A 284955-nucleotide genomic window follows, 5' to 3' on the forward strand; every position below is an offset into this window, starting at 1 on the left:
AACACAAGGGAAATTTAGAAAATATTCTAATTGAATGATAATGAAAATACAACTAATATCACTTTGGGATTTGCTTCGAGTGAAATTTACGACTTTAAATATTTATATTAGAAAAAAAGCAGTTCAAAAATTAATGAGCTAGTGTGTAACTCAAAAACCCAGTAAAAGAGCAAAGTAAACCTAAATTAAACAAAGGAAGGAAATGATGAAGATCAGACGTAAATTAATGAAATGGGGGAAAAAATAGGCACAAAATATATAAGCCCCTAGTTGTTTTAGTAAAGAAAAAAAAAGAGAAAGAAGATAATTATCGGTATCAGAAATGAAGGAGGGAGATCACTACAGGACCTACAGACTATTTAAAAGGAAAATAAAGGAGTATTTAAATAACTACTTACCAACAAATATAGCAACTTATGTGAAATGGACAAATTTTGGGGCACCTGGGGGGGGCTCATTCGGTGAAGTGTCTGCCTTCGGCTCAGGTCATGATCTCAGGGTTCAGGGATGGAGCCCGTGCCGGCTCCCTGCTCAGTGGGGAGCTTGCTTCTCCCTCTCCCTCTGCACCTCCCCCCTGTTTGTGTTCTCTCTCTCTCCGTGTGCCAAATAAATAAATAAATAAATAAATAAATAAATAAATAAAACCTTAAAAAAAAGAGAAATGGACATATTTCATGAAAAATACACAGCTTACCAAATTTGACACAAAATGAAACAGAAACTCTGAAGAGCCCTGCATCCCTTAAAGAAGAAGACAACACCCCTCCTATACAAACTCTTTCAGAAAATAAGGGAGGAGGGAACCCTTGCCCGTCCAGCATGAGTCCAGCATAATTCTTACACAATAACCTGAAAATTACAGACAAATACACCTCATGGACACAGATGCAAGTTTCCTTAGCCAACCTGAGCAAATATCCGGTCACATTGAAAGAGAATAATAAAAAAATAAAAAAATAAAAAAATAAAAAAAATAAATGAAAGAGGATAATATAACATGAGCATGTGAGAATTATCCCAGGAACACCGGGAGGGTTTAACATTCAAAACGCAGCAAATGGGGATCCCTGGGTGGCGCAGCGGTTTGGCGCCTGCCTTTGGCCCGGGGCGCGATCCTGGAGACCCGGGATCGAATCCCACGTCGGGCTCCCGGTGCATGGAGCCTGCTTCTCCCTCTGCCTGTGTCTCTGCCTCTCTCTCTCTCTCTCTCTGTGACTATCATAAATAAATAAAAATTAAAAAAAAAATTACAAAACGCAGCAAATGTAAGTTGAGCTATTAACAGAATACAAGAAAACCAATACAATAACAATATGATTGTGTCGACAGTCACCAAAAAAGCACTCGACCATTTGACACGATTTCAACAATCAATCATGACGTTTAAAATTTTGGCAAACCAGGATTAGGAAGAAACGTCTTCAATCTGCTAAAGGAATCCACGCAAAAGCCTACGCTAAAGTTACGTTTCCTGAACGTGGAAAAAGATTGCCCGTCTCCCCTTTCCTGTTAAGCCTGATGTGCTGATGTCTGTTCTCCTCACTTGTACTTCGTGTCGTACTGGAAGTCCTCACCATTGTAACACGGCAAGGAAAAGCAAACAAACAGAACAGAGATTAGAAAAGGAGCAGTAATATTATCCTGTGCAGATAATCCCACTGTTTACATAGAAAATCCTAAGGAATTTATGAAACAGCTATTAGAACTAGTAAGGTCACAGGACACATGTTTGGAATACAACCGTAGATTGAAATTTTATATCCCAGCAACAGACAACGGGAAAATGAAATTTTTAGAATTCCTCTCGCGGTAGAATCAAAAAAAAAAAAACAAAATACTTAGTCAAAATGCAATAAACACATGCAATACCTGTTCACTGGAAGCCATAAAATATTACTGAGAGACGCTAAATCAGCCCTAAATAAATGAAGAGACATCCCTCGCTCCTGGCTTTGAAGACTCGATATTGTTAAGATGTCAATTCCCCCCAAAATTTCTCTATAAATTTAACATAATCCCAATCAAAAGCACAGCTGGCTTTTATGTGGAAATTCACAAGCTGGTTCTAAAATTTGTATGGAAATGCAAACTACCTAAAACTGCCAAAACAATTTTAGAAAAGAAGAATAACGCGGAAGACTACAGTAGCTGACTGCAAGCCGTACTACAAAGCTGCGGTAACCACGGCGGCGTGACGCCCGCATGAAGTACCAGCAGACCTGTCAGGGCAACAGAACACACAGAGCAAAACAGATTCAACAGAGGCACGGAGGCAGGCCCCCATGAGAAGGGGTCTCGGCGAGAAACCGTGTTGGGGGCAGCCCGGGGGGCTCAGCGGTTTAGCACCGCCGGCCCAGGGCGTGACCCCGGGGTCCTGGGTTCGAGTCCTGCATCAGGCTCCCTGCATGGGGCCTGCTTCTCCCTGTGCCTGTCTCTGCCTCTCTCTCTCTGTGTGTCTCTCATTCATGAATAAATAAAATCTTAAAAAAAAAAAAAAGAAAGAAACTATGTTGGCACAACTGCATGTCTGCACAGCAATGAAGCCCCAGGGCCCTGCATGCAAGACGCAGCCACGTCAGGCGCTGGACTCGGCTGCGGAAAGACGGTCACCGGAATGAAGGGTTTTGTCCGGAAAGTGTCAGCACGGTTGTCGGCACTAACGGCATCTTTAAAAGAAACCGATACCATAAAAACTGCAGCAGCGAGACTGTGGCTCGACGCTTTCAGTGGCCGCAACCAGAGAAGGCCCTGGCACGGGGTCGCGGGGAAGGGGGTGGCCCACTCTCGGCGGCTGCTGCGACAGTGGTCAGACCCCCCCACCCCCACCCGCTGGAGGCCGGTCCTCTCCACGCCCGGTGAGCCCTGCCACCGGCCCCTGTCCCAGCTCCAGCTCCGGAGGAAAAGAGCCCCGGGAGGCATCACCGCGAGTGAGGACTGCGCAGGTGGAAGAGACTTCTGCAGCCACGGGGCCACCGGTCGCTACAGCAGGACAGCAAACGGGAACACAACAGTCTCGTCCTGCGTGTCCGTGTGCACGAGCCATCAAATCCCCCCTATTCCCCGGGCTTTTGCGGCAATTACAATCCTAAGCCGCTGGGCTGCAAATGACTATATTTACAAATTTCAGAAATGAAAAGGTACTGATTTGAGGAAAAAGCCGAGGTCCCTAGAAGGATGGCTTTAAGCCACCCACGTGCAGGTGACATGGTGGGGACGGTGAGCACGCAGAGTCCCCCCCATCCCCGCTCCCACCCACGCACGCGCAACGGACCCCAGCTCCGGCTTGGAACCACCGCAGAGCCCGCGGCTTTGGCCTGGTGCTCGCACGAGGGCTCAGCCAGCCCCGGTCACCGCACAGGGTGACGCGGCCAAGGAGACGCAGGTCCATGGTCTCTCCGGGGAAATGACGACAGAGGGTAAAGCTGGCAGCGCGACGCGGCCCTTCTGCCCTGGTGGAGGGGGACCGCGGGCCTGGGACTGTCACCGCAGACTGGCCCCTGGGACTGTCACTGCAACCTGGCCCCGGGACTATCCCGACTCACGAGCTTGTGTGTCTGTTTGCCGCCGGGCTGGCTGGCCTCAGGCCATCTGGCACCTGAGACAGAGGACGTTCAAATTGAGGCCGGGGAGTGGGGCGTGGCCGATCGCTACACGGGGGACAGGGCGGACGGGGCGGACGGGGTGGACGGGGCGCAGGGCTGCTGAGCGCGACGCCGGGATGCGGCCGGGGAACCACCACTTTGGCCTCGAGCCCAAATGTCTCAAGAGCTCTTTCTTGGGCGTCGGCTCCGGACCCCACCTATGTCCCCAAACTTGGTCAGGGTGACGCCGGGCCACGGCCCTGCCTGGATCGCAGTCCCCACGCTCGTCCTGGGCGGTGGCGGTTTCCACACAGAACCCTCGAGTCCAAACCAGACGTGGGCTTCGGTGCCCCCCCCGCCCGTTACCCTCAGACCCAGAGCCTTCCAGGCTCCCAGAGCGGCGGCCGCCCTGTCCTAGGCTCGGGGACCGGCCAGGAGCCCGCAGGCCGCCTCGGCCCCCGCTGCCCGGCTGTCCCAGGGCCCAAGGCCAGGGCTGCACCGCACTCGACGGCAGACGTGTCCCCCGGGCCTCCCCACAGCCCCAGTGGACACAGTCATGCAGGAAGCTTTGCCGAGGCGCCCGGGCCTCCCTTCTGGGCAGGCTGAGCGGCCCAGGAAGGGACCCCAGGGCTCCTGCCTCCCGTCGCTACTCCGTGGTCACTGCAGGCGTCCCCGCCAGGTGGCCCTGCCAGGGCCTCGCTCCAGCAGCCGTACCCCGCGGGCGGGCGATGGGGGCCGGTGGCCTGGCCTGTCACCAGGAGAGAGCCCCAGACCTCAGGCGGGCCCGGGAGGCGCGGCCTTCGGAAGAGCCAGCCAGGTTCCCTCTGTCTCTGTCGCTGTTCCTTTCAACTCCAGCCAGCCCTCCCCGCTGGCAGCGCCGCAGGAAATCTGGGGACAGATTGGGAAGGCGGCCAGCCTTTGTCGCGGCGCGGGCATCCGAGCCACCCGGAGTCCCAGGGAACCGAGCTCCGAGGGGTGCACAGCCTGCCGGCCGAGCAGGGCGCCCCCGTCCCGGCCCCCAGGTACAGCCTGTGCTAAATGAGCCAGGCAGTGCGTCCCGCTGGATATTTATTTGCTTTTAAAAGGTTTTAATCCAGGCGGCTTGTGTTCCCAGCAATTCACGTGTTAATTTACCAAGCTCTCCTGCCGTTGAATTGCATTCCTTTTTAATGAGGTTAAACTGGGAGATTCTCTGAATTTAAATTAGATCGTCTTTCAAGGCAATCAATCCAAGCCCTCATCCAGATCCCGATCTTGGCCACCCTCTCCTCTTCCCGGGATGTCTCCAGGCAGGGGGTGCAACAGCCCACGCCACTGGGCAGCTGGGGGTGGGGGGTAAGCCGTGCCTCCAAGCACACCGCCCCGCTGCCTAAGCCCGAATCCGAATCCCGCCGGTTGCTCCCTACATGGCTCTCTGGTTCCGTAAAGGATTTCCCCGGCCACCGGCTTCCCTCCCAGCTCTCAGGCCTTCCTATCTGCTGCCCCTCGGACAGAATAACCCCCTTTCCTCTGGGAATCCCTGCTCGTCCTTCAGAAATCAGCCCCAACGGGACATCTTCCGGGCCCGACGCCAGGCCAGGCCCCACGGGGCGGCCGTACCACCCTCTCTGGTCTCACCACACTTGTGACCAAGTGATTAAATTATGTGCCTTGTGCGATTCCAGCTCCTTCTTCCAGGAGGGACCATGTCTGTGACTTCACTGACCGGCTCGCTCCCCGCTGCCACGGCCTGCCCAGTGGATATTTGTTCAATCAGCGAAGGAGTGAAAGGATGCGAAGTGGGACAGTAAAATCAAGCCCTTGATTGAACAAATGATTCATAAGATCACCTGAAATCCCAAGCTCTTCCAACAAATGTGTTAACACTGGCACACATCGCAGCGGGCCTAAAACGAAAAATTAGGATCCTCATCTGCACACTGTTCCACGCCACGTCTGAGTCACTTCAGGGCACGTCCTACATGATGGCTGATCCTCCAGAGTCCTGCCCTGCCCAAGCTCCCTGTTCTGAGCACCCTGCTTTCGTGAACTCATGGAATCCTCACGTAACCCTAGGAGGCAAGCTGTGTCATCGTCCCACTTCACAGAGGAGAAAGCAGAGCCCAGAGCACTTGGCGATTCACCCAAGGCCACAGGCCTAAGTGACAGAGCTCAGCTGGGAGTGATAGAGACAGTCTTTCAAAATCCAGCTCCACCCTCCCAAGGGCTGTGCACCTCTTCTCCATACGCATGCGCGCTGACTTACATAACCACCGTCCTGCTGAGGGACATCCAGATTCCTGCAAATGAATAACTTTGTACATACGTCTATATGCTTTCTCTAAATATAAATATTCCTTAGGATGAATTCCTGGGAGTAGGATTATTGCCTTAAAAATCCCCCTTAAACGCAGTAAAATACGAGAGCGTCCCAGAGCTACGTGCGGGTTGTTCTAAAGGGAAGCTCCTGGGAGGAGTGAGTCACTGCTCCCAGCTGATTCAGGGAGGCAGAGCTGACCACGGCGTGTGCAAGACCAGGGAGCACAGACACAGCCTCACACCCTTCATCTCTGCCCAGAGCTCTCCACCTTGGAGGACGCCGCTCACCAGAAGGTGGAGGGCATGGTGACTGGAAATGGGTGCATCTCTTAGACACTGGCTGGAGGTCTGCCAGGACTGGCCCGACCGGGTCAGGGGGTTGCCTCTCAAGCAGTGGTGAGTTACTGTAGAAGAAAGCAGCCTCTGTTTGGATCACGAAATTAGTGCCGTTGAATAAACATGCCCCAAAAGGAGAAGGCTGATCCCCAACCTCTCTTCAAGCATGAGCAAACATATTACATGGTTATCCCATCCTTATAATTTAAGGTAAATATTAGCCTAATATCTGTGAAAGGAGCTTTAGCTCAATATCCAAACCCATGTTTCCAGTTCTCATCCAGATGCTTTCTAGCTGTTTTTGTTTCTCTGCTCCAATATTGGCAAGGTCAGCTAGCACCTGTCAGGGAGATGCAGCGTGCTCACTAGCAGCCATGCATTCATGTGGCTGTTACTTTCTAGTTTGGAGAAGGTCTATTTTAGAAAGGAAATAGGCCCATTAAACGACGGGAGATTTAAAGTCTCTTGATGAAATGGAAGCAAGAACTTGAGCAGAGGGCATGGTAGCCCTGGAAACCCAGGCAACGTGAGGACCTGGAAAGGCAGGAACAGCAGCTACAGACAAAGGAAGCTCCAGGGTCGTACCTTCTGATGACAAAACACAATGGACATCTACAAGGCTGAATGGTGGCCCCAAGAAGACATGCCCATGTCCTAACCCCAGAACCCGTGAATGTGACCTTATTTAGAAAAAGGATCTTTGCGGATATAAACAATTAAAGATCTCAAGATGAGATCATCCTGGATTTAGAGGGGGCCCTGAGGCCAATGACAAATGTCCCTACAAGAGACAGAAGAGGAGAAGACACAGACACGGAGAGGAAGGTCACGTAAAGACAGAGGCCAAGGTTGGAGTGACATGTCTACAAGCCAAGAGATGCCGAGGATTGCCCGGAACTACCAGAAGTAGAAGAGGCAATGAAGCGTTTCCCATTAGAGCCTCTGGAAGGGGTACAGCCATGCAGACACCTTGATATTGGACTCTGGCCTCCAGAATTGTAAGAGAACACATTCCTGTGGCTTCAGCCACCCAGTACGTAGTTATTTGTTACAGCAGCCCTTGGAAACCAATACAGGTAGTATAGCCCCAACATTCAATTTCTGGGAAAATGCTGCAAAGGAATGCCTTTAAATGATTATTCCAATAATGATTCCCTTTGGGACTCTGGAAAACCCGATATATATGGATTTTGTTATTGACTAAAAGATGGAGTTGCATGGCTCAGTGATTGACCTCTTTCTTCAGGAGCTGACAAAGTTATAAACAAGGAGCTATTAAATTGAAAGCCCCAGGATTTAAAGAGAAAAAAAAAAAAGCATGTTTGGCAAAATCCTTTCCCTATCAGCTAAAGACCTTGAAGGCTCAAGGGGCAGAGAGTTTTGATTTCAGAAAATAGCTGGGCCCAGGGATCCCGTGGCAGTGGGAATCAATCTTTGAGATGCCTCTAACCCAACTCCTGGCATGGAGATCATTTGAAAATGTGAAGCCTCCCTCTTGAAGAACAAGAGGGCGTGAGGGATGTGTTCTTCTGTGCAAAGGAATATATTTTTGTTCCAGGGAAAGAGGACTTGGTGATGGCACGTGGAACCCACAAGTGGACCTACAGGCACGCCAAGTAAGGATGGCAGGCACACAACAGAGTCACAACCAGTCCCATGATCGCAAAGCCAGGGGCAGCATGGCCCATCTGGAGGCCGGGGCTCCTATGGGTACCAGATGCCACACTGGGAAAACCATTCTTAAGAGTCCAAACTTTGGTCTCTGCTGGCCAGCGCATCTACAAAGACCCAGGACTTCCTTGAACCCTTCAAGGGAATGGAAAACAGATAAATAAAGCACTTTGAACATGAGTTCCCAAAGGCTCAAGTTCGCCAGCATCTCTTTATAAAAGTCACGTTTTGCTGAATTTGAATGATCTAAAAATAACACTATATCCCCCCATGAACACGTATCTTTCAGATGATAGTCCAAATTATCCATAAAATCAAATAATCACAAAGAAATATACTTGAGCCCAAACCACTCTTTCCGAGTAAAAATCAAAGTCAAAATAATCAAACTTGAAGTGCTTATTGGGGGTTGGCACGTGGTCACACTCTCTGTGGCTGGAAGGGAGAACATGTCTGGGACTTTTGGTTAAAGGGTCGCAGACATCACGAAGAGCCAGGCAAGGATGTGCAAGGATGTGCAAGTGTTCCTCCTTGGCGTGTTCACAGGGAGGCTCCCTTTCATTCAGGCCAAGTCAGTTCTCATCAAAGGGATTTCTGCTCCCACAGGACACGGGTAATTATGCTGCATTGACAGCACTCACTCGCCATAGTATACATTTTCAGAAAAATATTGATTTCACCACATTTGCATTTAAAAGTTCAACGCACTCTTGCAGATCCATGTGTGGAGAATGTTTTTCCTGGAATTCTGATTTCATGAGTTCAGTGCTTTCTCCAGAAGTTCTGTGGCTTTTTCTTTCCTCCACGAGGACAGGTGGATTTTTTTTTCCACATACAAAAGACAAGCTCTTGTGAAGAAAAAAAAAATCCTATTTCTTATGAAAACTCAATGTGATTCCCAGAAGTCGCCTTTGGAAGACAAAGGTCACATATGACGCATAATTTTAGACCTTGTGACTGGTATTTCACCAAACGGGTCAAATCTGCACATCCAAAAAAGGACCTGTTTTTATTTCATTATTGGAAAAAAATCTCTTTGCCAGCTGCTTTCGAGATGGCAAATCATTCTAAACTGATGGAAAACTCTTCAAATCTGCAGGATGACCTGGAAGGTGGGGAACAGGTATCATCATTCGTGGCAGGAGGTGATGAGCCAGGAGGGGGAACAAACGGAAGGAACAGTGTTGTTGCCAACGGTAGAACTGGTTTGGGTCTGGCAGGTTGTGGGGAAAGAGCAGTGACGTCACAGCTTTAGGACATGGGGGGGGGTCTTGACACCAAATGTCGCCACTGATAAGTTCAACATGTGTCCCCTCGTGCCGACCCCTGGAGGACACTCAGCACTTGCCATCTCTACCATGATGGAGAAGGACTGTCCCAGTAAATGGACAAATGCAGCTCCCGTGTCCCCAGGAGGGCATGGTGACCAGGGTGCAGACCTGGGGACTGAGGTCTGGCCGTGCACCACGCAGGCCTGGAAGCAAGCACACATGCCAGCTGAGGGCTGGGACACTCCAGAATGGGAGCTCAACAAGAGAGACGACAGCTTGTCACGGCCCTGAGACCAAGGGCAATGTGGACACTGTCGCTTATCCCACCCACCTCCCTCTTCCAAGTTTCCTCTCAAGAAAAAAGGCTCCCTGGAGTCCCCGGGTAGCCGCTCCCCGAGACCTGTGGAGAAGCGTGCCGGACGCACTCAAGGGGTAGAACCTGCTTCCCCTGTGTGCACGTTCCACTGTCTTGGCACAGGAACACACTGTCTTGGTCAGGAACCCACGACCCTCCACATGGCCCCTCACGGATCGTGCGCCCCACTCAAAGTGCACCCTCACAGGGTTCGTGCCCATCACTGAAGGATTCGATTCACAGCTTCTTCTTGAGCCGGCCAGCAAACACATATTCAGCAATTTCTAGGTGACAGACACTGGGCCAGACACAGCATCCAAGACTGGGCCCCGCCGACACGCAGCAGGTAACCTTGGGGACTCGAGCAGGGCTGGGGAGGTGGCAGTCCTCCATCAAACTGTGCAGTGGGCTCCTATTAAATTTGCTTTAAATTAACACAGCCATCACCTCTCTAATTAATATAAAAGTATAAAATGTGTAACAGCGTCAAATAGGTTCAGAACACCACATCTATTATAGAATGAGATTTAGTGTATTCAGCGTTTAGGAAAACAGACATCTTCTGCTTTCGCCTAAAGTGGAGTTAATGTTAAATGAAAGTCCAGAATTTGCGTGTTTTGTTAATGAACACAGACTATCAAGCAATTGGCTTTCAAAACAGAACGCGTTCCAAGCATTTCCTAAGCGCTTACCTGGCCAGGCACTGTCGGACGAGGTGTCGGGTGATACGAGGCAAGTACAGAGAAGAACCCCTGTGCCGTGGTCCTGCTTCCCCCTCAGAGTGCCCTCAGACCCCTCTGCAGCCCGCCCGGACACACCTACGGAGCCGGCACCACGCTCCCCACCACCTTACAGCCGAGGAGACCAAGGCTCAGAGGTTGAGGAGCCAGCCCAGCGGAATCAGACAGAGGAAGCTACACTGTTCGATGTCACTTCTATGCAGAATCTTAAAAAGCTGGGATCATAGAAAGAGTGAGTAGAGTGGTGCTTATCAGGGGTTGGCGGTGGGGGGATGTTGGTACAACTTCCAGCTGTAAGATGCAAAAGCGCTGGGGATCTCATGTACAGTATCGTGATTATAATTTAAAATCTTGTATGATACGCTTGAAGTTGCTAAGAGAGTAGATGTGAAGTGTTCTCACAACGAAAGAAAATGGTACCTACGGGATCTGACACGGGCGTCAGCTACAGCTAAGCAGCGATTGTTTTGTGATGTGTGTGTCAATGAATACACTCATTGCACACCTTAAATTTACAGTGTTACATGTCAATTATATCCCAATAAAGCTGGGCATGAACAGGTGTCATGTTCAATATGAAGTGGCAGTCGCTCACCCTTCCAGACTCAAACATTCAAAGTAACTGCATTAAAAATAGCCAACACTGGTCTTTTCTAAAAATAAACCGTCTTGACATTGGGATTCCTATTTTTCCAGGGATGACCCCGAGGGTCAAGCACCCGGATATCTGAGGCCACGAGCACAAGTGCATTGCCTGTCACTCTTTGTAAAGACATGGCAAAACCACGGATTTGGGGGATTTGGGGAAAGCATTTGTATTTCCAAGTATTTCTCTTGGAAACCATTGAGCCCAGATGTCACAGAAATAAAAGTGATTTAAGGTTGTCAAGAAGTACTTTCAGCCTTTCTCGAGGAAGCCCTTGAGGGTCAGGAGAGAGATGTCAAGAGAAGGGAGATGTTTCTGCTCAGCAATACATCGGGGTCTGGAGCAAACTGAATCCATGGGCAATTCCAAAATATGGGGTGTTTCTGCAACAGCAGCTTTACCAGCTACAAAACCATTAAATTAAAATCAGCTTCAGAAATACTATTTTGAAAACACTTAGTGGTTGGGAAATTAAAGCCGTACTGTTGCTCTCACATCAGTTTCATGTGTTTTTATCTACTTTTCCCTGAGTTTCAAGATAATAGGATTCTACTTCCTACCCCCACCTCCCCCCAAAAAAGCTCTCTTTATTTTGGATATTTCATCTGAGTAATTTAATGCTAAATTAAAGTTCATAAACCTTCATGATTCACAAGGATTTTATTCTCATTTAAACTCTGGGCAGCTTCCAACTTTGTAACACCTCCCCTCCTGTTTTTACCTGGCAGCCGCTTACACAAGAATAAAAAAGTCAAGTCCTCTAACTCTTTAACTAAGCCTGACTTTATGCATTTCCATTTTACATGTCAACATGAAAAGTAATCACTTTTAATAAATAATAGTTAAAGCCACTTACAAATTTGCTGTTAAAATCACTCTAATTCTACTCTGAAGCACAAAGAAAACACAATTAGATTTCATTTTAAAGACAAAGTACGCTCACACCTTTATAGAGCTGCACAAACTCACGTAAACTGCTCTGTGCACGAATCTCCCTTCGCTTCTGCTTGCGGCTGGATTGCAGGAAGATCTCAGGTTGAAGGCTGCCTGAGTTCAGAGTCTGGTGTGCCCTCGCCCATCACAAGGAGATGGGACAGAGAGCTGTGCAACATGTGACAAAAAACAGCCCCCATGGTGACCACAGATAAAATAATAACTGCTAATCGTATCACAACAATTACCTAGGAGATAACAGCCAACCACGCTCCTAGAATCTGGCTGTGCATCCTGAACACACCGTCTCACACAATCCTCACAACGCCTCTACTGTACACGTCGAATACCCCGTTTAATGATGACATGGAGCCTCAGAGAGGACAGGTAGCTGCCCGCGATCACACACCAAGGAACTGGAAGCTACACCCCTTAGTCCCAATGTCCAAAGTAGCAGGTTGATTGAATTAATGGTTCTAATTAAGGGACTCCCTGTACCCTCCCCACTGCCCCATAACTTTGTAGTCTCGTCCATTCTGATTCTGGGCCAAGTGACTTGCTTGAACCACCGGGACGGTAACGAACTTGACATCAGGAAGGAGGTCACAGATAGCACATGGGACTCTGCCCTGTCTCTTGCTTCCCTACAATCACCGTGAGACCCAAGGCCACGTCAGCCTGAGGATGTGTGGGCCAGCGATCTGGAGGGATGCAAGCTATAATCACAGGGGTGGGCTGTCCCAGTCAAGGCTGTGCTCGTCCTACCAACCCTTCAGCTGACCACGGACACACAAGCAAGCCCAGCCAAGACCAGCTAAACCTGGCCCAGCACAAGCAAAACCACCTGGCTGACCTATAGACCCATGAGAAAGAAAAAAATGGTTTTTTTCAGCTGCCATGTTTGGGGTGGTTTGTTAGACAGCAGTAGAGCTCCTACCCACCACTCTGAACTGCCCACTAGGGAGCTCTTTTGGGGACCTGTGGTCAGCTGAATAATGGTCCCTGAAGATGTTCAGGTCTTATTCTCCAGAGCCCATGAATGTTTCTTCATCCAGCAAAAGAGACTCTGCAGACATGATTAAGTTACAGACCTTGACATGGAGTGATCATCCAGGTGGGCCATAAATACAATCACAACGGTCCTTACAAGCAGGTAGCTGAGGAGACCTGACACGTGTCACGTGAAGCCAAACAGTATGCTGCTGGTTTGGAAGAGGAAGGAAGGGCCATGCTCCAAGGCCTTGTAAGGAGCACAGTTCTATGAGCTGGAAAGCCTCGTCCCCTAGAGTCTCTGGGGACAGTGAGGCCTTGCCAATACCTTGTTTCCATCCAGTAAAGCCGATTTCAGACTTCTGGCCCCCAGAACGACAAGACCATAAATACGTGCTGCTTTGAGCCACCAAGTCTGCGGTCATGTTACAGCAGCAGCCAGAGGAAACTCACACACACATCCATTTTAGGAAAACGGAAATACTAACTCCACTCTTATTGGTGTTGGACTCCATTTCATGAAAACAAAGTTTAATCACTCTCCAGTCTACAAGGGACTGACCCCAAGGCCTGGAGGCTAAGATGAGCACAGGAGGTAAACAGACGGTATGCAGCTGGTGCTCGTCGACCCATGGGAAGGACATGGGGGTAAAAGACACGGCCAGCGCAGGGCAGAGGCCTCAGGAAGCTTCTGACACTGAGAGTTGACCCAGTTCATGCCGCTCAGACATCCCCGGCCAACTTCTTTTTAAAAACCGCCCTCTCTAAGAATGAAAGAGTCTTTAGAAACCCACAGACTCATTTAAGATAATGGCATCAGTTAGTCTAGTGCCTCCTGGTACAACTTTCTGCACCGTCCCAAATGGCAGCTGCTGGCCACACGTGGCTTTTAATCACATGAGAAGTGGCTACCATGACTAAGGAACTGGATTTTTATATTTTACTCAATTTTATTCATTTACATCTGAACGGTGTGATGGTTAATCTTGCGTCAACTCGACTGGGCTCTGGGACACCCCGACTGCTGGTCAAACATCCCTTCTGGTTGTGTCTGCAAGGGCTTCTCTGCCTGAGATTAGCATTGAATTCGGTCACCTAGCAGAGCAACCGGACCTCATCAATGTGGGCTGCCTCGTCCCATCTGGCGAGGGCCCCCACAGAACAGGAAGGCAGAGGAAGGATGAATTCGCACTCTCTTCTTGAGCTGGACATCCATCTTCTGCCCTCGGACGTCGGTGCTCCTGGTTCCCGACCTTCCAACTCCGACCGAGTCCCACCACCAGCTTTCCTAGGGCTCCGTCCTGCAGACGGCAGAGAGAGACAGCGAGACTGGGACTGTTTCTGGAGAACTCTTGCAGAAAGACGTGGCCGCATGGGCCTGGCAGCCTCCACGACGGGCAGGACGGGTTAGTCGGTGCAGAAGTTCAGGCTCACAGAACCGGGGGACGTCTGTCTGTCCGGTGCGGTCCCGGTGAGCTGTCGAGGTGGAGCAGATGAGCGGCGTACGGCGGCTCTGCCCTTTACTGCAGGTGGAGCCATCACGAATGAGGGCTCTCGGTCTCCTCACCCACTGGGACCAACATGATCTTCCTCAAGATCGCCGTGAGGATTACAGATAATCTGCATAAGATTCTAAGCACGGCGCTTAAAAATCCAATACAACCAAACATGGAAGCTACCCTGAGTAGAACCAACTCTCCTTTCCATGATTCAAAAGTCACTACCTCAGTTCAGGCAACTACAACAAACTACCCCAGACTTGGGGGGGGTGGGTTTGTAAGCAACAGACATTCATGTCTCAGGTTTCTGGAGGCTGGAAATCCAAGATCCAGGAGCCAGCACGGTCAGGCTCTGAGGAGCCTTTCCTGGGTTGCTGATGACCGTTGTCTCCCTGCTGTAGCCTCGAATGGCGGAGGGAAGCTGAGGGAGCTCTCTCTCACAAGGGCACGGACCCCACTCACGAGGGCTGCACCCTCAGGACCTAATCGCCTCCCAAAGGCCCCACCTCCTAACAGTGTCACATCGCGAGTTAGGATTTCCACACAAGAAGGTGAGGGGAGCACCGTCGGACTTGCAAGGCCCCCAAGTAACAGTATCCAGTCGAATGCACCTATCAGCACCGCGCTAGGCTGCAAATGCCCAGAGACTCAAGAATCTGTCTTAAAAACCTGGGCAAGGGTGCATGGGCGGCTCAAAGATTGAGCATCTGCCTTCAGCTCAGGGCATGATCCTGGGGTTCCAGGATCGAGTCCCCGCATCGGGCTCCCTGCAGGGAGCCTGCTTCTCCCTCTGCCTGTGTCTCTGCCTCTCTCTGTGTGTCTCATAAATAAATAAATAAAATCTTTAAAAAAAAAGAAAAGAAAGAAAAGGAAAGGAAAGGAAAGAGATAAGAAAAGTAAAGAAAAGAAAGAAGAAAAGAAAAGAAAGAAAAAAAAGAAAAGAAAAAAGAAAAGAAAAGAAAGAAAAGAAAAGAAAGAAGAAAAGAAGAGAAAAGAAAACAAAACAAAACAAAACAAAACAAAACCTGGGCAAGCCAGCTTTGCTGTGCGTGGCCTTTGCTCTGCCTCAGCCCGCCCTACTGTGGGGGCACAGGACCACTCAGGCCCAGACCGGGTCACGAGGGCAGGGAATGGCTACCACGCCACGGTGACCACACGGCTCAGGATAAAGGGCCGGTGCCTGATGCTCAGGAGGCGTGGCCCGTGTCTGACACAAACCGGGGGCTGCAGGGGTGGCTGAGCTGCCTCTGCAGTCCCCAGCTGGGGCCCCGAAGCCCAAGGCCTGGCTGCAGCTTCCTCTTCTCAGCATTTCTCCTCCCAAAGCACTCTGGCTGAGGCACCCTCGACGGAGAGTCCCTCTAGGTCTCTGCCCTGGAGGTGGGACCACGGGCACCTGCTATGCATCCAAGAGCTGGGTACAGAGGGTGTGTTCACCTGTGGCTGCTGACTCACCTGTCACTGACTCCTGCACAGATGTGTCCACAGCACGGCCCTGGCTGTCACCACAGAGAAGATTCCGGGCTGTGCCCACCACCTTCCCCGCCCAGAATCAGTAACTATGGCAGCGTTTGCCTTCCACGGGGATGTGTTACATCGGAGACCTCAAAGCTCTTTCCAAACCCTTTCTCTTTAACCTTCCCCGACAGCTTGGGAGAGGATGGCGATGATGCCTCTTTAGTCTCCTCTCAGGTCCCGGAAACCTGAAGACGTATCAGTGTCAACGTCGCCCAAACTCACAGAGCAAAGTCAAGTTCACAGTTACGGCCAATCCCAATGTTAAAACCAACAATAATCAGGGCAGCAAATAACTACTGGGAGCTGGCACGTGTCAGGCATGTGCCATGTGTCACCCTGTTTGACTGTGACCACAGCGCAGGGGGCAAATATCACCACGACCTCCACCCGACAGGTGACCAGAGGCTCAGGGAGGCAGAGGGACTGGCCCAAGCTCTCGGTGCTGCTAAGGATGGGAGCCAGGCCTCAAACCGCCATCAGTGAACGCACCCGACCTGTGCTTCACCTGGCCTGTGCCTTCCTCCCCACGCGGCTGTGGCCGAGCAGCAGCCCCCGGCTCTGCCTGCCTTCGGGCCCAAGGCCACTGACCTGGGCCAGGACGCCAACCAGGAAACGCAGCGCTGGTGCTGGAGGGGAGGGAGCTCCCAGGATGACAGCAGCCCTGCTATGACTCTGAGTCTGGGGCCCAGGAGGACGACCAAGTTGGGGGCTGGTCATGAAGCAGGGCTCTGCTCTGGAGCCCAGTGGGAGCGGAGGCCCCGGAGGGACGCTGGGAAGAGGCAGGCCAGGGAGAAGGCGGGGCCCGCAGAGAAGAGAGGGAGGCAGGGGGTGAAGGCACAGAGGAGGTGCATGCACAGCCTGGGAGGCACTCATGGTGCCCAGGGTGGGAATCAGAGGGATCGGCGTCTCCCCGAGGACGCCTCCCTGTCATCCCCAGATGGTCACTCAGCCCTGCCTGGGGGCTGCTCCCTCACAGGGAAGCTCACACAGCCAGAAACAGGCTCCTGGGGTGGGGTGACATCGGGGTCCACCAGAGCCCTCGGCCTCTCGGGGCACAAAGCACGCTTCTCCACCCTCCCCTGGCGCCACATCTGCCACCTTTTGCCCCAGACAATGCATGATCCTCCTTTCCCTCTTTTACTCAGTTCTGAGTAATCCCTACCCTGTGGTCTAACACTGGTTCCCCCAAGCATGGTCATTCACCCGTCTGGCCTGGTCCCCGCCACGTCCCCACGGCCACGTGGCGAGTCACCCCCTAGCATCCCTGTGTCTGGCTTCCAGGCAGAGGCTAAGCATTTAACAGGGTGAGAGTGAGACACACACCAGGGGCAAGTGGAGAGTCACAAATCTACGGATTATTATCCTGGTAAGAAAAGGAAGGGGCTGGGAATTGATAATAAAGCGTTCCCCAAACAGTAACCATGACAACCAACAGCACGAGAGGGATTTTATGCCTCTTCCAAGTTTTATGAGGCACACAACACGGCTCTTTTATGGACTCTGGCATTAATTATGCTCATCATAGGACAGAGCACACTGAAACGGCGAAGGTTCCTCACCCATGGGGCTTCCTTAAATTCACGTACGTTGCCCATAAAAGTTTAAGGAAGTAATTAGGAAGATTCCCACTTGGGTCGCTTTATTATTTAAAAATTGATAAGACAAGGTACTAAGGTCAAAATATCAGTTTAAACAACAGACAGGAACAGGAAGAGGAGGGGTACCGTGGAATTTTAGGCAGAACAGAATATCGACTCAAAGCAATGATGAATTTCCTATCAGATAATGACACACACTTAGAAATACTTATGAGGAGGGGAAAATATTTTGCCTTGAGACTCAAAACGACAGCAGATGGTGATGCGAGCGCCGAGCGATGTGTCCAGGGTGCACTCGCTCAGAAACAGGGTGGAAGGCACGCGGTCCCCCTGAGGCTCCCTACCTCCCGGCTGCGCTCATTTCCACGGTCTTCCCCGGGCTCCGCTCTGATGAAGTCAGCCGCCGACGCTGCTGGAACATCACCTCTTGTCCTAAGAGCCCAACGTTCAGGGTTTTCTGCAAGAAGAAAGGCGTACACAGTTGCACCCTCTGAACTTTGTGCTGTGATGAAGTCACACTAAGGCCATTCCACCCTCTCAGGGCGTAGAGATTAAAACAGAGACGTGCTCCGTGTCCACAGGCCTGCCTTTGGGCGAGCTTGCCACGAGCCCCACGCATACAGAGTCACTTCTCGGGTACACAGGACTTCTGCCTGGACACAGCAGATCAAACACTCGCTGCTTCCTCTGTTCCTGCCCCAAGCCCATGAAGATGACAGTGAAAGAATAAAAAGGAACAGCCCCCACGAGGACAAAGACAAGATAGACGGGGAGGCCGGCAGCACTGAGGGGCCAGAAGGCAGGCTGGCGGGAGCTACTGACTTTGCAGAGGGGAGGAGGCTGAAGTCAAAGCCTTTCTGGGGAGATGCGGGGGTGCAGTCAGGAATCCCAAAGTATGGGACCGGGAAGCCCCACTATTCTGAGGAGCACAGATGGGCCTGAAGATGGGAGGTGTCGTGAAAGTTCTCTCGAGGAGCAGCTCCGGACCCTCCTGGCCCAGGTCTAACAACCCCCCCACCCCAGGAGAACACAAGAGATGCCTTCTGAGGAGAAGAATCACAGAGGCTTTAGATTCCAGGATTTGTGGCCCACCTGGAAATAGGGGCAAAATAAGGCACAAAAACAAGAGCATTAAGTAAAAGCCAATGTTCAGCCTGAGGCCTCTGGCACCCCCACCCTGGGCTCACAGAGCGCGGAGAGCCAACTCATACCCCACGTTATAGACGAAACTGTGTCCCCCAAAATCCATACGCAGAAGGCTTGACCCCCTATTTGATATTTGTTTGTTTTTGTTTTTGTTTTATTTTTTTTCCCTATTTGATATTTGGAGAGGGACTGTGACAGAGGTGGTTATGGGTAAATGTGCTCCTGAGAGTGGAGCTCTGACACCACAGGACTCGTGACCTCATAACAGGAGGAAGAGACACCAGTGATGTGGGCCCAGAGAGAAAAGACCACATGAGGACACAGCACAAGGTGGCTGTCCATGAGCCGAGGAGGGAGCCCCTGGGAGAAACCAACCTGCTGGTACCTTGATCTTGGACTTCCAGCCTCTAGGATGACAAGGAAATAAGCATCTGTTGTTACGCTACCCCATCTGCAATGTTTTGTTGTACCAGCTCTAGCAAACTCATACACCCCGTGAGCAGGAGATGAAGGGTTCCTTTCTAGGAAACACCTGCTCAGGAGGAAAAATTCACAAACAGTGAGAACTGCAGATTCCCAATAAAGTGAGCAGATTCAGCAACGGTCCACAGGGAACCACCAGTCCGAGAGTGCCACCTGCACAAAGCTCCAACCAGCTGCTTGGGGCCTCTCTCTTCAAAACCAGTGGGCAGTCACGAACCACCAGGCCAACGAGAAAAGGCTACGGGCATGAAACCAGCCCAATGAAAGAAAAGTAAACTCAGAGGCAGCAGGCACAATGCAGGGATCCAAAGAGACATACTGTGGAGTAAAACCGATGATCTGTATCTTCAGAAGGGAGAGGGAGATGGTGCATCCACAAAAGAAGAACAGGCATGCATAAAACAAGAACATTTAGGTCATGAGAGAGCACTCTAACAACTCATAAGCATAAGAGCAGAATTAAGGGAAAATCCCTAAAGTTTTGAAAGATAAAATTAAGGATGTATTCCCAGAAGGTGTACAACAACAAAACACAGTGATAGAAAATGGGAGTTAAGAAATTAGATGACTCATCCAAGAGGCCCAATATTTGAATGATAGGAATTCCTGAAAGAGAGGACAGGAAAAAAAAAAAAAAAACAAGAAGAAATTATCAAATAGCATAAGTCAATGGAAAGTCAAAAACAACCCAAAAATGTAAGTAGTCATATATGCCATTGTTTAGATACATCGGCTTAAATTTCAGAAGAAAGCTAAAAGGTGACGCTTTTCTGTAGGGACAAGAATCTAAGGAGAGAGAAGCAGTAGTACTATTGACTTTCACACTGCATATATTCACTATCTCGGCTAAAAAGTCAAAAATTATTGAAAAAATGAAACATTACAAATCAATCTAAAGTTCCTTTCCTAAGAAAAGTCTTTTTCTGGTTTCATGCTTTTACATGAGCACCTACAGAAACCATCTGTTATTATTTTTATTTAACTTGTACACAATTGATGCATCAATTTTTAACTTCCTTTTTTAATTTTTATGTATTTATTTTAAAGATTTTATTTATTTATTCATGAGAGACACACAGAGAGAAAGAGGCAGAGACACAGGCAGAGGGAGAAGCAGGCGCCATGCAGGGAGCCTGATGTGGGACTCAATTCCAAGTCTCCAGGATCAGGCCCCGGGTTGAAGGTGGCGCTAAACTGCTGAGCCACCCCAGGCTGCCCTTAACTTCCTTTTTTGAAAAAATTAATTCATGAGAGACACAGAGAGAGGCAGAGACACAGGCAGAGGGAGAAGCAGGCTCCCTGGGGGGAGCCCGGTGTGGGACTCGATCCCAGGACCCCGGTATCATGACCTGAGCCAAAGGCGGACACTCAACCACTGAGCCACCCAGGAACCCCTCATTTTTTAATTTCCAGTGGAGCTCCACGATACTGGATCGTCCTCACTCGTGGACCCCTGAAGCAAAGCCTCCCCAGACACTTGGGTTCTTTGGGAGCTTCGCATGACAGCTGGAAGTGAGAGCGGCCCAGCCACAGACTGGGGACAACTCACCGACACAGCCCTGCCTCCAGGAGGGAAGAGAGTGTGAGTCCAGAGGAGGAGCTTTGAGGACTCCTGCAGGCCATCGCTTTCAGGGCCACACTCACCGAATCCATCCCTTCTGTGCTCTCCCTGCTCTGATGACAAAGCTTTAAACCCAAGCCAGCTTCCTGCCCACCTGTCTTCATAAACATGGCTTTTATTTTTATAGTCTTTGGGGCATGTGCTATTTCATATTATTCACACCATCATAATTCTGTATTAAACTCTGGTTGAAGAAAGGCCCAGCTGGTGATAAAGACAAACAAATAAAATAATATTGAGAGCCACAATGAAAGAGAAACAGAAAAAAAGAATCCTCGACTCTGGATTTCGAGGATTAAATACGGATAATAATAGCCTGTATCCCTACGACACACTTCCGTTCACACACCCCAAATGCACGGGGAGCTGTCATTCAGGGGTTAAGAGCAGGTCACCTGTAGGAGCGGGGCTGGGGGCTCCATGAGAGCTGAGCCCAGGAGCTGAAGGTCTGCACCCACCTGACTCCACCACCAGACCCCAGGCTGTTAGAAACTCCGTTCCCTGTTAGGGACTCAACAGTCGCAACGGACTCAAATGGGTCATACTTGAAACTTACAAAAAACAATCAAAAACATAAGGTAAGGAAAAGGTCAATATGGGGCCAAGGCCCATGGCCTAAATATTATGTCCATTGGCATAAAGTCCTGGCAGCATCTAAGGACCAGAGAATTTGGGAATTTATAGGACTCCACGCTTACAACCCCCCTCCTCATTTGCATGTATTTGCTGGAGTTGGGTGGCAATACCCCAGTTAGGCGGTAGGTCCCCATTCAACATATTGAACTTCTTTATTTCAAGGAGTTTTTCATATATTTTCCTAGCTAATCCATCTTTAGGTTAAATATTCTATTTTCTGAGTGTAGTAGATTGAAAAATGTCACTCCTCAAAAAAAAAAAATCTATGTCCCCCAGACCCACAGAATGTGATATTATCTGGAAATAGGGTCTTTGTAGGTATTTAGTTAAGATGAGGCCAGACCGGATTATACGAAGAGAAGAGGACACACACACAGGGAAGATGGCCATGTGACAACAGAGGCAGGGAAGGGGTGATGTGGCCACAAGTCAAGAAACATCAGAAGCTACCAGAAGCTGGAAGGGTCAGGAAGGCTCCTCCCTTGGAGCTTCTGGAGGGAGTGCAGCCCTGCTGACACTTGACTTTGGACTTCTGGCCTCCAGACTGTGACAGGATAAAGTTGGTGTTTTAAGCATCCCCCTCATTTGTGGTGCTTTTTTACAGCATCCCCAGAAAGAGAAGATGTATATGTATTTCATGAAAACATAAAAGGGAAGAATCGGGCTTCTATAAACTCGCCACATGATCTATGTTAAGCAAGCAGACCATGAACTGCTTTCTACTAGCACAACCATCTTTCGGAACAGACAGCCGGCACGTCCCTCACCTGTGCTTGGGACAGCAGGTGTGAAGGCGACTGTGATCCGGCCTTCGTCCTCCGGAGGATGCGGACCAACCTGCCGCCCAACACCAGCCCTCCCGTCTGTCCTGCGTGGCACACAGGGCACGGCCGAAGCTGTCACTCAAGTGCTCCCCACGCTGCTGGGAACGCTCGCAAGAAAAATACTTTACCAAATACTTTATTCTTCAGGAAGACGTCCACTTAATAATGGGAAACTACAGGTTGGTGCCTGTCAAAATTATTTCCTTTGGGCTTCATTATATATTTCTCTGCTTCATTTGAAGGCTCAGGGAACTTGGTGTAAGATGACCCTACTTCCCCTCTAAAATCTATGTGGCCACATCAAAGTTAGAATTACTTTTCCAAAGATCTCACTACATTTCTGGCTTCCCTCGGCTTTATTAATAATGCATCAGGCAAGCACATGACTTCCCTTCCGGTTTTATTTCCTAACTTGAATAATTTGGAAATAACACCGGGACCTTTTGGCTGGACACTCCAAAAGTGATGTGTAAGTAGAGGCTTACAGCAAAGCCATGCACACATCTCCCAGGGTCCCCACGGGGCGGATTTTGAACTCGGCAGTTGTACATGTACAAGCACCATATAGATACACGTACACACACGTGTACAGACACACATGCGTGCACATGTAAAAAAAGAGGCTTCCAAACACTCTGCTACACACCCTCACTTCAAATAAAAGGGCGCTGCTCCTGAGTTGATTTTGACAGTTGATGGAGTAGGATAAAGCCGCCACCACTTAGGCTTAGCAGCCTAAGCTCCTTGTGCTGCTCAAGGACCGTGTGACCTTGAGAAAGTACTTTGACCTCTCTGGACCCCTGCTGAGCATCTGTAAATACAGGTAACATCACCCCCCTCAACATGTTGCTGGAAAAGTCGACCTGGACCCGGGACGTGACGCCCCCACCAAGTAGGGCTCAGCTAGAGCTACACCCTATCCCTCTTCCCAACACCCGCTCAGTCAAATTTTTCCTTTTTTCTGGAAAACAGCCACAGACAATTATCCTTCAAGGGGACAAGAAGCAACACTTCCTGAATACTTATTATGTACTAGTCAGCAGAGCCGTGGGATTTACCTGCTAGTTCATTTGAAATGTCACATAACACACGCAAAACAACAGCCGTTGGAGGTAATTTGAATTTCCAGAGACAACCTGCTTTTAAAACTCGCTTTTCAAAACATCATGAAAAGCACTAACTAATTACCAAGTCCTGCAGTGAGGCCACGGTGAACTTGCCAGAAGCGGGCAGCAGGCCTGGGGAAGGTGGCGGAGTTGGTGGGGGCAGGAGTGTCCAGAGGAGTGAACACCGGCACCCACACCCCGCGCCGCTCTCTGCGCCTGGCACTCTGGCCGCACCGTTCAATAGTTTAAGCGCATCTGCCCCTTGACTCAGAAACTTCTATTCTAGGACCGAATGTCACAGAAATGCTGGCGTATGGGCACCACGATGTATGTCCCATCGTGTTGACTTTGAGATGGTTTAAAACAGCAAGCAACTAGAAATCACCGCCGCGGGACTCATTAAACAAATTACAGGCCTTCCGTCTACTGCGATTCCAGGCAGCCTGTTAATAGAACGGGGTGGATCTCCAAGCACTAATGTGCAACAATTTCCAAGACACACTGGGGAAACGGTCCAAGTGGCAGCACAGGACACACATGCCCCTGTTTTCCGTGAGCTCTGCACACGTGCACGTGGGTGTGCATTTACCCGCTGGCTCCCTTCAACCCAAGGCTGCGCTTGCCTCTGGGCAGGGCACTCGGGGTCTGCGATGGGAGGGAGGGAGGGAAGTGCACTTTATGTTCTACTCCTAAATGGACGGCTGTGGGATTGTTTACCAATCTGGAGAAAATACATAAAAAAGCCATTAATTTGTTTTAACAGGCAGTACTGAGTGCTTATGATGCACAAAATGTGAACTAGAGTCGGGAGCTAAAGTCGGGGACCTGGTGTGAGATCCAATGGCATGTAACCCCTAACCCCTTGTCCACAGAAAGGGTCTGGGAAGTCGCTATTTTGTGGTAGTTGGTGATGCTCACTTCTCGTGGGGATTGCTGTGCTGGGATGCAGGGAGTGGTCAGGAGACTCACCACCCAGGAAAGGTCACCCTACAGGCCTCTACCAAATTCTACCAAATTTTGTGCTTCAAACAGCGCGTGTACTAAAGACATCAGGCCTTGGAGCCGCCCATCCCCTCGCAGGGGACACAGCGGTGGCCAGTCTTTCAGAACCAGAACCCCGCGTTTCATCTGTGATGTTATTCCCCATTTCCAAAGTTCTAAGAAGCTCACTGCTATGTGGTTAGTGGGAACAAGGCCCCCACCAACACAGCCCCCTCCCCAGACAGCCCCACGTGCTGGAGGCACAGCCAGCTGAGAGGCACAGATCCAGTCCCGAAAATGAATAAATACAAATTCCAGACAATTCCATTCTTCTCTCACTAGCAAGGGGGAAAAAAGTGCATGTGGCTTTGTGAAGTAATGCATATTCAGAGAAAAAAGTTTAAATCTGCCATTCATGGGATGTTATGATGTGTAAAAAGAGGTGCACAGCTCGCGACAATTATCTCATGGCAACTCTGTAGTTTTGTTGCCTTGAGCTTTCAAGAGTTTGACTTTTCTCCCACTGGAAGGGGTGGGTAAGTCCACCTGGTGTGCTCTCTGCCTCTGGTCCCACCAGTCCTGCAGGATCCTTCCGCGCTGCCCTTCCCACGAAGCCCCAGGACCCCCGCCAGCCACCCAGGCCTCTCCATCTCGCCCCCTCCCTCATGGAAACCGTGCCCCTGACTTCTTTTGAATGAGGACCCAGAGACCATCACCAGATGGTCCCTGGACGCAGGGGTTGAGGGGCTCACCTTCATTCATTTGCCCCATTACAGTCCTGAGCCGCTGGAGGCAAAAAAGGAGGGAGATCAAATGTCTACCTCATCCCTCTTGGAGAATGTGGCTCAGGTGTCTGCACCACCAGCTGGCTGACCCCACGCACCACAAGCCGGCGCCTCCCACCCAGGCCACGCTGCCTGGTCAACCACAGCCTCCGCTGAGGGCAGGCCTCAAGCTATTACTTTTATTTCTATTATTATTAACATCGCCATCACCTCCCATCAATAACCAGCCTGAGGCTGACCACTCTCACCAGAAATTGCACTTGACACAAATTGGGAGGCTCTGGGCAAGAAAACATCCCTCCGCGGGGGAGCGAAGCAAACATTTAGACTGGGGTTGGGGTTGGGGTTGGGGGGGGTCGATTGAAAACTGAAACCTGAAAGATGGAGCCAGCTTCCATCCTAAACTCCTGCTGCCCCCAGGTGGGGAAATCGTTGCTGTTCCAACTGTCGGAGGACAAACGGGGCTGGGAGAGGAGCCAAGGGGGAGGGTTCACGGTCAGGATGAGTTCATCCTCCTCAAATGACAAACCCACTCCTGCCTTAGGGCTCTCAGGAAGGAAAAAAAAAATCCTTTTAATATCCCTTTTCAACCCCTAACTATTTTTCTAAATTGGTGCAGAAAAATGAGAAGCTGGAAAGGCGGTCCCATCGGGCTGCACCGCGGCACGCTGGAGGACCCCAGGGTGACGGTGCTGGACATACCGGGGGGCTCCAGCCAGGGGGGTGTCCCAGACCATGGACGTAACCCCAGCCACTGACGGGAGGGTTCTCTTTCAAAAGGCAGCACGTGACCCCTTCAAAGAGAGCCGCCTCTACCTGCGCAGCCCGGACCTGCAGCCTCGGCCCCAGAGGCGTCAGCACGTGGACAGCTCCCAGAGCCGCAGGGGGACTTCCCCGCCACCTTGTTTACCACTGCAAGTCCCCAACAAGTCACAAGGGAAGATAAGATGCAGCACGTGCCTGTTATGTTCAGGATGAGACAAAGCACAAAATTCGGGCTGCAAAGGAAACTTGGTGTTTGCTGAGAGCAGAAGAAGTGACAGTTTATTAAAAAATATGGGCTGTACCGGGGAAAAAGTAATATTGGATTTTATGATTATTTCATACTGGGAATTGTTACATAGTTCCATGCCTGTTTATTGTATAACTACAGATTGCAATAATACATTTTGTAGCCTGTAAAGTTCTGAACAAGCAATTTTTACATAGCTACATTTAGTCGGTTGGGGTTGTATTTTTTGTTTTTTGTTTTTTTCTTTAAAAAAAAAGGAGGAGAAAAAGCTCATGTTAAGAAGAGAAAATAAGCTTTTGGGAGAATAAAAGCTACAATAATTTTCCCCATAATTTCCTTAGAGTCTGACAGAGCCTGCTTTAACAGTTTTTCTCTGATGCTCACCTGCACCAAGCAGCTTGGCAGGTCACTTGGTCATTTGCTAGAATTAGTCCTTCATGGAGCTTTTGGAAAACCAACAAATGGTCAGCCCCAGGAGCTCTCTCTGGACTACAGAACTGTGGGCAAACTTTTTTTATTTATTCACAGAAGTTCTTCAGCATCTTCCATGGCCGGGCAGTAGGGTGGACACTCGGTGCAGGATTCTGAGTGAAAACCACACGTGACTTCTGTCATTGAAGAATTTACAGACGAGGAAGAAACAGCGATCATCTGAGTAAGTCACACAGTATCCTGCAAAGGCACAGCTAGGATCATTCTACAGAGGCAAGTGCATGGGCCACTGGGACCCAGAAGAGGCTGCCAGTCAGTGACCAACCAATTCCAAATTCTGAACAGAATCCATCCTTGCCAGAGGGGAGTCTGAGTCTCCAAATACAAAACAGTATTTCCATGGACAGCAACGTTTTAGTACAAAATGGTTTAGTGTCCAAAGTAGCTAATTCTCTCATTGCAAACACCTAAGCCTCTTTAGGACAGCGCCAATGAAAGAGATAAGAACCATATTAAATCTTCCAACAGAGCCATGAGGCTCTTATCTCGGAGCACCCCGTAAGCCTGCAAACCCTTCCACCTCCAATGTCCTGCCATTTCCAGGAAGCCCTTTCATTGGAGGTTAAAATAAATTACTGCCTTGGTTTCAGGAAAGAGCATGACACAAACGAGATAATATCAGGTAATACTTCGCCCTGAGTTTTAATAAGAAAGTCAGCTCTGTTTGTTGGAATGCCCATGTTGAGACCCATGAACTCACACGGAAAGACGCCACATACGCTGCCTTTCAACACATCCTGACTGTCGAGGTCTTCCTTCTACACAGACATTTCCTTCAGGGAGAACAAACGCTCAATTACCCAGGCAGCTCCTGGATGAGGCCCAGAAGGGACAGAAGGGGAGGGGTGGCCCCTGAAACCAACTCCTGTAACAAGCACTTTATTAGGACAAGGTCTGAACATGATGAACTATTTTGCCAACATCGGTGCTCTCTCGGAGCTGGGGGTGCACCAAGCTCCAAACCCACTCTGGAGTGCTGTAAACACATGTGATTTGGTCTCAGAGAATCAGAGCTCTTGGGGATCCTCCAGCCCTGGCAGTAAGAGGACAGTGGCCACTTACAGAGTGAATGTGTACCTGCCCTACAGTCCTAGAGGAACACACTGGGAAGGGCAAGGAAACACAAGCCTGAGCCCTAACACAACTGGAGTGAGAGAGCAGCCTGTGCCCTGTACCCATCGTGTTCCAGGTAGGACCTCAGGGCCGCACGTTCAGGAGGCTCTATTTCTGATTACTGGCCCTACCTACATCATCTCCTTCCCCTCAAACCAAATGCTGCCCCAAAGCAGATGCAAGAGAGAGAGAAGGTCACCAGGAGACTGGTGACAAGGTGCTTCCCAGACCTGGTTGGAAGGCAGTCAGACTCCAATCATTGCAGGAATAGAAAGAGGCCACACATCTCAGAGAAATTCAGAAATTTCACTGTCTGAAAGTAATGACTGGTGGGGGCCAGGGCACCTCCTCCAAGCTGGGGTTCCCACCTTATTGTATAAAATATAGGTGCATATTTACATGTATATATTTTTTAAAGATTTTATTTATTTATTCATGAGACACACACAGATTGAGAGAGAAAGGCAGAGACACAGGCAGAGGGAGAAACAGGCTCCATGCAGGGAGCCCGACGTGGGACTCGATTCGGGGTCCCCAGGATCACACCCCGGACTTCAGGTGGCGCCAAACCGCTGCACCACAGGGGCTGCCCTTACATGTATATTTTTAAAACAATAGCATAGGAATGCTAAATCAAATCATCTTAATAACTGCATTATAAATTATAAATACATTATAAATTTTAAATTATGAATAATTTTACTACTAATAAAAAACATTAGCTCTAGGGTAGAGATAGGAAGACAGAGGCGGGGAGAGGGAGGCAAGGTGGGTTTGTTTTCTCAATACACCCCATTTTATATTTGAATTGGGAACCACATACATATTTTCTAAAAAAAAAAAACATGAATACATAACAGGATGAAAATTTAAAACAGCAGTCACTAAGAATCAAATAAACTGAAACAAATAAACTCCCCAGCAAATCAAGTTGGTGGCATGACCACGCAGAGGAAAAATCACTTTGAATGAATCTGAAGCATATTATTTTGGCTGTTCAGTCTTTGGTTAGATATGTAGGGTATGGACATAAAGGAATCTTACACTGCATTCAGTAATCATGTTTTAGCGATGGTATTCATGGTGGATTACCCTCTTCCTGCAGCCAAGTTTCACCCTCCCGCCTCCCTGACTTCAGGCCTGGCCATGTGATTTGCAGGGTGACACCTGCTGAACTCAGCACAGGCCGCATCACTTGATGCAGCACAAAGACTGTGGGTGGGAATGCTGTTGTGTCCACAACGTCTGGGTCTCTCCATCATGACGACTGACCAAGCTCCAGAAAGCAGCCGCCTCGGCCTGGGCCCCTGAGTGAAGACACAGGAACGGAACCACAGCCAACCACGTGGACATGCGGTAAACCTCTGTCGTGGCAAACCACCGAGATCTGGGGGTGCTTCACAGTGTGACCCAGATTCCCTCCACTTATATTGCCTAGGTAATAAGTAGCATAATTCTACACAACAAGGAACATAATAACTGTGCTATTAGGAACCAAGATTTCCAGTGCAGAAGCGAAAAATATATATAATTAGCTTTGAGTAATTGAGTTAAAAACCTTGTAATGTCTCATTTGAATTGCAGATTAGTGTGAACTTATAGTTTTTTCCTTATCTAAAAAGCATATATTTCTTAACTCTGCTCATTGAAAAGACCTAAGATCAATGACAATCCAGTAGCAATGAGCACCACTGGTACTCAGGTTATGATTCTAAATACCATTTCTCATGGAAAAGAACCAAGGTTCTTTGGAAAAATACCTCATTCCAGGTCTGGAGCAAGAAATGTTCCAAATGAGTCTGAGAACATTTTATTGGCCTGGACACACACACACACAGGTCACTGGGATTTAATCTAAAGGACAGAAGCCAACTGATGGGGCTCTCATTAGGCCAAGAAGGAGGGGAAAAAATGAACATCAAGAAGATTACTGCTAGTTGCAATGTGGTATCTTCAGATTCTACAGAAAAAGTATGATGGTGGAAATCCTGTAGAAACTCCAATAAAATCTGGAGTTAGTTAATATACTTATGTTCCAATGTTGTTTTCTTAAGTTTGACAAATACACCATAGTAGTGTAAGGGAAACTGTGTGAAGAGTATATAGGGATTCTCTTTGTACTATCTTGGCAACTTACCTGGAAGCCTAAAATTATTCCAAAATTTTAAAAAATTATTTTTAAAAATATAAATGACTATGATGGATTTAATTACAATAGATATAAATCTGTGGGTTCATGATGACACTGAAAAAACTCACTGTCTGCCTCTGAAGATTGCTAGGGAAACCAACTCATCTGTATGGATTTTAACAAATAAAGGGAAAGAATAAAACATTTATCTTGCCTTTTTGGTAGAGAGTGTATTCCAGGTGAATCAAATAGTTAATGAGGGCAAGCCTATCTTTATTGGCAGCCCACAGTTAGTAAGTACAAAGGAAATGATAGAATTTTCAAATTACCATGCTGTTATGATAACCATCATAGAGGGTATGGAAATATGGTAACATCTAGAAAAGTTACTGATGGGATTTTCCTCTGATCCAACAACTGCATCTGTAGAAATCTATGCTGGTGCATATTAGACATATGTGCCAAGCTATTTAGTGAAGTATAATTAGTAACAGGAAAAGATTAGACTTAACCCAAATGGAAGCGATAGTATATTCACAAAGTGGGATACCACACGGCTGTAAAGTAGAAAAGAGGAATTTCCCTATACATGTATATAGAATGATCTCCAGGATAATATTTGTCGAAAAAAAGCGAGGTAAACAAGAACAGATGGTATGTTCTTTTAAGAAAGATGGAGACATTTTAAAGACATGGAAAATAGATTTGAATATACATATAAAAGTAAAGCAAATAATAAATTAATTTACCTGGCAAATAAATGTATCAAGTTAATATTAAACGAACTTGTGATGGTTACTTTCCAAGGGGGACAGAACAGAGGCAAAAAGGAGAGAAGCTTAATTTTTATTAATACACCTTGTTTTATGGATTCGACTTCAGAAACTGGTAAATATTTTATATGTCTGTGAAACAAAATCGTATTAAAAATCAATCCCCAGAATCCAAAGTAAGTTGAAGCATATGAACATAACTGTGTTTTGAGTTAATGGCATAACCTCTTAGGAATTATTTCAAGTAATTTTAAATCACAGCAAGATAACTCTGCGTCCCTAATGGGATATGGTCCAAAACAGAAAGAACTGCAAGGAAGTCTTCACTGAATTCGGGAGGCCTGCTGTCTGCCGCGGCAGCGGTGTTGGCGGGGAAGAGTGAACGCGGTGCATTACTCTGAGGCTGCTGTGCGTGCCCGCATGGTGTGAGGTGAAGCAAGTCCATAATTTGTTGGTATAATTAGGAAATGGAATTCTTAACCTTAGAGAAAGAGAGATACAACTATAAGACCAAAGAGGTTAAGCAAAAATTCTACGCTCTTTAATTTTAATGGAAACTGCTAGTATGAATCTATAATTTCTTCATTACTAAAATCATAGGTGTGTTTCCTAACCTGGCAATTGAAAAGGTCTAAAAACAATGACCAATCCAGTGGAAACAAGCATTCCCACCCACCCTATTTCCTATGATGCTGTGTCCCACTAAAACTAAACAACCCTTCTTAGAAAACCGTCTGATTCAGCAGGAGAAAAAACGTACAAGATGTGCCTGGAACATTCCGTCTCGGCAGAAAGCAAAGAGGCAACCAAAGATTGAGGTCACGTCACAAGGACACAGAATCCAACATGAAGATGCTCCCATAAGCCCAAGATGGGACAATTTCAGAATCAATCAAGGGAAGGACAGCAACCATTTAAACCCATCAAACTGCTCAAAGTCATGAGTTCCTAATGATAATCTGAGACTCACTGGTCACCGCTGGAGCCGCCAGAGGCCGCGTCATTATTTGGAAGTTGGTAAATAAAACATGTAACTCGAGCATTTATCCTGTCTTTCCTGTAAGGACCTCATCTTACGATAACGAACACTCCTTTTTTGTAGAAGTAGCGCATCTAATAAAGGAAGAATTATAATATCACCAGTTTGTAGCCAATCCCTAATAAAGTAATGACTTTGGGCAATGGTCACCACTGGGCTAGGACACCTAAAAGGAGAATCAGAGGTGGAGGAGCACAACATCCACCCTATGGCCACAATCACAACAACGAACCCACAACCCTGAATGTGCACGAAGCTCGAGATCTAATTACTGATTTAGAGGAGTTACAAGGGAGACGTCACACAGGCGTGCACACAGCACGCAGGCAGCGACAGGCAGCGGCGGGCGGCCCTCCAGGGCCGGTGAGGAGGTGTGAGCGGCTCAAGGAGGGGCTGGAAGACTGAGGGAAGCGAAGACGGACGAGATGGAGAAGGCGGACGAGAAGGAAGGTGCGGACTGAAGCTCCTCTACACACCGCCCCCAGGACGGCTCCTTTTCATAAAGAACAAAAGATGAAGCTGAATCCAGGTAGGCTCTGGGTCTCCCTTCCAATTTACAGGAAAAAAGCTGTTGTAACAAAACCACAGAACACAATCCGCAAATGGGGAGCGTGAGAACTGCTCCTGGACACGTGCAACCTGGGGCCTCCAACAAGCCAGTGGCTGGGGTGGGGGACAACGGTTGGGGGGGGGGGGCGAGGGACCTTCACGGACCAAGTCACTCAGCAGACCTGTCAGGTGACTGCAACGTGGGGACCACGTTTGGCTCCTGATTAAAAACAAACCAACTGTAAAACGACATTTTCTTAGGGAATTTGGGGAAATTGGACATAGTCTGGGTACATACTATATTAAGAAATCTTTGTTAATCCTGTTGAACGTGATCATGGAATTGTGCTTATGGTTTTCTCACGTCCTTATCTGTTAGAATTAGGTAGTCATATGATGCCTGGCATGTGCTCTAAAATACTCCAGGACAAATACCCACCATTTGCTTGGACGTGGATGGAACTGGAGGGTATTATGCTGAGTGAAATAAGTCAATCCGAGAAGGACAAACATTATATGGTCTCATTCATTTGGGGAATATAAAAAATAGTGAAAGGGAATAAAGGGGAAAGGAGAAAAAATGAGTGGGAAATATCAGAAAGGCAGACAGAACATGAGAGGATCCTAACTCTGGGAAACGAACTGGGGGTGGTGGAAGGGGAGGAAGGCGGGGGGTGGGGGTGACTGAGTGACGGGCACTGAGGGGGGCACTTGACGGGATGAGCACTGGGTGTTATGCTATATGTTGCCAAATTGAACTCCAATAAAAAATAAATTTATAAAAAAATAAATAAAAATTAAAAAAATAAATTACTCCAGGAGAAAAGCTAGGGAGGGTGGGCAAAGGAATGGGGAGCGGGAGGGGAGTGCTGCCTGGCGCTGACACTGGGATGGGGTTCAGAACGTTCCTCCCCCTTTCTCTCCATCCAGTGAGCTGGGCAGCACCTTCGGGGAACTTCCATCGAGCCTGCCACTCCTCACTTGGTGAGTTCAAAGAGGCATCGCTCAGAACAGGGTGGATCGGACCCCTTCATGTTGTGGTTCCCAGAGCACAAGGTACCTCGTCATAGCCAAGATGCTATTCCCACCCCCACCCAAATCCCACCACTGGGCTACATCTTCCTTTGGGGATTGCAAGTCTCTTCTAGAGGTTGTCCTCAAAGTGGTTAAAATCTGGGGCAGCCTGGGAGCAAACTGGACAAAGGACCTCCACCGAGAAGCATGCCCATGAGGGCTCCTGGCGGAGAGTGACACAACCCCGAGCACTACAGCTAAGGCAAAGTCAACCAGAAGGACAGGGCATTCCTCAGAAGGACGCGGTGTCACAGAACACAGCAGCAGGCACAGGGCCCTGCGGGGCTGGGTGCCAGGAAGAGGTGAGCTCCGGCCAACCAAGGGGACACCCAACTCCGGAGAGGGAAGTCCAGCCCCACCACCACCTCCACTTCCTCCTCCTGGTGGGTCTGCTCCCCCCTCCTCCACCTGGACCCCAACCAAGCCGCTGCCAACACTGCATCTTCTGTCCAAGCAAGTGCACCCTGGGAGTGCGGGGCCACGGCTACCAGAACAAGGCCCAACGCCTACTTCTGGGTGAATATACTGACCCCTAAACACTAATGCAGAGGTCTGGTCTCCTTACTAGAGGTTGTGGCCTCCAGCAGAAGACAAGGTCGGCAGGGGAAGGAGAGAACAGCCGCGTAGTGAGGCAGGGGGAGAGACGATGTACAGGGGGTAGGGGAGGAGGGAGATGACGTGCAGGGGTTTTCAGGGCCTGGTCCCCTCCTTTCCTGCTGGTTGGAAGGACCATCCCCAGGGACTGCCACTTGCCGCCGCCCCCCCCCCACCCCCCCCACCCCCCGTGTCCAGGTGACTGCAGCCGGCAAGGACAGCCCCGGTGCAGCAGGACGAGTGAAGTGCAGCCTGTCTCTCCCCGGGGCAGAGCTGGTCTGGCACCTGCTCCACCTCTAAGCCGCGGGGGTCACGGGTTGGCCGGGAAGCCAGGCCCAGCCGCAGGGAAACCCAGCTGCAGGCGTCCCCCAGCAAGGAGGCGGCTAGGTCAGGTCAGGGTCACGGTGGGGCTAGAGGCAGTGCTGGGTCTCCAGAAGGGAAGGAGCGCACCTGGCCCAGCACAGGTGATCCCCGGAGGGCGATGCAGCTAGACTCCCCCTGGAGCCGGGCTGTGTGGTACGTGGGACCCAGGACGTCAGGACCAGCCGTGAAGGGACAGGCCAGAGGAGGCCACGCATGCGAGCTCCCCTGCATGTGGGTTTCTGCCGCCGGTGAGGTGGCTGCTCTGGCAAGAGTAGTGCCCAGCTGTCCTTACTCAGCGAACACGTCCTTCCTCCGCTGGCACCTGGGGACACATCGGAGCTCCTGGATAGGCAATGCACAGGCTCCTAGTTACATGTCAGGTGAAGTCCAGCTGCCAGGGGTCAGATGAGGTCAGGTGGGGGCCCCCTCCCTGAGTGGCTGGGTCACCCAGTGGCCAGCCTGGACAAACCAGGTCGCCCTGACGCCGTACTCAGGGCAGCCAACACCGCTCACCGTCCTCCCGGCTCAGCAAGCGGAGCCCCATGGCTCTCCCCAGGCCGTCCTCACTCTCACAGGCCTTCCCTTCACCCCCTAAATGCAGGCCGATTTCAGAACTTCCTAAGAATTCAGATAAACTGCAGCAACACAATCACTTGTAACTCGACCTGTCACCCAGAGACAGCCACAGTCCCTATTGTGCTGGAGAACCTTCCAGAATTTCAAAATTTCATATCGATTTACAGCATACGAGTTGGATCCTATTGACCGCATGTCTACTGAGCATTTACTGATTATGAGCCTCTTTCCCTGCATTGAATACATACCCTTTCCCATCTGGACTCTCCAGGAGCTCCAACTGCCTGGGTCCTTGTGCAGTCTAGATCCCATTTTCCCAAGCTTTACTTATAGGGAAGATACCAGATCTTGCCTCTGTAAACACTCTGCCCCACAGGAAGTCTAAACCTGCAGAGAAATACAACTCATTCATTTTCAAAAAAAGTCCTACAGGACACCCAGGCTGCCCAGTGGCGTCTGGGAACCTGCAGGGTCCGTGCTGGAGATGGGCAGGTTCCACCCGTGGGCGGGGCATGGGACGGGGCAAGCATGTCATCCCCAGAAGGAGGCAGGCACCAAGGTCCCCACACGAGCTGCACCGTGGGGTCAAGTGCACTATCCTCTGGAGACAGCGGCTGAGAAGCTCCTGTTCTGAGCAGGGCCACCCTGAGCCCTGCCCTGCTCGACTCCGTGGGACGCGCACGTCTTACAGGCTGACCGCGGCTCAGTATGCACGCGTTACTATACGATGCCTTCTTCAACCCTGATTTCCACTTGTCTGGAATGGCCTACAATAAAGTGGAAATGTGCACTGTGAAGTCCCCGCATAGCTCACCCTGCGGTGTCTGGGGCGGCTCCAAATATCTGCAGACCTCATTACCTGAAACCTAGAGCCAGTGCTCCGTACAAGTGCCCATAAAATGTAAGTGACACACAAGAGCGCCTGCGGGGGTGTCAGGGAAAGAACACAGCGTCCAGTGGTGCCAGAAACGTTCTCCCTGAATCTGTGATGTGGCCGCACCTGACAGCCCCCAGGACCCACAGATGGTGTGGTCTGCAGAGCCCCAGGTCAGGTTCACAAAGGCCCAGCGTCCCTCCACCGGCCGCGTCTGCCTGCTGATGTGACCGCAGTCTCCAGCACCCATGTGCCTTCTGCACCGACATTGTCCCTACCTGCTGGAGCCACCCTACCTGCAGGTGGTGATACGTGGCACCATCATCCTTGCCCAGGCACGTCGGGCAGGACCTGTGCCATCAGAGAGTCCAGAGATGAGCGCACAACAAACCCTCGGTGAAACCCCGGTTGTCACCGTCACTGCTGCAGACGCTGCCAGCACCCGGCCGCCCTCGCCGTGGCTCCCGCGCCACTCACCAAGGATGCTCGGCCTCTTGCCAGCCTGGCTCCGAGCCTGCCCTTCCCTGCGAGGCTTCTCCCCTGTCCCCCGGAAGATGAACCCTGGCACCGACCGCTCTGAACTCCCACCGGACCCCGCGAGCGAGAGTGGGTACCCGCCGGGGCCGTGCCCGCCGCCGCCGAAGCGCTTCAAAGACACTCACCAAACCCGGAGCCCGGGCATTGATATGCACAGACCGTGTTCCTGGAGAAATTGTACAACAAACCTAAGTCTCTGATGTCCTGTTAATTTTAAAAGCTCTTCTGTTTGTATTACGAAGACTTGCCAGCGCGGGAAGCGGTTCCTGCTCCAGCATGAGCAGCGTATTACAAATGACGGAAGAAAGCGTGGTTTGGGGCCACGAGGAAAACAAACCGTACAAACGCCAAGAGAAGATGTGCTGACATTTCAAATGCGGCACCAGCACGGAGAGAGTAAATAAGTAGCGTATGCGGGAAAACTGACTCACCCCGACCGTATATTTATGAGCGCTCCGATCGGGCGGGATCCCGCAGAGTGAACGCAGCCGCCACCCCCACGGCACACCTGCCGGCTTGCCCGCGCCGGCGCCAGGGGACAGCCTGTGGGCCGGGACTCGGGGACTCAGGGTTTCCGTGCATCTTTTATGTCACTTGTTTCCACTTTCAGGGTATAAGCTTTAGGGGTGGGGGCACTCAGTGGGCACCGAAACATCGTAAGCCTCAACAACCCTGCCCGGTGGGACCACTGCCCCGCGGGACAAATCAGAAAGCGGGGACGCCAGATGTTAATGAGATGGTCTGCGTCGGCAGAGCAAACCCCAGGGGCCACGGCGGGCGCTCCAGCGTCAGCCTGCAGACCCCGCTCCGCCCGCCCCCACGCCCCCACCCCGGACAGTCCCCAGAGGGGTCGGCCAGGAAGCCGCTAGGCCCGGGTGCAGGGACTCTGGCCCCCAGGATGGCAGGGACGGTGGAGTGGGGCGGGGCCCCTCGGTTCCACCCCCATGGCAAGGCGTCTTCTAAGGGTAAGGACCAGGGCCTCCCTCCGTGTCTTCCAAAACTACCCCTAAAATCTCAACAATCCAAACGGCTCTGCACCCTGCCTTGTGGGGAGCACCCCACGGCGGCCACCCTGCCTTCTGCCCACAGAGTGGCAAGGGCCCCGGCTCCTTTCCTGCACACGGGCAACAAGTTCCGGGGAAGCTGCAGCACAAGCTCACCTTCCCGGGGCAGTGAGCGTGGTCCCAGCTCCGCCTGGCCCTCCCGCCGCCTCTCTGGGGAACAAAGCCCCCCCCACCCCCACCCCCTCAGACCTCGTCCTGCCCATGTCGCCCATCTTCGGGCAGCCCCTGGGGTGGGCGGTCAGTTCCTCCCTCGGCTGGCGGGGAGCAGGTCCTGTGGGTGGGGCACAGACCCCCGGCCCTGCCCACAGGCCTCCCTTCCCTGCAGAGCTGCGGGGAGTCCCACACTGGCACAGGCTGGCTGGCGGCTCACCCCCAGTGGGGCCGGCGACCACTGGGCCCCGCTCTTCCAGCTGCGGCTCCATCAGACCCCAGCAAGCACGGAAGCCCAGCCAGGCCCCTCGAGGATGGGGAGGGCAGGGCCTGCAGCCCCGCTCACGGTCACCCTCGTGCTCTGGGCCCACGGCCCCTGCCCGGCACGCCCAGGGCCCCCTCGCCTGTCCTGCCCTCCTGTCTCAGGCCTGGTAGTGGCCACTTCTGCAAACATGCTTAACGGTGGTGGATTAGCCCTAAGCAGTGAAATCAGAGGCTCGAGGTCTTCCGTGGCTGAGAAAACCAACTCTTCCAGACTTTTAGACGAGAAGTCTAGACAGCAAGCCAGGGCGGGATGGTCGTGGTAACAACGGGGTGATGCTGCCGGGGGAGGGCGGATGGCCGGTCCCGACCCCAGGGGTGCGCCCACCGACTTCCTGGGAGCTCGGTCCCCCTCCCCAGCCACAGCCACCGATGCCCCCAGGACGGCCACCGAGCAGTGGCGACGGCAGCTGATTTGGGAGCCGCTGCCCCAGGGACGCTCAGGGCCCCAAGTAGCAGAAGCCCCAACAGAAATGCAATCACAGGTGCTTAAACCTAACAAGAGCCAGGGCTGGACACGGGGCCGGACGGCTTCCCTGTGGGTCCCTCCGGCTGTCACGTCACCCTGGAGGTCGACGGGAAGGAGGGAGAAGCAGCAAGAAGGAAAGCCCAGTGCCTCCCCATCTCCGGGAAAATTACGACCCCTCCCAGAAGCCCCACGGACATCCCACGTGTCACTGGCCCGACAGTGTCCCAGCTGCTAGGGAACCAGGGGAGCCCGTAAGGCAGCCAAAGGAACGGCTGTTGGGGGAGCAAGGGAACCTCCCACGTCCCCTGCTTTCCCAAACCCCTTTGCACCTGGGGGCTGGAGGGGGGTCCTCCCCTGATACCGGGGCACCTGCCAGGACCTGCCGAGGACTCTCGGCCTGTGTCCATCCCAATGACAGTGAGTTCAGCCCCAAATAAAAGTAACATGTGCGCATTCTGATTGGCAGCCTGTGCACCAAAAATCAATTTCAGATTAATTGAAAGGAAGAACTTCATGAGCAGACATATCTCGCCGTCCCTCACTCACCGGGTCTGATGGTGTCAACTTACCAAAACCAGGCAGCCAGGACGCAAGGGGATCAGGGCGTCCGGGGCACACGCCCTGCCAACATCACACCGCAGGCCTCAGGGGCCCGGGGAAGGGGAGCCCCACCCCTTCCTCCTGCCCTCAGCCCTAACCCAAGGTTCCTGAGACCCCGAGCTCATGCTAAGGGTGAGACCATCCAAAGCCCTGGCTTCTGGATGAGGCTGACAAGTGTATTTAATTTGAAAACCAGAATGAATTACTCCTGGTGAAAATTTCAGGTTAATCCATCTTTGATGATTAAGAATCAAACACTGATAGATAAATAATGCAGCGCTTCACTGACACAAAACCAACACGAGAACGTCGGACCATCATGTTCTGGTGGAAAGAGAACAGGGTTCCTGAGTGCGTCCCGTCCTCTTTAATCAAGCCCCGCCACCTGCCAGAGCGCACGCCGCTGGGGCTGGGGCTGCCACCGCAGGCAGCTGAGAGCTCACGAGGACGGGACCCCAGGGCCACGAGCCCGGGCAGGGAGGACACGGCTGGCCCCACCTGGACCCCACGTCCCAGAGGGACCCTGCAACTGGCCAGCTGCCCGGAGCACCGACTCTCCTCTCCCCAAAAGGCAGGTGAAGGCTGGAAGCTTCTGAGCATCAGCACATCTCTTTTTAAGAATTTCAGCTTCTCCAGCCACACTTCTGCCCAAACCAAGCCCCTGAAATGCAATTAGGAGAGGCAGCCAGTTGGGGGCTGCTCGCAGGCCAGTGGGCAGTGGTTGGACAGCGGGCCAGGTCACCACACAGCCCCGGGGGCCGGGCCAGGGCCCCGCCACGGAGCCCACACAGCAAGGGAGCCCGGGGTGGCTCGGTCGGTTAAGTGGCCGACTCCTAATTTCGGCTCAGGTCACGATCCCCGGGTCCTGAGATCGAGCCCCGCATTGGGCTCTGTGCTCAGCGTGGAGCCTGTTTTGAGATCCTCTCGCTGCCTCTCCCTGGAATCAGGGCTAAAGGGTGGGGAGGGGGCCAGGGAGAGGCCACAGGTGCAGACTGAGCCCAGGGGAAGCCAAGGGTGGGGTCCAGCGAGCCCGGCGGGGAGTCAGGGGCTCGCACCAGCTAGGGGGTGTGCAGAACAGTGGCCCCACCAGGACGCCTGTGGCCTGTGTATGTGTGACCCCGTCTGGCACAGGGACTTGGCAGATGTGACTAAGTGAATGATGCTGAGACGGGACGGCCCTGGATTAGCGGGGGTCCAAGTCAGAGGAGGTGTGGGGCCGTGGGCCAGGGAGGGCAGGCGTCCCCGGAAGCTGGTAACAGCAGGGAACGGACCCTTCCCAGAGCCCCCGGAGGGAAGGCAGCCCCGCAGACCCATGTGGGAGCCCAAACAGAATAATTTGTGTTGTTTTTCAGAGCTCAGTTTATGGTAATTTGTCACCACGGCCACAGGAAGCTGAAATGACTAATCAGCGCCCCGGCTGGCTTTGCTCAGTGGGCAGGGAACACGCGGCGGGCTCCTCCGAGGGACGAGGGACGCTGGCCTGGCATCCTCCATACCCACCCCATCCAGAGGCCCAGAGCCGGAGCCTCCCAGGAGGACATGGGGCTGACGGGGCGGGAGCAGGGGATGGCCCCCTCGCTCAGGGTCACCTTGGCTCCAGGTTACCAGGAGGGAGCAGGTGGGGATCCCGGAGGAGGCTAAGGAGGGGAGGGCCCTGCCCACAGCCAGGCCACTGCAGGACCCCAGAGGAGGCAGGAGGGGCCTCCGGGACCCCGGACGGCACCAGCAGCCAGGTGATTAGGAGCTAAAGCAAATATGATTCATTTAGAGAAAGTGACCTGTCGCAGCTGCAGGGGTCCTGGGAAAGCCTCACCATCACGCACGTGCCGAATACCCAGAAAATTACAACTTGTTCACAATTTCAAACTCCTCCCAGTTTCTGGAAACTTCCTCAGTTTCCACCGTGGAGAGGGGGGCGGGGGGCTAGCAGGCACCTGGCTCCCCCATGCCCCGAGCATCACCACCCCCAGGATAAAGCAGTTTTGCTGGTCTCCGCCTTGTTTGTGCTTCCAAGCAAAGCTCCCTTTAAAGGAAAGTTTCCAGAGGAAGATCAATGGGAAGTCGCCCACAGCTGTGAGCTCCAGCTGGAGGGCAGATGTGTCAGCATACGGAGCAGAGTGGGGAGGTCTGCGGGCGGTGAGGATGGGGCAGGCCTGCCCCCCCCCACCCCGACCTACCCGTGACTCCTCCCCTGCCCCAGGAGCCGAGGCGCCTCTCCAGGGCCTGGGTGCCAGCCTGTGCAGCAGGGGCAGGACACAGGACAGAGCCGGGGTGGGAAGGCACAGGAGGACCCCGGTGATGCTCACATACCGGGGGCTCAGCTGCTGGGCATCGGGGAAGGGCCAGGGGGTTGCTCCCCAGCTGGAGCAGGGCAGATCTCTGGGCCCTGGCATCCCCATGGGGACGCAGCTTCCCTGGAGATGTGCCCACAGTGGCTCAGGACACACGGGTTCAAGGTGACAGGAGGGGCTTCTGGCCTGGGCCTCCCCCAGCCTCCCCCAGGCCACTGCGGGTGTGGGGGGGTGCAAAGCCTCCTTCCATGCTCTGAGGTACCTTCATCTGAGTCCCCGCTCCAGCCTTGGAGACCATGTCATGTGCTCCCTTCTAAGCTTGACTGATGTCCTTTCCAATTAAGAGAATTCAGCAAGGCAGGACACGGGGGTAGGGCTTCAATGCCCAGAGCCATGCTCCCAAAAGTGACTCTGAAACTTTCTGACCGGGGGTTTCAGGGACAGTGAGCGGGAAGGGTCTGGGGTGGTGGGTCAGAACAGGGCATCATGGGACCCCAGCCAGGGCCTCCCCCCACCCTACCTGGGACAGGTGAGTCAGGCACAGCCGTGGGCATCTGTCCCTGGGTGAGCATGGCATGCTCTGCCTCCCACCCTCCCTCCAGGACCTCAGACCCCTAGGCTGCCTCCCAGCCAGCAGCACTTCTACTCTCCCCACTCCAGGCCCCAGAATGTTAGGACAAAGGCACCTACTCTTCTTTGGTGAGAGAGGAAAATTTGCATTTTAAAGACCCCCCCCCCAACACACACACACCCCCCCAGGAAGATGTTGGCCAAGCCCCAAGAAGGAATGTCCCACAGCAGAAGGTCAGGTGCTGGTCTGAGGGAGGACTTTGGGCCAGGAGGGCCTCCTCTGCCTCAATTTACCCTCTGCTCACATACCACCTCCCTCCCTGTTTCTAGAATGCCCCCACTTCCCCTGGAGGACCCAAATGCCCTCGACAGGGCCCTCCATGCCTGGCCCTCCCCCAGTGTGGCCTAGCGCACCAGCCAAGTCAGCCCCACACGGGGTCCCCATAACCGGGACCTGAGAGCACCACCGCAGCCTTCAAGAACAGAAACGTCCGACAGTAATTTGCTTTGGAGGTTTCTTTCAAAACAGAAAGAACGAAATGAGCTCCTTAGTGAGGCAATACCAGTTCAGCTCCAAACAAACGGAAAATCACCAGCAGCCTTCAAATGAGGCTCTCCTCTCATGGCTGCCTTCCTGTCTGGGTCTAAATAAATAATGAGGGCGTTAACAGAAAACACAGCTATTTACCTAAAAGAATAGAATTCCAAATCCCGCAAAAACAGTTGCTTGTGTCTCCAGCTTTGATGAGAAAAGAATAGGTTTACACCAAATTGTATTTTCAGTATGTTAATTAAACCAATAAAGAGTAACTATTTGAGTTTTCTAAGCTAATAATAAAAAAAGATACGTCTGGCCGACTATTTAAAGTGCTTGATGGAATATTTTCTATGCTTTATTTGCATATCAAATAGATGCAAGACTAACATTTCAAGTTTTAGTAAACTGCTCAGAATTCCGTGGATGAAGAGTTCTGTGCAAGAGCAAACATCCCGCTGTAATTAACTTTCGTTGTTTAGAAAACCAAAGCTATAAAAGTCTATTTAATCAAACTTCCCTCCGTGAGCTTTTTCTCTAAAAAAATTTAAAAAAAAAATTACACTTAAGAATCTATACACTGAGGGTCTCATTTCAATCACAGGCGGTGAGACCATCTGACGACCGTCCAGAGGAGAATCACAACTTGAAAAGAAGACAACGAGCAAAACCGAATTCTGAGAGTCACATAGAAACATCAGCGACCCTCGGGTTTGGTTGAGGAGCAGGACTGTTGGTCTGCGGGTTGCAGGTGGGGCTGGTGTTGGCTCCACGCGGACCGAAAAGGGACAGAGCGTGAAGGCCACGCAGCACCCGCCGCGCCTCGGCCTACCCTGGAAAGCACCCCCGATCCCTGCGATCCCATCCCTTGAAGCTGGAGGGAAAGCAGCGGTTCTAGTGATAACAAATCACCCCCGACATGTAAGGGTTCAAGACAACGAGAAGGTCTTACGATTACCCCCGAGGTCTGGAGGCCGGCGGGGCGCAGCTGACGGTGGGCCCCCAGGTCCTGGCTGTCGCTCACCCACGCGCGGCCTCCCCGTGACCACGCAGCACGAGTGGCCCAAGAGAACCCGGGAAGCTGTGCTGCTCTTGATGACGCGGCCCGGCCTCACAGAGGGTCACCGCTCCCACTGCACGCCCCCCCAGGGTGGCAGGGAGACGACCCAGGCTCTGCCTCCCGACGGGAACACCTGCGCTCCACGGACAGCGTGCCGGGTGGGGAGCGTGCTGTGGCCACGCCGGGAAACACAAGCTGCCCCAAAGCTCCGTCCCCTTCTCGCCATAAACTGCCCGCGCCCAAGTGCCGGCCAGCACCTGTGCCCTCAACCTCGGACCTGTCCAGCCACTGTCCGTGTCTGCTCGCGTGTCCTACCGGCTGCCCAAAGCCCATTCCTGGTGCCAGCAGCTGAGCCATGCCCCCCAAACTCACCTGTTGACATCCTGACCCCCAGGCCTCAGAGGCTGCCTGCCTTTGGAGACGGGGCCTTTAAAGAGGTGATGAGGGTAGAAGGTGGTCATAGGGCGGACCCTGATCCAATACGGCCGGTAGACACCTCAGAAGGTACCTTCTAAGAGGAGATTTGGACACAGACACACACACAGGGTGACCATGTGAGGACACAGAGAGAAGACAGCGTCCACACACCCAGGGTGAAATCCCAAAAGAAGCCAGCCCTGGGGACACCTTGATCTCAGATGTGCAGCCTCCAGGGCTAGGACACAATGAACTTCTGCTCCTCAAACCATCTCTCTGGTCTGTGCTGTTTGTCCTGGCGCCCGAGCAAATTCCCACCACAGACCTGACCGCCCACACTGCAACCCTAGAAAGCGGCGGTCATCCAGGGGACGCCTCCTCGGCCCCACGCCAGTTAGCACCCGCCCCCGCGATACTCTGCCCACAGTGTGCCCTACGCAGGCCTGCGGCCACAGCTCTGACACTGGACCGTGGCGCAGCCCCTGTGCCGGGCCCTGGCCCACCACCTCCTTCCCGCCAGCACCAGTGTGGCCCTTCTGAAAGACAAGGTGGCCGTGCCCCCCTCTGATTCACACTTCACCCCACCACCTTGGGAAACCCCCAGTCTCCCAAGGCCGGGCCGGAGGCCAGGAGGCAGTAGGATGCCACTGAGGGACGGTGGTGACCGCTGGCACCAAGTCACCTGCTCAGTCCCAGCCCCATCACGGGATAGCAGCGGGCCCTCGGCGAGTGGCTAACACGGGCCCCACTGCCCGGTGCCCCCTCCTCCTCCCAGGGTGGGCCCCTGAGGACTGAGCCCTACAGCCCGTCACAAGCCTGCGCTCACCTCACACTCCCCGGCGTCTGAGGGGAACAGCAAGGGGCAGGGGGCCCCCTATGGTGCCTTTCATTCTGCCTCGGAACATCCCCCAGTGCCATCAGGGTCCCTCGGTCCCCAAGAGCCACAGCCCAGAACTGGACTTCTGGGCCTTTATCCCAAAGAGCTGAAGGCCTGTTTTTACCCAGAAACTTGTAGAGAGTGCTTCTAGTAGCTCCATCATAATCGCCAAAACCTGGCAGCACCAGGATGTCCTTCCACACGTGATGGATCAACCAACAGTGGTCCATCCATGGCTCGGAAAACTAGCCCAGGGTAAAAGAATGAGCTATTATTTCGAGCAACACCATGGACCCAAGTGAGAGAAGCCAGGCTGAACAGGCTACGTACGCTATGGTTCTATGGGTACGGCTCGGGAACAGGTAACGCACAGGGACGGCAAGCACACCAGCGTTGTCAGGCGCTGGGAAGTGGTCACTATGAAGGGATTACATGGTCAAACTGTGAGGGTGATGGAACTATTCTAGATGGAGAGTGAACTTTGATGTATGCAACTTTTTTTTAAAAAATCAGCCGAAAGGATAGAGGATTCCAGGGTGGAATGCCACCGGTAATGAACGAATAGAGCTACTATAAATGCAGGCACACCTCGGGTTCCTGCACGTCACTGCGACTCACAGACACTGTGTCTTGTACAAATTGGAGGTTTGTGGCGCCCCTGCGTCTGGCCGAGTCTATCAGCACCATTTTTCCCAGCAGCATTTGCTCACTTGGCATCTCTGCGTCACCTTGTGGTGATTCTCCCACTATTTCAAACTTTATCATTGCTACTACGTTTGTTTTGGTGACCCGGGATCCGTGATCTTTGATGCGACCGTGGTCCTTGTTGGGGCATCTCTGACTGTACCCATGTAAGCCCTTGAACGAAATAAGCATCGTGTATGTTCTGACTACTCAGGCAGCTGGCTGCTCCCCATCGCTCCCTGTCCTTGGGCTTCCCTAATCCCTGATAACACTGACATTAGGCCAGTTTTAATAACCTTACAATGGCCTCAAAGTGTTCAGGTGAAAGGAAGAGTCACACATCCCTCAATTTAAATCTAAAGCTAGACATGATTGAGCTTAGTGAGGAAGGCACGCTGAGAGCGAAGACAGACTGAAAGCCACGCTTCTTGCACCAAACCATGAGCCAAGTGGTGAGCACAAAGGAAAAGTTCTTGAAGGAAATTAAACGTGCTATTCCAGTAAGCACACTAATGATAAGAAAGTGCATCAGCCTCATTGTTGATGTGGAGAAAGTTTTAATGGTCGGGATAGAAGATCAGACACCCACAACCTTCCCTTGAGCCAAAGCCTAATCCAGAGCAAGGTCTTGGCCCTCTTCACGTCTATGGAGGCTGAGACAGGTGAGGAAGCTGCAGGAGAAGAGTCTGAAGCTAGCAGAGGTGGGTTCATGAGGCTTGAGGAGAGAAGCCATCTCCCTAACATCAAAGTGCAAGGTGATGTAGAAGCTGCAGCAAGTTCTCCAGAAGGTCTAGCAAGATGATTCATGAAGGCGGCTACACTAAGCCACAAATGTTCAGTGTAGATGCAACAGCCTTCTACTGGAAGTAGATGCCAACAGCCAGAAAGAGGTCCATGCCAGGCTTCAAAGCTTTGAAGAATAGGCTGACTCTCTTGTTAGGAGCTAACACAGCTGGTGACTTGAAGTTGAAGCCAATGCTCATCGAGCATTCTGAAAATCCTAGAGTCCTTAAGAATTATGCTTAAATCTACCCTGCCTGTTTCTATCAGTGGAACAACAAAGCCTGGGTGACATCACATCTGTTTACAACATGGCTTACTGAATATTTTAAGCCCACTGTTGAGTTCTACTGCACAGAAAAAAGATCTCTTTCAAAACATTACTGCTCGTCGACAGTGTACCTGGTCACACCCAACACTCTGAGGGAGATGTACGAGATTTATGTGCTCATGCCTGCTAACACAACGTGTGTCCTGCAGCCCGTGGATCAAGGAGTCATTTTGACTTTCAAGTCTTATTGCTTAAAAAATATATTTCATAAGGCTACAGCTGCCATAAGATGGTGAGTGCTCTGATGGATGGATGGGCATTGGAAGTTGAAGGATTCACCATTCCAGAGGACATTAAGAACATTTGTGATTCATGGGAAGAGGTCAAAATATCAACATCAGTGGGAGTTTGGAAGGAGTTGATTCCAACCCTCCCGGATGCCTCTGAGGGATTAAGACTACAGTGAAGGAAGCCACTGCAGAAGTGGTGGAAATAGCCAAAGAACTAGAATCAGAAGTGCAGCCTGAAGATGGGACTGAATTGCTACAATGTCGTGATAAAACTTGAGTGGATGAAGAGTAGCTTCTTAAGGGTGAGCAAAGAAAGTGGTTTCTTGAGATGGAAACTTCTCCTGATGAAGACATTGTGAAAATTGTCCAAATGACAACAAAGCGTTTACACTATTATGTAAACTTAGTTGGTAAAGCAGAGTAGCAGGGTTTGAGAGCATTGACTCCAATTTTGAAAGAAGTTCTACTGTGAGTAAAATGCTATCAAGCAGCATCGCCTGCTATAGAGAACTCGTTCGTGAAAGGAAGAGATTAATAATCAGTGCAGCAAATTTCATTGCTGTCTTATTTTTAAGAAGTTGCCACCCCAACCTTTAGCAGTCACCGCCTTGATCAGTCAGGAGCCATCAACATTGAGGCAGAAAGATGATCCATCAGTAGAAAGATTCTGACTCACTGAAAGTTCAGATGATGGTTAGCATTGTTTAGCAATTAAGTACTTTTTTTTCTTTTAAGATTTTATTTATTCATTCATGAGAGACACAGAGAGAGAGGGGGGCAGAGGCACAGGCAGAGGGAGGAGAAGCAGGCTCAAGGGAGGGAGCCTGATGCGGGAATCAATCCTGGGACTCCAGGATCACGCCCTCGGCCAAAGGCAGGTGCTAAACTGCTGAGCCACCCAGGGATCCCCAATTAAGTACTTTTAATTAAGGCATGTGCATTGTTTTTTTAGACATAATATTACCACAACTTTATAGACCACAGTATAACGTAAATTTATATATGCACTGGGGAAATCTAAAAACTTATTTGACTCGCCTTATTGTGAAACTTGCTTTACTGTGGTGTTCTGGAACTGACCCTACATATCTCCGAGGTGTGACTGTACCTGCCATGATCTCCAAAGGGAAAGCAGGGATGACCTAAGCAGCTCTGGAAAGCAGTGTTTTGACTGGAAACTATCAGGCTCAGGACAAAAGGAACCATACACACTCTGCTCTGCAAAGTTGTTCCTCTCAGGAATTTTGAATTCTGAAATGGCTTTTCATGTACCCTGGAGTGGAACACATGGGACAGTGGTGTAGACAGAAGCAACCAGGGCCCTCCAGGGAAGAGAGGAAAGTGAGAGATAAGCAAGGAGAAAGACCAGAATGGACCATGCGCTCCTGGACTGGAGTCTGAAACATCAGTATGAACTTGTGTCTAGGATGATACAGACACAAACGGATAAGAACTAATTATAGGTATTTGGATATGCATGGGGTAGGACAGACACACATATCCCCTAGCACTGTCATCTGAGGGCCGCAGAAGCAACACCACCCAGTAGCGATGAGCACACTCAGGGCTCAGATCTTGGCTTCTAAATGCCATCCCCCAGAAGCAGCAGCTAGCACTACCTGAAGAAATGTCTGATTCTAGGGTTAGGGCAGGACAAACATAAAAGGAGCATGGAGCGTCTTACAGTGCCAGGAAGTAAGGAAGTGCTCAAGAAGCAAAACGATAAGAACATGTCCAAGCAGTCCCAACGGCCAAATAGGAACAATGTGAACAACAACAACAAAAAAACATAGGATGGAATTACAACCAAAAGTATAAAATAAATATGCAGGAGCCTCTACTGATGTAAATTCTTGAATAAACAAATGGGGAGAAGAGGTAAGTCCTCCTTACAGAAAAATTTCAAATAATTTAGGTAGCAATTTGCGCCCCCAGGAAATGAAGCTTAATTCCCCTCTTGACTAAAGTTGGACTTAGTCACTTGCTTCCAAAGAACAGAGTCTGGACAGGGGGACAGTGACCTGACAGTGGAGAAACCTGGCACACAGTACCCGGAAGTGTCAACATTAACATCACCAGTGGGAAGCCAGGTTGAAAGCATGTACCCTCTGCTCCGACGGGATGAGACGGGCGTTTCACCTGCATGGTGTTTCCTGCTCATGAAAAACCAAGGGAGATTCTAGAAAACACCAAATATCCTCGAAATTGCTAAGGGCATTGAAAAACGAGGAAAATCTGAGAAACTGCGACAGACCAGAGTGAAGGAGGTGTGACAACCAAATGCAATATCACTGTTATTTCCTGAACTGGCTTCCAGAGGAGAAGAGGGACCAGTGCAAAAAACTAGAGAATCTAGATAAAGTTGGAGCTGAGGGAATGGTGGCGTGCCGGCGCTCATCTCTTAGAGTTGACAAGTGTCTATACTGTAGCGATGTAAGAGGTTGACATCAAGGGAGATTGGGTGAAGGGTGCAAGGAAACTCTCTGCACTATCTTTGCAACTTTTCTGTAAACTAAAATTACTCCAAAATGAAGTTTATTGTTTTTTAAAAGCACAGGGGCGCCTAGCTGCTTCGGCCAGTGCAGCATGCATCTCTTGATCTCGGCGTTGTGAGCTCAAGCCCCACATTGGGCATAGAGCTTACTTTAGAAAATGGAAAAAAAACAAAACAACTAAAGATATTATAAATGAATGAATGAATGAATGAATGAAGCAAGCAAGCAAGCAAGCAAACACAAGAGTGTGGGCATACCTGGGACTCCTTCCAAGGCTAGTTTTGATGAGAACCATTCCTATTTCTTTCCCTAATCAAAATATAATTAGCAGATTCCCCACCAAGCCCCTCCTGGCCTCTTCCGGTCTCCTCTTCTAGGTTTGTTGTCACTTACTAAGCAGTCTTCACACAAGACACTAGTTCTGCCATAATCCAATTATGCAACCAGTAAACCTCTTTTATTTTTTAAGATTCTAATAATTAAATCAACTGTTAAAAATCAGTAGGTTGTGACAGCACATTGGACTAGACCATTCCTCTAGATCTTTGTAAATGGATGGCCAAGGTGGTTTCTGGGAAGATAGTTGCCTAACTCTGTTCAGGCTGTGGTAAGAAAATATAACAGGCTGGGTGGCTCATAAGCAACATTCATTCATTCATTCATTCATCTATCTATCTATTTATTTATTTTAGCAACAGACATTTATTTCACATGGTTCTGGAGGCTGGAAGTCCAGAATGAGGGTGCCAGCAGAGTCATGTCCTGGTGAGGGCCTCTTCTTGCTGCGTTCTCACATGATGGGAGGGGCGTGCTAGCTCTCTGTGTCTCTTCTGTAAGGGCACTAACCGCATTCCCAGAGCCCACAACCTAATCACCTCCCGAAGGCCTACCTCCTAATACGTCCCCTTGGGGGTTAGGTTTCAACACACGAATCCAGGGTAGGGGTAGGGGCGCACACATTGAGACCACGGCACTGGGGGCCAGTCCCCTCGTGATGCTTCACTGTCACACTGTGAGATCTCTGTGGCGATTTTGCTGGCACATCAAAATTTTGATGGATGCGAGAATTTTGATTTTGCTGGATGCGAGACCCAGGGGACAAATGAAGACAATTATATAACTGGCATCGTAGAATATTTTTTGAAAGACATAAAATGAAAACAAAAATGAAAAAAAAATCATAATAAAAGACATAAAATGTAAACTGCCTGATTGCAAATCACACTTGGGCTATTTCTAGGGATGCCTGGGGGCTCAGTGGTTGAGTGTCTGCCTTTGGCTCAGGGCGTGATCCGGGGGTCCTGGGATCAAGTCCCGCGTCAGGCTCCCTGCAGGGAGCCTGCTTCTCCCTCTGCCTGTGTCTTTGCCTCTCTCTGTGTATCTCCCATGAATAAATAAATAAAATCTTTAAAAATAGATAGATGATAGATAGATAGATAGATAGATAGATAGATAGATAGATAACATAAAATATATACCACCTGATTGCAAATCACACTTGGGCTATTTCTAAAATGTGTGACTTTGAGCAAGTCACTTGAAGTCGAGCGTCCATTACCTTGTTTGTGAAATGAGAGCATCAAACACCTGCTGAAAGCATATACCCAGGTCAGACCAATGGGTCTAGGTTTATAGAGAAAGGCCAGGGCTGTCCTCCGTGGGCAAGAGGATTCCAATAACTCACTGCAGACATACACCCCTTTGTTCGACATACAGAGGTCAGCCACCTAAGAATCATGGTCTTTCTTTCCTTAGGTGGGGAGGCGCAGAGGCAGAGGAAGGGAAGCTTACGCGGACTCCATACCCGACACGGGGCTCACTCTCACCACCCTGACGTCATGACCTGAGCTGAAATCAAGAGTCAAACACAACTGCCTGAGCCCCCAGGCACCTCGTAAGGGCAAAAATCCATACAAACCCTTCCAGATCTCTGTACCTGATGCTGCAGTTCTGGCTTCCAGACCTCTTGCCGACTCTTGAACTTGGCTGTGCAAGTCCCTTGTCTTGTAACAGCAGGTGAACACAACACAGCAGCAGGCCATGTCCAGGACCCTGCATCACCGGGCCGTGATGCCCGAACGGGCGAGTGTCTGTACCAGCACTGCAGCAATCGAGGGAAGAGATTTCTCCTGAGAAGGTTCAGATGGAGAGTCTTTGATGGAACTACTGCCTGGAGAGCCAAACAACCACACAGAGGGTGTGGAGACACCCAGAGATGGGCCACTGCCACCCGTCCGCGTGAACAATCACCCCGAGGGCCAGGCCAAGAGCCAAGGGGAAGGAAGACACAGTCCCTGGACTGTGCTGGGGTGGATTCTTCCAGAGAACTGACACCAAAGCCAAGTGGGAGCAGGAAAAGACACCCCAACCACTCTCCACCCAACCCCAGTCTCCTGCTAGCCTGTCCTTGGTGGAACCCAACTGGAAAGCAGCCAGTGAGGGAAGGGGGCCCAGGAGATGCCCTCTGCAGGGGCCGGCCTGTGGCCCGCGAGGGCAGAGAAAGGAGGAGGACCGCAGGCTGCCAGGGGTTCACGAGCCGTGGCCAGTGGAGGCCCCCCTGTGATGTTATCAGAGCAAATGGGTACAATGCACACGTCAGAAGACAAGAGGGCTCCTTGCAACGTGCTGCGGTCTCAGGAGAAACTTTATTTGCTTCTTCAAATGTTTCTCTACTTTCCAACCTCTCATACGTTTATCGTATTGTACAGCCAGAGGAAATAGAGAACCTCAGATGCAATAGAAAAGACACATTTACAGAGACTTTGATAGAACCCCATGAAATTCAACATGGCTGAATGTCCATTCAACTGACACAGCCACACGCCCACACCCACACCCACATGGACACGCACGCCTCCCAAGCGCCGGACAACCAAGGCGAGGAGACCGCGATCGCCCACCGGGGCCTGCGGCCTGGGGGGCTGTGCTCTAACTCAGATGCTTGGCCTCCCCGCAAACATTAGCACTGACGGGTCCATCGCAAAGCTTGAACTGCACGTGACTGGCCTGGCTCATGACCTTCTTCCACTTTTCACATCTGAGATGATTCATGAAATAAAATCTGAGCAAAAATACCATCCTCCTCAATTGCGGAAATGTGTTTTCCTTCCGCCGTGATCACTGGCCGGAGGACGGCGTTTTCCTCCAACGCTTACCTGGTTAGCACGAGCGAGGACCACGGCTCGCTGGTGCGGGTGGGAAGGGCAGCCACGAGCGGAGCCCGCCTCCCGTGCCCCGGGCCCACCGGCGCAGTCACAGCTGCGGAGGGCCAGCCAGGAGTCACAGAGTCACTGGAACCATCACATTATTAAGAAGATATACATCGTGACGGTAAGTTTATAACATCCCCATAATTTTGGCGGAAGTTTATGACACGAACACTCTCTGAGCCCTGAACAAATGTCTCCCCGGTTACACGTTGTCAGGGAGTGCACAGTTGCTCCGCTTGAAGATAGATATTTGCTTCAGAAAGTTCCCTACAGAGGTGATAGATGACCAAGGTCCCCATCGGGCTCGCCACAGGGAATGCGTCCTAAATCAAAGCCCTCAACTCGGCCTGCCCACACGCTCCTCCCTGGCCCCGTTCCATCAGGAAGGCTCTCGAAGACCTATAAATGCTCCCGCTGAGCGGTGACGGCCACCAATCCCAGCCGGGGGGAAACACTCTGCCCTCGTTCGCATGGACAGCTCTTCACCAACGACACACAGCCCTAGCTCCCAGCCCTCGCACCAGGTGCCAAAGTCTCAACCGACCACAGATGACCCCCCAGGGCCCCAGGCCGACAGGTCAGCAGCAGCCACGCGCGTGTGCAACGGACACCCGTCCCTTTTCGGTTGGGCTGTCTGCATCGTACGGCGTTCGTTTCCTATCTCGCTCCAGACTCTGCTGCGGCACATCTTGCTCTCCGGGACTCTTGTTAAGGATGCAAACCGACATGAGGCCCCAAGAGTGACCTGTGGGTCACGCTTCAAGCAATCAACTGTATTTTGTCCCATTGGCCGGGATGGACTCATCACGTCCCAGCTGTGTGACCTCTAGCAAGTAACGGCACTTCCCCCTGCCTCAGTGTCCTCACCTGTGGAGAGCGGCTCCTGCCAGGGCCCCTCCGTGGGCAGTCGTGAGGCTGAGCCCGGCGCCCTGCGCCCAGGGAGGCCTGGGAACCGCCAGCTCTCACTGCTGCTCCTTCTGGCCTCAGGCTCGGACACGGCCCAAGCCCCCCACAAGGCAGGCAGGTGCCTAGAGGCCCGAGACTGTCACGGGAGCTGCCCCAACTCTATTGACACTGCCTGGTGACCTGGGACAAGCCGCCTACCCCATATGGGCCTCTGTTCCCTCACCTCCCCGAAATTGGGCATTTGGATCCAATTATTTCTGAGGTTCCCTTCAGCTTCCACATTTTGATGAGTCAAATAGAGCGGGTCTTCTGTTTTTCCCTCCAAATCAACCTTATTTAGGAAAAATAAAACTTTTCTGGAAAGAAGGGTGAAATCCAGATGCCACAACTCTTCTGCAGGCGATGTCATGGGCTCGGGGTCAGAAGGAGACCACAGCACACCAGGGCTGGCCACTGCTTCCCCACCCATGAGGGGCCCGAGGGTCACACGGAAGTCCTGGTGCAGGGAAGGCACAAGCCTTTGCGAGTGACTGTGGTTCTGGCCACTTCCCTACAAACCTCCACCAGGACGCTCACCCAGGGAAGGACCCTCCAAGAAGGCTCTCAGAGCAAAGAAGTCCGAGACGGTCAGGCCACTGGAACCTGGCCGGGTGTTCAAGGAGACAGGAGCACAGGGCAGGGGCCACTGCGCAGCAGTGTCCTGTCGGGTCCCAGGGAGCCACTAGAGGAGCCAGCGAAGACTGCCATGGCCCCAGGTGAGCTGAGAGCAGCAGCGCTGAAGGGCCACGCACCTGGCCGCCGGACTCGTTGTCTGCTTGCCGGCTCCGGACAAGCACGGCGAGGTGTGTGGGCTCCCGGGGCCCTGGGGACTGTGGGGCGTCATGACCGTCCGCAGTGGCTCCACACCATGATATACAGCAGAAACCCCTTCCCGGGGGCCGAGCGCCCTGGCAGCGTGAGCGGCCTCCGCAGTAACGGTCACGTCCGGTGGCAGGTGACCGGAGGGGACAGCCTCTGAGGCCTGAGCAGTCGGCAGACGCCCCCACTCGGGGGGACAGAGCCTGCACCTCCGCACGGGGAGCCCGCCAGGGCCACGGGAGCACGGCTCACACTCCACACTCCGACCCAGGTGGCCCGGGCCGTCCCACGCCCAGTCCTTCCCAGGTACCAGCTGGGTGCGCTGCGGTTTAACTCTGCTCTGACCCGACCCCGTCTCCCTGGGGACGCCCGCAGGTCAAGGGCTCGGTCCCACGGGGCCGGCCCTCCCCGCCCAGGCGCCCTGGGCTTCTCCCGGCGCCTGCAGGCCACAGCTTCCCACGACCCCCTCCTCAGCTCCCACGATTTGTTGGAGCCGGTCACCACCTCAGGAAAACACTGTACCTACTAGATTACTGGTTTATTACGATAAAGGACACAACTCAGGAGGAACGAAAGGACGGCCTGGCCACCTGACCCATTCTGGCCACTTCCTCTGAGGCCCCGACACGAGAGACGAGGCTCTGCGGGCCGTGGAGACGACCCCAACACTGGGTTTAATGCTCTGTCTTGAACTTGTTTCACACCGTCACCTTGCACTGGGCCCCACAAATTACAGAACCAGTCCTGACTTAATAACGGTACCGCCTGGTGGGCAGGGATCAGGGTGGCAGGGCGGGCGGTGCCCCGGGGTCCCGGGGGAGGGCATCCAAAGTCCCTGCAGGTTTCTGCTTGGTTTCTGGTCCTTGAGGTCAGAGATCCTACATCGAGAAAGAACATAACCAGGTCCCGCCTATCCCTGGCGCCACGTCTAACTCAGCCCCACACAAAGGTCTGCTCTGTGTCCCTCAGAGCAAACCGAAGGCAAACATGGCTCCTCAGAAACCCAGAATGACCCCAGGACTCCGCAATTCCACCCCTCGGTATCTGCCCCAAAGGACAGAAAGCAGGGACTCAAAGGGATGCGTGCACACCCAGGTTCAGAGCAGCGTTATTCACGGGAGTCAAAAGGTGGAAGCAACCCCGGTGTCGGCGGACAGACGCGGAGATGAACCGTGGTCCATCTGCACGGGCAATTCTGTTCAGCCTTAACCAGGAAGCAAAGTCTGACACCTGCTGCAAAACGATGTAGAGTCGTCGAAATGCAGGAGGATGCGGGGTGGGGCGCAGGGGGAGGGGACGAGGGGTTAGGGTCTCGTGGGGCAGGTGACACCGTTCTGGAGACGGATGGTGGTGGCAGGTGCACACGCTGTGACTGCATCGCAGGCCACTGAATGGCACGCCACGAAACAGTTGAATTTGTTTGTTAGTGGTTAAATTTTACATCATACATGTTTTAACAAATTTTACTTTAAAAGAAAGAACCAGGGATCCCCGGGTGGCTCAGCGGTTTAGCGCCTGCCTTTGGCCCAGGGCGTGATCCTGGAGACCCAGGATCGAGTCCCACGGCGGGCTCCCGGTGCATGGAGCCTGCTTCTCCCTCCTCCTGTGTCTCTGCCTCTCTCCCTCTCTGTCTATCATAAATAAATAAATAAATCTTAAAAGAAAAAAATAAAAATAAAAGAAAGAACCACAAAACACAGAAGGCAGGCCAGTGGGAGGAGGAAAAGCAGGCGACGTCGGGGAACGTGCAGACCACAGAGAAGCACCAGGTTCCCACAGGGGTCCCCAGGCAGCCAAGGGGAGATCTGGGCAACGGGCGCCCCCAGGGAACCACAGGAGCCCCCCGAGGGTAGCGCTGGTGCTGGACAACAGCTCAAGGCCAGGCACAACCGCATCAGTCCCGAGGTGACGGGCTCGGAGCGGCCACCAGCAAGGGGCTGGAGCCAGACGGTCACTCCGGGAGCAAGGGGTCTCTGTCCGCCTCCCTGCCACCTGCAGAAAGCACCTCGACGGCGAGAGTCCTCACCTGGTTCCCAGCACCCTGCACCCCACAGCTCTCCGCAACGCGCCAGAAAACAGCCCCTACTGTGGCTCTGTTTGCACAAGTTTTAAAACTTGCAGCTTCATTACGGAAAATTGTGAAGCACGCAGGAGAATGGAAGTTATTAGCAGCCTCGACACCCAGAAACGACCGCTCCCACACATCCTGGCGCCTAACATACGCTTCCAGACTGAAGGAGACCAGAGCAGGCCCCCCCACCCCGGCACAGGCCCCTGTGCAAGAAGGACGCTGACCCTCCGGGCTGCTCCCTGAAGGCAGGAGGTGACGCTCCCACCCGTGGACGGTGCCCTCCCTGGAGCAGGAATGAAGCTGCTCTTACCACAGAGACAGGAATTGCGGGTAGGAAATCCGTACAAACGAACCCGTCCCTCGTCGCGACGCCCTTCGCCCCCCCAGCCCAGCACAGACCCCTCTGTGCGGCCCACTCGTCACCCACTCGCGGCTTATCTAAAAGGCATGAAAGCTTCCCGTCTGGTCCCTCTGGGGGCTCGCTCTCCTGGGGAGCCTCCCACGTCCACGCGGCGGTCCCGTCCGTGCTTCTCCCGTGCATCTGCCCGTCTCACTTTATGTCGGGCTCAGCCCGAGACTCAAAGGCTAGAGAAGGGTTCCTCCTCCACCTCAGACACACACGCGTCCGGAGAAGCATCCACATGTGTGCGCGGACACACACACACATGCACCTGTCCACCTACACAGGTGTGTTGCACTTCTCATCTTTAACAAAAATAAAAATCTCTCGGGCGCCTGGGTGGCTCAGTCGGTTACGCCGTCTGGTCCGGGGTCCCGGGATCGAGTCCTGCATCGGGCTCCCTGCTCCGCGAGGCACCTGCTTCTCCCTCTGCCTCTGCCCCGACTCCTGCTTGCGTTCCCTCTAACAGGTAAATAGAATCCTTAATAAAAAAAAAAAAAAGTCAAAAAATTAAAGTTACCGTGTCTGCTCTTTCCATGCCTTTAAAAACCTCACCCGTTAGCAGCGTCTCCCGTATGACTCAGTCTTCTTTTGAATGATGTATCGTGGCGAGTGGAGAAGAGGCCCTTGTGTGGCTCAAGTGCGTTTCATTTGGACTGATTCGTCCGGCGGCGCTGTGGACGCTGCAGGCCGTGGGCGCCCGGGGCTGGGCAAGGCGCATGCTCAGCACCTTCCCACCTGGCCAATCCCTAGGCCCAGGGGTTGCACAAGCTCCTCGGTGCCCGTGGCTAAAGGGTGCTCCGGTTTACACTCTACAGGGGTCCAGCGACAACCCCTACCAGGAAATCAACTTTGACTTGATTAAATTTGCTAAACGAATGGTATGATTTTGCTACAAACGTGGAGCCCATGTTTAGTACAAACGCCCCTGGGGAGGTGCCTCTGCACCTGCAAACACGCCCCACGGCCGCGCCCAGGCCAGGCCCGGGAGGACACAGGGTGCCGTCTGCCTCCCCGGCCCCCTCCGCCCACTGAGGACCGCAGCTGGTTTGCAGGGAGCAGCTGCGAGTGGGGCAAGCCCGGGGCCCGGCCCTCGGGGACACAAGGCCCCACCCCTGGCCTGCCCCTGCTGGTGTGGATGGCACTGATTTTGTGTCAGAAGTTAGCTGACCCCGGGAACGCATCATTAAGGAGCTTCGTCTGCAGCGTCCACTCACGGTCCTCGCGGGGCTGTGAGCACCTCGGGGCAGCAGGAGAGCGGGGCTCCCAGCGCCACGGCTCCCGCCAAACCGTCATCCTCGGGGGCCTCGGGATTGCCCTGCGGCTGACTTGCTCGGGCCAGCCGCCCTCTGCCCGCTGCGCGTGGGCCTAACCTCCGTGGCCCTCCTGGCGTGAGCACAGCCGGGGAAGGACACGAGGACAGGAGCGGCGGGAGGCGACAGCCGTACCCCACAGGGACGTGGCAGCCACCGCCCAGCACTGGGGACACGCCGGGAACGCAGCTGCCACCTGCTGCAGGCCCCGGCTCCGTGCACATCCTGCTGTGTCCGAGGACCCACTGCAGGCCCGCCACAGAGCCGGAGCCGCGTGCCATCCCCGGGCGCCCCCCTCCCCCACGGACCCAAGCCCAGCTGGGGGTGAGCAGGTGACAGCACCCCTCCTCCCCCAGCTGCTGCCAGGGGTCCCCTCCCACGTCCCACGGGGCACACGCAGGAAGACGCCCGTGCCCGCTGCTCCTGGGGGCCCCTGTTCCACCTGCGCCCCGTTTGAGTCTGTGGGAACCACTCCGGACGCCGACTCCCTGACCCCGGAGGATGTCACCCCCTGGCACACCCGAGGAGGTGCATCCAGGGAAACGGGCTCCCACTGCAGCCTCCCCGGCTTTGGGGCAAATTTTCAGACAGAAAGATCGACTGTTCCAGAAGCCCTGGCAGGACTGGCTCATTTACTCCGCTGGTGAATATTCACTCCGAGTCCTTAAGTATGTGTCTGCGACTTGGGCAGCTAGGTTCCCAGCCACGAGGTGGGGGGCAGAGGCCCGGGGCAGCCGTGAGCCCCGACAGCGAGGCCGGACCCTCAGGTCAGGGGCACCGGGCCATTGCCCTGTTCACCAGTGAGGGGCTCCCGCGGCCCAGCTGGAGCTGGGGGGCAGGGTGGCTGCGGCTGCCACACCCCTGAGTGTCCCATCCCTGAAGGCCGGCCGGGCTCTTCTCTGCGGGTAGGAAAGTGACGTGACCGTGAGGAAACCACGGGGGCCGGAGGGGCTGCGGGAGGCGTGGGTCCCCAGGTGGGGAGCGGGCACAGCAGGCCCAGGGCCAGGGCCCGAGCAAACCTTTCATTTCTCACCATAAGCAAGGTTCAGGACTTCTGCGTTCTGCTCATCTGTACACCACGCAGTCATAAAATACTATCTTTAATATGTTTTTATGGAGGAAGGCCCATGAAGGCCGAAACGCCCTGGACGGGGGAGGTCATAACCTGCCCCCCAGAAGGGCCAGAGGACCTGGGGCAAAAGGCAGAGTAGGGGCAGGGAGGGGCCTTGGGCAGAGGGAGAGGCCACAGCCAGGACGAGCAGGGGCAGGGGCTCGGCACAGACTGGGTAGGCCCCTGGACCAGACGCCTCCTCGGGTGGCAGGTGGCACCCGGCATGGGAGGCACAGGGCGAGGGGGAAACGAGCCCCCAGGGGCAGAAGCGCCAGCGCCAGGCAGGCAGGGAACGGTCAGAGCAGCCCACCAACGTGGGGTGGGGGGTGAGCTCCACCCTCCTCCCACCTCACCTAGGGTCCCCAGGGACCCCGTGCAGCAAACCCACCGACCTTGCCCTCACATCGGCCCCACGACTGATTTACTCACACACACCGGCTAGCCAGCTCTGTACTGCCACCAGGGCCATCTCCCTGAGAGCCCCCACCCTGTCCCCACCCCCCAAGCCCCGCCAGGCCCCACGCTGCCTCAGCAGCCACCTCCCAGGGAGATGTCTCCGCAGAAAAGCCCCCTCAGCTCAGCCCCTCGCAGCCAGATGGGGCAAATACCTCTGGGGGGGGCCCGACCCTGCCACACCCAAGGTCAAACCTGCCCCAGTGACAGGAAGCAGGGCACAGGCATGGACCTGCCTCTGTGGGCATCTGGGGTCCTCACTGCTGATGGACGCCCTCAAACAGTGGCCCCCAGAGTCAGGCCTCTCCCGCCCCTGCACTCGCATGCACAGCCCCAGTGACCTTCCAGACTCTGCTGAAGCCCGTCTCCTTTCTACGTTTCAACCATGAAGCCGCCGCCGGCCCCCACCCCACACGCCGGGTGTCCACTCAGAGCCCACGATTCCACATGCATCTTGGGTGACGTGGTGGGTTGTGTGCTGCCCTCAAAAGGGGTGTCCAGCCCAGGGCCCAGGACCTGGGAATGTGACCTCATTTGGAAATAGGCTCTTTGCAGATGTAAGGTAAGGACATCATCCTGGGTTATCTGGGTGGTCCTTGAATCCAAAGACAAGCGTCCTTTACAGACATAGAAAGGATGTCCACGTGTAGATGGAGGCACGTGACACTGCCAAGGAGCTCAGGGGCCACAGTCTTCCCCAACCCCTGAAGCTGGAAGAGGCAGGAAGGATCCCCGGCAGCTTCTAGAGGGAGCACGGCCCTGCCTCACCTTGACTTCCGACGTCTGGCCTCCAGAATGCGAGAGGATCTATCCGGGTTGAGCAGTTTGTGGTCCCTCGTGGCGGCTGCCCCGGGCAGCTGACACAGCTGGCAACCACCACGCAGCGTGACTCGTGGGCTGCAAAGAGCTGCTCCTACTCCTGCCCTGACGAGCACGTCCGGGGAAAGAAATACACACGAGAGAGGAGGGGAAACTGTACTGAGCCACGAGGGGAAGTGTTAGCAGTTCCGGGAGCAACCGTGGCGCAAGTCAGGGAAGGGGGGGGGGGGGCATAAAAGCAAAGGGATTTGAAATCTCAACCGCTATGGAGTAAAGGACCAGAGCCTCCCCCGGAGAGGCTGGCGCGGAGTATTCAGAATTGCTCGTTCCGAGGAAGGGCTTCCAGAGCCCTGGGACGGGGTTTTAGTACAGCTTTGCCGACCAGCCAGCACTGGGCAGACGGCCCCAAATCACCCAGGGTGCACAGGCATGTCTTGGGGAATCCAGGAGGGGCTGGGGAGGAGAGGCAGGGGCCCCAGGGCGCAGTGGCTCTGTTCCCTGGAGTGGCCTCCGCTGGCCAGAGACCAGGGCCGGCGCCTTGACCTGAACACTCCCCTCTGGGACACACACAGTCCTCGGGGACTCTGGTTGGTGTTGGGCTCTTTTGCCTTTTCACAGCAACACAGTTTCTGGAGCAGTGTTTGTTTTTGTTTTTTTTTAATGTGAATGATTTCAAACAAAAGCAACGATGAAATATACATGAACGTTACCATGCATGGCTTTTTAGCTAGAAAAATTTCCTCATAGTTAGAATAACTGCTTCAAAGGGTTGTATAGCTGGGAGCCATTTGATTAGGTTAACACGGGAGAAACAACATTTGCAGAAAGCACAAATCCGATAACCACGTCTGGACCAGGGAAAGCAATGTATTAGTCAACAAATGAGACGCCGTATTCCTGGACGCCTACCTGAAGTTACAGACGTGTGCACAAAACGAGGCGGTGGCCGCAGTGTGCCAGAACCAGGCCCGTGGCCCCAAGCCCGGCTGAACACGGCTGCGCCCAGGGGTACGGATGCCCCCTGCCTCCCGCACATAGTTCTGAGGGACGGGATGCTCTGAGGCCTCTGGTGTGGCTGCATCTCTGCCCGGCGCCTCCCTGAGCCCTGGCCCGCCCTCCAGCACTACGGACGTCCTTCCAAGAGCCACAGACAAAAATCCCCTGCGCAAAAGCCTTTGTCTCAGAGTCTGCTTCCTGGGAACTGGCCCGGTCCTGGCTTAACACCCTTCTGTCCCCATTTCAAGAATTCCATTTCCTCTTCAGTCTCCTCGAGAAATCTGAACTCTCCCATCTTATTTTCAGACTGTGCTACTTCTACTTCCTTGGGTGTGCCTTTTCCCATGTGGGTTCTCCTGACTTTCTCAGGGTTATGAGTTTTGGTTTTTTTTAAGATTTTTTTTTAAGCTAATTTCTACACCCAACGTGGGGCTCGCTCTCACAACCCGAGATCAAGAGTCACACGCTCTACCTGCTGAGCCAGCCAGGCGCCCTGGGCTATGGGTTTCTTACGGTGATTTGTCATTTTTGTTTGCAACTTTTCCCATGGACATTATCAGATTTTGCAATTGCCTCAGCCTGGCCCTACATGCTGTGGGGTTAAAGCAGATGTTGCAATAAGGATTTGGGGCTGGAAAAGCCTTGTTCTCACCACTGCATCTGGTCCCCACCTTTCCTGGACCTCCCTCCAGTCTCCTCACCCCCTCCCCCTGGCCTTTCCTCCAGTCCTGGGCCTGGGAGCTTTCCTCTTGAACGTGGCTTCTTCTGTTCATGTATTTATGCATTTGCAGTTTGCTTATCAGGGTATTATGCTGAGTGAAATAAGTCAATCGGAGAAGGACAAACATTATATGGTCTCATTCATTTGGGGAATACAAAAAATAGTGAAAGGGAATAAAGGAGAAAGGAGGAACAATGAGTGGGAAATATCAGAAAGGGAGACAGAACATGAGAGACTCCTAACTCTGGGAAACGAACTAGGGGTGGTAGAAGGGGAGGTGGGCAGGGGGTGGGGGTGACTGGGTGACAGGCACTGAGGGGGCACTTGATGGGATGAGCACTGGGTGTTATTCTATATGTTGGCAAATTGAACACCAATGAAAAATAAATTTATAAAAAAAAGAAAGAAAAATAAACCAAATTTTAGGTTTGAAAAATAAATAAATAAAATAAATCTGAAAAAAAAATAATAAAATAAAATAAAATAAATCTGCCTTCTCTACATTGTCTTTATTAGTTTATGTCCGCCCTCTGAAGCCACCTAGAAAAGGTGCCTTTCTTCTGATATCTTACCAATAGGTGGTCACTGATGGTGGTTCCCGTGCTTTTTCAGCCTGAACATCCCTGTGCTGCCCAAAACACAGTTCTGGAAACTTTTACTCCCTAGAAATCCTTCCCTGGATGCACTCCCATGTGCCAATTAATATTTAATTCTCTTAATAAAATTTTCTTAATATAGTTCTCACCATTTTATTTCGCCATTGACGAGTCTACTTAGATTCCTAATTTCACGCCAGAATCCTTCTGTGCTCAAAGAGTTACGCACCCACAGCCCAGCAATCCCCCCCAGGACATCCCTGATAGATGGCCAGCCTGCCCTTCCCGGAATATTCTAGACACGGAGAACACAGAGTCACCAGCCAGTTCTCAGACCGCTGGGCAGACACTGGACATGTTGGTTCTTTCACTGAGTCCAAATCTCCCTTCAAAAAAGATGAATGTACAAGGACGGCAGCGGCAAGGCTGAGAACGGGGCAGGCCAGACACCCGAACACCCACGACGTCAGGGAGGGATTAGAGACGAAACCTGTAAATGCTGACTGTGTGTGTCTAGTGGCACAGACTGTCCAGGACACACTGCTGTGGTGGGGCTGGGGGAGGGGGCAGGGTCATGAGCATTAACTGGCTTTAACACGTAGATAAATAAAAGCGTATACGTGCGTCCATATATGTAAATATGTAGGCGAAAACACCCGGATGGTTGCTGCCAGCAGCTGCCAGTGGCTCCGCGTCGGGAGGAGACTAGAAAGGCACAGGGCAGAGCACGAAGCAGGTTTTCTGTCTTATAACTAAATACTTCTAGATTGTTTGAACTTGTCCCACGAACATACACAACTTGCGTTATTTACAAAGAAAAAGGAAAACCTATTTTGCAAGGCCAGGTGCAAATGAAAAATAGTTCTCCCCGCCCGCGTGAGTATTTGCTGTCTGCAGACCCACGCTAAGAGCACCACGGGCCCGTGCTCACCGCGCCTCAAAGTAAGCCTGTCACCACCTCCTTTAACCGAAGAAAAGGCAGACGCAGGGAGAGGTCAAGTAATTTTCCCAGCAAGGACAGCGCCAGCCAGGATGATCACCCCGGGGTCCGACCCAGAGCCCGCGCACCCACCCCCTGCCCTGCCAAGGGCTTCTTCAGCCTGAACTTGAGCACAGGAGGCAGTGTCCAGCAGCTGCCCCCTCCTTCATGGGGTGGCCCCAACACCCTGGCTGGTGAGCCATGAAGGCCAAGGTGACGAGCTCTCACTCACCTTTGCTCATGAAATCGGCAGAAAAGACTCAATAAACTCACGTTCTAGAATGTTCTAAAAAGCATTCCATATACACAGTCATATACCTTATGGGTTAAAGCCCAGTATCGGGAATCCTTGCTGTTCCTGAGTCTGGGATGTGTAAGTTCCGTGGCTTGGATCAAGATCCTTAAATTCTCTGTGTCCGTTTCCTCAACTTTCAGACAAAAATACCTCACGGGATGCTGTGAGGATTAAGTGAGAATCACAAGGACGGGAAGATGTAGCAGCGTTGGCCACACGTAAGCGCTTAAGGCCTCAGCTTAGGTGTTCACGCTCTATCATAGTTGCGCCTCGACTGCCTGGCTGGGGGGGCAGGTGTCTATGCCTCAAGGACGGGGCCGCTGCTGAGCGACACACCGGGACCTGACACCCCCAGCCCCGAGAGCAGCCCCCGCCTGCCCCATGGCCTCCATTGGCTCTGAATGTTCCATCGAGAAGCTTCCCCCTGCCGGTAAACACCTGCCCAGGGAAGATCAACCCTGTGGGACACCGGAGCCCCGGCCCCGTCCTTGCGGAGGCGAGGCGCAGGGAGCGGCCGTGTGGGGTCCTGCAGAGCCACGCAGCATCCACGAGGCTCCTCCTCAGGTGAGCGGGTCTGCGCAGAACACGCCTGATGACCCTTACAAATGCCGGCGAGCTGAGTTAATGAACAGAATGAAAGTAACGGTGGAAACAAAACGAGCTCACGCCACTCACCACGGCAGCAGCCAGAGGAAAACAAAGCCCTTCAAAATTCTAAGACGCGAGCAGACCTATTTATCCGTGTCTCATTAAATACCCTGTTCCTTTGGAAAATAAATTCCCGTAATTCTTTCCCCGATTAGACCAATAAGCTACTACTTTAGTGTTTTTTTGTTTGCTTGTTGCTAAAAAGTTTTCCCAATCCCTCCGCACTCTCAGCTCTGAAACCAAACACCTAGCGTTAGAAGCTTAACTAGGCAGGGACGAGGGTCTTAATTCCTTGGTCCTCTGTCCTTTCCCTTGGCCTCCATCCGGCCGCCTCCTCACCCGGTCCTCGTCCAGCACCATGGACAGGGGGTGGACCCGACCTGGGGTGAGGCCACGCTCCTCCTCTGACCAGCGGGTGGCCAGGGACAGCCCTGGAACAGGAGTCCCACTGGGAAGACGGGACAAACACATTTCGCCCAAAGGGACCCCCTTCTTGTCAATGTACAGGCTGCCTCACCACACCCCACTCCCACCCATGGGCCCCACAGACTCAGGGAAGCCCATGGTTGAGGGGAAAAGTTGGGGCCTTGGGCTCAGACCCACAGACCTGGGCTCAAATCACCCCACACATCCTGTACCCATCCTTACCTCTCTGAACCCGTGTCCTGCCTGCAAAATGGGGTCTCAGTCGCTAGTCAGCTTTGCTGTGAGGCTCTGGTGCAGGGAAAGAGCTTGGCTCGGCGCCCTGAGTGCTCCAGGCCTGATGCAGCCCTTTTCCGAGGCTGCGTGCCGCCCGAGGAGGCAGACGAGAAGGGTCCCGTGTGCAGACCTGAGCCCCATCCTGGATGCGTCCTTACCCTGGGCCGTCAACAGAGAAAAATGGATTAACCTGTGTTTGATGAGGATGCTTTCTTACTTGCCAACTGTGATGCATCTTTCCAATATACTAACGCCTCTAATGAAGATGTGCACAAGATTAACACACGCAATTAGAAAAGAGAGCCTTTTTGTCTCCTTCGATACAGAATCAGCTTTTTATTGCACAATTTATAATATCTTCACATTTTCAAAGTCAAGGAACACAGAAAGGGGAACTCAGCATGCCAGAGTGTATCACGTATAATTATCTTTGGAGGAAAATGAAAACAAACGCATGAGATAAATCTCACTGCCCACTGAATAGTGAAAACCCACAAGAAACGGAAAAACGTCCATAAGTTTGGGTTCACAACAAGCACCCTTGTAAATCGGCTTCATACACCCTTTGTGACCTTCAAGAATGTGGTGAAGTATCCTGGGCAGTATTTTTGCCATGAAATAACAGCATTTAAGGAATCCATAATATCAGATTCTCAATGGGTTTTCATAGGCTTGGCTGCCAAGGTCAGAAGACAGGCAGCGGGGAACACGGCACTGGGCCGGCCGCAGTCCTGTGGGTGGGGAGGGGTCGGAGGGCACCGGACACCAGCCAGGAGCCCCAGGCTGCCCAACAGGCTGTGCCCATGACCACCCAGCTTCAAAGAGAGGACGCCTCCCGCCTGTGCATTGCCCACCGTGGCCAGAGGATGGAGGACACTGCCTCCCTGACCACGAAGGAGGCCATCGTCCACCAGAACCGTGGGCCGAACCAACGATGCTGGGCTTTCTGGCCCCTGCAGCCGGACAGAGATCCTTTGCCAGCCACCATCTCCGAGACAGCTTGACGCAGAGAGCTGCTGCCCAAGCACAGGGGTGCCCCTGGGCCTTGTGGGGGACACAAGAGGGCACAGCACCCACCAGCGAACTCAAGGGTCACAGTGGGCACTTAGTGACCCCCCAGCCCCTCAGAGCACCAGGCATGAGACACAGGGCCACACCTGAAGAGTTACTGTGTTATCAGCCTGACACCTGCAAGTCCACCACCACCACCACCACCTACAGGGAAGGGAGGAGGTAGAGTGGGGAGGGCAGGGGGAGGGGGAAAGAGAAGGGAGAGTGGAGGGTGGGAGGGGGTGAGAGGTCAGAGGTGGGAGGGAGAGAGCAAGGGAGGAGAAAAGAGGGAGGGAGGGGGAGGAAGGGGGAGGGAGGGCAGGCAGGCCGGGCCTTCGGGCACTGGGGCTTACAGAGAGAAACTATTCCTTGTGCAATTCTTAGAACAAGAGCATTAAAAATAACCTGTGGGAATTATTCTGACTTTCAAGAAGCTCTCTTAAAAGGCTACTTCCTCTCTCGGGAGGGTAAGATCCTTTCTTATGTTAAAATCTGGGGAAGACGAGAAAGCAGGTCTGTGGGTTCTCAAGGGAAGGCCGCACTGGGAGAAGCCAGGAGGCCGGGGTCCCTGGATCATTAGCCACCAGCAGAAGGGGATCCTGTGTTAGCTTTGGGGGCGGGGCCCGCTCAGGCCCTGGGGCGCCCCCTCCCCAGCCACACGGACCCCAAGCAGCAGCCGACTGCACACTTAGGAGGGGAAGATGGTAAATCTCAAGAGGTGTTTATTTTGCCGTAAGAACGTAGATAAATAGGTCTTTGAAAGCTTTAGGAGTGAGCGCGGGAGGGGGGGGGTGTCGCTCACTCCTCCTGCCTCTCACGGGATCTTCCCGCTGTTGCTCCCGCAGGTCGGGCCCTCACCTCCACGTCTTCTCTCTCAGGGACTCTGGCGTCTCCCACTAAGAGGCAAAGGTGGCCCCCAGGCCCCGTGCTCCTCTCTTCTCCCCGGGGACCCCACCCGGCCTGCAGCCAAACGGAGCAGGTGCCGCGGTGACAGGACCCAAACTCACAGCTCAGCAAGGAGGCTCGGGAGACCAGCCTTGCCTCCCCCCACCCCCCGCCGGGACCTGCCAGCGGCCCCCACCCGGTCCTTCCTCCAGGACACCAGGCCGCCCTCGCTCAGGGCTCCGGGTGGGAAGAGGGCCCTGTCCCAGGCAGCCCCCAGCCTCTGGGCCCCCTGGCTGCCCCCAAACAGCCCAGGGCCGACCTAGCTCTCCACATCTCCGAACCGACACCTGCTCTGCTCAGTACTCCGGGGCTGCTCACACCAGCCTCCCTCTGCGTGGGGTCCCCTCCCCGGGTGCTGGGGCCCCACACGGTGTGCCCAGTACCTCCAGGCCCTCCCCGGGGACACAGGGGGGCTTCCAGCACATCCCCCTCCGTCAGCTGCCCCAGAGCTTGCAGGGCCCCCACTCCCCAAGGTCACAACCCGAGGAAGAGCTCCCACGTCACACGTGCCCTGTTCTGCCCCACGTGGGAAACGAGGCAGAGGGACACGGAGCTGCAACTCCACGTCCTTAGACACGCAGCCTGGGCGGGCACCAGAAGGCGGAGGGGGGATCCTGGGAAGCTCCCAGCGTCCTAACGCAGGTGCCTCGCTGGGCGGACGCACTGCCTTGGCTGGACAACAGCCGGCCCGGGTCCTGTGGGCCTCCTGCAGCTCAGGGACGTCCTGCCGGGACACCGCCCACCCCAAGGCCTTGACCGGCCTCTCCTCCCAATCCCGGCGGCTCCCCGGCCCAGGGGTCCCGCCTCCCGCTTTACAAAAACCACCTTGTGCACCGAGAAGACTCCAGAACTCTTCCCCACTGCCAGCCCCAGGCCCCACCAGCAACACTACTCCCGGCACCACGTCCAGCCCCACGCGTCCTGTCCCAGCCCTCACTGCATGGCCGCGTCCATGACCTGCGGCCCAGAGGGGAGGCCCAGCCTGCGGGAAAGAAGCCGGATTCTCTGCCACAGAATCAGAGGCCCCACATCCTCAGGGACCCCATCCCGAATCTCAGGTCCTCTGTCCCTGCCGCCGGCCCGGGGCTCCAGCTGCTGCCAAGGTCATCCCCGGGGACCACTGCCTTTGAGTCGTCACATCCCCACATTCCCCCAGCGCCACCTGCTGCCGCCTCCTCCATCCACCAGGGCAGCATGACCTGGGTCAGGCCGGGCTCCCCCCACCCCACCGACCAGAGGCGGGTCCTCACGGCCCACCCCCACATCTCACTTCAGAGGCCACCCCCGGGGACGTGGAGAGTCCGTCCTGACCCGGACACCAGTGTGTAGGAGTTTTCCTAGGGACCCTCTGAGCAGGACCCCCCGGGGGAGGGGAGCAGGACAGGGGTGGGGGGCAAGGCGAGGCCCCCCTGGGGAGCTCTGACACTGGGATGCTCTGACACACTCCCGCCTGACCCCCAGGGAGGGGCATGACCTGGGGCGTGCGGAGGGCAACTCCCTGGTTGGCTGCTGAGGGGCTGCTGTCAGCCCAGCCCTCCCATGGCTGAAGCCCTCCTCCCCCAGCAGGAGCTGGGCTCACCACGCACCTCCTAGGAGGGGTGGCCCTAGGACATGTCACCCACACAACGAGCCACCTTGGGGAGCCACCTTGGGGAGCACCTTAGTAATGGTGCAGGGGGGGGTGACGTGAGATGAGCCAGGGGACGCGTGGCCACCCCGTCACAGTGACCTCACCCCGGTGCTCGGTCAGAGCAACCGCACTCAGTGCCCAGAGCCCTTCCTCAGTGTCTGTCTTCACCTCCCAGCCTCCCAGCCTCGCAGCCTCACTCCGAGAAACAGGGGCAGAGGTCACGCCCAGAGGTCACACCAGCAGCCAGGATGCCTTTGCCCCAGCGCCCCCGCCCCCCAACCCTGCACGTCCCCGTCCCCGGCACTGGGCAGGCAGCCTCGCCTCCCACCTGGGGCTGATGAGCAAGTTCACTGAGGGCTCACGTGCAAAGCTGACCAGGGTCCCCTCAAAAAATAATTCTTCTATTTTTTAAATTGTGGTAAAATATGCATAACATAAAAGGTACCGTTTTAGGCAATTTTGCAGGACACAGTTCAGTGGCACCAAATACGTCCCACTGCTGTGCAGCCGTCAGCACCGTCCACCCGCAGGACGGGCTCACCTTCCCAACCGAAGCTCTGTCCCCGTTAACCACGAGCGCCGGTCACCCCGACGCCACCGTCCACTCCCCGTCTACGTGGCGACGATGGAATCCTGCCGCACTTGCTCTGGGACCGGCTGATTTCCGCCTCGTGTCCCCCGTGGTGGGGCCCGCGTCCCCCGTCCCTCCCGACACTAGACAATCCTGCACTGCACGTGGGCGCGGGGGCCTCAAAAACAGAAGCCGGGCCTCTGCTGGTCTGCGGGTCACGGCCTCCGGGGAGGGGTCTCCTCCTCCTGTCTTGCGAGCCACCGTGTCCTCCAGGCCACTCTGCCAGCAGCTTCCAAACTAATAAAAGCAAAGGGAGTTTTAGATTGCTCCTAATGAAATTATGGGACTTGTGATGCTCGCTTGAAGGAAGAGTTAATTCAGAAATACGGCGCTAATCTGTGCTCATCCCTTCCAGGGGAAGGCATGGCTCTGGCCGGGCTGGGCTCCCACGCCCCTCCTGCCCCCTGCCAGGGTCCCTCCCGCAGGGGACCAGCTGCCCGGCTGCAGGGGGCTGCAAACGCTCTTCCTCTCAAGGGGAAGAAGCCCCCGCGCCCCCCCCCCCGCCCGCTGGCACCCAGCTCCACCGTGGCCCTGGGAGCATCCTGGGACCCTGAGGCCGCGGCGCGGGGAAGGGGAGGGCCCTGTCCCCAGGGACACGAGAGCTGTGAGGGGCCTCAACCCCAGGACACCTGCTCCTTGCGGCCCCGAACATCCCGCCTGTGCGTCAGTTGCTCAGCGCATTACGTGCTTTTGGCCCATCCCCCTAACTCATTTTCAGGGGTCCCCCCACACGGGCTGCCCGCAACACACTGCGCAGGCCCGAGCAGCCCCTCTGGGCTCAGTATGTGCAGGGGCCACTGAAGAGCGAGGCTGACCTTATCCGGCAACCCCTGCCCAGCGGCCGAGCCCCTGGCTCCCTCGCCCCCTCACCAGGACCCGCACCCAACACCACCCTCTGCCCGCTGCCCTCAGGGACCTGGGCACCGCACCACTGCCCCTCCACCCTGGGCCCAGAGCCCCATTCTGTCCCCGCCGCGCTTGTCTCTGCCTGGGACCACCCCCACCCCGCCCCAAGCCCTGGTCTGCCCCCCTTGCTCCTGCTCAGCCTGCACCCCCTTCGCTCCAGCGCACAGCTCCCCTCCCAGGGCCCTGACTCTCTGCCAGCACACTGCCTCCCTGTGGGTGACTCCAAAGCCTGGGCCGGGGACTGGGGACTGGGGAAGGAGGGAAGGGGGCCTCCTCCACACCCTTCCCGCCAGAGGCAGGGAGCAGGGCATCCCCACCCTGGCCCTGGGGAGCCTCATACCCGGGGTCCAGGGGGTGACCTCCCTCTACCCCCATCCCCGTGCTGGCCCCTCCTGCAGTCCCACCACCACCTGGGGAGACCGTGGGGCTCTCTGCACCCCCCAGCCGGGGAGGAACCCATTGGGGAGCAGTGGTCTCATCTCCCTCTCCCAGTCCGCCTTCCACCTCCCCACCCACCTTCGCCCCTCCCCTCCCTCCCCCAAACCGGGCTTTGTTCTGACCCCAACCCCATCTACCCTCGGGCTGGAGGGCTCCGCCCAGGGAGCAGAGGAGGCCACGGTCCCCAGCACAGGAGTCCCCCAGAGGCGGCCACTGAAGTCAGACACCTGCTGGAAGGCGGGAGGGAGATGCTGGGAGAGGTAAACAGGATTAACACCCCAGGACGGCCGCGTGCTGATAATGCAAATACCTCGGAAGCTGACAGGCCTCGAGGCCACAGCAACTAAAACCTGATTAAAGCAAAGTGTGGCTGATTCCACCCTCCGTTGTCCCTGTAAATCCTCCCAGCCCGGCCTCTGACTTCTAACAGCTCTACAGTCTGAGTCCGGGGAAAGGCAAGGGCACTGCAGGGAGCCAGCTTCGAGAACGCGGCCCCCCCTTGCTCTGGACGAAGCCCCGGAGCTGGGCACGGAGGCCAGGACCCAACCCGGATGCGGGTCCCACAGCCGGGACGCCTCCCGTCACCGGGGCTGCCGGAAACACGGAGTAAAAGTTAGAGGGTGTGTTGAGCAGCGACCGGGTGACCACGTGAACGTTCACGCCAGATCCAGGGAGGTGCGTCCCTACCCAGTGGGCGCAGCCACTCACGGCCCGATGCCTCTTAGCTCCACTGCGTGTGTCACACCACGTACCTGGACGTCAGGACACCCAGTCGCTCTCTCCGTGTCCTGCGGCCCAGACAGCCCGAGAGCTGCAGCGCGCCCGGGAGGGAGGAGAGACGTTGCTAGGACCGTCCAGGTGTCCCAGGAAACCTGCAGGCGAGACTCCCCCGCCCCACGTGCAGCCCGAGGACAAAACGGGACACGCTTCGGGGGACCCACGGCCGCAAGAGGCACAGTCTCGACCGGTCACCCAACCGCTGTCCTTCTTACAATAGGTCTTGATCCACGTTTGGAATCAGGTATTCCCGTGTTTGCACAGGAAGCCAAACGTGCTCCCCGGGAACCTGTCAGTGAGCAGCTGGCGTCGATCTGTGTGTGGCCGCTGGTGCTTCCGAGAAGGACGTCCCGCGCCCGGGCTCCGAGGGCGGCCGAGCACCTGCACCTTCCCCGCGGCGTCCGCTCGGCGCGACAGACGCAACCGTCAGGTCATCGGTGTTCATGGAGGACCTGGAGGCGTCACCATCTCTTTCCCTACAGAATTGTCTTCTGGTCGAGGGTCTCAGCCATAAACCCTAAAAAGAAATCAGTTTTTACCTCCTAATAAAAGACTCTTGGTCCCTAGAGAAGAAAGCTCCATCGAATGTGACCGGGTCCCGCCCACAGAGGGAGTTTGGAGCAGACAGGGAATGTGGGGGGCTGGGGAGCTTCTTCTCCACTTCAGGGCCCATGAGGCCCCCCGGCCTGGGGAGGGGCAGCCTGGTGAGCATCAGCGGGAGCCGTTGCCCCCAGGAGGGCAGGCCCAGACGCCCCAAAGGCCTCCCTCAGTCTGGAGCCTCCGGGGGGGGTGGGTGGGGCCAGCTACTCACGGAGCTTGGCCTCGTCCACGGAGTGGGGACCGGGTGCCCCATCGTGGGCCACATGCCCGCGGGTCCTCATAGGATCCTGTCACAGAGAACAGTCACTCCAGAGCAGGGGACGGACGCAGCATTCTGCAAGGTCACGCGCCAGCATCTCGGGGTCTCTCCTGGACCACACTCTGCTGGCGGCTGCAGACTCCGGCGGGAGCTCCTGCCCCAACTCTCATGCGCGCTCAGGTGCTGGCCTTCGCAAGGCATCCCGGGGATGTTGACAGGAACACAAACGAGACACGTTGGAAACGGGCTTGTATCTGCACGCACTCGCACGCACATGCCTGTCCTCCCAGACACTGATGGGGACACCAGCGCCTGCTCTGTCTCTGTCGCTCAGCTGCTGCCCTAGGTCGGGAGGGCAGGTCCCACCTCTCCCCCCTGCAACCTGGCCCATGTCAATGCACCTTTGCAGCCCCCTAAGGGACACAGTCTGTCTCTGCCCCTGGAACTGGGGCGGCTTTGCGGAGTAAAGGTCAGGCTACCAGCCTCCGCCTGGGCTCCAGAGGCGCCTACTTCCTCTCTTGGACGCTGCGACATGGCGAGAGCAAGCCCAGGCTGGCCAGGGGGAGGATGAGAGGCCCCACAGAGCCCAGCCGGGTCAGCCAGCCCCCAGCCCAGCCCACGCACCCCATGTATGTGAGACCCCTCCCGAACCCCCGTGGGTAGCAGACACACGAGGGCACAGACAACCAGACAGAGGGAGTCAAGGGACAGGGTGCTGTTACTGTGGCCACAGACAGTTGATACAGGGGGTGACAAGAAACTTGTCCTATAGGGCAGCCCGGGTGGCTCAGCGGTTTAGCGCCGCCTGCAGCCCGGGGTGTGATCCTGGAGACCCGGGATCGAGTCCCATGTCGGGCTCCCTGCATGGAGCCTGCTTCTCCCTCTGCCTGGGTCTCTGCCTCTCTCTTTCTCTGTGTTGCTCATGAATAAATAAAGAAAATCTTTAAAAAAAAAGAAAGAAAGAAACTTGTCCTATTTACATGAAAGCATAACTAACACAGAGCACTCCCAGAAAGAAGTGAGTCCTATTAAATCGCCAGGCTGCACAGGGTGGCGTGGGCCTGGCTCCCCCACGCTGGAAACCGGAATCCTGCTGTGATCACCAGGTAAGTGCACCTGTCGGGGCGCAGCCTTGAAACGGAACCGGTGAGATGGGATCAAGGTTGGTGGGTCACATTGGCACTGACACGCTGTCCCCAAACTGCACGATGCCTCTCACGGGGAACAAGCTGAGGGCACCAGCATTCTTCTATGTTGTTTCTTACAGCTGCGTGGGAACCTACGACCAAGTTGTGTCGAAGCCCCACTGGCCAGCATGTGCACAACAGGCTGGAGCAGCCCCAACGGCACGCGGAGCCCGGGGAAGCTCCTGCGGGAGGCCAAACCCTGGGGACACAGAGGCCAGAAGAGTCAGAGGGCACGTGTGGACCCACGGGGGCCTCTGGGGACGGCAGGAGGTGGGCAGCCTGAAGAAGCGAGGATCCGGAGGGCGGTTGGGCTTTGGCAGCAGGGAAGAGGGAGGATGCCCAGCGTCTGCGCCGGGTGCCAGGGTGGATTGCCCCCAAAGCAGCAGAATCTTGTACAGAAATACACCAAACTTTTAACTTTGATAGGTCATTTGAGTTTGGGAACAAGTCTACTTTGCCAAAATGAGTCTTCCCTCTTTAATTAAAATCCTTTATTAACTGCCAAGCTAATACCGTCCCCCAAAACAGACAAGATAATGAGCCCACATCCAACAGCCCAGGCGGGATGCAGTCCAAGCAGGCGGGGGTGAGGGATGAGAGCTGGTGGGGGTGCTCGGGAGAGGGGGCCGGGCCCCCAAGGACACGCCTCCCCTCGGCTGTGAGTGTGGCTCCAAACCAAGGACGGCAGTCCCATTTGGGGCACAAACTGTGGATGTGTCTGAAGATCCCTGAGGGACACACAGGGCCCAGGTGTCCTCCCGCCCACAACTTTGCAAAGTCACATTTTCCTGGATGGCCCCCATACTGCTGGCCAGTGGAAGACTGTGTGCATGCCCGATGGAGGCCTTCTGGGAACACAGGGCCCTGGTCCAGCAGGTCTGAGACTTGCTCTTGGTCTGGGCCAGGCTGAGCAAGAGCACTGAATATGGCAGGTTTGTGCTGCCGGCGGGAGCTGGGCCTGCGCCCCAGGAGCCCTGGACGTAACCTCAGACAGGGAGCGAGGTCAGAGAGAAGGGGTAGAAACACCCAGGTGGCCACCCGTCCAGGCTTGGTCCTCCCCAGCACAGGGCCATGGGGTCAGTGACTGCCCACCTGCCTGCTCCGGGCCCCCAGTGATGGCCCTAACCCCATTTCTTTCACTTCATTTGAAATAGTCCAAACAGACAAGAACAGAGACCCATATCACAAAAGCCATGTCTACACCACCAGCCTTACCCAACCTTAAAACCGTATCTCTCCTACCTTTATGTCTAAACTAAATACCCATAAGTCCACACTGACGATACACAAGTGACTGGACAAATAGACAAATGGAAAGAAGGTGAAAATGTCCCAAAATTTCCACGTAGAAGAATTCCAAGCAATGCATTAAATACTCCCCCTGAAGATGCCCCCTTAAGTGTGGGTGCGTGGTGACTCCCTTCCAAAGACCACAGTGGGACCCACGGGGGCTGGACTCAGCATCTCCACACCTGATGCGAACGTGACCTGAGCCAGGTGATCAAGGTGAAGGTCAGCAGCGGCGAGCCACGTTGACAGTATGGATCCTCTGCTAGGATGTGAGGAGGGGCACACTTTACCTCCGGGACTTCCTCCCCCAAACCCACCGCCCCAATCTAATCACGACAAGCCCTCAGACAAACCCCGATTTTGGAGCGACATCTTCTGAAATACCTGGCCAGACTCTGGAGACTGTCGAGGTCATCAGAACAAGGCCAGCCTGAGAGGTCGCCGGGGTCATGACAAGCAAGCGCTGTATGGGATCTGGGGGCAGAAGGGGACAGGAGGTGAGACCTAAGGGACTCTGAGAAAGTGCGGGCTTCAGCTGATGATGCTGTAGCAACACGAGCTCATTGGTTATTCGAAACGGACCCCAGGGAGGTCGGATGCTCCAACAGGGGACACCTGCCGTCCACCTGCTCAGTGTTTCCCTAAATCTGAACCTAGTCTAGGAAACAAATCTTGATTTTAAAATCTAAGCTCAGGGGGATCCCTGGGGTGGCTCAGCGGTTTAGCACCTGCCTTTGGCCCAGGGTGTGATCCTGGAGACCCGGGATCAAGTCCCATGTCGGGCTCCCTGCATGGAGCCTGCTTCTTCCTCTGCCTGTGTCTCTGCCTCTTTCTCTGTGTCTCTCTCTGTGTGTGTGTGTCTCTCATGAATAACTAAATAAAAATATTAAAAAACAAATAAAATAAAATAAAATAAAATAAAATAAAATAAAATAAAATAAAATAAAATAAAATAATAAAATCTAAGCTCAAACGGTGTCCACCTCCCCAGGGCCCCTTGGTGCACCTCTGACATTGAAGGTCTGCTGGGCCCACCTCAAGGTGGCCGGGGCGGAGACAGCTGCGGGGCTGGGGGAGGCGCTGTCCTGTGTGTCCTGAGCACCCACACCATCCCCTTGCACCGCCGGGAGAGAGGGGCAGGTTTCTTCCCAGGGAAGTGTTCTTAGGGATTTGGCATCTACCTAGGGAGATAAGCCTCTAGGAGTGGACACCTCCCCTTCTCCCTTTTTAGCTCTGATTTTGTTTCCTAACCAAAAATGGGAAAAACCCCCAAACCAATGAGAGGAGTTGGGAATTCTGTGCAACAAGGAACTCAGGATATGTCAAGACCAGCTCAAGGGTGCAGCTGTAGGGTTGGAGCTGGGGTCCCCATCCAGGATTGTGTGTCTCAGGGCCGCGGCCCCTGCTGCCGTGGGGCTCCCCCCCAGTGAGAGTGCACAATCACACGGCCTTACTGCGTGGTGGGGAGTGCGGGCTGCTCTCCCTGGGGCGGCCCCTCTGCCGGCGTCAGGACAGGTGACCCTCCCTCCCGCTGCACCAGGTGACTCCAGAGGGGCCCTTAGCGGGCCGGGGCGGGGACCGGCGGGGACGCCGAGGACCCTGGACCCTGCGCTCAGCCCAGGTCCCCAGGGCCGCACCTGCACGCCCCCCCCACCCCCAGGACGGTGGCGCCACGCAGCCGGCAGCAGGACGAGGTCTGCGCCCGCCCGCCCTGACCCCCAAGGCCCCAGGGCCCGGGAGGGAAGACGAGGCCGCCGGGGTGTGAGGACGCAGCCCTAATGCAGGGAGGCCCGGCCCGACCCGCGAGCCACAGACACCTCCGCACAGGTGCGCGGGGCGCGCTCTCGGGACGCTAGGGGGGCGCCGGCCCGACCCCCCAGGCGCGCTCACGGCTCCGCGCTCACGGCTCTGCGCGCTCACGGCTCCGCGCGGTCACGACTGCGCGTTCACGGCTCTGCCCGCTCATGGCCCTGCGCGCTCACGGCTCTGCGCGGTCACGGCTCTAGGCTCACGGCTCTGCGCGGTCACGACTGCGCGCTCACGGCTGCGCGCTCACAGCTCTGCGCGTTCACGGCTCTGCCCGCTCATGGCCCTGCGCGCTCACGGCTCTGCGCGCTCACGGCTCTGCGCGGTCACGACTGCGCGGTCACGGCTCCGCGCGGTCACGGCTCCGCGCGGTCACGGCTCTGCGCGGTCACGGCTGCGCGGTCACAGCCCTGCGCGCTCACGGCTCTGCGCGGTCACGGCTGCGCGCTCGGGCTCGGCGGGCCAGCTCCTGTGCGCTCCCGGTCCTCGCGCGCCCCCTGGTGCCGGCGGCCTCCCTGCGGCGGCGCGGGCCGATCCGGAGCGCGGTGTGCAGCGCCCCCGCGTGGACACGTGCCGCCCCGCCCGCCCGGGCCCCTGGGGTCCGAGCTCGAGCTCGCGCCGACCGCTCCGACGGGCGGCGCCGGGGGCGGGAGAGGCCGTGGAGGGACCTTCTCCGCGTCCCCGGTCCCTCCGAGGTCCCCCGGCCCTGCCGCCGCGGGGGCGGGAAAGCTCAGCAGCAGCGCCCGCCGTCACCCGCCCGGGGCTGGAGGCCGCGGCGCCCCCGAGACCCTGCGGCCGCGGACGGGCCCACCCGGGACCCGCCAGGAGGGGGCGCACGGGCCTTACCTCGCGGAGGGGCTCGCACCGGGCCGGGCCCCCGCAAAGTTGGCGCTTCTGGCCCGAGCCCGGGGGGCGGGAGCCCGGAGCCTGCGCACTCCCTACCCGCGCGGCCGAGCCTGCGCACCAGCTGCGCCTGGGCCTGGGGCGCGCACCTGTGCGAGGGGCACCTTGCGGGGGGCACCTGTGCGGGGGGGGAGCACCTGTACGCGGGGCACCTGTGCGGGGGGTACCTGTGCGGAGGGGAACCTGTACGCGGGGGGCACCTGTGCGGGGGGCACCTGTGCGGGGGGGGGGCACCTGTGCGCGGGGGCACCTGTACGCGGGGCACCTGTGAGGGGGACACCTGTGCGGGGGGGGGCACCTGTACGCGGGGCACCTGTGCGGGGTGTACCTGTGCGGGGGGGGGCACCTGTGTGGGGGGACACCTGTACGCGGGGCACCTGTGCGGAGGGCACCGGTGCGGGGGGCACCTGTGTGGGGAGGCACCTGTGCACGGGGCACCTTGCGGGGGACACCTTGCGGGGGGGCACCTGTACACGGGGCACCTGTGCGGGGGGCACCTGTGTGCGGGGCACCTTGCGGGGGCGCACCTGTGCGGGGGTGCACCTGTGCGGAGGGCACCTCTGCGGGGGGGGGGGGGCACCTCTACAGGAGGCACCTGTGTGGGGGACACCTTGCAGGGGGGCACCTATGCGGGGGACACCTGTGCAGAGGGCACCTGTGCAGGGGGCACCTGAGGCCAGAGCGGGAGGCAGACCCCACGGCCAGCCCCACAATGACCGGACTCAGCTCAAACGCTGTCCCCCAGGTGGCCAACTGGCTGCATCCGTCAAGATCAGGGGACGGCGTCATGGCACCGTTTCTCCCACTTCATTCAGAGCTTTTTTTTTTTTTAATTGGAGTTCAATGTGCCGACATATAGCATATCACCCAGTGCTCATCCTCAGTGCCCGTCACCCAGTCACCCCACCACCCGCCCACCTCCCCCTCCACTGCCCCTTGTTTGTTTCCCAGAGTTAGGGGTTGCTCATGGTTTGTCTCCCTCTGATATTTTCACTCATTTTCTCTCCTTTCCCCTTTATTCCCTTTCACTATTATTTATATTCCCCACATGAATGAGACCATATAATGTTTGTCCTTCTCCGACTGACTTACTTCGCTCAACGTCACACCCTCCAGTTCCATCCACGTCGAAGCACATGGTGGGTATTCGTCGTGTCTAACGGCCGAGGAATATCCCACTGTCCACATAGACCACAGCTTCTTGATCCATCATCTGTCGATGGGCACCGAGGCTCCTCCCACAGTGTGGCTACGGTGGACGTTGCTGCTGTGAACATCGGGGTGCAGGGGTCCCAGCGTTTCAGTGCATCTGTATCTTTGGGGTAAATCCCCAGCAGTGCAATTGCTGGGTCGTAGGGCAGGTCCATTTTTACCTCTTTGAGGACCCTCCCCCCAGTTTCCCAGCGTGGCTGCCCCAGGTCACGTTCCCACCAGCAGTGCAGGAGGCTCCCCCTTCCCCACATCCTCGCCAACATGTGGTTTCCCGTCTTGTTAATTTCCCCCGTTCTCACTGGGGTGAGGTGGGATCTCAGTGTGGTTTGGATCTGTATTTCCCTGGTGGCCAGGGATGCGGAGCACGTTCCCATGTGCTTGGGGACCGTGTCTGTGTCTTCCTCGGTGAAAAGTCTGCTCGTGTCTTCTGCCCCTTTCATGACTGGACTGTTTGTTTCTTGGCTGTTGAGTTTAATAGGTCCTTTATGGATCTTGGATCCTAGCCCTTGATCTGATGTGTCATTTGCAAATCTCTTCCCCATTCTGCAGGTTGTCTTGTAGTTTTGTGGACTGTTTCTTTCGCTGTGCAGAAGCTTCTTATCTTGCTTGCACACAGGATTAGAGGGTCACTGCAGAGTCTGGCTGCTCCCGGGCGGCCCCAGGACACGACCCCTGTGACCCATCCCGGGACCTAGCAGCTCCCGCAGGAGGCAGGAAAGCCTTGCCCTGAGCAGCGGGGCTCCCTCTGACCACACCAGGGAACCCTGTGCCAAAGCCACCCCCACGAGGCCCAGGACCTCATCTCCGCCCTGAGCCCACTAGCTGGAGGATGACCACTCGTTGTGCCCCAGGCGGGCGCAGGCACGGCGCCTCGGCTGAACCCCGGCTCCCCCACTCTGCTTTCCCAACCTGCTTCCCTGGGACCTGGGTCCTCGCAGCGCCCGGCCTTCCGAGGGGGGCAATCCCGTGCTAACCAGTCCCCCCTCCCCCGCGGTGGGAGCAGCAGCCGGCCCTTGCCCCGACCTCCGATGCCAGCTCCGCCCGCATCCCACCCGGCCGCGCACGGGCCGCCCTCCGCCCTGCCCAGCGCCCCCGGCCCCCAGCTCAGGGAGGACGGGGCCGTTCAGAGTCGGGCGGGCGGTAGGCTGGACTGTGGAAGCAGAGGCCCCGGGGCCACATGCAGGGCCGCCTGGTACCGTGCGACCCGGGCCAGCGTCCGCGTCTGTAACACAGGGTTGACAGGGCCCACCACGCAGCGTGGGTGTGAGACCTCGTGGTTTATCGTGTCCGGTATTTCGGGCAGTGCCTGACACTCGCAGCGGTAAGTGTTGCGCTGAATCACCGACACAGGAATGCACGCGGAGGATGGAGAGGGGGTTACGCGTCCGCTTCTCTAGTGGACAGTGTGGATGGAGTTCGGAGAGGAGGATCCTTGGCAGGGCGGTGGTTGCGCTAAGCGGCTGAGAGCAGCTCTAGGGAAGGGCACCGGCCTCAGCGACCCATCCCCACGCCTGTCACTCCGCAGGTCCATGGCCCTGCAGTCAGCGCCCAGCCCTGCTCTCCCGCCCACGCTGGCCTCGTGCTCTGCCGCCTTGAAATCCTTTCCGACTCTGTCCTTGCACTTGGGTTGCGTAGGAGGAGCGTAGTGGGGTAATGGGGTGTGCGCGTGAAGACACGTGTAACACGCAGGGCCACTGTGCTCCCCGCCACCCCCCACAGCATTCCTGACGCCCCGATGCCCAGGAGGGAGGCCAGGGGGACTCGGAGCGAGCCCAGGTGTGCAGGTCACCCTACCGTCGAGCAGCAGCGAGCACGTGGCCCCGAGCAACCGTGTTTTCCCTTCAAACCAGAACTCGCTCCGTGCACAGAGGGAAGCAAGGGAAACCTGTCTCTGGAACTACCCAGTCCAGTGAATGAGGCATCAGTTATTTCAACTTCTATCCATTCCCAGAACCCAACATCTGAAACACACATATAAAGGAGTTTGTCTGCAAAGAACCAAGTTACTTTTTTTTTTTTTTTAGATTTTAATTTATTCATGAGAGAGAGAGGCAGAGACACAGGCAGAGGGAGAAGCAGGCTCCATGCAGGGAGCCCAACGCAGGACTCGATCCCGGGACCCCAGGGTCACACCCTGAGCCAAAGACAGATGCTCAACTACTGAGCCACCCAGGTGCCGAGAACCAAATTACTTTTACTTAGGAAAAAGGAGTTTGGGTTTTGGTAACAAGTACTAATTGTCAAATTTAAGAAAACAGATTTTAATTAAAAATTAAATCAAAAATTGTTTCATATTTCAATTTTAAGCCTTTACCTTCTCCATCTGTATGACGCTTTCCAAGGAGATGAGGGATGATGACCTAAGTCAGGAGCTTCCAATGGACTGCAGTTGTTTTACTGATCAATTAAGCTTCATATGACTAGTATAACTAGTTTTAAGTTATTAAAATGAGATTTTCAAGTTATGAAAGCATACTATTTTTTAAAAATCAATCTCAAAAAACCAAAAAACATTTAAAAAATCTATCTCAATTTCCAACTCCTCAATATGATTTTTGCGGATTGAAAATGGAAAATCATGGTTTTCATCCTTTTTGAGCACGTCAGCCATCAGTCAAGACGGATGGGACCAGCAGTTCCTGGCGGAGGCCAGCACCTCATGGCTCCACACGCCTCAGCTGGCCCACGGGACATGGAACCGTCTAAGCTGTCACGTGGGCAGAGCCAACCCTCCATCCTGTTCTCTTCGCGAGGCCTCCTTCAACCCTCGGACCTGGAGTCACCTGGTGCAGCGTGAGAGAGGGTCACCTGTCCTGACGCCGGCAGAGGGGCAGCCCCAGGGAGAGCAGCCCGCACTCCTCACCACGCACGTAAGGCAGTGTGATTGTGCACTCTCACTGGGGAGGCCCACGGCAGCAGGGGACCTCGGCCTTGAGACACACAATCCTGGATGGGGACCCCAGCTCCAATCCTACAGCTGCACCCTTGAGCTGGTCTTGACATATCCTGAGTTCCTTGTTGCACAGAATTCCCAACTCCTCTCATTGGTTTGGGGGTTTTTCCCATTTTTGGTTAGGAAACAAAATCAGAGCTGAAAAGGGAGAAGGGGAGGTGTCCATTCCTAGAGGCTTATCTCCCTAGGTAGATGCCAAATCCCTAAGAACACTTCCCTGGGAAGAAACTTAACTCTAGCCTGGACACACAAGTGAAGAGGAGTTACTGCCTTCCTCTGGGCCTTTCTGGAAGGGCAGTCTTGATGATGCGGCTCAAGAGGCCAGTCACAAGGCCAGCTGTCCCCTGCACCTTGCAGATGTAACCGCCTGCCAAAGCCCTTTGGGGCCCCATGATGAGCTCCATTTTACAGAGAGACAAAAGCACAGGGAGGCAGCTAACAGGCAGAGCTGGGGTTGCAGAGGGCCCTGCTCCCCAAAAGCTTATCAGCGCTCCTCCAACTGCAGTGCAGCTCAGCCCTGCGACCCACACACATACCCCTACTCCCTCTGAAACATCCAAATTCACTAAAACCCTCCCACAGCACCTGCCTGGAGTCTCTCCCAACAAAGCCTGGACAGGGCAACATCCCAATGACACGGTCACTTACCTTGTGGGCTCAACCATCTCTCAAGCACTGGGAGTAACCTTCCCTAGGATCTATAGATCGGAGAGAGGATTTCGATTTTGACAAAACTGGGACGCCTGGGTAGCTCAGTGGTTTAGCAACTGCCTTTGGCCCAGGGCGTGATCCTGGAGTCCTGGGATCAAGTCCCACATCAGGCTCCCTGCATGGAGCTAGCTACTCCCTCTGCCTGTGTCTCTGCCTCTCTTACACTCTGTGTCTCTCATGAATAAATAAATAAAAATCTTTTTTAAAAATGACATAACATTACTATAAGGGTAGTCTCCATTTTCATTAGAAAATTAGACCTGGGACTGCCTACAGAACTTGGAAGTTCAGTGGGGCCCAAGAATCACTTGCCTTGCTCATAAAGTATACCTTAATAAAATCAGGTTAGGAATACCTAAACCAGTTTGTAGGAACGAGATCCCTGACCTTCCCAGTGTCTAGCTGGAAACACCTATTAGAAATATGCACACTGCCACTCCAACATTCCTGGAGCCGATGAAGCCAACCATTTACAGAATTTAACCAAGTGACAACTCCCCAAATACTGAACACTCACCCTAACTCAAACTGTGATGCTCAACCAAGGATGACACCACTCAAGTCTTGCATCATGCAAGATTCACCTGCAGGAAGGGAAGGTCATCCTACAATGTGTGAGCATTTATGTTATCAGAACCACCATCCTAGGCCAGAACGGTGGTTCCCAAATTGGAGATGGGCATTTGCTAAAATGTATGCATTGTATTTATTTAAATATGCATTAGGGAAAAAAATGAGCTTATCAAATCTGTGATAACAAAGATATTCTTGCTTAGGGTAAGGTGAAGCTAAAAGCTGACCTGTTGGCAGGTGGCGCTTGCAGACAGAACGAAAGTCACGAAAGCACTATGCGATGCTTTCAGCATGGGACACAAGATATGAGAAAATTATGCACTGTTGTTCTTCCGTGGTTCATGGCATCCCCAACACCAACGGCTTAATAGTTTGTTACAATTCCATTTCCATCTACATTTTAAAGGTTTCACTTATGCAATGATTTGTTTTAAATGGAAAAAAGAAATTCATGGGCCAGTGCCCAAAGAAGCCCCCTCTAATTACACACACTGGCAAGGAAAGCCATCATGACGGCATCCTCCTCTGACAGGATGTGAGAAGGCCATGTCCACCTTTGGGATTTTGCAGACTCCCCCCCCACCTTTTTTTTTTTTTTTTTCTTTTTATGATAGTCACACAGAGAGAGAGAGAGAGAGAGGCAGAGACACAGGCAGAGGGAGAAGCAGGCTCCATGCACCGGGAGCCCGACGTGGGATTCGACCCCGGGTCTCCAGGATCGCGCCCTGGGCCAAAGGCAGGCGCCAAACCGCTGCGCCACCCAGGGATCCCCTCCCCTTTGTAACATACAACAGAAGTCAGCTCTCTCCTCCACACAATCCAATGGAACACAGGGACACCCAGGTGCTCGTGCCCCGGTGAGAGGCTAACTTCACTCTGGTTTCTTCTCATGGAAGCCGCTGACTTTTGCACCTCTTTCCTTACCACCTCCAGAATTTCTGTGGAGCCTCAACCACCCAAACCGGCAGACTGGGGAAATCTAATAAAGGGAACATGTGTCATGAGCACTGAAAAACGTCTAAGAGCCGTGGAGGCAAATCCAGCCACCACCTTAATTCATGCCCAAAGGTCTAATGAGCAACTATTCTGTAAATATGTGAGATTCAGGATCAAAACTCCTACTGAAATTGTCATGGACCTCAGGATGCTCTCAGCCTATTTAAGGGCTAAATCAGTGCTTTCAATATAATGATTAAAATAAATTGTGGTGCTTAACCCAAACTGACAGCCTCTCATGCCTCTGCCCCAGCCCCCCTTCTGCCCCAGCCTCCAGATCTTCTCCCTGTTGTGAAGCACATGAGGGTAGGAAAACACTCACGAGAACCCATCTTCCTCTGAGCTGCCGCTTGCCACCATGCCCCTGCTACCTTCTGAAATGAGTCTCTGAATCTGCAGAGCCCTATGTCGCTTCTGCAATCTCACCACGGCCATGTGCAGGGATGCTTTCAGAAACAAATTTTCAGATGAATTTTTCCAAGCTGTAAGGAGATCTTTGGCCATTGAGGGGAGCCACTGGTTTGGTCTATGAGCTGTTCTAACTACGATTATGCATTTCAGACGCCATCACCCTCCTTCTGCATCTTCTGAGCCTGCCTATTTCTCAGCTGCTTCATTCCCACATAGTATGAAAAGAAATTTAAAGTAGATTAATTACTATATATTTAACATCACTGTAAAGAAATGCAGCTTTTTTACACAAGTGTTTTTAATCGGATTTGAAGATGTTTATTGCATTGTGTTCGGTGAAAAACAAACAAAACATACATGAATTTAGCACGAGCTTGTGGAATACACCGACTCTAACTGGGTGAGCAGCAGTCTCTGAAAACAGAGTCGTGAGCGTCCCCACCATGACGAAGTGTTTCCTGTAACAGTTGGGCACTGAGCATAACAGTCCCTAGTTCTCCCCTTTCAGCACCGGCAGCAGCTCACCATTGTCTTTCAGTTCCTAACAACAAAAACAGAAAGCAAAAATAACACGTATAGGTAAAGTCAAAAAAATGGAAGGGTCCAAACCATCTCAGATTGCATCCAAATCCGAGAGCCTGTGTGTTGGATTGAAACTCCAGTCTACCAACACACGGAAACCAAATACCACACCATAAAAACTGAGCATGCCATCAGATTACAAAATTGAAGGTAGAAGGCACTCAAAAACCAACAGATCGTTCAGCATTAACGCACAAGGCAATCCGAGCAACCCGATGACTCCTTCTATTTAAACAACAGCAGTAAATAGGGGACAATGGTGAGTGGTGTGCAAACACAAATGTGGAAGAAAGCAGCAATGGGATGTTCAAGTCCACTCAAGTGCAATACACATGACACCTACAGGCCCAAGGGTGGCACACAGGCATCACGGTGCCAACCCAAGCTGGAAAGGCTACAGTACTAGTACAAAGTGTATGTGAAAAGGCCAAAAACCACTTTAAAAAGATATAAAAATCCAGAAATATTTTCTGCTATCTTTCAGATTCAGAATTTGGAACACAGCTATCCAATTTAAAATGTGACAATAAATGGAAAATGAGACTTTCTAGCTTGAGATAAACATTTCATTTGATGCAAATTTTCAGGTCATTAGTAAGCAGCATGAATATCAATCTTTATAATAAAGCCACTAAAATCCATTTGGCTCCTCTCTGGTTAAACCCTAACAGGTGTGATTCTGTCACACAAATCCAGATAACACCCGGCGAGGTCTAGAGCTCTCCTACCGTCACCCATTAGCAAGCAGACATCCTACTGCACTAAAGGAGCAGACAGGGTGTTTCTGAGCCCATGACCCGGAGCGCAGGCGGCCAGGAGAGGCCCGCCGCCCGCAGGCAGAACCTGGACTCCACAGCTGTGACACCACTTCTCTAGCTCGGGGTCCCCTCATCTCAGGGCTGGGCGGATGGCCTAAGCACGAAGGTACACGGTGGGAACGCCGTGGGACCCTCCTAACCGGCACTGCAGCTAATGAAAGCTCACCTGATCCAAACATCCTCACTCTGCACAAATACTCTGCACCAGTGAACTGGGCACGGAGTACTATTCATCAGCCGCTTTTTCTCACGACACTAGATTGGCGGAGTCGTTGAATACTGGGTGACTCCTTTATTCAACCGTTCGACAAAAAATACCCTCAATGCTCCTAAAGGCCAGCCAGAACTCATTCAAGTAGAACATCACTGATGTTTCCAGGGGACGAAAAATGAAGAGCTCAGTTCTGCAAGAAACAGCCCAAAGGGGCAAAACCGAAGAACTGTCCCCAGCTATCCTCTCAGGGGAAGATGTTACCAGTATCGCAAATTTCCACATGTGTGTTTAGCAGGTGAACAGCAAGAGTCCTATAACATCCTGTTACAGACCTAAAGAAGTGGCCCATGAAGCTCAGCTTTAGAATTAAATGAGATTTATTGATCGTTATCTTCCCAAGAGTTAGCAATGGCTAAGGTACAGGCGATAAAACACTCAGACAACAACAGGCTCGGGAGTATCTGGGGTTTGAAGACTGTCTGTGTCTTAAACAAATAAAAAGTATATATAACATAACAAATGCAGACGTGTTTCTGTTGCTTCAGGGCTATTCGAGAGCTACTATGTTAAACCTTTTTTTCTTCTCCAAGAATCAGGCCAGTTTACTAGGAAAAATGCCTCACTCACTGTGTTACAAAGTGTGATGTCAAGTGGGGAACACAGGCAGCAGGAGTTACAACCACAGGCTGCGCAGCCTGTGCTGACAAAGCGTCCTGGCGCACAGGGCCGATGTCACTCACCCTTGGGCTGGAGTCCTCTCTCATTACAAAAACAGGAGTTAAAACTTCTTTTAAAACAGAACTAGAAGCAGTTACCTACTACTTATTTTCCACTTATAACGTCAGACATCTGACCTCAGAGAAAGTTCTCTAACCAGTACCACAGACACAGAAATGGTAACATGGGGTCAGAAGTGATAGGAGGCCAGGAAGGAAAAGAATCAAGGAAGTCCCACAGTCACTGTTCAATACAAAATTATAATTTCTTTTTTTTTTTTTTTTTTTTTTAAGATTTTATTTACCTGACAGAGAGAGAAAGCACATAAGCGGGGGTAGGAGTACAGAGGGAGAGAGAGAAGCAGAATCCCCTCAGAGCAGGGAGCCCGACACAGGACTCCATCCCAGGACCCTGAGGTCATGACCTAAGCCAAAGGCAGACACTTCACCAACTGAGCCCCAGGTTCCCCTAAAATTATAATTTTTGAACATACCAATATTTTCCATCTTTAAGGTACCCGATAAACTCCAACCTTACCTTAACAATATCCAGACCTCCAACAAGCTCCCCTTTCACATAGAGCTGAGGGTACGTGGGCCAATTGGAGTAGGTTTTTAATCCCTGCCGGACCTATGGAAACAACAGGAACTCTGAAACCTTACTATTGGACCCTAATGAGTAAACTAAAGACAAAGGTCAAGAAACATAAAACACAGAACTTACTTCTTCATCCTCCAATATATCGAATGTCTCATATTCGACACTATAAAAAGGAGAAAACATTTTAATAGGAAATGGTTTTATTAAACAAAAATTGTAAAACCTACTTGGTGTTTTAAAAATTGTCAAGAAAAACAAACTGGTTGCTACTGACATTTACTGTGGAAAATGGACATGACTTTACTTCTCAATCTGCTGGTACCACACAGAACAATTCAGCCCAAGACACAAACATATCTGGATTTTTCTCTACAACACTGGGTTAGACAGGGACTAGCAAACTTCTTCTGAACAGGCAAGACAGTAAACATGTAGACTCTGTAGGCCACAGTCTGCTGCAGCTGCTCTACTGGGCTACATAGCACAGCAGCAGCCTGACAAGGAAGACAGTGGGTGAGGCTATGTGCCAGTAAAACTTTACTGACAGAAGTAGGTGGCAGCTGCAGTGTGCCAACCCCCAGGTTAGACTTGTACCCAAAGTTTACACAAGTCTATCCTTAACACGGCACAGCATTTCCAGCCCTCATCCCTGGGGCTGCTGCTTCTGACCTAGTGGAAGCTGCTCAGGAAGCAGAAGGGAACAGCTCTGATGCCCATGGACACCCATGGCTGGCCCAGAGGCTCACCAGCCAGGACAACTGCACTGCCAACAAATGCTACCTTATGGAGGTGTGCTTTCTCACATGAAAACAAACTTATTTCAGAACACACATGCTGTTGTCAATATGTGTACACAGGAAGAGTGGTACGGCTGGATGCTGAATAATCAATACCACTTGTATAATGAATGCAAAATCATTCACTGCTGCACGGAAACCCAACCATATCTGCTGGGAAGGATGCCACTATCAGGTGGTCAAGGAAGGAGTATGAATGTAGGACTCCCACAGGGACACTGGGTGTATGTGCGGTCCCAAAAACTGGCCAAAGAGAATGCCACATATAAAAAATAAACTTTGGTTTCTATAAAACCAAAACCACTATCGTAGGGAAATCTTCACTTAGTAGACAAGTTTCCAAGAAAACTGTCCATGCTACAGAAAACAGTAAAAAAAAAAAAAAATGACAGGATAATTCAGCACCAAGTACCAAAACAGGAATATCTGAAAGAGCAAAAGAAGATTAAAACAAAAAGATCCAATGGAACTCTCCCTTCAGACTGAAGTAAAGGAGGCAGATCCCAACCTGAACAGTGTGATGAAAATAATGAGTTACAGAACAACCTCCGAGGGGGTTCCAAAGGGGGCCCAGGCCCACACGTCCATAGATGTGTGAATGTCGTCATGATCGCCAAGGCATCTCCTAAGAGTTCCTTGTAAAAAAGGTTTCTTCAAACACCTCAATGTACAATCCATACACAGCCCCTCCAGGCACGAGTCACAGGGCCAGGAAGGAAAAGTAAGTGTAAGAGTGCAGGGGGCAGGAATAAAAAGCCAGGAGCTTCTTCTCCACAGACTGATAGCTCTTAGCAAGATGATGTTCTGTTCAAGCTAAAGAGGCCCTGCTCATGGCAGAGCCGACTGTGAAGGAAGCCTGCAGCTGGGAGCACTCCATCTGTCCCCAAAGCCGCCTCTCTGCTCTGGGATAACCAGGACTTGCAAATCCAAACAGCATCAGACAGATACGGGATAGAGGTAAAGTTACAGAGACATTCCACCAAACACATGAGCTGAAATGAAATGGCCCAATGCTGTCGTACCATCACAACCTTGCGGAGGGACACGCCAAGGGGACACACTTTCATTAGGGATAGGTGAACTACGTGTATCATGCCAGGGAGCTGTCACAGAGGGAAGACGGAGAAAGGGGGCTGTAGTAACTGATGGCCAGAAACCAGCCATCTCCCATATGTCCTCGGGCACAGTGAGGAAGGGGCAGCCTAGAGGCCAAACGACAAAAGACTCTCTAGACTCTCTCCTCTGTAAAATGTCACAAGCTTCTTTTGAAGAAATCAATCATTTTGCTTTTTATGTCCCTAGAGTGATATTTAACATGTACTACTCAACTGACTACTTTCAACCCTGCCTGTGAATATCTAAATATTTCAAAACATTACCTTTCCCATAACTTCATAGGTTTAGTTAATCTATTTCAAACTATGGCTAAAATACTTACAATATTAAAAAAAAAAAAAAAAAAAGCTATCATGAGATAATAAGGGGAAAAAAGCCAAAACATTTGATAAATTCTATACAATATGGAGTTTTGAGGAAAAAAAAAAGTTTTTGTTTTTACTCAGAAAAATCAACGCAATTTTCTTAGCTGGCAGCGTCATCACTGACAAGATTAAAACCATGAACACAGCAATTTAATTCACCCCGCTTCTCAGATGCACATAACGCCCTTCACATGTGCTTTATCCATCTCATAAACTATTTAGAATCAAAAAATTTTTTTAAGGAAAATTAAAAACCTGTGATATACTTTCCCTAAAATATCTTTGTGTGTGTTAAGGACTTTCCTCTGGGAAAGTAGACAAATAGTTATTTCAATGAACCCCTTTATGTTATGAGCTTCTTTATGTTACCAATCCGTTGACACTGGCCAGAAAATCCTATTACCATCAAAGTTAAAGCATTCACAAAAAACCTGTAGCAAAAGTAAATAAAAACATGGATACAGTGGTAACAACTGAGAGGCATCAATGGCAATACTGAAAAGTCAAATTTCTTACACTATTTGAAAACAAGATTTACGTACCCGGTACTATTGAGTATTTCCAGAATTTGTTTGCTGAATCCACATTTTGCTTCCTAAATTTAGGGGGAAAAATGCAGTAATGAGTGAAGATGTATTATATTTTCCACTCAGCCTACTGGCATGGTCCCATGGAATGTTTGTCACGGGGACAGCACACTTTAGGCTCTAACCACCAGAGAGGGCATGAGCCCTGGAACCTTAGTCTCTGGTCAAAGGTTCCCCTGAGTGGAACCCTGATGCTTTACCGAGTTCGGGTCTTGATCTCCATTTCACTCCTACAGATGACCTCACCTCACTTAACCTTTTTGCAGTGATTAGGATCATCATCTTCCTGTTGCCAACTAGGCGGTCACTCCCATTTTAAAAAATTTATCTTTACATTACAGAGTACCAGACTTTTTTTTAATTTTTTTGAGGCGATGACACTGTTAGACGTTTCTATCAGGCCCCAAATCCCAGCAATCCAGTGGAAAAGACTAGGTACCACACAAACTTAACAGCACGAATGATTCTGCTCCCAAGACATATATAAACTGGCTGGGCTCCTAGAAAAATTTGTGTTTTAAAAATAAAAATCTGTTTTAAATAATCACCAACAAAATATAAATAGAAACTATATCACAACTGGGAAGTATTCATTTCCTCTATTTTAATAAAACTGGTGAACTAGTCAAGGAATTTAGGTCCTAACCTAGTGATCCCAGTATGCAGATACCTTTATTACCAGTTTCCTAGTCATTACCTTCACCGTAACAGTTACACTGACCAGTTATATTAACTAGTTAGTTTCAGCATATCACTTGTATTAACTCTCACACTAGTTATTTATTCTCAACCTCATTCTCAAGGTGACTCTGTGAAGCACCCCATCCATTCATACATGGGCCAGTGAAGCCCGGGGAGGTTACGCAGGGGGCCCAAATGCCTGCACAGCGCCAGGACAACAGGGAATGTAAACGCGAGTCTCTCTGCCCCCTCAGCCTCGCCTCTCAGGGCTGTAGCCTCTGCTCTTCCAAAACAGGCCATGCTGTCCCACCTTGCCCGCCTCCACAGCTGGATGAGAATAAAGGCAGGTAACAGAACCTGGTGTCTGGAGATCTCCGTTCCAGTCCAAATACAAATGATCATCAGTTTTGCTCAAACTGTTGGTAGGAGTGATTTATCAAACCTGCTACTCAAAATGATGCACAACCAATATGTACCATCATCCAAAAAGCTACAGGAACCATCTCATTATAAATAAGAACTGCCAAACTGTTTTACTCATTCATCAAACTCATGCTGAACACACACGATGCCATGGGGTGTATTTCTCCATCGCTGACTTCTTAAAGGATGATCTAAGGCTGTGCACCCTGAGAGCTCTGGGGCTCCCTCTACTCGGGAAGTATTGGGACCAAACTGCCCATTACACGAGCCCACGGCCTCAGTCGGATGGGGACAGGATAGCAACTAACAGAACCAGGACAGAGTGAACAGTGTTGACCAAGTTTGGCAGCAGAAAGAAATGCACCCCACTGAGATGTTGATGATAAAGTCAAGCAAAATGTAGATTACTTTGTTTGATCTCCATAAGCACCAATTAAGGCCTGGATAACTTCCTGATGCCACCACAGCTTCATTAGCCACAGCTAGGAAGAAAGATTTAAGTGTCCCCTTGTTGAAGATGTTAACATCAAAAGAAATTACAAATAAAACCATTTTTGAGTTCTTTACCTGTTTGTTTCCTTTCATAAAGAGCATCACAGAAGCTTTATTTGTCAGTACTTTGAGCCTAAAGAGAGAAAATTGATATAAAATGGCTCAGCTCAATTATTAAACACCACTTTTGCTCCGCTTCAGGAGTAACATGCATATTTGAGGGATAGCAGGATGATAGTTCACAGCTCTGAGTGGCATTAAACAAGCAAATGCATTGACATTTTCCTTTATTTCATTCTCTCCCTGAGCCACCATAAAACACAATATGGCTTTTAAGGCAACGAATGTTCCTTTGAGTTGCAATTCAAGCCCATCAACTCACAGCACTAAAAAAATAATAATAACCAACTCAATAAGGAATTGTTCAAGAAGGGGCCTGTATACAGAGCCCCCCCACAACTTCCAAAACCAGATCTTGTGTGCTGCCTTCTTTACCATGAGGTCGCACACAGCTCCACACTCCCCGATATCCATGAGGTCATGCCGGGAGGGGAACTGTCAAGTGCTGGAACACCAACCAACACCAGCTATTCAAATCAATTGCTCCCATACTAACTCTGTGCTTCCCATTTTCTACAAGCCTTCAAACCCCGTGCTCTAACTTGCTGTCAGGAGCATCTGCATATAGCCTGAAGTTCAGTCACCCATCTCAGGACAGTCCCCATCGGGACACGGGCTACCCAAGACCCTCTGAGCCCCATGGTGGTCAGTCACCCCATCTTCCTCCCACTGGTGTTGTGGGTCACTCTCACAGCTCAACACCTCCTCAGAGAACAAAGTTATCACAAATGAAACCCACAACTCACGCTCACAGCTATGTCACATCCACTTTGGAGAGAGTACGCTGGGTTGATTCTCAGAAAAAGAAAAGAATATGGTGCTAATTGTCATCAGTCACCTAAAGTAACCCAACAATCTGGACCCAGAAAACCGAAACAAGTCCCTCTGTCCCACCCACAGAGACAATCGCCAGACCCAGGAACTCCAGCTCTGGCTCTATGCACTCTGGCAGCACTTTAAATGATTACACAAAACACAATGAATATATCTCTCTACAAGATCTCTCTGTAACTCTAGCCAGTTATCTTTGGTGTCTGAGGCCACAAGGAAATAGACACACCACATTAGGAAAAGAGAGATCTGATGAAGACAGAGACACAAACAACAGCAAGTGTAGTCAAGACAGAAAACTGGATTGAAAGCAGATGTAAGCACACACAAAGCCCAGCGAACTCCTGAGGCTATACAACTTCCACAAGCCACTCAGGTTATACAGCAAAGAATGCAACTGGGGGCACACCTGGGTGGCTCAGTCAGTGAGCATCCAACTCTTGGTCTCACTCAGGTCATGATCTCAGGGTCACAAAATCAAGCCCCGCATCAGGCTCTGCACTGGGTGTGGAGTGGGCTTGAGATCCTCTCCCCTCTACCCCTCCCCCAACCCTAAAAAAACACAACTGGGGACCTAGAGTCAACAAAGGTACTAGAAGCATCACTGTCCTATCAAAAAGGCAGGAAAGGATATAAATCTTTTGAGAAAATGTGGAACTTACAAGTCAGTATGACATATATGGGATACTATTTACTAATCAAGGATAAATAAATGAGCTATTTATTATTAAACACTTCAAGAGATTCTCAAAATGCTGAATGGTGATAAAATTACAAGAGGAAATTTCACCTCACAGACTCAAGCCCCAACTATGAATGGCTGATATGCTGATGTATTTCAAAATAAATTCTTTAAACCTCTACATTAATTCAAATTTATTACAATAAAAATCCCTTTAAGCCTCCCTACAGGCCAAAGTCCAAAATTTCCATAAGACAAAATCTTTAAAAGCTGATTGAGATCCTTCATAAAACAAAGACCAATTTCACAGCTCCAAAATCTCCTTGAATTCTAAGTTATCATGGTTAAAAAGACAGCGTGAAACCCTGAAGTGTTTACACATGTAACACACACATAGCCTGCACTCCTCACACTAGGCACCCCTCACACTCCGTACTCTGATGATGCCACGAACAGCGACTGCTTCTGAAACCTGAGGACCAGGACCACTGGATCCCAGCTCCGAAACAGAGAAAGAAGTAAACTTGAGTTGTTCCACTGACACAATGACATTTCTATAAATAACGAAGAATATCCTCCACCTAATCTTTAATTTGGTGTAAAAATTTCTCCAGTGCAAATGAGACCTTCCCAAGTTTTCATGGCTAGTCTGACTGCAAACAACCTATTTATGACCTTGAGATACAAAAACAAATCCCCGACTTCTATATGGAAAAAGCAATGCAAAAACCAAGAATTATGAGATATACTTAAAGTAATAAATGGCAGACTATTTGAAACTTTGAATACACTTACCTTTCCTCTAATTTGGGAGCTTTAGGGCAAATTGTATCTAGTTCGTCGGATGCTTCCAGCTCCTGAAATAAACACATGTGTAAGTTTAAGAAAACATTCACAACAGAAATCTCCAGAATCATACAGTAATACAGAATATCAACAACCTCATCAGAAATAATTGGATCTATTCCAGGTTCATATTCATAAATACAAATATTCTTAAGGGATTTACACTCTAGATTCATTACTGCACTTAGAAAAGTGTGCTGTAAATGAAAATGCTTTACCAGATACAGACTTCTCAGTTCTAACCTTAATTATATCAAGTCCTCCTATAAGCTCTCCAGAAACGTAGAGCTGGGGATAGGTGGGCCAGTTGGAATAGGTTTTGAGGCCCTGGCGAACTTCTTCATCTGAGAAGATATCAAAACTGCTAAACTGAATATTATGTTTGTTAAGGATTTCCACCATCTGCTTGCTGAAACCTGTGTAAGAAAAAGAAAATCAAGAATTTAGCTTCTCTCTCTCATACCCATGATTTCAAATTCCTACACAGCGCACACTAGCTGCTGACCACAGGGTTTGCCTGTTTCACCCGTTAATTTGCACGCCGACACAGTATGTAAAGAGAAAAAATTGCAAGAACCCCTTATGTGACCTTGAACTATACCATGTGTTCAAGTATGGCTTAGTGTTTAACACACTTGTGAGTTTTTAAAAGTCTATGTATATTTGTCAATGCACTTCTTAATATTCAGGCATACTTTTTATCGTAGGATCAATAATGTTGGCCCAAAAACCCTGGCACCTACTCCACCCACCAGGGAGACCAAGAGCTGAGCCCTGAACTACCACCTCACCTCCCTGCACTTCCCCATCCATCAGGGGACTGACCTGGATGCCCCAGAGAGCCCCTCCCCAGTTATGCTGACTGTGACTCTCTAAGTATCACCACACCAGTTGTCAATAACCACTCCTTGCACACACTGGAAACCCGACTGTTTGGTTTCTGTTGCCCTTGTACTACTAAGTCCTGTGTGCCTGTTTTAGTACTTCCCAGTCTTTTACCATCTTTAATAGAATACATTAAAACTCAAGGAGGAATGTGTTCTTGCAGTTGAAACTGGTACATTGAATTTCAAAGCTGTCTTGTCTGTTGTTATATAGGCACTGTCAACAGACCACCAGCGTTCTTTCTCATCTGGTACCATAACTTGACAGTCTCTTTTTAAAAACTATTTACATTCCCCAAAGTATGTAATGTGATTTTTTTTTTTACTGCACTGTAGTGACACTCTTATGTTCCATGATTTTATTATACTTTTGTGACACATTTTTGTCCTGTACTTTTTTGACATCATTTTCTTATTATCACATTAGTACTGAAGAATAAGTGTATCAGTCTTTTATAAATCTATTAGTCTTGTCTGAAAAGAGGATATTTTTCTTTCCATAAGCTAATTCTTCCCAATTGTTTTTCAATACTTTGTACCAATCCATTCGTTCACGTTCCATCCTTCTTTTTAAAGGTAGTCAATAATTCACTGGAAAATTACCTATTCTTTAGGTGCAAAATTCCTGTAGGATTTCACAGCATCAGCAAGTATTTTGAAATAAAATCAAATCATAAAATTTAGTATAAGATTAATTGCAGGAATAGTCTTCACTTTGATGTCATGCAAAAGCACTTTTACTATTAAAACCTGGATGTATTACTGAGCTGCAGACATTTTTCAGATCCACAGTTTATTGAGATGAAGCACTGGTATTTATTTGTACAGCATATAAGTTGCTTTTCCTACAACTCAAGTGTTAAGTTCATGTACAGCCTGAAGTAAAACACTGATTCTGAAATTTTTTTCATTCATCTGGGAGTTCATTAGTAAACAGCTAACGGCTGATTGCTGATGGTTATTCTGTTGCCAATATATTAACTCATTTCTACTGTAACTGGCTGAGGAAAAGCTTTCTCTTAGCTTTAGGCAATTACATGCAGACTAGAAAGATTGATGGGTAATGTTTCGTTTTTAAGGGTTAAAGTGGCAGACTGGAAATGTTATGCTTAAGGATAAAAGAGTGAAAAAGCTTCCTTCCAATAACACAGTATTTACACACTTTTTTAAAGAAAAATGCATGCATGCAATAAAAATATTTACAAGTGGAAAAATCATGTTTAGCTGCCAGAGAACCAGTATTTCAGTCTGCAGTTGTCTGTATTCATGACAGGAGGCGTGAATAGTACACCTAACTGGGCCATTTCATCACTATCTAGTCACGATAAAACCCTGAAGCCCACTTTTGAACCTACAATGCTTGTGTCTGATCTAAAAAAGAAAACCCCATTCAGATGACTTTTACTGCAGAAGAAAGGTCTGTCCCATGGTTCAAATACCCTTTGCTTTGCTAAAAGCTTTGTTAACTGAAGTGGATACAAGAATTCCCAAATAACTTAATTAACCTGCATGTTCAAGGATTTAACATTCTGTTTAAAAAGATGTACATTTCGGTACTTCTTGAAAATCTGCCTAAAACATGAGAGCCCTCTCTTTCCTGTCCTCCTGAGGAACATAGAATAAGAATAATCTAATTCTTTGACAACTAACACCGTATCAACGTGTCAGGCTCATAATACACGACACATTTCTGCTGGTAGAACCCAAAAGTAAAAGCAATGAAGACGGGGTGTGAGGCACGCGAGAGTCAGGCAGAGACCCAGCCAGCTCCACAGCAGATCCTGATATGGCTTTCAAGGTTTCCTTAAGGGAAAATTTAAATGTCATTCATTCATGGTTTTTGATTAACTGAAAACAAGGTGGGGCCAGCTAACCAAAAATCACCATAGTCCTACTCCACAACGGTAGCCTAGCAGGGGTACTGGGTGCTCCTGACGGAAGGGCCTTCCAAAGGAATTCTGCACAAAATATGGAAACACCGGCCAGCCGTGTTCATGAGCACCGACGGTCACTGCTTTCTTTTATTAAGGAGACTTTGCCTACATCTCGTCTCTAATGTGCCAACACAAGAACAAAACCTATTTTTCAATAAGCAGGCTCAGAAAGGACAAGGGTGAAAGTCAAGTATGTTCCTATATAAGAGAACAGTTTAGAGATGAAAAGAGTGTGTAGCAGGGCACAGAGAAGGGGGAAAACAGAGCCGGGGGTGCTCTAAAGGAAGTGGCAGGGTATAATCACAACAAAAATATCTCCTACTTGATCCTTAAGTAGATATTTTTTTAAAGAATACTTACATTCTAAAATGATCTATTTACCAAATGTCACATATTTACTGTATTTGACAGAAAGACCTGTTGTTATAGAAAACAAGGTATCAGGAAACAGAAAAGCCTGTTAAAAATGTAGTCATAAAAATTATGAAGAATGGGGGCAGCCTGCGTGGCTCAGTTTAGTGTCCAACTTATGATTTCGGCTCTGGTCATGATCTGAAGCTCCTGGGATCAGGTCCTATGTTGGGCTCTGTGCTTAGTAGGGGAGTCTGCTTGATATTAGCCCTGCCCACCGCGCCCCCCCCCCACAATCTCTTTAATAGATAAAATCTTTAAAAAAAAAAAAAAACTATAAAGCAAGTACTTGTTTGGAATGAAACTATAACTTAAATAATATATATCTAAAAATCTCTTTTGAATTCCCTAATTATGTCTTTTATTATCTAAAAGTCTATAATACTGTTTTTCAGATTGTTCTGACATATTGTAAAGCTTTTTTTTTATTCTACCTTGTTATTTATAGTCTTCTAAATGGCAGATAGTTAACATACAAATTGCTAGAAATACACCACAAATTAAATCTAATGAAATAAAAGGTAAGCAGAAAAATGACTATTTCTAAGTGCAATTCTAACGTATTTGAATAATCATACAACATCTGATCTGAGAAGGATTTCCAAGACTGGTTCCAACCACACCACCACCGAAGGGAGGACTGCAGGTACAGGGAGGGCTCCTGACCTGGATCTAAGCCCCTGGGGCAGGTAGCATAAGGTGGTGTCAGGATCTGACTCACCGGCCGTGACATCTGGCCACCCTGCTTCCCAGTGCGCTGCCTACCCTTCTGCCTTAGCACATTTTCCAAAACTATACTTTTGTCACCTGCCAGTCTATTGTTAGGTTATCATTCAGGAAGGAGTAAGAGAATGCTCCTGTTCAATTCCAAAGGAGAGAATATTCTGTTGGTTTTACCATAGGTTTACTGTGTATAACCCATCATACAGGTTCATCCACGTGACAGTAGGTCAGCTGCATTTCAGATGTCAAGGAAGACACTGAATAAAACCTATCAGATTCATGTCGTCAGTCCCTGTTATCAGGTCACCACATAAAGTACCAGAAATTATTTTCCTGCCTGATAGGAGAAAGTAAACCAGTTGCAACTCCTATTAAAAACAACCACCACAGAGACCACTGTTGCTATCTGGAGTCAACTCTAGTAGAGACTAAGTTAGGTTTTTGACATATAAATAGGCATTATCTGATACACAAATACTAGCAAGGACATTTTTCAAGTAGAACTGAAGGGGAAAAGGAACCATTTCTTAATCTTTTTAAGATAGGACTCAACATGAAATTATACAATTTTTTAAAGATTTTATTTATTCGACTGAGAGAGAGCACGTGTGTGTGCATGAGCAGGGGGAGGGGGAGAGAGAGAGAGGGAGAAGCACGCTTGGAGCAAGGAGCCCCACCAACAGGGGGCTCCATCCCAGGACCCTAGGATCATGGCCTGAGCCGAAGGCAGATGCTTAACTGCCTAAGCCACCCAGGCACCCAAAACTATTTTTAAAACTAGACTTTCACAAACTAATATGTAATTTGCTAACCACACACAGAAGAATTTACAATTAAATCTACATTGGAAGCTAAGTTATTTTTATAAAGTCACACTGGACATGCAGTAATCATATCAATAGCACACTGAATTTTACTGCCACCTATCTTAATAAACTCCCTACTGTACAGTTGAAACAAATACTCTCAGATTCTCAACAGCATCATCAAAAGGCATTTAAATGCTCAATTATGAAGCATAATAATGTTGTACTAGGCATAGTAAAAAGAAAATAACCATAAACCCAATACCAGAGGGGTCAAATAAACTCTAAAACTCACTTAAGGACAAAATTACAAGCATATATGTATAGAAAATAAGAGTGACTATAAAGCCACAGAATTCTGAATCTTTCAATTATTAGCACCAATAAACAATAGAACAAAATGGAAGGCAAAAGTGCAGGGGAGACACAGGAATGCCTCCAAACGTCTGTCAATTTTTAAACTGCTGAATCTGGACTACATGAACAAAGAGAGACTGCCAAGACAGACAGGAAACTGTTAATAGCAAAGGGAACTGAGGAAACAAAAGCCCATTCGGGTGACAACACGTGGTGGCTGGAATCTAAACCCAACTCCGCTTCGAGGTGACCTGAGCAGCCTCCCCATCTTTGGGTACTTATGTATATAAAGCAAAAACCTCCAATCACGTATTTCTATGATGCCTCTGGGTTCCAACCTTCTCTGTGTCTGTGGTGCAAACTAATTCTCATCACTTCACTACAGAATGCCAGTGGGAATTACGACCTTCCTGATTTTCTAGTTATCTCAACACAAGCATAAGATGAACAGTACAGCGGGAACAGACGGGCACTGGGCCGCACCCTGCGCTGGTGAAGCACCCATTTTGTGTGTCTTTGTGAAAGCAGCTTCTTACCGCAGCGCGGCTCCTGAGGAGTTCCTTTCATAAACAACATGCAAGGGGCAGCATGAGTTAATTTCTTCAGGCGAACGTGGAGATCTTCCTTAGGATGCTCGTTAGTACTGGGTGGGAAGGAGCCGCTAGATGCATGTCGCTGAACTTTTTTGGTCAACTCTGGGGCATGTGCACCATCTAATCGGTCAATTTTCTGAGAATTCTGAAGTTAAAAAAGTCATTTATAATATGTGTAGCAGCTTTTCATCATCTCTTTTAAGCTCCCAAATTATAACAAAGATGAACTCATAGCACAAGCCAATTTTTAAAGGGGTCAATGCTATTATTAGATATGTTTTTAAAAACCTGATTACCAATTGCCAGATGCATCTCAATTTTAAATACATAATTGTCTTTTTCCCCCCTTTTGGGAAAGAAACATACAAGGAAAACATCACTATACCTCAAACTCAAACCAAATCAAAGTCTAACCTAAAACAGAAAAGATTTCCCTACCCTCACAGGGATGAATCTATTACTAAGTATAAATGCGGTACTGGGGGGGAACCGTGGTAACACTCTGGGGTGCCCTGAAGCACAGATTTGCACCTGCTTCCTAAGAGAGTCATTAATCAAAGCAGGACGAGCCACATGTTCCATTATGCCCAGGCACTGGCCCTAAGCAACCAACTTTTACCCAACTCAGGGAACATTTTGGATCTACAGACAAATATCTAGACTGTTCTCTACAACTTTCAACTCTGATTGCTGGACCTCCAGAGCACACGTCACTTCTGCAGGATCCCCAGGCCAACCTTTGGCATCAGTGCAAACAAGGAGACTACATGAAGGCGGCGCAAGGCCAGGAACAACCAAGTGCCAAATGTTTAGGGATCAGGGGAGAGGGTAAAGGAACCAAGACAGAGCCCCACGGCCCATGACAGATGCAGGATCTCTTGTGCCATCTTTATCCTTACCTTGAACAACAGAAAGGTGGGAACAGAACTAATTTCATATTTTTCAGATACTTCAGGAACGGCTTCAGCTTCCAACTTTAAAATAAAAGAATTTAAAGCTTGATTATAAAAAGGTCCTATTTTACTACTTCAACATGTAAATCAGCTTCACATACATCATCCCTTCAAGTAGCTGATGTTTTTAAAGAGTATGGTACAAAAGTTTATGACACATTTACATTTAAATGAGACTCACTGGGCTGGCGTGTCATCCACTGAGTCTGCAGTGTCAAAACAGGTTCAGAGGTTTTTATTTTGTTGCACATTTCAAAAGATGCCTGGAGGCTGTGAATAAAATTTTTGGTGCACTAGTGACCTAGTAAATTTTCAATCATATGCAGCTACTACTATATTGAAATCCATAAATCACTGACCCCAGTTATGTCATGATTACAGTGCTTATTTTCTGCCCACAGCAATTCTTGCTGTTTGCTCTATTGACTAATTCCAAGAGGCAGTACATCATGAGTGACAGTTGTAGCCTTCTGCAAATTATGAAGCAAAAAGGAGTATTTCTTCAATAAACTATTGATGTCTGATAAATTTTACCGTTAACTCCTGCAAGGCTGCTGGACACTAAGCAGATATCTTGCTAGGTTATTTGCTTCTGGGTCTATTCATACATTTAAATGCATTTTAAATAAGATGACTGCATTCTGCTTGATCATTTCCTTAAGGCCCCTCAACAAGATATGATGGCTAGCTAACATACAAATTTTAAATGTATTTAGTGACTCAATTTCTTAATAATTAGAACACAATTCCTGTAAGCTACTTATACTGTAAGACTCTGTAAACCATACACTTTGAGAAAAACCAAGGCATAATATTATATCCTTCCCTCATAGGACTGTCAATTTAATATAAACTTTTTAAAACCAATAAAAATCTGTATTCACATTATACCTGTAGGAAATAAAATTTATTGATAAATTATATTGTTAAAAGATTTTAAAATATATATCCTGTATTTTTCCAGGAATGAAAGATTTCCACTGGGCTTGAAGCACTATTTTTATCCAGCACTTTCCCCGATCCAGTATATATCTATCCAAATGAACCTTGACGGTAAATAGGAGGCAGCATCATTTGTCTTTGGTTTGTATCTTCCATCTCATATATTCTTGGGTGCTCTTTTACTACTTCTTTTTTCTTTAAAACACCCTTTTGAAACAATATTTTCAATTACATTCATTTTTCAAAACGTATTAAGGTGAAAATTACATACATTTTAAATCAACAACTATCCAATAAAACTGAAAAAAATGAACAAAGAGAAAAAGCATTTGAAGACAGCTATTTAGAACACACTTTCTAAAAGTTTTTTTAAACTTTTGTGTTTTTCTTTCATACAATTACACACTCAGACCAAAGAGGAACAGAAAAGGCAATGACTGAGGCAGTTCATTATTTTCTCTCAAATAACATCTTTCAAGTGACCACCACATGTTGGCACTGGGTTAGGCTCAGCTACGATCCCTATCTTTGGTACTACTGGATTCTAACAGCAAAATGAGACAAATTTTAAAAAGACAAAATACTAGGCAAAAACTCTCAAAAGATAATATAGCTTTAAACCAAACCAAACCAAACCAGGCAGCATCTGGACCCAGAAATACAGTCCTCCGTGTGGCTAAAAGTTGGAACGCTTCTCACGTTCCTACTAGTTTCCAATGGTCTCCTTAGTGACAACTCTTCTAGGAAGAAAATAATCCTTTTGAAATTCCTAAAGCCAGGAGGATCGCCACATGTGCCTCTCACAAAGCAGCTCCCAGGAAGAGATCTTAGTAAGACCAAGGCAGTGGTGACAGAAAAATTCCACCCCCCACCCCCAGCACAGACCAGGAATGCCACTAAAGGCAAACCCATTCCTCAGAGCATCAAGGGTATCTGAGGTCCTAAAACCTTTGCAGCACTGAAATTCTTTGGAAACATTTTTAGTGGATATAAAACAACATGACAGTTCTATCAATGAAAATAGAAAATATTGAAATATGATCTGCAGTGATCTTTCATGGAAAGCCTACCCTACGCCACAAACAATATCAGACCCTTTGCATACAATTGCCTAAACTATTTAAAACCTGGAGAAGTGTGTAGTAACATAATCAACGTAACCTTACAGGTGGCTAGGTGAAGATATAACTTGTCCAAAGACACAGTTAATAATTAGTAGAGCTGAGAAACAAAACCAAGTTTGTTTGACTATAAAACCTATGCTATACTGCGTAATCTTTTTCTACTGATCAAAAAAAAAAAAAAAAGATTAAATTTCAAAGGTAGGATTTATATATGACCTTAGCATTCACCAAACATGAACATTTCCAGAATGTAATGTCAAAGCGTCTTTGGTGGGAACCATGCCTCTCAAAGTCAAACCCTTCCCCTGAAATGTGCTGTATGTCTGTGGAGTGGGGTGAGGAGGCGTTTCCACAGCAAGGTAAATCCGACATAGGAATTCCCTCTCTACAGGGCCACCAAAGACCACTTTAACAGTAATGGCTAACAGCTATGATTAATGCAGGTCACTGGATCTAAGTGCATTTTGTGTACTGATTTGTTTAATCTGCAGGATAATGGATGCTGTAATTATACCTAACTTCCAGAAGAAACTAGAACTTAGTGAAGTTAGGTAAATCAGCAAGATTACAACACTGCTGAATGGTGGAGCAGAACACTGTGGCTCAAGGGCCAAGCTCCACCCTCCACTGCCTTGCTGTCATCTCACCAAATCCAATGGTTACCCCTCTCATCTGACCTTTCAATATCATCAGTGTGACCACACCCACCCTCTCCAGATACCATCTTCTCACTAAGCCTCATTCGACTTTCCATTTTTTCTTCTTCCCAAACTCTGAGACTCAGTCTCTCTGCCTTCTTCCTTCATATCTGGCCAACCTCTACATGGCTGGCACATCCCAAGGGACTTGGTTCTGAGTGTACTTCTCTCATTTATGCTCATTCTCCCTGAATGGTCTCATCCAACCCTGGGGTTAAGTAACACCAATACGGTAACAACGCCCAAGTTGTATCCAGGATAGACCTCCCCCACCACCACCTCCAAGCTAAACACCTGACATCTTCACTCAGATCTCTACTAGGTATCTCCCACTTAACCTGTTCCTCCTCAAGGCATCTCCATCTCTTTAATTCATCCAGATGATCAAATCAAAAAGGAAACAATTTTGATTAATCCATTTCACTCATCTGAAATCCACTCCATCAACAGGTCTTCCCGGTTCCCCCTCCAAAATATAGGCCAAATCAGACCATGACTTCATTTCAATGCTCTCTTCACTCATGTCCATGAAGTCTTTTACCTGGCCTGTGAGATAGCCTCCTAATAGGTATACTTGCTTCTAGTCTGCATCCTTCCCCCATTTCAAACCACAAACCCACAGGACAGTCAAAGGAATCAACAACAGAAATCCCATTGTGTGTCACTTCCGCTGCACTCAAAATAAAACCCAAACTCTTCCAGTGTCAACCTCTTGCCATACCCTCTCCTCCTTCGGCTAGATCCACTAGCCTTCTGCCAGCCTTCCAACAGTGTTCATTTGCTGATCCACAGCCCAATCCCTGGCTCTCCCAATGAAAACTCTTTTATCTCTTTCCAGCTTTCCCAACCCCAATAAAGTACCTACCCACCCCCAAATAGGCCCTCACGGCCTATTTCTTCTTAGAACTTACCACTATCTGAAATTACCTTAATAATATGTTAACCAATGGCCCTACTGACCAGCATGATAGTGGCATATAATAAGTGTTAGATAAATAAAATCTGACATGATACGAAGCACATGTTGGTCATACTGCTAAGCCTACGATGGGAGTGACCACTGGCCAGGGTGGCCTTGAACCCAGAGGCTGAGGAGAGAACAATTAAACCTGACATTCAGAAACATTTGTTAAACTTCATAAAGAGGCTTCTAACTCTGTGATGTGCTATAAAAGGAAAATTTTTCAAAAACAAATTCTTTGTCCAAATAAATATTTAAATTAATGTTTTTGGTACCTTTTTAAAAGAACTTTGCCAAACTTAGCCCAAGAATAGCTAATAAATATTGTCAATTGTTAGTATATCTTTTATTACCAAGACAGCCTAAATAAGAACTAGAATACTTTTAAGATTTAGTAATTCTCCTTGAATTATCTGAGCATTTTGAAAGTTCTCCAAAAATGTAATCCTACATATATTCTCAAAGAAGCCATGATGATGATGACCAAGAATGATTATGTCAGTAATCTCTAGTACTGAAATATAGGAATTCAGCTAACTGGTACCTAGCTATACAGCTGATTGGTGCCCTTCTGGAGATTGTCCTGCATTGTGTGTGTACACAAGCTAATTGTACAGACATTTATTTTTTTTTCAGACATTTAGAATTAAACATTTCTGTAACTATATAGAAATTTTTGTATACTGATTTTATAGACCCTCAGAAATTAAATAGGGTGAGCTTAAAAAAGCTTGCACACTCAAGAATAAATCAAATTAAAACAATTCTTATTTTCTAAGAATCAAAAAAATGCAAACTTAAGTATATAACTCCTCCTATACCTTTGGTTTCATACCTGAAGTGACAATAGTTATAATAAAATGCAAGTGCAGCAGGTACTGTACAAACAAGGTCACCACTAAATGAAACACAGTAGTACAAACCTCACCAACCAGGTGGCCAGTAAGCTTGCCTTTGAGGGTTTATGTACCAAAGTGCATCATATGGTAAAATGTGAATACCATGGCCTAATTGGATCAGAATTATCAAGCTGGAAGAGGGGTGGGGAGGTGACCAAGAAGATGGGAACCACTTACACAAAGGAAAACAAGGTTAAAGGGCCCTATATTAAGTATACCACCACCTAGCCAAGGAGCTAATAATGGGGCACCACCAACAGGTGGTTGGGTGTCCCACTCTTGATTCTGGCTCAGGGCATGATCTCAGGGTCATGAGGTCTAGCCCCATGTTGGGCTACCTGCTGGGGCATGGAGTCTGCTTGAGATTCTCTCCCCCCTTGCCCCTCCCCACCAAGTGCTCTCTGTGTTAAAAAAAAAAAAAAAAAAAAAAAAAAAGCCAATCAAAACAGGAATTAAATGACAGAACAGACAAAAATACAAGATATTCTCTAACTAATATTTGAACCAATGGCACAGACTAAGTTTGGAGATGGGGGAAAAAAAGCCACAGGGGTGCACAGGATACTTCATATAAAATGGATTTGGATTTGAGTACCTTAACAATATACAATTTTTTCATGTGAAGAAAAATCAATAATAAATTTAATAATTTAAAAACTGGATAAAACTTTAAGAATGTAAATCATAATAAAATCAAATGTAAAATAAGAATGAATGGCCGCTCCTATAAAAGATGAATTTGATCTGGACCTCGAACAGAACCGGTTGTACCCAACTTCCCATCACAAGGAGCTTTGTGCTTCTCCTCCTCCTTCCTACCTCGTCATCAGACACTAGATCTTGAAAGATTCTATCTCCCAAACAAGATAAATGTATATTCCCATTTTAAAGATAAAGTGCTAACAAACTGACAGTATGTAATTTGAAAAGCAAGGGCATGTCACACTTTAATTAGCCATTTAATTTTATTCTGAACCAACATCAAGTTTTCAGTAAGACTTTAAGTAGTAAGAATAACTCGAGTATCTCCTGTAATCCCTGGGAGGCATGCAAACCTCAGTGCCCAGTGCTCAGGGCCCAGAGTCTCCGGTTGGTCTGGATGAGGTGGCCAGCGCAGGCACAAACACAGACGTGGTTTGCCCAGGAGCACATGAGCGCATTGTCACTACAGGGTTAGAACAGGCACAAGGGTGTTCATCCAGATGCAATCAAAACGTAAGAGTCCTGACGTTAAGCAACCTACTCCGATGAGCATGAACTACTTAAGCCAAAACGTACACTAGCTTTTCTCAGATATGGCTTTCCCATCATTTACAAAATAAACAATTGTTTATGGCAACAAAACTCTACACTCAAATTCTTAAAAACATCATTTACAACATCACCTACATAATAATTTTGTAAATTTAAGTTATGAGATCAACTGATCTCTGTAATTCACAAGTCAAAAATGCCAGATCAGGAGCACCTGGGTGGCTCAGGCTGTGATCACAGGGTCCCATGATCAGCCCCACGTCAGGCGTCCTGCTCAGCAGGGGTCCGCTTCTCCTCTCCCCTGTTCATGCTCTCTCTTGAGCTCTCTCTCTCAAGTAAATAAAATCTTAAAAAAAAAAAAAAAAAAAAAAAAAGACATCAAGTTAAAAGACAGAGAGGTAACAGCACCAGTTCCCTACTGCAGACGGTGAGGGGGAAGTTCTCACTGACTATAAAGTGCTCTTTAAATGATGTGCATCCTCTCCTACTGGGGAATGCCAACAGATCTCTCAGATATTTTACTTATTTGCTCACCATTTAAATTACCTACCTTACCAACTCCATGCAAATGATCTTTGCCATTTAAAAGAAACACTACCGGGGCGCCTGGGTGACTCAGTCGCTTAACCATCTGACTCCTGATTTCAGCTGAGGTCATGATCTCAGAGACGTTAGATCGAGCCCCACATCGGGCTCTGCACTCAGTGCAGATTCTGCTTGAGATTTTGAGATTCTTTCCCTCTCCCCCTCTCTCTCCCCAACTGCAACTCCCCTCCACTCACACTCTCACTAAAATAAAAAAATAAAATCTAAAAGGAAAGAAAAGAAAGAAAAAAGGAAGGGAAGGGAAGGGAAGGGAAGGGAAGGGAAGGGAAGGGAAGGGAAGGGAAGGGAAGGGAAGGGAAGGGAAGGGAAGGGAAGGGAAGGGAGGGGAGGGGAGGGGAGGGGAGGGGAGGGGAGGGGAGGGGAGGGGAGGGGAGGGGAGGGGAGGGGAGGGGAGGGGAGGGGAGGGGAGGGGAGGGGAGGGGAGGGGAGGGGAGGGGAGGGGAGGGGAGGGGAGGGGAGGGGAGGGGAGGGGAGGGGAGGGGAGGGGAGGGGAGGGGAGGGGAGGGGAGGGGAGGGGAGGGGAGGGGAGGGGAGGGGAGGGGAGGGGAGGGGAGGGGAGGGGAGGGGAGGGGAGGGGAGGGGAGGGGAGGGGAGGGGAGGGGAGGGGAGGGGAGGGGAGGGGAGGGGAGGGGAGGGGAGGGGAGGGGAGGGGAGGGGAGGGGAGGGGAGGGAAGGGAAGGGAAGGGAAGGGAAGGGAAGGGAAGGGAAGGGAACAAACTACTCCACAGAATGAATTTCCAGAAAGTAACGCCTCTGGGAGAACCACCCATCTAGTGCTGTCAGCCTTCCCATGAGCAGCAGGTACACTCAGGTTCAGGTGTCCCCGAGAGATAAGGACTTCCCAACCCCTGGCTTACTGAGACACTTAAGCACTTGAACAACTTAAAATCTCACTGCCAAGCGTGGTACCAATGTGAGAAGTAATTCTACAGTTGCTTTAAATAAATCATTCATATGGCAGCTAAGAACAATGTGTTACCTAAACTAGTAACATTATACACATAAAAGCAGACTTCCAACAATTACCATCATCTTGATTAATCTTATGATTGAAATGTTTAATCATTCATTTTGCTGGTAATCATTATCTTTCATCGCTGACCATACATGCAGTTTTAATGTCCCCTTCTATTATTTATATTAGACATTTTAGGGTTATATTCTAAGGTTACATTACACATTTCATTGGAATTTTAAATAAGTCCTTAAATTTTAAAAAGCGAACTATTACATCTATATTTGTTCTATCTTCATAAAAAAAACACACTGAAAAGATTCATGCAAAATTAATATAATCAGTCCCTTCTTTATAGGGTGGGACACCACAGCTGGCAGGGAAGGTGTGGGAGAGCATTCTCACTGTATACCTTCTACGCTGTTCTGATTTTGAGACATCTAACTGCAGTACCTATTCAAAGCACACTTCTCTGTACACAAATTACCTGAAAATTACATTGCCTGTTATACAGATGAATTAGCCTGTCAAAATTCTATTTTCAGTTTATGTAAGTGGAAAATACAGAAGATGTTACTTTTAACCTCATATATGGGTATATTTGTCTGAACTAATTCTGGTTTTAAAAAATAAGGATTTGGCCCTTTTTGTTTCTTTAAATCCTAAGGATTCAAGCTTTTGAATACAGGTGTGCCTCCCTTCCCAAAAATTCATTTCTAAGATTCTTGACTCCTATTTTGGCTTTGTTGCCTCAATCAAGGCTAAGTCGTGAATGACAACATTAAATGTGCTAAACCAAGCAAGCTAATCCACAGCCTTGACTACCACGTTCCTAGTTCGTACCCACCCCCTAAGAGAAAACTAGGAATGTGCAGTGTGCAAAGCTGGGTGGAAACAAGGCAAGGCAGGGAGACACTGGATTCTTCTCCTCTGCTTCCACACAGGCCAGGAAAAGCTCTCAGTTTTTCCCAGTAGGTCTTCGTTTACCCAACCTAGACAACAGCTTCCTCCTGTGCCCCTGGCTCCCAGCGACCTTCACACAGCCTTCCTTCACTCAATTGCCATGTCACACCTTGCTCTTCAATGAAGCAGGCTTTGTTAATATTCTTACTATATTAAAATCACGGTGAGCCAGAGTGAATGATCTAGGCGCTTCTGCTGGCAAATATCCCCACTGCCCATCCTGCAATTTGCTAATTCTGTCCTCCCACCACACACATTAGGGAAAGTGTGGCAACTGCCACAGTGCTTGGTACTTGAGAAATGCAAAACAACTGTAAGATTTTTAAGACTCTACTGCAAAAATAACAAACATTAACACCAATTATAAACATGGAATTCCACATCCATCCTCCCTTACGTCAATAAAACAGTCTGCCTCATAAATGAGGTGACACCCAAGGTGTACTACCTTCACAAACGAAACTTGAGGGTGTTCCTTGGCTAATTCTGCCATCACATCATTCATCTGGACACACTGTGGAGCCCATGGCGCCCAAAAGTGGACCACAACGAGAGACCTGGAAATCAACAAAATGCAATGTTTTAAAGTCACAGTATCTTTAGACATAAGGGAATACTGACGTTGATTAAATTCTATTACCAAAACAACTTTCACAAGAACTGCCTGAACTGTTTTTGTCCTGCTAGAATTCCATCATATTAAACATCGACTGAAATATAAGGCTTGCAAGGTCTTGATAATCTTTTGGATGAATTTTCAAGTTAATGGTATTCCTTGAATGAAGACTTAGCTCATATGAAGTGGTTTTAAATATTCATCCCTCTCAACCAATAGTCCTATAAATCAATTATGTCTTCAGAACCTCAGGAAAGGTGGGAACTGGATTTCTGCAGCCACAGCGAGCATCAGTGACAAACGGCTACAGATGCGTAGGTACCAGTGTTCACTCTGCAGCCACAGTACTGTGATGCCAGGGTATAACTGGGACCATAGGAACAGGAATAACATGTTGAAAATGGAAGGCACACAGAAAGAAGACAAGAGGAAAATTGATGGTATAAACAGAACAGTGGATTAACAAGTTATTGACTAAGTTCTCAGGCATGTCAGTATGTATTTATCAACTATTTCCTTTTTTTTATCAACTATTTCCATATAAAATGGTCTTGCCCAAGATATTTTTTAAGTCTATGCTCATATTGAACTAAAAAACTCTTCTATAGGATTCTAAGTACAAATTATAACCATCCCCAACCAAAAACATCTGAGAAATCAGGAAGAAAACAGACTGAAAAATATGTTACATAGAAAAAGGAACTAAGGACAGCTAACCTGTGGGCAAGGAAAGGAGTGGCCAACTATAAAACCAGGGCAACAGTACAGCTGGGAGTATGGCCTCCCCATCCAGTGTCAGCTAGCAGAAGCAAGAGGAGGCACTGCAGGACTTCAGAGGTAGGAGGGGTAGAATTTGGTGACTTTGGAAACAGTCTGGAGCAGACTCCCAAGTTTCTGGCTCAGTGACTGACGGATGACTAGTGGTGGCACAAGCCACACATCAGGTATAGAAGATGCTAACCTGAGAGGAAAGGAGGTCTGGGGGGCTGTTAGTGATGGTCTGGAGCTCAGGAAAGAAGTCTTTGCTTCATCTGCAGATAGACTCGGTAATCAAGAAACAGAGCTAGCACCAAGCTCTCCCACACTAGAGGATTAAAGACAAAGGTCAGAGCCTCTGGGCTCATCGACAGTTAGTTAGGAGGAAATGGAACCCAGGCAGTAGATCCACTGCTTCCTAAGATGGAGCCCAAAAAGCCCAGCAAGGGTAAAGGGTCTCACAGAAGAGAAGGATGTCAAGAAGGAAGGAGTGACAATCCTCCAATGCAGCTGGAAGGGCCCCAGCAAGGCTGCAGGGCAAAATCGCAAGTCACACTGCTGCATAAGGGCAATGAACCTAAGAGGAGGCTGCAGAGTGCTAGAAATCTACACTTTAAAAGACCTGCTTGTAAACAGAGAGAGTCCTAGGCAGAGGGGCAGACAGGATCAAGGGATTTGCTTTTAATAGAATAAAATTCTCATGTTTGTTTCATAAGGGGGAGTGCAAGTGGAGAGGGAAAGGATGAAGACACAAGACAGGTTGAGGGTGCAAGGTCTCGGGGGCAGCAGGAAAGAGGAAATCCCAGAGCAGAGAATTCACCTTGGGAGAAGGGACAGCTTCCTCCAGGTCAGGGGTGAAGGAATCAAGAGTGTGTAAAGCTACAAATCAATGTCAGATGTTGAGGGAAGGCAGAGTAAGAGAGTGGGGAAGAAGTTATTGGAAGTCCCGTTTTCCCAGGCAGGAAGCAAGGTCATTTCCTGAAACAAAGGAAAACGAGGACTGGGATTACAGTCAGTACTGAGGAAAAAGGGAGAGCTGCCCAGGGGCATGCAGGAGGAAAGCAGGAGGTCCTCAAGGAAGACCCACCCAAAGCTGGAAAGGATATATTGTGGGTCCCTAATCAATGGGTTCTCATCTGTGTCCCACAGAACTCCAAGGCTCAATGTGTGTGGGTAGGTGGGCCTCAAGGTCTATGGCAGAGACGATGAGGTGCCCCTCTCCTCCTGGGCACACAACCTGACCACAATGCTCACTCTTCCTTGCAGCTGAGCTCTGGCCAATGAGCCTCTGCAGAGGCTGCTAGGGACGCCCCAAGGCCTACAGGATGGGGAGAAAAAAATGAGGCCCACAAAAGGACCTGCACAAGAATGTTCACAGCAGCCACAGACATGACAGCCAAAAACTGGAAATAACCCAAATGTCCACGAAGTGGAGAAACTGTTGTCCATTTATACAATAGAATACTACTCGGCAATAAAAAGGAACCAACTATAGATCCTTGCAACAACACGCATCTTGAAAACATAGAGGAAAACAACCTAGACATAAAAGACCAGGAGCCAGGTAACTCCGTTTACATAAAGTACCAAGAACCGGCTGAACTAACCTATAGTGACAGACAGTGGATCAGTGGTGGGGACGATGGGAAGGAGCTAAAGAACATTCTGGGGCTCTATATTGTGTTGAATAGTGGTTACTCGTGTATGTACAACTGTCAAAACTCATCACACCTAACTACTAAGATCCATGCATTTTATTATGGTATATAAGTAATACCTCATTTCTTAAAATGCTGGGATACCACTTTTTACTAAACTGAAAGAAGATTTTTTTTAAATAAAATAGTCCATGTTAAAAAAAAAAGAAGCAGTCAAGCATTTCCGTATCTTACTGGTAAAAATTAAAGTGGAACCTTTCAGAAAATTCTTACACACTGTCAAGTATCTATCCTAAGGAAGTAATTAAAGAAACAAAGACTTATGTATATTTATGTATAATACTTTCCCATTTTCTCACATAGCAAATAACTGGAAGAATCAATTTTTCAATAACACTATATCTTTGTTAATGGTTAAATAGCAGAATATTAGCAAGCTGTTAAAAATCATATTTCAAAGAATTCTAATGGCATGTAAAAATGCCCAAAATATGATTATTTTTAAAAATTTAAATGTTCCCAAATTTTATAACAGTATGTATGAACTGACCTATGCAAAATATATATATATGTATATACCTGAAACTAATATACTATTGTGTATAAATTACACTAATAGTTAAAAAAAAAGATATACCCACACAACTTAAAATTCCATGACTACTAACATCACTTTGAAGAGTAATTTCAATCTTAATGTAAATGTGAATCTTAACTTCCATACTGTAAAACAGCAATAACTAATACCCTGAGATGTTGGAAAGATCAAACAAAAATATAAAAACACTTTAAAAATATAAAAGCATGATATTAATAGTTGTTTTACATCATCTACAATAATCTCCTATCTAGATGCTCAACTTTCTAATTAAGGACATAGTACCTAGGAGCATTAGGCTATAAACCTGAAACAAATATAAATGCTGCCACCCTCTCTTGGGTTACATATGAGTACCCTCTGTCTGCATGGAATAACCCTACATGCATGGTGCACTGCTTGAAGGACTTTAAAGACCAGGTTCAAATCCTGACTAGCATATTTTTAGACAATGTAATGAACATTGGCTCTGCATCAGCAAAATGGGTGTTCAATGCATTGCTGTTTCTCTATTATTATTAGGTGTTCAGCTCCTGCAGTTATTTATCTGCAGATAATACCAGCTGCTGTGTATTAAATACTATCATATACTGGACTTAGGTATTTTACAAATGGGTAAAACCTTGATCCCTCTGCAATTGGGGATATCCCCACTGTACAGAGCAACTGAGGTTTCAGTGATACACAAACACCCGAGGTGAGTTAAACAAAGAAAAAATTTCAATTCACATCAAATTTTAAAACTGGGGGCAGCCCGGGTGGCTCAGCGGTTTAGCACCGCCTTTGCCTGGGGAGTGATCCTGGAGACCCGGGATCGAGTCCCACATTGGGCTCCCTGCATGGAGCCTGCTTCTCCCTCTGCCTATGTCTCTGCCTCTCTCTCTCTGTGTGACTATCATAAATAAATAAAAATTAAAAAAAAAAAAGGGGGGGGCAGAGATGTATTCCTTCTCCGATGCCAGCCATCATTTCCCAGGTGCCTGCTGAAGCTAATCCCTAGGGGAAAGGTGTGCTGCTTTCTGCATCACCTGGAGCACAGACCACTGGCAGGAAAACACCCAAATGGCGTGTGTGGGCTGTGTTCTTTTAAGAATATTTACGATGAAAAAAAAAAAGAAAAAAAAAAAAAAACGACACGTGAAAACCGAAATGTGCAACACGCGAGGCAGAGTGAGCTCAAGTATTTAGGAAAGCAGGTGCACCTAAGTAGTCCTGCCCCTTCCGAGAGCCCACCTCGGGCGCCGTCCACAGTCGGGTATGTCAGTGCGGGATGAGTCACAACCCACCTCTCGTCGGTGAGTACCGCTCATTTCCCTCTTTTTTTTTTTGTTTTGTTTTGTTTTGTTCCTGTAAACAGTTTTCCAAGGAAACCTGAAATGTGTGAAGGGCTGATCCGGTTACACGTCTACCTCCGGCAGGGCCAGCACGCGTGACCCCCAGAAGCAAGGCAGTAGCTCCGGCCCTGCTCCGCCTCCACCCCCGCTCGCCCCCGCCCCCGCTCACCGGCTCTCCCAGGCACGCTCCTACCTGCTCCTACCTGCTCCTGCTGCTCCTACCTGCCTGTAGCCGGTACATCGGGCACCACCGGCCTTCGCGGGCCGCGGCGTCCACACCGCAGGGGGTACGGCAGGTGCCCCGCACCCCCCCTCCCCGCCCGCGACTCTAATGCGTTAGGAAGGCGGGGTTAGGAAGCCTGCGCGCGGGGCTCCAGGCTCGAGGCCTCGCCGCCCGCGGGGCTCCCTTCCGGCCCGGCACCGCCGACCCGCCGAGCGGCCCGCACACCGGGGACCCTCGGGAGCAGCGTCCCGGCCGCCGGGGTCGGCGCGCCCCGTCCTCCCTGGCCCGGGGCTGAGTCAGCGCGACGCCGGGGCACCGGGGCTGCCAGGCCGGGCGGCGGGGCGGGGCGGGGCGGGGCCGGGCCGGGGGGTCGGGGCGGGGTCGCCCCGCTCCTCTCCCGGGGGTCGGCCCCCCTCCGCTCCCCTGCCGGGCCCGGGGGGTCATGGGGTCATGGGGTTAGGGCGGGGCGGGCCCCCCCCACCTGCGCTCCCCTCCCGGGCCCGGCGGGTCATGGGGTCATGGGGTCGGGTCGGGCCCCCCTTCCGCTCCCCTCCCGGGCCCGGAGGGGTCATGGGGTCATGGGGTCATGGGTCGGGTCGCCCCCCCCGCCCCCCGCTCCCCTCCCGGGCCCGGAAAGCCGACGGGCCGAGCTCGGGAGCCGGCCGCCCCGCCAGGCCCCGCCGGCCGGACGCGAAGGAGCCGGGCCGCCCGCCGCCGTCCGAGAGGCCGCCCCTCGCCAGGCCCCGCCGCCGCCGCCCGCCGCCCGCCGCCCGCCGCCCGCCGCCCGCCGCCCGGCTCACTTGGCTCGGAGGCGCAGCAGCTCCTCAAACTGCGGGGCTGAGCCGACCTCCACCACGGCCGCCGCCTCGGCCGCCCCCGCCGCCATGCTGCCGCCGCCAGACAGGAGCAATCGAGCGCGGGCGGCCGGGGGGCGGGGCCTCCGGGGTCTGCGCGCGGAAGCCCCGCCCCCGCGGCTGGCGCAGGCCCGAGGCGGGGACGGGGGCGTGGCTTCCGGGGGGCGTGGCCGCGCTGCTCCTGGCTCCGCCCCCCGCTCCGCCCCCTCCCGGGAGCTCCCGCTGCAGCTGCGGGGGAGCCGGTGCGCGCGTGCGAGTGGGTGGAGGGGAAAGCCGCCAGGTCTGCACGTTTCCACCTCGAATGAAATTAAGTGGAAGGCGGACTTGTTACCGAAAACGGGAAATCACATTATTTATTTGAGATGATGCAGGAAGAGCCACGAGGTCGTTTGTATCCTAACTGCGGTGGTACCTGTGCAAACCCGAACATAAATAACATTGCACGGGACAAAACACACGCAGACACACGGATTCAACTAACACCGGGAAGAAGAGGGGCCGACGGTGTGAATGTGGACGTCCTGGCTGGGGTTTTGCAGGATGGCTGTGCGAGATGTCATCTTTGGGGGGAGAAGGTACACAGGATCTCTCTGTGGACTACTGTAAAATTTGAAACAAACTTTTTTTCAATAAATAAAACCCAGAGGCCCTGGGTGGCTCAGCGGTTGAGCGTCTGCCTTCAACTAAGGGCCCAATCCCAAGATCCCCAATGGGGCTCCCTGCATGGAGCCTGCTTCTCCCTCTGCCTGTGTCTCTGCCTCTCTCTCTCTCCCATGAATAAATAAATAATAAATCTTTAAAAAAATAAAATAAAACCCAGAGATTGCAATGCAAAGATGCAATAGGAAGTGGGGGGAACAGCGCCTTGCAAAAGAGGATGCACACTCCAACGGCTGTTTTAAACAGAATTATATGTAAATAAAATAGCATAACTATATATAGCTGAACAGTAGCATTTAAAAAGAAAAAAGTCTTCAGAAGGATATGCCCCAAAGTGTGAGGAGAGCTTGCCCCCAGAAAAGAGGGGAGTCAAAGGGAGGACCTTCCCTTTTACATCTTACACTTCTTAATGTCATTTGCATTTTTTCAAAGACAGGGACTGGCTTTGTAATTTAAAAAATAATGAAATTGTAATGCACTAGGGAAATGTGCTATAGTGATTCTTTTTCAAAAAGCAGCAGTAATCAGCCCCTCTAATGTGGCTGTTTTAAAAATCCCGACTTTCCCTTTAAATGGAATTTGCTGAGAGCAGCACACACCAGCTACAGAGCACTTCTCCACTTTAGAAAAAAGCGTGTCAGGGAAACTCCAAGATTACATTTCTACTCTTTTTTTTTTTTTTTTTAATTTATTTACTAGAGACAGGCAGAGAGAAGCACACAAGGATCCCAATGTGGGACTCGATCCCGGATCTCCAGGATCAGGTCCTGGGCTGAAGACAGCACTAAATCGCTGAGCCACCCACACTGCCTCATATTCCCACTTCTACCTCCTGCTCTTTCTGCAGCTCTCTCTATTGACATCAACAGGCCTAATGGTTAGAAGCTGACCTCTGAGCTTTAAAATGCTCTGACCTTGGCAACAGAGACCTCTGGGCTGGGCCCTAGCCCAAGCAGTATTTGGCTGTCGCATTTGGCTCTCCCAGGTCTGCATGTATATGTACATGTACATGGTGCTCTTCAGCCTGCCAAGGCCTTCAAGCACGTGTCTGTATTTGCCACTCAATGCTTCCCTTCAGCCGCTGATGTAAAAACATCACCGCCTACCTACACTTTATAGCTAAGGAAACACCCCGACCCACCCCGACCCCGACAGCAGGGAAGGGGTAGCACCAAAGCTCACCCTAGGCTTTCTCTGATCACCTCAAGCCCACTTGGAGCTCCACCACTGCACCCCGTCTCACCTATGGGCTGTTAAAACCCTGTCCTCTCTCTAAGCATGTTAAGGGAACACTTAACAAAGGAAAAAACTCCTCCTCATGTTAAACTGGCTTGGCCTGTTACAGAATACTCTGGACTTGGCTCTCCCATGAGCCCCCCCCCCCACCCTGTTAGTGCACAAAAGCTCAAAAACTCAGGAAAGCAAGGTTTTGGGGCTGATTTTGGCCTATGCTTTCAATGTGTGTTCATTTCAGGCACTAATCTACTGACCCCATATGTAAGCATCAATTTAGCGGTGTCCTGTTCCCTGAGGACGTCCCCTTTGGGAACCCAGTTAAAATTTACCTTACATGTACCCTGGGCAGGGTCCTCTCCTGGGCTCCCAGACCCTGCTCAGTGAGGAACCAAGAACAACTCTCCCAGGACAGCAGCACAGCCCTGAAAGGGATGTTATGCTTCCCCAAGGATGCCGTGTGTCAGGGGCCTGGAATATGGGGACCGGGAAGCTGAAGTCCTGGCCTGGGAGAGCCAAAGCTCAGACCTGCAGGGGCCTTCCTGGTAGCAAAGTAGCTCTACCCTACGTCTGTGAATTGACCCCGTTTTAAAGGGTATGTGTGGGGGATGCCTGGGTGGCTCAGTGGTTGGGCACCTACCTTTGGCTCAGGTTGTGATCCTGGAGTCCCGGGATCGAGTCTCACATCAGGCTCCCTGCGGGGAGCCTGCTTCTCCCTCCACCCATGTCTCTGCCTCTCTCTTTCTCTCTCTCTCTCTCTCTCATGAATAAATAAATCTTTAAAAAAAAAAAAAGTGTGTGTGAGAGAGATTGAGGTGTAATTATTTTCCCAGGTAATGACATTACCTCCTAAGTAGGTAAGGAAATATTTTAGCCATGCATTTTTTTAAAATATCTTATTATTTATGTATTTAACAGAGAGATAGAGCCAGAGAGCACAAGCAGGGGGAACATTGGAGGGAGAGGGAGAAGCACACTCCCCGGCGAGCAGGGACCCTGATGATGAGGGTTCGATCTCAGGACCCTGAGATTATGACTTGAGCCGAAAGCAGACGCCTAACCAACTGAGCCACCCAGGTGCCCCTAGCCATGCATTTTTAATGACACATCATTTCTTCCCAGGGCCAGGTGATACTCCCTGGCAGGCACAGGGCTGAGTGCTAGGTGGAAACAATAATCCATGGTGGAGAGGAGTACCTGGTCACTGTAGAGGAGGATGAGGAATTAAACCTTTGCAAACCTCACCCCACGGAGCTGAGAGACACAGGAGCACTGAGAGGGCGAGAGTGAGCCAGCGTTTTTAATGGGCAAAGCATGGCATTAAAAAGTGTTGTTATTCAAGTAAAACGGCCAATGTTTCCTTTCTTTTAAGAGAGACTCTTAAATTCCAATTACTCCGCCCCCAAAGACCAGTTGAGAATAACCCCAACTGGAGGGAATTAATTTCCTTAGGAATTTCACTGTTACAAGATTAATGGAGCCCCCCTGCAGAGAAACAGTAAAACTGTAAGTACAGTAGATTTGCACCTGAAGGATACATATTTTAATTTCTGTTCTCAAGCTGGGATAACATCTTCTGGAGCTACTATAAAAAGCATAAATGAGCACCCGCTTGTCTGCTGAGAACCTGCTAACACGGAGCTCCCCAGGAGGAGTCGGCACCCGGCTGGGGAGGCCCCGGAGCCCCCACCTGCGGCCTCACACTCTGTCCACACGCACTGGTGGCCAGGGCTCCCAACCAGGGGCACGGTGACCCACTGCAGGGCGCAGGGCTGGGAAGGGCCCCAACAACGCGCCTTCCAGAGAGCCCTGATGGGTGGGGACTGGAGGTGACCAAAGTCCAGAGCAAAATCCCTGGAAGATTCCACTAAATCCACCCAAATCCCCAAGCCCCAGCCCTGCACTCACCCTGGCACCGCCCTCTCGGGAGACCACAAAATAGAGAGAACCCTGTCCTCCAGAGCCCTCCCAGGAACTTCATCCCACCACCCATCAGCGTTGCTGGCCCCTTCCAGAATGGGCTCTGGGGAGGGTGCCTCACCAACCGTGTTGGAATACGCCAGCAGTTGGGATGCTCCAACCGTCCCTGACAGCCAGGGACTACCCCGATGGGAAAGAGGGAACAGGCTGTGTGAGGGTTTGTCTGTCAACCCTTAGGAGTCAAGACTTTGATCTCAGCACCCGTCGGCCAATTTTCTGTATTCCTTTCCTTACCAGAAACTGCTTTTATTGGAAGAACTCTATGTATATGCTGGCTATAAAGGTTGTTTATGCTGTCATAGCTAGATTTTTATTGGTTGTATTTTTGCTGCACTTGCTTGAAAAATAATTATTTTCAAAGAAAAGAAGAATTATATATCCAGTAAACTAAATAAGACTCATGTTTATTAGGGACCTCTGACAGCTCCTCAAACGTGAAAAAAGATTTCGAAGCAGTGAATGGACAATTTATGTGCAAGTTTATTTGTAAAACAGATTTCAAGACATACTTCATCTTGGCTGTGCCAATAAAAATACATTCCATTTCTTTTTAGAAGTGTGTGTTATCTGATGGTTCCACAGCAATCTGGTTTCTCCTAAGATACAACTACGTGGATAAGCATGTACCCACTAACCTAATCTAGAATTGGGTTGAACGTTTTGGGCTTGCTACACACGAAAAAAAAAAAAAAAGACACAGGTATATCTTATAAGGTGCTCTCACGTATTTATGAGAAATGTAGCTCACAAATCGTAATCCAATTACTGAAATCTCCAAAAACACTTCAGTCGGATAATTTTTAAACTCAGGTTTAATTACTTACATTTTATCAGGAAAAAAAAAAAATTCATCCTGAGAGTTGACTGCCCATTCTCCATCCCAGCATAAATTCTAATCTCCTCTCTTCCACCGGGACGGAGGACCCGGCAGGGTGGCGGATCGGCTGCAGAGCTAGTTCGCAGGCTGTAGGTGGCATCAGCGGCCTCCTCAGCCAGGGCAAGGATCATCCTTTGTTGAGTGGTTTCTTTATGCGACGTCGAGAGGCCACAATTCAGGATTCACACAAACTGATTCTGTATCTGTAGACCCTCTGCTCACCCACCAAACACGTGCTTTTTCCCTGACCTGCCAACTTTTAGCAGCTTCTGCTGCCCTTCTCAGTTTGATGGGCTACATACTTGACATCCTGAAGCGTTTACCAAGTCTGTAGGGTAGTGGGTGGACACGCCAGTATAGGCTGGGGGGAGAGGGTAGCTGGTGGTGGGGACGACGTTGTCACTTGCACGCACACTGCCACATGCGTGGAAGGTCCAGGTGCTGCTGTGATCACCCCAGGTGCAGAGTCCAGGACCCTCGGTTGACAGTGAGTGTTCGTAGTCACCCTGTAGGTTTCTATGCAGCTGCCTATTGTCTGGGGTCAGCCTTCTACATGGAAACCGTATCGTGCGCACCCACGTGCGTCCGTGTATGCATCCTTTACATCCATCTGCTGTTAACTCTCTGCTCCTATTTATGATTCTTGCTTCGATTTTGAAAAACTAAGGACACAGATGAACTTGATATGGTGTCACAAACAAAATGGCTTGGCAATCAGAAGTCATTCTTAAGAAAGCTAAGAAGTCTGGGCCAGGCAAGCTCCTACGGGCTGTGTGGCTCCGACAGCTCACCTCTCGACAAGCACCCTTCCAGAACCGGCTCCCCACCAGCGTTGTCTCAGTGGAACACACAGGCCTCTCTGTCCCGCCGACCTTGGCCTTCTCTGGCAGTCTGCTCTGGCACAGGGATGTCACCACACAGAGCGAATGTCTGGAGTGTCCTGTGGGCACTGTGAGCAGAGTTGGCCCTTCCTACCCGTGGAAGGAACTCAGGGCACAGCAGTCTGGCAGACTGTGGGAACACACACGCGTTCCTTAAAGACGCAGCTCCGCGACACGCAACTCACCGTGACTCATTGCTTCTCAACACACAGCAGATGCCATTCCAACCTGGAAAGCTGATTAGCTTGATTTTGGTTAAATCAATGACCACAATAGTCTTTACCCTTGCCGAAATTCCTCGAAAATCTGCCACAACCACGAGGGCTTCCTGTACCTTCTCTCTATTCTGTGAAAGAGAACAATGACATTCCCTCCCATCCCCAGGTGCAGGGCAAAGGGACACCAGGATTCTGCTTCTAGTCATCTGAAATGTGTATTCTTGAACCTTTTCCAGAGTGGCTGTGTGAACGTTAGCCCAGCACAACGCCCCCCCACTAGAGTCCAGTGGGCCGGGCAGAGCAAAAATGCATGATGTTCAAGGCACCTGTACTCAGCCGACTCGGGATTCTCCGCACCTGCTGTCAGCAACTGCTCTCCAGGAAGTTCAGGGGCAGCTTCAGGGGGGTGGCAAAATAATGACATGATGCTGGGTGCTGAGAACAAATCTGGATTTGCTTCAAATCTAGAATGGAGTCCCAGTTTGGACGGTCTCCAAACTGGCTTGCCCAGGTCAGATTTCAATGGCTGGGACAGTTCTCTGTGAAATCACCGCCGACTTGAAATCTCTTCTTCCAGAACCAAACAAGCAAAAAGGAAAGGAAAGAAAAGCAAACCTCTAATTTTCACACGATGCTTGGGCCCTGTTGCCCTGCGGTATGTGTACAACATAAGCAGGTCAGTATTTCATGATGGAGCAGCTAAGTTTATAGCTCCAGGGGTGTGTCCTTCCATCAGAGTAAAGCAAACTTTGGTGGTAACTCCGTCATTAGCCTACAGTGAAGTTAGTATCTATTATTCACTCATCCATATGAAATATGCTTTATTTTAATTCGAGGAAATATCTCATTTAAAAATTTCAATGCCAACATCCCCTTTCGACTTTCCAACCAAGACATGCATCCTTTTCTCAGCTCGATTGTGTTGAACTACAAAATGTGTAACAAGAGGTAGAAGGGAAAGTCTCCTTCCCACGAGAAGAAGAAGAGGTGTGGGGCCCCAGAAAGAGTAGCCCTTCATGCCATAGGTCTGAGGAAGATGGTGGCGCTAGGTCACATCTGGCCGGTTCTGCAGACTCCAAGGACAGCTCTGCCGGGTGCCGAGCCACAGCCGCCCTAAGGGCTGAGATGGAAGAGGCACAGAGCTAGCTGGCATCCTCGGCCCCTCCGTGGGGGGAGCCCTGGCAGCCCCACCCTCTATCCTACTGTGTTTCATTCCTATTGTCCCCGACTCTCCGGCCTTCTCTCGGGACTGGTGCAGACCGGGAGAGATGCTTTCTACCATTTGGAAGAAATCCCAATTTTCTAGTTTTCCACACAATTTTTTTTTTTTTTGTCCCTGAATCACAACAAGCAGTGACTGGACCCCTTGTCAGGATGCACAGTGGGTTTCTGGCCGCCCAGTTTTCTCACCCCTTAAATCATCATTGCTACACAGGACCGAGTTATTATTGGCCATAACCATATTTACCCTACAGAAATAGGTCCTTTTATGATGGGGCATAAATATGAAATGACACTGTTCTAGAATACCTGGTCACTAACGTGGCAGGATGAAGCTGAATTCCAAAAGAATCCCGAGGCCTAATGATGTCCTTAAAGGGAATGTTCAAAGGGATGGCTGTACAAACCTTTAACGCTATTTAGCAATCTTTATTTTTTTTGGGGGGGGGGTGTCTGTCTCTTATTTACCAGAAAATGTAGTATATGAGCTTCCATGCCTCTGCTTTTGTTTTGTAATTTCAAATTGTATATAGTCAGGAAATATTGCATTCACTGGCAATCAATTTATTTTGATTGATAAAAAGGGGTTAATAAAAACCTCCTTAGAAATAACAAGAAGGGGACAGTAATATATCTCTCGTGGTGCCTTCTTTCGCGGTGCATAAAGAGAGCAAGCTTCTTTACTTCTCCTCGATAAGTCTTCTCCTTTATTTTCTATACCTAGTGAGTCATTTATAACCCTTATTACTTCCAACCCACACAAAGTCATATTTCCACATGCAGGGGTTCTCCTCACTATGTCGTGAGAGCCGAGAGGCCAAAACATCCTATAATTTATATGAAAATACATGCCAAAAATGGATTATCAGACATAACCAATGTGAGCTCGCACACTTGCAAATAAAAAAAATTTAGGATGAAATATAAAACATCATGCTAAAATTTCAATCTATTGTTGAACATAGCATAGCACAGAAAGTACAGAGGTGTCTGGCCCTTGACAAACATCACCAAGTGATTAGAAGCAGAGACAAGTTGAGATGAGATACAATTAATACTTCCATTCAAACAGCAAGTTATTATTGATTTTAGGAGGCACAGTTGTGGTTTATTACTATTTTTATTTATTTACAGCACCTGAGAAGAAAATGCAAAACGACAGACCATGAAATGCTTGTCTTCTGTATGTAGCAAGTGCCTGCACTTACATTATGGGATGGGTTAGGGCATATACACTATATAGCATCATATAAATCTCTAATTTGCACTGGTCATAAAGTCTTTAAATATTAAATAATTATTTGTTGCTGGTTATCCCTGAAGAGCACATTTGCAATGTCAGGATATAATTTAGGGAATTGGCTTAGATCACAAAGGTCTCCACGTAGAGGTATTATTTTGAAAGTTGAAATTCAGTGGGTTAATTTTTTTTTTTTTTGCCTCAATGAAGTTTTTTGTTTTGTTTTTGTTTTTGTTTTTGTTTTTGTTTTTTTATTCAATGAAGTTTTCTTGGATCATTATAAAGACTGCATTTAGGGCAGCCCAGGTGGCTCAGCAGTTTAGCGCCGCCTTCAGTCCAGGGCCTGATCCTGGAGACCCAGGATCGAGTCCCACATCAGCTCCCTGCATGGAGCCTGCTTCTCCCTCTGCCTGTGTCTCTGCCTCTCTCTCTATCTCTGTGTGTGTGTGTGTGTGTCTCTCTCATGAATAAATAAATAAAATCTTAAAAAAAAAAGACTGCATTTAGAGAAATCCTATACCAAATCTTGCTGTAAAAGAAAAGATAGCTCAAGATAAAATAGCATTAGAACAAAACCATGAGCTCCAGGAAAACAAACATGTGCTGATCTAGAGAGAGGTACATCTCTCAAATTTGGATCCTTTTGGAACAAAACAGCCCGTCCACAGTGAGAGGGCCTTACGAGTGTCTGCACACTGAAGGGCTAAAGACCAAGGCTAACAACGAGGGCCTAGAGGTAAGAGAGCTTGTCATTTCACTGAACATCCCGGCGACAAGAAGTGTCTTTAGCTGATAGCAGCCCAGAAGAGGCAAGAGGGCAGGGGCACCTCTCTTGATGCCGCACAGCTAGCTCTGCTGCACTCACTCGTTCACTGGCTTGGCTCTGAGTACCCGTCCTGGGCCCTGTCCATGCTGGGCGCTGGGGACACACAGATGAACACGCTCATAGGGCCTCCAGCGAACAGAGGGTCAGCACTGAGTTCTTGGACCACAGCCCTACACCGACCGACTCAGAGACCCTTCCACTTTCTAGGCAATGGAATGTTTCTGAATGCGTGAGAGAGAGCGAGCGAGCCTCAGCACCCCCATCAGCACTGAACTGTCGCCCTTCCAGGTCTGGCTTTGTGGTGTGCCCGAAGATGGTCTCACTTATAAGATGCTTTCTTGTCACGGACTGAAAGGAAAGCATCATACCGGGGCTTCCATAGGCAGCACACCTTCTGTGTGGGCCCGCAAAACAGGACGTCTGCCATATGGCAGCTCTATGCAGGAAACATGGAAGTCACGGTCCCCTGGCCAGTCCAGACAGACGTGGATGGGAAGATACGGATGGCACGACTCAAGGAGGGTGGCTTCTGTGGAGGCCAGGCCAGTCAGAGGGGCACACCGGAGCCACGGAGGGGAGGCCCCAGGGGACAGATGACGACAGCTGTACCGCCAGCAATGAGGAGAGAGAGAGAAAGGAGGAAAGAGAGAGGCCTGACGTGCCCAGGGCCCTGGGTCAGTGCAGGCACCCGATCAGCCCAGGCTGTAAGGGAGGCGGGAGCGAGGAGGCCGAGACCTGCCCGGTGCTGGTGGGGAGAAGGCCCGTGGCCACACAGTCTGGGGCACGAGACTCCTGCAGCAGAGGTAGGGGTGCAGGGTGAAGACTGCTCGTGCCGAGTTCAGCACAGGTTCACCTTGCGAGGGCCAGGCGGCCTCGGGGTCCTGCATCTTGCAGCAGGGAGCCTGGGAACAGCGGGGAACGAGGCCCCCCGGGAACCGTGGACTAGCGCCTCGGAGCCTGGTCCTTGGTCTGAAGGTGGGGACAGCCCTGCAGCATCGCCGAGGGAGTCACCGATAGCGGGGACCCCAACCCAGCCCTCAAGCCTCGGAGCCCAGCTGTGGGCCTGGCCCTGTGGCCCTGGCCGGTAGAAAGGGAGCCCCAGGGAGGCAGGACATCAGGTGTAGGCAGGCGGTGGGACAGCCTGCAGGCAGGGCGGCTGCTTTAGGCCAGGGGGTGGCGCGGCCCCTCTGAGGGGGGACAGTTCAGCCACTGTCTGAACAAGAAGTGAGCCTTTGCGGATTAGGGGGAAGTGTTTCCAGACAAAGATGATGACTGCTATTGTTATAATAATACCTAAAAACAGTGGATTTCAAAGAAAAAAATATAACCCTATACCAGTGCCCAAGAAAGTGCCAGGTATTTCTTTTAACAAGACAGAAATATGGAAAAGAGGGGGCATTTATTAAATACCTACTATGTGCCAGTCTCTGTGCTAGATGCTTTACGTGCACCGCCTCTTTTACCTCCCAGCAAGATGAGCAGAGGTAGTAATTTTTAAAAGAGGTCATTGGAGGCACTTTGAAAGGGGGGACGATTAAATCCATGGAAAAACAGGCACAGCTTTGCAGCAGCGGAACAAAACTGTTACTCAACCCCCTCCCTACAACACACACACAGACCTCTCTTGGCCAGGCTAGGCATGTCTGTCTGTCTTTATATATTTTCTTTATATAGTTTGAGAGTGAGTGAGAGTGAGTGTGTGAGCAGGGGGGGGGGGAGAGGGGGGAGAAGGAGAGAGTGAATCTCAAGCAGACTCCATGCCCAGCACAGAGCCTGATGCAGGGCTCTATCCCATGACCCTGAGTTCATGACCTGAACTGAAACCAAGAGTCGGATGTCTAACTTACTGAGCCACCTAGGCGCCCCTTGAGCATATTTTTCAAGGTAATCTGCAGCCACTCCTTGAAGCTCCCTCTTTCCTAGAAGGCAATGGATAGGATCAAGCTATTTTATTCCTACTTTACACATGGGGAAATGGAGGCTCAGAAATGAACACTTGCCCCGGTGCACATCACTAGTTAGGTTTTGCAGCCATAGATAAACCAAACCTCCAGAAACTTCCAGTGCTCAGATGGGGACAGACTAGAGGTGGCCGGGCAGCTGCGGTGAATTGTGAGCTGACCATGTACTGCACATCATGCTTGACACTCTGCAGACAGTACCTCACAGTAACTCACTGTGCCTAGGCAGTTCAATGGGTTAAGTGTCTGCCTTCAGCTCAGGTCACGATCTAGAGTCCTGGAATGCAGCCTCAGATCAGGCTCCCTGCTCATCCAGGAGTCATCTTCTCCCTCTGCCCCTCCCCCTACTCATGCTCTCTTTCTCTCTCTCAAATAAATAAAATCTTTTTTAGAAAGGTTTTATTTATTATTCATGAGAGACACACACAGAGAGAGGCAGAGACACAGGCAGAGGGAGAAGCAGGCTCCACACAGGGAGCCCAATGTGGGACTCGATCCCAGGATCCTGGTGGTCATGCCCTGAGCCAAAGGCAGACACTCAACCACTGAGCCGCCCAGGCGTCCCAATAAATAAAATCTTTAAAAAGAAAATAAAACTCCCAGTACCCCATTGAGGTAGGCACCACTATTAGCATCTCAATTTTATACCCAGGGAATGCCTGGCAGTGGGAGATGAGCAGGGTGGAATTGGAACTCAATGTACATAACAAAAGTCATCATTTTAAATATTTTTAAGTGTACAGTTCAGTGGCATTAAGTGACCATCACCACCATCCATGTCTGGAATTCTTCATATCTTCTTAAACGGGAAGTCTGCAAGCATTTACCCTAACTCCCCACTCCCAGCCCCTGGGAACCATCATCCATCTGCCTCTGCAAGTTTGATCATTCCAGTACTTCATCTAAGTAGAATTACACTTTGTCTGGTGACTGGCTTATTTCGTTGAGTGGAACAGGTTCCAGGGTTGGAGCAGCTGTCAGAGGCTAAATAATATCCCATTGTATGGATGGAGCACATCTTACTTATCTATTCATCTATCTATGGACACCTGGGTTCTTCCTACCTTTGGCTCCTGTGTCTAGTCCTGCTGTGATCACAGGTGTTCGAGCCCCCTGTTTTGTGTTATATACACAAGTGGAGCTGCAGGATCATAGTTTTATTCTTAATTTTTTTGAGAAAAACCCATACTGTTTTTTTTTAAGTTTTCAAGTTTTATTTTTTAATTTATTTTTAAAGATTTTATTTATTTATTCATGAGGGACAGAGAGAGAGAGGCAGAGACACAGGCAGAGGGAGAAGCAGGCTCCATGCAGGGAGCCCGATGTGGGACTCGATCCTGGATCCTAGGATCACGCCCTGAGCCGAAGGCAGATGCTCAACCACTGAGCCTCTAGGTGTCCCATAAGTTTTCAAGTTTTAATTTAAATTCTAGTTAATTAGCATATAGTACAATATTGGTTTCAGGAGTAGAATTCAGCCAGTTATCACTTTCATACAACACCCAGTGCTTGTCACAAGTGCCTCCTTCACACCCATCATCTAGCCATCCCCCTCCTCCATCAGCCCTCACTTTCTTCTCTATCGCTGAGTCTCTCATGCTTTGTTTCCCTCTTTTTTTCCTCTTCCCCTATGTTCATCTGTTTTAAGTTCCACATATGAGTGAAATCATATGGTATTCGCCTTTCTCCGACTTCGCCATACTGCTTTTAATAAAGGCGCACCATTTTGCATTCTCAGCAGCAATGGTCAAGGGTTCTAACTTCTCCACATTTTAGCCAACACTTGTGTTTTTTTTTTAAGATTTTATTTATTTATACATGAGAGACACAGAGAGAGAGGTGCACAGACACAGGCAGAGGAAGAAGCAGGCTCCATGCAGGGAGCTGGACGTGGGACTTGATTCCGGGTCTCCAGGATCACGCCCTGGGCTGAAGGCAGCGCTAAACTGCTGGGTCACCTGGGCTGCCCAACACTTGTGTTTTTAGGATAGGCCTCCTAATGGGTGTGAGGTGGTATCTCGTTGTGGTCTTGATTTGCATTTACCCGAGGAATAGTTGATGTTGTGCGTCTCTTCATGTGGCTTTTGGCCATTGTGTATCATCTTTCGAGAGACATCTATGCAAGCCCTTTGCCCATTTTTTAATCAGGTTGTGTGTTTCTCTGATGTTGAATTGTAGGTGTTCTTTTTGTATTCTAGCTACTAACTCCTTATCAGAGACACGATTTGCAAATATTCAATCCATTTTGTGGGTTGCCTTATCGCTGCTGTTAGTGTCCTTTGATGCACAAAAGTGTGTAATTTTGATCTAGTCCAAGTTGTCTATATTTGTTGCTGTTGATTCTTTTAGTCATATGCATGACTCCGATGTCATGAGGATTTTCGTTTTTTTCCCCTAATAGTTAATGTCTGTTTTAATATATGAAAATAATGAGCACCATAAACATCATTTAACAGATGTTTTGTATTTAGCTTAAAAAAATTTACGATATTAATTTAAATAAATACACCAAGGAATAGCAGAGTTTTGTAGACATCTTGTAATTGGCACCCAAATGATTGATGTTTGGTACATAGTGTATTACACCAAATTGCAACCCATTAGATCTATTCCTGTGCTCAGTGTTAAAGAAAAAAATCATCCACGGCACCTGCTTACCCAAGGCCGACTTACCCAGGGGGGCCATTGCGGCAGCTTCTTCCTAAGGGGAAAGCCCCAGTGTTTTGATGTGAGGCTGTCAGCTGGTAGCAGTTTTGGAGAAGGAGAACTAGTAGGAGTGACACACCATTTGCTGAGTATTTTGTGCGGTTCTAAGTTCTCCGTGTGAATGGACCTCGGCCTCGTAACATCCTGACTCATCACCACCTTTCACAAGGGAGCACACTGTGGTCGATGAGCTGCCGAACTCCCCGCAGATCCTGCAGCCTGTAGCCCAGTGGAGGGGGCGTCACCCGTTTCTCCAGAATGGCTGGGACCAGGGCTGAGCATCACAAGACACCTCCGCTTGCAGCGACTCAAACAGCAGAAACACAGCCAGAAGTCTGCAGGCTGGTAGGCACTCAGCTGTGGGTTGGTTCAGAAGCTCAGGGCGTTAGGGCCTCGGGGCTTTCCGAGCCGCCGCCCTCCTAGCGGCAGGAAGGCTGCAGCAGCTCCGCGATGCTGATGCTCGGGCAGGAGAACGCCGCGCCCACGCCTCCCGTCCCTTCAAGCCCACCACTCGGTCCTGGGGCCCAGCCCTCCGCAGCCCCGCTGCACCGCCCGCCCCGCCCAGCCCAGCCCAGCCCAGCCCAGCCCAGCCCAGCCCAGCCCAGCCCAGCCCAGCTGCTGCACCGCCCTGCAGCCTGCATACAAGCCCCCGCCCAGGGCAACACCTACCCGGAGATCCCGGGGCCGCCTCTCTGGGACTACAACTCCCAGAAATCCGCTCCCCAGCCGGCTCGCCGGCGCCGATTGGCTCGCTGCGCCATCCATCAACCACCAACCACCGGAAGACGGCTGCGGACGGCGCGCCACGGCCAATCACGAGAGCGAGGGGGCGGGAGCTCCCCCAGCCGGTCCGACGCTCGGAGTGCAGGCGTGGCGGGACGCCGAAGGAGTCGGTTCTTCGGAGAGCCACGGCGAGTCAGTGGTCGGAGAGTTGACAGGCCGGCCCTGCGCGGAGTGATGGCCTGGGGCAGAAGCCCCGTTTTGCCCAGAAGACTCCGGAGTCCGCTCCGCCGGCTGCTGCCCTCGGCGCCAGGCCCAGCGGCCTTCGCCCCGCCCCCCGTCTCTCATTGGCTCCCCCGGGACACGTGGAGGGGGAAGGAGGCGTGGCCACCGCGGCTGGGGCTGGCGGCCTGCGGCCGGCGGGGATGAGAGGCCCGCGGACTCGGGCCTGGGGCCGCATGGCAACCGTGGTGCCGGGCTGCTGGCGACGGCGGAGGGCGGAGGAGCTTCAGGTTCCGGGGGACGCGGTGAGCCTCTGCCCCCCGGGCCTGGGCGAGAGGAACGGGATGGCGGACGCCCCGGACGTGTCCCGCGGGCCTCTCGTCCGCAGCCCGGGAGCCTTCCAGGAGGAAGCCAGGCCCGGGTCGCGCCGGCGCCCTCTTGGAGGGGTGGGCGTGGCCAGGGCCCAGGGGGCGTGGCCGCGGTGCTGCCCCGCCCCCTCCGGGCCGCGCCTGCGCAGAGGTGCGGGAGCGGCCGCCGTGAGTGCCGCGCTGTCCGGAGGCCCGGAGCTGCGGCGCTCGCGGTGACCCTGCCCGGTGCACGGGCTCGGGGTGCAGGCTGCCCCGGGCTGCTCCAGGTGCCGGCGCCGGGCTGGGCGAGGTAGGGCTGCCTCGTGAGCAGACCCCGCCCGGGTGGGTGGAGGGCTTTGAGCGGAGAGCACTGGGGTGAGGCCAGGTGGCTGGTGCAGGCGCCCGGGGTCAAGGGCTGCGTGAGCCTGGGCGGGAACCAGGTGGGAGACAGGAGGTCCTGTGGGGTGGAGCAGCGCTCTCTGACTCCCACCTCCGCTGGCCCGTTGGCTGCTTGTCACCCACCGCCTTTCTTTCGGGTCCAGCTCCCGAGTTCTTCTGTTTCTTCTGCACCTGCAGGCTTGATAAGCCCGGACTCCGGCCCCCCAGCTAATGCAGGCACTGCTTTCTCAGGTGTCGTGCACAGCGCCGCAAGAGTGGGGCTAGTCTCGTACCCTGCATGTGCTGCCTCCCCCCGCACTGCGGGGCCCGAAGCCTGTGTCACATCTGCCCTGGAACGGAAGCTTCAAACCACATAGGCTCCGACAAGGTGGAAGCATGATTCTGCTGCTCATAATGTGTGGAGGGGAGCAGGCCAGGGCAGTGGCATGGGGACCCTAAATACAGGTATGGGGCTGGTGCTACCCAGACTCCCGTGTCCTGCACTCCCCAGTGTTGTCCTCTTATGTGAGGTCAGCGCTAGGTCATCAGTACATCGCTCACATTCCATACAGTGCGAAGTAAATAGTAAAGTGACATGATCGTACTGACATTTTAAGAGCTTATTTTGGAAGCTCTGGGGAAAATGCAGGGTATGGTGGTCAGAGTGAAGGCGAGGAGGCAAGGAGTGTATGGATTACGAGAGGTGACAGGCTTGGACAGAAAGGACAGGAAGACCGTGAATGTCGGGCAGAAGGCTCTGTATGTTGGAGGAACCATGGACAGGTCAATGGACAGGCCTTGCCGATGGAGCAGTCGCAGGAGGTCAGGGAAGCGGAGTCGTCTGGGTTGGCTCCCAGGGCTGTGACTTGAGCACTTGGGTAGGCAGTGCTGAGAGAAAATTGGTGTGGAACTGGGGGAGAAAAGGAGCTCCCGGCGGGACACACTGTGTTTTCCATCTTTGGGTCGTTTAACAGAGAGGTTACGGATTGAGTGGTTCCAGGTGGATCATCTGAAGTTCACAATAAACTGTTACTGTTCCCAGATTACAAGTGAGGAAGCTGAGATCCAGAGAGGTTAATCAGCGGCTTGAGGATACACTGCTAGCAGGGAAGTAGGGATTAAATGGCACCGGCTGCCTCGAGAGCCTGTCCTCTTAGCCACCGGGCTCTGTAGCCTCCCATGTGGGGCTTTGCAACAAAGTCCTAAATTGGCCATAAAATGATGGAAAGTGTAATGCCCCAGGCTGTCAGGGACCAGGCACCAGAGCTCATTATTATTTTTTTTTTAAGATTTTATTTATTTATCATGAGAGACACATAGAGAGAGGCAGAGACACAGGCAGAGGAAGAAGCAGGCTCCATGCAGAGAGCCCAACATGGGACTCAATCCCAGGTCTCCAGGATCGCACCCTGGGCTGAAGGCAGGCGCTAAACCACTGAGCCACAGGGGCTGCCCCAGAGCTCCTTATGGATCAGAGAGAAAGAAAGGCTTACAGGAGAAACCTTGAAGGATCCTTCAGATTGCAATCCTGAAACTTAAGTACCCAGCTTGAGGCTGCAGTACTTCCCGGCTGTTATCCAGGAGTAGTGAGTTCAGAGTCTAATCGCCAAGGTGTGTATGGCCTCCTAATCTGATAAAGTCCTTGTATATATTGCGTTGTGCCTTTGGCCTTTGCTCTAATAATCCAGATTGAGTTCAATAAAGTATCCAAGTCCTTGTCCCGAGTTTTCCGTTCTCTTTCTCTCTCTCAAACACACATGCCCTCTTCCAGAATTTGGTTATGAGAGAAGTACAACCCATTTCCGTCCTCTGCTCACAGATTAGTGGCGCTACACCTTGTGCATTGTAACCACCTGTGGGGTTTTAGAAACTGCAACTGTCAGGACCATCTCTGCAATAGCTTCGCAAGTGATTCTCAGGCAGAGCCAGAGGCAGCCACCTCCTGTGATCCCGAGTGTCCTGATTGTGAAGGGTACCTGATATGGTGACACGTGCTGCAGTTAGGTATCAGTGGGGTCTGGGTTGACGCGTTTTGAGGACCCATCGTAGAGCAAACACTGTTCTAGGCTCTGCAAAAAGAAAAAAATGATATCTTTGGTTAGATTGACCCTGAGACTTGAGGACATCCAGCGCTTGGCTCTTGCAGGCCCCCTGCCCACGGCACACTCACCACACTACCTGTTCCAGAAGAGAGACGCATGCCCAGAACACCTGGAGTCATGCATACTCACCCTGTGCTGTCCATGAAGTTGCTCCTTCCAGACCGCTGTAAAAAGCAAGTTCTTTGGGGGAGCAACACCCGCCATGTCTGGGCTCACAATTGATTTGGTATCTTTTCCAGTTTTCCCTGGGTTGATCCAAGTTTTCCAGCTTCTGATTTCCTCTATTATACTTTTCTTTGATTCTTTGTCAGTATCCTATAGCAATAGCATATTAGGGTGCATTAATTAATTGGGTATTGACAGGTTTTTCTGTTTATTCTTTTAAAAACATTTTTACCTTTGCGTTTCTTTTTTTGATATATACTTAATAGTTGAAGCATACTGTACAGTGTTATATTAGTTTCAGGTACACAGTGTAATTTTTCATCAATTCTGTACATTACTCAGTGTTCATCATGGCAAGCGTACTCTTCATCCCCTTTGTTTTACCCATCCTCCCACCCACCTCCCCTGTTGCAACCGCCAGTTTGTTCTCTTTAAAAGGGTTGTATTTTTTTTTCCTTTGGTCTCTTTTAGTTTGTTCCTTTGTTCTGTTTCTTTTTTTTTTTTTTTTTAATCTTTTTTTTTTAATTTTTATTTATTTATGATAGTCACAGAGAGAGAAAGAGAGAGAGGCAGAGACATAGGCAGAGGGAGAAGCAGGCTCCATGCACCGGAAGCCCGATGTGGGATTCGATCCCGGGTCTCCAGGATCGCGCCCTGGGCCAAAGGCAGGTGCCAAACCACTGCGCCACCCAGGGATCCCCTTTGTTCTGTTTCTTAAATTGCACATATGCAAAAGCATAGAGCATTTGTCTTTTTCTGACTTATTTCCTTTAGGTCAACAGTCTATTCCTATAGTCTGACTGACTATATTCTTTAGGTCAATCCATGTTGCAAATAGCAAGACCTTTTTTGTGGCTGAGTAATACTCCATTGTGTATGGAATCTTTAGCCATTCATCTGTGGATGGACACTTGGGCTGCTTGCATTATCTTGGCTGTTGTAAATGATGCTGCTATAAACATAGGAATACATGTATCTTTTTGCATTAGTGTTTTTGTTTTCTTTGGGTAAATACCCAATCATGGAATTATTGGATCATAAAATTTTATTTTTAATTTTTTGAAGAACCTCCATACTATTTTCCACAGTGGCCGCTCCAGTTTGCGTTCCCACCAATGGTGTACAAGGATTCCTTTTTCTCCGTATCCTCACCAACACTTGTCATTTCCTGGGTTTTTTTAATTTTAACCATTCTGACAGGTGCAAGGTGGAAGCTCATTATACTTTTGATTTGCATTTCTGTGGTGATTAATGATGTTGAGCATCATTTCACATGTCTGTTGGCCATCTGTATGTCTTCCTTGAAAAAATGTCTACTCATGTCCTGCCCATTTTAATTGGATTATTTGTTTTTTTTTAATTTTTTAATTTAATTTAATTTATTTATGATAGGCACACAGTGAGAGAGAGAGAGAGGCAGAGACATAGGCAGAAGGGAGAAGCAGACTCCATGCACCCGGAGCCCAACATGGTATTCGATTCCGGGTCTCCAGGATTGTGCCCTGGGCCAAAGGCAGGCGCTAAACCGCTGTGCCACCCAGGGATCCCTTATTTGGGTTTTTTGGTGTTGAGTTGTAGGAGTTCTTTACATAGTTTGGATGTTATCCCTTTATTGTGCGTATCGTCTGCAAATATCTTCTCCCGGTCAGTAGGTTGCCTTTTTGTTTTATGGATGATCTCCTTTGCTATGCAAAAGCTTTTTGTTTTGATGTATACCCAATAGGTTATTTTTGTTTTTGTGTCCCTTGCCTCAGCAGACATATATAGTAAGAAGTTGCTATGGTCAATGTCAAAGAGGTTGCTGCCTGTGTTTTATAGAATTTTTATTGTTTCAGATCTCACATTTAGGTCTTTAATTCATTATTTCATTATTTTGCACGTAGCTCTCCAGTTATCCTGACACCATTTATTAAAGAGGCTGGCTTTTCCCCATTGTATACTCTTACCTCCTTTGTCATAGATTAATTGACCATATAATTATGGTTTTATTTCTGGGTTATCTGTTCTGTTCCATTGATTTCCATGTCTGTTTTTGTGCTAATACCATGCTATTTTGATTACTACAGCTTTGTAGAATATCTCGAAATCTGAGGTTGTGATACCAGCTTTGTTCTTTCTTAAGATTGTTTTGGCCATTTGGGGTCTTTTTTGGTTCCGTACAAATTTTAATATTATTTGTTCTAGTTCTGTGAAAAATTTTTTGGTCAAGATTGTATTAAATTTGTAGATTGCTTTGGGTAGTATGGACATCATAACAATATTGGTTCTTCCAATCCATGAGCATGGAATACCTTTCCATTTTTTTGTCTTTAAATTCTTTCATCAGTGTTTTAGAGTTTTCAGAATACAGGTCTTTTACTTCTTTGGTTCAGTTTATTCCTAGGTATTTTATTATTTTTAGTGCAATTATAAATGGGATTGTTTTCTTAATTTCTCTTTCTGCTACTTCATTATTAGTGTATAGAAGTACAACAGATTTCTGTATATTAATTTTGTATACTGAGACTTTACTGAATGTTTTTGATACTTGGCCTTTGTTTAGATGTAAGTAAATGATAAAGTTCCAACCTATCATTTTCACCAGTTCTTGGTATTATGAATAGTTGCCCTTAAAATCAAGGGCTGAGGATATCTTTTTTTTTTTTTTTTTTTTGGTGAGGATATCTTATTATCCACTCTGCTCTGTTTATAAATTTTAGACCTGCCTTTACTAATGCTTGAAAAATTATCTAGTAAATTCAGCTAGCAGACCTTGTCAGCAAAACCACTGAGACATGTTGATGACTTTACCTCCATTCAAGTGACCCTATGGGGTCTAACTTGTAAAGAGAGAAAATTCAGAGTTAAATTTGCTTGTTTTGGGATGCCTGGGTGGCTCAGCGGTTGAGCATCTGCCTTTGGCTTGGTGTGATTCCAGGTCCGGGGATCAAGTCCCACATTGGGCTCCCTTCAAGGAGCCTGCGTTTCCCTCTGTGTCTCTTCCTCTCTCTGTGTGTCTCTCATGAATAAATAAATAAAATCTTAAAAAAAAAGAAAGAAAAATTGCTTGTTTCATCCTGTAGGATGTAGATTTTATAGCTCATCTGCTAAGCAAGATCCTTAACTATGAGAACTTTATGTGTACTGGCCATGGTGCCAATCCTAGCAAAACCCTTCACTCTGCCTTTCTCTGGTCACTCTTCTCATTCAAGATAATTGCAACCCATGCCTCAAAAACCAAGTTATTTAATTCTCACTCAATTTTAGTTTTAAGGTGAATCTGTGGAGCTACTTTTACTGTCTGTTCTACTCAGTTTAATTGTATTCAGCCACCTTCCCATCTAGATAAAGGGAGGTTTACCAGTAATTCATTTTTGGTTATATCTCTAATACACATGTTCACACCGCCACCTGCATATGGCCTTGATCATTTCTAGCTTTTGGCAAATTTCCTAATATATGACACAGAAAAGTCAAAATGAGGTAACAGTCAGGGGTTCTTTACCATGCTTGGGGGGCTTTTCAGGTGTGTTTGTTGGGCTCAGTAGCCATGGCTGGAGGATCATGATGTGGCTTCTGCTTCTTCAGTTTTCATATGCCCAGAGTCGAGCAAGGCATGTAGTAGGTGTTCAACAAATACATTTTGGGTGATTAATATGTTGAGGGTGTGTGTGTGTGTGTGTGTGTGTGTGTGTGTCTAACTGGAAAGAAATGAAGTGAGGATTACACTAAGGCATAGAAATGTTGGTGCTTTCAAACTATCATTTATTTAGGGAAAATTATAATTTGGCTGGCAAAGCCCCAGCAGTGTGCCTCATCATCACCCTCATGGTCACAGCTCATGTCTTCTCAATTTCTTGTGTGTTTATTAGCAAAGCCGTGCTGTTTAGCTGGATTTTTCCAAGTGTACAATGAAGTGATTTTTTTTTTTTTTTTGTAAATCTGCAGTTGTGCAGACGTCATCCCCAGTTTTAGAGCATTTCCATTGCCTCGTTTGTACCTGTTTTGCAGGAACTCCATCATCTCTCCCTCAGCTCCAGGCAACTACTAATCTACTTTGTATTTTTCTAGATTTGCCTTTTCTGGACTTTTCATATAAACAGAATTGAATGTGCTTTTTCTTGCAGCTGGCTTCTTTTAGGCAGCATCTTAATTTTTCAGGTTCCTCCATGGTGAGGCATGTATCTTTAGCTTGTTCCTTTTTATTGCTAAGTAATACTCCATTGTACCAATATACCACATGTTGTTTATCCATTTTTCAGTTGATAGACATTGTGTTGTTTATTCTTTTTGGCTATTATGAATAATGCTGAAAATTCAGAAAAGTTATGTGCAGATCTTGGTGTATATGCATGTTTCCATTTCTCTTAGACCAAGAGGACTGGGATTGCTGGTTCCCAGTGCCAGAGAAGCTGCCATGCTGTTTTCTGAGGGGGCACATTCTGCATCCACACTGGCAGCCTACAGAGGGCTCCGCTGAGTCCCCTTCTCTGTTGTCCAATTATCCTCATTCTAGTAGGTATGAAGTTAGGGGTCTCACTGTGATTTTAATCTGCATTTCCCTAGTGACTTGCTGTTGAACATCTTTTCATGTGCTTTTTATTTTTTTTTTTTTATTTTTTTTAGAAAAACTTAAGTTTCTTGTTTTTTTTTTAAATTTTTTTTAATTTTTATTTATTTATGATAGTCACAGAGAGAGAGAGAGAGAGAGAGAGAGAGGCAGAGACACAGGCAGAGGGAGAAGCAGGCTCCATGCACTGGGAGCCCGACGTGGGACTCGATCCCAGGTCTCCAGGATCGCGCCCTGGGCCAAAGGCAGGCGCCAAACCGCTGCGCCACCCAGGGATCCCTTCATGTGCTTTTTAATCACTCATAACTTTTTTGGTGAATTATTCAAAACTTTTGCTCATATTTAAAAACAGCTTTGTTTATAATTTACATACCATAAAGTTCACTCTTTTAAAGTACACAGGTCAGTGACTTTAATGTATTTACAGAGCTGTGTAAATATCTCCATAATCTAAATAAAGAACATTTTCATGACCAAAAAGAAACCCGGTTCCCGTGGGCAGTCACTCTCTTTCACCTTCCCCTAGCCCTTAGCAACTACTGATTGACCTTCTGTATCAGAAGATTTTTTATTCATTCATGAGAGACACACAGACGCAGAGACATAGGCAGAGGGAGAAGCAGGCTCCTTGCAGGGAACCGGATGAGGGACTCAATCTCCTGTGACCCCTCAGGATCATACCCTGAGCCAAAGGCAGATGCTCAACCATTGAGCCATCCAGGTGTCCCGAGTCAAACTGTTTTCCAAAGCAGCTGTGCCATTTACATTCCCACCAGCATTGAATGAAGGTTCTAGTTTCTCCACATCCTTGTCAACACTTGTTACTATCTCTTTTTGATTATAGCCATTCTAGTGGTTGGGAACTGTATCCCATTGTGGTTTTGATTTGCGTTTTTCTAATGACAAATGGTGGTAAATGTCTTTTTATGTACTTACTGGCTTTTTATATATCTTTGTTGGAGAATACACTATTCAAATCCTTTGCCCACTTAAAAACTTATGTCATCTTGTTGAAAGACTGCTTTGTATATTCTGGACATGTCTTTTTTATTTTTTATTTTTTTTAGGATTTTATTTATTTATTCATGAGAGACACAGAGAGAGAGAGAGAGAGAGAGAGGCAGAAACAGGCAGAGGGAGAAGCAGGCTCCATGCAGGGAGCCCTACACGGGACTTGGTCCCGGGTCTCCAGGATCATGCCCTGGGCCAAGGCAGGAGCCAAACCGCTGAGCCACCCAGGGATCCCTGGATACATGTCTTTTAACAAAGGGATGACGGGCAGCCCGTGTGGCTCAGCGGTTTAGCGCCGCCTTTGGCCTAGGGTGTGATCCTGGAGACCCGGGATCAAGTCCTGCATCGGGCTCCCTGCATGGAGCCTGCTTCTCTCTCTGCCTGTGTTTCTGCCTCTCTCTCTCTCTCTCTCTCTCTCTGATAAATAAATAAAATCTTTAAAACAAAATAAAGGGATAATGTGCAAATATTTTCTCCAAGAATGTGGCTTGTCTTTTTACTTTCTTAATGGTGCCTTTCAAAGCCCCAAAATTTTAGATATTGATGAAGTCCAATTTTTCAATTTGTTTCCTTATAGATCAAGCTTTTGGTATCACATCTTCAAAATCTTGGCCTAAGATCACAGAGGTCTTGTCCTATGTTTCTCCTCTAAAAATTGTATGCTTTTAGTGCTTGCATTTGGCTCTCTGATCCCTTTTGTGTTAATATTTGTGTGTGGTATGTAGATAGGGCCCAAAGTTCCTCTTTTAGTGCATAGACATTGAATCGTGCCCATGCCATGTCTGATGAAGACTGTGCTTTCTCCATTGAGTTGTCTTGGCATCTTTGTCAAAAGTCAGTTCACCATAAACTTAAGGGTTTATTTCTGGATTCTCAGTGCTGTTCCATCGATCTGTGGTTTATCCCCATGCCACTACCACACCATCTGGATTAGTGTAGATTTTATTAAGTTTACATTAAGTTTTGAAATCTTTTTCATACATGGTTTGGTTTTTAGGGCTTCCTGGTTGTATTTTTCAGTTTTGTCTCCCCAGCTGGACTGAAAGCTCACTGAAGACCCAGCTCTGTCATTTCAGGTCACCCGACTTCACCAAGTTAGTTCAGGTTTGGGGATTTCATTTTTTGCATCTACAAAATAGAAATAAAATTCTTACTCTTCCTACATCATGGGGTTGTTACAAGGACCAAATGAAGTAACAAATGTGGAAAGACTCCTAAACTGTCGTTTTTATCATTGTGACCTGACCTATGCGGTAAGTCCATTTGTGTACCTGCTTTCCTGAAGATCTTGGCTTTAATCAGGATGTATCTTCAGTTTATAGAGGACATCATGAATCTCATGGGCCTATACGTGATCCTCATTAAGTCTACTCTGTTCTTTCATGGTTTTTAATTGGAAATATGAGCGTGGCGTTTCTTTGCTCTGTTTTCTTCCTCTAGGTCGCTAGCCCGCTTGAAATTTAGTTGTCACTCTTGCTTCTGACTGCTGTCTCAGAACGCTCCTCTTCCCCTAAGCCTCCTTGTTTCCCAGCCAGGCAAGGTGGGGTGTGTGGGCTGAGAAGCCCATATAAAGTAGTTTGATAAGTCTTCCAAAGGTGGTCACAGCTGAGTAAAACACAGCATCGAGCTGTAAGATCCATGTGCTGTGAGAGCGTGGAGTGCAGACGAGTCCTAACTTCTGGTCTCTGTCATTGACACTGTGTCAGGTTTCATTGTCCTGAACCTTCCAAGAAAGTGAGCCTCCCAAGAGTGCAAGGTCATTTTCCAAGTGACACTGTTATTGAAGAAGAATCTGTGCTTGATGGAAACCATGCTCTCTCTAAATGACAGTCTATAGGGCCTTATTAATCTTGCTGTTCCAGCTTTCATGGTTCTGTATTTAGGGCTGGTGGACATCCATATCAACCCCTCCAACAGAAGTAAGCTGCCTTTACTGAAGTATATAGCCTTACTCAGCAAACTGTTCCTGGTAACTAGGACTCAGTTAACCAGCATATATATGCATTTCTTTTTTTTTTTTTTAAGATTTTATTTATTATTTATTCATGATAGAGAGAGAGAGAGAGAGAGAGAGGGACAGGCAGAAGGAGAAGCAGGCTCCATGCAGGGAGCCCGACGTGGGACTCGATCCCGGGACTCCAGGATTGCGCCCTGGGCCAAAGCAGGTGCCAAACCGCTGAGCCACCCAGGGATCCCCAGCATATGCATTTCTAATACAAACAATCTTTAGAAAAAAAGACCATTAGTCAGTAAAAATCCCCACTATACCTTCTTAATGAAAGATTAGGGGTGCGCGTGCGTGCGTGTGTGTGTGTGTAGAGACTCACTATCAATGGCATTCTGAGTTCTAATGATTTATGTTGGCATTCTCCAGAGTATGTATGCTTAATTCATGTACTAGTGTATGTATTAAAAATGCTTACTTCAAGGTATTTAGTTTTTTTAAGAACATGCCATTTTCTTGCTGTGCTGATTGAGAGAATACGTGGTGCTTTTCTGTTGAGGTGTTTAGGAAGTTGGCATCTGTTTTTTTTTCCACATTCCTCTGGAGCATAGAGAGCAGGAACAGGTTTCCAGAGGTGACTGCATGTCTCAGCGGCTGAGCTGGCAGCGGGCCTGTACTCTGTGCACTCCTCCTCCTCTTCACTGGCTTACCAATGTGTTCCCGGTGCGTCCCTAAGATGTCCCCAGTCTGGTTCCTACAGTTCTGTTGATTCATGAAGCCTGTGACACTCCTCCCTCCCCTATGCCCCACTCACTCATCCAACTGGGGCCCATCACTTCTAATAAAGGAAAAAGTCCACAGCAACAAAGGTGGGATCGTGCCTCCTCAGTGGAGGGCACCTTGGCTTTCGGAGACCTGCCAGACTTTTTTGTTCTGTCATTGAACCGACACAATATGTGTTTTATATTTTAATTTATGCATCTTATCAAATGTCTTCTCTCAGCCAACCATGTTCCTATTTCAACTGTTCTCTGGTGAGGTTGCTATTCGATTGATATTCAATTATTGTTAAGTAATGGGGTGTTTGTGTATACTCAGGATTTTAATTTTGTTTATACAGTACAAGTGTCTTCTTAGTTGGCTGGTAAATCTTCATCTGCCTTTATGAAGGCTGACATGTCCTCTCCAGGAGGGAGTAAAAGTGAACCATGTAACACAATCCCAGAGTTAAATGCCTCTGCAGGCTTCATTTTCCTTTGGCCCAGGCCAGTCCATAAAAACTGGACAATTTGCCAAGTAAGTGTACAGGTCAATAGCATACGCAGTCAGCTCTCAATAATCCACAGTAAATAGCAGACAACATGAATAATTTAATCCACTCAGCTGGTCCAGAGCTCCCAAGCAGGTAAGCCCCACATCCCCTAGAGGAGCCCAGCTCTTACCGACTACCTAGGTACCAGCATGACTCCCCCTTTCGCCTGCCATTGGGTGTGGGGACCCAATTCCCCAACCACCTGAGCCACTTAAAGAATGTCAGCTTGTCGCCATAGATGATCACAAGTCTGCTGATTTTACTGTGCCAAATGTTATTGACTCCACACAGAAACGGTATAGAATGTACTTCCACGGTGTTTTAGGTTTCATCCAGAAAGTATGGGTTCTAGCTCAGAGTCACCCATCTGTGCCCCTTTGCTTTTCTTTTGGCATGTCTGATGTTATTCAGAAAGGAGCGGGGACATAACATTGCTGTCAGGCAGCTGTGGTGGTACTGATGGGGGAGGTTGAAGCCTGTGTATAAGATGACGTGGGGCATATTGGATATTTCCGCTTTTTCCCTTTAGTCCAGATTGTGGGAAGTTGGCAGTAAACCAGTTTTACACACTGTGCTTATGTTTACAGTGTGAAGATTGGTTACATCCTGAATAACCGGAGGTCTAGGTCCTTGATCTTCCTCACTGTGTTCATCTGTGTGGGCAGAGGCACAGAAGGCTGCATTCTTTGCAAAGATTTTGAAGATGATGAGTAGGATTCCTTCAGTGTTCAGGAGAAGAAGGATTGGATGTTCTCCGATAGACCAGGAAACCACACAGATGTCAAAGTGAGGTTAATGAGGGAGCGGGGAGAACCCTCCCAGGTGAAGAAGAACACACAGAAGACTCCAGGACTGGGGCAGCTGCTTCACACACAGAAGACTCGGGGGCGGCAGAGGATTCCCACCTCTCTTGGACCTGCCACCTGCGTGACTCTGCCACGCCACATGGCCACTGGGCCTGCTCCACAAGGGTCAGTTTCTCCCGTGCAGATGTGCTGGCTGAGCCACGGAAGGAAGCCTTCTGCTGTGGGGGCCACTTGGCTTTGCAGGTCTTTTTTTTTTAAGATTTTATTTATTTATTTATTTTTTAAAAGATTTATTTATTTGTTTATTCATGAGAGATACACACACACACACACACACACACACACAGAGAGAGGCAGAGACACAGGCAGAGGGAGAAGTGGCCTCCATGCAGGGAGCCCGATGTGGGACTCGATCCTGGGTATCCAAGATCAGGCCTTGGGCTGAAGGCAGTGCTAAACCGCTGAGCCACCCCGGCTGCCCAAGATTTTATTTATTTATTCATGAGAGGCACACAGAGAGAGAGAGAGAGAGGCAGAGACACAGGCAGAGGGAGAAGCAGGCTCATGCACTGAGCCTGACGTGGGACATGATCTCAGGTCTCCAGAATCACACCCCAGGCTGAAGGCATCACTAAACCACTGAGCCACCGGGGCTGCCCTATAGGTATTTTTTTATGGTTTATTTTAAGAGGGATGCTGACAGTTTAGAAACTCTGCCACAGAGTGTGTGGGATAGGAAGAGTCTGGAAAGCATCTCAAGTGTGGGATAGTGAAAGGCAGTAGGAATGGTTGGTTGGAGAGGAAGCCTCAGAAGTACCTGAGTGCGATCTGCAAACATCTGGAAGGATGTTTATCTCCTGCATGAGGGACTATTTATTTTATGTTGCTCAAGAGGGAAAAATTAGAATCAGTGGGTGGAGATTATGGAAAAGCAATTTGGCTTAAATCAGTATTTCTTGAAGTGTGGTATACGTACCACCAGGGGTATGAGAGATTTTTTTTTCCTTCATTTTTAAAAACCTTATTTCAAAATAGTTATAGATTTACAGAAAGGTTTCAAAGATATATAGAGAGAATTTAGGTATAGCCTTCAGCTAAACAACTTACGTAATCATAGTACAGCGAGCAAACCGTGAAATTAGCACTGGTGCGGCCCTGTTAACTCAACTGCACCCGACTCCCATCTCGCCAGTTTGCCCACTAACAGCCTTTCTCAGACCCTGACGGGATCCAGGGTCCACATTGCACAGACTCCTAGTGCTTCTTGGTCTCCTCGGTCGCTCGTGACCTTGACACTTCTGATGAATAGTGGGCAGCTGTTTTGTAGAGTGTCTCTCAACGAGGGTTGTCTAACGTTTTCTGTGATCAGATGAAGGCCGTGCATTTGGCATGCAGGCCGCAGAGGTGACGTCCCGCCTTCTCAGTGCATCAGATCCGGGCATCACGGCATCACCATGCTGGTCATGACTGCCGTTGGTGACCTTGTCACTCCATGAAGGTGATTTCATCCACTGTAAAGCCACTGTCTTTTTCTTCCTAGTTAATAAAAGTTTGGAGGAGATGCTTTGAGGCTGTGCCAGTATCCTGTTTCTCCTTAAACTTGCTCACTGATTTTAGCCTCTATGGGTAAATCTTGTTTGAAATGACATTTACTTAATGGTGCTTTTGTATTTTCCTTATTCCTCTTTCATTTGCTAATTAGAATTCATCTAAAAAGAACACTATACGCCCACCCCCCACCCCAGTTGTGTATTCATTTGTTGACACCGTGGTCAGACTCACAGGTACACAGGTTGTTCTCTGCCTCGCAATCCACTGCTGTTGTTACTTATTCCATTGCCCATGTTGTTCCAGCTTTGGCGATGGGGTACTCCTTCAGGATGGGGCGCCTCTGTCTTTTTGATGTGTCCTCATCCTTTTTTTAAAAAAACTTCCTTATTTGGGGTTTCACAAAATGTCTCAGGCTCATCTTGCACTGTCCCCGTTCCGTGCCTGAACTAACCCCTCTCCATGGAGCCTAGATCCCTTCAGCGGGAGGATGGTAGCTAGAAAGCAGTATCTGTGTGCTGGGTGTAGTCTCGCTACTACTAGGATGCCACCATCTCAGTAGACACAGCTAGAAGTGTACGTATTGGCGTATGTATATGCACTAGTGTATATTTTTATTTACACTTCCTATTATGTGCACATGCACACGTCTGTATGTGGTTCCGTGCTGCTGTCTGGATATGTATTGAAAACTGGGCATTCATGCTAATACTTCCAGTCCTGATCCAGCCCCACTGGGTTCTTTTTTTTTTTTTTTTTTAAGGATTTATTTATTGGATGGGGGAGGGGGAGAGAGAGATTCTCATGCAGACTCCACGCCCAGCGTAGAGCCTAACGTGGGGGCTCCATCTCATGACCCTGAGATCACGACCTAAACTGAAATCAAGAGTCAGATGCTCAACCAGCTGAGCCACCCAGTCCCCCTCGACCCCATCTTTAATAGCCTCCTCCTTCCTTATTTGTAACTTAACCTTTTCAACACAGAGAAACCTGGCTCTCCTTAGTTACCACATATTTACTTACTTATTTAATCCTGGTATGCCAATAAAATAGTTTCAGACGAGATCGGGCGCGTTCAGGGTGGTATGGCCGTAGACAATAAAATAGTTTCAAAATTGCTAATCTTCGAGAAACAGATTTGCTGACTAGATTCAGTATTTCCAGTCTTAGAAATAGTACTTTTCAGAGTGAATGAGGATAGTTCTGTATTTCAATGTAGCTAGGTTATTTGTTTGTAAAATATTTTTATTTGCTATTTTTTGTGTTCCATTTGGGTCTTCTCTCTCTGACATCCTGGTTGATTTAAATTTGGTACTCACTTTTGGGCAGGTGAAACGTTACTGTGGTTCTAAGACTAGAGCTTCCAAAGAACTTGTACCAAGTGTCTGTCCCCACTTTATACCTGTTGTCCCCCTTCTCTCTGACCTTTTCCCACCCACTCTCCGCAGGAAACCAGTGTCTTTAGTTCCTGGCATATCCTCCTGTGTTTCTTTTGTACAGATGAGCAGACAGGTTTGTGTTTTCTCAGACTCCTTCTTTCTTACATGGAGGGCAGCACTGCAGATGTTTTTTGCACTTGGTCACTTCCCCGTATGCCCTGGAAATCACTGCGAGCCCGTCCACAGAGGACTTCCTCTGGTTTTCTCAGCTGCCTGGAGCCGCGTTGCTTGGATGCTTCTCCTGCCTGTGCCCATTTAGGTGGTTTCCAGTATCTTCCAGCCTAACCAGTGCTACAGTGAGTAACCTTGTACAGCCTTTTTTCCCCCACATTGTTGTGGGTGTGCCTTTTGGGTAGGTTCCTACAGGTGTATTTTCTGGGTTAAAAAGTCTCTGTAGCTTTTGTTAGGTATCACCAAGTTTCCTGCAAAATTTGAAGTGCAGGAGAGGCCCATTTCCCTACAGCCTTGTGGGTAGAGTCTGCATCACACTTCAGCATCTTGCCAAGCTTATGGAAGACAAGTGACAAGTGGGGTCTTTTCCTTTGATCTTCTCTAAACGTGAGTGAGCTTGAACTTGTAAACTTGTTTGTTGTCTGTTCATGTCTTTTTCCCATTTTTCTTTTGTGCGTTTGTTCCTTTGTTTCATATATTTAGGGTGGTAGCCTTTTTTCTGTGGTATAGGCTGCAAATAATATCCTCCAGTTTGTCTATTATCTTCTATTTTGTCTAGGACACTGTTTTGTTTCATTTTGCCCTGCAGACATTTTGGTTTTTATGTAGTCAAATTTATCAACTTCTGTTTCGTTGCTTCTGGATGTGGAGTCATTGTGAGAAAGTCTCCCTCTACCACCAATGGCTCACCCATGTTTTCTTCCAGGAATTCTATAGTTTCATTTTCTTCCATTCTTAGAACCTTGATCTATTTGAGGTTATTCTTATATACAATACAAAGTACATGTCTGATTTCATCTTTTTCCAAATGGCTACCCAGTTGTCCCAGCACCATGTATTTATTAAAAGGTCCATGTTTATCACAGTGACTTGTGATAGCAAATTTCCATATACATTCAGGTTTATTTCTGAACTTTTTATTCAGTCCCATTTGCCTATTTGTCTATTAATTATAGAGTCTTAATAGTATAATGTCCAGTAGGCTTAATTTTATTTTTTTATTTTTATTGGTTAAAATATTAATTTAATGAATTTTTTTCTGATTATTGCTTTAAAAGCATTCCACAGATTCTGATTTATTCCCTCAGGGTTTTCTTGGCTATTCTTGCATGTTTGTTTTTCCACGTGACCTTTAGTATCAACTTTTGTAAGTCTGTACCATAGTCCCTTGGTATTTTTATTGGCATTACATTGACTTTATAAATTAACTTAGGGACAGCTGTCATCTTTTTAATGTTAAGTCATCCTAACCAACAATAGGAGATGCCTTTTCATTTGTTCATTTCTGCTTTCATATCTTGCAAGAATGTTTTAAATTCTCCTTGTATAGGTTGGGTACAATTCCTATTAAATTTATTCCTAAACATTTAATCTTCCCTGTTGTAATTATCTAAAATGAGGTTTTTTCTAACATCTTATTATTTTATATTTCAAGGCAATTTTTGTATGTTAACTTTGTGTCCTATTATTCAATTGATTCTTTTATTGTTTGGGTTGTTTTATCATTGATTCTCTGGGGGTTTCCAGATATATATTATGATATCATCTACAAATAGTGATAGTTTTACTTCCTTATCCATTCTTATGCCTTGGCTTGATTTATCTTTTGTAATTATATAGGGTAATGTAATACCTCTAGGGTAGGGCAGTGGTAAGCAGAAATGGAGACCATGCATCCTTGCTTTGATTTTAGTGGAAATGCCACCAGTCTTTTCCCATTAAATAAAGCTATTGGCATTAGGAATAAAGTATGTATATTTTGTCATGTTAAGAATATAACTCTTGGGGCATCTGGGTGGCTCTGTCAGTTAAGTGTCTGGCTTTAGCTCAGGCCATGATCCCAGTCCTGGGATCAAGCCCCCCATCAGGCTCTCCACTCAGCTGGAATCCTGCTTCTCCCTCTGCTTGCTGCTCCCCCTGCTTGTGCGTGCTCTCTCTCTGTCAAATAAATAAATAAAATCGAAAAAAAAAGAAAAAAGAATATAAACTCTCAATTTCTTTTTTCTGTAATTGTTATAAGTAGGATTTAAATTTTGTCAAAGGATTTTTTTCAGTATCTGGGTAGATAATTGTACATCTTTTCCTTAGGTTAATTAATATGAGGAATGATACTGGATTTCAAATATTGAACCCAGCTTTCATTTCTGGAAAAAATCCTACTTGGTCATGGTGTGTGACTTCTTCCTGTGGTGCTAGATTCTGTTTGTTAATGTTTTATTTAATATTTCTGCATTGATATTTGTGAAGGATACTGGTCCATGGTTTTTTTTCTTTGTTCTTCTTTATCTGGTGTTATCAGCATTACACTTGCTTCATGAAAGGACTTGGGGACTTTCCATCCTCATCAGTGCTCTGGAGCAGTTTATGTAGAGCACCGAACTGTCTGGTCTTGAGGGTTTGGTAGAAGCCTCTGTGAAGCTGTCTGTCCTGGTGCTTCTTGGGGACGTGCCTGCTTAGGAACCTTTGTCTTCTCTGGCTGTCGTCTGGTTCAGCTCTCTAACTACAGTGGGTCCAGTCTTGGTCATGACCTTCTGAGTTCCTTGGGAAGTTGTCCGTGTCAGTGACATGTTAAGTCTGTTTGCATAGAGGTCTATAAGGAGTCTCTTAGGATGTTTTAGATTTCTTGTTTTATTGGTCACTTCCCTGTGTCATTTCTTATTTTATATATTTGTGCTTTCTCCTCTTTTTTTCTTGATCAAGTAGCTGGTAGGTTGTCTACCCTGCTAATTTCCACCCCAACTCCCGCAAAAAACCCGTAAGACTTAGAATTACTAGTTAGCACTGCTGTTTTTAATGGAAAACCTAAAAAAAAAAATAAAAATAAAAAAAATAAAAAAATAAAAAAATAAAAAAATAAAAAAAAAAAAAAGGAAAACCTACCCTCCTTAGTCAAATTTTCCCTCAATTGTTTCTTTCTTGAATTTTCTTTTGGGTCACTGTTCTTCTTTCACTAGTGTTTATGAGCTAAGGCTTATTGACAGGGTAATTTTATTTTTTCATTTTTTTATTGGTAAAAATATTAATATAATGAATTTTTTCTCTGATTATTGGTTTATTTTTTTAATATTTTATTTATTTATTCATGAGAGACACACAGAGAGGCAAAGACATAGGCAGAGGGAGAAGCAGGCTCCCTACGGGGATCCCAATGCAGGACTTGATCTCAGGACCCCAGGATCACAACCTGAGCCAAAGGCAGACATTCAACCACCCAGGTGGTGACCCAACTACCCAGGCGAACCACCCAGGTCCCCCTGATTACTGCTTGTAAATGCATTCCATAGATTCTGATATGTAGTGTTTTCTGCGTAATTATTTTTTAAAAATTCTATACTTTTAGTTTGTCCTCTTTCACTAAGAGTCAGTAATAGAATTTTTAAATATCTAAGTAGAAGTGTCTTTCTGTTTTGTTGTTGTTGTCGTTGTTAATAATGTTTACTTTTATTGCATTGTGATCAGAAAATATTATTTGCAGTATTTCTATCTTATGGAAATTGTTAATGTTTTCTTTGTGCCCTAATATATGATGATTTGTAGGGAGGTGCTATAAATTCTTGAGCAAAATATGTGTTCTCTATTATCAGAGTGTAGACTTCACTATATATGTATAAACTCTACCTTGGTTGATGGCGTTGCTTAGATCCTAATTTATTTCTTGTGCACTTGCTCTGCCTTGTATGGACATGGTGTATTCGATCTCCCATTTTTAACATATGCCTCTACACATCTCCTTTGGTGTCCTGTTACTTCTGCTTCGTAAAGGTGGTAATTGTATTTCCTGGTGCCTAGGTGTACATGAGCATCATCTCTTCATTGCAGGCTGAGGCTTTTAACATTAAATACATCCTCTTGTGTTTTACACTTTGGGACTTGAATTCTACTTGGTCTGCTTCTCTCTTTTTGTTTCATTTACTTTCGTTCAGCCTTTCACATTTTTAGCCTTTCTAGAATGACTGTTTTAGGTATGTCTCTTGTATACAGCATACAATTGGGTCTTGTTCTGTGAGCCCAATCAAGAACCTTTTTCTTTAAATAGGTAAATTAAGGCTATTAATATTTATATAACCTAAGGAAAAAATGTACAATTATCTACCCAGATACTGAAAAAATCCTTTGACAAAATTTAAATCCTACTTATAACAATTACAGAAAATAGAAATTGAGAGTTTATATTCTTTTTCTTTTTTTTTTTTTTTTTAGATTTTATTTATTTATTGGACAGAGATGCGCTTTGGCGTTTCTTCATGTTTGTATGGATTTCTCACCCCTTTACTGTGCCTGTCTCTGTTCTGTAGACTTTCCTCTTGGCCTGGCTCGCCGGAGTTTATGACGGCAGGTGTGAGCTGGGGGCACAAGGGGCACATGACAGGACCTAGTGGCTTTTCTCTTACCTTTTTCTTTGTATTTCACATTCTCTGACTTCATGTTATGACTGGAACATGGTTTGAAGTAGAATTTGTAGTTTCGTTTGGGGGTAACCATAAGAAAGGCAGTGACTGCCTCACCTGCCTTGTCTTCAGCCTCTAGGAGGTCAAGCACTGACCTGAGAAATTCTTCTCAGTGGTCTGGGGGGGCATGGAGTTCAGCATTTTCCAGTTTAATCTCAAAATGCCGTGTAGTCTTTAAGGTGTGTAAAGACAGTAAAACTAGCACTCTAAACCCATGGTATATTGAGTGAATCCAGTAATTAAAAAAAGAAAAAAGACAAGTCAATTTAGAAAATACAAATAAGTATAGATAAGAAACAGATTTGGTATAAACCATGATGATGGTTTGCAGGAGACCAGAGAAGCAGAGGGAGCTGCCGTGCAAGGGCTGTGTTTTCTGAATTGGTGGGAGCTGTCCAGCAGCAGGGCCTGCAGGCGGGCCTGGGGACAACGGATGGACTTCACGACCACTTGCAGAGGTCTTCCTACTTCTCAACTTTGTGTCCCTGAAAACACTATTACCCTTCACAATGCTCAGTCTTGTTTTTTTTTTTTTTCTTTTTTTCTTTTTTTAAGATTTTATCTATTTATTCATGAGAGGCACACAGAGAGAGAGACAGAGAGAGAGACAGACAGACAGACAGACAGATGCAGAGACACAGGCATAGGGAGAAGTAGGCTCCACGCAGGGAGCCTGACATGGGACTGTATCCCAGGTCTCCAGGATCACAACCTGGGCCGAAGGCGGTGCTAATCCACTGAGCCACCGGGACTGCTCAAAGTCTTGGTATTTTGAGAGTGAAAAAAATTTTTTTTCCTTTAGCATTAGAGGATTGCTTTTGTGATTTATCTTCTTTAGAAGGTTCACAGGGAAGCAGAAACCAAGTGCTAACTTTCCCAAAGGTTATTAGTTATGGAGCATGTGTGCAACCTGAAAATAAGTAAAATTAATTTGCTCTTCAGTGTCAGTAAGACAAAGAATTACTTACATGTGAATTGTTTATATTGTATTAAGAAAGCATGTAACTCGAAACTAGGCAAAATGTGTTGAAGCATAGAGCTAGTTTCTTGAACAAAATTGATAGGTTTTGTATATTTCCAATATCACAATAGTTTATTATAAGAGTTGTGACCAAAATTGTTTAAAATGTCTATATTAAATCTATAAAGTGAGGTAAACCCCAAACATTGCTAGAAATAATGAGGTTAAATGTAACTGATGGAACTTGTTCCTGAAAGACGATGTTTAAAGTCACCCCTCAAACGTCCTATAAACTCATCCAGCTCCACAGGGGTCTGTGTTTGCAGCTGAAGTTTGCAGAAGGCAAATCCAATTAGTGCCGAGTGCTCCAGGAGCCTCCTCAAGTGACGTTTGGTGTCTTTCAGAAACGGGCATGCAGGAGAGGAGAAGCAGCCGGGCCAGAGTGGGGCCGAGCCCCTGTGAAGCTCAGTGCCCCAGTGTCCTGCAGCGGCGAGGGGCTGCCACGTGTGGGGGTAGGTTCCTGTTCCCACTAGGCCAGCTATGACCCATTTAAATATTTTAATACAAAGTGTAAATAATCACTTTCTGATGCATCTGCGGCTGTGATTTGTTAAATAGATTCCTCAGAACGGCGGAAGGAGCTGGGCCCAGCCTTGCCCGAGATGTATGGCGGGGGAGTCTGTAAGTGCATTAACCTTCTTGCTGTGACATAAAAGACAGACTTGTTCTTAAATATTAGATCCATAAAACAAAGTTAATAAAAACGGCAATTACATTTCTAAGGACTGAGGGATGTAAATAAAAAGGTGCAGATTGATTTAAGCTTTCCTTGGCATTCTGCTGGGGTGCAAACTGATTTGTTTCCAGCTTGAGATTGGAAAAAAAAAAAAAGAAAATGCACTTAAAATTTTTTCTTAACACAGGGTTCAGGGAAGGGAACAGGGCACCGGATACAGTTAATAGAGGTCATTTGAGGACATCTTGGAGAGAAGCCTTGACCTCAGTTAATTATCCGAATAGGGATGGACATTGTTTTCTTATTTCCCTGTTTGAGCTAGTTTTCGTGTCCCGTAAACTTCACAGAAACCTCAGATTTCAGAAGGAGAAATGCAGTGTTCACACCATTAATTCAAAGTAAAGGAGGTCTAACATGGCGAGAGTTAGATTCTCAGTTTCCATATTGGGCAGGAAATTGTAAAGTATACATGAGTTACTAATACCTGTAATTAATATTTATTAATACTAATAAGTAATACCTGTGTTACTAATTTTGGACTTATTCTAAGAACAAGTTAATGTCTTTGATAACCTCTGTAATTCTTGTTTGTTTCTTTAATTTTAAATTTAGGTTCTTAATATTGTCATAAAATAGAATTACATTTAACCGTCACATAGAAACCAGGAGAATGTGGGTCTGTGTGTGTGTGTGTGTGTGTGTGTGTGTGTGTGTATCTGTGTATGTGATCATTTCTTAGATTCCCCCTAAAGAATTTTAGAAAAAAGTATCGCTCTGTTTTTGATGAGCAAAAGGTTGAGTTGGTCAGTTCTAAGATTTTGAATGGGCATATTGCAAGCTACTGTGTTTTACAATGAGAGGCAATGATTTTGTTTCAAATGAAGACCTAACACTGTGCCAGTTATTGCCCATGTGAACCTCTGATCATCTGAAGTCACTGGAGAAATATGAAAACAGAGCTTAGTGTCTGACTCCTTCAATGAAGGCATGCTTTTCTTACGCTTATCTTCTGGAGAATTTCTGCATGTTATGCTGCATTCCATGGTGCAACCCTAAACAATGGTGAAGTCAAAGATTGGCAACTTGAACTTACTGTATTTTAGATTGATTCCTTTAACAGCCAGACATGCCCTGGAATACAAATCCATAATGTTTACCTTGAGAAATATGGCCTCATTATGAGTAAATTGTGTTAATGCTGGTTACTAACTGGTAACCTTCCTGGTTCTCATCCCATTTCCATGGAATGTATCTTTCAAATCCCCCCATCTGTTGGGCAAACACTTGGAACGTAATATGGATTCTTAATGCTCTGAGACGTTGTGTTCTGGCATGAATGGCTTAAAGAAAAAAAATTTGGCTCAAGCAACTGATTGGATCATTTTAGCTAATATTCTGTTTGAACAACAGTTTCTATTTGATTAGGATTTTTCCTTCCTTTGTAACTCCCCAAGCTTGCCTCTGTTCTGTTTCATAGGAAATGAATCTGTGAGCAGAGAACCTATATTGATATGTAAATACATCATTTTTTCCTTAGTGCTCGATATTCTTTTTATCTAAATTTCAGAAACTGACTTTAAAAAATCAGTTTCCCTTTATCTGTAGTTATTCTCAATAAAATTTCACCCAGGCTTGGGTGATTTAATATTTACACCTACTGTTTCTAAAAGTCCTATGTAAATAAAGATTGAAATGTGAATTTGAAAAGTCACACCTCTTGATATTTGAACAGACTATAGCTGCGTATATCTTCTTTTTCTAATAATATGGCTAGTTTCTCTCCTAAGCTTTTAAAATAATAAGACACTATTTTTGTATTCTGGAACATCAGGAGGTTCAGTGTTAAATAAAAAGCAAACAGTATTTTTAGAAATGCAAGATCCCAGGGAGAAGTGCTTAACAGTAAATCACTGATGGGCAGCAATTCCAAATTTCAGAAGACTTTATTAGACACATAGGTCCATTCACAGATGTGCACCTGTGTGCATGTGTGTGCCCTGTCCTGTACCATTGGTCCTGAGTGGACCCAGGGTGGAGACCTGGGGTCAGAGAAGCAAAGGTTGCATCCAGGGGTCTGTAGATCCCTAAAGGGAAACTTGGGTATGAGTCTCACCTTCTTTGGTCCTCCCTCTGATAACCTCCCTGGGAGGTCCCCCCATAACCTCCCTGAGTGTTCCCCCCGGAAACTCCCTGGGTGCTTGCTTCCCCAGGAACCTCTCTGGATGCTTCCCCCAGAACCTCCCTGGGTACTCCCCCCAGAACCTCCCTGGGTACTCCCTCCAGAATCTCCCTTGGTGCTCCCCCTGGAAACTCCCTGGCTGCTTGCTCCCCCCAGAACCTCCCTTGCACCTGGTTTTCCGGTGTGCTGCTGACTGGCCAGTCCTGCTCTGAGTCCCCGCGCGGCTGTCTCAGCTCATGCCTGGGCACCTGCTGTCTTTCTCCTCCGGAGCGTTTCCTCGTCTTTAACATGAATTGTTTCTCACCAGTGCAGGGTCTTGGCTTCTCAGGTGCGCGAGGACTTTTTCGATTGAATTCGTCCACCTTGTTTCCAGGTTGGCGTGTGGTCCCCACCCCACGTGGTCCCCTCTGTGCTGACTGCCTTTGCGGGGACCGCTGCTCCGCCTGGCAGGAGGACCCCGCCGTGGCGCTCGCTGCTCGTAGGGGCGCCTCCTCTTAGCCCTGCTTCCCCCCGCTCGGGTTACTGACGACCGCAGGGAGACCGTCCCCGTCCTTGCCACGGGATGTGGCGCTCCATCCTCCCGGGTGTCCCCGGGGCCAGGCTGCCCTTCTCTGCTGCCCTGTCTGAGGCTGCGAGCCCAGAGCAGTGCCGATGGCCGGTGGCCGCCCGCGGGACCCTCCTTCCTTCACAGGGGGCGCTGCTCAGCGGGGCCCGGCCCGCCAGGGCGCTCGCTGCGTCGCCGGGTCACTCAGCCTGCTGGCCCCGGGGCCACGGTAGCCCAGGGCCAGGCGGACGCCACGTCGTCTTCTGCAGATTCATTTAATGGGAGACCTACCGGGGCTTCGCGGGCGCTCTGCGGCAATCCAGTGAAGCTACGCGGTGCGGCCGGTGCGGTCGGTGCGGTAGACGGCCGAAAACTAGAGCCAGAACAGATTTCCCTCATTTGCTAAGTGGAGATGCTGTGTTCCCGCTACCATGTTTTCCCAGTCATGTCTGGTCTCTTTAAATTTTTTTTTTTAAGATTTTATTTGTTTATTCCTGAGAGAGGCAGAGACAGAAGCAGGCTCCCTGCAGGGAGCCTGATGCGGGACTTGATCCCAGGACCCCAGGGTCATGTCCTGAGCCGAAGGCAGACGCTCCACTGCTGAGCCACCGCTGAGCCACCACTGAGACATGGGAAGGCGTCCCATGTCCGGTGTCTTGACACCGCACCCCGGCGCAGGAGCCCTTCAGGGGCAGGCCACCCTCAGATCTTACCGGGTTGGCATGATGGTCACCTGCCTGTCTTTTCTCAGCTCTGTTCCCCACCTTTGCTCTGCTCTGCTGGGTGTTGGGGGGACTCCTTGGCTTCTGGTTTCTGACCCTGGACGCTGGAGTGGGGAGGAGGGCGAGATGGAAGCCAGAGCACCTCTCCCTCTGCCCCTTCCTTCCCAGGTACCAGCTCCTGCAAAGCTGTCCCCCTTGGTCCCAGCTCCTGCTGGGCGGCATGAGCTACTGGGCTCTGGACATGCCACTGCCTCCCTCCGCCCTCCCCACCTGGGGAATAGTTGGTGGCCTTGCCCTTCCCCATGTGGCTCTTCTGCTCTTCCACCATTTGTGTGCTTGAAGCCACATTGAATTCGCCACATGGAATACCTAGGTTCCTTTCTGACTGGACCCTTCCTGGGTTAATTACCTAATGAGTGGACAAGTCCTCTTGGGTTTGCTGTTTTAAACATGGGCCTCTGGTTCTTTGTTGCCCTCTCTCCGGTCCCTGGGTCTAGCCCAGCAAGCTCTGTGTTGGGGAGCGTGGCCAGAACCTGCTCCCCCTCGGGGTCAGCTGGCGGTGTGGTGTGCCTGGGCATTAGACTGAGAAAGAGTCAGGTCCTTAATGTTGCTCGCTGGTGTGTGTGTGTTCTGTTACCTGGGGTTAACTGTATTTTATCACCCAGACTTGTAGAGAATTGTCATATAAAGGCCAAAGTGCAAAACATGACATTTTTGTTTTAGGGACCCTTCACCCCACACAACCCAACAAGTTGATTTTGGATTACAGCCCGTTAATTGGTGTTGAGGGCAAATACTATGCGAGTGGTCTCAGTGAGCTGCTGTTCTACTCACTTTTTGACACTGAGATGCCCCGTCTGACTGCGGGGACTAGGGGGTGGGAGCAGAAATCGAGGGCCTGACATCGGGGCCTTGGTCTATGCCTGCTGCCTGGCACCCCTGCAGGGATGGCGGGGCAGCCCACGTGTGATTATTTTGATTCTAAGTGGATACACTCACTTTCTTTGCACTTTTTTATCTCCAAATGGTCGACCTTTAAAATATTTGTTTTATTTTACTTACCTGTCTTATTGATAATTCTCCCTACGTCTGTAGCATCTCTAAACAAAGCACTAAAACAGGAACAGCCCCAGAACCTGTGTGCACGAGCGTCTGCCTTTCTCCTGTGCCGGCGTCGCATAGGGCGATGGCTGTGGCCAAGCTCAGCGGCCCAGGTGTCAAGCCGCGGATGAGACTGAGATGAAAATGTAATGTCCTGACACAGATGAAGGAAGATCGATGTGCAGTGGTCTGGTCTTTGTGTCCTGTTTCAGCAATAGCTAGTTCTTGTCAGTCTTTTATTCTTATGTCCTGAGAGGAGAAAACACAATCAGGTGGATCAAGTGAATTTCATTGATTATTCTGTGAGAATCAATTTATGCTTGTCCATTTTCCCCGGGTTTGTCGGGGACCCTAGATTCATTGAACCCCGTCCATTTACAGATAAGGAGAATCGGGTTCTCCATGGTCGAAGGGCAGGCTGGGGCTCCAGCTCCCTTTGCAGCCCGCCCCTCTCTGCCCCTCTCTGCCCATCTCTGCTCCTCTTGGCCCGGACGTGTGTTGACTGCCAGGCTCCCTGCCCCACACTGGGTGCAGCGAGCAGCTCTAACCCACTGGGAGGCATGCCGTGAGGGCCCGGCTCTTCGCAGACATCACGCCCAGACGCAAGGAGAGCTCCTTGGTGAAGGCATGGCACTGAATTATTATTATCTGGAAGAGTGGCCTGGCCAGGAGAAGAGTTCGGCTGTGTCAGTACAGCCAAGTGTGAATCCCAAAATAGAGGGGTTTGAATAGACTTTCTTACAAAATCTTCAGATTTAGCTTCTGGCAATAAATGTTTTCTCTAGAGTATGGGAACCAAGAAAATAGTTTTTTTTTTTTTTTTTTTAAACTATGTTTCCAGACTCTGAAGGATCCCAGAGCTTTTAGATGACCAGAGAAACAAAACGAACACTTCTTTCTCTATAAATAAAGTAAGTGGAAGTATGAGGAGATGGTGACATGGATTAAAAGTGCTTTAAGGAAAAGGTAATTTAGACTGTCTAGGAGCCTACCAGGCTGTGCTGATGCTTGTGTGCTGCCTTCTGCTCCAGGTGAGAGCGTCAGGTACATGGTCACTTTGGTGAGTGCAGAGAGAAGACAAGAGCATCACATACGGACCCATCCCTGGTGGCTGTTACGAGGTCCTCCTTTGTTGGGGTTGGTCCTGGAATGGGCGGGGGGAGGGAGGCTGGGGGCTGGAATTCTAATGCCCAGAGGCAGATGTGACTTTGACCAGTGGAGGCATGGGAGCCAGAACCTGGAGCCTTGCATAAAGTCTTGAGCCCAGATCATCTCTCTGTACCTTAAGGGGATTAGACATTAAAATAGCAGGCCATACATGGGTGTGGGCTCCAAATCTGTTCTGTCCCCGTGGTACATGAACCAAAAGAAAAGCACGGACACAAAATAGATACAGACTCTTGAAGTCCTTTAAGCCTTGGACAGTGGCAAATGCAGAATCATCCTGCGAGTGCACCTCCACCATCCGAGGCACACAGCATTCAGAGCTGAGACCGTGTGCGTGGAGGATGTCGCCTCAGCGTATAAACAACATAAACAGATCTACCACTGCGGGGCGTGGGGGGGCACCTCAGGAATTATAACGAGAATACAAACCTCCAAGATTCTGAAATATAAAAGAATCTCACTGTGTGAAGTTCACTATAAAGATAATTGTTTGAAATTTCAAAAAAACTGATTAAGAAGAAACAGCCAGGGGTACCCCGGTGGTACAGTCGGTTAAGACTGACTCTCAGTTTTGGCTCAGAGTCCTGAGATTGAGCCCCGTGTCGGGCTCTGCACTCAACAGGGAGTCTGCTTGAAGTTCTTACTCACCCTCTGCCCCTCCCCCGACTCAGGGACTCTCTCTAAAAATAAAACTAAATCTTAAGAAGACAGAGGCATAATGAAAGGAGAGCACAGTGTGGAAAAAAAATTGGAAGGCCGGAAAAAAAAAAAAAACCCTAAAAGTGAGTGATACAATCATTGAAGTAACATAGTTAAAGACAGAATTAGTGAACTAGTTTATCTGGGGAAGTCATCCCAAACAGCTTGGGACGTAAAGAGATGGAAAGTATGAAAGTGTGATTGAGAGAGGAAAGAATGGAAGGTCTGTCAGGAAATCCAGAAGAACAAATTTAGAGAACAGGAGAGGAAGAGATAATGAAAAGGCCTGACTTGAAAAGACTCGTGGCTTTTGAAAAAACAGCAGCTGAGAATTTCCCAGAATTAAAGAAAGACATGTGTAGCCGGATAATTTTGAAGAGGAAGAACAAGGTGACAAAGATCACCCACCTGTCAGATGTCAAGATGCATTACCAAGTTGTAAGAATTCAGACAATGTGCTGTTGGCCGAGGGTTAGGGAAATAGACCAGTGAAATAAGTTTGAGGGCTTTAAACTTGGGTATAACGCAGCTTAGTGCATTGCAGAGAAGGCAACTCAGGTGGGAGCCACCAGGTCCTCTAACTGCTAAGACGTGTGGCCATCTGTATGAGGAAAAATCAGATTAGATCTCTACCCTACACACAGATCAATCCTGAGAGCTGGAGAGAAGGTTAAAGACCCTAAATGTGCAAAGTAAATAAACGGAGAATTATAAAATCTCATAAAGCCACAGGGAAAAGATTGATACACTTGACTGTACCTAAGACATTGCTTACCCAAATTCCTCATCACTGTTCAAGAAGATGCCGTAAAGCAGGAAGACAGTTGTGACATACCAAATGGACCTAGCAGGTTCATGGACAAAGTCTATGAATTGGCATTTCAGAGAAGAGGAAACCAAATCAGCCAGTGAACATAATGGACATTGAGCCTTGCTAGTGATTAAGGGTATCAACTTAAATCATCAAATTAGCAGAAAAAATAGTCACGTAGCTCTGAAGTGTGGAGGAGGATATGAGACATCCTCTATTGTCTAGTCCACCTCCCCTGGCTTCAGTCCTGCCCGCTTATCCTTTCCCCGCATCTAAAGCATTGCTTCCCAAACTTGAACTCTTTAAAGATGATCGGTAGGAGACTGATGGTGAACAGTGTGCTGAGTCGCTCATTAGAAGCTGATGATGAAAATGTGGGCAGGAATGCGGAGTGAAAGGATCTGCCCACCACCTTGGAAGCCGTGTACCTTGGGGTGGTGACTGGGAGATCAGATACCAGCTAAGGGTGGTGACGGGCACTCCCTGGGACCCAGAAGATTCCTTCCTGGGAAGGAACCCTAGCAGATGCCTGAAGAAATGTCAACAAAAAATTATAGTAGCATTGCTTGCTTAGCAAAAATCCAGAACAACTCCCCTGTCCAGTAGGACAATGGACAAGTGGATTTGGGTATATTAATTCAACAAAATATACACAATAAGAATGGATGAATTAAGGTAATGACAGGAGGCTGTGTATAGAATGGTACCATTTAGATGCAATATTAAACATGGAAAACGTTAGTATTAACTGAAAGAGTAACTAATGTTCCTGAGAATGAGAGACCTCAAGTTCAGGACGATGAGCTTATTTCTCCTTAGGGTGCGAGGGCTCAGGATCTGCAGGGTGTATCTCCTGTTCTCCCTCCCAAGCGATGCGGTGCTTCATGAGGGTGTGGTACATTTTTGTACCTTTTTGTACTCCTGGAATCATGGTGGGCGGGTCTTGGGCTTGATGTCTCTGCACATCTGTCATGGATGCGGAAAGACATGGAAGTGGAAAGACAATACAGGGGAAGTCCTGCGGGGCTGCTGGGGAGACGTAATGGATTGTTCTGGGGGCGGGGGGATGATGCTTTCACCGCAGACCTCTTGGTGAAAACAGACACCAGAAGACCGTGGCAGGACATCTTTGATGTGGTCAGGGGGTGGGGGGCAGTGCCTGTGTGAACACGTGGGCTGGCTGTGGTAAGCGTAGGGTAGGATGGCCGGTGCAGTGGGAGCCCTCCCCACACCCCACCCCCCCGCGGGAAATGTGGATGTCCACCAAGGTGGACTCAGACCAGTAACAGATGAATCGGGAAAGTTATCAAAAAGCTGGATGAGTTAACGTTAGAAAAACTACTACACTGGTAAAAGGAAAAAAAAAAAAACCAAATGATTGTCTAAATAGATGCAGAAACAACATCCAGTTACTCCAAATCCCACTCACAATGAAAACTACGCAAACCAGAAATAGAAGTGTTTATCCTGGGGAGGCGTAGGGTTTGTCCTATTTAGTGGAAGCATTTCTGTTGAAGAGGGAAACACAAGTTTGCCTGCTGTTGCCACTTCTGTTTAGTGCACGAGTGTGCGGGTGTGCTGGGTTCCTGACTCTCCAGGGAGGGATAATGCTCTGACCTTTGGCACGTTAAGAAAAAGAAGCAATGGTGTAAAAATTGGAAAGGAAAGAAGTAAACTTATTTCCAGATGATATAATTATCTGCATAGAAAATCCAAGAAAAGCTACAGATAGTGCTAGAACTACTATTCGCCACGCTTGCTGGATAGGAGATGAACACTCAAGCATAGGATGGATGAATGGATAAAGAAACTGTCGTATATATACATAGTGGAATGTTATTCGGCCATAAAGAGAATGAAATCCTGCAACAACAAGGATGAAGCTTAGGGCGTGACGCTGAGTGAGAGAAGTCAGAAAAAGATTCCTCTCATACGATCCCACTTACATGTGGAATTTTTTTTTTTTTTAACATGTGGAATTTTTTTATTTAAAAAAAGAAAAAGCAGCTCATAGATACTGAGAGCAGATTGGTGGATGCCAAAGGCAGGGAATGAGAGGTCAAAAGGTATAAAATGAAAAAACTAAAACAAAAATTTAAAAAGACAGCAGCACCCAGTAAGTGGGTTCTTTAAAGTCCTCAGGCTCCTCACAGGGAAGCCTGCGTGAGACCCCAGCATCCGCTCCTAGTGCCAGTGCCCCTCCACTAGAGCCCACATCCGGAGTTTGAGATAATGCAATGTAAGAGAACAATCTGGGAACCGGATTTTGGACCGTCTGTCCTCCGTGCCTGCTTTTAAAGTCCAGGAAAGCTCTGCGTGCAGTTTGTTTTTTAGTTTTGAACTCAAGGCTTTTCCTAGAACGCGCATTCCTCCGTATCCCCTATTTTCAAAATGACCTGTTTGTCGTCTTAATAAGCTCAACAGTATTCCTCTGTGATCCTCGTGCATCTGGGGCGTGAGCGCTGTCGGTTGGCCTGCTTGGGGCAGGTGGAGCTGCTCCCAGCACAGGCCCGAGCCTGGGTGCAGCCCTAGATCTTCCTCCCCAGCACGAGCACCACTCAGCCTCAGAAGTGGGGAAGGTTATGGGATGCCACCTGGCCTGACTCCACCTCCCCTGACTGCAGTCCCAGCCACTTATCCTTTCCCCCAGTCTGAACAGAGTGTTCCTCAAACTTGATCCCTTCGAGGATAATCAGTGGGAGACATTATAAAGTGCTCATTATTGTTCCAAGTTCCTCGTTCCAAGCTATTGCTGAGTACTGCTCAGTACTGAGCTTTGTTCCTGTTGTCCACTCCCACCCCCGGGAAGGGTCTTACAGCGGTTAGGCTAGGGCAAGTTCCAGAGCCTTCGAGCTATGGGAAAATCTGAAACAGAGGCAGAAAGAGTGATCTTTACAATGCAGTGCCCTTTCCCTTGATATGGGCCCTGCTCTCCACAGCTCCTTCAGACTCAGGCTGACAAGTAAGCCTTCATAGCAAGGTGGAAGGCCAGTTCAAATACAGACTTTTTGGATTTCTTGGAGTTCCATGCTGGGATCTGCTGGGATGAGGGAAAGCTGGCTCCTGGGCACAGCCCAGACTCTGTCCTGCATGACATGGGGCCTTGAGCACATTAAAAGGACAGTCCGGGCTCCTTGTCATCCCCACTCCCACCTCACATAACCCTCTCCAACAAGCAGCTACCCCTTGGAGTAGGGCAGCAGTGGGGTGGTCTGTCCTCAGGAGAATGTACCTGGAGAAAGGCTGGCCCGGGCCCAGGAAGTAGGCTCTGGAACGGGGACAGGGGCTTAGGGTCAGAACATCCCACTGGCCCTGTGGATTCTTTACCCCATGGAGAGGCACAGCCAGAGGGGGCCCTCTGATGCAGGAGGCCCCAGGCGGTGGGCTCACTGGTAAGGTAGCTTGGATGGAGGGAGAGAAAGGTGAACTCTTACTCAGTGGTAATAATTAGGAAACAAACCACATTCACGTTATTTCTTCCGGATGAGAGGAGCAGCGCATCTCGGCTGACTAGAAGAACAGAGCAAAAGCTTCGTGAAGAGTAAAATCTGTTCCATCCCAAGGAGAGGGTGAACTGTATTAAAAGGCAAGTTAGCACTTTCAGAAAAATGTGACTTAGGCTTCCTCAGGTCCGTCCAGTATCCTTTCAGATCAGCCTGCAGGATTCTCTCCGGTATTTGTCACAAGCTGGGTCCGCTAGTGACAGCCTGTCTGTGTACCCGGGCTGTTTCAGGAGCGCCTTGGTTTCTGGGGGCTAGTTTGGTTGGATCTAGAACTCTCTAGGGATTGTCGGTCAGCACTTTGAATAGCCCTCTCACTGCCTTCTGACTTCTGTGTTTGACGGGAAGGCGGCCCGTAATCTGCAGGATCCCTCGAATGCGACACGATGCTTCTGTCTCTCTGCGGGCGAGAGGATTCCTGCTTTGACACTGTCCTTCTGCTGTGTCCACGTGCGGACCGTCTGGGCCCGAGGCCCTTGTATCACAGTATTAGAAACGAAGAAAAGCTGTCTTTAACAAACGTCTTTCTCATCGTAGAAAAATGTCAGAGTTGTATTTTATCAAAAGCCATGTGTTCCCACTGTTTCTTACAAGATGACTTTCCAGCCTGATGGGGCAACAGGGCATCGTCAGTGAGCATGAGACTTGGGGGAAGGCTCCTGTTGAGTCAGAGACGCGGTCAGCGCCCAGACCCCACCTGTCACACTGCAGAGTCCTTGGACCCCACAGCCTCCCTCTAGATCAGGGACAGGATAGGCTCCTCTTCGGGTGTCACTGTGGCTCCGTGCTGCAGAAGGGACCTTGATAATTAGAACGCGTCTAGAAGAGTGAATGGGACGATGTGGGAACCTGACCTGCCATTGGCTGACAGGCTTAAAGGAGCAGGTTCTGCAGGTTCTTTTGTGCTTAAGATCCTGGGTCTGGGTTTTCATAGTGATGTGGCTCTGTCTGTCTCACTGTTTCCAGTCTGGTCCGTTCTGCCTCCAGCACGTCTTCACATAACCCCATTGCGCCACAGGAGGGCGGGTGGGGCCAGACAGAGACCTCTCAGTGAAGACCTTTTTATTTATTATTTTTTAAAGATTTTACTTATTTATTCATGAGAGACACAGAGGCCAGCCAGAGAGAGAAGCAGGCTCCCTGCGGGGAGCCCCATGCGGGACTCAATCCCAGGACCCCGGGATCCTGCTCTGAGCCAAAGGCAGACTTTCAACTGCTGAGCCACCCAGGCACCCCAGTAGAGACCTTTTTATTTTATTTTTTTAAGATTTATTTATTTATTTATTTATTTATTTATTTATTTATTCATTCATGATAGACATAGATCGAGAGAGAGAGAGGCAGAGACACAGGCGGAGGGAGAAGCAGGCTCCATGCCGGGACCCCAGTGCAGGACTCGATCCCGGGACTCCAGGATGGCATGCTGGGCCAAAGGCAGGCACTAAACTGCTGAGCCACCCAGGGATCCCTAGTAAAGGCCTTTTTAAAAAGAAAATTTAGTTTATGAGCCACATGGTGGTGGTGCTGTTGGCAACAGTGTTGATGATGATGATGATGATGGAGGAGGAGGAGGAGAAGATGACGATGAAGAGCATTGTCTGGTCCCCTTCCCACCAGGCCATCCACTGTCCCCCAGAAAGAGGCCCCGTCCTCTGGAGTCTGGCCTCCTGAGCCCGTCTGCTGCATTCCCTGTCCCACAGCATCTCACAGGGAGCTTTGCCAGCTCTAACCTCATATCTGCTACTTCCTGTGCCTGGAGCAGAGCGTCTCATTGGGTGCCTCTGCCTGGAGTCTCACGGCAGGAGCTTCCTGGCCAGAGACGTTTGGGAAAAGCTACATCCCCTCCCCACTTTTTGGAGATTTGATGCATAGATGATCAAAGAACAAGAATCATGGTAAAGACACTCGTTTGATTTTGTTCAATCCAGTGTTTGCAAAACGTCCTTTTGTAAAGGATGCCTGTTACACATGCATCTCTGGGACTGTTTTGGGAAACACAGGCCTGTTGAATCCTTGCCTGTATTCACAATCAGGGTACAGCCTGAGCTTCCAGACAGATCTCCTGTCCCTGCCTGTGTGTGCTGTGAACCCTGGCTTCCCTCATCCCAGATGACTTCTCTAGTTCTGGAACATTCTGACCTGCCGTTCCTATTACCTGGGAGGCCCTCCCCAACCCTGAAAGATTCTTGGTCCTCTCCTATGTGAAGCCTTCCAGACCCCTCAGCAGGGAGAATCAGCGGCCTCCAGACCATCCCCTTCCAATCCACCTGTATGATCCACCCTTGTGACACGGGGGCTCACAAGCCTGGGTGCCACCTTGCCTCCTGCTCACCAGTCCCAGGTCTCTCAGGCTGGGTCCCCATGGCTCAGGGCAGCACTGCCTTCTAGGAAATGGACACCATCGTGGACCAGCCCGCTGGCATCATGATGTGGTCTTGGAGAGCAGGGCTCCCCTGCCGGCTCCTGCCACTGGGCCACAGATCCACACCGCTCTTTGCCGGGATTGTGGCCAAGTGGGACAACGGTTTCTACATGCCGGACAAGACCTCGTTTCACAGTGGCACAGCGTCTGGCCACCTGTCCGCCCCTAGCCATCTGGTCCTCCCAGTTATTTCTGCGGGTGAAGGTGAGGAGGCATGAGGTGAGGTGGGCAGCAGTCCTGGATGCTTACAAACCTGGGTCATTTCCAGAGCCTGGTCCCCCTGAGAGGGGCCACTACAGCGCCTTTGTGATGGATCCCTGTTCAATATTTAGACATTGTACTTTTTAAATTCTGTTTTATGAATATATAAATTATATTTTCACTCTTTTTTTTTCTCATAGCACTGTAGGGGAGAACAAAAATGATGTTTATTGAGAACGTTCTATGTAACAGGCACTGTAGGAAGTGCTTTAAATATCTTTTATTACATGCTAATATATAGTCTGTAAATGTGTATTTACTTCATAAATAAAACATCCTTTACAAGTGGTAGCCCTGTCATCTTAAATGCAGTACTTCGTTCATGTGGGTGAACAGACAGCCACGATAAATTAATTCCCACGATGTATTTTTGTATCATCGTAGGGACATCTTAACCACACCGAGAACCATTAAGGAGCAAGCTGGAAGGTTCCAGTTTGGGTCTCAAGACGTCCATGTGCCAACAAGTGTCAATCTCACAGATGGACCTGGGCACCCACCTGTTGGAATCACCGGTTCAGGAGATCCCATCGCCTACCGCGCTAGAGCCAGGAGGACCCCCATCACCTCATAGGAGCCTTCGGACTGTTGGCACCTGCTGCACCCTTCAGATGTATCTTCTTGACAAGGAAATCATTTGCATCATGTAAAAGTTAAAGAACATTTCAGTGTCAAATTTCCTATGAAGTTAGAGAACCCTGTGGCTCATGGAACCATATCCAGATGTAGCTCTGCTTTCAGACTCTCCAGTAGTTTTGTGGATGTACCCAGGGCTCCTTATATGCTCATTTTTAATTAAAAGATTTATTTTTATATTTAAAATACTCTATAATCTTAAACTGAATTTTACTAAATGTTGGTGTCCAATCCGTTCTGTGTAATTCCCCAAATGAAGTTATCGGGCACAGGGCCTCTTTTATATTAAAATTGAAATTTCTCACTTTTCTTGGGTTTTCAATGCATCATCTGACTGTGGAGACGGGTGTCACTTTCCCTGGATCTGAAGGCTTCCTGAGATGTCCTAGTACTTACCAGACACGGTCCTCACAAAATCACTGGGTTCCAGCTCCACTCTCAGGCTCTTTACCCTTCCAAGGCCAGGGTGGTGGGCAGAGGCCCTGCACTCCCTGCCTGGTCATCTCATGCCCATGGCCTGTTCCCTGCCAGCGGCTGCCCCTCAGCACCGACATCCGCAGGGCCAGCCCGCCAGCGGTCACGGCATGTGGTCATGGAGGGACTTCACGTGGCGCAGAAGGGCAGACTGGGTGTTGGGAGGAAACCCGTACGACACCAGCTGTGCTGTGGATTATCCGGGATCACAGGGCACTGCTGTGTCGCAGGAAAGAGGAGACTGCCTCCGGCATCCGGGGAGGTCACAAGTCCTGTGGCCCAGAGTCAGGTCACCAACTGCCGGGGATGAGCCAGCCGTCCTCACCAGGATGCCCAGGCCTGGAGCGGCGAGCCTGAGGTCTGTGGCCGTGAAACAGGTGCCATCAGGGAGCTTTCTTGTGCTCCTCTCTGATAAAGGAGACGCGTCGTAATTCTTAGAGAAACCGTGGGGGCGCAGAGCTTCTTAGATTCACAGCATTCCTTTTTGTGCGTCAGCCCGTCCGTTTCGCCCAGATTCACGGGGAGAGGAGGAGGCCGCACGTTTACTTAGTTGTGCTGGGGAACGAGCGCACACATCGCCGCGGCTACTTGGTGAAGAAAGCTTGTTCCGTGGAGAGTAAGCCCCCTGCCCCTTCCTGCCTGGTGGGAGGCACCCCGTGCAGAGCCAGCCAGATGGGGTGCAAGGCTCACGTCCCCCAGGGTGTCTGTGGGAGGGGGTGATGGCCCACAGGGTTTGCTGGGAGCAGAGAGAGGCATTCACGCATGGCCTGGGTGACCCTCGGTGGTCGCCCCTGTGCCCCAGTGCGCGACCCCTCAAACCCCAAAGCGGACACCCCTCTGGGAAGCCAGAGGACAGGAAAGCTTAGAGCAGCAGGGACAATGACAATGGTGGGGTAATGCTGGACCGGCAGCTTTCCCATGAATCCCTCCAGTTCCCCGACTGGGAGGGAACGCTCACGGAAGAGCGAGTCGGCGGGGTGCCCGCAAGGTGCGGCTCCGGTGTTAGCTCACCATGTTGAGTCTGCTCAGGCCGGGTCACAGACTAGACCACCACGGGGTCCCCGTCCCAGGGCCCATCCTAGCCTGGCCTCCCCCGGCCGGCCTCCCCTGCCTTGCCTCCCCAAGGCGGCCTTTGGCCTCACCCTCAGCTCTCCCGCCTGCCCAGTCCACCTGGGCCCTGCAGCTTGGAGCCTCTGAGGGAAATCAGTGTCCAGGTAAAACTTCTTGTTTGCTTGGCCGTTTCATGACTATACGAGTGATGCTTGTTCGCTGTAGAAGACATGGGAAGCGGAGACAGGGAAGCAGGTGGTGGCTGTGGGCCCGCGTGGCCTGCTGCAGTGTGACAGTAGGGGCCCCCCTGCTCGTTGCAGGAGAACGTCGCGTGGGGTAGTGGCAGGTAGTCCGCCCTGGAGCCCAGGCCCATTGTTTTGACAGCTGCGACACCACGTCTTACCATTTTGCCAGAAAAGGTGGTTTATAAAGTCTGTAGGTAAGTGTGGGGACGTCTTTTCCGTCTTCAAGGTGAAGGCCAGGCCAGGACACCCAGCGTGGCAGGCTCGAGGCCGCCCACAAAATGTGCTCATCCCTTTAAAGGGCTTCATCGGTGTTTACTTGTCAAAAGAGGAGGGAGAGAGCTGCCCTCGCACCCCGAGGAAGCGGGCTCGTGTTTGTGTGTGCGTGCTGCCGTTACACAACCTTTCGGTTTGTCCTTTAACCCACAATCCGCCGTTGTTTGTATTTGGTGCAGGGACAAAACATGAGCACGTCCCTCTTATCCTTTCACGAAATGGGTTTATGGTGGCTTCGACACCGAGAAATTCTAAAACGCCCACTTCAGAGAACTCAAAAGCATGGTTAAGTGGTTAAGGAAGAGATGGTAACATTATTTGAAATGTTTTGCCTCCTTTAAAGATATATTTACAATTTTCTTTCTGAAACATTTAAAGTTATGCCTCAGACCATGCTTAGTACAGGAAAAATTATCCATCACTGAAAATGAAATACAAATATGGAAATCCCCAGAACCCTGTCATCCCAGTCTCGCCACTGACGGTGGCAGTTCCATGTCCGTCCCTGTAACACCGGCTCCGTAAACATGTACGTCCATAGACGTGTACTTTTTGGTGTGAACGTCATGTGCATGTTTTCTTGGTGTGAATGTGTACGAGGTCCCCTCCTTCAAAGGCTGCAGATCGTCCCCTTGAGCAGAAATGCCCCAGCGCCCCGTCCGGTCCCCACGGAACGTGTGTGTCGCTGCTCCTCATTCCTCCATCCGTTTACTGCTCATCTATCTACTTGCTTTTTACAAAAATTACTGGATAATCATTCTTACACGTTTCCAGAAAGTTTTTCAATTATTTCCACAAGAGAACTTTCAGTGAGACAGAGGGTACATTCTGGTTGTCTGCCCTCCAGGACGTTGGTCCCAAGAGCCCACGTCCCTTCTCTTTCACTAACACTCGGAAGAGTCTACTTTGTTCTTTTTTTAAACTTGGAACATTATGAACACGTCTGAAAGTCAGCAGAAGAAACAGTGCTGACTCCGGCTCAGCCCAGGGCCGGCTCGGCCGCCCACCCCCTCCACGCCCCGGAAGCAGGTCCCACACGTAACGTCGGGTCACCGTGCTTATTTCCGTGTGCTCTAGTCTCTAGGCTCTGGTTAAAGCTCTGCATGCTTTCGCAGTTTCATAAATGATTGGTTTGGTTTGGTTCAGTTTGTTTTTTTACGACTTGTACAAATTGGGATCCAAATAAGGTCTACCCATCCGGCGAGTTGATGAGTTCGGTGTCTTCTGATCAAGCATCTCCCTTCTGTTTACCCCCCTTGATTGTACTTTCAAGAAACTGGTTTGTGTGTAGAGTTTGTGTCAAGATTATGCTGATTGTGTCTCATGTTTTACCTACTCTTCTGACCGCTGTATATCCTGTAAGTTGGTAGTTGATCTGAAAGCTTGATCAGATTCGATTTTGTTTTTTGGGGAAAGTTCTTTTTTGATCCTTGGCTTTCTGATCTTTGCCGCTGACTTTTCATTCTTTTAATCTGGGTGTCCTGCAGCCCATTTCTGGTACATTTATTGGCTGGGTGCATATCTTTTGTGTACTTCCCGTCTTCCCACTTTTCTATTGGGGCCTGCATCTTTTTGTTATTTATTTATAAGACTTCTTTATATATGAAGGCTAGTAAGTCTGTTTTTCTCTCATATGTTACAAATATTTTTCCCACTTTATAATTTTTATTTACCATCAGCGATGCTTATGGTACCCGTGGCCACATGGAGGATTACCTGTCATGTCTGTCAGCCTCTTTTTCTCTGGTTTCTAGCCTGAGAGTCACTCAAGAAAGGCCCTCTTTCCCCCAAATTCTGTACATTATTTGAATTGATATGTCGCTATGCATCTACAACTTTGCAAGATTTTTATTTCATTCTTAACATTTAAAACTGCTCTAGGTAGGGGCGCCTGGGTAGCTCAGTGGTTGAACGTCTGCCTTCAGGTCAGGTCATGATCCCAGGGTCCTGGGATTGAGTTCCACGTGGGGCTCCCCGCAGGGACCCTGCTTCTCCCTCTGCCTGGGTCTCTGCCTCTTTCTCCGTGTCTCTCATGAATAAATAAATAAAATCTTAAAAATTAAAAACTGCTCTAGCTAAAAATTTTGGGGGGCAAAGGATGATACATTCAGCTTGATTTCTTCCCCAGATATTAGCCAGTTATTCTAACCACATTTTTCTCCACTGATTGATTGTAAATTCCATGTCTACCATATATGGGATTGCTTCTGTGCTTTCTCTTCTGTTCTTTGATCTTTCTCATCTGGTGGCTGTAGCACTGCGTGTGCCTGTGTGTGTGTGCACACGTGTATGTGTGTGGGGTGCATGCATGTGTGTGGCTTTTTTATTAAAACATAACACATGCAGAAAAGTGGAAAGTTGGGGTCTAGGCCCAGTGCATGTTCTGGTGTGGACGGGCTACTTCTCCATCGTCCTCGGTTTTTTGTCAGAATGCTCCTGGCTTTTCTCACAGGCTTATTCATCCAAACCAACGTCAGAATCATTTTATCAGATTTCAAAAATAAAAGCCACGTGAGATATCAATTGGATTTCTGCTGAATTTACTGATTAATTGCAGGATAAGCAGTTGCTTTCCAGCACTGAGACTTAACCACTCAGAGACACGGAGTATTTTGCTACGATAAACACTTCTTACATATAAGGGCTTCCTTTATATATAAGGGCTTCCTTTTCTTTCTGTTTTTGGTTTTTGTTTTGTTAGTACTCGCAGCTCAATCCTAGGTTATCTTTTTTCCATTACATTTTCTGATTATAAGTGATTCCAGATCATTTCCTGGAATCTTGCTGTTTAAAACTGAATAGTGCAGTTTTCCCCCAAATGCCATGAGAAGGAAGCTTCTCTGTACTTAGCGACGTCATACGTAAGTGTACCGAATGATCATTTTTAACAATTTAAAACCCTTTGAGGGAATGATTATCCTCACCTTCTGATGGAGACAGTGGCTTGTGCAAACCGGACTTCTCAGACCCCAGCACCTGCCCCCGGGGAACGTGCTCCTCCAACCACAGGTGGGTCCCGGGGATGGGAGGGTCTCACTAAGATGCAAACACTAGTTCTGGGCGGGTCCCTGAGTTCTGCCTTTCGATGAGCTCCCACGAGATGCGGCCACCACGTTCTGAGAACCTGGGCATCCCTGAGTCCCTGAGAGTATGAGCACATGGGGCCTCTGTGGAGGTGCAGACAGCTCCCCACTTCTACGTGGAAAGTATCTCCAGTTTTCTGGAAGAATTTGAATAGTTAACTTTGCCAGATGAGGCAGCCCTCAAACCCACTACCGGGGGTGGTGGTGTCTGGAGGATTGCAGGGTGGGGGGCAGGTGCCCGCCTGGGACTCCTCTGCTTCTCCCAGCACTGACCCTGGGCCTCGGTTTCCTCTTCTGGAAAATGCTTCAGGACCCACTGTGAGCAGTGAGCGGTGGAGTGATGCACGTGAGATGCTCTGACGGCCCGGCGGTAGTGACCGTGACTGTACGACTGTGCTCGGGGCCTCAGAGTCCACTGCCCTGAGTCCCAGGACATCAGTAACGGGGCTTAGCAGCCGGGCCCCCTCCGCAGCAGGGCAGGCCGCGTGCAGGGCACCAGCCAGACCTCGCCCCGGGCTGGCTGCCCTCTGCACAGGACTGGCACTTGGGATTTCTGTGCACATTTTAAAGCACCTTTAGAAACTTGTGGCCTGGTTCTTTACAAATCCTTATGCCAATTTGGTGAGGATTTCTGGCCAGCGCGCACACGTGAGCTCGTGGCTCTGCAGCCCGCAGGAGGGCAGGGCTGTGCGCGCAGACTTGGCGGGGCTCAGCAGGGCACCGGGGGAGGGGGGGCTCCATGGGGACAGACTTCCAGAGCCTGAGAAGATAAAACAGCTCTTGGGAGTGTGGCGGTGAGAGTTGCGCGACAGCGTGAGCATGCTTAATGCCACTGACGTGGATGCTTAAAAAGAGCACGGTTTAGGTCATGTGTATTTTGCCACAGTGAGAAACCCATCCAGTCAAGGCTTACCAGGACTTTGTGCGAAGTGGAGGCGGTTCTTCCCCTCGCCTCCCAGGATCATCGGCAGTGGCTGGTCCACATGCTCATCACTCATTCTCCACTTCTCTTCCTCCAGCCACTGGAAACCCGGGGATAATCTGGGGACGCAGACACCCGCCCCCCGCCCTAGGTTCCATGGGCAGGTGGCCGCAGAGAGCTGGGGATGAGTCTTCGATCCCCACGTTTGGGGGCACACGGCGCCGGCAGGCGTTTGGACAGGCTCCACTCCCGGCCATGCAGAGCCGTCCTGCAGGGGGTGGCCCTCCCGGGCCTCCCGCCGAGTTACAGGCCGGGTCAGGGGACGCTGGATGGCAGAGCGCTGGGCAGTGACCCGGTGTCGGCCAGGACAACTGCATTGAATGAATCGTGTGGCGGGGGCAGGTCTCGGAGCAGCAGCAGCAGCGTGTGTGGCTCTGTCGCCCGTCTGTCCATCACCGCAGGGACAGCCCAGCTGACAAACGAAGGAGGACAGGGAGTCCAGTCTGGAGCTCTGGGCCTCACGCTGCGTCTCCGCTGGGAGTCTTCCTCAGACACCGGACTTCCTTCAGCTCAGGCCCCTCGGAGCCTGCAGCTTCAGTCCCACAGAGGTGCCCATCTGTGTCCAGACCTCAGCAGTCATGGCCTCAGCATCCGGTCCCCAACCGAGCCCCTCAGTGCCCAGCCCCCGTGGAGGACAGCGTGGCGTCAGGTGCAGCCCGGGTGGCAGGTAGGCTTGACTCACGGAGCCGCTCTGGGCAGCCGGGCACGGGGCTGCTGGGTGGAGGCCGCGTGTGTCCCTGACCGGAGGCCGCAGGTAGCGGGGCCCACCGACGGGGCGGGGGGGACGGGCCGCAGAGGGTGAGCTTGTGCCTCCCGCCGCCCCCGGACCCAGCGGGCCTTCTGGCTGACCATCGCTTTCCTCCAGTGGATTTTGGGGCTCACATCTCCCTCCAGAGTCACAGGCACAGTTGTGCTTCGCCTCCGGTGGCTGCCCCACGTGCCCGGGGTCCCTGCTGGCCGTGGGGTCACTGCGGCTTCAAGCCGAGCCCGTGTGGGCCTCCAGACACCCCCCGTCCTCCGAGGACGGCACCCAAGCTCCCAGCCTCCCGGTAGACAGGAGAGTCGGGGGCTCTGGAGGCGTGGGGAGCGCCTGCCTCCCGGAGCAGGAGCCCCGGCACTCGGCGCGCCTTGCCCGGGTCAGGAAGGTTAATTGTGCATCTGCAAATACACGGTGACTCTTTAGCCGAAATTCAGGACAGACCAGATTTGTTTACTGACATCTGAATTTACTTACATGAAAATAGTTACACAAATACAAACTTAAATCACATTTAATCAAGACCTTCATAAAAAAGAATAAAATGACAAGAAAAGTTGGAACCATCAACCGCAAACGTACACATCAATTAGAGCGGTCTTTCTGGTGTTCTGGTGAGACCCACTTACTCGTGTTGCAGGAAAGCCAGTTCAGTGATGATCTAAGTCTCTTTTTTAAACATTCTTGGGATGTCTGGGGGTCTCAGTGGTTGAGCGACTGCCTTTGGCCCAGGGCATGATCCTGGGGCCCGGGATCGAGTCCCGCGTCGGGCTCCCTGTGTGGAGCCTGCTTCTCCCTCTGCCTGTGTCTCTGCCTCTCTCTGTGTCTCTCATGAACAAATAAAACCTTAAAAAAAAATAAAATTCTTGACAAGCCTCTTAATGGTCAATTTGAATTAGAAACACTTCTTTTCCGCCGTCCCGCAGGGTCCCTTCCCCCTGTGCCCACACTGTGCTTTTGGCGTCCTGCCCCCGTGACCTATGTCACTGCCGGAACCAGTGTCATGATGCTTTTCCTCCATGTTCTCTTCTGGAAGTTTGGGTTTCAGGCCTTACCTGTAGGTGGATTGCTGTGTGCTGTGAGACGGGGTGCCGTTTCATTCCTCTGCACGCGGCTCCAGTCTCCCCAGCGCCCCTTGGTGAAGAGACTTTCCCGTTGTGTGCTCTTGGCGCCCCTGTCGACGCCCCTTGACGGCGGATGTGTCTGTGTCTGGCTCTCTATCCTGTCCCACTGGTCTGTGTGCCAGCACGTACATTTGTAGTCGAGAACCGTGATGCCTTCAACAGGCCCAGAGAAGATGCTCAGCATCACTCGCCATCAGGGAGGTGCAAACCCAAACCACGGTGAGATCTCCCCACACCTGCTGGGATGGCCGTTAGTAAAAAACCAAGACACTGAGTGTTGGCAGTTTCGTGGAACAATTGCAGCCCCTCTGTGCCGTTGGCGGGGACCCGAACTCGTGTGGCTGCCGTGGAAAACAGTACGGAGGTTTCTCCAAAAACGAGAAATATAGTTACCATGTGATTTGGCGACTCCACTCCTGGGTATTTGAAGTCAGGATCTGTGAAGGATGTTAGCACTCCCACGTTGATAGCGGTATTATTCCCAAGGGTCTTAATGTCCACCAACGGATACACGGGTAAGGAAAACGTGGTCTGTACCCACAGTGTAATATTATTCAGCTGTAAGAAGGAAGCCCTGCGTTATCAGACAGCATGGAAGGCCCTGGAAGACACTATGCTGAGTGAAATAAGCCAGTCGCAGAGGACAAATAGCGCACGATTCCGCCTGAGGGAGGGGTCTAAACTAGACTCCTAGAAGCAAAGGATGAAGTGGCCGGATGTGAGGAGTTGTTGCTCGGTGTATGGCTCCAGCTGCACAAAACCAACATGCTGCACAATGGCCAACAACACTGTATTGCACACTTGAGCCTCTGAGAGGCTAGAGCTCACGTTAGGTGTTCTTATCACAATAAAATTTACAGAAAACGAAACAAAACAAAAACCCCAAAAGTTGACCTGTCGCTACAGCACCACTCTGCTCCTTCTCCCTTTGGGTCCAGATAGCGCTGCCCCGCGGGGAGGGTCGCTCGAGGGTTTTCTGCTGCTCCCGGGGCAGCAGCTCCTTGAGGTTAGGGCAGCACCCTGACAACAGAGCAGGGGGAGGCTTCTCACAAGGACCCTTTGTCTCCCCAGATGGTTCCACTTACAGCGCGGTTTCACTGGCATCCCAGCTAATTGATAGATGCGCTCGAGACCTGTGGTCCCAGAGTCCAGGCTCCAGAGAAGCCCACGTTGGCTGCTGTCCTGTGCAGACCGCAGATCCCCACGGCTGGCTCCGTCCCCTGTCCCCTTGAGTCTCACGTTCCACAGCGAAGTCCTGACACAAGTGGAAATGCTCCCATGTGGCCCCCATGCGTTCTGAGTTGTCTTCTGGAAAACACCATCCTGGACATGGAGGCCAGACCCAGAAGATCTGACTCAGTGTCCCCAGAAGCCCCAAGAACAGCAGCTGTGGCCTCCACGGCCTTCACAGCCTCCAGAAGTCCCGCGGCAGCTGAGCAGTATTTCATGCAGTCACACTCCACACTAGTCTGAGAACCTCTGGGTAAAAGTGACATTTTGGGACAATTCGTATAGACGATAAGGTCGTACAATTTGCCTCCAGATGTGGTTTTCAGATATGATGGTAATTGTTTATCACACACAGGATGTCCACCAACATCCGACTGGTGTTAACAGACATGATTGGAAAACCTTCTTAGGATGTGTATTTTTTTCCTCAAAGTCACTGCAAAAATTTTGAAATACTCCACTGATACTTAATTTCTCCATGAGGCCGTTGGGGCTCCTCTGATCCTCCAGCGTCCTGGTCTGAACTCCTCCTTTAATCCTGTATTCTCGTAAGAATGCTCATAATAGAATACGGGTGGTGTCCGGATTTACCTGCGCCTGATGAGACCCGGCAGACCTGAGGCCGCTCACTGCTGGCCTCCCTGCGGCCAGGCCAGGCCTGGGGCTCCGGCCCCTGGTCGCTTCCTCTGGGGCATTATGTCCTTCCCCTACCTGTCCTGGGGAAGCCCCGAATGTCGGGAGGCTGTGGCCGGTATCCCACCTCCCCCCAGAGCTTGAGCCCACAACTGGCCTGTGTGCAGTCCACAGAGCCCCGGTGCCTCACCTGCTGGTGCTCAGATGCCAGAGCTGCACGCCCAGCTCCCTGTGGGATGGGCCCTGACGGCTCCTGCTGCCCCTCACCTACAGATGCTCAGACTGCAGTCACCTGCAGGTGCTCAGACTGCAGAGCTGCACGCCCAGCTCCCCATGGGATGGGCCCTGACGGCTCCTGCTGCTGCTCACCTGTGGGTGCTCAGACTGAAGAGCTGCACACCCAGCTCCCTGTGGGATCAGCCCTGACAGCTCCTGCTGCTGCCTGGGACCAGCTTCTCCCGTCCCGCCCGGCCCCTATTCCCACAGGTTCCTCCCAAGGGGCCGGGCCGCTCTCCCTGGCACAGGTGCCCTTGCCTCGGCCTCTCTCCCCCTGGACCTGGCAGACGTCAGGACAAAGCAAGTTCTGTAGGGTGAGGAGGATGCTGGTGGCCGGGCAGAGAGAGGGTGGACAGCAGGGAACGAGTTCCCGTGATTAAAGGAACCTCAGCTGCTGCTGTCATGATTAACTAATTTAAAAATCTAACACAAATATAACCCGGCATTAACACTTAATTCTGGTGAGAACGTGCGTGGTGTGATTCTCTGTATTTTTCTTTTGCTTTTAGGTATTTCTTAAGATGTTCTTTCAAAATTAACTTAGAACAAGGAGCACACTGGCTTAGTAGTACAACCCAGGGTCTGTAATTACGGCCACGCTGGCTCTGTCCATGCACGTCCTGGACGCCTCCACACAGCAGCTGGGGGAGTCCCCTCACGGTCCCCCGAGGCAGGTAGGGTCACCCGCTCCGGAGACAAGGAGGCGGGTGCCTGGCTGGGGCCGGGGCGCAGGTTGGTGCTGGAGCAGGGCTTGCCCCTGGCCGAGGGGCTGCACAGCTCCCGCCTGCCTTCACACCGTCGTGGTTGCCGCACGCTCTCTATGTTGAAGACACTCTCTGAGAATAATTATTAAAAGGGAATCTGAGTGCTAACTCCTGTTTCTTTGGTAGCTTATGTGGACTGAATTCAGATGTCCCCTATGTTATTCGAGGTAGAAAATGTCAAGTGTTGGTTTGCAAGTTTCTTTAAAACACATTGTAAAGCTTTATTATGGTTGCCTTTTTCTTTTCCATATTTTGCCTTTATTTGGTGGCTGACGTGACTTTTGTATTTCAACGATGATGACAAGGTCACCGTGCCGTTGCCGCCGTATCCAGTCACACTGGCTCAGCCTTCAGCCTAGCACTGCCCCACGCCCGTCCACGCAGGTGCTCCTCCCAGACGCCCTGGGGGAGGCTGGTGGCTCCGTGACCCCCCACGGCCCCGAGGCAGGTACTGTTACCCATTTTGGAGACAAGAAAATGCCAAACGTAAAACTGAATAGTGTAGCTGAGCAAGGTTTGCACTGGGCTTGAGTGGACGGCGGGGATGGTGCTTTGCTCAGTGGTACCCAGTGCTGGGTGGAGCATTTTGGCACCCAGACGGGTTTGGTGCCCATCTGCAGGGTCAGTTTGAATGGATTTTAATGACCTTTGAGAGTTTTGAGAGCTCCTGCTGCCATAAAGCCTGTGGTGTGCTTGGGCTGCCAGGCCCTGTGAGGCGTGTGAGCATCCTGAGGGGGTGGGGGGGCCCCGAGGGTCCCCTTCCTGCTCCTTGGCCCTGTGCCCACAGCTTCCCGGGAGGCGTCTTTCCAGGTCAGGGTCCACCACCTGCCCCTGGTCCTGAACTCAGCCCTAAGCTGTGTCTCCTGTGTCTAGATGACCCTCTCCTGGGTGAAAGCCACACATGCAGGCTGAGAAAAGCACAGAACACCTGCCGCAAGATTTGGACTCACCCCTAATTTTATCATCGATCATCCCTTTCTAAGTGTTGCTGTTTCCCTCTTTCTCAGTTTTGACCCTGTACAGTGAACAATCGAATACCTGAATTTTTCATTTAAAATTTTAAGCATTTCTTATGACTTTCAGATTCTCTAAATGTTCGGGTTTTTTTTTTTTTAAGGATTTTATTTATTTATTCATGAGAGACAGAGAGAGAGAGAGAGGCAGAGACCCAGGCAGAGGGAGAAGCAGGCTCCATGCAGGGAGCCCGATATGGGACTCGATCCCAGATCACACCCTGAGCCGAAGGCAGACGGCCAACCACTGAGCCACCCAAGTGTCCCAGATTCTCTAAATGTTATTTTAGAGATGCCCTCAAGGTCAAAAATCCCAGACTCGGCTCAGCCAGAGGAATGCTCTCACTCCCAGAATTGCAAGTGGTGCTTACTGTGTGTCGCCTGAAGACTTGTCACTCCAGCAGCAGAAAACCGAAATCCCCCACCCCCCAACGATGTCTGCTGAGTCAGCAGCTGTCTCTGGGGTGCCAGGGGGGCTCAGCTCGTTGGCCATCGGACTCTTGGTTTGGGCTCTGGTCACAATCTTGGGGCCATGGAATCGGACCTGGCATTGGCTTCGCGCTTGGCTGGGAGTCTGCCTGAGATCCTCTCCCTCTCGCGCCCTCTGCCCCTCCCCTGCTCGTTCCCTCTCTGTCTCTCTCAAATGAACAGATACATATTAAGGGAGGGAGGGAGGAGGGGGAAGGCGGAAGGAAGGAAGGAAGGAAGGAAGGAAGGAAGGAAGGAAGGAAGGAAGGAAGGGGAAGGGAAGGGAAGGGAAGGGAAGGGAAGGGAAGGGAAGGGAAGGGAAGGGAAGGGAAGGGAAGGGAAGGATGGTCAGTCGGTCTTTGGCCACCATGAGAGCCAAATGCCTCTGCAGCGACTGCAGGCTGCCTGGGCACCTTCCTTCCAGCGGCTGGGGAATAGCAGATCCCTGGGCAGGGCCCCCTGGCCCAACGCGGGCAGACCTGGACCTGCCTGCTGTGTCGCCCACCACCCTTAGGGAGTCACCGCTGGCCTGGACAGCACACTCCGCGCATGGGAATGAAGCAAGCAGCAAAGACAGGGCACAGCAGGGAGAAGGGGGCTCCCGCCCTGGGCCTCCTGCTGCCACTGGCCGAGGGCTGGTGGGGCCTGGGAGGGACACGGCCATCGCAGCCCGTACCTACCCCACTGTCCTCCAGCATTGACACAAACTATGTTGGCCTGGAGAGGAGGCAGCAGGGCCAGAGAGCCGGCCACCAGACTCAAGGACGACCTTCTCTGGCCTCCGAAGGACAGTCTGATGCATGTCCCGGCGGCCGGGGGAAAGGAAGCACGCTTGTTCTTTAGGAGAAACTGCCTTTTCCCCTGGAGCTAAATCAGAAAAAATACTTCCAGTGGGTCTCTATGTACACGACCTCGAGGTGGGGAGCATCCCTGACTTGGGGGTCGAGGCCAAAGCCACAGCGTTGTAATATGGGTGCGTGAAGGCATGTCTCGGGGCCGGGGTGACGTGGCCGTAGCGTCAGCCATCTCAGCGGAGGCAGGGACAGGAGTTAGAGGAAGTGTGTGGTCCTCTCCCTCCCTCTCCCTCCCCCGCGGCCCTTCCCCCAGCTCTGTGGGGGTCTGCGCTGGCTTTGCAGTGGGAGGGCCTGGACGCCTGGGTTGCTCACTGAGGGAGATCAAGGTTCTTGAGAAAGACACTGCGGGCTGCGGAGCTGTGGGCACTGTCGAGGCATCAAGGCAGCCTCTGGAAGGGCCGGGGTTCTGGAGGCCCCAGGCTGCTTCCCCATCAAGCACCCAGGACCTCCGTGCCTTGACAGACGCGCAGACATCCTGAGTTGACACTCGGATGAGAGGAAGCAGGTTGCCTTTATTCCATATACAACAGGGATGAGATTCACAAGGTAACAGTCGTGAGCACTTGTGCACAGCCAGTCCTTCTCTGGCACGTTGCTCTGATGGGCTCCCGGCCCCCACGACGACACCACGGCCACATCCCGGCCTTGTCTCCACTTTACAGATGAGAACGCCAAGGCAGAGAAGCTGCGGCACGCACACAGTGCATCCCCTGGGGTCACGCAGTGGCTGCTCCCAGAGCCCCCCCAGGTGTCCGCAGGCTTCTGGGCAGCTGCAGAGTCGTGTGGCGCCCAGCCAGGTGGCCATCTCCGGAGACGGACGCGCGTGCCTCTCCTTGCAATCAAGAAGCAAACACCTGAGCGGCGTCCCCCACACCGCCCCCCGCAGAGGGAAGGGGACTGTCCCTGGGAGATGTCACTGGCTCTCAGGGAGATGTGAGGCCCCACGCGGGGCGGAGGCGCACCGATCAAACGCACCTGGAGTCCACTGTGAAGCTCCGAGCGGGGCTGGAGCAGGTGGGGCTGCCCGCGGCCTCGCTCCCCCGGAAACACGCCCGGCCCACGGCAGGGGCGGCCGGCAGCGGGCACCGCCCGTGGCTCGCACGGAGATGGCAGCTTTACATATTTAAAAGGCGCATGGCCGGCTTCCTATCTGAAGGATGTTTCCCCGGAGAGACCACCACCATTTGATCTATTTTTGATTAAAATGTAAAAATTAAAAATTAAATCAAATGGTAGTAGAACTCCTTGGGGAAAACACACTTCGGTTATGAAGTATTCCCTACAGTAACCTTGAGACTCTTACAGCAGCGTTGTCTCATCCGTAGGTGGTCTCTTTATGACACACATAATTAAAATGAATTGCAGCGAGAACCACCAAACGCCTCCTTCGGCTGTGTGGACTGCGGGCTGGCGCTCCTGGAGCAGGTCCTGGGCGAGGGGACAGGTGCGGCTGCCCGGCCAGGACGGGACCCGCGGGTGCCCCCCGGCCCTTCCCCCTGCCCGGCCTCCCTGCAGTCTCGTCTCGCCCGCCTCGGCCACGGGGACCTCACCTGCTTCTCCTGCTCGAGCAGCCGACACACGTTTCGAGTAACGTCACTGAGTGACGCCCCAGAAGCCAAAGTAGGCGCCGTTGGATTGCCCAGGAATATGTGCTTTGCAGAGTCGAATCTGCAACTTATTTGTTGGCAGGTTGCTTTGTCGGCCCGCCTCGGACTGTAGGAGAGCACATTGGAGAGGTCGAGGGGTGGCCCGAACCTCGCGGCTGGTGGACACGCGCCACCTTCTGAGTCACCCCTGCCTCTCCGCTATGTGGGGTGTGGCTGGACATGCCGTGGCTGCCAATCCACAATTTCTCGTCTGCATTCATTTTTTGAAAACTGCTCCAGATGAGAATTCCCAGACCAGAGGTCTGAACAGAGCTGCCTGTGCCGCTGTGCCGTGGTTTCGAGGCAAACACACGTGCGAGGGTGCCAGGCCCAGACGTGTCTGCAGACACCCGAGGCTGGGTCGGAGGCACGCAGGTGGGGCCTGTACCTCTCTGATTACCTGCTAGGTCCAGACTGCCAACAGTGGGCGCGTGGTGATTCCCCTTCCTGTTCGCAGAGGTGCGGCAGCCGGTAACAGGTGCAGTGCCGTGGGGCCCTGGTCGTGGCTCTGTGGAAGCCGTCATCACAGCGGGTGTGATGTCTCCCGCAAGCTCCGGAGGGGAGGGCGTCGCAGGTAAGAGCCGGGTGCCTGGGGTCTGCAGGCTGAGAGGCGCTGGTCACGGGAGGCCCAGGAGCTCCGCGCCTCATGTGGCTGATGTGCCGTCGGGTGCTAGGGACCGTGAGGGCCCACGGGGCCAGGTGCCCATGAGCCCGACCCTCGGAGTTTCAGATCCATCCTGGGTAAACTAACAAATTGCTCACCATCTACAAGCTGCAAGCAGGTCCTCCCTGCAGGAAGGAGGCAAAATCTGAAAAGACAGATGCCCTGGTTATGCAGCCGCAGGGCTCGAGCATCCTCTAGTTCAGAGGCAAGGGGGTGCGGTGTCTTCTGGAAGGTCACGAGCACTGAGTGGGCTGGGGCGGCAGGGGAGCCGTGTCTCAGCTGCTCAGGGACCCGGAAGGCGGAGGTCGGCGACACGGGTGGGGGGGTGGGCTTTCTCCCACATGCACACGAGACCCAGCACTTATTATAAATGGCATCTTGTTAAAAATCGGTCTTCCGGTGGTATTTCCCGTGGCTGGCATTTGGGAGGAGTTGTAGATCTTTACAGAGTGTGTGATCTGGCCGGCTGATAAGCCTTCTTATTAGTTTTTAGTATTTTAACAAATTAATTCTCCTGAATTTTCTAATACCAGCAAGTTTATAATGATAACTGATTTTGTTTTGAGTATATTGGCCCTTCGACTCTCTTATTTATTTGTTCATTCATTCATTCATTCATTCATTCATATTTTACTGTTGGTAGGTGCTCTCAAAAACTGTGTGTGGGGGGAAATTCAGACGTGCCCACAGGTAGAGCAGGAGATCAGGCTTCCAGTACGTGGTGCCGCTGCATCAAGCCCTGACTCTGCCTGTCTTGCTGCTTCCCGCTCGGGGGACTTCTGTCCTGGGATGTAGGAAGCAAAACCAGGGCGCTGTTTTATGTCATCCTAAAGAGTCCAGCGTGTGTCTTTAGCAGGTGAGGGTGCCTTGGCATCACTTTTACCGTCCCCACGTCTCACAAAACAGTGACTCCCTAATATCATCTGACACCCCTTCAGGCTCACTCTTCCTCCAGGCCCGAGGTCTGCCCGCCTTCCTGCCTGGACCCTCTTCCACTCCTTCCATTGCTGGTTTCCTGCCTGTCCCACCAGCTAGATGTAGGCTTTATACCTTTGGTTGGAAGCCGGCCTGTGTCCCCCGTAGTTATGGGCATGAGGAGGCAGGAGTAGACACAGACCAAGGAGTGGATCTCAGGCATTCGGGGCGAGGTGGCGAGTGGAGGGGCCGGCGTCGGAGGCTCCACATGGAGGGGCGGGTTATGGTGGCTTCGGCCTGAAACACACCAGCCCTGAGACACGCAGGGCCAAGACTGTTCTGGAAAACGGAGAGTAAAATGGATCAGTGGGGGGGCGCCTGGGTGACTCAGCGGTTGAGCGCCTGCCTTCGGCCCAGGGCATGATCCCGGGGTCCTGGGATCTAGTCCCCCATCAGGCTCCCTGCATGGAGCCTGCTTCTCCCCCTGCCTGTGTCTCTGCCTCTCTCTCTCTGTATGTCTCATGAATAAATAAATAAAATCTTTTTAAAAAATGGATCACAGTGTTGCTTCTGGAAAAATGAGCTAAAGATCCCACTTACCCATTTGCGAACTCTTCTGAGAATGTAAATTCAATCCAAGCAGCAGAGTTTTTGTTTTCTAATATATTTCCTTGGTCAGTTAATGTAGTTCTGTCCAGACTTCCTGAGGGGCTAATACTTGCAGAATGATCTTTCCATTGACCTGGCGACTAGACAACTACGCAGTGTCTGATTTAGCACAAACCCTGGTCAGACCCTGAAACCCAGTGCTTTCTCTCCTGTCTTCCTCCCCACCTTTAGCCCCCTCCCGGATGCCCACAGCACCCTGCCTGGTGGGGTGTGTGTGCACGTGTGTGCACTTAGGTATACATGTGCACCTGTATGCATGGGAATGTGTGTGGAAAGCCTGTTAAAATTACACACAAAGGCTTGAGCTTTCACCTCACTCACCCTGTCCTGGAGGCCTTCCCTGTGAACACAACTCACCAGCACAGCTCTGGCTCATCATTTTAGGACAATCAATGATTCTCATAACCAGGATACTATCGATAGACACTTGGGTTGCTCTTGAATTTTTCCTACAACAAAAACACTAAAATTCCTATGTTAGGGGCCCTTGGTGGCTCAGCGGTTGGGTGTCTGCCTTCAGCCCAGGGCGTGATCCCAGTCTGGGGATCGAGTCCCACATTGGGCTCCCTGCATGGAGCCTGCTTCTCCCTCTGCCTGTGTCTCTGCCTCTCTCTCTGTCTCTCTCATGAATAAATAAATAAAATATTTAAAAATAAATAAAAAATGAAATTCATATGTTAGAATATGCAGATCTAATTTACATAGTTACTCTCACATTGGCAAGAAGTTTTAAAAAGCGTAATACTTAGTGCTGGGGAAGAGCTGGAAAAGGCACTCACTCACTCTCGGTAGCTGTAAACGGAGTTACAATCGTTTTGGTCTTGCACGGCAGAGACGAGCAGGTGTTATGACGCAGTTATGGGAGCTTGTCCTGGGCGGCCTGGCAACCCGCTGGCTGGCACAGGGCAGCCTTAGCCAGGTCAGGGTGGGGTCTGGGGCTCCCAGCCCGGGGCCTGCTGGTGCTGCCGGCAGCCACATTTCCTGGTGGCACCCAGGCTCAGACTCTCCAACAGCAGCCCCTGGTGTCCCCACCAAGACATCCACTCTCATCATCCCGGGAGAAGAGACCGAGCAGAGGATGGAGGTTCCCTCCTGGAGCGCACCCTCACAGCCTATCGCCGACTCTGGGGCCCCTTCTCCAGGCGGGCCGGTTTCTTATCTCACGCCCTGTGCCGCCGATGCCACGTCTCTCCGTGGATCATCTCTGGGGACAGCAAAGTCAGGTCATCTAGAGTGCCTGGACCCAAACAAAAGAGGGATGAGAGGCCATGAGGTTTCCTAGGGGTAAAAAGGCCTCCCGTCGTCTGTGGTTTACGAGTGAGCAAACAGGCCCACGTTGGAAGCTGACTTGAGGGGTCACCCAGATGGGACAGAGCAGCAGGGGTGAGGCACTGTCACCATCCGTTCCTGGCTGCTAGGTGACCAGCTCTCCCGATTTAAGGGTTTCCCAGGACAGGTGATTTCCAGCGCTCACATGGGACATTCCAGGCAAACTGGCAGCAGTTGCTCACTGTGCAGCCTCTCCCAGGCTTCTCCCGGGCACCCCCCTGCCAGCCAGGACCCTGTCTGCAGGCCCTGCTCTCCAGCCCCAAGCCTGCACTCCGTAGTTCACGCCTTCCACCTGGGTTGGCACACCCGCCTCCCCCCTTTGTCAAGGTCGAAGCTCCGTGGTTGTGTCCCGACAAGCACTGAAAGGGCGGCAGCCAGGGCCTGCAGATGATAATCAGGACGCAGCCCAGGGCCACCCTCATGAACTGGGCAGCCCGAGGCCAGGGCAGGGGGTGGGGAGGGGCTGGGGCTATGGCTGGTCACCCTCTGGGCAGTGGACCCTGCCCAATGCTCCCCTCTGCCCTGGCTGGTCTTTGCATCCCATCATTTAAACCGAACAAATACTAATTAAGGAAAGAATCCCCACCCCACCCCCCCAAAAAAAAATCATTTTCCTGCCAGGCTACATGCCTGCATCCAGAGACAGAGTCTGGAGGAAATGTGAATGCAGGCTAATGAAGACCTTGACTGTGATTATAAGGACCACCCTGCTGGGGCAGAAGCCTGGGCAGGGGCCGGCAGCCAGCATGGACACTCCTGGATGACTTATGACCGAAGTGGGGGCTGTGGCGAAAGTCGGGGGGCCAGGCATCTTTCCTAACCTTATTCTCCAGTGAACGTGTTTCTCTTTCCGCGACAACACGCAACTGAGGATTTATTCCCAATAAACGAATGAGAAGTTCTGAGCTAGAAACCCGAGTCAGTGCTGAGCCTCCACCTGGGGCGCTCCCGCCGCCCACCGGCCCAGGCATCTGGGGACCCATGCCGTCCCTCCGTGTCCGCACCTGCTGGAAGCCAGTGCCGCACGTTTCTCCCTGTCACCAAAGAATTAAAGACAACATCTCGGGTAGGAAGCTATTGTGGAGGGTGGAAGTTTCTGGCCAGGCAAATAAATTGGATTTAAGTATATTACAGTCATAATCTTTTTCTGCCTCTCTCCAGACGGTCTCTGTACATGGAGAAATGAGAATGTATTCGCAGACAAAGCGTGACCTGAGGGAGAAGCCTGCCGGAATCTGGATTTTCAATAACATAAGACAATAAAGCTTAGACTTCTAACCTGCTGCAATATGGTCAGAGTATAAAGAGCTTAGCTGCTAATAAAAGGGCAGGGGCTTCCCCTCATATCTGAAGATCCGGACCCCCCAGAAGGACACTTCATAAAGATCGTAACGGGTTAGCCGGGATCACACAGACACGAGGCCTTGTTGACTGATTGTCTGACAGTTGTCACCTATGGATCTGATATTAATAAGTCCCGTGTTGATTTCCTCGGGGTATTTTTGTCTGTGTAATTGCACATCTTCCTGTTGTGACCCTACACTGGGTGGCATGTTGCATGCATGTCGTTCCCTTTTTCCTGGGGTTTGCCCACTGTGAGGTGGCATCTCCCTGAGTGGGGGAATGAACTCGCAGCACCTGGACAGTGGTAAGGGCGAGCTCTTGGAACCCAGGACAGAGCACTGAGCCGCCTGCTTCTCCCTGGGGCGGGGGGGTGAGCCCCCTGACACCTTCAGCAGGAGGGGAGCTGGTGAAGTTCGGGATTGTCAGTTTTTCGGGATTGTCTTCTCTGAATTTGTTTGCCAGTCGAATACTTTGCCAGGGGATTAATGGGTTGTCACATGGTTCCCCAGACGGTATAATTGAGGCAAAGTACATGAATCTACTGCATGAATATAATTACATGAATGAAGCTGAGGGACAGTAGTAATGCTTGGTTAAAAATCTTTGACATGTAAAATTCCACTGAACCAGCTAGAGAGCTGTGGAGAATTGTAACAGCCAGCAGCCTTTATGACTACCCATCCTTTCCCGTGGTGCAGAGGTCATTACCCTGACCTGCCCCCTTCCTTCCCACCCAGACTTTCTGGTGGCCCCAGGGTGGGTCCATGCCATGCTCTTTGATATCATCTCACACTTCAAAATGACATTGAGGCCAAGTGTTCCAGAAGATTTCAATTCTGCTCATCTCAGGTGCTGCTTTCTTCCTCTGGCTGTGCCTCAGAAGAGCCCACACCTTTCATATGGGACACATCTCTGCAGAAGTTTTCATTTCTGGGGCAGTCCCCAGTGGGGAAAGGCAAGTGTGGGAAGCTGGATGCTCTAGGACAGGACTGTAGACTCTGCTGGGCACCATCCTTCTGTGGGAACCCTGTCCAGGTCCATGTAGAGAAGGGCTACTCAGGGAAACACACACTTAAGTAAGCTGCATACCTGTGTGCATCCAGGTTGTACTTCGGGACCTCAGAACACTTTCCATAGTGGTTAACACCAATTACAAAGCCATATCTGCTTCTCCCTTTGATTGTTGAATCAAAGACCATTGAAATGTAGTGCGTTTGCAGTAACACAGCCATGGGGAGGCTGATGATGAGCAAGGGGCCACACCTCAGGTGAAGTGCTGGATAAAGTGTTGGGGGCCTGGAGACAAGCCTGTTGACCTCAGGGCCAGGCTCTTTTGGCTGCCAGGAGCTGATACTGAGCCACAGATCAGGCCCACAAAGACCATCTGGTGCCCTCCATCCAACATGGAAACTGCTCTTACTGGTGCTTATGGTCCTGTGACAGGTGGTCCTGGAGCCTGAGTGGTACCCATGACCTATTGATCTTGGAAGACTAGAGTTCAATACCCAAATTGGTTCCTGGTCAGACAGGCCTGATGTACGAGGTTGGTGTCAGACATGCAGCTCACTGGCTCCATGTATCTTCCTTAGCCTCAGGTTTCTCATCAGAATATGGTAATGACATGGGTGCCATTGGGGGGCAGGTCAGCTGAATTAATCACCGTAAGAGTGTGGTCCTTGGCCTTTACAGGCAGTGTTACAGGATTAATGGTCTTCATCCCAATTCATATGTTGAGAGTCCTAACTTCTAGTGCCTCTGAATATGATTGTATTTGGAGATAGAGTCTTTAAAGGTAATTAAGGTTAAATGAGATCATAGGGTGGTCCTAATCCAATATGACTATTGTTCTTATAAGAATAGGAAATCAGGATACAGACACAGGGAAAACTGTGAAGACACAGGGAAACAATAGTCATCTATATACCAAGGAGAGGGGCCTCAGAAGAAACCAAAAATGTTGACACCTTGATTTTGGACTTCTACCTTCCAAAACTGTGAGAAAATAGATTCCTGTTGTTTAAGCCACATAGTATGTGGTATTTTTGTTATGGTAGCCTGAGAAAACTAATGAAGGCAGGATTGCTCACAGCTGCCTCTGCCCTCAGCCTGGAGAGAGTTGGCCTTTTGTTCCTGCCCAGGGGCCTCCTAGCTTTGTGACAGATGGGCAAAACACTGATGTGTTAGAAAAAAGCATAAGCGTTTGGCCAAGTGAACTCCTATGGACCTAGCCCTCTTGTAAATAAAAACTACAAACTTTGGACCAAAACAAACAACCAAACAAAAAACAACTGTACCCAAGTCTCTGGTCAACTCCTGAACTACACATGCTTTTAGGCAAACTCAGAGCAGCTGAAATAAAGCAGTTCTGAACTATGATTTGACCTGACATGAAAGAGACCAAGTTTGTGGTTTAAGTTCAGCGAACACAAAAACAAAAACAAACAAAAAAAATCAACATTCTCTGGAGGATTAAAACAGCCCAGAATCTCTATGACGTAACATTCCCAATACATGACATTCCAGGATACAATCAAACTTGCTTGAAAATGTGATCCAGCCTCAAGAAAAAAGTTGACTGAGAACAATGCTAGATGATCTTAAGATGTTGGAATTAGAAGACAAGTATTTTAAAGAAGTTATTATGAATGTATTAGATAAAATATGCCGGCAATGAAAGAAGAGATAAGAAATCTCAGCTAAGAACTAGAAGTTATAAAAAAGAATCAAATGGAAATTCTAGAACTGAAAAAAATACAATATCTAAAACTAAAAATTCAGTGGATTGTCTTATTACTAAAATGGAGATCATAGATGAAAAAGTGCATAGACTTGAATATAAATAAGTATCAATGTCCAATCTGAAGAAGAGAGAAACTAGATTAGAAATAATGAACAAAATGTTGGGAACAGCATCAGAAGGTCTGATGTGCAGATTTGAGTCCCAATATGTGCAGTTTGAGTCCCAAGAGAAGCAACAGAGAATGTGGTAGAAAAAGTATCTAAAATTATGTAAAGATCTACAGGCCAAGAAATTTTCTAAATTTGGTGACACGTAAACTTGAGTTTCAAAAAGCTCAGCAAACCCTTAACAGGATAAATATATGTAAAACCACATCTAAGCCTCATAATCAAACTCCTGAAAGTCAAAAGAAAGAGAAAAACTAAGTAGTCAGAAACAAACTATACATGTATCTGGAGGAAGATGATTTGGAAATACTGCAGACTTATCTTCCAAAACTATGGACGCCAGAAGGCAGTGGAATGACATCTTCAAAGTGCTTTCTACCTAGGATTCTATAATCGGGAACAATATCCTTCAAAAAGGAACATAGTTGTCAGATTAAAGAACACATTGAAAACGTGTTGCTATTCATGAGAAATTCTAAAAGAAGTTATCAAAGGGAAGTGATGACAGTTGAAAATTCAGATTTTAGAGAACTAAGGAAGAGTATCAAAACTGGGAAATATGTGGGTGAATATAAAAGACTTTAAACTCTTAATTTCTTTAAAATACATAAACTGTTTAATACAAAAATCACAACATTGTCTTCTAGGATTTATTATGTATGTAGATATAATACCCATGATAACTATAGCGTAAAAGACTGGGGACCAAAACAAACAACCATATGGACCTATTCAGTTGTAAGTTTTCTACACTTTACATACTCTGATGGAACAGTATCAACTCTAAGTAGACTGAAATGCTGAATTTGTATGTCTAATCCAAATTTTAATCCCTAAGCAACCACTAATAGTGCCATGTAAAGAGATATAGCTAAAACACAATAGATTAATTAAAATGGAATTTTAAACAATATTCAAATAATCCAGAAGAAGGAAGAAAATGAGGAACAGAGAAACATGAAACAGAAGGAAGAAACAGAAAACAAATAAGAGATTAGCATACCTAAATCCAACCGTATCACAAATTACATTAAATGTTGGTGAACTATATATGCCACTTACAAGGCACAGGTTGTCAGAATGGATCTTGAAAAGCAAGACCTGCACCTTATACTCATTAGGAGGCTACCATTAAGAAAAACAAACAAACAAACAAACAGAAAATAATATGTGTTGACAAAGGTGTGGAGAAATTGGAACCCTTTGCACACTATTAGTGGGAATGTAAAATGGTATAGCTGGTAATGTAAACGTATGGCAATTCTTCAAAAGTTAAAAAATAAAATTACCATATTATCCAGCAATTCCATTTCTGAGTACATACCCAAAAGAAAAAGCAAGCAAAAAGAAAGCACAGAAATGAACAGACGTGTGTGTACACACATCTGTTCATTAAAGCACTGTTCACAGCAGTGAAAGCATGGAAGCAGCCCAGATGTCCATCGTGGATGAACGGTTAAAGGAAATGTAGCAAATACATACAATGGAAAAGGAAGGAAATTCTGAAGCAGGCTTCAATATGTATAAACCTCGAAGATATTATGCTGAGTAAAATCAACCATCCAGCCACAAAAAGACAAAAATACTGGATGATTCCACTTATGTGAGGTACCTAGAGTAGTAAAGTTCCTAGAGATGAAAGTAAAATAGTAGTTTCAAGGGGCTGGAAGTGGTGGTGGGGGTGGAAAAATAGGAGTTGTATTGTGGGTATAGAACTTCACTCTTGCCAGATGAAATCATTCTGGTCATTGGTTGTACAACAACGTGGATGAATTTAGCACTACTGAACTGTACACTTAAAAATGGCAAATTACATTTAAAGATAGTAATGGTACGTTTAAGATGGTAAATTTTATGTTATGTGTATTTTACCACAATTAAAAATTAAAAATAGCAAGACCCAACCGCAGTAGTTATTTTAAATATATTACTTTAAAATAGTTACTTTAAACATGAAAACCCAGATAGGATGAGCATAAATACATGGAAAAAGGTATATCATGCAACCAGTAGGGCATAAGAACTCTGGAATAGCTACACTAGTATCAGACAAAATAGACCTCCAGACAGAGAGCATTAAAAGAGATAAAGAGGAATATTTCATAGTGATAAAAGGGTCGATTCATCAGGAAAACATGATAATTATAAATGTATAAGCACCTAGTAAGGTAAGTGGATATTCTATAATCATGGAGACTTTTTTTAAAAAGATTTATTTATTTATTTATTTATTTATTTATTTATTTATTTATTTATGATAGACATAGAGAAAGAGGCAGAGACACAGGAGGAGGGAGAAGCAGGCTCCATGCCAGGAGCCCGACACAGGACTCGATCCCGGGACCCCAGGATTGTGCCTCGGGCCAAAGGCAGGCGCTAAATGGCTGGCCATCCAGGGATCCCCTAATCATGGAGACTTTAACAGCCATTTCTCAGCACTTGATAGAAATAGAGAAAAATTCAGTTAAAATGGGTGATATGAGGGACGCCTGGGTGACTCAGCGGTTGTCTGCCTTCAGCTCAGGGCATGATTCTGGGGTCCTGGGATCAAGTCCTGCATTGGGCTTCCTGCATGGAGCCTGCTTCTCCTTCTGCCTGTGTCTCTGTTTCTCTCTCTGTGTCTCTCATAAATAAATAAATAAATAAATAAATAAATAAATAAATAAATAAATAAAATATTTTTAAAAAGTAAAGTGAGTGATACGAAAACATTACCAACTACCTTGACCTAACTGATATTTCTACCATATGGGCAGCTTCAGAATACATGGTCTGTTCTGCAAGACAGATGACCGCTCGCTGGGCCACATAACAAGTCTTACTAAATTTAAGGAATTAACGCAGGTGGACACTGACAAGTACGGAGTAAGATTATGTGTCAAGAGCAGGAAAACCCTGTGGTAGACAGAAAGACGTAAAAACCCACCACCTTAAGGTATCCAGGTCCCAATGCCTAGAACCCATGATTATGTTTGTTATGTGAAAAGAGAAATTCAAATTCCGGTTGGAATTAGGTTGCTACCTGCTGACCATAGGGTGGGGAAATAATCCTGGAATGTCTGAGCGGGCCTGATATCCCCACCAAGGTCCTGTGGAGTGGAAAAGGGAGGCCAGAGAGGAAGTCAGAGGGGTGTGATGTGAGGAGGACTCAATCTGCCATTGCTGACCTTGAGGAAGGAGGAAGGAGCCACAGCCAAGGATCACGGGCCACCTGGAGAAGCCAGAGGAGACACATACGGGGATCCTCCCCTAGAGCCTCCTGAAAGGAGCCCCGCCCTGCAGACACCCTTTCACTGTGGTCCACTGAGACCCTCACTGGCCTTCTGACTTACATAACTATAGAACAGTTTGGGTGGTTTTAAGCCACAAGGTGTGTGGTCATTTACTACAATGGCAACAGAAAACTAATGAAATCCTTGATTTCGGTCTAGGGTTCTTGCAATAATTGGACTTAATTATAATGAAAATTGAGGAGGTTCTAAAACAAAGGGGAAGTCTGTGTTGGAGGAGAGCTGGATCAGTGTCCTCGTGGGCCCCCTTCCCCAGCCCTGGGTGGGTGTGGACACAGTGTCCATACTGCTCACAGCAGACTAGACAAGCAATCCCCATACTGCCCCCATGGGGGTGAGTAGTGTGCCCCTAAAAATTCACTTGCACTCAGGACCTCAGAATTCAGCCTGATTTGGAAATAAGGTCTTTGCCAATGTGCTTGAGGATCAAGGTGAGATCCTGCTGGACCAAGGGAGGCTCAGAGTCCAATGAGGGTTGTTACAAGACCTGAGGAGGGACTCAGGCAGAGAAGACCACCTGCAGACAGAGGCAGAGAATGGAGGGAAGAATCTGTAAATAGAGGACACCAAGGATTGTGGGCAGCCGCCAGGAGCTGGAAGGGGGTTGTAAGGTGGACTCTCCCCCGGAGCCTCCAGAGGAACCGCCCCTGCCGACACCTTGGTTTTGGACTTCTGACCTCAAGAGCTGTAAGCAGACCCAATTCTGCTGTTTTAAGTCACCCAGTTGGTGGCAGTTTGTTGTGGCAGCTCCAGGTCACTAACACACCCAGAGTGTGGATCCTTTGAACTATTACAACTGGAAGCAGGTGCTCAGAGACTCCAGGGAGCCCTGGCAAAAGGAGCAGCTGGCGGAGTCGGGCACCAGGAATCAGACTTATTTCCTCCTTGTGCTCCTCCGGACTCTGTCTGCCCCGGTGGGACCGCTGCGGCATGAGTGGGAGCTGGCCTGCCTTCCGCCTCGGTTCTCTGCTGGGTGCTGGTCCATGAGATCTGCTCTGCCTGGGGCGTCGCACCTGCTGTGAGGAATATCGTCATGACTGGGGCTCAGCAGCGGCCTGCAGTCCCCCAGGTCTCAGGACATGTCACGTGGACTCTGGGCCCACGCATGCGGTCCACACGCCGGGTCAGCCCGTCCGCAGGGAGGGTCCTCACCTCTGGTTCCCCCGGGCCAGGCAGGGCCTACCGCTCCCGAGAGACCATCTCTGCTGGCAAGGACTTGCCCGTAACCCACCTCTCACACCCGCCAGGCCGTGTGTCTGGGAGGGACGGAGGGCGATGCCAGCGGGCTGCGGCACTGTCCCCGGGCTGGTGACCAGCCGGCTGCCCCAGGCAGGTGCCACACGCACAGCACAGGCAGCAGAGGCCTCAGCACCCGGCGGGGCTCGGGGGACCTGGCCCTGGCTTGTCAGCTGGGAGGTGGAGTCCCCATCTTCTGTCTGGGGTCATTGTTTCGGTTTCTTGTGAAAGCAGACGAGCATAGAGGGCCTCAAGTGTCTGGCTCTGGGAGGAGACAGCTGTCATCATCGACATCATCAATTGTTCTCAGGACTCCAGACCTTCGGGGCCCGGGACCCTGCTGGGAGGGCCGCGTGGGGTGCCCTGACTCAGGACCCTCGGGGCTTGTGGGCCATGACTGAATGTCCACTCATTTCCTCTGCTGCTCTAAGGCCGAGTCTGCAGAGCTATGTTGGTGGATGTCACATCCCCAGGTGGCTGCTTGCACAGGGCTCTGCTCCCTGGGGCACCTTGGGCCTGGGTTCCTGGCCCCAGGCACCTGATCCTACTCAGTGGTCTCAGGAGTCGTAGGACCTGCTTTATGACTAACAAGCACCCGAAGTGTGGACGGCCCCAGGCACTGCTCTCAGCACCCAGGAGGTTGGGCTGAGAGGTGGGAGCCCCAGAGGATCACACACCCGGTCCGGGCTCCCTGGGGTCACCTGCCTAGGCCCCTTCAGTGCACCCATCGGGCCAGCGGCCTATCTCCCATCGATGTCCCACGAGCAGGTGCGTCACGCCGCTGACTGCGGTGCCCTCCCCCCTTTTGTATATTTCAATATGCAGAGAGGTTTTTATCGCCTTAATGGGGCGTCTAAATTGCCTGCTCCACCTCTTGTTGCAGCCGCCAGTGCTGGAGCTCTGGTCCAAACCTGAACAGTGGGATCGTTTGTGCAAATTTTTGGGAGCCATGAGAGGAAAACATTTCAAATTAGGGAGAACATTCCAGTAATTGGGAGCAGTCGGAATCCCCAGGTAACCAACACAGCCATTCCTAGGTACGTTTTGAAAGGCAGGAAAAAAATCTCCCTTGGAACTGCCCAGTGGAGACTACTGAGCTGAGGCGTGTGGACAAGTCCCAGATGCTTTGGGAGAAGGGTTGGAGGAGCTCGGGTGTTGGCTCCCTCTACGTAGCATCATCCAAGCAGCGTGAAGCGAGGAAGCCCCGACGGGGCTCTGGACACAGCCCGGTGTCCCACCCGCCGAAGACGTCGCCGCAGCTTCCCAGCGGCCCCCATCAGCGGTGCTGCAGACCCACGCCAAGTCCCAGGCCCCGTGGACCCGGAGCCTGCAGAGCCACGTACCGTGATGTGAAAGGCCCGTCCTCACAGGACCACGGCGGGGACCGCTGACCTGGAGACAGAGACTCCGAAACCCTTGCGTCCGTCTTGGAACATGGCAGGGCACCAATCAGGGAGTCGAATTTAGAAACGCAATTTTGAAGACAGTAAGACCAGGGCTGCCTGCCGTGTTTGTCTGCTAGGGCGGTGGACCGGAGTCCCGCACCCCGCGGGTCTTCTCTTCCACTCGTCCCGGCGCTGGGGGCTAGACGCCCAGATCACGGGGTCGCCTCTTCTGAGTCCTCTCTCCGTATTGCAGCGGCCGTCTGCTTGCTGGGTCCTCCCGCGGCCTGTGCACACGCGTCCCTGGTGTCTCTCCCGTGAGGACTCCCGTCCCGTGGGAGCGGGGCCCGCCCTGCCGACCTCCTGCAGCCTTGGTCACCCATCTCCAAAGACAGCCCCGGGAGGCCGCGGGCTTCACCCTGTGAAATCCAAGGGGACCCCGTGTCCACCTGTAACGCGCTCCTCCCGCTGGTTGGAATCACGGTTACGGTTTCTTGCGTTGGTTTGCTCACAGGTTCCCGGAAGAGAGGCAAGACTGAAACAGGGCGTGGACTCTGTTCGCAGGGTCGCCTGTGCACCGGCCCACCGCCAGGGCCTCCTCACCCATCTCTGATCCTCAGGGCACCTGCGAGGAGAGCAGGGAGCTGGGGCTCCAGCGGGCGAGGCTGTTTGCCCGGCCACCGGCCAGCGTGCGCCAGGCTGGAGACGATGGGCTGAGGGCCACCCTGGCCTGTCAGCAGGAGATGGACGTCAGAGGTGTTCTCACGGCCCCGGAGGTGGCCTTAAGTGACGATGCCGGGGGCATGCGTTGTCTGGATGCCTTCTGTGGACACCCCGCGTCTCAGTTTGCATTTGTCCCTGGCCCGTGGAAGACAGCAGGCATCGCTTACACATGGATCTAAAAGTCCATGAACTTGCAGCCACCTCGTCCACGTGTCCCAAGCGACCATCACCAGGAGCAAGAGTGTCCTAAGCGACCATTTGGTCCTCTTGTGAGCTAAGTATGCTCCCGAAATATGGTATCTGATTGTCCGGCTTTAGGGAGGTTGGGTTTACATCAGAACGCCCGAAATCATGGATGGGAGTGGCCGCTGCCCGCTGCCCACTGCCACGGTGAGGGGGGGGCTGTGCTTCAGAGAGGAGAGCCCCCCTTGGCCTCGTCCCACGTGTGCCAGGAAGATGGCTCGGAGGGCAGGGGTGCACCTGGAGAGGCAGGTGGGACGGGGGTGCAGCCGCCCCTGGACACAGCGCCCCCCATCTCCTCACCCATCCGACGGGACCGGAGCATATCCGTGGTGTCGTGAGGAGTGAGTCCATCCGGGTGGCAGGAGCTGGAACTGATAACCACCAAGCCCGGTCAACAGCAACGGTGCTTTCTCGCGTCCCTGCTCTGCCAAGCCCCAGCTGCTGCTGCTTCGTGCACGTTCAAGGCTGGTCTCAACTGAGTGATCGTACCTGGGAACCCACTCGCGACGTGCCTGCCTGGGCTGGCGTGGGGCTAGCAGGGGCCCGGGTGGCCACCAGGAGCTCGCCGTGGGAGCGGAGCCGGGGGCAGACACAGGCACCAGCGTCCCCTGAGCTCCTCGTGGCAGAGGCCTTCTGCATGGACAGGGGACGCCGGGAAGGAGCGCCCCGGGCCTGTGGTCCCCCGGGATGGGAGGGCGTCTGCAGGCGGGTGAGGGGCCCTGAAGCATGAGGCGGAGGGACGGAGAAGCTGGCCCCCAGGAAGGAGCAGGCCAGCGTGCAGGGGGCGCTGCGGCCCGCAGAGGGCGACCACCCGACTCAGGGCTTTCTTTCCCCTGGGTGGCCCTCTGCATCCGTTTCTTGGGGCTGCCGTGACAAATCAGCACAAATTTGGGTGGCTTAAAGCAACAGACATTTTCTGTGTCGGAGGCCGAAAGTCGGAGGTCAAGGTGTCCGCAGGGCACTTGCTCCGCGGGCCCCGGGGAGGGGGGTCCCGGCCTTTCCCTGGTTTATGGTGTTTGCTGGCGTTCCCTGGCTTGTGGCTGCACGCCCCCGACCTGCGCCTCTACCTTCGTCCCTGTGTCCTGTCCTCTCCTTGTAGGGACGCCAGTCACTAGATGTGGGGCCCACACTCACGCCGGCATCACTCGTAACTAAACACACCTGCGAAGATGCGTGTCCAAGTAGCGTCGCAGCGCAAGCTTCTGGGTGGACTGCTCGACCCTTTCCAGGAAGCTGGTCCCGGAGTGTTGTGACTTCATCGTTCACGCTCCACGTCGTTCCTGGAATGCCCGAAGCCGCACGTGATATTCAGAGTCACAAGTGTTTTGTGGAGGAAGGTGCTGGCGAAGGGATTTCTCTCCAGGTCGCCCGTCTCGCTGGGCAGAGTTCCAGCTGGCCCAGCCCTCGGATTCCCAGACGCTCTCTGCCTGTGAGTCAGCAAGCCTCCTGCTCCCCGCAGCTGGCAGCCCCCCTCGGGCACCCCCAAGGGGACCAGCAGAGCAGCCTGCCCAGCAAGACGAGCAGGTGCTTTCTCCCCTGGGCGAGGAGGTGCTGCCCGCAGCTTCACTAAGCCCCAGACAACGGGACCGTGGGTGGTGAGGGAGCGCCGGGCCTCTGGGCTCAGGTAGGCTGAGCCCGCCGGTGTCCCTGGCCTTTCTCACGTCAGTGCGTTCATGGTGGCTCCCGAGCCCTCTCGTTGGACCCGGCTTACTGAGTAGGACTCAGCAGGACTCATTTGCTTGCATTGCTTGCACACACTGGGCACTGCTTAAGCAGAAAGGGGCTTCCAGAGACACTTGGACATGTCCCCATGAGCCACTGAGCCACTAGAAAACCAAGAGTGGGCCAGATCTGGATGTGAGATCCAGGGACGCGCATGCCCACGGGTCCCCTGGCTATGTCACCACCAGCTTCACTTGGCATTTCTGCCACTTCCTTCACTCTCACTGCAGACTGGCCTTCTCCAAGTCCAGGGTCCTCAGGGCGATGACTCAGTGGTCTGGTGTCCCCCAGTCATTGGAGGCCAACCAGGGACAAGGAGTCACCCGTGGGAAATGGCGGGATGGGCAGGCACAGCCTCGGAGGTCTGCTACGTGCCTTGATTACATGACAGTCGCTTGGCTCCGAGAATGGCGTTTGGAAACCACTGGGCTAATGCTTGTCATTTGGAAATGGTTCCCTGTGCGGTGCTGGGCCAGTGCCTCGCCTGGAGCCGCAGTCGGATGCTGGGGCCATTTGGCTGACACCATGCTGAGTCCGTGAGATGCTACGGCCCCAGGCCCCCCAAGGAGGTGGTGACCAGGAAGGCAGGGAGGGGAAGCTTGTCTGTAGGCCCTGGAAGCCCGTGTACGTGGAGGGCCCTTCCGCCTGTCCGGCCAGCTTGCTCTGAACCTGCCTGACAATTGTCCCTACTCCCTGGATTGGGGGGTTCCAAGTCCATGAAGGACGATGCCCGCTTTTCACGGAAGTCAACCTCCCATCCCTACATGCTTTGCATTTTTTAAAAAAGATTTTATTTATTTATTCATGAGAGACCCACAGAGAGAGAGAGAGAGAGAGGCAGAGACCCAGGCAGAGGGAGAAGCAGGCTCCACGCAGGGAGCCCGATGCGGGACTTGATCCCGGGTCTCCAGGATCACGCCCTGGGCTGAAGGCGGTGCTAAACCGCTGAGCCCCCTAGGCTGCCCCCTACATGCTTTTCAAATGCAAGAGGCCCCAGCTGGCGCCTCAGAGAAGAGAAAGGGGAATGAGTGGAGGCACCAGGCTCTCAGGAAGAAGAGGACGGGCAGCGCAGGCTGAGACGCGCTCCCAAGGAACGAACAGGGAGCGGGTGGACAGGGACTCAGGACCTCTGAGAGCCGCCCCGCACCCCTCGGTGGGGCAGGGCCTCCGACGGCAGCCGTCTTCACCGGGTCATCAGAAGCGAATGGAAGAAGAGGGTTTATTGGCTTGAACCAGAGGGTCCAGAGGCACTGATGGCTCCGGGCACAGAATGACCCACATCGGAGGGCGGCAAACGCCAGCCCGCGGCCAGATCTGTTCTGCTGCGTGTTCTTGGAAATATACTTTTATTCAAACGTAACCGCGGCCATTTGTTGAAGCGTAACCTGTGTCTGCGCGCCGAGGGCGGATGGAGGGGGAGCGCCAAAGACCAGCGCTGGCAGAGTCTGAAATGGTTATGATCTGGGCCTTTGCACGAGAGGTTTGCTGGCCTGGGCTCTGGAGCTGTGCTGCTCAGTGTGGTGGCCGCCGGCCACAGGCGCTCCGGTCCTTTAGACCCGAGAAGCGTTGTCCGGTGCCAACTAGGATGGGCCTTGTGTAAGCGATGCACGATTTCAAGGCTAGTGTGAAGAGAAGGCTGTGAAGTGGCCCATTAAGGACTTCTGCGTCTTGATGGCTTAAGATGATCTTCTTTTAATACGTTGCACTAAATAAGACGAACCATTAAAATTGATTTTGCCTTCTGCTTCTCGCACGTCGCATGTGGCCACCGGAAGATGGTCGGCTGCGTGCGCGGCTCCCGCCCTGTCCCCGGCCGATGGCGCCGAGGTAGCGAGCGCACGACGTCAGGCCTCCCCTCCGCCTCCCCGGAGGGCTTCCTGCACGTGGCAGGCGGGACGGCCGCCAGCCTCATCCCCTCAAACTGCAGGTCACGGTCCGTTAAATGGGCCGGGAAATCAATGGTGTAGGTCATGGCCAGAGTTTCTAAAAATGAAATAGAACACAAAACAGGAAATGTTCACGGTGACTTGCACACCCACACATGAGTACTGGTTTGCAAAGCGTGTTCCAGTCGTGCGTCCTCTAGTTCATTAGTAAGGGCCGTCATCCGTAAGATGTACTTTGATTCTTATGAATAAGAAAGAAAACACACAGCCCGTCACACCACGAGGCACGGTGTTCACCGGCAGCCCTTGGAAAGCCCCGCGTGTGCCACAGCAGCTTCCTGGCACTTGGAGTTCCTCACCCGTCCCGAGAGACGTGGCCGCTTCTCCTGCCTTTTCGTGGCTGGCTGCGGCCGCCTCCGTCCTTGGGGGACACTCCCCTTCTGAAGGCTCGTAAAGCACGTGCTGCTTGTTTTGGAAGAAACCGACGCGTGGCCCCGAGGCCAATCTCCCAGTGACGAACCTTTGCTCCCCTGACCCTGGATCTGGGTTTTGTTACCTGGTGCGCATTAGATGCCCGGCTCTGGTATTGTTCTGCACACTCAGACTCCTTTCATTTCGACGCAGAGTCACGGCGACTCCCGGTCAAGACGGTCTAACAAAGGTGAAGTCCCACCCACGTGGTCCCTACAAGGTGGACGATCCTGAGGAGGTACAGAGGGCTCAGGGAACCCCTGACTGCAAGGCTACACTTTCAGAGACGCTGGAAGGTGAAAGCGTGTGTGTTAGGACGCACAAGCGACGTGCACGTCTGCGAGGGGTGGTGCACCGCACGGTGCCTTTCCCGTAGTGGGTCGTGGTGAAAAGCGTCAGGAAGCACCAACCTGTGGACCGCTCCCCTGGGGAACCCCAGGCTCCCTCCCGCACGCAGGGCTCCACACCTCCGCGGGCTGGAGGCCGAGTCCCACGCACGGTCCCCCGAGGTCAGCCAGGCCCACGCCACCCAGGGGGCTGCGCAGGCTGACGGTGGCCCCCGGGGTGCCAAGCCCGGACTGGGCGGAGCCTTGTGGGGGGGCCACGTGGACTTCACGGCGGCACCTCCTTGGCCGTCTGCGTCCCACGTCGTCCTGACCGTGGCTGGACGGAAGGCGGGTGCTGCGTGCTCAAGCGATGCCCGAGAAGCACGCCGTCCGTGCACCTGTTCTCTCAGCAGGTGGGAGGTATCCACGGAGCATCTCCACCTGCAGGGCTGGCACCAGATAAGAGGGCAGCACTGGGCATGGGGGGAGGGAGAAGCCCAGAGGGAAGCAGCCGTTTCTGGAAGGTTCTCCCAGGCATGGACTAACGAGAGCGAAAGCGTCACAGGGCTGAAGGCACCAGTGAGTGGAGGTCATTTCCAGAGAGATACTGGGGTGGAAGCAATGCTGTGCCCAGAGGGGAGGGAATGTACTAGGACCAGCTGACCGCCCAGCCACCCGTCAGCCGCCAGGAGCTCTCAGAGGCCCTGGCGCCCCGCCCGCCCCCTCCCTGCCCCGCTGCGCCTCCCCCTGAGTAGCGGAGGGTCGTGGCAAGGGTTCGGGTACCTCTGCAGCAGTAGGGATGGCTGTGAGGCTGACCAGCCCCCGGCCCTCTCTCCTTCGTCCCCGCACTCCCCGCAACTCGCACACGGTGAGTTGACCCCTCGGGAGGCTCACAGGTCTGGGCCAGCGGTGCCCCGGGTGCCCTGCCGCGGGCTGTGGGAGCCACCGTCATCTCAGGCACAGACACAGCCGGCTTAACTTTGGTCCTCAAGCCTCGACGTTCTTTGAACCGAACACACGGCTTCTCCTGGGGACGCACAGCACCGGCAGAGCTTTATTTCCCCCTTCCCCTGGTTGGCAGTGGCAAATCCTCCCGTCCCCCGGCATCTCGCGCGTGCCCGCAGCCTGCATGTTGCAGCTTCAAGAAGGGGCTGCGGAGAGCTACGACTCGACTTTGGTAGCGAGGGTTGAGCACACAGCTTTATAATGAGGTTGGAAAGTTTGGGGCTATGCATTTAATGAATTTTGTATTAAGATATAACACAGCTGCTTTCATTTGCATTTCACAGCGCTATTTAGAACAGATGTTTAATACTTAATGAATTGAATATTTAGATACGGCGATGCATTTGACACCTGCCATTAAAGGAGAAGCTTCAAATGCGCTGAAGTCCTCCTCAAGCAGTGGTTCTGGGGTTTAGGCACTGAAATCTCCAGATGGGCCCAAGGGGAAATGAAGATCTCGAAGGAGACACCCCCCATCCTGTGCACCCCGGCTTCTTGTGCCGTCCCAGCGGCTCCCCGAAGCACCTGCAAGCCACCTCCCTCCCACCGACACGCCACCTCATTCGGGTGAAGCATGGGGTGAGTTTTCCTCTCCAACAGATCGTTCTAGAAAGGCATCCATCCCTTGCCGACCGATTCAGGAAGTTAAAACACAGTTGGGCTCTCCAACGGCCCCCTGTGTGTTATGGTGTCGACTGAGCTCCGTGGAACACGGTGGTGGCTTGTCGTGGTTTCTTCTATAAGTAGATGCACCTTAAGAATCATTTATTCAAATATTAATGCCTCTTAGGGGAGACGTCGGGCTGACTAGAAAACATTATTATGGTGAAGTTCTCCCAGAGCAAGTCAACAAAACCAGTGAGCGTCCCCCACATGTAGCACATGTGATGAAAACACGAAGAGTGTTCCCCTGCTGTTGCCGAGTCTCCTCGGGGGTGGGGGGCGCACAGACCTGCCCCCTGAGCCCCCCACCCCTGCCTGGGGGGCCGCTGCTCCCTACCCGGTGCCCGTGGAGACCAAAGCCAGCCTGGGCCCAGCTGGGCAGCAGGATGGGCTCCGCCTTCCCGGGGAGGCGGCTGCTGGCCTCGGTGGGGCCCGTGTGAGGCCGGAAGGAGCCTCTCCAGCTTAGCGGCCACCTGGGTGGCAGGCGGAGGGTCGGGGTGGGAACCCCGTGGAGGGCAGGGTCCGCCGACAGCCCTCTGCCGGGAAGGTGTCTGGCCTGCACTTCTGGACACAGGAAGCTGGCGCCTCGGGCCAGTCTCTCCAGCCCCTCCCTGTGCCTCAGTTGGGGGATGTGTCAGAGGCCTGTGCAGGGTCCCACGGGTGGTCCCACGGGTGGTCCCACGGCACCGGGCATAGAGGAAGCACGAGGGAGGCACTTGTCGCTGCCGCAGGAGCAGTCACTGCCCGCTTCGCACTTCCTCTCTCTGGCTTCAGGTTCCTCATCTGCACGACTAACAGCAACAGTAGGAGCAGCAGCCTCATAAACAAGGTAAATAGGATGCTGGGTCGTGGGGCCGACACCTGGCCCGCGGGGACACTGGGCTTCTGCAGTGGGGCCCCCTCCGCTCGCCGCCCACACCTTCGCACTCACCTGCCGACAAAGAGGCAGGCCAGCTGCCGCCTCAGCTGATAGGCTCATCTGGACGACGGAAATGTGCTCCCGACCGCCATCGTCAGGCTAGCAGCGCTCGTGACAGGCGCATGGCACGATCCAAAGGAAAGATTTAGACCTAACGGGGAAAAAAATCAGTTAAAATCGACATATCCATTAGAAGATTTTAGAACTGGAAACATATTCTTCATGGAGCGAAGGATGACTTCTTAGGAGATGCTAAATCAATAGCTCATACTTGGGATGAATTCATTATTTTGTTTTATGAGAACTGTCTGGTTCCTAAATTCTCTCCTGTTCCGCCTTTTCAGCAGCGCCCCGGGAAAGCCGCGGACGAGTCCCGGAGACGCCAGCGTGGTTCCAGCCTGAACGCCCTCGGAAGAGGTGGGAGATGAGTGCAGGGACGTGGTTTCAAGCAGGCGCCTCCCCAGCGCAGGTGGCCCTGCCACCAGCCACGTCGCCCCCGACCCCGGTCCTGGGTGTGATGCCGCCCCGGGGGCCCGGGGCTGGGCTCCTTGCCGGCGTCCGCCCCTGTGAGCCTCGGATGCATCGCAGGCCGCAGCCCCTTCAGCCCCCCCCCCGCCCCCAGTTGTCACCACGGTGACACACAGGGGCGGCCGTGCCCACGGCCAGGATTTCCCCGGCCTCTGAAATGTCGGGGTGATGTGACCCAGGGCAGCAGAGGGACGCGGGCGGGGGCAGCGCCCAGAGGGAGGGGTGGCAGCAGCAGCCCCCAGGGCACAGCGTCCCACCTGGTCTCGGGCCCACCCACGACCGTGCCCCGGATTCGGCGGCTGGGCATGACGATTGCCCTCGCGGGGGAAGCGGAGGTTTCCTTGTGCCGTGCGTGCCGAAGCAACGCTCCCGTTCACACCTGAGGACACAGCACATCACAGGAGGAACGTGAACCGGGGTACACAATAGAGGCCGTGGGAGGGAGCCCTTCCCTGGGAGGTAGAAAATCATTCTCGGGGCAACAGCGCAGGATGCGGCTGAGCGCGTGGGCCCCGGGAGCGCCGCCCTGGGCCGCGTGTGCGCCAGTGTGCGGTCTAGCTGCGGGCCGTGGGAGGTGCCCCTCGGTGGCGGTGCCCCTTGGAGATGGGGCCAGAGTCCCTGCTCCTCGTAGGGCTCAGAGCACGTGGCAGCTGGCGGCAGGGGCAGAGACACGCCAGCGCCCCCGGCCCAGCGGCCCCTCCGATCCCGCGGCCCTGTCCTGCCAGCCCCTGCCCCGGGCTCCACTGCCAGCGCTCGCCCTGGACGCGCCATTGTCCCCTTCATGTACTAAACACGACCGAGGTCACCCCTGCAGTGGTGGCACCTGCGGAGCCCTGGGTTTCGGGGAGGACACGCCCCAGGGAAACCTCAAGAAGACCAACCAAAAGTAGGTCAACACAAAATAACCAGGAGAACCTTGGTTGCTCTCTAGGGCTGCCTTGCTCCAAGGCCGCGCCCCCAACCCCGCCCCGACCTCCGCTGGCCCTGCTGCGTCAGCACAGTTCGGGGACTCCCAGGAGGGAAGGACGGAGCAGAAGCCACCACCAGGTGTGACGGCAGCGACTCAGTTGGACGCGCCCGGCTCTGTGGCCCCAGCAAGGTGATGGGCGTGCGTGGGCGGGGCGTCCTCACGGCGATGGGCCCGGTGACCCACCTGCACCGCTTCCCCGGCTGCCGTCACCAGTCTCTGCGAACTGACTTCATGTACCTCTGTTTTAAATCAACAGAGACTTTGCTCCTCACGGTTCTGGAGGCCAGAAGTGTGACATCGAGGTGTCCGGGGCGTGTTCCTCGCGGGCTCTGGGGTAGGGTCCGTCCTGCCTCTTGGAGCCTCTGGAGGGGCTGCTGGCCATCCTCGGGGCTCCGTGGCTTGTGGCCACGTTACTCCAGTTGCCGCCTCCTGTGGCATCTGTGTGCCCCTCCACGAGGACACCCGGTGGTATTCAGGGCCCACCCGGGGAATCCAGGACCAACTCGCCTCAAGAACCTTGACTTAGGGTCAGTTATGACCTTTTGCTGTAAAGGTAACAGTCGCGTGTTTGCCACGTAAGGTCACACTTGAGCATCTGGAGGTTAGGGTGTGGACACACTTTTGGGGGCCACCATTCTTCCTGTTGCCCACCCCTCGAGTGGGGTGGGGATTGGACAGTGTCATCTGGCTTCTGCTCAGCCACCACGGCCGTCATTGTTCGGCCCCCATGAGGCCGAGCCTCCAAACCGGGGCAGGAAGTCCCAGGGACGTCACTCCTCACTCCACGCCCCACACTGCGCCAGGAGACCCCATTCCTGAACCCCATCCCTGAACCTGGGGCCTGCTAGGCGGCGCTGGTCATGCCAGGAAGGTGCCACCACTGCCCCCTCCACTTCTCAATGCCTCCTGCCTGGGGTACTCACCCGGCTGCCGTGCCTTCCGTCCCCACGGGGCAGCGACTGGCGCACACCCTCGGTGGGACCCAGCATCACCACTCCCCCGCTCCATGCACACCAGCAGAGCCAGCCCCCTCGGGCTGCACCTGGCCCAGGCGGAGGTGTGGTTTGGGCCACTCTCTGTCCCCGAAGCCACCGATCTCCGTCACCTCTCGGGTCTCCTGCACGATGGGCGAGCGAGCTCTTGGCGTCCCCCCGGACACATGCTCATCTGCCTCCAGTCCCCCGATGTCTGGAGCATCTGTGAGATCTGCCCCGCCCCTCAATCCTGTGAGCTCCTGACATCCTGCCCACGAATGGCCCGCCCTGATCTGTGTCTTGCGACCAAAGCCCACCCGGAGCAGTACAATAACCACCATTCCTTTAGCGCTTGAGGTTGAGTAGATTCATCTTTGTTAAGATTTTATTTATTTATTTGGAGAGCAAGTGGAGGGAGGGGCAGAGAGGGAGAGAGAGAATCTCAAGCAGGCTCCCCACTGAGTGTGGAGCCTGATGCAGGGCTCGATCCCCCAACCCTGGGATCATGACCTGAATCAAAATCAAGAGTCGGATGTTTAACCGACCGAGCCACCCAGGCGCTCCAGGTTTGTTTGTTTATTTATTTATTTATTTATTTATTTATTTATTTATTTATTTATATTTATTTATTTTTTTTTTGGCAACGAAAGAGCCCTGTCAAGATGCCTACATCTAGAATTCCCGGGGATTCTATCCAGTGGATGCCATCCCACTCACTGTGGCCAGTTGGGGAGACAGACACATAAAATGGCCAATGACAAGGCATTTGCACTGCAGCAGCGTAACGGTCCCCATAGTCCCAGGAGGGTCCCCATGGTCCTCAACTCATGGTGAAGACCAGGCACAGGGTCCTAGAAAGGAGCAGCCCCTGCCCAAAGGCGATGTCATGGGTGCGAGCACGGTCCCGCACCCCCAGGCCTGGCCCTGCCCTCCGGGTCCCCGTGGCCACCCTGAAAGCCCTCTTGACAGCCTTTGCGGAGCCAGGGATCTCCTGAACCTGTCCTGCCTCTGCTCTGGGCTGCACTTTAGGGCTGAACACGCCAGCCAGGTGTTTTCTTCCAAAACAGGAGGAGCAAGAACGAAGCAGGACGGGGGCCCAGATCCCAGGGCTGCCGCACGCACGTCTGTGCGGCTCTGGTCAGCCTCCGGCGGCGGGACGCACAGGACGTGGGGCCATCCCAATCCCAGGGGTCCCGCTCTTACTCCACGGGGCCATCCAGCTGGCACCTGTCATGCTTTCCTTGAAGTCTCAGTTTTTAAAAAAATATATTTTATTTATGTATTTGACAGAGAGAGAGAGAGCACAAGTAGGTAGAGCTGCAGGCAGGGGGAGAGGGAGAAGCAGGGAGCCCGATGCGGGGCTCGATCCAGGCCCCTGGGATCACAACCCAAGCTGAAGGCTCAGAGCCACCCAGGGGCCCCTCGAGGTCTCACTTCTAAGGACCCAACACCCACTCGCGACGCAGGCCCAGCTTTGGAAGTAAAAGTCTGTTTTGTCAAAAGTGGACGACTCCGAATCCACGTGAAGTGCTGCTCACGTCCGCGCCAGCCACGTTGGTCCCGCTAAGGCCGCGGCCAAGACCCACAGGCCGGGGTCGTGCTGACGGGGCCGCCTCTGGTTCTCGGCTGCAGGAGCAAGCGGCGCCCCTCCCCGCCTAACCCACCTTTCACTTACCCTGTGGGCGGACGCGGCATATGACCAGCCCGTCGCGGGAGTGACAGCATCGATCCGGGCCTCCGGGGTGCTGAGCCCGCCCCGCCGACCCAGGAGATCGTGTGTTTTCCGGTTGTGCCCAGCGAGTTTGGTGTTTGCCGTGGTTCCCAGCCCGCCCTCGGCCAGCCGGCGGGGGGCACGGAGGTTGCTCACGGCAGCGGACGGCGTCGGGACCCGCAGGCCCTGGGCTAGCGGACGTGGGCCGCGTCCCTGTCCTTCACGTCTCCTGCCTCCTCCTCCTCGTCAGCCTCCTAAGTAACAATTGCTTATCGCAAAAACTCACGCAAACACAGAAATAAAACAGAGTTTCAGGTTCAAGGCAAACACACCCCCTTCCCCCTTCTTCCTCCCACGTCGGTCCGCGCCGGAGCAAACGCCGTTGGCAGGTCCCGTCTGCGCACGTTTCTCGCTTCGGCTGCCCACGCCAGGCTCGACGCACACACCGCACGAGCCACCAGCAAAAGCGAACGATGCCCTGGCTTGTGCTCTGTTCACAGACGTGCAGCCCTCGCGCCCATCAAGCCTGGAACATTTCATCAACTGCCAGAGAAGCCCGTGGCCTTCGGCTGTCGCCCCTACGCGGCCCCCCACATCCGCCGTCCCTCAGCCAACTCATTTTCGACCACCTTCTCCCTAGAGACTTCCCTGCTCTGGACCTTTCACGTAAGTGGAATCATAACGATATGCGGCCTTCTGTGCCTGGCTTCTTCCACGAAACATCGTATTTTCGAGGTTCCTCCATAGTAGAGTGGGTGTCAGGGCTTCGTTCCTTCCTGTGGCTGAATTACCTCCCATCGTACGGAGACACCGCGGTTGGTCGAGGCGTCATGGGTGTGCAGAGACCCACATTCCTTTATCTGTACATGTGCTTTATTTTTTTTTTTTTTGCTTTATTTTTTTTAAATGATTTTATTTATTTATTTGAGAGAGAGCGAGTATAAGCAGGGAGACGGGGTAGAGGGAGAGGGAAAACCTGAACAAGGAGCCCAATGCAGGGCTTGATCCCAGGACCCAGAGATCATGACCTGAGCCCAAGGCAGATGCTTCACCGACGGAGCCCCCCAGGCGCCCCTGTGCATAGGCTTTATTTAAATGGGATCCTACATTCCTGCTACTTGCGGATATTGTGCTGCACTGGCACATGCAGGTGAAGCCTGTTCCTCTCCTGGCCCCGAAGCACCCCCCTCTCCCCGCCACGCATGCACCTTCTTTTCCGTAGCACTCAGATTCCAGCTGGTGGCCTCCGGGCCACATCTGGCCCACCACCGTGTGTCGTTCTGCACGCACCGTGCTCAGCAAGCACGCCGGATCCGCAGCCTGGCTTCTCTGGAAGAGCTCCAGGGCCAGGCGCCTGGCCATGTGGCACCGGGCACTGAGCAGCAGCTCTGAAGTGCCCGCTGCCCGTCACCTCGGTGGTGGCACTCCTGACCGTGTCACCCGCCCACTGCCCTGTGTGGTGCACCGGGCCCCTTATGCACGGGGCTGTCCTCTTGACTGAGATGCTCCTCAACTGTCCCCGTTGCCTGTTAGGCTGAGCCACGTATAACAACTCCCACCCAGATCGAAGTGGCTTAAAGTAACTCACGTTGTCTCTCGCTCACATTGAGTCCTGGTGAACCCGGATCCTCCAGGGGGTCGCAGACCAGTCGGCCTCCTGCATCAGGCGCCCCAGGTCATGGCCCGTGACTCCAGACCTTGGCCCTTGATGCATTCGCCAGGAAGTGAAACGTGCGGTTACCCTCACACGGCCATGGCAAAGGGCAAAGGGACGTGTTCACATCTGAGCCTGGAAAATTTGCCAAATGGCACCCGGGACTCCCTTGGAGCCAGTTGGACCGTGGTGACACCCCAGGACACGCAACTTTGGTGCCTTCTGGTTAGATGCAGCTAGAGTGTCTTTTATTTTGCCTTTCTCACCAGAGCTAAGAATAAATGTATCACCTTCTATATATGGTATAAAGTTCCTATGTGACCTATTTTTAAAAGAAAGTAAGAAAAGAGGGGTGCCCAGGTGGCTTAGTCAGTTAAGTGTCTGACTTCAGCTCAGGTCATGATCCTAAGGTCCTGGAATTGAGCCCTGCTCAGCAGGGAGTCTGCTTCTCCCTCTCCCTCTCCCCGACTCATGATGTTTCACACGTGCGCTCTTAAATAAATAAATAAAATATTTAAAAAATAAAAATAAAAAAGAAAGTAAGGAAAGAGACACGGGAGCTTTAAGATACTCCTTGAATGCTCTGAAGCATCACCGTCCGCTGGGCTTATCCTGCTCTCACAGCGCTGACTTGGGAGCCCTCCTTCCTCCAAGGACTCGAGCCCCCCTTCCCAGGTGGTCCCCAGGAGCCATCACCTGGGCCATGGTTGACTAGAGGGGGAAGGGAGCAATCTAGATGACGCAAACCAGCCCCGGATCCATCTTCTTTCCTGGAATGGAAGCCTGGGAGTTCCAGCGGGGACACAGGCCCCTTGTCACCAGGGTGGTTGGGGCCCAGGCGGCGGGTCTGGGCAGCCTTGATGGTGCCACTGCTGAGTAGGCTGGTCATGGCCAAGCAGCCCCTCCTTGCCTGTCGACCCAGAAACAGACATCGGTGGGGCTGCTGTGGACCAGGGAGGTGGCCCAGCAGGCCGGTGTCTGGATGTCCTGGTCCAGCCCGGGACTGTGGGCCCAGCTCAGCCTCAGGGCCGTTGGTTGGAGAAGAGCATCCATTTCCTGGGGCTGTGTGACCAGGTCCCTCTGACTGGTGACTGCAGTGACAGAGGTGTGCCCTTCCGTGGTTCTGGGTGGCAGGGACGCTGTCCCTCTGAAGCTCTGGTGGACATCCCGTGTGGCCTCTGGCCTGGCGCGTGGTGGCGCCCTGTTCCCTGGTGCTCCCGGGCTTACAGCTGCGTCTCTCCAGCTCTGCCTCCTCTGTTTCCTCTTCTGATAATGACACCAGTCATTGGTCCAAAATACAGCTTTGCAGGCCCACCCAGCTATGTCCTTAGCCTAAATTCCAGGAGTGAAGCACCGGACTTCTGATCACGCTACCCAGGTGGCCCACGGGAAGTTGTGCCTCCATCTGCAGAGTCTAGGGGGTCAGGCTCCCTGTGCACGCCCCCCCCCCCCCGCATCATTATTAGTGGCTCTTCTCCCCTTCCTCCGCCCCTGTTACTCTACTACCCCTCCCCCTCCCCTTTCCCCTCCCCCTTCTCCTTCCTCCTGCTCCTCTTACCCCCTCTCCTGCTTCTCCTCCTCCTCCTCTTCTTTCTCCTTCAATTTTGCAAGCCTAAAAGTATTAACTCGCTGTTTTATTTGACTATTTTTAATTCTTCTTTGGGGAGATACTTTGTATCCTTTATCCATTTTTCCCTATTGAGGTATTTAGGAAGTTTTTTTGGTTTAATATGTTTTTTTTTTAAGATTTTATTTATTCATTCATGAGAGACAGAGAGAGAGAGAGAGGCAGAGACACAGGCAGAGGGAGAAGCAGGCTCCTCACAGGGAGCCCCACGTGGGACTCGATCCCAGATCCTGAGATTATGCCCTGAGCCAAAGGTAGAGGCTCAACTGCTGAGCCACCCAGGTGTCCTTTTTTTTTTTTTTTTTTTTAATTTTTTATTTATGATAGTCACAGAGAGAGAGGCAGAGACACAGGCAGAGGGAGAAGCAGGCTCCATGCACCGGGAGCCCGATGTGGGACTCGATCCCGGGTCTCCAGGATCGCGCCCTGGGCCAAAGGCAGGCGCCCAACCACTGCGCCACCCAGGGATCCCTTTTTTTTTTTTAATTTGAAGAAGTTTCTCTATATAAAGAATGTCAATCCTTTTGTCCTTCATATCTTTTGTAGCTACTTTTCCCTGGTTGAGAGAAACTTTTTTCAGGTGTGAAATTCCGAGAAAAGTTTGTGGCATGAATCCTTGTACTGGGAACATTAGGTGACATAATAGACATAATGTCTTTTATTGCAGTTTTCAAACAATATAGATACACTCTTCAGATGGCCATTTTTTTATGTTGACCCTCTACAAAGTCCAGTGGCATGAGACTAAGTCATAAATAAGTGAAGACATTTTTACAGGAAACAAGGACATTGAAGTCTGTGTACATGGCTTTTTTCCCCACATTTTTTAAAATTATAAAAGTAATAGACAAAAAACAAAAATATTAAAGCAGTGTAGACTGATATTAAATAAAAAGGAAAAGTTTCTCACACCATTACCACTCTCAGGAGAGAACCATTTTAACAGTTTATGTTTTCAGATCTTGTTGTTACCACCATAATTTTAAATAAAATGCCTCTGCTTCTGTTTCTGCATTTGTCAATTTTAAACAATTTCTATTTGACTTTTCAGTATAGAGAAGTTTAAGTCATTTCCACTTTCTATATTCTCCCTTCAATTTTATTACATTATTTTTCACTCTCCCATTTTCCCGTTAATGGCTTAGAATCACGCACACAGGCCTCTATTTCTGAGAGCAGCCTTGAACATGGTCTCACCACCCCCTTCTATGTCAGGTGATGAGGTGAGGGCTCCTCTGCTCTAGGTCATTTCCTTCACACCAATCTGTGTCGACAATTCTCTTCCTTTTAGATTGTTCAGATGTTGTTTCTCCACAGAGTGGGGTGAGCACCTGCTAAAAGGCAGGCACCGTTGTAGGCAGCACACAATACTGACAATCCCTGGACTTACAGGGCTCACTTTCTATTGGAGAGACAGACAGTGAACAAAGGCAATAAATAAAATCTACAATGTGTCAGATGGTGAGAGCTATGAGTAAAAAGGAAAGGGAGATGAGGAGTCGCATTCAATAAATGGCCAGGGAAGAATTTATAACATTATTCTCTCCTCTAAATCTGTAACCATGTCTGCTCTGTAAATGCCAATATGTTTAGTCTATAATTCTAAAGCTAGTAAACATATAGTATGACTTCGTAAATATTATTCCTTTCTGTACTCAGGAAGGAAATGAAATTTTATACTGCTAGGTATAGCTGCCAGCAGGGGTGAGGACCAGTGTTAAAATGCATATTTTTTTTTACATTCTATCAGTTGCTCAAATCATGTGGTGATGTTTTACCTGGGCCTACGATGCTCTTCCACAACTCTTTGTTTATCCTGGGATTGCTAATTGCCTTTATGTTTTCTTATTGATGGTATAAGTATACTTTCCTCACTGCATTAGGAAGATCATCCGGCTTCTTCATTGCACTATTCTGAATGGTTAATTTGTACCAGCTGCTTTTTAAGCTCTCAGACTAGAATTTCTTTTCATACTGCACTCTTGGGTTAATGCAACTGTTTCTCAGATCCTAGGTTTTTCTTTTTCTTAAAGTTCTTTTATTGCTGTTGTTGGCTATATGGGAGTACATCCTCAAGCAATTTTTCTCAGAAAGAGCACAAAAGGTGACACAAGAGGTAAATTTCCCCAAAACGTGCATATCTGGAAACTCACTCCCAAATATAGTTGCTGGCTTGTCTGGCCATAGATTCTGAATTCAAATACTCTCTTCATGACTCTAAAACTCCACTCCATTGTTTTCTGGTGTTCATTGTGACTGGTGAGCTTGTTGCCAAGCGTATCCTCATTTCTCTATGGTTAACTTGTCTTTTCCTTCTCTAAATGCTCTAGAGATCTCTCTTTAATCCTTGGTATCTTAGAATTCCACAAGGCTGGTATTGAGTCTCCTTTTTGGGTGGAGGAATCAGGATCTCATAGGACCAACAGGGTTGAGTGGGTCTGGAGCATGAGTGCAGGTTGCTATGACTGCCATGCTGTGAGAGGAGCTGTGTATAGGGTAGACAAGTTCATACTAAGGTGTGAGTGGCTGATAAGCTGTCAGTTCTCAGGAGAGGTGTGAAGGGGGTACTGTTTGTGGTAAAAGGAGAGTTGTAAAATTCAAAGAAACTGTTTTTTCTATTTGTTTGCTTGCTTCGGTTTTTTTGTTTTGTTTCATTTTTTTTGTATCTATGTGGAGCCTTTCTATATAGGGAGCCCCCCCTTTCACGCCACCCCTCACCTCCCATCGGCACCCTAGTGCAGTCACCCACAGAATGGGAGTCAGCAGTCTGGCACCCTAGTTCTAAAGGCATGCCAGCCAGCCATGGTTGATTAATGAAGGAGGAGCTCAGACCATGAAGTCAAGCTCACGACATCACACTTACAGCTGTGAAGTCAGGATCACGTTTGCAGGAGCATGTCACAAGGTCCAGTCAACCCCAGGATCTGGGGGTGGGCTGGACACCTCGCCTTGTGGTATGAGCCCACCTGGCCGACATTCCCACACACTTCCGTGGAGGGCCATGCCCTGGCCTTGTCTCTGCAGGCAGCTAAGCTGACTGGCTCGGCGCTGCCCACCACAGGTGTCTGGAGGCCAGCCCAGCCTCAGAATCCAGCCTGGGCCTGAGAGTCTGAGCCAGGTGCTGGCAGCATCTGGCATGCCCGGCAGGACAGCCCGCGCAGCTGGCCTCCTTCCTGTACCAGCCTCTCCTCCACAGAGGCCAGACATGCCCACCTCTCAGCCAGCCATGGGGCTTCTGGACAGGCCGATGACCCGGGCGTCCCAGCTCACACATGTGGCCACCGCCTCCTGGCAGGAAAGCTGGTCCACTCCCCACCTGTAACCAGGTGAAGGCGGTGTCCCTGATCAGGGTCACAGGGAAAGGCTGGCAGGGCTCATGGCAGGAGGCAGTCAGCCCCAGGCCAGGGACAAACCCCTGGGCTTGTAGTCTCTGTGACAATGGCCGTAACGTTCCCTCTGGCATAGGCCGGGGAAGTGCCCTGCTGGCCACGTGTTCGTGAGCGTTGGTCAGTGGCTTTTGTTTCAATGAAAGCAGCTTGTCCTGCACCCTCCCTGGGGCGCGGGCCTCTGGGAGTCACATTGGTGGCAGCACCTTCCCCACAGGCTCAGGGCCTGAGCTGAGCCTCCTGTCTCCCGGGAGGGGGGCGGGCCCTCACGGCCGCAGCCTATGCCCTGGAACGCTCCGCGGCCACCCGAGCTATGACACCGCGCCCCACGCAGGTCCACTCCGACCCACACCACAGTGCGGATGAGCTTTGAGGACACGCCTGGGAAGAAGCCAGACGGCACTGGTACCTAGTGTAGGATCTCGTGTGTTTGAAACGTCCGGAACAGGCGAATGGACAGAGGTGGGAGGCACGTGGGCCGTGATGAGGGGCGGCCGGGAGGGGTGGGGAAGGTACACTGAGGCACATTGCAGTCTCTCAAGGGGTAGATCGAGGAACCAATTTGAATGTGGCAGCGCCGACCTGGAAGTGGTCGTGAGCTCGGGGGACAGGAGCTAGGGGAGGGGTTTCGGCAGAGACGGGGCGGGGAAGGCAAGCAAGGACTCGCAGGGCAGCCGCAGGTGCGGCAGCGGCCTTCTGGGAGGAGGCCTCGTTGACTCTTGGGACTGGTTGTCTTCATTGCTCGTCTTCTCAGGTTCCTGCGTGAATCTGGCAGGTGTGGGTAGTGGGGGCGCAACGGCCACCCCAGCCTAATGGCCCTCCTGTTCCGTTGCTGTACCAGGCGCAGGGGGGCAGTCGCTCATGGGCACAGGGTTTCCCTCTGGGGTGACCAAAGCGACAGAGGGAGCGGGCACACTGACTCTACTAGATGCTACTGAATCGTATGCTTTGAAAGGCTAAAATGGTTAACTTTCTGTTACTCAGACTCTATCTCCAAAAACCCGATCCCAATTGCCCCCCAGAGGCTTGGGACAAGCATTGGGCCTCAGGAACGTGGCCTCGGGGTTCCCGGACACCGGGCATGAGGGCGAGGGGGACAGCAGCTTGCAGAGAGGGCGAAGGGCCAAGGCCCACCCCGTGGGCAGCTGCCGTCGAGGCCGCCCGGGCCTCCCATCGGAGCCGTGGCTCGCACCCTGGCAAGGGGCCGGGGCCCACGGAGGTCCCTGAGCCGCACCCCAGGGCCAGGCCACAGGGCACCGCTCAGGCCCAGCAGGCAGAGACCCAGGCGCTGTCATCCCTCCTGCCGGGACAGATGGCCCCCGGGCCGCAGGCAGGACAGGCCGACGGCGCCGGGGTCCGAGGCTTTTCGTTCACACCCGCAGCAGCTCCTCCGCCAGCTCAGCCCCTGGTCTGAGCCTCTGACCCGACTCAGTGAGAGGAAGGCGCGGGTCACTGAACCCAGGGCACAGAGAGAGCGGGATCCTGTGGGGGGCCCAGGAGCAGGGCCAGGGAGGGGGCGCCCCCCACATGAGGCCCGGAGGGAAGGCCAGGTGGAGGTGAGGGGCAGGGGCTGCGGAGATGGGGGCAGCGAGGCAGGCTGGCGTCCCGTGTCTGAATCCCAGCTCCCACCCCGCTGGCCGGCGGCCCTGGGGGAGCTGTCTGTTGTCCTGCTGAGCTCCACTTCCTTATCTGTGAAATGGGATGACACTGGCGCCCACCCTGCGGGGCTCTGGCGGGACCTCGAAGGGGATGCCTGGCGCATGCCATCGTGATCGTCGTGGCTTTCCAAGGCGATTTCTAATGCTGAGGTTACCAAAGATGCACAGGCAGGTGTAAGAGTTAACACAGAGGGGCCCACGCTCCCTTTACTCAGTTTCCCTCAACGGTAGCATCTCACACAAGCGTCATTGTCGGGGGCTCCCCGGTGATGGAGCTTGGGCGCAGAGCACTTCACCACCAAAAGGCTCCCTCCTGTCACCTTGGACAGCCACCCTGCTCTCCCGCCTCCGCCCCCACCCCGGGGACCCCTCACCTGGTACCTCTCTCTATAACTCTGTCCTTTCGACGATGCCGAATAATTGGAATCATCTGGTGTGTCAACCTGAGGATTGTTCTCACTTAGAATGCTCTGGAGACCCATCTGGGTTGTTGCGTGTATGGACAGTTCCTTCCTTTCCATGGCTAAGCAGCGTCCATGTGTGGATGGGCTACAGCTGGTCCGAGCACCTGCCTGTTGAGGGACATCTGGGCTTGTTTCCCGTTTTGGGCTATTATTATAAAGCTGCTACAAACATTTATGGACAGATTTTTGTGTATGAATATAAGTCTCTGTTCCTCTAGGATAATGCCCAGGGATGCAATTGCCCAGATGTATGGTGGGTGCATATTCAGTTGGTTGCACCATTTTGTATTCCCACCAGCGGGACACCAAGGATCCAGTTTCCCCATGTCTGCAGCAGCATTTGGTGGTGGCACTATTTTTTATTTTAGCCATTTTGATAGGAATGTAGTGGGATCTCACGGTGACTTTAATCTGCATGTCTTTAACGAGTCTGCTTTTTTAAATCTTTTATGTGTTTAATTGCCATCTGTATACGCTCTACTGAGGTGTTTCTTCATGTCATCAGTTCATCTCCCAATTAGATTATTTGCATTCTCGGGATGCCTGGGTGGCTCAGCATTTGCCTTTGGCTCACGGCGTGATCCTGGAGTCCCGGTATCGAGTCCCACATCGGGCTCCCTGCATGGAGCCTGCTTCTCCCTCTGCCTGTGTTTCTGCGTCTCTCTCTGTGTCTCTCATGAATAAAAATAAATAAATAAAAATCTTTTAAAAAAAAGATTTTTTGTGTTCTTACTATTGAATTTTGAGAGTTCTCTTTTTTTTTCAGTGTTCTTTATATAGTCTGGATACTAGTCCTCTGTCAGATATTCAATTTACAAACATCTCCTCCTCGTCTGTAGCTTATCTTTGCATCTTTTTACCAGCATCTTTTGCAAAGCAAAAACTCATGTTCATTCAAAAACCTGCCCAGGACTGTTTGTAGCAACTATTTATTCATATAATGGTCCCAAACAGAAAACAGCCCAGATGTTCTTCAACAGGTAGGTGCTTAGACAAAGTGTTTTTTGTTTTTTTGTCAAGCTGGTGACGTCTGCTGCCTACTACCAGGAAGGGAAGTCTGAGGCCTTCTGCCTACTGCATCTTGGTATAGGAGGTGCCAGGGAAAACAACACAAACAAGCACCACACGAAACAATGCTTTCTCCACACAGAGATGAGACTTAGAAAAATCTGCTTCAGTGGTAGGATCACTCCCATCCCCCATGGCCAGCAGGTGCCTCATGGCAGTTGGTGCAGGGCCATTGGCCTGAGTGTGCACCCCTTTTGCGCAGTATCAGATGGACTCTGGTCCCTCCCTACAGGGGACCGATACAGCAGTAGGGTTGGCTGGGTGCTGTATGGTGCACACATCTAAGCAGAACAGAGGAGGACACGTCGAATCTGAAATAAAAAGCTGTCCCACACAAGGTGACAAGTCCAGTACAGTCAGCACAGGCTCTTTATCTCGTGATAAGGAAATGTTCCGGGCCCAGTGCCCCTGTGTATGCCACGGAGTGTAGGGATCGAAAGACTACAAGTGGGAGACTGCCTTTCCCAGCATATTTTGATTAAGCCCAATTTATCCAAGTTTCCTTTTATGGATTGTGCTTTTGTGTCAAGTCTAAGAATTCTTTGAGTAGCCATAGAGCCCTAAGATTTTCTCCTTTTTTTCTCCTAAAGTTTTGGAGTTTTACATTTTATATGAAGTCCATGATCCATTTTGAATTAATTTTTTGGATAAAGTGTGAGACTTGTTTGCCCGTGAAAAACTGTTATTCTCTGTACATTTGCGTACTATGCCTTTTCCTCTCAGCACTGCATTAGCTGTATCCCCGGATCTGGATATGCTGGCTTTTTGTCTTCATTCAGTTCATTTCTTCTTTTTTTATTTCACTCAAGACTTCTTCAACTCATGGGATTATTTAGAAGTGCCTTATTTAATTTCCAAGTGTTTGAAGATTTTTCTGTTACCGGATATTAGATTGATTCCATTGTGGTCGGACAACACACTCTATATGATTTTGATTCTTCTAAATTTGTGGAAATCTGTTTTATGTCCTGGATTATATGGTCTACATTGACATATATTTCATGGATATTTGGAAAGAGTGTGTATAATTGTTGTGTGGAATGTTCAATAAATATCAGTAAGATCCTAATCGGATTGGATTGTTAGTTGATGATGTAATTGAGTTATTCTGGATTTTTGCTGATTTTCTAAGAGTTCCAACAATTGCTGAGAAAGTCTAACTATAATTGTAGGGTTTTTTTCTATTTTCCCTCTCAGTTCTATCACTCCTGGCTTCACTGATTTTTGTAGCTGTTTTTGGTGCAAGCACATTTGGCATCACTATGTCTTCTTTTATCATTTTCTAATGTCCTTCTATCTGTGGTAATTTTCTTTGCTTTGGGGTCTACTTTATCTGACTTTAGTGAAAGCAATTGTGCTTTTTAAGATTCATGTCTACATGATATAACTTTTTCTATCCTTTTACTTTCAACCTGCCTGTATCATTACTCATTTGAAATGAGTTTCTTGTAGGCTATGTATTATTGAGTCATGCTTTTTAATCCACCTTGACAATATGTATCTTTTTATTGGTGTATGTAGGGCATTTACATTTAATGTAGTTTTTTATATGTTAGGGTGTGAGTTTGTCAATTTATGTTTTGTTTTCTATTTATTCCCTCTGCTTTTTACTTCTCTTTTTTATATCTCTGTCTTCCTATGGGTTACTGGAACACATTTTAGAATTCCATTTTGAGTTAACTGTTGTGTTTAGATGTTTATCCTTGTACCTTCTAAATTTCCTTCTTTTATTGTTTCTTTCTTGTTCAGAGAACTTTAAAAAAAAAAGATTTTGTTTATTCATGAGAGACACAGAAACAGGCAGAGACACAGGCAGAGGGAGAAGCAGGCTCCCGGCGAGGAGTGCAATGTGGGACTCGATCCAATGACCCCAGGACCACTACCTGAGCCAAAGGCAGATGCTCAACCACTGAGCCACCCAGGTGTCCCTTTTAGAGAACTTCTTTTAGCCATATAGACTTTTGGAGTAGGTGTGCAAGTGACAAATTCTCTTAGTTGGTTTTCCTCTAGGAATGTCTTTATTTCCCTTTTATTCCTGAAGGACATTTTTACTGAATGAAGGATTCTGGGTTGACAATTCTTTTCTTTCAGCACTTGAAGTAATTTTTGCCACTTTCTTCTGACTTCTGTGGTTTCTGATGAGAAATCCACTGTTATTAAAATTACTTTTCCCCTATAGGTATATATATAATTAAACTGTATTATATATATATGCATATATAATAATATAATTAAATATGTAATAATATATAATTAAATTATATTATATATATAATTAAAGAATATATATATATATATATATATATATATATATCCTTTAATTTTCAGAGGCTCTACTGTGTTGAGCCTTTGTGTGGATTTCTTTGGGTATATCCTGTTTGAGATTCACTATGTTTGTTGAATATAGGTTTATGTCTTTTGCCAAATTTGGGGAGCTTTCAGCCATTATTTTTTTGAGTGCTTTTTTCAGCCATGTCTTCATTCTCTTCCTCTTGGGACTCCAATAACATGAATGTTAGATATTTTGTTATAATTCCACATGTCCCCAAAGCTCTATTCATTTAAAATTTTTTCTCTGTTTAGATTGAGTAGTTTTTATTGTTCTGTCTTCAAGTCCCTAGATTACTTCCTCTGACTCCTCCACGCTGCAGTAGAGCCCATCCATTGAGTGTTTTATATCTGTTATATGTTCACTTTTAAAATTTTCATTTGGCTCTTCTTTATATTGCCTCTTTTTTTGCTGAAATCTTCTATTTTATTTCCTGATATTTTCCATCTTTTCATTTGTTTAAAGCATATTTGTAATTGCTTGTTGAAGCATTCATATGATGGCTGCTTTAAAATATCTGTCAGATAATTCTAACATGTCTGTATCTCAGTATTGGGATCTATTGGTGGTATTTTTTCATTTAATTTGAGAAATTCCTGGCTCTTGGTATAACAAATGACTTTCAGTTGAAACGTGGACATTTTGGTTATTGTTTTAAGAATCTTATTTAAACTTTCTGTTCTAGTTGGCTTTCTCTGGCATTGGTCTGGCAGGAAGGGGAGGTATCACCTCATTGCCACCAGGTATGGGGTAGAAGTCCTTGTTTCCCACTCAGCTTCTATTTGCAGCTATTGGGGGAACCCCTCATTATTGCTGGATTGGGGTGGGAGCCCTGGCTGCCCATGAAACCTCCACTACTACCTCCCTGGCTGAGTGGGAGTGCTTCATTCTGCTCCCCACATGGCCTTGCTGAAACCTTCTATTTTATTTCCTGATATTTTCCATCTTTTCATTTGTTTAAAGCATATTTGTAATTGCTTGTTGAAGCATTCATATGATGGCTGCTTTAAAATATCTGTCAGATAATTCTAACATGTCTGTATCTCAGTATTGGGATCTATTGGTGGGTACAGGCCATACCCTCGTTACTCTTGGGTGGTAGTGAGAGCTCTGAATCCCCACTCGACCTTCTCTGACATCACCTGTGGCACCTCCTTACAGCCTCTTGAGGATAGGGGTCAAGGCTCCCCACTTCATCTTTGCTAGCACAAGTGGGGTTGGGCCACACGTTTTCTGTGCTGTTTGGTTGGAATAGAGCAAATATAATCTAAAAGTTCTCTGTTTTAGTAGAATGCTCCTTTCCTAGTCCTTTGGCTAGAGAGAGCAGGGATTTTTTTCTCTCAAAATCTTTACCACTGACACTTCTGGACTGCCAACATCATCAGTTCCAAATCTGGGATATATGAGGCAAAAAGAAAATCCAGGAAAATCACCACTATGTAGTTTTCTGGGTCTCAAGCTCCCGAGCTGATCTTTCTTCTCTGTGACAATTTGCAGTTCTTATGTATGTTTTACATGTAAGATCTGGGTCCAGGATTTTTGGTTATACCCAGCAGAAGGAAAAGAGAAAAGTTCATCTACTCCATCTTCCCAGAAGCAGAAATCTCTTATTGTTACAACTTTTTAAGAAAAAATTTTAAAAAAAAGAAAAAAAAGAAAAAATTTAGGTGCACAAAATGCCCACCCAGTCATGGAAGAGGGTGCATCTCCAACTATCTTTTTGAAAAGATAGGATGGAGGCATTCCAAAGTTAACCAGTGACTCATTTTTTAAAATCTCCCTACTTTTCTGTAATTCCCATATTATTTATTGTAAGCAGGTACCATTTGTAATTTTAAGTAAACAATAAAACTTTCCACTTTGAAAAATAAGTTGCTGTGCTTTGCACTGCCACCTGCAGTGGACACTGAGTCACACATTCCTCAGGGAGTCTTTCCTTATGTCCTGTGGACTGAGGCCATGGTAGTGTTACATATGGGATCACTCCCAATGTACAGAGAGCCATTATGATTCGCAGAGCATGATTTTCTGGCCCAGGGTAGCACCTTTTCCACTAGGCCATTTAAAGCTGGGCACCACAAACACTGCATGAGTTAGTTGCTGTAGGTGAATAAGCTCCTAAGTTCAGCAGCTGAAAACAATGCGCTGCTCACTCATGTGACAGTTCAGTGAAAGTTTGCTTGGTGGGGAAACTTCCTCCATGTGGTGACCCAAGGGCCCAGGCTCTTTCTGGCTTGTGGCTCTGCTGTCCCCTGAGCCATGGAGACCTTGGACTCCAGCCAGGGGAAGGTCAAAGAGACAGGAGAAGGCATGTCATTTCAAAAGCTCAATCCAGAGGACACACACATCACTTCTACTCACACTCCATGGAGAGACAGGGCCACACCACGATGCAAGGGGAGAGTCTCTCCTAGAAATACAACTAAAGATGTCCCCCAGCAGCTGTTGCGGCCAGAAGTGAATAACAGAATTCTATTGAAAGATACCTCAAGGCTCATCAGGGGGCAAGGCCTGCGAGTTTCTTCAGTGGACTCATCTTGTTGCTCTGCATCCTTTCCTTTGGGTCCACTCCTCACCAGACAGTTTTGAGATGGATACTGACCTAGCAAAGGACCCCATCCTCCTGGCATCACCGTACTTAGTTCGTGACTGGTCGTGTGAGCCAACCCAGAACAATCTGAGCTCTTCTTGGGATTTTTAAGGTAGCCAGGAGGTGCTAAATTGAAAGCATATGAATTGGAGGCAGTCAGCCCTATGCTAGGTGCTGGAGGCTGAAGGCAGTAAACACAGGATACACAGGGCCTGTCTGGAGCTGTTCTCCATCCAGTAGGAGGGAAAGATGAGGGTGAGTGCCAGGGGCTCTCTCCTCTAGACCTTTGCAACCTCTTCATCCTTCATACCACCCTGAGAGAGTTAATGTGCATCTCCTCCCCACTCCAAGGCTCAGCTGGGTCGCCTTTTGCCCAGGTCCTAGAAGTGCCCACTGGCCTGCAGACCTCCAGACCACTGGGTCTCCTGCAGCCTGTGGACACCCTGGAGCCTCAGAGCCGCCAGAAGACAATCTGGCCCATCTACAGTTCTGCTGAGACAGTCTACGGCTCCCACCTGGATCATGAACAGGAGAGAGGTGCCCCTTACGGTTGGAGATACTGCTCACCTCATGGTAACCTCAATAATACCCACAGGTATTACAGGTGAAGCATCAAAGGGGAACCAGCCAAAGGGGAAGATGCACACAGTGGAATCGTGGAGGCATCCAAACACGGGGCTTCGGTCTTCCTTTCTCCATGGAGGCCTGGACGGTGCTGGCCCGCTGGTCACAATGGGTGACAATAAGCGCTGAATATTGCCAACTGGAGAAGCCCATTGAGTTCAGGGTCCAGAGCTGTTACTGAGGCTTCAATACCCAGATATGCCCCATTGATTGATTTGCCCATGTGATTGAAGTGCAGCTACAGCTCCCTTCCCCCAAGAGGTGGGGCTGATACCCTGTGGCCCATAGCCCCCCGCACCCTGAAATCACATGGCTACTGTTTCTGGCACAGCCAACCCCTACCTTAGTCATCCCATTAGCATAAATGCTCAGATATGGTTCCAGGGGCTCAGGAATAATAAAGACACTCTATCACTTTGTCCCATCACCAAGACAAAGTCCAGACCTTCCTTTGGAGACCAAATTCTTTCCTCTACAGGCTTACTCTGGTGCCCATCCTTGCGGGGCATCCTGCCTTGGTTCCGAGCCCACTTGTTTGTCCTTCTCTCTTTCGAGGGGCATGGCTATTGGCCACAAGGGGACTTCTCCAGGCAAGGTGTAGGAATCAAGACTGGGGTGAAGTCACAGGCACCAAGAGGAAGTAGAAGACCAGACAGGAAAGAGCCATGGGCCTCCGCCTCTGGAGATCAAACCACATTTGGAGGGTTGGCCCCTCTGAAGGCCAAAGCTGGCTTTTTATGTCTTCTGGAGGGTATGGGATGAGGGACAAAGGAGCCCAGGACCCAGGAGAAGGTGCCTGCCCTTCTCAGGCCTCCGGCGCCAAAGGACTTGGGGTCCACACAAGCTTCTCAGGGTTCTTCTCCCTGTTCCTGTCCCAGTTCCTCCTCTCCCGTATCTATACCCACTGTCATGGGATTTTAGCTGGACCACATGCCTTGTTTGGGTCCATGGGACAGAGTCTTGAATGTGCTTGTCCTGTTGAGTTTGTCCCCCTGAGCTCCTGCCATCGCCATGGGAAGCATATTCCCAGGGGTGGCTGGTCCCAGAGAGACGTGCAGAGCTGACCTGAACAGAACTTGTGGTCTGAAGCCACACCTAGCCTAACGCAACCAGCGGGGCCCAGATCAGCGGGTGTCCCATCCGACCGGCAGGTGCACGGGGGAGGAAGCATGGCTGCTGTTTACGTTGCTGCACTGGGGACAGTTAGCAGCATCACCATGGCCAAACTGACCGGTACACAGTGTGAGCGGGGACCATTGACCTCAGCAAAGGTGGGTGCGTTCCTTGTCTACTGTTGTTGTAATAAATTGCCATGAATTTAGTGGCTTAAATCAACACCCACTTACTAGCTCATAGTTCTGTAGGTCAGACACCCAGGTGGGCTTGACTGGTCCCTGTCCAGAGGACCTGATGTCACGTTGTTTGAGTCATGGGTGCATGGCTTGTTCTCTCTTCTCAATGGGCATGGGAGGAGAAGGCTAGGCACTGCTTGCCTCTGCCTCGCCAATCTTTGCATGATCACTGGATATTAGAAATCTTGTTCATTTCCCAGGTGTTGAGCATCTGAACTTCTTTACCAAGTAGATTTGGCAATGGACTCCAAATTGTAAAAGAATATTTTGCTACAGGTCGCACGGGCATGAAGTGCCAGGGCTGTCATGTCTCCCCACGAGCCCTGTAGCCGGCGACCACTAGCCGCAGGAATCTGAAAGCCCAGCTCCCTCACCTTGGGCAGGAGACCTGAGAGGCTAACTTATACTCTGTCTCAAGGAACCAGGCTGAAGCCCATCTTATGGGTTATAGGACAGTAATGCTGCATAGCAAACCACCCCAAACCGCAGCCAAGAGTTGACTCTGGTGGGCGTTGGCCTCTCACATAACTGCCATCTGCTGTAGTTTGGCTGGAAGGCTCTGCTGACCCTTGTGGGCTCTCTCCCTTCTTCTCGGTCAGCTGATTCAGGACAACCTTGGCGGGGCCATTGGGCTCCATGCCACGTGTCCATTCCATACCAGTCGCTGGTTCGGTCTGTTCCTGGAGTGAAGTCAGAGGCACAAAAAGCAGAAGTGGTGACGTCCCACGTGATGGCTAACATCCAGAGGCCAAGGCAAGTCATACAGCCCAACTCAAAAGCAAGGGGTGGTTGAGGGGATTGGCTCCACCTTGTAATGGGAAGGTCTGGAGGGTCACAAAGTCAGGCCATCCTCTGTGGGATCCTAACTTAGCCTCCACAGCCTCCCTGCCTCCCCACTCCCTTCCCAGTCCTCCTGGACCAACTACTTCCACACCACCTGCATGCCAGTCCCTGCCTCAGGCAATGGTTTCATGCACTGACTGTTGTATTTAGATTAAAGGGTTCTTCTCAATTGATGTGTAATTCACATGTCATAGGTTTAAAAGAGTTGACTTTCAAGGTTTTAGGTAAATAGGATGAGAAATGAAAATATGGAGGCCTATCCTGAAAAAATAAGGAGTTGGATATACGTATGTTAGGGTGAAAACAGGCCTCAGCGGTCACAGGATTTTTCGCCATCAACATACGCATCTCAGTCTTTCTCAAATTTTGTTTCAGAGCCAAGAACACAGCAGGAGCTTCCAACCCTAGGATTTCCCTTCATGAATGATTGTAGGATGGCACCACCATCATATTCCCTTGAACACCAGCAATGGGGGCCGTGGAGGGCCAGGGGGTCTCGCGGGGTCACCCTGAGTGCCTCCCTTCACACCTTGAAAATAGTCTTGAATCTAGTTTCTGGAAAGCAGTCTGCCCTGAACATGAAAGGTGTCTCCATAAATTGGAGGAGTGGGTGTCCTCCTGAAACCAACGTCCCAGGGCCCTACAACAGAAAGGGCCCCAGAAAGCGGTGCCTATCACCCCTGGCCTGGCTTCTCATCACGTGGGTTGGTGGGCCTCACTTCCCACCCTGACTCCCACAAGTGGCCTTTCCCTGGCTATGTTCTGTGGATGGTGGGTGGTCTTCTTTGCTACTCTCACCCACGTTACTCCTCTGAGATGCAAGAGCAAAAATGCCACAAAGCAGGTCACAGCATATTTGACCAAATCCACTGCTATTTATTTTATTTTATTTTATTTTATATTTTATTTTATTTTATTTTATTTTTAAAGATTTTATTTACTTATTCATGAGAGACACACAGAGAGAGGCAGAGACACAGGCAGAGGGAGAAGCAGGCTCCATGCACGGAGCCCGATGTGGGACTTGATCCCGGGTCTCCAGGATCACGCCCTGGGCTGAAGGCACTGCTAAACCGCTGAGCCACCCGGGCTGCCCTCCACTGCCATTTTAATTAAAATGTTTTCTTCCTCATAGGCGGGAAGAGATGTGGACAGACCACAAAGTCCTGAGCAGAAGAGCCAGTTCAGTCTTCCTGTCCTATCAACTTGTGTGTGTTTGAAACCATCTACAATGCAGTCTCGAATGTCCAATCACCTCTGTATTAATTCAACAGTTGTTTGCGGATCCCACATGCAGCGTCCAGCTCCATGCAAAGAACTCCTCAACCAGATGAGGAGAACAGGTGGATCCCAAGTTCAGGAGTTTCCCACAGGGCGAGTCCACATATGGAGGTGTTTCAGCAAATAAAGCAAACAATTGCTGAAATCGTCTGTGCTCTGAAAATGCCTAGGATTAGGTCTGACTTCTGGGTCCGGTGGCCAAGTTTTGCCTCTGCTGAGCGTCTGCGATGGGGCCCCACGATCCCCCGCACCCCTGGACTAGTGCTAATTCGACGCTGGTAAAAGCCCCAGCTTGTCTCACACCCCAACTGTTGGCTGGTTAGTAGGGACCACAAGGCATATTGCTTTTTATGGACAAAGAGATAAAAGTAAATATTGAAACAGTTTTGAATATTGATGTTTGTGAATTTGTTTCTGGGTACAGTGGCCAGTGACAGAGCATACACAGGCGGACGACAGAGGTTGGGATGGACGTTGACTTTTAAGTGCCTCTTACATGAACCGAATTCGGCCTTTCCTGCTGCCGACGTCACAGAGCTGAGTCCTCCCACTCCACGGCTGAAGGTCAAGCACAGCCTGCCCAGCCCAGTGAGTATCTGTGCCACCAAGGAGGGCGGCACAGGCAACCACTGGATCCTGTAAGGGACGCATGGAGAGTCAACGATCATTCCGTCTTAAGGGGACCTCGGCGCTATTAACTATATATGGAGATGAGGCCACGGGTCTCCTGTCCACGGCCAAGCTCTTTCCCATGAAAGTGATGGATTTCCTCCAACTGTCCCATCTGATTATGTCATCTCCTTCATGAACCTGCGGGACCGCTGTCGCTCCTCTTCCAGGTCTCTGATCAGGAACAATTACCCACATGGCTAAATGTTCTCCATTCGTTTCTCAGTCATATATATATGTAAAGTCCTCAAGGACCTACCAAGAGGAAGGCTGGGCCTCCATTCCCCAGGTACATATGGAGGAAGGGGGTTGAGGATGGCACCTTCAAAGGGCAGGGAAGGTTACAGAGGAGGAGGGCTGGAGAAGGAAGGGTCACCAACCCCACGTTAGAGGGATCCGACCCATCCTCTCAGCCTTTCTTGTCATCCGCCATCCCAGGGCTCCATGCATGCAAAGTGACTGTAAGACATCAGAGTTCCTCATCCTTCGCCTCTGAAGCCACATATGGCTGGACCACATAAGGGCCAGAGTTCTGGAGTCCAGCACTGGGGTTGGAGTCCTGACTTCCTGGCAGTGTGACCAAGACATGTCCCTTAACTTTCCTGAGCTTGTGCTTGTCTTGGGTGCCCAGCACAAACATTCAGTACACGTGAGCTGCTATTAAAAACATGGGTAATTTTATATCTTAAAATATTGCATATTGCTTAAATGGTTTCATGCTGGCTCACATTAAAAATGATTCCCAAGTGAAGATGACAAAGGGGAAATATTCCTTATTTAGTTCTTTTCTTACATTAAGCTATCATAATAAAGTACATTTCTGGGTTGCATTCTCTAGAGTGCTTTTTACTAAATAAATGGCCAAAAATAACTTTTCCCTTCCAGTAAGATTTCATGATTCAGCACATTCAACTTTCACTACAAAAGGTTGAAATAAAGAGCACAAAACAAATCTAGGAGCAAGAAACAGACGAGAGAAAGCAATACATGGCTGATGGTGAGCGTGGAATCCCGCGCACTGGTGCTTTCTGTTTTGACGACAAACCTTGGCTACATGAAAAGTTGTCTTTATCCCGGTATCTGCCCTGCACTGGGGTCTGGAGGGAGCAGGTTGAGAAGAATTAGTAGGAGATAGTACTAGGTTCTCTGCAAAGGGACACGGGAAGGAGGAGCAGTCACTGGGTGGGGACAGGGCCTGCAGCCAGCCGCCCTGGGTAACAGCTTCTGCCGACAGGGCCAGCCAGCAGGTCAGCGGTGCGCATGCAGCCCCGGACCCCGTCCTTGCCTTCTGGCAGCAGCCCCACATGTTAATGGTGAAGGTCCCACATGTGGTCATTTCCTGGGTGACAGCAAAGACAGGAGAGGGGTGATCCGGCCGCTTGGCCTTATCTCTCCCGGGCTGACGTTGCCCAGAACGCAGCACTGAGCTGCGGACCAGGTGTCTCGTCCCCTGAACAGTGGCTTTAGGGGGAAGACCCCAGCCCTGCTGTCTTGTGGGAGAGTCCTGCCTCGCCTGCCCCAGGTCATTATAACCCGCAGGGCAGTTGAGCGCTTCCCACTAGATGGCCAGCACCCAGACTCCCCGGCAGCTGTCCCCTCATCAGCATCACCAAAAAGGCCCAGGGGGACCCGCGCCATCCTCTGCTTGGGAGAGTGCACGAGTCTACACCGACGGCTGCGGCCCCCAGGGCCTGGGACCCCGCTTGGGGGCAGGTGTCTGCTCCCGGCCTGAGGTCACCAGAGCCACGGGGCCCTGCAGGAAGGAGCGGGGCTCTGGCGCCTGCGAAAGGCCTCCCGTGGGGGCCCCGCGCCCGGCCCAGGGGGCGCCCCGAGGTCCCTCCCCAGGGCGCCGAGAGCGGGGCCGCCTGCGGGCACCTCCGTGCGCCCCGCCCGGCCCCCGCCCGGCCCCCGCCCGCCGCGCCGCCGCCTCCCGCGGTGGAAGGCAGCAAGGCGCGTGCGCACTGACGCGCTCGCGGCCGGCCCGTGGGCTCTCCCGGGAGGGCGGGGGTGGGAACGTGGGCAGGCGCCGCGCCGCACACCCTCCCCGCCCGCCGCTGGCGCTGGCGCCGCCGCCACCTCGCGGCCAGGGCGCCCCGCGACGCCCGTCGGGTGAGCCGCGCAGGTAAGCGCGCGGGACGCTCGCGCTCCCGTCGGGGGGTCCCCGCCCCAGCCGCGGCCCCCGGCCTTGAACTTGGCGCTGGGCGCGGGCGGGTCGGGTCGCTCCGCTGGGCCGCGGGGGCGCGGCGGGGGCTGCGGCGGGCGCTGCGGCGGGGGCGCGCGGCGGGGCAGGGGCGCGGGGCCCGGGACCCGGGGCGGCCTCGGGCCTGGCCTCGCGGTGAACTTTTGCGCCGCGTCCCGGCGGCGTTTCGGCTGCGGGCGAGCACTGCCTGGGCGGCCCTCGGGCTGCGGGGGCTCGGTGTGCGCCCCTCCGGGCGGGACGGCGGGGGGCGCGCGCGGGGCCCGGGGGTGGGGAGGCGCGCGGGACGGGGGGGATGGGGAGGCGCGCGGGACCGGGGGGCGGGGTGATGGGGAGGCGCGCGGGACCGGGGAGAGGATGGGGAGGCGCACGCGGGACCGGGGGGATGGGGAGGTGCACGGGCCTGGGGTGGGGGCATGGGGAGGCGCGCGGGGCCCGGGGCTGGGGGAGGCGCACGCGGGGTCCGGGGCGGGGGAATCACACGCGGGGTCCGGGACAAGGGGGAGGCGCGCCGGGCCCGGGGCGGGGGTAGGCGCGCGGGCGCGGGCGGAGATGGGGGTTCCGGGGGTTCCGGGGATTTCGTGGAAGGCCCCGGGCCTGCTCCATCCCCGCCGCTCCCCTCCACGCGGGCCTGAGACCCTTGGAGGGAGGGAGGGAGGGAGGGAGAGGTCGCAGCGCCGAGGTGCCTGGAAGAGAACGCAGGAAGCAATTAAAACTCCTCCTTTCGGATTAACAACCAAAAATTGATCGATGTGTCAGGAATACCGCTGATTTATGAAAGGTGCTTATTTCTCTGGTATGGAGAATTTTATGTTCTCCAGGTGAAACCGAGTTCACCCAGCTCCAGCGTAGATTGATGTTTTAATAAAAATAAATAAAGGTGGGGGGGGCGCGCGGGAGGACGCTTGCCCGGTCTTTGGGGACGTCGAGTCTCAAATCGCAGAGTTAGACTAACAAATCAAATTGCATTATCTTAACGTTTCCTATGTTTTAATCGTGGCTTAAGAAAGAAAAAAAAAAAAAAAGAATTCCGGGGCAGGAGAGCGCCTTCACATTTCGGAAAGTTTTCAGAGCGCGCGGAAAAGTTGGCGATCGGTAGCGGTGGGCGGCTCGGCTCGTAAAGGAGGCCGGCCCGGGAGCGCGGCGGGCGCGGCGGGGCGGGCGGGGGCGCGGGCGGGGCGCGGGGCGCGGGGCGGGCGCGGGGCGGGAGCGGGGCGGGCTCGGCGGGCGGGCGGGAGGCGGCGGCGCCCGGAGCTCGCGGCGCCCGTAGGTGGCGCCCTGGCCCCACGCTAGGCTCGGGAGCTGCGCTGCGCCGGGCGCGCGCGGGCGGGGGCGCGGGCGGGGCGCGGGGCGCGGGGGCGCGGGGCCCGCACTGGCGGCGGACTTGGGCTCGGCAGGAAAAATAAAAGCAAAAAAGCAAAAAAAAAAAAAAAAAAAGCTTATTGTTGGCGTTTTTAAATGTAAGGCCTGGGCAGCATTTGGAGAGCGCAGGGGGGCCCGCCCGTGCGAGCGGAGGAGCCCCTTTGGGGAGGCCCCAGGCGGGCCTGGTGGCGGCCGCGCGGCCCCAACCGCGCTCCCCGGGCGCGCAGACACGCGTGGGTGCGCGCTGCGGTGGGTGCGCGCCGCGGCAAGGACGCGGGGTTCACAGCTGCCCGGAGAGCACCCCGCGCGGGGCGCCCCTCCCGACCCGCGCCAGCCCCGCCGCCTCGGCTGCCGGGCGCGCTCCGCTTTGCAATGTAAATTTCAGCGGGACAAATTGCTTATTAATAGTCTAGAAGAGAAGCGGGTTTCTTTCTTTCTTCTTTTCTTTATCTGTTTTTATTTCTGCATGGCCCCTAGCTATGCCCTGGGCAGCCTCGCCGCCCAGCAGTTTGCTCTTCATTTCAATATCCTAAAGAAAATGCAAATTTCCACAGTGTGGCCTTTTTAAAAAGTTAAATTAGCAACAGCTTTAAGTGACTCCATTAGTATGGAAAACATACACATGTTTAATGTGGGAATAGCTTCCTTTTAACAGGGCTCATTCGGGGCTGTAAATTTAGCAGACCCTCCATGGGTAAAGAATCACGTCGTGGCCAAATGTGTCACCAGAGGCGCACACCCCCCAGCCTCCCCCGTGGCCTGCGCCCGGCTGACCGGGAGGGGCCGCCCGATCCGGCCACCAGCCTGGATCCCTTAGAAGTCGCGCGATCCTGGGCGACAGGGTTTGTGCAGGCGGGCTCGGAGGAGGGGTTGACACATTTCTGTCCAAGGGCACTGTGCTGTCCCGTCCCTCCCAGCCTGGTCGTCGCGGTCCCTACAGCTGAGATAATTAATTCCCCGGGCGGACTGGCCAGGCCCCGCAGCTGTCCCCCACCAACCCATTTTTACGCACAGGAACGGGTGTGTACACACCCCGTTAGGGTGCGGCCAGGAGTGGCTGCAGAGGGGGCCTCCATCCTGTGCCAGTGCACCTGCCCCCCTCCCCGCCCCCGCCCCTTGGCTCTCTACCGCCCCAGCTCCTTGGCGGGTTTTGGCAAACCCATCTCCAACCCGAATTTCATTGGCAAACTTGTGCGCTCGGTTAGCTTTGAGATGAGGGTATTCAATTCTGTCGTGGGGTCTGGTTCCCCCCCTCCTTTACCTTTAAGCCCGTGGCAGGGCACTCCACCCCTTCCCAGGAAAGAGTTAAGATTTATGGTGTGCTGGAGAGGTCTTGTTAGGATGTAATCTGCATTTTTTAACTACTGCGTAATAAAAAGTGAGAAGTTTTGAGACACCTTTCTTGATTATACCTTTGGCGATACTTTAGGTTTTACATTTAATTTGCATTTTGTTCTTAGTGAATATTGAAGTCTTGAGTGGAGGATTGAATTTTATTAGGACATCTGGACTGACAATATCAAATCAGACACCAGTGTCCCAAAGCATGCTAAAATTTCAGAGTTAATTAGAACGCAGTGTGTTTAATTAAAGCCAATTATAATATTTGAAATTATCTGATCGATCCGTGTTTCTACGGTTTGGGTCTGGTTAGGTGTTGATTGGCGCACTCTGTGCGCCGTTCGATCTGGAAACTACTCAGGGGAAAGTTTGCTTTGTAAACTGGCGGGGGCGGGTGGGCGCGCAATCGGCGACCGGGCGCTGGCTCTGGCGCGTCCTGCCCGACTGCCTTAGGGCGCCGCCGAACGCAGCTCCGGCAACTCCAGCTCGTTGTTAAACCCGCTGCGCTTTTTCGGGTGCGAGGGACCCCGCCACGCACCAGCTGTCTTTCCCGGCTCAGGTGCTCCTCCCAGGCTTTTTGCGGAGAGGCAGCCTCTAAGGTTGCAAGGTGCGTTGGGAGAAAGCCCAGCTCGCAGAATGCGAGCGTTGGATTTGGGATTCTCGCTGTGGCTGAAGAGCCCCCGGGGCAGATTCAGAATGGTGGGGTCAGCCAAAGTGACCGGAGGAACCAGAGAAAAGTCAGGACAAGGAGACAGTAATTAACTGTTTCCTTTCTAATTTTGCACGCAGCAGGAACCGAGGTGTGCCCCTGCATTTTCCGCCCAGCTTGGAGAGCCCTGGATTTTCCAGGGAGAGGGTCAAGAGAATGCCGGGTGGCATCCGGTGCCCCCCACGGGCCGGGCACTTGGCGCGCATGTTTCTCTCGCCAGCCAGGGAGTGGGCGCGGCGCTCACTGCCCTGGCCTTGGTGCGGGTGCCGGGCCCGGCCTGGATTTTGCAGACACACGTGGGCGGCAGTTAGGACCAGGCGTGGCGTGGACGTTTCTGCGCGCTCCTGGGGTCACGGGGGCAGTGAAGCCTAGGTGCGCGGGAAGCGCGGGAGCCGAGGCGCAGCTGGTAGGCCGGGCGGGAGCCTCGGCAGCCACCTGCCCTGGGGTAGGTGGAAGCCTCCTCGGCGGCTTGGCTCTCGGCTGCGCGGCGACACTGCTCTCCCCACCCCAGGAGGCGCTGTTTGTCAAACTTGGCCGCTTAGGCGGGAGGTGCCTGCTTATTCCAGCTTGGAGAATCGAGCCTTTTTCGGTACTCAGGGGTCAGGCTTCACCACCCTTAACCTCACAGGATGACGGATGGGGGGCGATGCAGAGAGCTGAGGTCTGAGACCCTTCTGTGTTACTTTTTACCTGTGAATGCAGCCAGGCCTCCCCCATTCTGGCAGAGCGAGAGGAGCCCGTTGGGGCGCCCCGTGTGTCCTGGGCAAGGTGCCCAGTTACTTGCCTCCGAGAGCAGGCGGGATGCGCGGCCTGGCTTGGGTTCAGTTCACCCCTTGACTCCTGAGGGCCCCGCGGCTTCCGTCTCTGCCGGAGTGGGGGGGAGGGGGATGGCGAAGGCGCGCTCCCTGGCCCTGGAAAATCCACCCGGAAACCTGGCCCGGCCCACTTTGTGCGCCGTTTAGTAGGTTGGGGTGGCCGGAGACCGGAGCCCTTGCCTGCCTGGCCTCCCGCGGCCCACCAGAGAGCGTGACCCTGTGGCACCAGTGCAGGCCCTGGACGCGCGCAGGGGCTGCATGACACTGACTCGGGGTGCGCAGGGCTTGCGAGTGCGTGGCTGTTCCACCCTAACCCGCAGTTCACGGGACTTCCCAGGTGTGTCTTCCCACGATTTCCCTATCCTCCGGCCCCTGTGGCCTTCTTCCCGCCGGGGCCCAGGTTCTGTCTGGCTCTCCAATTTCGGGTTTGTACCCCGGTCGGCGCCGGGTCCTGAGCCCAGGCCGGAGTGGGCCTGGAGGCGGGTGGCCGGTGCAGGCTGAGCGTGACCCCGGGGCGCAGAGGACGTGGGGCGGGCCGTGCCTGCAACTCGGCACTGGTGGCGGGAACGCGAACGGCGGGCCTTGGGCGCTCCGGCTTCTGACCCCTTCTCGAGGGCCGAGGGGCATGTCGCGCAGCCTGGGCCCGAGGCCAGAGCCCTTGGAGGGCGCCGCGCCTGGACGCTCCCGCGGGCCCCCATCCCTCAGGGGGCCCGGCTACCAGGAACACCCTGCCCGGGCGCCTCCACGCCGGAAGTGCAGTTTATTACTGTTTGGAAGGCCGGTAGGGAGGCCGGCTGGCTCCGGGCGTGGGCCGCGAGCGGGAAGGGAACCGACAAAGTACCCTGAGCGTTGGGCAGGGGCGGGCTCCACGGCCGGCCTCACTTGCTGGGACCCCAACTTGGCCCAAGTTTCTGGAGGACTCTGGGACTGGCGCCAGCCGGCCCCCAGCGCTGCAGGCCTCCGCGGCGCAGCAGTGGAGACCCCGGGAAGGGGGAGGTGGCAGGGGGACGCTCACTCCTGGAGCAGAGCGGCCGCTCGCCGTCCGACCGCGGGTGGGCAGTGGGCGCTGGCAGAGGGGCCTGGCGCGCGGCGGCCGGGGCGCTGGGCACTGTGCGGCCAGCAGGGAAGCCGGCCGGGCTGGGGGCCGACGCTGCCGGGTGGGTCGGCGGGACGCCTGGCTCGGCCTCGGTGGTGCCGCGGGTCAGCGGCCAAGCGCCGCCTCTGCCCTGCGCTCTGCGCGCCGCTCCTCGAGCAGGGCTCCAGGGGCGGCGGGCGCTGTCTCTTTAAGGTCACTGCCTGCTCCGGCACGACGTGGGGAGGACAGCTGGGCACTGGCCATCTGACTGACTCCGGCGTGACATCTGGGAGCCCACTGGTGTGTGGCACGCGAAGCGCTTGATGCCGCTATTTAAATGCAAATGTGAGGGGGCTCATTGAAGCCTCTCCCCGTAAATCCGCACAAAAGGAATACTTCCCACCCTCGGAGGAGGAGGCGGCGGCGGCGGAGAGGCGGCGGCGCAAGGGCCACCCGTGCAAATCGCGTTGAGCGCGGGCCCCGAGCGGTCGCCGTGGCGGCCCGCGGGGTTCCCCACGAAGGTCAGGCCCCGCCCGGCCCGGCCCCTGGGCGGCTGTCTGGCCCCTGGGAGCGCTCTGGGAGCGGAGGCTGCACCCGCGGCCCGGCCTGCGCAACTTCCAAAGTGTCAGCCTGTCTCTCAGCCCTCCCCACCCCTCCTCTCCCCACCCCCCTGCTTCCCTGCCAGGGCGCCGAGCGCCCCTAGTTTCCCCTGAAAAGGGAGAGAGGCGGGAGCAGGACTCTGGAGGGAGGAGGCCGGCGCAGGGACGCGCTCCCAGCATCTCTCCGGGCACCCAGGAATTGACCTGCGGTTCCCTTCCTCCTCCCCAGCCTGGGTGCTCCCTCGGTGCCTGGCTCCTCTCTGCTGCTGCTCCCCCTTCTTGAAAGCGAAAATCTGGGGTCGGGTGAGGTGGTGGGGGGGCGAGGGGATGCCCTCCCAGGCTGCTCCCCAGCAGGCCCGGGTGGAGCCCCGGCCCGGGTCGGGCAGTCCCTGTGCCCGCAGCTCGGAGCCAGCAGTGGAGTGACAAAAAAGATAAAGTTGGTGAATGATAAAGACCGTATTTTCCACGCTTTGGGTGCGGGACCAGATGATCTAGAAAATGAGCTGAAATGGATTCAGCCTCCGAGCCTGTTGTGAGAGCAGCTGATTCCCCCATTTCGGGCCAGATGGCTGCTGAACACAGATTTGCATTCATTTTCGCTTAATATCGTCCAAAATAGTGGGGCAGCTGCATTTGTTGTCAAAAAGGTTTAAAACCCCTTTTCTTTCTGGGGCAGGATCGTTACCTTATGTGATGGGCTTTATAGAACTTCTTTCCCCTCTTTAGTCAACAGTATCAGATTTAGAAGGATTTGTTTTTAAACCTTCTAATTTGGTAATCAGATTTAAATCGCCTTGGCGCGTGTAATCTGAATTAAAGATACTGTAAATGATTTTAAGCATGATACTTTCGTTAGCGCAAGGAAGGAGGCACCTCCAAGGCGGGCTGGGCATTTTAGGAAGTGTGCTACAAAAGGAGCATTGTTTCCTATTTTCAACTTCATCTTTCCTGAAAAGGCACTTTGCATATTCTGACAATAACGCTTGCCTGGCCGCTCGCCCTGTGTGAGCCCCCGAAGCAGCTAAACACGCAGAGACAAAGCAATTTCTCAACCCCACCCTACACCTATGGCCAACTTTATATTGCGTCGTCCCTCCACGGAGAGAGTGTTCCTTTCTCCACTCGGTCTGATGTGGGTGGAAAGCTCTGGGCTTATTAGGAATACAGAAATTTTCTTTTAATTTATCGTGAATAGTTTCCATACACTTTGATTTAAGGTTATTAACATTCTATAGACAGTGGCATCTTTAATATGTGGCGATCGCTTCTAAAGACTAATCTCATTACCCTCAAATAGTCATAAAATATGATTTTATTATACTTACGTATTTAATTAGACGGCCGGCACCGTAATGGATTTTGAGATGGGACTGGCGCAACAGCTTTGATAATTCACTTATCTTTGGCAATAGTCATTAACCCCCAACACCAGCAAAATAGATTGCTTTCCAACACATCTTTTTTCTCACCCCTTCCAAGAGGCGTGGGGGTCCCCAGATAACGTAAATCGGACTTCGATTCCCCCCCCATTAATTAAAATATTAACGTAGGCACACTGTCAGTTCATGGAAGAAGGGAGTGCTACCCCAGACCGGGCGGGGAAAAGGGCGCCCCGCGACACACTTGCACCCTGAAGCCTGTTTTGGTTTTGGTTTAATCGAAAGGGCCTGATTTCTGTCGGCAGGGAGGTGCGGGGACAGCTCCTGCTGGTCCCCTGGGTCTCCGCTCCGGCTCCTGCAGGCGTCCTTCGGGCGGGCGGGGCGCCCGGGTGCAGAGTCCCCGCCGCGGGAGCTCGGCCGCGCGGCCCACGCGTTGCGCGCGCCCTGCTGCGCTCCCGGTTCCTCGAGGCCAGGTCGGGGAGCCGCGCGCTCAGCCGGGCCGGCGGCACCGGGGGCAGGACCGCGCGCCTTCTGGCGAGGCTGGCGCCGGGGAGGTCGGGCCCCCGCGCGGGGCGCGCAGCCGGACCCCAGCCCCGGGGCGCCGCGGAGGCCGTGCGCGCTCGCCGTGCGCCCGGGGAGCCCGGGGCCGCCTTTGTCGCTCGCCGCGTTTAAGCACAGGCCGGGCGTGGGGGCGGGGGGTGCCCCGGTGGCCACGGGAGAGGCCGCCTCCGACGTGGGTGCGGAGCCCCGCACTCGGCGGCCTCCGCGGGGGCAGAAAGCGCCGGCGCCGGGCGAGGCCCAGACGGGGGCAGCGCGGCCCCCCAGCCGCAGCCTGAGGTCTGCGCGCCCCGCCTTGGCGAGGGAGCCCTGCCCTCTCCACCGCCCCCCGTGCATCCATCCGTGCATCCGTCCGTGCATCCGTCCGTCCATCCATCCGTCCATCCATCCCCCGCAGCAGCGGGTGGCTCGCCCCTCCAGCCCCTGCAGGTCCTCCAGGTCCTCCAGCCCCTCCAGCCCCCTCCCTGCGGCCTGCCTGCCTGCGTCTGTCTTCCCGCTTCTCCCTTTGGGCCGGCCCGGGGCGTTTATTGCATGCGTTTGGGGCAACTTTGGGGGGCGCCTGGGCACTCTGCCCCCTCTGCATCCCCGCCCCCCTCCCCCTCCCCCTCCCCCCGACAGTGCTTGGACCGCGTGGCGGGGCTGGTTTGGGGAGGAGGCGGCCGCGCACGCACGGCTGTTTGCTTGGTGTCGGGGTTTATTTGGGGCGAGCGGGAAGCCCCCGGGCTGCGGGCGCGCGGGGAGCGGGAGCGGCGGCGGCGGCGGCGGCGGCGGGGCTCGCGGGGCTCGCGGGGCTCGGGCCGGCTCGCGGCGCCGTCAGGCAGTCAGTCAGCGAGCGCGGCGGCGGCGGCGGCGGCGGCGGCGAGGGGCGCGGCGAGGGGCGGCCGCTCCCATATATGGCGCAGGCGCCGCCCCCCGACGTCACCCTCTGACAGCGCCGCTCCCGGGGGCTCCGAGTTTTGGCTCCCGGGAAAGGGTCCATTCCTCGGGGAGAGAGGGCTGAGTTTTGTGCGCCTCCGTCCGCTGCGCGCGCCGCTCCGGGCCCCGCCGCGCCCCGCCCGCGCCCGCCCGCGCCCGGGACCGCGCCGCGGCGCTCAGTGCCCCGCTTATTTGTCTTTGGAGCAGGCGGGCCGCGCCAGACGCGGGCGATCCCGCAGTGCCCTGCAGCCGCGGACGCCGCCCGGCTAGGATGACACCACGTTGAGCGCCTGCAAACAACAACAACAACAAGCGCCGCCGCGGCCGCCGCGTCCCGCTCGGGCTCCGGAGCTGCGCCGCCGCCGCCGCCGCCGCCGCCCCCGCCGCCCCCGCCGCCCCCGCCGCCGCCGCCGGTGCATGTGGCGCCTGCCCGGGACGCGCTGACGCCGGCGGCCGGCCGGACCGTGCCTGCGGGCGCCGAGCAGGGCGAGCGCGGCCAGGGCAGCCGCCTGCCGCCGAGCCCCGAGCGCCGCTGCTCGCGGAAGCGCTTTCGGCCCGGAGCCGCCGCGGCCGCCGCCAGCAGGGTTCATGTTTGGGATCCAGGAGAATATTCCGCGCGGGGGGACGACCATGAAGGAGGAGCCGCTGGGCAGCGGCATGAACCCGGTGCGCTCGTGGATGCACACGGCGGGGGTGGTGGACGCCAACACGGCCGCGCAGAGGTACGTACCGGCCCCGGCCCCGCCGCTCCCCGCCGCTCCCCGCCGCTCCCCGCCGCCCCCCGCGGGTCCCGCCGCCCCCGCCGCCCCCGCCGCTCACCGGGCCGCGCTCTCTTTCCTCCCGCAGCGGCGTGGGGCTGGCGCGGGCGCACTTCGAGAAGCAGCCGCCTTCCAACCTCCGCAAGTCCAATTTCTTCCACTTCGTGCTGGCGCTCTACGACAGGCAGGGGCAGCCGGTGGAGATCGAGAGGACCGCTTTTGTGGACTTTGTGGAGAAAGAGAAAGTAAGTGCAGACGCGCGGCCGCCGCCGCCAGCGCTCCCGAGGCGGCCGCCGGGCCCCGGGCGCGCCCCTCTCGGCGGCGGGGACCGCCCGGCCCCGCGCGCCCCGCGCCCCCCTGCGCGCTCCCCCGCGCGCCCCCCTGCGCGCCCCGCCGCGCCCCCCGCCACGCGCGGCCGCGGGCCCGGCCGGGGCCGTGCAGCCTCCCCGCGCGCCCCCCCCCGGACCCCGGACCCCCGGACCCACTCGCGGCGAGGAGGACGCCGCGGGCTTGCAGCGGGACACGGACACCACCGCGCCGCCGCCCCCGGGCCGGGAGCCCTGCCCTGCCCTGCCCTGCCCTGCCCTGCGCGCGCCAGGCCGCGGACGGCGCCGGACGCCCGCCGCACTAAATGCAATTATTTATCGTTGCTTTCAGGAGCCCAACAACGAGAAAACCAACAACGGCATCCACTACAAGCTCCAGTTGCTGTACAGCAACGGTAAGTGGCCGCCGCCTGCCCGCCCGGCCCCTGCCCGGGCTCCCTCTCCTTCCCCCCCGGAGCCGGCCGAGGGACGTAAAGATTTTGAGATTAAAATGACACGGATGTAAACACGAAATCTTCTCATGGCATAGAAGGGAAAACAAAACATAAACGATCAATAAGTCGATGGCACTTCACATGATTAAGCGGTGGGGCTCGGAGCAGAAAAGTAAAAAGGGGATCGATGGAGGCTTCAGCAGAGCATCACTTTTAAGTGACTTTTTTCAATTTTGCAAATTAATGTTAATTATCGAGATGGGGGTGGGGAGCTCCCTAAACGGAGCGGAACTTAAGTTCCTCCTGCCCAACCTTCCCCCCCGCCCCAACCCCCGAGTTTTGTTTTTGTTCTGTTTGGTTTTGTTTTGTTTTTAAATCCTCGAGAGGCGCGTTAGAAAGAGTTCAAACTCTCACTCGTGGGGTGCTTTCTTGTTTTCTAAAAATAAAGGACCACATGGGCCCACTGGTGTGGCAACCGGGCCTGCCCTCAGTCTGGCAAATTCGTTGCACCTTTCAGTGCAAACCCTGACAGTCCTAAGAAAAGAAACCCAGAGAAGGAGAAGTGATTGGGGGCTCTCTTTCCTTGCCTTTGAAAAAGGGCATGCCTTAAGTTTTGCTGCATCACCGCCGGCAGCAGTCCTGAGTTACCGACTTCCTGTGCCCCAGGTGCCCTCGCTAAAATCCTGATGAGAATTTGTCCCTGTTTTTTTTTTTTTTTTTTCAGGAGTCAGAACGGAGCAGGATCTTTATGTACGCCTCATAGATTCCATGACCAAACAGGTGAGAAAGTTTAAGCCTCTGCACTAGTTCGCACTGCTCAGCTGGGTTGTCTTGGGGTGGACATGAGGCCAATGACAAATGGATCTCGTGAAGTTGCTTTCCATTTAGTTTCCTTGACATACTAATGAGAATTCCATATTTATTGGAATAAATGATGCGATTGGTAAAACAGTTTATGTTGTCGTTAGACTAGGACATCTATGCTTTCATTAGATGGCGTGTGATTGGGATAAAATTCTGTCTTAATTAGCTATGATAATTAATGTTGGACAGAAAAATTTCAGGAGGCTTCTCCTCTCGTATATTTCTTAAATGTTTCTCTTCTCTGCTTGGAATCATTTCATTGATTTTTTTTTTCCCCCCTATAACAAAGGCAACTAACTCCCTCCCAAAGCCCATTGAGTTGGGCTTGATTAGTTCATTTTTTTCTCCTTTCCAGTGTGATGGTCTAGTAACGCGAGACGTTGATTTGGATTTAAAAGTGAAATGTGTTGGGGTGAAAAGTCACCTTGTTCTCCGCTAGAGCGTCTTCACCTCTCAGCCTCCCCTCTCCATAATTCAAACTCCCAGCTCCAGAGGTCACCCACACCCGTCCATTGCTCTGGGAGCAGCTTCTGCCCCCTATCCCACCCTCTGTCATACCTTGTAAATAACATAATTACAAGCAGTTCCTTATTAAATTATTTAACCTGTCTTGGTCAACTTTTCCGATGATAACTATTGGCTATCAGTAATGTGATTAAGTGCAGAAAAAGCGCTTCATTGCTTTTTGACGTTGTGCAGTCTCTGGCTGGTTTTGGGCAGGGTGGTGTGTTGTTGTGTAGTCCTTGTCGAGACTATTTCCCCCCCCCCCCATTTTCTTAAAATAGTACTGGGGGAGGGGAAAGTTCAAGGCGAACATTAAACCCACTCCGCACAGATTGATTTAAAATGTACTTCCAAGGTGGGCTTCAGGCTTAGAAATGAAAGCAGCGCCTTCGTTTTTTGATGCTAACTTTAAGAATTGTGAGCCAAGTGAGAAAGAACTCCTTGGAGCTTCCTGCAGCCCAGCACGCTTGCCTGCTTCCCACTCTCTGCACAGCAATTAGTTTTTGGATTTTACTTCCCCTTTAAAAAGTTGGTCCTTCCCTGGGCAACAAGCGAGTGGGGTTTTAATGTCTGCAGCGTAAAAGCGTGGTTTTTCTCTCAGAGTAAAACAGATCTCACAGGTAAACGACCGTGTTTCTGACAAAGACGGAGGCAGCATGCCCTTCGGTAATTATTCCGCTCGGATCCAGAGAAGCCTCTGGATCTAGGGCTGCTGGTTGGCAGGGCGCTTTTATTTCCTTTGTATATAAGGGCTAAATGTTGTCGGAAACCGCAGTGGTCTAATTAAGAGGTTGATGTAGGCAGCGCTAAGTTTCTCTGTTGTTGCTTGGAGGAGGAGGAGGCTTCGTTTTAAGTGTACTCTTATTGTTCGTTTAGCCTTGTACCTTTGCAACATGAACAGTGCTGAAAATAAAGGCATTTAATCTCCTCTCACTGACGGGGATGTGGGGGGGGGGGGAGGAAAGAAATAGCCCAGTAACTGATCAAAGAGTCAATGGCGCTGAACCGACAGTTTATGGATTTCTGTTTGTGCTACAAAATAAAAAATAAATCAAATATAAATACGGGGATCCATCGTCGGTCGAGCCGAGCTCCCAGAAGTGCTGGTGTCCGCCGGGGCCCAGCGCCCTGCAGCCCCAGGCGGCCCGCGGGCCTGCGGCGACACCCATCACTTCTTCGGTTCCCAGCAGATCGGGAGGGAGTCTGGGGCAGAGGGGCTCGCGGGGACCGGGGCCCTCTTCCCAGAGGGCAGCCCCGGGCTTTCTGGAGAAAGGGCTTTGTCCGCCTGCAAGTAGGGGAAAGTGTTAGAAGTGCCCGAGGAGATTGGAAGTCATTTCCAGATAATTTTTGGTGGGGGGAGGGACCTGGAGAGGGGACTCCCCTCCCCCTTCCGTGGAATTTTTCTGCCGGGAACTTGCGGCCCCCGCCCCCCACCCCTCTCCCAGTGACCTTTCCCCCCACCCCTTTTCTCCTTTCGCGCGGCCGGCGGTGGGGCTGGCGCAGGCGGCCGAGCGGGCTCCCCCGGCCCCCGGCCAGGCTTCCCGGCGGCGGAGCCGGGCTGAGCGCGGTCGTGAGCGCACCTAGGGCTTCGCACCATCTGGCGGAGCCTCTGCTCAAAACCCACCCGAGCGTGTGCGCAGACACTGCCTTTTTACCCGAGAAAAATCATTGTTAGCAGTTTCAAAATAAACACCAGATTGGCCATTAGCACTTTCTTTCCAAATATCATCCGGCGGGGAGCACGTGGCCGCGCGGGCCTGGGCGCCCCGGGGCCCCGAGCCCTCCCGCCGGAGCCTGGGCGGCCACGTGCGGCTGCTGCTGCTGCTGCTGCTGCTGCGCCCCGGTCCCGGGCCTCAGGCCTCGGGCCGCCTTCAGGGCCTGGCAGGGCGGGCTGGTAGCTCGCGCGGCGCCGGGGCGGGCGGCTGGCCGGCCGCGGGCACCTGGCCTGGGAAGGCCGGCGGCCGGGGCGCGCGGGCCTCTGCACCAGCACGCTGCCGCCCGGGCGGCTCCTCCCCGCTTCTGCAGGCGCAGCGCCTTCTGGTCGGCCGTTTGCAACACGCAGATTGGAACTCCGCGGAGACAATGGCCCAAGGACGCGCGGCCCGGCAGCCTCGAGCCCCTTCGTTTCCTGCGCCCCGGCCCGGGCCTCCTCGTCCCCCAGCCCTGCCCCAGCTGGACCCAGCGTGGCCGGCACCCTCTCGACCCCGAGGCCCCGCGCTGGCCCGGCGGGCGCCCGGCACCGGAGGCCGCCTCGGCCTGGCCGGGCTGCGGCGTGGCTCTGCCCGGGAGGGTGGCCTGGCCGGGCCGTGCCGCCTCCCCTCGCACGCCGCCGCCGTGCACCTGCCGCCCGCCAGACCCTCAGCGCCCGGGGCGACTGGGCGCCAGAGCTGCGGGCGCCGCATAACCCCCGCCTCTGCTTGTCCCCCCCGCGCAGGCCATCGTGTACGAGGGCCAGGACAAGAACCCGGAGATGTGTCGCGTGCTGCTGACCCACGAGATAATGTGCAGGTGAGCGGCGGGCGCGGGCAGCGGGGGCGCGGGTGGCCTCGGCGCCAGCTGCGTCTACAAAGGACGCTGCATCCAGGCGCCACCACCCCGCCCAACTTCGGGCAGGGCATCGATTGAAATGTAATCGCCCCGAGTCTGCGCGCGCCGGGCCACCGAGGAGCCCGCTCTCATTTCCCCCCAGTGAAGACGACCAAGGCGACCGGCTGCTCAGCAGAGCGGATTAATATGTTGGCCGTGTCGCGGCAGTGTAGTCAAAAAATGAAAACAGGTCCCGGGTGATGCCTCCGTGTCCGATGCCGGAGGAGTCAGAGATCACTCGGAAATCATTTTACTACTTCCTTCTCAAGCACTCGCATCCTGAGCTATACAATTGTCTGTTATTGATAAAAAAGGAAACTCTTTTGTACTTATTATAGAGCTCGCGTATGTGAGAATTGGATTGTGCTTCTGTCAGTTAACCTCTTCCCCAGAGCAGCGATGCATCGTTCATATTGTTGTTAGATTGTGTGCGCGTTACTTGAGATCTCTGTCAGAAGAGCAATTTCCCACCTGTTTTTTTTCTAACTACCACAAGAGTTTCACCCCTACATGGCAAATAAAAATGCATCATTGACTTTGTATGTGCGGCATGTGAAATATAGTTGCAAGGAATAAGGACCTGCTTTGCAGGCTTCCAGGCTACAGTAGCAGGCCGCAGACTCTGAGGGGCATACTCTGCCTGGCTACGATGCCTATTGCCTAAATGCCATTTCTGAGCAGACATATTGTTACAGCACTAATATACAAAAGCTGACTTTTTCTCATATCAGGTAATAAATATAAATTACAACCAATAAAGTGGAATTTCTTTATTATCCACTTCTGCATGTACTGCAATTAACATAGAAAGCGCACAGATGTGATTTAAGCTCTAAGTGGAAGACTGTAGACTTTCTTTAATCACTTTAGCTGTCAGCTTTAAAAGGCTTTATATACTTTGCCTACCATATGGTGTTAATTTAGCTAATTTAGACATGTAACCATTATACAAGTATGCTTTTTTAAAATGCAAGAAGCATAACATTTTTGTTTCATTTCTGCTTTAATTAAAGTTTCAATAACGGAGGTAAGGTAGGCTTAAGAAGGAACAATAGAAGTTTCTGATAGATTGATGCATGCTTTTGTGGTTATAATTAATAAATGCCCAAAAGAAATATTGGTTGAAGGTGGCATCTTGCATCTTTTCCAGAAATAACAGCTTGACAATTAGAGGTAAACAAAAGCCGGAGCTGTGAAAAGTTACTCCCAAGCCTCCTGCCTCCCCTTCTCCTCAGTTCATTGCAAAGACAAACACCGACAACATGCTTTCCATATTTTAGCATCAGAATTTATATAGTAGCTCCATCACCCTCCTAGGGTAACAGATAGGTTCAACTTTGCTCCTTCCGGCAGAAACTTGCATCATAAGTTTAGCCGCAGAGCACATGAACTCACTGGGTTTAAATTTGCCAAAGTGCTGTGGTGGGAGAACTTGTTTTCTCGACTCCAACCGCTTTAGTGTCAGACTTCAAAAAAAAAAAAAAAAAAACCAACCCTACAAGTCGGGCATAAAAGGACGCAATGCATATTAAAACCACTGTTTACAATTACTCCACAGCCGGTGCTGTGACAAGAAAAGTTGTGGCAACAGAAACGAGACGCCCTCAGACCCTGTAATCATTGACAGGTAAGGATGACTTCTTTATTTCTCAAAAACAAACCGCAGCAACAACCAGACCCTTTGCTTTGCTTGGTTTCCAGTCGCTGCTCCGTATTTTTGAGTCTGGTGTGGAGCTCATCTTGTGCGTTGCACCATTTGTTGTCCGCGTGTGTTATCATGCACAGGTGGGTTGACTTGGAAACCTGGTGGCTCGCTCTGTGGGGATTCAGTAATTGCTTGCGAGTTGTCAAGGGAAGCGGTTTCATCTGCCACTGCTCTCACTGTGAGGAGCACTTTATGCCTAGAGAGTTTCTGGCTTTAAACCCAGAGATATGTCATAAAATGCTTTTTGCTAATTTGTTAACAAGTATTTCATTTTTGCATTATTTTTATCTCGGATGATAGCTGAAGTTGAGGCTCGGGTGGTGTGACTGTTGTGATTGTTGCCCAGTGTTAGAATGAATTTAATCTGCTCTCAATTAGTTGCAAAATGTCTCCTAATTTTTTTCCAATTGTGGCTGTCGTTTTATGTCAAGTAGCAAATATGTAACTAACAAACCAAAGTTGTTATAATTGAAACTAATTACACATGCTGGTTACATTTTCCAACATTAATTTCCATAACTAGATTAGCTGTATGCATTCTTTACATTTGCTGCTCTTCATCTTGCTATTTATCATATTCCTTGGGCAACGTTGCATCCTTTTAAGATACTAATCATTAGTCCTAATAGTGCTAATGTGCATTTGGCATTGCTTTAGTTGAAACAACAAAAACACTTCCTTCCACCCTCCTCTTCGAACACTCACCCAGCTCGGTGGCTTTCGGTGACCTGGAGGAGAAGGAGGGATTCTTTCTTTCCAACAATGGGGAACAGCAAAAGGCCCAGTGTGTGATTGACTGCAGATTTTGCAATTGGTACCCAAATCGAATAAATGTTAGGCGTGTACATATGACACCAGTTTTGTGAAGCAGAGGTTTAGACTGTTTTGAAGAGGGGTTGAATTTCAGCAGCTTTCATTACAAAGTTATCTTTTGATCGTGAACTTTGCTGTCCAGTGTCTGAAAAATTAAACCCGGAAAACTCTATGAGTTAAGCCTAAAGAAATATGCGCCACCAGTGGAGAGCAATGCTAATGTTTAACTAGCTGGAATAGCTGTTTGCTTAGTGGAGAATGTTCGGTATCTGACAGAAGGGACAGCTCTCTTATTAGTAATCAAATAGGGCTGACCAGTTGTGGCCGTCACTCAGGCAATTGAGAACAAGTTCAACACTTTATAGAACTCCCAACTACAAAAATCAATATCATTATATTTGTCTTCAGTGTTGTGGCTATGGAAATCATACAGCCTTGGATCGTCGTCTTGTAACTGAATTTATTTTATTTTATTTTTGATTGGCTAAAAGTGTTTGAGCAGCTCTTGGAATCTTGTCTGAGTGTGAGATGCTGGAGGGGGCAGTGCATGTTTGCTCGTGATACAGGATTGTGAAGTGTGTCCTCTTTTGAGTTGTCTTCAGTTTGTGATGTTGGTACATTCTAAAAAGATGACTTGTTTTTAAATTGTGAGGTTTTCAGCATGGCACAGTAATGGAGTGGTCGTGCTGGTTCAACTGACATCTTGGAGGCTGTGTTTTCCTTTCGTAACCATTTTGGGTTTTTGCAACGCTCCATCCTTTATCGACTATTGATACTGAATAACTTTTAATACTCAGTTATAGTCGCACAATGGGAAATACCTTCCCTTGATATGCAGAAATGTGCTCTTTAATTCATGTCTGAATGCTCTCTTATGTTTGGTTAATTAAAGTGTTTGCTAAGATTACTGATACCTTTCTAATCTAAGGAAGAAAAGTGTGTGATCATTTGATATTCTAGAAGCATGAGGGGAGGGGAAAAATGTAAAAACATTTGGTTAATGGGTTTACCAAGTTTATTTGAATAAGGAGGATTGCAGCTCCTTTTACGCCTGGCGTAAATGCTTTGGAGGTCTTAATTATTGATGAAAAATCTGCTCTGCTTCTGAATTCAAAGATATGACAATTTTATAGGAATTTTAATCACCTTCCATGTTAGGGATTTTAAGGTGAGGACAGTTTCTTATGCAATGACAAATAGAATGTACATTTTTAGCATCTTAAGAGAGCTGTCACTTATCGTGAGTAAATACTCTTTGCATTTTGCTGCTTGGTGTAAATCCTTGTGAAATGGTTGCCGTATTGGCTCAATCTCCAGTTTAAGGCATATTTCGAGAGGCAGAATGAAGAATCTCGTGTTCACTGGGGCAAGTTGTGTTAATCAGAGAGAGACAGACACCTACCTACAGGAGGGCAATATCTTTAGAGAGAGGCAGTCTTCGGCCACCGAGATGTGTTTCAATTTTGTAACGATACTCCTTTCGGTGGGGTGCGCGTTGCCTCCTAAAATTAGTTGCTTATGTTGAGTTTCTAGTCTGCCTCCCCTCCTGAGTATTGCAGGATAAAATACCCCATCAGATGGGTGAGTCAGTCTACAGGTCCCCATCAGCAGTGTCATCACTTGGTTAGTTGGCTTAAAAAAGAATTATATACAATGTGCTTCGCCAGCTCCTTGTGGCCTTTGGATACATTTAGCAGGTTCTGACCAGATAAGGCATATTTGTCCTGAGGATATAAACCAATAATTCCAACCTGAATTGAGATCAATGGGCCCACATTTGTTCTAACCCGCACCGAGCCTCTTCCGGCACGCCGAGGCTGCTTTTCTGTGTTATGAGAACAGGGGAGTAAGCTTCCCGCTCTGGCAGGGAAATCACATTCTATAGACTCCGATGCCTTAAATCAATTAATTACACAATTTAGCTATCTTTCCGAAGCACTAAATACTCATGAACGGCACGGAAGACCCTCCCGAGTCAAAAAAGAGGGGGAAAAGTGAGGCTATTCCGCCTTACCAAACCCTTTTAATTTATTGCGGGGGCTTCACTTACGTTAACTGTTTTCTTCCTCATAAAACAATGCCAGAGAAACCATTTTTTATAGCTCCACAAATATAATTACACTGGAGTTTATGTAAGATAACGTAACAACTTGGAGGGCGAAGGAAGAAGGGGGAACGCAGCGCAGCGAAGTGGGAAGCGTGGTCAGGAAAGAGGCCCTACGGGAGAGAGCGTCTACGGGACATCGCGGTGACCCTTGGAGAGCCAGATGCGGGCAGGGCACGGGCGTGTGCGCGCACGCGTGTGCACGCCCAGGCACACGCACCCACACGTATGTGTCCGTGTGTACACATGTGCGTATGTATGCCTGATTTTTCTACGGTATTCCTGAAAAGGACGGGAGTATCGCTTTCCTCATGGAATAATGTTTTCTGGGAAAACACAAAAGCAGATGGTCTTCATTAGGAACACCCATTGTCCACATATCCCAACTATGAACAGATAAATCTCTCTTGTTTCACCCGTACATTCCAAGGGCTGTAAATGATTACAGGATGTCGGTGTAGCTGCTAAACCAAAACCACACTTTGGCTCTCGTCCTCCTCCCGTGCCATCCTGGTGTGCTCCCTCAGGCCTTCTGGAAATGCCCGGGAAGGCACACGCTCTTCCCTCCCTCCCTCGCTTGGCCCGAGCGGCCCGGAGGTGCGCGGTCCAACTGTTGCAACCTGCAGCGCGGCCGGAGCCGGGCGCGGTGACCGTCCCCACGGGCCGGGTCGCGCACCGTGTGCTCGCGCGGCGCCGGGAGCGTGCTCGGCGGGGCGGTTCCAGATGGCACCGTCTCAGGCGTCCTGCTCGCTGGCACCTCGGCGGCAGCCAGTGCCCCCTCCCCAGTAAATCTGGCAGTGGTCTATAGAGTTTGGGAGACTTATCATTCCAAGTCTGTCCTACTTTCCTGTCTGGAAGCCAGACATCTGTTTATCCCATTTTCTTTCATACAGAGTTTGGAATAGCTTTAGTTTGGGGGGGGGGGGAAGTTTTGTCATATTTAACAGCTGTTACAAAATTTCAACCCTGTGGGCTCTGAAAATACTTTTCAGCTGACCTCAGATTTTTATACATAATTGACATGGGGTTGTAGAAAAATATTATTTACTTAACCTTTCATTGTCTGCGATTTCACATTGTCCTGAGTCAGATGTTCGAACTACCAACAATTTTAGCTCGGCTACCCCCCCCCCCCCCCACTGGCCCCTCCAGAGCCTGGCTTTGATTCATTTACGCGTTTTAAGTTTACACCTTTAAAGTGATTGCAGGACGGTAGCTGAGGACCGATTGGAGATTTTCTTTCTTTCTTTTTTTTTTTTTCTTTCTTTCTTTCTTTCTTTCTTTCTTTTTTTTTTTTTTTAGTCAACAGTGTTTCCTTTCACTTCCTGTCACAAAGGTCAAAGAGAGCCGACCTTTGCTGGCAGTCCCCCTCACTGAATTATTCATGGCATTGACTTTTTGTCAGCACACACAGTTGTGCTCTGGGACATTTTATTCATTTACCTCATTTAAAGCGCCTTTCTGCACCTGTTCAAGTATTAATATCATGTAATTTGGGCCTAATGCCGATTTTGCTGAACACTCATTATATTTTTTATTAGCTATATTTCCAAACGATTATGTATGATTATTACCAAGCCTTACAAACAGCACCGGGCTATTCCCCAGCCCCTTACATCTTCTTGTCAGGTTGTTTTCAGAAGCGGGGAGGATAAACATTTGACCAGTCCCACTGTTTTTATTCCTACTCCATCTCCAAGCAGAGAACTTAAAGCTTCCTCCCTCATGGCTTTGCACGAGCGTGATTAAATCCAACTCCGAGGGAGCTGTACAAATGCCAGCATTTATAAGGTCAACGCTTTTGTTAAAAATGCTATGTAAATGAGGATCTGCAAAAAGGGACATTAAATAAAATTAAATTCATTGTCTTCTTTAATGTCATTTACATTTTGGCTAAGCCCTGGCCTGTCAAGGAGGATTTTAAAAATAATTTTAATTACACATCATTTAGGGATCCAGGGTTTTCTATTCAGTAGCATTTGGATAACCTGCAAAACGGAGACTGTTTATTAACTTCTTAAACGACAACGTGTCATTTCATCTGCATAACGCGATGAAAACAGTACAGTTTGGTGTTAATTTTTCCTTCTCGGTTTTCTTAAGGATGTGACTATAATTATCCGCGAATAGGCCTGGGGGTCCTGGAGGCCTTCTCTCGGTGCTGGCTGTGTGTGTCTGGTTCAGGGTCTGTTTGATGCCCTGGGACTCAAGTGAAGGGCAGATAGTGGCTGGAAATTTGGCAATCCGAAGGCGCACTTTGGATGAATGGATGTGGCTACAAAGACTCCGATTTTGCCTGGCACCGGCCCCATCTGGCTTCGGCACACTCAGGTGTGAATGGCTGTTTTATGCCCTGGCACGCCGGTGGGGAGAGGCAAAAAGTTCACCATGCTCATTCATCCTTTCAGCATTTTTTTTCATAAACTTCTGAAAATAAACAGGGGAGGAAGCACTGCATTACCGAGTCACAATGACATGCTTTCACTTAAATAGGGAGACACCAGAAACAGATCCCACTTTGTATGTTTTCCTCCCTGGAAGCCCCGGGATTAGCGAGTCTCCGTCATCCATGCGAGGTCTGTGTGCTCCCCAGCCCCCGCGTGCCACAGCGAGGGCAGTCGCCCGCCACCCCCAGGCCCCAGCGCCTGCGTCCCTGCGCTAGGCCCAGGAGGCCTGCGGAGATTTATGGCCGCCTGGCCTGGGTAAGGACTCCGTGGCCACGCCAGGCGAAGGCTGGGTTTTAAAGCAAGCCACACGGCCGTAATGACTTCCGCAACACTCTCAAACAACTCTGATTCTTGTCCGCTTCTGCAAGGGAGAAGCCTCCTCGCCGCCGCCGTAGCAGGAGCCGGGGCAGCAGGCCGGGCATGAAAATGCAGGGGGCGGAGGGAGGGGCTGGAGGCAGGGCTGTCAGAAGCTATACTCCGGGAGGTACGTTGACGCAAGCCATCCCGCGCCTCTGCGGCAGCCTTATCAGGTGAAAAGCAAAGATATTGCCAGTGCCTGTAATTGTGTTAGGATGGCTTGGATGAATTGGATTACCTTATGGAAAGCCGTCCAAAGTCGGGGTTCTGTTACGCATGCTTACAGGAAGCAAATAATTACTCTCTGTGCACCAGGAGATAATTGGGGCTGGCCAGAGGCCTTCTCGTGCCGCCGAAGAAAGCAGGCGGAGCTGGCCTCGTCAGAGCATTTAGGAGGCAAACCGGGAGGAGCCGGTGGTCCTCGCTGCCTCGCGGTGCCTCGCGTCGGCCTGTGATTTCGGTTACTTTCCAGCGGTGCTGAATAATTGATCAGATCTCGAACTGACGGTGGCATCGGGAGGCACGTTGGAGGAGATGAAACTCCCACGCTCTAATGATGGAAACGGTCGTTGGCGACAGGAAGTGATTGACAAGTGGGGGTCCAGGGAGGGAGAACTCCGGGAGCTCAGGCTGGACTTGGCACGGCTTCGGGAGCTTACACTCCAGAAAATGAAAACCATGCACTCGCGCTCGCCCGCCAGAACACAAGCTCCTCTTGTTTGTTTATCTTCGTAGCAAATCTCCCAAAAATGTTTGTGGTCGAGAGTCCACATAATGAGACATTATGCCGGTGTTATTAATGCTCTCAAATAAAAATATGGCCGTAATTGAGAAAAATAAGCAGAGGAATTTTACGTGTTAAGGGTTTCTTGGGTTGTATTTTATAAGCTGCTCAGCCTTCGGGGGCGACTAGGGTTCGTTAAATCGTAGAAGCTCGAGGAGGGACTGTTTGCCAAACTATTTATTCAGAAAACAGCCCGCTATCTCTCCACGTAATAAATGCTGTAAATGTGCAGCCAATCCGAGGAGGAGCACGGCGGGGGCTGGTGCTGGGAAACTCTGACTTTGGTTGGTTTCGAGTCCCTCATTTCCCTTTCCCTTTCAAAACAAAACACATGAAAAATATCCCTGTAATTCCTTCGCTGGAAGTTGCTCAGCTAGAAAATGCTCAAAATGCACGCGGGCGGCGGGGCCGGAGTGGATGGAGCGCGGCCCGGGAAGGGCAGCGGCGCAGGGGCCGCCGCGCTTCCCCAGTAATTCGCTAGGAAATGAGTTTAACATGTGCGGAAAGGAAGGGCTCGGAGTTTGTGTTGTGGTAGGACACAGAGCCCAGGCCCCGCTGACGGAAGGAGTCGGCTCCAGCTTGTCTCTGCTGGGTGTGGAGGGGAGCCGCTCGCACATCTGGGGAGGAGGCCGCTTCGCCCAGACAGGCAGCTCCAGCCTCGCCCCTGCCTCCGCCCCCCCTCCCCTCCCCTCCCCTCCCCTCCCCCTCCTCCTCCTCCCTCCTCCCTCCGCTCTCCCCCGCCCCCTCCCTCCTCCCTCATTGCCTATATTTTTCCTTCTCCCTCTATCCCAGCAGAAAGCAGCTGGGGGCAGGGTGCCGTGTTCACACCAGACAAAACTTGGGGCCCGTGTGGGGCCCTGGAGACGTTTGCCCTTGGGATGAGGCCTTTCCACAGGGGGAAAGACCAGCCTCGACCTGCGGCCCACCGACCCCGCAAGGGCTCCGGCAGCCTTCTCCTGCAGTTTTCACTGAGACGGGAGCCTTTGCAGAAATGGCCGAGCTGGATGCTCTGGGATCCCTGAAAATTGGGTCTGGAGGCCCCCCAAGCTATGGGGCCGTCCGCCGGTGACCTCTGTACCCCACTGGCCTGGGACTCGATGACGGGCACAGGCCGGGCAGCATGTCCTCGCGGGGCGTGCGTGTGGCGGCGGGGCGGTTGGGTCACCCCGACCCCGGGCGGGGGGACGGGGCCTGCACAGAGGGTCCGCGAGGGAAGGCTGCCCCCTGTTATTTTCAGTAACGCCCAACAAAACCGACTGGCGTTGAGGAGGGGTCAGGGATGCTTCTCTCCAGGCCTGTTGAGGACGGCGTCCTCCCTGAGAATCAATCCCCTAACTTTTCTAAGACCTTTGGTGCCAGGGGGCGTGGTCTGCAGGTAACCTAAATCCCGTTCTGACCAGTTTGCACAGATGTCCTTCCCAAGCTGTCAGGGCTCAGAATCACAGAAGCTTCCAGCCCTGGAAATGACATCCCGTGGCCAGGAGGACACAAACCGAGGCCGGGGAGTAGGTGGTCACGGAGCAGGGCCACTGAATGCACCCCTGCACGGCCAACGAACCACCCAACTCGGCATTTCCTTCCATTTGATACAGATTCCAAGGAGGCCTGAGACTGCTTTTTAGAAAAATTAATAGTTTTTTTTTTTTTTTTTTTGAAGTAAGCTCTAGGCCCAACGTGGGCCTTGAACTCATAACCCTGAGATCAGGAGTCCCATGCTCTACTGACTCCAGCCAGGCGCCCCCAGACTGTAATTTTTAGAGCAGTTGGAGGTTTATAGAAACATGAGGAGGGAATGCAAAGTCCCCGTATTCCCTTTTGGTGACATCCTGTGTTGGTGAGGCGCATGGTCATAGCTGATGAGCCAACATCCACGCCTTGTAGGGAAACTGGAGCCCATAGTTTCTCCTAAGGTTCGCTCAGGGTGTTGCACATCCCAAAGGTTTTCACAAACGTGTAATGTCACGTATTCCCTGTGATAATATCCTGCAGAGTAGTTTCCGCTGTCCTGATCGTCCTCTGTGCTGCGCCCCTGTGCGCCTCCTTACAGCCCCTGGCAAACGCTCATCTTCGCACGGTCTCCGTACTTTTGCCTTTTCCAGGACGTCCTGTAGTTGGAATCATACAGAACATAGCCTTTCCAGATTAGTTTCTCTCACTTACAGGTACACATTTAAGGTTCTTCTGTGTATTATTGTGGCTTCCTGGCCACAGATGATACTTTTCGAATTTCTTTCTTTTTCCTTCTTAAAGGTTTCTGGGTGATAGTTTCCCTTTCTTTTAATGTTTTTGTGTGTTTACAGTAAGCTCCTTTACTCGTGAGCTTTTCACAGCACATAGCGTTTGGGTATTTGGATGTTTGTGGGTTTCTCATAGCTTTTAGAAGTTTGCACATTCCACCCCATTTTTTTTAAATTTTATTTTAAGCAGTTGGCTCCTTTGCAAAGAAATGCACACCGTTTACCAAGAATTTATTTAAGTGGTACGACTCCATTTTGCTTATTATTAGGCTTTTTTTTTTCTCCCCCAAGTAATACTTCTTTAGGATATTGAAATAGCACAGGCCATAAAAGGAGAATGATTAAATTATTGGAAGGCAAGTATGCTACAGTGTGGCATAAACATGGAACGAGTCCAGCATTCAGCGTAGTTGTTGGCTTTTTTGGTTTAATAAATTAAACTACAAATTTTCCTAATTGCCAAACAAAATGTTAGGCCAGCTTTAGCCATTGCTGACAGTGAAACACAGCATAAAACCTGCTGAGAGTTATATGTGGTATTTAATACGAGACAGAGCAACGAAAGGGTTTTATGGCTAAGTATGAATTCACACCCAGAGCATTTGTTTCACATTAGGAGAGGTTTGTAAATCAGATCAGTGTGCCGGGGTGGGGTGGTCCCCGGCAGCCTCTCTCCTGTCTCTCCGGCCTGATATTTGGTTATTGGAATCTCTGCCAAAGGGAGCTCCCCCGTCCATTTCCATTTTCTCAATGAAGCGATTCGTCCTCTGACATCAGGAAGATTGGGTCAGGAAATAAGTGGGGGATTGGATTAGACGTGATGCTCATCCCCACCGTCCGAGGTCATCGGCCTGATCCGGCCACCGGGCAGCAGCCATCAGTTACCGAGATGCAGGCTGCCCATCGGTCCTTGGCCGGCGGGGACCCCAGGGAAGGTGAGAAGGATCTGGGAAAGTGCTTTCAGGGGAAAAAATGGCAATAACTATCATTTATTAAATTTGACAAGCAGGTTCTAAATATAACAGCCCTTTTCCCAAAGATCATTACTTTGAACAAATAAATGAGCTATGCAAGTTAATAAACGTCCAGGTCCCCCGTCCAGAGGTGTGCCTTTGTGCAGCTCAAAAATAGACCCTGCTCTCTCCCGCTGCCCTGACCAACGGCCGATCCTCTCCCGTTCCTGCCGGTCCCCCAAAGCTTTTGTGTTGGACTTTGCGCAGAGTGTGGCGAGCCCACGCCAGTCCGAGAAAAAGGTTCTTTGCAGTAAAAATAAACTTGCCTCGGTTCAGAATAACGTGACACGTAGCTACGCCTTCTCGTTCTGAAAAGGCTCTCTCTCTCGCCCATGATGGTGACTCGAGCAAGGTCCACGAGTACGTTTAACTTTAAGAAAAAAACCGAGTTGGCTGTTACAAGTCCCGTGGTCAGAAGCGCATTTGCCGGGGTAGGGGTGTTTGTCATGGCAAGTGACTGCTGCTTATGCTCCCTAAGACCCCATTATAATTATCCCCAGCAATTAGAGCATCCAGAAGCCCCTTCCAGCCCCAAACACATTTGTTCCCATTTATTAGACTGTGAGCAGTAACTAATTTACATTGTTTCAGAGTTGTGTGTTATGGTAATTTATTGCGTGTGCTGGGGGTCAAACAGAGTTGACCAGTCGGCAGGGCAGCCCCTCGCAGGGCGAGGACGGAGGTCCAGCGACGCGAAGGCAGCGGAGCCAGGGGCACGTGATTTGAAACCTGCTACGGTCTTTTTAATCATGTTTTGATTTATTCCCTGTTACATTACTTGCTTTACTCTTGTTCCCTTTCTGTTTTTTAACAAATCAGAGCCGGCAGCAGGATTTTCTTTTTCTCCTTTCTCCTTTCTTCTTCTTCTTCTTCTTCTTTTTTTTTTTTTTTCTTTTTCCGAAGGAAATGGAAGCGATATCTTCTAACGAGTGGAAACTTTTACTAATGCCCTGAATAAAATATTTGTCAGCGGCCTCCACTAAACGTAAAAGCACTCCGCAGAGGAAACAATGCCGTAACTGTTCCCTTCTCATCATAGCAGGTTTCGTTATCAAGTCGAGGAAAAAGGCTTGTTTAGGCGAAAATAATGATCATAAATAGAGCTGTATGGTGGGGCTCGGAGGAAGTGGTGACAGTGTCTGCTATCAAGACCAGCAATTGCAAGGAAATATGAGTGTTCTGATCCAGGGAAGCAGTAATTATCTTTTTGTGAAGAATGTACAATGATGTCGGATGATGAATTGATCGCAGATTGGAAGCGTGGTTTAACTGTCATGTACAGAGATAAGAGGGAGCCCCGGGATTGCTCATCGCTTCTGCTAGTTCACAGCCAGCCAGTTTATTAGCACAAATCCCAAATGTTTAGTAAACTCATTAGGTTCCATCTAATGCTAATTTATCATCATAGATGGAACCCTAGCAGTGGAAGCCGGAGGACTGTACCGAATCCACATGATTTACGGAGCTTTCTGATCAATCACGTCCTTTGCACTGGCCATTTTTCTTCAAATGCTTTAAACGGGCCTGAGTGATCCATAGGATTAGGCCATGGCAATCGGTTAGGGTTCTCCGGAGTTATCTTTCCTGTGATGGTTATCTGAAAGGTTAAGAAATCCTATACAGTCTGACGTGGGGAGAGCTTGGGTTTTGGATTGCGGCACCATCTCCCTCCCACCTGCCTCCCCTCCCCCCCCCGCCCCCCCCTCCCCGTCCTCCCTTTCCCTTTTACAATCCAGTCACAGAGTCGAATTCAAAGAATTTCCTTGCAAAATCAGTTTACCAAGAAATGCATCATGGTACATAAATGTCAAGTACAGTTTATTCTAAACTTCAGACAGTGTTTTTCTTTTAAAAAATCAAGCTTTAAATGCCCAGTTCTCCTGACATTTTCGTACATATTCTATAGTGTTTTCGAAGAGGGTAATAACCTTTGCTTGATCCTAGGCAACAGCTGCAAAGATAATGAAATTCTTATGATATTTCACCAGGTAAAATGTGAATTGCAGAAGAAAAGCTATTGAATTTTTATGGATCTTAATCGCATAAAATGAGATTCATGGGGCATACATATAACTATACTCGGCGGACCAGCGGCTGCACTTGCAGGGAGGACTCGCTGTGCGGCGCGAGGGGCGCTCCAGCTTCCGCTAGGAAAACGCTCCCCAAACGCTGCCTTCAGCTCGCCCTAAGAGTGATAATGAAATATGACAGAAATTTCCTTGTGCTGGATCAGTGGCAAGAGAGGTCCTGCACGGCCTATATTAATTCATCTGACTTATGTTCCAGGTCTTGATTTACCTTATGATTAAAAACTTGTGCAGGTTTGCTCACCAATTGAAATCAGATCTCATCTGCAGCCTAGTGATATTGATCCCTATTTAACATCAAGGCTCAGAATTGATTGGCATTGATTAACAATAAAAATGCTCTCCTCCATGTCCAGCCACCAAGCCAATATTCTGAAGGAAGTGCACTGTGGTGTTCTCCTCATTGACCAATCTGAAAAGAGAAATGGCCCCACCCGCACATAAACAATATATTTTAATGTTATTGTAACTGGATGCCGGACCGGCAGTGCAAATTGATTTTATTCTTGTTGTATAAGATAAATATCTTTAATAAAATTCTCATTTTATTTAGGATTTTACAGGAATAACTTGATTACTAGAATAGTGATATTTTTCCTTCTCCCACGGTGTAAAAAATGGATTAAAACATAAAGGCTATAATAACATAACACTAGAGGTGAAATGTTAATCAACTCAGAAATCACGCACAGGGCGGGAAAGTCGGGGGGTGGGGGGCATATTTCACCCGTGGAGACACACGCGGCACTTTGCGTGCTGCTGGTTTTACTGAGCGTTTTACAGTTTGGGCCGGGCCCACCCAGCCCACGACGGTCGGGTGCTGAAGGCCAGCTTCCCTCTGTAACGTCGCGTGACCATATGGTTCCAGGGAGCGCAGACGGAACAACTGCTCAACAGGATCTAACCCGAGAGCCTGGAAGAGGCTGTCTGTTTGTTTCTGTTTTGTTTTCACTAGCTAGAGTAGATGCAGCCTGTCAAGAGAATTTCTGACAATTCTCTTAACTAATGGCAGAGGGAGAAGAGAACGTGTTAAGGAAAATCAAGGTGAGAAATCTTGCAAAACTTCTGGTACTAGGCTGGGGGGACCCGTCTTGTCCCTCAGCCCGACTGGTAACCCCGACTGGTAACTCGGGTGCGCCGTTGGTGCTCATCCTTCGCGTCCAAGTGCGCTGGAGGCCAGGTCCAGCTGAAAGAAATTATCCAATCTCTAACATCCAGAAGTTTACAGTTATATAATGATGGAGAAAACCACAAATCCCAAGGGATGTCAAATTTTAAAGATACTTTTAAAATGAAATTATCCAACCAAGCCTATAAGGCAACCTTCTTGTACTTAAGACCAGAACGACAATCTGGAATTAATTTTTTTTGTGATAGGGCAAATCCAATTTGCTTCTTTAACTGTTGATTAAGGAATCAGTTCTACAAGGCTGTGCCCTGTAAGTATTTGCTGTTTATTTGTCTGTGGAGAGCCGCTGGCATCCCCTCCGACTGGGAACGCGGGGCAGGCATGGCCTAACGAAGCGCCGCCTGGCAGCGCGGATGCCCCGACTGGCCTTGTTCGTGCGCGAGAGGTAGTTGGCCTTCCGAGCAGCCAGGGGAGGGTCACACGCTCACCTCCCGTCACGCAGGCAGAGCGGTTGCGAACCGTGGACCAAGTCGGTCCTATCTGCAGCCTCTCTACTGGAATCTGGAGGAGAGCATCCATCAGAAGTCAATAAATACGTAAATACCTTAAGTTAGAATGTGTCTTACGCTAAGGTCCGCTGAATTAACGTCAGAGGGTGGTCTGGCATCTGGGACACCGAGGTAGCTGGTTTCAGGACAAATGCCTGTTATGGAGCATTTGGCCCAAAAGCTCCCCCCCCCCCGCATTTAAATTTGTAGGGGAGGAGCTTTGGTTGTAAATATTTAATACGACGTTTCATTGATTTCATTTAAAACAAAGATGTTACCAAAGATATGTTTAAGTGCAGTCGCCAGGTTTGTCAACAGGCAAGCGTTGTTTAGAAGAAATGTTATTCTTACACACTTAAAAAAGCAGAGGTGACATCTCTGCAGTGCTCCCCATTTGGATGAGCTAGCCTCCCCTGAACCCCCCCCCCGCCCCGGCCCCCTGCCCCGGGGGAGGCCCCCAGGGCCTGCATGATCTGTTCTGCTGGTTGATTTGACCCGTAGACTCTGGAACTCCTGAGTCCCCCCCACCGCTGTCCTGCATGCTCTGAGATGTCCTTGCAGGCCTGCGGCCGCTGGGAGCTCTAAAAAGGGACCAGCAGCAACCTAGGTGTGTTTTATTTGGAAGTCACCTACCTGGAGCATTTCCCACCAGCATCAGTGAGAAGTGCCTTCCTGTTGTTGTGACTTCGGAGCGATTATTTTCGTCACCGTATCTTAGATTGCCGTCCCAGGACAGAAGCCCATGGGACTGAAGAAGCGGCCTCCCCTCCAACCGCCCCCGCACCCCACCCCCCTGGGTCCGTGTGTTCCCTGTTGGGGGGCTGTTCTTAAAAATCACTCAGTGTCCACAGTCCACAAAGCTGTAAATCCCACCAAAATACAGCCACGTTTGTATCTTCCTAAAAGTTGCTGTAAATGAAAAGCAATCAACGTGGAAGGAACTGTGGTTAGCAGGGGGAGGCCGGGGCAGGCCCGTGTGCCTGGATGTGGGGCCAGGCTCCCCTAATGGCTGGAAGGACTGGGATGTGGACCTGGGGCACTGTTTTGCATCCGTGGCCTCCCTCCCTGCCTAGCTGCTGGGTCCTGTGCGTCTGTCCCACGGAGCTCCCCCTACATCTGGACGGGGCCCTGCTCTGCACCTGGCCCTGGGATGACCCAGCCAATGTCTGCCCCTGGCCTGTGCGGCTTTTGACTTCTGCAGAGCCCCTAGTTGGTGCCTCCGCCAGGTCCTATCCCCTGGTTGGTGCCTCCACCAGGTCCTATCCCTGTCCCCATCCAGGAATCCTCCTGAAGGGCAGCCGACCCTGTAACCCCAGGTCACGGCGCTCCAAGCACTGCTGTGTCCACTTGCTACTCCCCCTGATGTGGGCCCTCCAGAGCGGATCCTGTTCACCCTCTGTTCTCGCTCCCCTCCTCCCATGCGTGGCCGCAACCGCTGCAGCTGCATGACCTCTGGGGTGTGGAGGCGTCCCTCCCTGTGTCTGCTTTTGGAAACCTTGCTGTCCCTTAGGCCCGTTTCGGACTCTGTGTCCCGAGAGCCCCATGGCTGTGGACCAAGCCACCCTTCTTCTCATTCACCATCGGGCCTGAGGGGCTGGCGCCATTCCTGGGTGCTGACATTCTAGAAGCAGGGGTGCGGCCCGAGGCCCCCACGGGCCTCAGGAGAGGCGGCTGGGCTCGCTCCGTCTGGGCACTTGGTGCTCGGCAGCTCATGTGTGATGACGGAGGCAGGACAGATATGTGTGTTGTCCCCACCACGTGTTCTGAGCGAGGGCCCGGAGCCCCAACCTGGCTCGTCCTGACACCCTCCGCTGCCCTGTAAGCTGATACTCCTGCTAAGTCTCACTAAGCCACCACCAGGTTCTTTCATCCTTCCAACTTGACGCCTGCCAGCAGGCTGAACTTAGTGGTTGCTTATCTCATCTCAACCTACCTATGGAGGTAGGATGTTTTGCTTGCCTAATTTAATACACGGACGTGTTTGCCTGCTTTGTTACCCACTTTCCAAGAGTGATTCCAGGGAGCAGATGGGCTCTTTCCCTGCCCTGTGGATGTGGCCTGCTCCTTCCCGGGGAGGCCCTAGACCAAGGGCCCCAGGGGGCTGCTTCCTGCGGCCTGCCTTGGGCGCCTGGGCCTGCAGGGACCAGGGTGGCATCAGAGACCATCCTGGTGGGAGGCGGGTGTGTCCCTTGGCTCTTCATGGGCCACCCGTTGTTGGGGACGAGGCCCTGAGACCTTCCTGCATGTGGCCGGATGGGGCCAGGCCGTGTCTCCCACCCCCTTGCCTGCCCTGGCCCATCTCAGAAAGCGCGAGGAGGAGGACGGGGCGGCCACCCCGTTGTGACGATCCTGACACCACCAAGAAAGCAACCGCAGCTCCCATGTTCTATGTGTTCTCTAAGTGCTAATGCCTCCGACAGCCCCGGGCCGACGAGAATGCGGCAATTCCTCAGGATTGGGGACACGGAGAAGCTTCCCTGGGTCACTCAGCCGGGCAGGGGTGCAGCAGGGATTTGAACCCAGGCCATCGGGACCTCTTTTTTCCCTCACCCCTCCATGCCGGGGCGCCCAGGACCTCACACCCGGGGTGGCTCATGTGCCAGCGGCCTGGGGGCCTCGCGCTGGGCAGCGGGTGCGACGGGTGAGCCGCTCTCTGCCTCCCTGGAAGGCGAGGGCTTTTGTGATGACATCTCACACCCAGGAAGACTGGGGTGGGGGGTGAGGGCTGCGTGTGACGTGCAGGTGTGCATGCGTGTGCACAGGACAGCCCTGGCGTCTGCGTGGCACTTCGTGCGGACGAGGGCGCGTGTCTGCACGTGGGGGTCAGTTCGGGGCTGACGGCGCATTGAGCGCTTGGGCCCCCGTTGGTGTGGAAGCAGCGCGTGTCCAGAGCTCCGCCCGCGGGGAGGGACGACGGCCGGGGCGCGGGGGGCCTGTGCCCTAGGACCCTGGCGCCTGTGGTCGGCGCGCGTATTCGGAGGAGCTGCTTACTCGGAAGCGCAGCTGCGGCGTCGGAGCCGTTCTTGGCCTGTAAAGACGTCGGCCTGGTCCGCGTCAGCCTGTGTGGCCCAAGTTTGCCGCCGCCGCACTCGGATGTCTCGCCCCACGAGGGGTTCTAATCCCATTTATCAGCGAGAAGTCCTGCCAGGGTTTCAGGGCGATTAGGGACAAATCCAGAGGTGCGACGCTGGCGGCCGGGGCGGCGGGCGCAGGAGCGCGGATACCGCAGGGCCCTTGGCTGCTGCTGCGGCCTGCATTCCCCGGGAGCCGCCGTCTCACCGGGTTTGGCCAAACAAACCAACCCAAACCCGCAGCAAGAAGCACGTCTCCCCGTGATCCCTGCGGGGCGAGAACGTGACCGCGCGGGGGCCTCCCCTACGTCGGCGGCCCCTGTGATGTCATCACCGCGGTTTCTCCTTCTGACGGAGCCTCAAGTCGTTGATGTGGATTTACGTCGTGGCACTGCCCTTAGCCAGTTCTCGGCGTGTCCTCAGGCCTTGAGAGGGGACAGGAAGGCCGCCGCCCTGGGGAGGGGCCGGGTGGGGGACAGTGAGGACAGCCCGTCCTGCGGGCTCCTTCCCCCGGGACGCCGGCCCGCCCGTGGCTTTGTTCCTTCTCTGCCCCTGCGCAGGCCAGGCCCTTCCCCAGCGTCCGTGCTGCCTTCTGGGTGGGTGACATGATCCGTTTCAGAAGCGTAGTGACCGTGAGTGTCCAAAGTTATTTTGTGCAGCGGAGAGGCTGTGGCATTCCATGTGAAGGAGAGACACAAAGAGGCCTTGTTTGTTTGGGACAGGTCAGAGGTTCAAGGAGGCTTTGAAAGGATCAAGTTGGGATAATTGAGTTATCAGATGCCAACTGTCCGCTTCCGTGAGCTCACGTCTTCATCCCCTGTCAGTGTGATGGGATCCAGAAGGCTGGCCCGTGGGTGCGCCCTGGTTCTACCCCCAGAGCTCTGCTCCCGCCCCAGGTTGGCTTCAGGAGCCGTGAGGGTCCTAGGAACGTCTTGCTGCCGCCGCCGCCGCCTCCTCCTCCTCCTCCTCCTCCTCCTCCTTCCTGACTCAGTGGTCTTCACGAACTTGATGAGAGGGAGCACTCTGGTCCTCCAAGTGTCAGCCCTCCCTCTCGGGCGCCGCCTGGTGAAGATGGCCCCTCACCTGCCGCCAGGTGGCCGTTGCCCTACCTCCTGGTGCTGCCTGCCCGAAAGTCTCATCGTGTCCTTCTTTCCCCACCAAGTTTTTTTTTTTTTTTTAAAAAAACAACTGGCTGGTTTTCCTTCTAGAAAGGGGTGCTGGATGTTTACTGGAGGGCCTCCCTCGGAAAGCCGCGTGCAGGACACCAGGGCGCCCTCTTGGAGCAGCCTCCAGCAGAAAACGTGTCCCCAGTTGGGGGGGTGGTGGTGGTGGAGGAGGAGGTTCTGTTGGTTTTCCTGAAGGATGTTTACGTGTTGACATACATTTATTTATTTATTTATTCATTCATTCATTCATTCATTCACAATAGACAGAGGCAGAGACACAGGCAGAGGGAGAAGCAGGCTCTATGCTGGGAGCATGATGCAGAACTCGATCCCAGGACCCCAGGATCGCACCCTGGGCCAAAGGCAGGGGCTAAACCGCTGAGCCACCCAGGGATTCCCACGTGTTGACTTCTTTATGGTGCATGTGATTCTGGGGCGCTGCGACATGTATGATCCAAAGCTCAATAGCTCATGCTACTTTTAAGTGTTTTGACTCGTATGTTTAATCAAAATTGGTCCCTGCACTCACTTAAGAGACCATAACATTATTTAGGAAAAGGGTGATTTTTTTTATCACGCTTCACCTTTTTTTTTTTATTTTTTATTCTTTTTTAAATTTTTTTAAAATTTATTTATGATAGGCACGCAGTGAGAGAGAGAGAGGCAGAGACACAGGCAGAGGGAGAGGCAGGCTCCATGCACCAGGAGCCCGACGCGGGATTCGATCCTGGGTCTCCAGGATCGTGCCCTGGGCCAAAGGCAGGCGCCAAACCGCTGCGCCACCCAGGGATCCCTTTTTTTTTTTTTTTATTTTTTAAAGACTATTTATTTATTCACGGGAGACAGAGAGGCCGAGGCAGAGACACAGGCAGAGGGAGAAGCAGACTCCCTGCAGAGAGCCCCATGTGGGACTTGATTTCACTGGGAGCCCCTGTGGTTTCACTTGCAAACCTGGTAACCCCAGTCTGGGTAGGGTCCAGGAGCAGCGGGCTCTGCATCTATGGGATGGTGCTCTCTGGAACCCTGAAACTGTGCAGGGGAGGTGGAGGGTCAGAGAGGCTGGTGCTGGCCCCGGTATCACGCCCTGAGCCAAAGGCAGATGCTCGACCACTGAGCCACCCAGGCGTCCTGCGCTTTACCTTTTAGAGGCTGAGATGTTAAAAGATGCTGGACTGAAGTGTTTCCCCTGGGGATCCCTCAGGAATTAGGTGTGGCGTGACTGATCACGGTGGCTCCTGTTGGCTGGCCTGGGGGTGGGCAGTGGTGGGGGGAGACGGTCTCTGCTGGACCCTGCCTGTGACCCAGACCCTGTGCAGGCACAGACGAGGCCCGGGGCCACCCAGGACACAAGGGACAGGTGGTCTTTCTCGTCCCCAGGACACCCAGGTGAGGTGCAACCCTGGGCACATGGGAAGCCCCTCGGTGCACACGTGCCCGTGTGGATGAGCACGTGTGGGCTCCAGCAGGTGGCAGGCACGTGGGTTTGCCACGGTCCCGATGTGTCTGAAGCTGGGAAATGGGACACAGGAGTCCTCATTTTTCTTGCTCTTGTCCATCGGTCTCTTCTGCTTTGGGTCCCCTGGGACCCCCCCCCCCGCCCCCCTGCCGTCCCAGAGCAGGGAAGGAAGCTTGTCTGGATCCGGGGTGCCCAGCCACCCACCCTTCCACCGTGTGTGCTGCAGGAGCCTCTGACCTGCCACTCAAACTGAGGGCGCTCTGCAGCTTTGGGGCTCAAGGCCTTGTCGTGTCCTGGGTGCAAGCACCCTGCTGCTTGGGGGCATCTCCCTGGTCGTGGGATCCCACGTGTAGGTCGGGGCTCGTTAGCTGGGAAGCGTGGCCAGGACTGCCGTCTCCAGTTTCCAGGGACTCTGTGTGCTTCCTGGTGCAGGTGCTGACCTTGGGGCGCCTGTCCCCAGCCCGCAGCGTGGACCTGTGTGCCTCAGAGCTGCGCGGAGCCCGGCCCTAGAAGGGTCCCAGGGCCCAGCCTTCTATAAGGTTAGGGATTCCCCTGGCGGAGTCGGCACTCCTGCCCCCTCCCCCAGTCCTGTGTGTTCTTGTGGGACGTGTGCCCCCACCCCAACCTTGGTGCGTGGAGCCTCCCGGCCCACACGTGCCCCCCACCTCCTTTTCCTCTCACTGCTCTGCCCTCTGAGCTGTAGACCCTGTCACCAGAGAGAGGCAACCCCCAGACCCTCCCTGCCCCTCGGGAAGATCTCAGGTGTGCGTGGCAGGACGGGAGCGTGGGCAGAGCCCGGGTCTTGTCTGTTTCCACCTGGTGGGAGCTGGTGACCTGGGACTGGTCCTGGCCTCCTCCCCTCTAGGGAGTGTCGTGTGGCTTCACTGAAGAGAAAGGACTCGACCAACAGGGGCTACGGTTGTCGGTCTGCGGCGTCTTTAATTCCACAGCAGAGTGCTGCGACTTTATAACTCTTAATTCCTGCAGGAGACTGTGCTGCATGGTCCCCGGGGCTCCGCAGCTGCTGTCCAGCCGGCCTGGGGCACCGGCTGCCTGGGGGCCCGATGGAGGAGGAGGGGTTGCTGGGGCACTGAGGGGTTCTGTGGGGCCCACCCTGCCTGGGGCTGGTCTGGGCCTCCCCCTTGGACCTCTGTCCGTGTTCCGGGCTCTCCACTCTCCCCGGGGCCCCTAGGTACAGCTGGCAGAGTGACGTGGGTGCTGGGCTCTGGGGTGCACGGCCTCTGAGGCCCCTGTGGCAGTGACCCCCTGTGTGCGGATCCGGCCTCTGGACGCGTCTGTACTGTCGGATGACGTGCCACCATGGCCATGCTCCTGTTAGAAGCAGTGGCTGCAAACTGTCCGTGCCAGGCGCCGTGGCCTGGTTAGGAGGTGTTGCTGGCCTTCTGCATGTCAGCCCTGTGGGGGGCACCTGTCTAACCCCCCTTGAGCCCCTGCCTTGTATTGAATTGTGGGGCCAGTTCTGGGGTCCAGAGCCCCTCGGGCACGGGCTCCTCTTGTGCCCTCAAGGAGATCCCTGTTGGCTGGAGTTCACAGCAGCAGCAGAGGTGCTCACCTGGGTCTGGGATGATGGCACCGGGTCCCCCTCCCACTCCAAGCCAGGCACCGCGGGACCCATCGTCCCCACCTGACAGCTGAGAGGGTCTCAGGTGGCTCATCAGGGGCAGATGTGCACCTGCTACGTGACTCCACTCTGGGTGCTGGGTCGGCAGTTGCAGGGAACCCTCTAGAATCTCCCCTGTGCTGTTTCCCTGTTCCTGCTCCCTGGGTCGGGTGCTCCGAAGAAGACCGTCCAGATTCCTGGGCCCCCCACATTCTGATTAGAGCACCACACGCAGCTGTTGAAGGCGAGGATGTCATCCCTCCCGATCCAGACCTGGTGCGCCAAGTTCCAGAGGGCTCCAGAAGGTTACAGAAGGTTCCAGAGGCCAGGCTTTGCATGAGGGATGATGAGGATGGGGCTTCTGCGAGGGCGAGCCGTGGGGTCCTCATGCCCAGCCGTGCGTCCTGGCCTTAGGAGGGGCGGCTAAGAGCAGAGTGTGGAACTTGTGCCGCCTTACTTGGCGCCTGTGGAATCACTCACCTTGCTCACAGCCTCCAGGCTTCAAATCCCGGGGAACAGGCAGATTGGAGGCAAATGATGGGGAGTGAGCGTACACACTCCCCGCCCAGCCCTGAGCTGCCGCTTAATAGTATGCAAATGAGCCATCAAACAGTCACCCAGCGCGGAGGGCCCTGCGTGCTGCCAGGGGCCGCAGTTAGAGACGGCGTTATTTACACAGCACCTACTGTCTACGAGGGGCAGCTGCAAACTCGAGAGATGACCCCTGCCCCCCGGGGAGCCCAAGGCCTCCTCAGGGATGGGGTCTGCTCTGAGCCCCTTGGCGAGCCCATGAGGAAGTGGTGCTGCTGCCTGGGGATGGCCTCTCAGGCCTTGAGGGGCGGAGGCGACTTTGCGAGGTGGAGAGAAGGAGGTGCCTTTAGGGAGTGAGAGGAGCCTGGCTGGGGCCACAGTCAGGGCCGGGGTTGCCCTGCAAAACACAGGACACAGGTTTTAGGATAAGTATATCCCAAGTGTTGCATGAGCTATACTTACCCTAAAACCTTAGTCCCTGCTTGTGTGAAAGGCGGATTTCACTGGGAGCCCCTGTGGTTTCACTTGCAAACCTGGTAACCCCAGTCCGGGTAGGGTCCAGGAGCAGCGGGCTCTGCATCTATGGGATGGTGCTCTCTGGAACCCTGAAACTGTGCAGGGGAGGTGGAGGGTCAGAGAGGCTGGTGCTGGCCCACTGGGCAGATCAGGCCCAGAAGCGCAGGCGCAGCCCAGGGGTTGGCACTGCGTGGGATGGCGTGCCCGGCTGTCCACACTCGCCCTCTCCCGGAGGGCTCTGACCTCGCTGGAGGGCATAGTAGGGCCCCACTGGGGTCTGGGTGGTGAAGCGAACAGAGGCAATACATGGAGATGTTGGGGTCTCAATGAAAATACATACCACGCCCCCCCATCCCCAGTTGGGCCTGCAGAATTCCATCGGGGCTGGGACCAGGAGCCCCACTTGCTCACTTGGGTCCGCTTGTCCCCCGGTGGCTTCTGAGGGTCTCAAGACCCTTTTTCCTTCTTTTGTATGTAAGGGAATCGCTTTGACTCTGCAATCGAATGCCATCCGCAGTGCCGTGCGCGCTGGTTTTGGTCGCTCAAGTATTTCTCAGCACCGTCCGCCTGCATTTTCGGAGCCCCCCACGGTGCCCTGCATCCCCTCTCGCTTTGCCCCGTGCCAGCTCCCTGCACCCCCGCGGGGGACCCGGAGCCTCCTCCCGGGGGCCCCCGTGAGGCCTTGTCTGTGGCTCCTCTCGTGCCAGAGTTCGCCTGTGCTCCGAAGTGGCTTGCCGAGAGGCAGATAATGATCACCACGGCGGACTCGGGACTGACCCGCCTCCGCCTCCGTGAATCAGGCTGATTCCAAGCGAATGAGATTTTAATCACCTGTCACTGCCGCCCGCACTTTCTCTATATTTATGATAATTTTTTGGGGTCTTTTTATTGAAATCAGTGTTGACTGAATCAAGTAATCCTGATTAGCAATCTTACTGTACCCAGTCAAGAGTGAAATGCATCCCAGCCCTGTTGGTACACTGAGCATTCTGAAATTGAAAAAAGGAAAAAAAAAGAAAGAAAGAGGGAAAAAAAAGCCCTCCGAAATAGGTGAAGTTTGTTTATCTTGGTGATGGGCGCGGATGGGGGCCTGTGAAGGTGGCGACTGTTTTTAATTGTTCTCGTAAACCCGCGCAGTAGCCGGGCCTCCTGCCTGGAGTGGGAACATCCCGGCTGGATGATCTAGTTATCCGGTTTCTTTGACTTCATGGTGTTGGACAAATGATGGCTGACCTGATTTTAGTTGGTTTCTGTGGGTCGAGACGTGGAATTTGCAAGCACAGGAATCAAGCGGTGGGCAACGCGTCCTTCCTGGGGAAGACTTGGCGGGAGCGCCCGGCCGCGCCGCCTCCCCGCCTCCCCGCGGCCCGCTCACCGTATCAGCCTTGGAGGTGGTGATGTATTGATCTTTTAGGCAATGGAAGTAAACTGTGAAGGTGACAAATAAATACAAGCTTTGAAAGCGCTCCTCTAGTTTCTCCGAGAGGGAGCGATCGATCACGAAGTGGCACTATCCGAGACGGAGAGGGTGCGTCCTCCCCGACACAACAGGCAAGTGGCCCTCCTCTGGGCTCCCGGACGGTGGGCGGGTGCTGCCACCGGGCAGGAGGACCAGCTGCTCGGGGACTGTTCCCAAACGACGGGGCTTTCCTCCTTGCGGGTCTGTATTCCGTGTGTTCGGCGGAGGATGCCCCACTGTGAGAAGCGGTTACCCCCTGGGGCCCCTGTCCTATAGAAGCGAAGGTGAGGCCTGCTTCCGAGGGCTCGCCTACAAAGTCAGATGACTTCCCAGGTCCCGACGGAGCACACCTGTCTGCCTGCCTGGCCGCCCGCGGGTAGCCGGCTTCCTTCCACGCTGCCCTCGCCTCTGCCCACCCCCCAGCCCGGGCCCAGTGAAGGTCAGCCCCTCGTCCTTCTGGCACCGGGAGTGGGGGACACTGTTTCTTCCCCTGGCAGGTCAGCTGCCCCTGGGCCCTAGACACGGGTCTGTCCACTGCAGAGGACACCTGGGTCTTGGCGTGGTCGCCTCTGAAGACCACTGTGCTTCTTGGGTGGTGGAGAGGGAAACCCTGGCCCCGAACCCTGGGGGCCCCAGAGCCCCAGCCGTACGCTGCTAGGGTAGGGAGCTCGCAGTGGGGCAGGAGAATCCCCCGCTGGCTTGTGTGGTGGGTCGGGGGTTGGGGGGGCGAGTAGAGCACGTGGCAGTTCAGGTAGCTTGTGGCCGGCAGGTATAGCTCTGGGAACGGAGCAGCCTGGCCGAGGCCGAGGCCGTCAGGGGGCCCAGATGTGTTCTGTGGCCAAGGCTGGTAGAGCAGGGGTGAGAACAGGCATCCCGTTTAAAAGAACTCAGGCTAAAAACAAAATAATAATAATAAAAAATAAATAAAAAACTCAGGCCGTGTTCCCGATCGTCGGTTCTGCGTCAGGCATCAGAGTAGCCCCCGGCGTGAGGGAGGCTCAGACCATGGCCCTGCCCTCCTGCAACTCACAGCCCAGGGCAGGTGGCTCAGCACGTGGGGGTATTAGGTATATGCCACTTCGGGGCCCACGTCTCCCAAGAGGTGGCCAGCAACGTCCCCACACCCAGGACACTGTGGCGTGCAGTGCTGGGGTCCACCCTGGCCATCGGGCTCTGCACTGTGCTTGGCACAGCCTCACAGCCTCCCACCTCTCCTTCCGAGGGGTGGTCCCTAAGTGCACGTGGCTTCCGGGAGAACATCAGGGCCCCGTCACGGCCTTCCATCAAAGGGTGTCCCTAAGACGTCACCTTCCCGGCTTTTCTTTAAATGCTCTTCTGTCCGAGGCAAAGAAAACACAAACCCCTAGTTGTATGGGCTCTTGATTTTTATGAGATCTTAGCAAACTCTGAGTCAGGCAAAGCCTCTTCTTGCGGCAAGAAGAAGCTGCTCTGCGTTGCGCGTGTGTTGTGAGGACACCACACTGAACCCGGTCACGGTGCTCGGTGACCCTCGTTCGTGGGATAAAGCGTGGCGCTCAGGGTCTGGCAGGGCCACCGTGGACCCGCGTCCAGGGTCCGTGCACCCGCTGTGTAGCTGATTTTGGAGTGTTTTGCTTCACGTTCAGTTCCCAGCTTGTGCCGGTTAGCTCCTCGTCACCAGGTCCGCACGATGCGTATTTAGAGGCCCGTTCTCTTGCAGATGTTTGCGTAGCACCGAGTGCCACCGCCTTCGTCCCCGCTCTCTCCCGGCTGGGTTCCTGCTAAATAGAGTCATTTCACGGAATAGAGGCATCCTGTCTCTGCGGAGACTGGGGACAGCCCAGGGGTCCCTGCGCAGGATGCACGGGGGGCTCCACCTGCACGGCCCCTCGGACTCAGGCCTCCCTGGTGCTCTTCCTAGGATTAGCCACGCCCCTGACAAAGGGGGGACTGGTGGCAGGTTAAAAGACGAGAGAAAGACTTGGTGACCGGGTCCACAGGGGAGCCGGAGTGGCCGTTGTCAGCGTTCACTCGGGGACAAGTCCGAGAACTGTCCATCCAAACAGTGATGGTCGGGGCGCCCAGGTGGGGGCGGGGGGCTCAGTGGGTGGAGCGTCTGCCTTTGGCTCAGGTCATGATCCTGGGGTCCTGGGATCGAGACCCACATCCGGCTCTCTGCTCTGCTTCTCCCTCTCTTCCTTGCTCGTGCTCTCTCACTATCCCTGTCACTATCTCTGTCTCTCACTCACGTAAATAACTGAACATCTTTATTTTTATTTTTTTAAAAGATTTTATTTGTTCCTTCATGGGAGACACACACAGAGAGAGGCAGAGACACAGGCAGAGGGAGAAGCAGGCTCCATGCAGGGAACCCAGCTTGGGACTCGATCCCGGGACCCTGGGGTCACGCCCTGGGCCGAAGGCGGCGCTAAACCACTGAGCCACCTGGGCGTCCCTAAATTAATATCTTTAAAATAAAACAAAGCCCATGGCGTTCTACGAATGGAGAGGTTCGCTGTGCCACGATCACAGTAAATCCCGGGAAGCCCTATGTGCCTCCGCAGGAGTAGGGGGAGCGAACTGCGGGAGGCCTCGCCATGGAATATTAGGCAGCCGTTTAAAAGGTGGATTGGTGAATAAATTGGAAACATTCTTACTACATAAAATGAAGTGAAAAGGATATAAAAATGTAACTGGGATGTGATCCCAATTAAAAAAAAAAGTGGTAAAGTCACTATCAGGAAATAGAGCCATCCTCGTGGTTAAGCTCAGGACAGTGAGTTTATGGGTAGTTTTTGTATTCGTTGTATACTTTTAGGTGTTTTCCAAAAATTTTCACCACATGCCTTAATCATTTTTACGACCCTTTCCCGGTGGCTCAGATGCACTACTCGCCAGCAAGGTTTCTGAGTAAGCGTCTGGCCTCCCAACTGGGCTTACATACGATGCTCTTCCCTGGGTGGAAAGTTGAGTGTTCCCAGGATGGGGTTGAATGGCGGTGGATGGGGACAGTCCCCTCGGGGTGTGCGTTCCCCATGCCGCCCCGTGCTGCCGAAGCAGACACAAGGCCGTGCGGGCTGGGGAGGTCGAGTTCTGCATCGGCCGTCGGGCCAGGGAGGCGTGTCACCGTCTTCAGGGCTCTAAGGGCACGTCTGCGGGCAGGTGGACACGGAGGCAGTGTTAGGGCCAGAAGGTGGGAGATAAGGATCGAGGAGTGCGCACCCCCCAGGTTCCAGGGGCACCTGCTTATGGTTGGGGCCGGCGGCGTCGAGAGCACGGCTGCCCAGCGAGGTGGTGAGCTCCCCATCATTGCAGAGTATGTTCAGGGGCCAGGCGGCCACCCGGAGGCACTGTTGAGGTCGCTCCTGCAGGGCTGCTTTTTGGTGCCCCAGAGACGACCCCGCAGGGCCTCTGGGTGCTGGTCTCCCCCATGAAGACTGATGATGGCTTGACTGGTTGCAGTTGCATGGCACGTGGTCTGGGTCTCATCGCTCCAGATCTCAGTATTTACGGGAAAGCCAAGAATCCTTTATTCACCTACGAGAACTTAGGGACGTGTTTAGTCCACTTCGTACTTACGTACTTGTGAGGCCAGGACGGGCACAGTCGGGACCACGGGCAGGTGGAGGCCGGGCTCGCCCCCTCCAGCCGCGTGCCGGTCTGTGGGGGGGAGCGGAGCGCTGCGGGGAGACTGGCGCTCTCAGTCATGCCCCCACCGCCTTGGTTCCGCTCGTCGGGCCCCCGGTGCCTGGATTTACTGTGGTTGGCTGTGCCGCGTGCCGTGCGCCCTTAGAAACGAGGCGCGCGGACCAGACACAGCTTCCTCTGCGTCCGACAAGCTCCGGGGGGCTCTGAGGGGCGGCGGTCCCGGGGCCCGTCAGGGCTGAGGGTACAGGACCTGGCTACCTGGGGACTCTGGGAAGGCCTGCATCTGGCAGGCCCTCGCACCTGGCTCTTGAGCCCCTTCCCAGGGCATGCCGTCCTCCGCATGGCGGGTTTGGGCAGTGCCAGCCCTGGGCCACGGTCCTGGTCCCTCACGGTGACACTCGGGGCCACGCCTGGCTCCAGTGAGGTGGCCTCACCGTTCCCATGAGCGCTCTGTTTCCAGCGCTCCCCAGGCCGTGTTCACCCGCTGTGTCCCCGGGCACGTGCCTGAATCCTTTTGTGACTTTTGGGTTTTGCAAGTGAGCCTGTCCTGCATGCCCTAGAGGGCCCCGCTCCTCAGGCGCCCTCCGACCCTCGATGTGAGCAGGTGAGCGTCGGTGTGACCCAGGCGGGGCACGTTCTGGGCTGGTCCTCGCCCCCGGTGGCAGCCTCCCCACCGCGGGCCGTGTGGACGCTCCTGTGCCGTGTGGTCCCTGCCGTGTGGGCAGCTCCACGTGCCCCGAGTGCCCGCCGCCCCCCCTCGGGGAAGCCTCCCCCGCGGCTCACACCCGGCGCTCAGGCAGGCGCCCCCGCCCCTGTCCCAGGCGTCCCTCTCCAGCCTGCGGCCTGGCCGGGGGTGCTCACTGGGCCGCCCCCTTCCTGGTGTTGCCGTCGCCCCTGTGCTGCGTCCGGGCCCCAGACCCTGTTTGTTTGAACGAGTGACTGGTTGCAGCTCGGCCTTTTGGGGGGCAGTGAGGTGCCTCCTAAGGAACGGACATTCCTCGCGGTTAGAGGCGGCAGACCGGGTCCAGTTAGAGCACCTGCTCGGGCCTCGTACCGTGTCCCCAGGTTACAGACGTCAGCCGCGCGGAATGTTCTAAATGCACCGGGGATGTTACTGCGTCTGCCGAGGCTCCCGAAGGCGGCTTCCTCGGTGGGTGAAGCGGCTCCGTGGGCAGGTCGTCCCGGCCTGGAAATGTCCCTTCGGAGAGCGAGGGGGGGTGGGGGTGTTTTATTGAGCATCTGCTTCGTCCCCACGTTCACTGAGCCGGCCCTCGGGGAGTGGTCGCCTCCTGTGGGGAAGCCGTCCTGCTGCGGGGCAGGGCTGGGCTCCCACCCGGCTGCTGGCTGGCCTCCCTGCGCCTGGACGGTCGGTGTGCACGGTGCCCCCGGGGAAGGGTCTGGAGTCCGGTGGCCCAGGATGTGGACTCTGCTCCGTGGCCTCCTTAGCCGTGTGATTTGGAGCCGTGCATGCAGATAACACGCCCGACGGTGTCGTTTATCTTGAGGTGGGCATGAGTTCTCTGTGCCGTGGGGTGGCGTGGGGCCGCCGGCCGGGGGAGGACAGCCGTCGGGGACACCGGCTGTTGCTGCCGCTGCCAGTGACATAGTAATAGTCACGGTGATGGCGCCTATGGGCGTTGGCTGCGGCCATGGGCAGGAGGCTGCTGCGGCGCTCCCCCTGCTTCAGCCTGAGGGTGGACATGTTCAGGCGTCCCTTCCAGTGGTTTCTACAGACAGGGACTGAGACCCAGCAGAGGGGGGACACAGCTGGAGCCCCGGGCCCCAGAAGCCTTTGGGAGGAAGCTGTGTGTGCTGACCAGGCCCAGGGGGCACATCCCCGGGGCCCTCCTTCCACCACGGTCTGCAGAGAGGAGCCCCTCAGCACCGTCTTTCCTGGGGCCCTGCTGCCCTGGGAGCTGGGCTGTCCTGCCCAGGCCTCAGCCCCTCCATCCATACGATGTGGGCAGCTCCTGGCCTCGCCCCAGGGTCTCGGGGGGCCCCTGGCGTCACAGCCCAAGTGGGAGACACCCAGTCCCCACACAGTTCACGGTCACTGGGCTGGGGCCCTCGGGACTGCAGCCTGCTTGTAGGGTTCACCTTCACCCCACAAATGTTTGCAGATTTGCCCAGGACCAGGCCTGCCCTCAGGAGCTGCCAGGGGTGGGAAGGGGTCCAGAGCTTACGTTTGTGCAGAAACAGCAAACGCCGAGGGTAATGGGAGGGGGCAGGGCAGGTGGGCCTCCTGGGGTCTGTTGCGGGGGCCTGCACGGCCTGGTGTAGAGTCGGGCCCTGGTTCTGGGGGTGACGTCCTGCCTCCCGGGGACACCGAGTCACCAGCAGGGCTTGGCCAACTGGAGGGGGTGCTGGAGGCCACCGCTGAGCGGAGAGCACGGGCTCTGCTGGAGTTTGTCAGCCTGTCTGTCTGCGAGCAGAGAACGTGATATGGGGTTGGTGGGAGCCTGGCCGCCGCCGAGGGGCTGCAGAGCCTCTCCGTGGGGCAGGAAGTGTGGTGTTGGCCCTAGTAAGCCCGCCCTGCTCTGGGAGCTGGGCTGGCCTGAGAAGAAGCCAACCGTCCTGTGTCCGTGGGCGTGTGGGGAGGACAGAGCCACGTGGGGGGCGAGTGGAGCCAGGGGAGGGACAGTGAGGGCCGCGGCCGGCCAGGCTGGTTCGGGGTACGATGGCAGATGTGGTGCTGGGACAACAGGGGATGCGCGGGTGCTCTGGGCCTCGGATGATGCTGGCACAGCCCAGGGTGCTGACTAGGGCACCCACAGCTATGGCCGTCACCTGCTGGGTGGGAGACCGCGCCCTCCTTGGGAGCACGTGCCCAGGAGAGCCCGATCCCACCTGGCGGACAGCGGGGCGGGGTTGACGGCAGCCTTTGGAAGAGGAGGCCGCTGCTCTTTCTGGAGACAGTAGGCCCTGGGCCTCGCGGCCTCTCTCTGTGGCGCTCAGGGCGTCCTCCCGGGTGTCCCCGGCCACGTGGGTGCCAGCGGCTTGGTAATCGGCTCCAGTGTTCCCGACCCAGGGCGACTCTGCCCAACCCCCCCGCACGGCCCTGCCCCCATGCCACTAGGACCCCCGTTCATGGTGATCCCATTGCACTCGTTCCTGCCCATCTGAAGCGGGTTTTCCCCCTGGAAGGTGGTTCCCATTTGGGTCCTCAGATAAAACCTGCTGTTCACGTGTGCTCATCTGCGTACTCTTAGCCGGTGAGGCCAAGTCTCTTTATTTCTGCTGGCACTTCGCTGGCTCTGCCCAGATAGCCCCCGGTCCCCTGAGCATCAAGGCCGCCTTCTGGGGGCCGCTGGGGTCGCCTTGTGCAGATGAGGAGACCGAGGCTCAGAGAGGAGAGCCCGGACTCCTGGCCCCCAGCCCTGAGCTCCTCGTGTCACAGCCCAGCGGCCCTCTTGGCGCAGATGACAGCGAGGACTGCCCTGAACACCCGCCAGCCCCACGAGGCACTTTACAGTGTGCCCGGTCCTTCCCTGCCTGGCGGCGCACCTGATTCCACGCAGGACAGGTTGGGGGGGGGGCACAGCTCTCGGTGGAATCCATCCGTCTGGTGCTTTCAGAGGGGCTGCTTTCCGTGATTCTTCGAGGTTTGGTAACCTGGGGCATGCTTCCTCTCCCATTCATTAATTTTCCTTCGTCCGTGAGCGAGCGGTGTGCGGTGTTTCAGGGAGGCCTGCTGGGGTTTGGCCCCGTCGGGGGCGTGGTGAGCTCGTGCTCCTCCCAGGAATCCCGAGCCCCCCCAGACATGTGTGTACCTCGCCCTCGAGGGCTGTGAGGATAGTCCCCTTTCCAGACCCTGCCCCAAAGGTGGCACTGCTGGAGGGGCTCCCTGGGGGCAGCAGGCCCCCCACCCGGGGGCTTCTTCATCATCGCCCATGACTGGTTATGGGGTAAACACACCTGTACGTGCCGGCCCCGGGTGGCTCTCGGGCTCAGGGGTGGCTCCGAGCAGGCTCCTGTAGGACAGAGCCGGGAGCCCCTCAGGCAGGGTCCGTGGTCTCTAGGGCTCTGTTCCGAAACCAGCACCGGGGTGCAGCACAGCTTCCTGCAGCTGGAATGTGGTTCGAGCTGTGGGCCCCACAGACACAGGTGGCATGTGCTGCTAGCGTGTGCCTCAGGCTCCCGGAGTGGCTCAGGGATTTTGTCATCACTTCTACCTGCAGCACCCCTGTGGCTGTCCCCGGCCCACCCCCCGCCTGCTGGTCCCCGATCCCCTCCCAGCCTCGCCGGTGCTGTCCGCTCAGCTCCAAGCCCGTCAGATCCCGAACCCTAACTCTGAAGCTCCGTCCAGATGTCCCCACCTGCATGTCCTCCCCGGCTGGTGCCTGCCACAGTTGGATCACCAGCCCCGACGGGAAACTCCAGTCTGCTCCAGGCCACACGGCTTGCCTCCTCTGTGTCCTCGGCGTGTGGGTCATGGCTGGTACCCCACCGGCACCCTGAGCCCAGGATGGAGCTGCCCAGGCAGCGCCCCAGCCCTTAGTAGCAGGCACGGTGTCCGGTGCCAGGTTACGGGAATTGGAAAGGAAGATGCTGGAGGTTCTGTGGGCTGAGGGGAGGGGCAGCCTCAGGGTGCGGTGACCAGGAGCCTCCGTGCCAGCCGCCTGCCCGGTGAGGTCACCGCGGCATCAGTCCCGGGTCCCAGCGAGCGGCGGGCATGAGAGTCACACATCTGGGCCCCACTTGAGGTCTCTGTCCCAGGGAGGACCCTGATCATCACTGAATGGCCCCATGGACCCATCGGGTTTCCTCTGGGGCCTGGCCAGCTCGACGATGCAGAGGAGACCAGACAGGCTGCACTGGGGGAGGGCAAACAGCAGTCCTGGGGCTCCCTCAAGCCCTCCCCTTAGTCTGGTGGTCCACTCTGACTTCTGATCTTCCTCTAGGTCTATTGTGTTTTCTTAGATTTGCCCCCGAGGCAGATTAGAGACGAGCCTTTGTGAAAATCAGACCTCTCTCCACCCCATTTCTTCCTTAATAAAGGAGTGTGGGGCCAGGACTTGGCCCCAAGACCCAGCTGGTCTTCTGAGGGCCTTAGGACTGAGATGTGCATCCCCTAAGAGTCCACGCTGAGCAGCCTCTACGATGCGAGGCTGGGCATCCTCGGCCCCAGGGACCCAAGGCAGGAGGGTGCAGTGAGCGCTGCACGGGTGCTCCCTGACCCTGGGGTGGACAGGCGACCCCACCGCCTCCGAGTTTCTGCATCTGCAGAGGATGGGACAGGCCTCCGCTTGTCGGACGGATGGGGGTGACGGCGGGAAGACGGCGCTAGCTCAGCGCCCACTGGTCGCGGGCCCCCCAGTGTAGGCTGGATCGTGGCTGTGTTGGGCTTAGGGTGGTTCCGTGGCTCACTCCCAGCACCCCGTGCAGGACGGAGAGCCCAGCCCCGCGAGAGAGCCCCTCCCCGCTGTCGCCCGCCACCGGGGTCCCCGACATGAGCCCCTTGTTAAGACCTCTTGTGTGATCCAGATAATCTCAGCCTGTTTTGGTTTTTGTTTTGTAAACTTAGTCATTTAGCTGTTTTCTTCCCTTGCCCAGTTTCCTTGATGTGAAAAGCTCGTGTTTTTATCATTCGGCGCCCACGGGAGACGAACACATGGCACATGCCCCACTTACATACGAGCCGCAGCGCAGCCAGGGTTTTGTTCTGGGGCTGGTCTTACAGCACTTGTACTTCTAGTGAAGCGCGCTGGGACCTCTGATGTTTTGGAAGCTGGGGCTTGGACGTGCCTTGGGCTCCCCAGGCCCTGACTGCCGCCCCCCATTGCCCCTGCAGGAGGGAGGTGCGGCTCCTGCGGCGGGACGTCTCCCGTGTGCCCCCGTCCTGGTGCCTGCTCAGGCTGCATCCGCGAAGGGCTCCCTGGGCCAAGTTGGCATCTGTGCCCAGTATGGCCTTCGGGGGGCCTGGAACATGCAGGAGCCCTGGGAGCCCAGGGGGTACCCCAGGGGGGGCCGATGTGTATTATCGGGGGACCCAGTGGCCAGGCCCTGAGCGGTGCCCAAGATTCGGGGTGTCGCCATCCACATAGGCCTCCCTGAGCCCTCCCTGTGCTCCGACAGGTCCCCCCCAGCACTGAGTCCTTTGTGGGGTGGGTCCACCTGCAGTGACCACAGGCCTCATGGCCCTGACGGCGCGAGATGACCCCCCACTGGTGGTTCTTCGTGTCGTTGCAAAGCACTTCAAGATCAGATTCTTAGGACCACACTAAAGTGAATCACAAAGCGTTTCCTGTACAGGATCTTCCTGAATTCTTGCTGAATCCTAGGAGACAGCAAGCAGGAGACGATATTCCCATTTTAAAGATAACGGAGCCTGAGGCTTACCGAGGGAAGCGGCTTGTGCGGAGCCTCAGGGCGGGGGAAGCGCAGCGGACCTTGGACCGGGGTCTTGTGGCTCCTCATAGTGCTTTTGTGCACCTGCCTGCAGGTGGGGGCTGCCCTTGCCTGGGGGCCTGTGCCTGCTCGTGCATCCCTCAGACTCGCTCCTCACCCCCCCGTCTCATTCCCCCGACCTCACCACTGCCTGAAGAAGGGTGATGCGACTTGCTCATCCTGCAGAGGAAGTCCTGATTTCTTTCTTTCTTTCTTGTTAAGATTTTATTTATTTATTCATGAGACACAGAAAGAGAGAGAGAGAGAGAGAGAGAGAGAGAGAGAGGCAGAGACACAGGCAGAGGGAGAAGCAGGCTCCACGCAGGGGGCCTGACATGGAACTCGGTCCTGGGTCTCCGGGATCACGCCTGGGGCCGAAGGCAGGTGCTAAACTGCTGAGCCCCCCGGGGATCCCGAAGTCCTGATTCCTTAATTCGAAAACCCTCGGGTGGGCCTCAGGCAGGCGCCCCCTCCTCCTCAGCAGCCCCTCCCTCTGCTCACGCGAGGAGGAGCCGCGCTCTCAGAGGGTGGAGGCCACCACTTCTGTGGGCCCCTCTCATCTTTCGTCATCCGAGAGCTTAACCCAAATTTCTAGAGAAAGACAGGAAAGTGGGAGTTGTCATGGGGCGTTTTCAGGTGGAATGTGTGTTTGGTGTTGTGCGATAATGTATTTGCATTTGGATATTTAGATAAAATATTGTGTTTTCCTCCAAATGCTTGGCCATCTGTGGGCACAGCTTTTCCGCTCTCTTGGCTGCTGGTGTTCTACCAGCGTGGCTGTCTGGGCTCTCGCTCATTAGAACAGACTCGGTGCAGCGTCACACCTTGTACCAGCAGGCGCCCAGACGGGCTCCTGGCTGTCCCGGGCTCCTCTCGGTTAGCCCGGGTGTGTGTGTGTGCACACGTGCGTGCCTGCACACCTGCTGTCCCCCTTTCCCATCCCAGATGCCAAGAAGATGAATCTGCAGCCATCGTTGGGTGGCTCCTGCTCCCGGGCCGGGCACTGGGCTTGGGCCCTTCAACTTAAACGAGGCCTTGCCTTCCAGAGCCTCTAGCGGAGCTCCTGGCACCCCAGGGCCGGCATCTCATGAATGTTTGTTGACTAGATGAACGAGTGACTCGTGCTCTGTCCGCTGCCCCCCTCCCTCTGCCCTAGTTCTGTCGATGAGGCTGGAGCTAACCCAGCAGAGGCTGTACCCCTGCCCTCCTCGGGCACCTGGAGGGCAGCACATGCACGTAGAGGGGCCTGAGCTTACCAGATGCAGGCTGTGCCTGCTTTCCCCAGCTCTCTGCCGGCCTTGCAGGGGACGCCCCCGCTTGCAGGTGCAGAAAGAGCCCCTGCCCCACCTGTGGGCTCCCTCTTCCCGCCATGCCCTCTTGGTCTCCAGCCACTGCCTTTCCCAGGCCTGAGAGGATGCTTCAGTGGCTCTGAAGGATTTTTTGCATTCACTTTTGGTCCTGCCCTCCTCATGTGACACCCTGCTTGAGGACAGTACCTGGGGGTGGGAGCTGGGGTTGGCTGGTTCCCTCTGTCAAGCCCCCATGCTGGGATCTCACGGCGAGGCGGCCAGCACAAAGGCCAGTGTGCGTGCCCTCCGCGGCCCTTTAGGTGGACGGATGCCCGGGGGCCTCCCCGCTGCGCTGGCCCTGCCCTTGGGGACCTAGGGAGAGGGCGTCCGTTTCCATGAGGCCTGCACTTCACCTCCTTGGTGCACCCTGTTTGGACTGACCCAGCCGTCCTGGGCCCCGGGGGAGGCGCCCTCCAGAGCTGCCCGCCCCCGTGGGCACGTCTGGATGAGCGCCCACCCTGTCCTGCGGTGGCATCTTTCACGTTTTTCACTTACCCTCCCCGATATTTTTCCCTGCTGAGGGTCTGTTCACTCTGTGGCTGTGTCCACATCCGGCGTTTAGCATGTGCTTGGCCCGGGGGGACCACCTGCGAACGGGGGTGAGGTGCAGAGCATGAGGCCTCCCGCCTTCTCCCGTGCCCAGCTGGCAGGAAGTGGTCCAGGCCGCCCCCCCCCGCCCCCGGAGGCCTCAGGACACGTCCACACCCAGCGCCGTCCCTCGGCCTGGGTGGTCACAGATGCTTTTTGTGCAGACTGCGTGCGACTGCCTACCTGGGCCCTTGGCGAAGCCGGGCGCAGCGCGGGGCGGGGCGGGGCAGGGCAGGGCGGGGGCCTCGGCTCCGGGTCCCCGCTGGCCACAGGACCCGCGAGGAGCCTCCCCTCCCCTGGGACCGCGCAGGGGCAGGAGTGGTTTGTGTGAGACGCAATGTGAGCCCTTGGACGCCCGGGCCTGGTTTTGCAATCCATAAGGTGAGACATCCTGAGGATGAGTCCAGGGTTCTCTGGCGGAATTTCCAGGAAGGACAGGAGCGAGATTAATGAATAAAGGGTTTTCCTGGAAACGCTCTGGCTTAAGCTTCCTGGGAAAGAAAATCTGAGATTTCGATGTGAAAATGTCAGCCAGCCCTCGGGGGTGCAGGCCGAGCGCGGGGGCCCCCGCCGCGGGCACTGCCATCCCCTTGTGCAGATGAGGAGACTGAGGCCGTCCCAGGGCCAGGAGCCGTCCTGCTCCCAGTGGCCCCGGCATCCCCGGGCTCCACTCCCGGGTGGCGACCCAGCCTTCTTGACGTCCCCGGGGAGCCCAGGCTCCTCCTCGGGCACGTATCTTGTTTATTTTTACGAGGAACACGTTTCAGGGAGCCGCGGCTCTGGGGGAGCTCGGGGTTGCGGCCTCAGGCCTGCCAGGATGCTCTCGGAGGCGGCGGCTCTGCCATCCGTCCCCTGGAAAGTGCAGGCCATTCATCATAGTGCTGGGGACCGCGCCGAGCCCCAGGAATAAGCTCTGCACGTGTATTCATCCAAGAAGAGACGAGGAGGCTGCGGGAGCGGCCTGCTGCCCCCCGCCCGTCGGGCCCGTTAGCAGGGAGCCCCGCATCTGGGCCCCCGGAGCGGGCGGCGTGTGACCGCGCGTGAGCCGCCCGAGAAAATGTGTGCAAGTGTTAAAAGGCACACGGAGACGCCCGGAGACGGTCAGGACGGCGTTCTGTTATCTTTACGCTGTTTTCCTTGCACGCTTGTTAAGGCGTGGGGCCGGAGTGTCTGTGGCGGACCTAACAAGTGCCTTCTAATCAGGCCCGAATGTTTCTGTCAGACACAAGAAAAATGCTCAGCTCCGACAAAGATGCTCTCTCCTCCCCACGAAACACATTTGTTTAAAGATTGGCCTGTCAATTTGTGAATCAACATTTCGGCTTTTTGCTCAGACGCCGTGCTTGCGCGGCTCGTGCCGAGGAAGGGGGACTCCTCCAAAGCTGCTATTTGTCGTCGGAAGAAAGTAAACTTCATCAGGCCGACTTACATGTGTGTTTCAAATGTCACTCAGTACTGCTTTCTTGTAATGAAACGCTGCATACAGATTTCTTCCCGAGGCTCAGGGGGATTAGACCCAGTAAGAGAAGAATTCAGTCTTCCTCACTGTGGCGCATCAGAGTGAGAAGTTTAAAATCCACAATTTATTCAAATATTGATATTTCTACTTGTCAGAAGAGAGGGGCCTTGAAATTTCCACTGAGCACTGTTGTCAGAAGAATTGCAAGAAATGTGTCAGATAATTCATAAACGGAGTTCACTGCTGTGAAATCAGTTGGGAACAGGGAAAAAATATATTCTTGTCGATGTAGAATAGGGACAATATAACAGAAAATAGCACTCACTTTTCCATCATGTCAGGCAAATGCTCAATTTGGGCCAGGTATTTTTTTAAACAGCCTGCTGCTCCTAGAGAAGCCTAGAATGCATGAAAAATGTTTTGAGTTCTGCTTTGTAGACAAGAGATCTGTTTGTTGTTTCTCCCCTCTGAGACCTCCAGTTCTCATCCTGCAGGAGCCAATCGGAGGGCCGCTGCCGGGGCCTGGCGCGCAGGCAGCTCGGCATATGGTTTGCATTAAGGCCCGAGGAAGCTGTGAAGCGCCGGGTAATGATGTGATAGGGCCAGGGTGCATTCCAGACTGTTGATAGCGGGCAGGGGAGCTTCCGAGGCCCTCTCCGGGTTCCCGAGCCCCTTCCCAGAGCCGGGCCTGTGTGTTCCTCCGAGCGGAGGGTAAATTCTATACGCGGGGAGAGGCCGGCATAGTTGGAATTCCTGGGGCCTGAGCACCCCCCCACCCCCCACCCCTCACCCCCCATCTGTACTTCGCGGTGGGCTTTCCGAGCAGCGGGCACATCCCTCTTGCCGACCCGTGCTGGCACCCCCTGCGATTAGCCACACTTGTTCACGGGCAGGCACGCGCGCCCGGGCCTCGTGAGTTCACACGCACGCCGGCCGCGTGTGCTGAGATCACGTGAACGCGGGCCGGGTGTCCTCAGTGACGCCCTGTGGGAGCCCCTGTGCCAACTGCACGCACCTCTGCACAGCGCCCTGGAGAGCCCCAGCGCCGTCCTGCGTGTCCTACGCGGGTCTGTTGGCGCCTGGGGTTGTCGGCCTTGCATTTTGCCAGTGGCCCTGGTTTCCCTGCAGCCACCGTGGAGGCCAACTCCCTCCGCCTCTCCGGGCGGCATCCTGGGCTTGGAACAGCGGGTTCGCTAACCGCGTGCCCTGCTCCCGTGTGAAGCCCGCCATCCCGCCCTGCCTCTCCCCCCACCCCATCCCCCTGGCTCTACACCCCCCGCCACGGGTGGAGCGGCTACTGGAGGTGGAGCCCCTTCTCCTGGACTCCAGGCTCGGGTCCTGGGTGGGCACGGAGGCTTGAGGTGGGATGCTCATGGGTCACGGGAAGGCTGGTAGCACCATGCGGGACCGGGAGGGGCATCCAGGACAGGCTCCGGGGAGGAAGGCTCAGTCGGTGGACCAAGGACGGTCCTCTGAGCCAACTCTAATAGCGGAGAATTTTTTGGTTCCCCTTCGCTGGCTGTGGGCCCAGGAAGGGCCATAGGTGAGTCCCGCTGAGCTCACCCGGAGTTCCAGTCCCGGGGCCTCTGGGGCGGGAGGCGCAGTGCCACGTGGCTGTGGGGGTGGGGCAGGCTTTGCCCTCCTCGGGGATCCCGTCCTCCTGGGCCGCAGGCCGGGGGCAGCCCCGAAGGCAAGTGTGGGGGCGTTGGCAGTGGCCCGTGGAGGGTGATCTCGTGAGGGTCTGGTGCTGGGCCCGAGGTCTGCACTCCGCGTGGTGAATCTCCCTGGCAGCAGCCTCGGCCCAGCTGTATCCGTGCCCGAGGCCGGCTGTGCCGAGCTGTGGCAGCGAGAAGGCCGCTCGGAACCACAGCTGGGCCGTAGGGCCCCACAGCCGCTGGGTGTGGACAGGCTGGAGGCTGGGCGGGGAGACCAGCCTCTGCGGTTCTCAGGGCCGCGTCTCAGCGTGGACCGGAGCTGGGCTGCCTCTGTGGCTTTATTTTATTATTTTTGAAGATTTTACTTATTTATTTATTTCGGGGGGGGGGCGGGTAGCGTATGCAGGAGCGTGAGCAGGGGAGGGGCCGAGGGAGGGAGAGAACCTCGGGCAGACTCCACGTTGAGCCTAGTGCGGGGCTCGATCCCGCGACTCTGAGATCACGACCTGGGCCCATATCGCGAGTCGGACGCCCAACCGATGGAGCCCCCCGGGCGCCCCTTAAACTTTGTCACTCTCCTCGCGTAACAGCCGTCTGCAGGGAGGCGTAGGGGCGGCACGGGCCACGGGCTGCAGGGGAGCAGTTGGCACACCCATCGGCTTTGAGGTGAAAAATTAGGCTCTTGAGTTGAGGTACTGGGGTGTCTGCATCGGGATCTGCCGGGTAGCCGCCAAATCGGCGGTAGGGGAGGGCTCTCCGGACCCTTCCGGTTTGGACTTCAGCATCGTCCACGTAGTCATTTCTGATTTGGATCGTAAATACACGAACATATGTGCACACTCAGTACGTGTAGGGGAGCGTGTACTTTTATTTTACTTGATGTTGACCCCGTAAAGTGCGTGACGGGGGTGGGGTGGGAGGGAAGCCCAGTCTCTCCGTCAGAAGTAACGGAGGCTGCTGCAGGCCCTGCCCCGGCCGAGGGGACCTGGGCGTTCACGGTCGGTGCCACAGGGAGCTCGAGCGGCCCGTCACTGGGGCCTGGCCTTCCCGGGCCACCTGCGCCCCCGGCCGCCGCCGAGCTCCGGGCCCCCGCTCCGGGCCCCCGGCCGCGGGCGGGCTCGTTAGCGTGGGGGCTGCGGCTCCACGCCTGCCCCCGCGGCCGGCCTCGCCACGCTTGCTTACTGTCTGCCGGGTGTCGGCGGATCTGTCATCGGTGCCGAGTGGAGCTGAGCCCTGACAGTGAGGAGGTAAACGCTCCCTGCCTGAATCCCCCATTAACTTTGTGAGGCGTATTGATTTCTTGTAAAAATAATGATATTGACAGGCCTTCCAGGAGTAATTGTTTCCAGAGCGCGGAGGTCAGCGTGGCGAGGGAAGGTTGGGAGCGGGGCTCTCAGAGGCTGAGAGTCCTGGGGTGGGCGCCGCCGTTCGGTGGGACCCCTGCCAAGACTTGGGGCTGCCGTTGGACATCTGGGGCCCCTGGCAGCCGAGGATGTCCGTGGAGGCTCCGCGGCCGAGTGTAGGGGACACGCAGGCTCGGGTGGAGTAGGTGGGCGTCCAGCGTGGGGCACAGTGTGTCCACGTGTCCTGGGTTCCAGGGTTTATCGGAGTTGCTCCTGGACTGATTGTTGAGGCTTGGCTGCCGTCCGGGCCAGGGGAGTGCGAGGCTGCGGCCTCGACTCAGAGCCGGGGTGACCATCTGTGTGTCCCACTCAGTGTCTTCTCTTTCTGGGGAAGGTCACCTCCTTTTCTGAGAGCACGAGGGAAATAAATGGTGGAGAGGTGGCCACTCTGGGAACAGCAGGGCCGGCCGGAGTTTCCCTGGGGAGGAGGGGGTGATCACCTAAGATGCTGAGGGTGCCTGGGAGTGAGCCGCGGGTCTGAAAGGCGAGAGGCTCAGGATGGCCTTACTTGCAGGACAGACCAAAGCAGAGATCTGGTACCCAAATATCCAGCTGGGTCCATCCCGGGGCAGCTGTGTGGAGGTCGAAAGCATTCCAGGCAATGGCTTTTTCCAATCCTGGGAAGGTGAATGGATCAAAGAGTCTCCCTGTCGCCCGAGTAACCCTGGCCCATCCTTTTTC

General features: G+C 52.0%; 3 protein-coding genes and 2 long non-coding RNA genes across 43 annotated transcripts in view; 2 read left to right on the top strand and 3 right to left on the bottom strand.

Moving 5' to 3' along the window:
* Nucleotides 1-17473: 17473 nt before the first annotated feature.
* On the bottom strand, nucleotides 17474-77549 carry LOC140620676 (uncharacterized). 5 transcript variants are annotated; one of them, XR_012020374.1, is made up of 6 exons: nucleotides 77456-77549; nucleotides 75188-75277; nucleotides 72279-72514; nucleotides 71443-71984; nucleotides 65040-65249; nucleotides 17474-17890 (listed from the first exon to the last, which is right to left on the bottom strand). It is a non-coding gene; the product is annotated as an uncharacterized lncRNA (long non-coding RNA). The 5 variants fall into 5 exon arrangements; XR_012020375.1 differs by lacking the exon at nucleotides 17474-17890 and adding an exon at nucleotides 30548-31017; XR_012020373.1 differs by lacking the exons at nucleotides 17474-17890; nucleotides 65040-65249 and adding an exon at nucleotides 74986-75062 and having other exon boundaries at nucleotides 70973-71984.
* Nucleotides 77550-84663: 7114 nt separating this feature from the next.
* Nucleotides 84664-115445, bottom strand: GLRX3 (glutaredoxin 3). Of its 5 annotated transcripts, none has more exons than XR_012020376.1 (11): nucleotides 115288-115445; nucleotides 109751-109859; nucleotides 100847-100921; nucleotides 99891-100092; nucleotides 94483-94655; nucleotides 94189-94250; nucleotides 91836-91893; nucleotides 90120-90172; nucleotides 87423-87462; nucleotides 87237-87349; nucleotides 84664-84909 (listed from the first exon to the last, which is right to left on the bottom strand). XR_012020376.1 is itself a non-coding variant. In XM_072804849.1 (11 exons), exons 1-11 carry the CDS (start codon nucleotides 115371-115373, stop codon nucleotides 84859-84861), a joined length of 1002 nt encoding a protein of 333 aa, XP_072660950.1. In that variant the 5' UTR covers nucleotides 115374-115445; the 3' UTR covers nucleotides 84664-84858. The 5 variants fall into 5 exon arrangements, 4 of the variants coding, with proteins under 4 accessions (XP_072660950.1, XP_072660953.1, XP_072660951.1 ...); XM_072804849.1 differs by having other exon boundaries at nucleotides 87237-87329; XM_072804852.1 differs by lacking the exon at nucleotides 115288-115445 and adding an exon at nucleotides 114487-114626 and having other exon boundaries at nucleotides 87237-87329.
* Nucleotides 115446-128962: 13517 nt separating this feature from the next.
* LOC140620680 (uncharacterized) lies at nucleotides 128963-131319 on the bottom strand. The gene is made up of 2 exons (XR_012020394.1): nucleotides 129814-131319; nucleotides 128963-129501 (listed from the first exon to the last, which is right to left on the bottom strand). It is a non-coding gene; the product is annotated as an uncharacterized lncRNA (long non-coding RNA).
* On the top strand, nucleotides 129971-227179 carry C29H10orf143 (chromosome 29 C10orf143 homolog). 18 transcript variants are annotated; one of them, XR_012020390.1, is made up of 9 exons: nucleotides 129972-130391; nucleotides 151673-151780; nucleotides 151887-151949; nucleotides 201361-201609; nucleotides 202468-202522; nucleotides 202957-203029; nucleotides 207296-207461; nucleotides 223347-223466; nucleotides 225526-227172. XR_012020390.1 is itself a non-coding variant. In XM_072804854.1 (8 exons), the coding sequence occupies exons 4-7, from the start codon at nucleotides 201605-201607 to the stop codon at nucleotides 207433-207435; spliced, it is 273 nt and encodes a 90-aa protein (XP_072660955.1). In that variant the 5' UTR covers nucleotides 129974-130391; nucleotides 151673-151780; nucleotides 151887-151949; nucleotides 201361-201604; the 3' UTR covers nucleotides 207436-207461; nucleotides 225526-227179. The 18 variants fall into 18 exon arrangements, 3 of the variants coding, with proteins under 3 accessions (XP_072660955.1, XP_072660956.1, XP_072660954.1); XM_072804854.1 differs by lacking the exon at nucleotides 223347-223466 and having other exon boundaries at nucleotides 129974-130391; nucleotides 225526-227179; XM_072804855.1 differs by lacking the exons at nucleotides 207296-207461; nucleotides 223347-223466; nucleotides 225526-227172 and adding exons at nucleotides 204072-204239; nucleotides 204367-205646 and having other exon boundaries at nucleotides 129974-130391.
* Nucleotides 227180-237808: 10629 nt separating this feature from the next.
* The window catches only part of EBF3 (EBF transcription factor 3), a 117250-nt gene continuing 70103 nt past the window's right edge, over nucleotides 237809-284955 (top strand). For 5 of the 14 annotated variants that reach the window (XM_072804859.1, XM_072804861.1, XM_072804858.1 and 2 more), the window contains exons 1-6: nucleotides 237811-238012; nucleotides 238137-238293; nucleotides 238706-238769; nucleotides 239533-239588; nucleotides 242611-242684; nucleotides 244321-244389. In XM_072804859.1, coding sequence (XP_072660960.1) covers nucleotides 237879-238012; nucleotides 238137-238293; nucleotides 238706-238769; nucleotides 239533-239588; nucleotides 242611-242684; nucleotides 244321-244389 — 554 coding nt within the window. In that variant the 5' untranslated portion in view covers nucleotides 237811-237878. Of the gene's footprint in view, nucleotides 238013-238136; nucleotides 238294-238705; nucleotides 238770-239532; nucleotides 239589-242610; nucleotides 242685-244320; nucleotides 244390-284955 lie in introns of all 14 variants that reach the window. The other 9 variants (XM_072804856.1, XM_072804857.1, XM_072804868.1 and 6 more) reach the window with 3 other exon arrangements.

This window comes from Canis lupus, chromosome 29 (genome assembly GCF_048164855.1).
Source record: "Canis lupus baileyi chromosome 29, mCanLup2.hap1, whole genome shotgun sequence".
Classification (NCBI taxonomy): Eukaryota; Metazoa; Chordata; class Mammalia; order Carnivora; family Canidae; genus Canis; species Canis lupus.

Bases quoted from the DNA above. Each gene is read 5' to 3' on its own strand.
- GLRX3 (XM_072804849.1), bottom strand. From the start codon at position 115,373: ATGGCGGCGGGGGCGGCCGAGGCGGCGGCCGTGGTGGAGGTCGGCTCA. The intron at 100,093-100,846 runs GTAAGGATAAAG...TTTTAACTTCAG, and splicing joins CCACCTTTCTGTTGTTCAAG to AATTCTCAGAAAATTGACCG. The intron at 94,251-94,482 runs GTTAGAACTGAG...TGTTTATTTCAG, and splicing joins GAGGACTTGATATAATTAAG to GAGCTGGAAGCATCCGACGA.
- C29H10orf143 (XM_072804853.1), top strand. From the start codon at position 130,290: ATGAGAGGCCCGCGGACTCGGGCCTGGGGCCGCATGGCAACCGTGGTG. The intron at 130,392-151,672 runs GTGAGCCTCTGC...GGTGTCTTTCAG, and splicing joins TTCAGGTTCCGGGGGACGCG to AAACGGGCATGCAGGAGAGG. The intron at 151,781-151,886 runs GTAGGTTCCTGT...TTTGTTAAATAG, and splicing joins AGGGGCTGCCACGTGTGGGG to ATTCCTCAGAACGGCGGAAG.